At 37.7% G+C, this 255,648-nt stretch overlaps 7 protein-coding genes and 1 long non-coding RNA gene across 23 annotated transcripts in view; 3 read left to right on the forward strand and 5 right to left on the reverse strand.

Annotated features, from left to right (window-relative positions):
• The first annotated feature begins 7,350 nt into the window (after window positions 1-7,350).
• On the forward strand, window positions 7,351-9,267 carry LOC131529123 (uncharacterized). The gene is made up of 3 exons (XR_009268008.1): window positions 7,351-7,985; window positions 8,081-8,195; window positions 8,413-9,267. It is a non-coding gene; the product is annotated as an uncharacterized LOC131529123 (long non-coding RNA).
• Window positions 9,268-10,145: 878 nt separating this feature from the next.
• LOC131528950 (GTPase IMAP family member 6-like) lies at window positions 10,146-25,878 on the reverse strand. Of its 2 annotated transcripts, none has more exons than XM_058758427.1 (3): window positions 25,747-25,878; window positions 15,423-16,082; window positions 10,146-11,153 (listed from the first exon to the last, which is right to left on the reverse strand). In XM_058758427.1, exons 1-3 carry the CDS (start codon window positions 25,805-25,807, stop codon window positions 10,342-10,344), a joined length of 1,533 nt encoding a protein of 510 aa, XP_058614410.1. In that variant the 5' UTR covers window positions 25,808-25,878; the 3' UTR covers window positions 10,146-10,341. The 2 variants fall into 2 exon arrangements, with proteins under 2 accessions (XP_058614410.1, XP_058614411.1); XM_058758428.1 differs by having other exon boundaries at window positions 15,423-16,056; window positions 25,747-25,838.
• An 18,365-nt stretch (window positions 25,879-44,243) lies between these two features.
• Window positions 44,244-56,679, reverse strand: LOC131528951 (GTPase IMAP family member 7-like). Its single transcript, XM_058758429.1, has 3 exons — window positions 56,535-56,679; window positions 48,002-48,094; window positions 44,244-45,843 (listed from the first exon to the last, which is right to left on the reverse strand). Exons 1-3 carry the CDS (start codon window positions 56,593-56,595, stop codon window positions 45,044-45,046), a joined length of 954 nt encoding a protein of 317 aa, XP_058614412.1. The 5' UTR covers window positions 56,596-56,679; the 3' UTR covers window positions 44,244-45,043.
• Window positions 56,680-60,910: 4,231 nt separating this feature from the next.
• rapgef6 (Rap guanine nucleotide exchange factor (GEF) 6) lies at window positions 60,911-162,654 on the reverse strand. Of its 11 annotated transcripts, none has more exons than XM_058757661.1 (32): window positions 162,169-162,640; window positions 148,591-148,661; window positions 147,464-147,520; window positions 145,954-146,037; window positions 141,523-141,592; window positions 132,981-133,088; window positions 107,706-107,834; window positions 105,293-105,470; window positions 103,863-103,999; window positions 102,483-102,641; window positions 100,181-100,333; window positions 96,657-96,821; window positions 96,452-96,559; window positions 95,205-95,408; window positions 95,007-95,115; window positions 88,402-88,645; window positions 85,964-85,975; window positions 82,252-82,409; window positions 80,136-80,150; window positions 79,597-79,837; window positions 77,770-78,156; window positions 76,586-76,797; window positions 75,407-75,530; window positions 74,823-74,846; window positions 73,499-73,716; window positions 71,986-72,165; window positions 70,273-70,407; window positions 68,916-69,026; window positions 66,801-66,975; window positions 65,427-65,869; window positions 64,600-64,911; window positions 60,911-61,968 (listed from the first exon to the last, which is right to left on the reverse strand). In XM_058757661.1, the coding sequence occupies exons 1-32, from the start codon at window positions 162,271-162,273 to the stop codon at window positions 61,946-61,948; spliced, it is 4,851 nt and encodes a 1,616-aa protein (XP_058613644.1). In that variant the 5' UTR covers window positions 162,274-162,640; the 3' UTR covers window positions 60,911-61,945. The 11 variants fall into 11 exon arrangements, with proteins under 11 accessions (XP_058613644.1, XP_058613649.1, XP_058613650.1 ...); XM_058757666.1 differs by having other exon boundaries at window positions 64,669-64,911; window positions 162,169-162,638; XM_058757667.1 differs by lacking the exon at window positions 64,600-64,911 and having other exon boundaries at window positions 162,169-162,642.
• Window positions 162,655-166,326: 3,672 nt separating this feature from the next.
• On the reverse strand, window positions 166,327-205,000 carry fnip1 (folliculin interacting protein 1). Of its 3 annotated transcripts, none has more exons than XM_058758016.1 (18): window positions 204,106-205,000; window positions 192,115-192,244; window positions 189,106-189,237; window positions 186,625-186,728; window positions 186,467-186,541; window positions 185,670-185,761; window positions 183,506-183,589; window positions 183,086-183,157; window positions 179,460-179,595; window positions 178,296-178,497; window positions 178,122-178,207; window positions 175,463-175,609; window positions 175,198-175,367; window positions 172,014-173,307; window positions 170,873-171,038; window positions 169,961-170,155; window positions 169,065-169,180; window positions 166,327-167,856 (listed from the first exon to the last, which is right to left on the reverse strand). In XM_058758016.1, the coding sequence occupies exons 1-18, from the start codon at window positions 204,192-204,194 to the stop codon at window positions 167,778-167,780; spliced, it is 3,369 nt and encodes a 1,122-aa protein (XP_058613999.1). In that variant the 5' UTR covers window positions 204,195-205,000; the 3' UTR covers window positions 166,327-167,777. The 3 variants fall into 3 exon arrangements, with proteins under 3 accessions (XP_058613999.1, XP_058614000.1, XP_058614001.1); XM_058758017.1 differs by lacking the exon at window positions 204,106-205,000 and adding an exon at window positions 196,456-196,725; XM_058758018.1 differs by lacking the exon at window positions 183,506-183,589.
• Window positions 205,001-213,644: 8,644 nt separating this feature from the next.
• Window positions 213,645-227,295, reverse strand: hspa4a (heat shock protein 4a). The gene is made up of 19 exons (XM_058758306.1): window positions 226,958-227,295; window positions 225,248-225,305; window positions 225,020-225,160; window positions 224,772-224,894; window positions 223,889-223,988; window positions 223,445-223,578; window positions 221,873-222,117; window positions 221,637-221,713; window positions 221,392-221,543; window positions 219,036-219,142; window positions 218,821-218,954; window positions 217,718-217,899; window positions 217,318-217,410; window positions 216,575-216,730; window positions 216,059-216,184; window positions 215,862-215,969; window positions 215,648-215,767; window positions 215,393-215,554; window positions 213,645-214,579 (listed from the first exon to the last, which is right to left on the reverse strand). Exons 1-19 carry the CDS (start codon window positions 227,062-227,064, stop codon window positions 214,382-214,384), a joined length of 2,523 nt encoding a protein of 840 aa, XP_058614289.1. The 5' UTR covers window positions 227,065-227,295; the 3' UTR covers window positions 213,645-214,381.
• A 2,645-nt stretch (window positions 227,296-229,940) lies between these two features.
• On the forward strand, window positions 229,941-234,308 carry zcchc10 (zinc finger, CCHC domain containing 10). Its single transcript, XM_058758307.1, has 4 exons — window positions 229,941-230,038; window positions 230,247-230,408; window positions 232,472-232,516; window positions 233,536-234,308. The coding sequence occupies exons 1-4, from the start codon at window positions 229,998-230,000 to the stop codon at window positions 233,774-233,776; spliced, it is 489 nt and encodes a 162-aa protein (XP_058614290.1). The 5' UTR covers window positions 229,941-229,997; the 3' UTR covers window positions 233,777-234,308.
• Window positions 234,309-235,447: 1,139 nt separating this feature from the next.
• Window positions 235,448-255,648, forward strand: part of aff4 (AF4/FMR2 family, member 4) — a 46,651-nt gene continuing 26,450 nt past the window's right edge. The window contains exons 1-3 of one of the 3 annotated variants that reach the window (XM_058757871.1): window positions 235,448-235,780; window positions 247,714-247,837; window positions 251,295-252,008. In XM_058757871.1, the coding sequence (XP_058613854.1) occupies window positions 247,718-247,837; window positions 251,295-252,008 (834 nt within the window). In that variant the 5' untranslated portion in view covers window positions 235,448-235,780; window positions 247,714-247,717. Of the gene's footprint in view, window positions 235,781-243,514; window positions 243,783-247,713; window positions 247,838-251,294; window positions 252,009-255,648 lie in introns of those variants that run through there. The other 2 variants (XM_058757872.1, XM_058757870.1) reach the window with 2 other exon arrangements.

The following is a 255,648-nucleotide window of genomic DNA, read 5'->3' on the forward strand; positions in this document are numbered from 1 at the left end:
TTACATGTCAAAGCTGTAGTTCCCAATTCCCATGTTATGGATCATCTGGGAATCATGTAAACTGGGGATATGTGTGTGTGAACACAGATAACTTCACCTGACTTTGCAGCAGATGTCAGGTGGCGATTTGTCACATATGTAATATTACATGGTTCATAGATATAAAAAGCTGTGCCTTATTTATAAACATTGATGTGAAAATTAGACCGCTTTGTTCATTTGTTTGTTTCTGTGCATTTGACGGAGTTTAATGGAAATTTACCATGCTTTATGCGAAGTTCCACAAACCATGCTCACGTTAACATGTGGGATATTTGTTTCAATGGATGATTAAACTGTCGGCGCAGTGATGTATAATTGTAGTATTTTCTTTGCAGTAATAGTGTCATAGGAAGATACAGTATATGGATGTAGAGCACAGTCATGCATTCTAATCGCTGTGTCCGAAACCGTATACTTCCCTAATATAGTTATAGGCAAAAAGCAGTAGGTGAACGAATAAGTATGTCCAAATCCTTAGTATTCATAAAAGAGTAGGCGAGAATTACCTGGCTGGTGTACTAATTCGGACGTGTGTACACTAAATTGTTTCCATATATGCCTACTTACTATAGTAGGATAAAACAGTACGTGAAAAGAGTAGTATGTCCGAAACCTCATTATACATAAAAGAGAAGGCGAGAAATCCTCGGATGTTCTACTGCTTTTGCCCAGATTCTGAAGTGCTCAATGGATACTTTCTATCCCAGAATGCCACAAATATTAGCACAAATATTTTTTGCGGCACAAATCAGCGCAAAGCAATGGCATAGGTTTGGTGATTATTTCTTTTTATGGGGTTGTCAACACCACGGAGGTTACTAAATGTCTGTTTAACATCTGACAGGAAAATCTTTGCTAAGTATTACATGTGAGCACATCACAACATGAAACAGACATCTGAGTGAGTTATGTATGTGTGCTGTTATACAGGTGCTGGTCATATAATTAGAATATCATCATAAAGTTGATTTATTTCACTAATTCCATTCAAAAAGTGAAACTTGTATATTATATTCATTCATTACACACAGACTGATATATTTCAAATGTTTATTTCTTTTAATTTTGATGATTAGAGCTTACAGCTCATGAAAGTCAAAAATCAGTAACTCAAAATATTAGAATATTTACATTTGAGTTTGAATAAATGACCATCCCTACAGTATAAATTCTGGGTATCTCTTGTTCTTTGAAACCACAATAATGGGGAAGACTGCTGACTTGGCAATGATCCAGAAGACGAACGCTGACGGAAGAGTGGAGAGGCACAGAATCCATGTTGCTTGAAGTCCGGTGTGAAGTTTCCACAGTCAGTGATGATTTTGGCTGCCATGTCATCTGCTGGTGTTGGTCCATTATGTTTTCTGAAGTCCACAGTCAACGCAGCCATCTACCAGGAGATTTTAGAGCACTTCATGCTTCCTTCTGTTGACAAGCTTTATGGAGATGCTGATTTCATTTTCCAGCAGGACTTGGCACCTGCCCACACTGCCAAAGGTACCAAAAGCTGGTTCAATGACCATAGTGTTACTGTGCTTGATTGGCCAGCAAACTCGCCTAACCTTAACCCCATAGAGAATCTATGTGGTATTGTCAAGAGGAAGATGAGAGACACCAGACCCAACAATGCAGATGAGCTGAAGGCCACTATCAGAGCAACCTGGGCTCTCATAACACCTGAGCAGTGCCACAGACTGATCGACTCCATGCCACGCCGCATTGCTGCAGTAATTCAGGCAAAAGGAGCCCCAACTAAGTATTGAGTGCTGTACATGCTCATACTTTTCATGTTCATACTTTTCAGTTGGCCAAGATTTCTAAAAATCCTTTCTTTGTATTGGTCTTAAGTAATATTCTAATATTTTGAGTTACTGATTTTTGACTTTCATGAGCTGTAAGCTCTAATCATCAAAATTAAAAGAAATAAACATTTTAAATATATCAGTCTGTGTGTAATGAATGAATATAATATACAAGTTTCACTTTTTGAATGGAATTAGTGAAATAAATCAACTTTTTGATGATATTCTAATTATATGACCAGCACCTGTATAGTAGAATTAACTTTTGTCAACACTGCTTACATTAGATGAAGGTAAGTGATGTAAATAAACAAATCTACTAGGGGTGACCCTGAGTAGTCAAAGATTTGATGCTTCGATAGGAGGACCCTCTTTGAGGATTAATACACAGGCCTGGTTTCACAGACGGGGCTTAGACCAGGCATCCTCAAATCTGGCCCACTCCTGCAGAGTTTAGCTGTAACCCTAATCAAACACATCTGAGCATGCTAATCAGAGTCTTCAAGATCATTAGAAAATCACAGGTAGGTGAGTTTGATCAGGGTTGGAGCTAAACTCTGCAGCAGATTGGCCCTCCGGGGAAAGATTTGAGGAACCCTGGCTTAGACTATGCCTGGATAAGACCATAGTTCAATTAGGAGATTTAAATCATTTGCAAGTTCAGTGCAAGTTTCTTTCAGTTAAAACAGCTCAGACTTACATTTTAGTCTGGGACTAGGCTTAAGCCTTGTCTGTGAAACCAGGGGACAGTCTATTATACAGCCTATTATGATAATGCTGTAAATAAAAATGTGAAAAGAAAGAAGCTTTTAAGCTTTCCATGATCCATGAGCGACAGAGGAGCATCTTGGCAGCAGGGATTTAAACCTTTAAGCTTTATCTTACTTCTCTTTGTAACAAACACAAATGTCATGATATTCTTTGTAAATCTGAGATTTTAATATTTCTGCTATAAAGCAACTCTAAAAAGAGGACAGTTGTAAAGGTTTTTGTCTGCTTGACAGGACTATACAAATATGTGTATCTTGTTTTAGAGCAGTTAAAATTTGGTGCTTTGAGTACAATTCTCTCATACTGACCACTGGATGTTCAACATGCACCTCATGGCAAAGAACTCTCTGAGGATTTCAGAATCAGAACTGCTGCTCTCCACAAAGATGGCAGAGGCTATAAGAAGTTCGGTAACACCCTGGAACTGACAGTGGCCAGTGGCATACAGAGGTTTTCCAAGACTGGTTCCACTCGGAACAGGCCTCGCAAGGGTCGATCAAAGAAGTTAGGTCCTTGTGCTGTGCCTCAGGTGCAGAAGCTGGCATCAAAAAACAGACACATTAGTGCTGCCAGCAATGCTTTAGAGGTTGCAGAAGTGGAAGGTCAGCTTGTCAGTGTTCAGACCATACGACACACACTGCAATAAGTCAGTTTGCATGGCCGTCATCCCAGAAGGAAGAATCTTCTGAAGCTGGCTCACAAAAAAGCCTGCAAACAGTTTGCTGAAGACAACCTGTCCAAGAGCATTAATTACCGGAACCATGTCCTGTGGTCTGATGAGACTAAGATAAACTTGTTTGGCTCAGATGGTGTCCAGCATGTGTGGTGACGCCCTGGTGAGGAGTACCAAGCAAATTGCCTACAGTCAAGAATGGTGGTGGTAGCTTCATGGTCTGGGGCTGCATGAGTGCTGCTGGTACTGCGAAGCTGAGGTTCATTGAGGGAAACATGGATTCCAACATGTACTGTGACATACTGAAGCAGAACATGAAGCCCTCCCTTCAGAAACGGGGCCGAACAGCAGTTTTCCAACATAATAACGACCCCAAACACACCACCAAGATGACAACTGCCTTGCTGATGAAGCTGAGGGTGAAGGTGATGGAGTGACCAAGTATGTCTCCAGACCTGAACCCTATTGAACACCTGTGGGGCATCCTCAAGCGGAAGGTGGAGAATCACCATGTGTCTAACTTCCAGCAGCTCCGTGATGTTATTATAGAGTGGAAGAGGATCCCAGCAACAACCTGTGCAGCTCTGGTGAACTCCAAGCCCAGGAGGATTAAGGCAGTGCTAGATAACAATGGTGCCCCTACAAAATATTGACACTTGGGACACAGTTTTGACATGTTCACTTAGGGTGTACTTATTTTTATTGCCAGTTATTTGCACAATAATGGCTATATGCTGAGTTATATTTAGAGGACAGTAAATTTGTACTCTATACAAGCTGCACATTGACTACTCTAAAATATATCCAAGTTTCATTTGTGTAGTATTGTCCCTTGAGGAGATATACTAAAATTTTTGCTGAAATGTGAGGGGTGTACTCACTTTTGTGAGATACTGTAGCTTGTCCAGCTAAGCTCTGTTCCATCCAATAGTGTCTGTGCGATCTAGTCCCTAATGTTACCAAATATTAAGTGTCCCCAACTAAGCAAGCCAAGAGGTGACAGTGGCAAAGGTCATTAATACATTTTGTAAAGGAGGTTAGGGTTTAGAAAACGTCTGGGGTGTCTATAAGCCCTTTCACACATACAGACTTTTGCGGAAAATTACCGGTAAATTGCCGTAAAGAGATCATGTGTGAACAGGACCTTTTCAAAAATACCGGTAAATTCGTTCCGGCAATTTACCGGTATGAGAAGTTGTAACATTACCAGTAAATTGCCGGAATTCTGCTGTGTGTGAACGCAGAAGGAAAACTACCGGTATGAGCACGTACGAGTTCAGAACGCGGTGATGTAAGATGTCTACTCCGGGCAAATCCAGAGCCGTTGAAATTCAAAATTAAACAGCTCTGGGCCAATCATAACATTCTGATGCTGATGACGCATTTACTCGGCGCTGTGTTTGAAGTCGTGCGATGTCTCTGGGCCAAAAGAAGCAGCATGAACGTGAACATTTGGCACAAAAATGAAAACATCAACAAAAACATTGATCGCGTTTACCCCTCCATGTTTACAAACACAACACCGTGAGGCGCAGCCGTTTAGAGGTCATTTCCGTTTTATGATTTTACCGGTAATTTAAAACCGATGTGTGAATGGTGCTTTACCGGAAAAAAGACGGAATGCTGTTGCCTGTGTGAACAGCGCAGTTTTGAATTTACCGGTAAAGTCGTTCTGGTAATTTTACGGCAATTTACTGGTATTACTATGTGAAAGAGCTATAAGAGTCCAGTGATACAATTCCATATGACCACTTTATTTATTCATTGAAGCAGGTACAGCAAAGATGAGCAGGAAGTACATAATGTGAATGTACAGTACAGAAATAGAAACAGTTGAATCAAAATAAACCATACTTAAGATGACACAGTCAAAGACACTCTATTTAAGCAAAGAAACAAATTTACATAGCTCATGAATTGCTCATCACGCGCACACCTTACAAATCAGGCAGCTCCAAATTCTCTCAGTCTTTGTGCATCAATGTAGGCATTTGTAAATCATGACCCATTATTATATGGCTGCAGTAATTGGCTAATTAACAGAGGGCATATAAAAGTCTATGAGTAGCGAATTAAGGAGGAACCAGGACTAAGTAAGTGAAGCTGAAGCTTATTAAAAAAAGTAAATAAAAAAGAATTGCAATGACAAATATACTTCAATACAATGATTAATTGCAATTAATCGCATACAAAATAAGTTTTTGTTTGCATGATATATGTGTGTTCTGTGTATATTTATTATGTGTACATAAATACACACATACAGTGTGTATTTTGAAAATATTTACATGTATTTACAGGTCTATATTAATATAATTTATGTTATAAATAAATATATTTAATATATAAACATAACCAAGTTTTCTGAAACATATACATGCATGCTTGTGTATTTATATATATATATATATATTGCTGTACACCCAAAGCACTTTACAATCATGGGGGTCTCTCCTCAACCACCACCATGTATATATACACACAGCACACATACATACATTATGTAAACAAAAACTTTTATTTTGGATGCGATTAATCATTTGACAGCACTAGTAATAATTAAGACATTTAATACAATGCTTGCAAAAGTTTAACAAAAAATTCAGTCCCTCTATTAAATCTGCATGTCCTTGCAAAGAACTGATTAGACATTTAGAAACAGCATATTAATGTTTGACATTTATTTGGACTGGAAAGCATTTGACAGGAAGCGAAGCAGGAGAGAGAAGGACAGAACTGGCAAAGGACTCAAACTCGGGTAGCACAACTGTGCCACGTGGTGTGCTCCCCACGCAGCTATCAGCAGGATATTTATTTTCTTTTTTTGTCATTTAGAGTAACTGTGCGTTACAGTTTCAAGCCTGCTTTTGCTGCTCCTATTACTGCTGCTGCTACTGTTGTTGCTGCTCGCCCTGCTGCTGCTGCTACTGCTCCTGCTCCTCCTACTACTGTTCCTGCTCCTACTACTACTGCTCCCCCTCCTATTACTTCTAGTGCTGTTCTTCCATAACGTTTTGCTCTTTGTTTCTGAGCCTCCCATTCAATTTTTTCCTGAGCTTTTCTATACATCTCGTTAGTGTAGTGCTGTCCTCCATTCTCCTTCACCATCTTCTCAATCTTCTCCAGCAGTTCAGTGACCTGAGAGTGCTTCTTCATGTCTTCATTGAAGCAGGTACAGCAAAGATGAGCAGGAAGTACATAATGTGAATGTACAGTACAGAAATAGAAACAGTTGAATCAAAATAAACCATACTTAAGATGACACAGTCAAAGACACTCTATTTAAGCAAAGAAACAAATTTACATAGCTCATGAATTGCTCATCACGCACACCTTACAAATCAGGCAGCTCCAAATTCTCTCAGTCTTTGTGCATCAATGTAGGCATTTGTAAATCATGACCCATTATTATATGGCTGCAGTAATTGGCTAATTAACAGAGGGCATATAAAAGTCTATGAGTAGCGAATTAAGGAGGAACCAGGACTAAGTACCCACATAGCAAGCACACTCGGGCCGATTCTGGCTGAAATGCGGCACTGTCGGCTCAGTCACGACGTCGGTGAGAAGATAATGGGCCAGAGCGCCGACTCTACAAAACACTTCTGGCTGACAGACGGCTTTTTCTCTCTGGGCCGATCTCGGCTGAAAGCTGTTGTCGTGCGGCAGGTCCACACTGGTGTAGTTGTGTGTATCTACCTTGGCCCGAGCTGGTTTTGTCTCCGGCGGCCGCTGCTGGAATGAAGATAAGCCGCTGAGAGAGAGATTTGGCGGTTAATCCTGAGGAGATTTCGCGGACACAGTTCTCAAGAGGAATACTTAAGCTGCAAAAGGTAAGTTAAGTTATTTAATGATCAATCTAGTGTTGTTTGATATTTAAATGCCACGAAGAGTATAGTTTTTAGATGGTTTCTGTTAGGTTTGCGATGATAATAGCGTCAGAAAAACCGTTCGGTCCTGGATATATTGAGTGTTGATGAGTAACGTTAGGCCTAACTGTCAGGCGCGGTCTCTTTAGGAAAACAATATGCAATTTTTTAATATGAAAACCGATGAGCTGTATCCAGTGCACGATAATGTAAGGTAATTAAGTTTTAATGAGTTAAATTCTATTTTGTTTGCTAGAATTCATTCGATTCGTCTTTTTCAACGAGTGATTGCTATTGAATCATAGGAGTCGAGCTGCGCTGGAGGCGCCATAAACATCATACGAGTGACTCTCTGATTCGATTCACTTAACCATTCAAATGAGTCATTTGTTTGTGAATCAAACTGAGCACGCTGTTGTAGCATTACACCTGCTAAGATAATTCAATATGTGCAATCTGAATTTAATAATAATATTTATTTTGTGGTAACACTGCCGTTTGGGCAGCTCTGACAGAGATAAACACTATAGATACGTAAGAGAAAGCTGTATAATGTAAGTGCATCATCATTTGTTCCTGAATGGAGGCCTAATCTGTCTGCTGCACTTGAGCAGGTTCAGTTTTTAGAGTGAATGAAAACTTTTGAAGCATAGATATGCCATGTAATGTGATTAAAATCATACTTATTTTACTGTGGTGGGGATTATTATGAGCAAACAAATTTAAAAGTTTAATCTGAACACTATATATATGTAATCTGACATTTATTTATTTTATTTTTTTACAGAAATTCTGATCTGCTGCATGAACATTCATCAAACATATAAGGTGTGAATTCTGGCTCTGGTCCTAATGATTGTAAAAAGCTGTAATGCTCAAGATTAAATAATTACCTTACAATATATATTTGTACATATTTCAAGGCTGCAATTTGGAAAAAACCTTCAAGCTAATGCTGCTGAAATGGAGGTCAAGGGGACTATGAAGAGGTGGCTCCAGCTGATCAAAAGGGTGGACTTCAGGAGGCAGACACACTCTGTGAGTTTAAAAGACCATCTCTTTAACCTTCAATACACATGACACACTATCACATTTCTATCATTCAAATCTCTTAAAGGATTTGTATGCTGCACCAATTAGGGTAAGCAGCAACACTTCCTATAATTTCTAATGTACATGTTAATTTTTAAGAAGAATGACATCATTGCTTATATTAGTTGCTTATATACTGTCTCACCCTTATCCTAGGTTACAGTAATCAGCTGATCCAGTCGGTATCCAGACCAGGTGGTGGACCTGCACCCAGGAACAACCACAACACATCCCTGACTGTCAGCGGAGACCATGTCAGCTAGATGACAGATCCCTGTGAAGACCTCATTGATGGCCCCAGCACAGATCCTCAGCAAAGACTACGAGAACCAGACAAGCCCTCTGCGCAGACCCTTTTTACCAGCTTCACCTGCTGACGTGATATTACTTCATGCAGAAGAAGTTGGATGAAATATTCTGAATGATATCAATCCACAATCTGACTTGTGATGCAGCCTGGAATAATCACATCACGTTCATTCGTTTGGCCAGACGAGACTGTTTCTGACTGAGCCGGGTCTTGTTTGGGTTTGGGTTCCTTGTCACTGTTGCATTTTGTCTTGCTTAGATGAAGACACCTAATATTCAGCAATATTATTGACTTGTCTGCACTGACACCATTTGATAAGAACTGAACTGAATTATGACACAAAATGTTTTATATATGAAGAGTTTATTTGCAAAAACGGATATCTCCGTTTTTAAATATTTTTAAAAATCATGTTTTTTGTTGTCATGTTTTTGTTTTATTGTGTTAGTTAGCTAGTATTTATTAGTTATTCTTTACCTAATCAAAACAACCTGAATGCAGTTTGACTGAGATTAATTGGAATGCACAATGAAAAGACATGATTTTTTAAAATAGTTAAAAACGAAGTTATCTGTTTCTGCAAATGAACTCTTCATTTATATATATATATATGCAGTAAATATAATTTACTTGTTACTTTGTGGTTTAAAAAGTGTGAATGTTTATACTGTAGTGCATTTGTTCATATATATTTAAAGCATTTGGTAATTTTATAATTAAAGCCTTTTAATGTTTTTAAATGGTTGTATTTGTGTTTCACTGCTGAATTACATTTAGCAGTTTCTGGGCCACATTCGGCCCGGGGACCAAGCCGAGTCTCAGCCAGATCTGGCTTAAAGTGTCTGGGCCAGACCTGGGCCACATAAAATAATAGAAGTCACTCTACAGGATGTGGGCCACATCTGGGCCGGAGGAAATTGTTTGAGTCTGTTTTCAGTGTGTGTGCCAGTTTTGGGCCGGGGACCCAGCCAGAACTGGGCCAGAAGTGAAGCAAGGTTGTGGCCCAGAGGTGGGCCAGACAAATTTTGCTATCTGGGTAAGTGAAGCTGAAGCTTATTAAAAAAAGTAAATAAAAAAGAATTGCAATGACAAATATACTTCAATACAATGATTAATTGCAATTAATCGCATACAAAATAAGTTTTGTTTGCATGATATATGTGTGTTCTGTGTATATTTATTATGTACATAAATACACACATACAGTGTGTATTTTGAAAATATTTACATGTATTTACAGGTCTATATTAATATAATTTATGTTATAAATAAATATATTTAATATATAAACATAACCAAGTTTTCTGAAACATATACATGCATGCTTGTGTATTTATATATATATATATATTGCTGTACACCCAAAGCACTTTACAATCATGGGGGTCTCTCCTCAACCACCACCATGTATATATACACACAGCACACATACATACATTATGTAAACAAAACTTTTATTTTGGATGCGATTAATCATTTGACAGCACTAGTAATAATTAAGACATTTAATACAATGCTTGCAAAAGTTTAACAAAAATTCAGTCCTCTATTAAATCTGCATGTCCTTGCAAAGAACTGATTAGACATTTAGAAACAGCATATTAATGTTTGACATTTATTTGGACTGGAAAGCATTTGACAGGAAGCGAAGCAGGAGAGAGAAGGACAGAACTGGCAAAGGACTCAAACTCGGGTAGCACAACTGTGCCACGTGGTGTGCTCCCCACGCAGCTATCAGCAGGATATTTATTTTCTTTTTTTGTCATTTAGAGTAACTGTGCGTTACAGTTTCAAGCCTGCTTTTGCTGCTCCTATTACTGCTGCTGCTACTGTTGTTGCTGCTCGCCCTGCTGCTGCTGCTGCTGCTGCTGCTACTGCTCCTGCTCCTCCTACTACTGTTCCTGCTCCTACTACTACTGCTCCCCCTCCTATTACTTCTAGTGCTGTTCTTCCATAACGTTTTGCTCTTTGTTTCTGAGCCTCCCATTCAATTTTTTCCTGAGCTTTTCTATACATCTCGTTAGTGTAGTGCTGTCCTCCATTCTCCTTCACCATCTTCTCAATCTTCTCCAGCAGTTCAGTGACCTGAGAGTGCTTCTTCATGTCTTCATTATTGAATAAATGAGATCTGTCACCACACATATTAACAAGAGCCTTGAGATCATTATTTTCACTGATATAATCATCTAATGTTTTTCCCTTCAGCTGATCTCCTCTAGTGAACAGAATGATTGTGTATCGAGAAGCTTCTTCTCCAAAGTTCTCCTGAATCCATTTCACTGTGTCTTTCTCTTCATTTGTGTATCTCATGTCCAGTCTCATGACCAGCAGAAATACATGAGGACCAGGAGCAGACATGTAGACGCACTTCACTATTTCAGCTTTCAGGTTTTCTTTACTCATGGACGTATCAAACAGTCCTGGAGTGTCGATCACTGAGATGTTTCTACCCTCCACTGTTGTCAGATGTTTTTGACACTGATTAGTAATAGACTTAGATGACATACCAGTCTTAAACACAAAGTTGTCGATGATGGTGTTTCCTGCTGAACTCTTTCCTGTTCCAGTTTTACCCAACAGCACAATCCTGAGATCTGATAAAGAGAGAGGAATTTAAGATGTTATTTACACTTCGAAAAATAATAACTTTGCATTTGCCTTTGCTCACTATGGGGCACACTTTCCGGGGGCCTTAAGATGATTTAAAATGACTAAAACGACAGAACAAAAATATATAAAATAAGTTAATTATTATTGTTTTAAATGAAAATAAGTAACAATATTTTCAACATAATTTACCCCTCAATAAGGTTTTTTTTTTTTCTTTTTCTTTCATGGAAGAACCCCATCGTTTTGAAAAACTTGTATATAGGGTACAACGGGGCTAAAGGTGTCCCGGGGTAAAAGGTGCCTTTGATATTATTTTCATCTAAACCACTAGATGGCACAAAAACACGGTGTAGCACTTTCCAAAACATCCCTTTTCAAGATGCACGTGTATATTTGTCTGATGTTTGACGCGATCGCGCGCAGTAGCGCGAAGTTGATTCTGTGCTTACTTGATCTAATATTTTATGTTTTTTTAAATGTTGTAGATTTAACTAACAAATGAGAATCGCTAAAATTAATGCATATATTTTGAGACAAAGGTCTTCTTTATGATTTTCAGTTTTGTTTAAGATAATTAAAGCAACCCGTGCTGTTGGGGCTAAAGGCGCACAGTAATTAACATGATAATTAATAGATGGCTGACTTTTCCATTTGTTAAGTTGACATGGTTGGATTCAGATGGTAAATATCATATATTATGTTGGGTGTCCAAGGAGGAGATCACCATGTTTAGAATGAAACCATCATATTTAAAAACACGACATTAATCATATCATATAATTTGTTGTTACTACTGTAAATATACACTGCCCGTCCAAAAAAAAAAAACCTTACCACCTGGATTTAACTAAGCAAATAGTAAAGAGCCTCCCATTGGAATATTACTGCATGGATGATTATGTTTCAGCTGGCAACAAGTTATTTAACCCTAACTGATGCAGTGAGTAGCTTCTCATTTCTTAAACAACCATGTTGGAAGACACATCCTGTGGTCGTGGAAAAGATGTTAATCTGTTTCAGAACGGTCAAATTATTGGCATGCATCAAGCAAAGAAAGGATCTAAGGAGATTGCTGAAACTACTAAAAATGGGTTAAGAACTGTCCAACACATTATTAAAAACTGGAAGGATAGTAGGGAACCATCATCTTCGAGGAAGAAATGTGGTCGGAAAAAAATCTTGAATGATCGTGAAATCAAATCGTAAAAAAACAACAGTAGAATTCATGGCTATGTTTAATAGTGAAAGTAAGAGCATTTCCACACGCACAATGCGAAGGGAACTCAAGGGATTGGGACTAAACAGCTGTGTAGCCTTAAGAAAACCACTTAGTGAGGCTATTCGGAAAAAAAAGGCTTCAATTTGCTAGGGAGCATAAAGATTGGACTCTGGAGCAATGGAAAAAGGTCATGTGGTCTGATGAGTCCAGATTTACCCTGTTCCAAAGCGATGCACCCATCATGTCTAGTGCCTACCGTACAAGCCTGTGGGGGCAGTGCTATGATCTGGGGTTGCTGCAATTGGTCAGGTCTAGGTTCATCAACGTTATGTGCCCAATAACATGCCCAGTATGCTTGGGCATATTCCAAGATGACAATGCCAGTATTCATCGGGCTCAAATTGTGAAAGAGTGGTTCAGGGAGCATGAGACATCATTTTCACACATGGATTGGCCACCACAGAGTCCAGACCTTAACCCCATTGAGAATCTTTGGGATGTGCTGAAGAAGACTTTGTGCAGCGGTCCGACTCTCCCATCAATACAAGATCTTGGCGAAAAATTAATACAACTCTGGATGGGAATAAATGTTGTGACATTGCAGAAGCTTATCGAAATGATGCCACGGCGAATGCGTGCCGTAATCAAAGCTAAAGGCGGTCCAAAGAAATATTAGAGTGTGTGACTTTTTTTTTTGGACGGGCAGTGTATATTCAATTATTATTGGATCTCTTTCAATACTTTCAAAATCTTTACTTATTAAAATGATTTTGTTTCTGTATTTTTAAAACATTTTTATATTAACATTTTAATGACAGTATATTTATTGAACAAAAATGTATTATTTTATTTTTCAAAATAAGCAGAAAATAGTACAAACTTTGCTAAAGTGATTGTTTTGAACAAGTATTAACTTAGACAATATTTTAAAAAACATTAGTTTAGCTGAAGTATTTGTATTAATACTGTGTGCCTTTTATCCAGTGTGTGGGGTAAAAGGCCCCTCTTGACACCTCATACATTTATAAGACTTTTAAACAAAATAAACAACTTGAATGATTTGTTTTCACACAAAAACTGTTGCTCCATTAATGTTCAATACATACAACGTATCAGGTGCTGGTCATATAATTAGAATATCATCAAAAAGTTGATTTATTTCACTAATTCCATTCAAAAAGAGAAACTTGTATATTATATTCGTTCATTACGCACAGACTGATATATTTCAAATGTTTATTTCTTTTAATTTTGATGATTATAACTGACAACTAAGGAAAATCCCAAATTCAGTATCTCAGAAAATTAGAATATTACTTAAGACCAATACAAAGAAAGGATTTTTAGAAATCTTGGCCAACTGAAAAGTATGAACATGAAAAGTATGAGCATGTACAGCACTCAATACTTAGTTGGGGCTCCTTTTGCCTGAATTACTGCAGCAATGCGGCGTGGCATGGAGTCGATCAGTCTGTGGCACTGCTCAGGTGTTATGAGAGCCCAGGTTGCTCTGATAGTGGCCTTCAGCTCTTCTGCATTGTTGGGTCTGGCATAAATCGCATCTTCCTCTTCATAATACCCCATAGATTTTCTATGGGGTTAAGGTCAGGCGAGTTTGCTGGCCAATTAAGAACAGGGATACCATGGTCCTTAAACCAGATACTGGTTGCTTTGGCACTGTGTGCAGGTGCCAAGTCCTGTTGGAAAATGAAATCTGCATCTCCATAAAGTTGGTCAGCAGCAGGAAGCATGAAGTGCTCTAAAACTTCCTGGTATACGGCTGTGTTGACCTTGGACCTCAGAAAACACAGTGGACCAACACCAACAGATGACATGGCACCCCAAACCATCACTGACTGTGGAAACTTTACACTGGACCTCAAGCAACGTGGATTGTGATCAAGACTCTGGGACCCTGATTTACAAAAGAATTGCTAAATTTACTCTCATCAGAGAACATAACTTTGGACCACTCAGCAGCAGTCCAGTCCTTTTTGTCTTTATCCCAGGCGAGACGCTTCTGACGCTGTCTGTTGTTCAAGAGTGGCTTGACACAAGGAATGCGACAGCTGAAACCCATGTCTTGCATACGTCTGTGCGTAGTGGTTCTTGAAGCACTGACTCCAGCTGCAGTCCACTCTTTGTGAATCTCCCCCACATTTTTGAATGGGTTTTGTTTCACAATCCTCTCCAGGGTGCAGTTATCCCTATTGCTTGTACACTTTTTTCTACCACATCTTTTCCTTCCCTTCGCCTCTCTATTAATGTGCTTGGACACAGAGCTCTGTGAACAGCCAGCCTCTTTTGCAATGACCTTTTGCGTCTTGCCCTCCTTGTGCAACGTGTCAATGGTCGTCTTTTGGACAACTGTCAAGTCAGCAGTCTTCCCCATGATTGTGTAGCCTACAGAACTAGACTGAGAGACCATTTAAAGGCCTTTGCAGGTGTTTTGAGTTAATTAGCCGATTAGCGTGTGGCACCAGGTGTCTTCAATATTGAACCTTTTCACAATATTCTAGTTTTCTGAGATACTGAATTTGGGATTTTCCTTAGTTGTCAGTTATAATCATCAAAATTAAAAGAAATAAACATTTGAAATATATCAGTCTGTGTGTAATGAATGAATATAATATACAAGTTTTACTTTTTGAATGGAATTAGTGAAATAAATCAACTTTTTGATGATATTCTAATTATATGACCAGCACCTGTATTTTTTCTGAAATTATACATTTTAGGCACAGTGAATAGCACATTTAGCCCTGTTGTACCCTACTGTATGAGGTCACCTAATTTTAAAAGTGTAATATCTACAACTGGAAAAGTCATGGAAATTATATACCATGGTAATGGTACACCAGGATAGTCCATTGCCAGGTGTTGGGTGGTTCTTTGCCTACATAGCGTGTTTATGTTTGCCTCCAATTAATGCACACCAAGTCATAGATTATCACTTACATACATATATCATTTAACTTTTTACTTGAAATCTCTCAGAATTAAACGGAACAAAAAAAAATGGCTTAATATTTACCGGCCTTTGTATGCAAACTTTCTCTAGCAATCTCTTGTATCAGTCTTTCCATCTGTTTCTGGTCTGCAGCCTCCTTCTCATTGCTGTAGTTTTGTCCTCCATTGTTCTTAACCATTTCATCAATACTCTTTAAGAGCATTGTGATCTGGTAGGGATCACATTCATTTTTGCTGTTTATCACATGAAATCTTCTTTCAAAGTAGTTCAGCAGCTCTGCAATATTTTCACTCTCAATGAATTCAACCCATTCTCTTCTGGAGACTTTTTCTCTTCCAATAAACAGCACCGTTGTAAACTTCATGGCTCGTGCTCCAAAGACCTTCTGAATTTGCTCCTTAATGTTCCTCTGCTCCTCTCTGAAGGTCTCCAGGTTGATGACGAGCAGGAACATGTGAGGACCAGGACGAGAGAGATGCAAACTCTTCATCATCTGCTCCTGCAGCTCTTCATCAGTCAGTTGAGTGTTGAAGAATCCTGGCGTGTCGATGATGGAGATGTTTCTGTCTTCTACTCTCCCTCTCTGCATCTCACTCTCTCTGGTTCCGCTCTCTTTAAATGCCTCTCGACCCAGTATTGCATTTGCTGTTGCACTCTTTCCAGCTCCACAGACTCCTAATAACACAATCCTCAGATCCTGTGAATCAGGTGTTTCATCAGACTCTGTGAAAGAGAACATGTCACTTTAATTAGCTATTCTGGTGTCCATACCCTCCTCCTGAGGTGAAATCTAATGTTTTTAAAAGTATAATATAACCCCTTTAAAGTACAAGTGCTTTGTATTCTAAATGATTCTAAGTCTTTCGAAGTTATTAAATATTCCAAAGTCTAGTAAACTATTATTCAGTGAAAATTTCCACATTTCTCCTTTTGTGTTCCACAGAAGAAAGAATATTAACAACATGAGAAAGTCAACAACACCAGGTTGAGTAAATGAACTGTCCTCAGTTGAATTGTTACAGTTTCAAACTGAGTTTTAGAGTTCCCTTATAGTTTAGAAAACGAATCTTATTAAAATAAATTAACAAATAATTCAATAATTGCAGAAACATCTTTATCGGTGGCACCTCATGACATTTAAAAAAAATACAGGATTCTGTAAACATGGTGTTTGCGTTTAAATGCTGGTGACAAAATAGGACAATAAAGTAGTAAAAGACAAACCAAATGTATTTAAAATAATGCAGACTGATGAATTCAGTAAAAACAGCAGAACAGGCTGAACCAATTAGAGAACTGCTTTCTTGTTGTTTTGTATTATTGAGTTCCTTAACAACAGCTGAGCAACAGAAACCTGATCTGTCTCTTCATGCAAATACAAACAGACCAGGTCCATTTGCATAAACACAGGTGATGCTACAGTCATTTTCAAAAGACATTTTTTAATGCATTAGCAGATAATAGCCTCTATTTATATGCTTTTAAAGGAATAAGTTTGTAACCTGACCAACTAGAAATATTACTTTCTATTTAATTATTTAAAATTCAGTAATTTAACAGAAACTAAGAGTACATTTAAGATACTTTACTTTGGACAAAATGAGATCCATTTCTGGCCAGTTGAGGAACATGAGTTTGTAACGCTCTGCCGCAATAAGGCAGGCTACACAAATAAAACTATCCGGCTCTCTCTTTAACTATTGTAGTCAACGGAATGTAGGTAAGATGAGAAAACAAACAAAATAATAAATGCCAACCCGGAGTGTATTTTACAAGAAGATGCAAGACAAAATATATACATATGCAGGGCTGTACTGGTAATCTGGCATTTTCCCGGTGGGCCGACGCACTGAAGGGGCCGACAGAATTTTTTGTTGTTGTTGTTGCCGCCAAGGACCATTACGAGCAGCCAGTGGCCCGTTGGTTTGTCTCCTGTATTGACAGCGTAAGCCACCCAATCACAACGCGCTATAGACGGAGCCATGAAGTGTTTTGCTCCGCCTATATAAAGAACGCTTCACCCCCAACTTCTTCCTCGTCGGCTTTTCCTACATTATCACAGCAGCTTTATCAAGAACAGGCTTGCTCTGCGGTGAGTGATGCGGTTTAAAGAGCCAGTCAGGAGGAGGAGAGGAGTTGAATCGGTAAAGTGCTTGATTCGGATTCGCAACGGAGTCAGGCATCTATCCTGTGTGCGCGCGCCATTAGTGCAGAATACACAAACACTTTTTAATAAAACGTAAATTCGTCCACAAGCGATTTTCTGGCCAAGTCATGTCAAGTGTGTTCATAGAGGTTTCCATGGGCCAATGCGAATAAATCTAGATTTAAATTCGGAAAGACACGATATTGTCAGACCTGACGTTTTTTTATCATCCAAAACAACTGGATGCAATGATACATATCTACACTACCAGTCAAAAGTTATTGAACAGTAAGATTTTGAATGTTTTTTTTAAAGAATTCTCTTCTGCTCACCAAGCCTGCATTCATTTTATCCAAAAATACAGCAAAAGCAGTAATATTGTGAAATAGTTTTACTAATATATTTTAAAACGTAATTTATTTCTGTGATCAAAGCTGAAGTTTCAGCATCATTACTCCAGTCTTCAGTGTCACCTGATCCTTCAGAAATCATTCTAATATGCTGATTTACTGCTCAAGAAATATTTATTATTATTAATGGATTCTTTGATGAACAGAAAGATATAACGATCAGCATTTATCTGAAATAAAGCTTTTGTAAGATTAATACACCTTTGAAAAGATTGGAGTCAGTATAATTTTTGTTTTGTTTTTTGGGAAAGAAATTATGGAAATTAATACTTTTATTTAGCAAGGATGCTTTAAATTGATCAAAAATGACGATAAAGACAAAAGATTTCTATTTCAGATAAATGCTGTTCTTCTGAACTTTCTATTCATCAAAGAAACATTATACTCAGCTGTTTTCAACATAATAATAAATGTATTTTGAGCAGCAAATCAGAATATTAGAATGATTTCTGAAGAATCATGTGACACTGAAGACTGGAGTAATGATGCTGAAAATTCAGCTTTGATCACAGGAATAAATTACATTTTAAAATATATTCAAATAGAAAACAGTTATTTTAAATAGTAAAAATATTTCACAATATTACTGTTTTTGCTGTATTCAGACTTGGTTAGCAGAAGAGACTTCTTTCCAAAAAAAAAAAAAGGAAAATCTTACTGTTCAAAAACTTTTGAATGGTAGTGTATATCATATTACATATATATATATATATATATATATAGTGGTGGGCCACCAGGACCAAAAAATGCCAGGGCCGATTTTTTGTCCCAGTCCAGCCCTGTACATATGTACAAGTATGCATGGGTGTAAATGTCCATAAAAGTCCAATGGAGGTGGGTGGGTGGGTGTGTGTGTGTGTGTGTGTGTGTGTGTGTGTATATGTTTCGGTCTCACCGGTGATACTTTGTTAGTCCGGGAGCACGTTAAGGAACAGCGCTGTTCTGTGACGAAGTCCAAGGCAAAATAATCCCACCGAACTGGTTATTTCCACAAGGTAAAACTCTGTGTCACAGTCCCAAACAGCGGGAAGTTGAATAGGCGATCGATCGCTGTATTTCCAATTGAGCACGAAGAACGTCACTGTCGAACGACCCTCAACCGGCTTCTTTTATCAGAAGTGTGGAATCAGATGATCAGGATGACGTCACGGGATTCCCCTTTCACGTCGCGAGCGAACTCTCGCGAGAAGAAAACAGAGGACACAACACTCGACCGGGCAATACAAACAAAGGGACCACGATAACAGCTGTGATACATCAATAATCAAATTAACATATCGTCAACAGCATTATAAATCTCTCCCTCTTATGTGGCCATGCTACATAGATCCCCCATTGGCTTGGCTCATCCTCATCCTGTGCTTCACCTCATCCGCCATAACGTTCTGTCTCTCCATCAGGGAATACGCAGCCTGATCCGGTGAAGGTGGTCGGTGGATTAGGCGTTCCAGTGGTCCCAGCACTTGCCTACCCAGCATGATCTCTGCAGGTGTCTTCCCTGTGCTTTCCTGCTGGGCGGTGTTAATGGCATATCGGAATTCTGGTAGCCACTGGTCCCAGGTTTGATGTTGTGTTCCCACGTAGGCAGCAATCATTGTTTTTACAGTCCGGTTAACTCTTTCTGTTAAGTTTGCTTGTGGATGGTAGCTTGTGGTAAGTCTCTGCACACAACCCCATGTCTTGCACAGATCGCCCAGAATGCTGGAGGTGAACTGGGGACCCCTGTCGGACACCAGGTACTTAGGGACTCCCCAACGAGTAAAAACCTCCTCCCGGAGAATCTTCACTATTTTCTGGGTCTTAGAATCCCTAAGAGGAAACATCTCCACCCACTTTGTGTAATAATCAACAGTTACCAGTAGGTAAGTGTTCTGTTTCTTACTGGTGGGGAATGGTCCCATTAGATCAATACCCAGTGTGTGTCCAGGCTCAGTGATCTGTGAACTTTGTAAAAGTCCGGATGGTTTTGTATTGCTGGGTTTGTATTTCTGGCATACCTCACAGCTTTTGATGTATTGCCACACATCACTCCTGACCGACGGCCACCATGCCACCTCTAGGATTTTCAGCAGTGTTTTGAGCTGTCCAAGATGGCCTCCTAGGGGATTATCATGGTAATAGTGCATGAAGTCAGTTCTCAGTGTCTGTGGTACCACCAGCTGATATTTTTCTCCTCTATTTTTCAAAGGAACTTTGCGGTACCACACCCCTTGGTGGTCTTCAAAATGATGGGCTGTTCTTTGACAGAACGAGGTTGGATGCCAGACTGCAGGTGAGTGATGGTATTATCCATACCTTGAGCTTTAGCAATTTCTTCCAATGAATAAGGTAAGGTAGACGAGTGATGAGAAGTTACGGAGAGACATGGGACAGCATGACTAGGTGGCTCGCATAGCCTGGACAATGCATCTGGACCCATGTTGAGGCCTGTGATGGACCTGAAAGTTGAATTGTTGTAGTCTGAGAGTCCAGCGGGTGAGGCGTGAGGAGGTTTTGGGGCAGTTGAAGGCCCAAGCGAGTGCAGCATGATCTGTAAAGACATCAAACGGCCTCCCCTCCAGGTAATGCCTCCACTTTTCAACAGCCCAAACCACAGCTAGACATTCTTTTTCCGACGTACTATAATTTCTTTCTGCCCCTGTTAAAGTCCTTGAAGCATACGCCACCACTTTTTCTCCTTCCACAGAATGTTGAGTGAGGATAGCCCCCAGTCCTACATCGCTCGCATCTGTGTGCACTTGGAACGCTTTGTTGAGGTCTGGTTGGATGAGCACAGGTGATTTTTGCAGTGCTTGTTTAAGTGCGTTCATGCTACCTTGACATTCTGGAGTCCACTCCCACTTAACTCCTTTCTTTTTAAGGTGATTCAATGGAGCAGCTAGGTCAGCAAAGTGGGGTATGAATTTATGATATCACCCTGCCAAGCCCAGAAATCTTTGCAGCACTTTAAGGTCTTGCGGTGGGGGGAACTCTGCAACAGCCTTGGTCTTTTCCCTGTCTATCTCCACACCCCTCCCAGATACTATATGGCCGAGGAACTTGAGCTGAGGTTTGAAGTGGCATTTCTTCATATTCAAAGTCAGGTTTGCCTGGGTGAGTTTATGGAAGACAGTGTTGAGATGTTGAATGTGCTGCTCTAATGTCTTTGAATAGATGATGATATCGTCGATGTAGACGAAACAGAACTTCCCCCTCAAATCCGTGCAGTTCCTGTACTGCAGCAGACCGCAAGACCCTACAACGGACAGTGAACACCGCTGCAAGGATCATCGGTGCCCCTCTCCCCTCCATCCTGGATATTTTCCTCACACGATGCTCCAGCAAAGCCAATAGTATCGTGAAGGACTCCACACACCCCTTCCACAGTCTCTTCCAGCTCCTACCATCAGGAAGACGGTACCGGAGCATCAGAGCCCGCTCTGCCAGACTGCTCAACAGCTTTTTCCCCCAGGCTGTGAGAGCCCTGCACTCAAATCACCCCGCCCCTCTCTGAACCCCCATACAAACCCCCTACCTCCTGTAACATGTAACGTGCAATTCGAAGTGTGCTACACACAGGTGAATGGGCCTGTACAAACCACCTGTAGTAGCACACTCTCCTCCTCTATGCGCACTAGTCACTTTTCACACACACTGCTGTGTGTACACAAATCCCACAAAAAGAACTCCGTAATATATGTATGTTTACATGCTCATGCACTACAATTCATCCTGCACTGTTCCCCAGCCAGCTGCTTGAACTCAATGTTTCTCCTTGCACATGTACAGTACTTATCTGAAGCATTCGTATAGTTTGTATAGTTTGTATTTTTTAGTTTGTATAGGTACTTTTTTATAGATAGTATATTTATAGTCAAAATCTATCAGTAGGATAGTTGTGTATAGGTTTATATTGTCTTACTCCATTGTTGTATGCCTGTATTTATGTAGCACCGTGGTCCTGTGAGGCACGACATTTCGTTCCACTGTATGCCCCCGCATGTAGCGGAATGACAATAAAGCTCAACTTGACTTGAAATCCACCAGAACTCTCTCCATCAAACGTTGGAATGTGGCGGCGGAGTTTCTGAGACCATAAGGCATAGACTTGAATTGAAATAGCCCTTTGGTGGTAATAAAAGCGGTTTTCTCTTTACTTGCCTGTTCCATCTCCAACTGCCAATATCCAGACTGCAGATCCAATGCACTGAACCAGGAGGCGCCTTCCAGGGATTCTAGAATGTCATGAATCAGAGGCATTGGGTAAGCGTCAGGAACGGTCTTGCGGTTTAACTTTCTGTAATCCACACAGAACCTGTACGAGCCATCAGTTTTTGGGACCAGGACCACAGGTGAAGACCACGGCGAGAAGGAGGGCTCAATGATGTTGTCTTGCATCATCTGGTCGACTTGTTCCTCGATGATCTGTTTTTTTAGGGGTGAAACTCTGTATGCGCGGGATTTAAAAGGTATGTCATCCGTCAATGTGATCTTGTGTTGTACAACTGATGTCTTACCCAGGATGCTTGAAGTGGTGCGTGGCCAGGTGGAAATCAACCTCAGCAACTCTTCCTGATTGTCAGAGTCCCACTGTGTACTCTCATGGGTGAAGGACACGAGATCGGGAAGTTGGCCAGTTGGTGGTAAGGCGTAGTATAGATTCACCTCCGCAGCTGTCAGTGAAGCTTGCCCCAAGGGTGTAGTCCAACCTGCTGTAACCTGTGAGCGCATGAAAGGGTAATAGGTGTATCCTTTTCCAGATCTTAAGCCATACCTGCCTTGGCCGACTTCCAATACCGCTCCAGTGGCATTCAGAAAGTCCAACCCAGCAATAAGGGGAAAGGCAAGGTGAGAGTTTTTCAGGATATATGTATCCACCGTGCATTTTTGATCATGCCAGTGATACTGTAATTTTCGCAGGTCTCTGGACTGGTGAATTGTTCCATCTGCCATTATGAATCTCTGTGGGGCAGAGTTAATGACTGGTGGATCCCCAGTCTTCAGCTGTTTCCACATACTTTCCTGCATCAAGCTGTAAGAGCTTCCTGTGTCCAACACTGCCTTAATCTCTTGCCCACTCACCTTCACAGGAACTATGAGGAGAGAATTGACTGGATGTGGTTGTGCCAGGGTCATTCCAGCCAGGTTTTTGCTGTAGGTTCGCTCTGCAGGTTTCTTGGTCTTCTCTTTGCTACCTTGAGTACCGACCTTTTGCCAATAGTCCTTCGCTCCCATGCAATCCCTTTCCACCATTGACCCGACCTTCACCAGCTGCTCTACTGTGTTCACTGTTCCGCGTAGACATCCGGCAACCCTAGGGTTGATGTTGTTCAGGATCCGGCTGACCAGCTCTTCCTCAGAGATCTCCGGCTTCCATTTTAGACAGAGAGCCCGGTAATCATAGGCAAAGTCCCTCAGGCGTTGTCGCGGCTGCTGGACCAACGTCCTCAGCTTCTCCTCTACTTCAGAGAGGTAATCGTCTGAAAGAAAAGCCGCCATGAATGCCTTTTTGAAGGACTGCCAATCTGTTACCTTAGCCTTCTCTGCTTTCCACCAGCTCAGAGCGGGTCCCCTCAGGACGGTACTCGGAGTACCGATGAGCTCGACACTGGGGAGAGGCCTGATCTCCAGAAAGTTCTCACACTGCTCAAAAAAAGTTGAGCACTTCTGCAGTCTCGCAGGAGTCACCAAAAGAGGGGAACTCTAGGCGGATGGGAGGACGAGCACAAAATGAGGACGAGCCAGCCACAACTGAGGAGGTAAGCACATTAGGTGGGTGAGTATGCACCGGGGGAGTTATATTATAAGTAATATTTTGAGCTGAGTGAATAGGACCTTTCTGTTTTGCATTGACCGGCCTAGGAGTCTGTGGACAATATACTGGAGAAATGTGGGAGGAAGATGGTGAGTAGGCCTGTAATCTGGAGAGTGTGGGAGTACTGGTAAGTCGTAACTTTTTCATTTGACTTTCCCATTTAGCATCTCTCCTCAAAAAACAATCAGTTACAGCCCCTTCCAATTTTTCCAATGATTTTAGGAAATAATCCTCCAACCCCGCCAAGCTCGTGTCCACAGCCTGCCTGAAACTGGTCTCCCGGTTAACTGTACTGTCTATTGACTGTTTGAAATCATGTTCTATACGCTGTAGTTTTTGATTGAGGGCCAATAAATCCCCCTTAACTTGTGCTATGTCTGCCTGCATTGTTTGTATCACTTCCCCACTAAAACTACTGCTCCCATCATCATCATCATCATCATCATCATCATCATCGGACTGATCAGAGTCAGAAATGTACAATGAGCTTATCATAGATGTTATTTCAGCAGTAGGATTGCGCCGGGTGACAAAGGTACCTGCTGAAAAATCCACATCAGGTTGTTCAACAGTCTCTTGTTCATTTACAGGTGAACTTAAATTTTCTGTGTTTACAGTATTACCATCAGTAACTGCATCATGACTTGGTACATCCATTCTGATTATTACCCATTGTGTGTGTGTGTATGTTTCGGTCTCACCGGTGATACTTTGTTAGTCCGGGAGCACGTTAAGGAACAGCGCTGTTCTGTGACGAAGTCCAAGGCAAAATAATCCCACCGAACCGGTTATTTCCACAAGGTAAAACTCTGTGTCACAGTCCCAAACAGCGGGAAGTTGAATAGGCGATCGATCGCTGTATTTCCAATTGAGCACGAAGAACGTCACTGTCGAACGACCCTCAACCGGCTTCTTTTATCAGAAGTGTGGAATCAGATGATCAGGATGACGTCACGGGATTCCCCTTTCACGTCGCGAGCGAACTCTCGCGAGAAGAAAACAGAGGACACAACACTCGACCGGGCAATACAAACAAAGGGACCACGATAACAGCTGTGATACATCAATAATCAAATTAACATATCGTCAACAGCATTATAAATCGCTCCCTCTTATGTGGCCAAGTTCAGTTATTTCCTTGTTTTTGTTTCTGATCGTTATGCTTAAAATTACTGTGCCTTTCTCAAGAATAAATGAATGAATAAATAAATTAAATAAATAAATAAAACGTGTGTTTATTTAATGTTATTACATCCACATTAGCTACGTAATGCATTTACTATGTATTTTAGTATAGTATAGTAACGTTGTTAGAGCACTTAGTTGGACTGAATGGCACAGCTTAGTCATGATTGTAAATATTTGACACGTATGTTTGTTATACTGTGTATTAAAATGCATATACCCTTATGTTGTTATCATATGGTAATATTACAAATGGCCTACTATTTAATTAATGTACAAGTGAAGCCAAGATGATTCAGGAGTTTATCACTGCTTTCATTAACCCACAGTATAATATAGGTGAATCATTCTAAACAAATTAATTAAAATTAAAATAAAATCCAATTTAAGTTAAATAAATAAATGAATAAACTGGCCTTTACATATTGATGCCATTATTGTTTTAAATATTTCTGTTGTTGTAGTGTGCTGAGATTGTTAACCTTACTGATCTTCCATTACAGCATAACAAAATGAACAACGGAGAAAGAAAGGAGCGCTTCACTCAGAGCTAGTTTTTACTTTTTAAAAACAAGGGGAAAGGGCAGTAGAAAGGAGGGTGGGGTGCAAAATGTCTCGCGTTTTTTAAACGTTTAACTTGTTTTAATTTAGTTGCCGTTCTAAAACTTCTGCGCCGTGTTTCTTTTTTTATTGTGCCTTGAAGGCAATGTTCATCTCTAGAATAACAGAATAACACTGGAAAATCAGCAGCGAACAGAAACTAGTCCAATACGGACATAGGCCTAGTTCTACACACAAAATATCTGCAAAATTTTGCATGTAAGTTTAATGAAATCATATCTTTTAACTGACCTGAATGTTCATTTGCTAATTTTCTATGTATGTCTTCCATACTTTGGCCGCTTCTGTACATTTTCTCTCTCTCTCTCTCTCCTTGTTGTGGCCTTGCAGTGAAATATACAACGTGATAATGTCTACTTTCACTTTGACTTTTAACGGAATGGGTGGAGTGACAAGAAGACACGTCACCAGTGTATGTTGGCTCGTGAGAGGGTTTTATGCTATATAAAATATTCGAAGTCACTTTGTATGTTTTTGTAAGCTATTCTGCCATGTACAGTATGAGAGCCAGGTGTATTTTGAAGGCCCCATGTGACTGCGCTTACTAATAGAGAATACAGCTGATTCAGCAGGCCATGCAATTGCATATGTCATTGACCATACTTTTCACAATTGATTATTAGTGTTCCTAACACTTGTTTTCATTGTAGAAAATCACCTGCTAGTCTGTTTTTCAAAAGATGAATTCTCTAATCTACCACTTTCCAGGTGCCAAAGGTTGCAGAGGCATATACATTTTAGGGTTTAATGAGTTTTACACACATTATCTATTTCCACACTATCTCATCCTGTAGCATCACCCTTCACTGGTACTTTCTTCGTGGTGATCAGAGAAAGGGCTTCGAATCTAGAATTAATGGTAGACTACAAGAATTTCCAGATTTCAAAAGTCACACATGCGTAATTTAAGTTAATAGAGTTAATAGAGGGTTTTTTGCATGAGGTGTGCATTAGAGAGATAGTAGTATGCTTTGTGTCCAAATTTTTGATTTATTGCCCCCTCATAAAGATAAGACCCCCCACCCCTCCCACCCACCCAAACTGGACACCTGTTTGTCCGCCCCCACCCATCTAAATGAGCATCTGTTTTTACTGTCCAGTGATCCTAAGGTATTTATGAATGTTTTGGGAACCGTGTTTTTGTGTGGGCCATTGAAGACTATTATGTGTTTAAACTTTAAATTGTGAAACTGTGTTAAACGGGATAAAGGGAAGTTTTTATTAGAGTTTTTCACGCACACATATCAACAAAAACATCAAACATATACGTAAAATGAGCAACGACTTGCTAGCGTTGTTCTAACGAACTCTAACTAGTTTAAAAACGTTTTAAGTTAAATAAAAAGAAGTGTACGTGTTTGTTTATTTAAAACAAACAAAACACCTTAGTTAAAACAATAGCATAACATTACAAGCTAAATAATGTCGACTCATCTTCTAAAACAAAAAAAGCATACTTTACAACGTTCTATCATTACAGATTAAAAGGTAGCTTTTCTCACAAGTTACAGCAAATAGCTCTGACTTATCTTACCCGTCTTCTAAAACAGAAAAAAGCATCAGACACGTTCGTTATGTAAGCTACTCGTCAAAATCTTGTTACAAGTTAGGAAATAAAAGAAAGAGAAAAAATAACTGCGATGTAAAATAAAGAAAGAAAGAAAAAAAGAAAAAGAGCAGACTCCGTCAGATAACCGCACACTAGCGCGTCAAAACTCAGAATGCGTTTACGCCGGTGAATCCAGACCACGCCTTCCGCCACCCCCTAACAGCGTGAGGAGAGACCGACGCAAAGACTTAAAAGAATTAAAGTAATGTTTTAACATTAGAACGAACGTTATTTTTAATAAATCTTTAGTATTTCTTAATTAATGAAACAATTCGGCACTCATCCTAAAGCTTTTCATTTTAAAATTAGGTTAGTCTAGTTTTGACCTTTTAAACAAACAGTAGGCCTACCTAACCCGCAGGGAAATGGTGCTTATTTTATTTACTTTAGTTTAGTTATTTACTCTTCTATTTTTGTCAAGTTTAAGACTTCTGACGTGTTATATAACCCAGACTTTTTTCACTTTTAAAAATTTGTTTTTTATTTTTTTCTTATAAAAATCGCCTCTAAGCCGCAGGAAAAGGTTGTCTGTCTTGTTTTATTTTATTTTAGTAGTGTAATGCCTTTATTTACTCTTGATTTTTGTCAATCTTTAAACTTTCTAGCCTGCTATAACGGTTCAAACGCATACGCGCATGTGAGCGGAAACCGGAATGAAAGCAAATATTTCGGACGTCTTTGGATTTTTCAGCCATAATTAGACGCCTAAACTTTTTACATTATCGCACGAAATGTAAAGGGACAACGAAATGAGAACTGTGTGTCTGGACGAATGATTAACGACGCGTCCGTATCAGATCGAGAGAGTTGCTGTAAAACATCTAAAGGTGTTTCTGGAGACGCAACTCATTTGCAATCTAACGAGTTTTGGGGATCTGGCATCGTAAACTTTGGTGTAGCTGTTCATTTATCAAAGGATGTGTCCCTTTGAAGTTTTTATATGACACATAGCTGGTTAAGTTAAAAGTTTAGGTATAGTTTAGGAAAAACATACTCAAACATACACAAACAATCCCCTACATTTAAACATGTAAACTTTTATGATGTCTCATACAAACCTTTTAGAAATAAAAACTTTTAGCATCACACAGGGTATCTCTACAAGATGATGAAAAGCAGCATGATTAAACAACAATATAACTATTGTTTTAACAAATAAGTTAAGATTTGTAGTTTTATATCTCTCAAACCTAACATGAACCTCTAAAGCGAGGATTAGAAGCAGTCAAACGATCCTGTGGTGAATACAGAGAATTTCTTCATGAATTAGACTGAAAATTAATTGTCATAGGTTGTTTACAACAAAAGTAATTCCTAAACAAGGTGCTACAAATCCCTCACAGAATCTTTCTTTCTCACTTTAAAATTGTATTATTTACTGTGGTGTTTAAATGCAGCATATTTATTTTCAAAGTATGATGTTTTATTTTTATTAAAATAAAAACGATTGGTCTATATAGGTTTATTTTACTAAGAATTGATCAAATAATTGACAGAAGTAGTAATTCAAATAAACGATAAGTCCAACTTATCAACCCCCGCCTGACCTGTCTGACGGTTTGTGACAAATATCTTACTGATACAGTTGTGTTAAGATATTAAGTATGTGTAAAACGTGCAAAGTTCAATATTACTGTTAAAAATAGTATAATAAAACACAAACACTCGCAAAACAAACACACACACACACACACACACACACACACACACACACACTAAAACAAACCTATACAGTTAAACATTTAGACTTGTATGATGTTTCATACGAGACGTTTACAAATAAAAAACTTCACACTGGGTATCTCTACAAGATGATGAAAAGCAGTATGATTAAACAATGATATATATCTTTTGTTTTAACAAATAAGTTTTAGATCTTTCAAACCTAAATCATGATGAGGATCAGAAGTTGTCAAATTAACTTCTGATGAATGCAAGTCAGCTACAGAGATTTTCTTTATGAATTAGAGCTAAATAGACTAAAATTAGTTGTCATAAGGTAGTTTGCAACAAAAGTAATTCCTAAACAAGGTGGTGCAAATGTCTCACAGAATCTTTTTTCACAGTATAATGTTTTATTTTATTAAAATAAAAACAACTGGTCTATATAGGTTTATTTTACTAAGATGTGATCAAATAATTGACAGAGGAAATAATTCAAATAAACGATAAGTCCAATTTATCAACCCCCGCCTGATGTGTCTGACGGTTTGTGACAAATATCTTACTGATACAATTGTGTTAAGATGTTAAGTATCTGTAAAACATGTACAAAGTTCAATATTACTGCTAAAAATAGTTTAATAAACCACAAACACTCACATGAAAAACACACACACACACACACACACACACACACACACTAAAACAACCCCTGCAGTTAAACATTTCAACTTTCACGATGTCGTATAAATACACTTTTACAAATAAAACTTTTAGCATCACACAGGGTATCTCTACAAGATGATGGAAAACAGTATGATTAAACAATGATGTAACTTTTGTTTTAACAAATAATTTAAGGTTTTGTAGATTTTAGATCTTTTCACACCTAAAACCGTGATGAGGATCCGAAGTTGTCAAATGATCCTCTGATGAATGCAATGCGCTTACAGAGGTTTTTCTTTATAAATTAGATCTAAAATAGACTAAAATTAGCTGTTGTAAGGTTGTTTACAACAAAAGAGTGTCTTAAACAAGGTGCAACAATTGGCTCTTTATAGTTTTATTTCACTAAGATTTGATCAAATAATAGATATAAGCAACAATCAAATATTTGATAACTCCATCTTATCACCAAAACTGATGTGTCTTACGGTTTGTGATGACATCAGAATCAGAATCAGAACGAGCTTTATCGGTCAGGTATGTTTGCACATACGAGGAATTGTTATAGTTACAGAAGCTCCACAGTGCAACAGAAAGACAACAACAGGACAGGACACAGATAATAAAAGAATAATATACAAATAGACAATGTACAAAATAGCAAAAACACAATATATAATATAGACAAATATGTATGTACAGTTATGATATGTGCAAAATTGAAATGAAACAATAAGCGTGTGTTAAGATGCACGTTACGTATGTGTAAAATGTGTCAAGTTCAATATTACTATTAAAAATAGTTTAAAAGGGTCATTTTAGCTTTCATATAGGATTCACAACCACACTCTGTAACAGAGACCGCCCGGGGCAGATGAAAATAGAATGTATGAAAGACTTTTCTTATTATAATAAGATATTATAATGACAGACTAACAACTTTAGATTGATTAAAACAACTGAGGTTACGCATTTCTCTTGAATATGTATACAGTAACCAGTGAGTACATGAAACATTATTGTATAAATACACATCCTTGTAAATTCAGCATGATTCTATCATATTAATCAATAAAAAAGAACAACCGGTTTGTTGGAAATAATAAAAAAATTAAAATAGTGTTGTGTTTCTAAGTTAGAATGTTTATAGTGTGTAGTAAAATCTTAACTTTAAGCTAAAGCATTTTCTTTCAAACTCTCTCACGCAAGCACATGGCTTTCCCACAAACTCCCAACAACATACATAAGTTTTGTTTTATCATCTAGAAACCCTATAATGGAGTTATGTTTTGCATTATTACAACTATAGATGCCGAAAGAGGACATTAACCTGTTTAACCTGTTTAAAATGTGAACAATATCACTTAAGACTAGTTTGACAAACAAGGGTACGATCATAAAACAAGCCTGGATCCAATTTGAAACATTCTAACAACAAGTACAACCATTGCAGCAAATGTATTCAATCAATCAATCAAACTTTATTACAGACTCAAGGTCCAGATTTAAAAAAGACAGTAGACAGCATATACAACCCATAGCATCTATCACAGACATAAAGAGTTACAAAATACAGCAATACCGGTGTCTCCACAACTTTGACTGATACCGTGTAGTACTAACCCCTATATTTGATAAACCCACAATAATCTCATTTTAGAAGCATTAAGCCGACCGATAAAACTATACATAAGATTTCGTAACAGTGTTTTAAAAGTGATTACTCGCACTCACAAACATTTCACTTGCACTATGACATCTAGGCCTCCGTAGTAAGATTCTCCTTGCATCATTATAAGCTACTTGCGGCTTTGTAAACTAGATGGTCTGTAGTTACGCCGCAAATGAGTATAAAGTGTTGTACAGTACGCTTTGAAAAGTGACACCTTTACCTCATCTGAACAGAAACTAAACTTACGTAAAGTATGTTCGCCTGCATATACATCATACCTTTCAATATCCTCAGCATCTGTCACGCGTTCAGTGATAAAATGTCCAAGGTATTTTACTTTCGCACACACAGTGAGACTCTTGTTAGACAACTTAAAAACTGGAAAATTTATATTATAACACCGCAGCAAGATAAAACTCTGGACGAACAACTTATCAGACGTTCTACGTATTATTACAAGTCCCTGCTTACCTAGTTTATGATGAAACTAGAAAATATAGACGTGAGCTAACGGTGTTCAAAATACCGGTCACGTTCAATTAGACGAAGACATGCCGAGGTAGCGAACACAACGAACTCGGGGAGGGTCGCTGAAGCAAACAGTCTAACACAACACACGTTCTCCAGAATGGTGCTGATGATGGGTTCATAATTTCACGATGAAGACCAACGGGGTATTCACCTGCAGCAGGACTGACTGACTTTTTCTTAAGATTTGATTTCAAGAACACACAACCGAATCCTAAAGCTATTTCACGAAATAACACAACAACGGGTGCACCATTTCAACATATACACGCCAAGTCTGTTTTACCATAAGTATATCGTATTCTTTTTATATATATATATTTGTTTAGGCTAAATACGTTTTAACAATTATTTTTGTTTTTACAAAGATGTTAAATTGAACACGTGTAACTAATACCTCATTCAAATGTCACGGTCTTTCAGGCCAACGAACTACAATACCCAGCATACACCTCAGACTACAAACATGGCCGTCGGGGATACATATACCAAAATGGTCATACGACAGATCTCTAAATCGTCGGACTTCTAATTATTCGCACGCTCAGATAACCTATATAAAAAGACACACGTCCACACTTTTTTGTGAAGAATATTAAGTTCTGTGTTGCGATGTTACAAACCCCTTTTTGTGAGCTCTGTTAGTGTCGCGAAGCCGATTCATTTCCGTGAATCGATTCTTTCCCACAGTTCGGTTCAACGAACCGATTCATCGGATCCTTACGCCATCTCGCAGTTATGTCAGTATACACTTCTTTCCTAACAACTCGGGTCGTTTTATATCAGTGAAACATACAAATAAAGTTAACAGCGTGAAGGCGTCTTTTGTTCATTTAATCTGTTTGTGGTCATGATTTCATTCACCGATCCTTCATGTCGGATACGAGTCAGACCGACCAATATTGAGTAGCCTACACGTAAACGCTGATATGTTCTACATGTCTGAAGTATAAGTGTGTAGAAAGAATAAACCGGTCTTATAAACTCATCGATTTGGCTTAACAACTTTAAAACATAATCTGCATGAACGATAAACCATACACTCTTAAAATCGATAGCACACAAAATATGTGTAAAAGGACCGATAACATAATAAAGTAATGTTTTGGTTCGTGTCTTACACAACCGCGCGTTACTTAACGGGTTTATTAAGTTTTAATATAAAAGATAATAGTCTGTTAACAATTTAGATGCTTTTATTATGAAATCGCACAAAGAACCGCTGAAGTACGTACTGTTATGGAATTAACTGAAACAATACTACGTGCTCATTTAACCGCTTATTTACGGTATGCTGAATATAAAACTCTTAAACAGGAACATTAAAACATTTCAAACTTGTTAAACACCCGCTTCAATACATTCAATACATAAAACATTTATCAAATACTACAAAACAATAGTTAGGTAAACGACTTACAGTTGATGTCATTTTAAGCGAAAGGCGGAATGATTCACGCCTTTTTATTCTGTCCACACCAATGCTTTGACACCTGCGTTTTAGAGGTCTGTCTTTTAGGTCTGACCCAGAAAACGGATGTCGTAATATTTTGTTCTTCTTTTTATGAAAACATGCGGCAAGAAGTTTTTTACCTCATCTGCATTATACCGACACATTTTAACATGTCGTAAATTCCAATAGTTAGCAAATGCAACTGTTTATTACCGAGATAAGACACATCAGAGTTGCGTTCTATTTAACATTTTTCATCTACCTACATGTTTATCGGCGCTACTGTTCTAGGCCTCCTCACACCTTTGTGAGATATAAACCGCAAAGTTTTTTCACGGCGTTACGCTTTGAACCCAGAACCGCTTTCCAAGAAGTTTCCATGATTTTGTTCACTCTTTCTGTTTGAATTTGTGTACCGCGGTTTCACCATCCTTATCTTATTTTCCCAACCTAATTGTAATTGTTAGGCCTTACGCTTTGTCTCGTTAGCTCCTCTTTGTTCGCATAAGTCAATATTTCTACGAATTTGGTTGATTTAATAAAATATTGCGTCTTCATTCGAGACATTTACGTTATATTATTATATCATCCCAGTTTATATCAGATATACAAGATCGTTTCTTATTAAATATTATTAAATTGATAACAACAAACAAAAAAGTATCTTAGGCGTGACCGGCGTTTATGGCTTTCCTGATGACAACCCCGCCCCTGTGCACCACGCAAAGTTGAGGGTGGGTCCGAACGCTAAAACCAACGACGACCGACCCCCGATAAACTCAGTTACGGCTTCGCTACCAGGTTTGAAAGTGCAGACAGAGATACTGTAAGATCTTGTCAAACGTTATCTACATGGATCGACAGAATCAGCTTCAAGAAACCAAATCGCCTGAGCCCGACTCGCTCTGCAATTTTTCTACTAATAACGCTTCGGCGGATCTGAACCATGAACCGGAAATTGAAACTGAAAGCGAAATTCCACAGTGCCGTCATGGATTAAAACAGTCAATCAAGATTCTAGGAAACGGCGACAAAGCTCTATATTGGTTAGGGGACAAAATGTATCTCTTGGACAGAATTGAATTCTGAAAAAGTCGGCTGACGCCGTGCAAAAGCTAATGGATCGTGACCGGAGTTCTGGCTATGCTGCGGATGAGCAACTGGACTGCGACTGCGGTACGGGGAAAACGTGTTTAGTAAAAGACGTCGTAGACCCCACGTTTAAACTACATTACAGAGGACAAATGATCGACCTGATGCGTAAGATCATCGTGGCGGAGTGCGATCCAAATCACGATTGTACAGAAGATACCAAACGCCGAAACAACCCTCAAGAACGAAATGAAAATTGTAAGAAGGCTGAAATATCCATGGCCTGATTTGACTAGCATGTTTCTCACCGGCAGGGGCCGGTCTGTCTAATTACCAGAAAAATTTTGGATGTGATGTCTGAATGTGATGATGAGATGGACATTAACAAGGTTCTCTGTCTGTGTACGTCCGTGACAGATCTATGCGTGTTGTTGGCTGTAAAAATTGTGATTCTATGACGCGTAAATTGTTGCATCACTGGTTGATTTTATATTTGAGCAAAACATGTTTGTCTGCAGAGATTTCTTTTCTGGCTAGACCACCGGTTTAATGTCGTTACTACCGCTTGTTTGTAAATTTGATCATTTTCTTCACTCAATGTATGATTGTATACTCGACAGTTATTGTTGAAATAAAAGGTTGACTCAACTAACTCGTTATTCTGTTCTCTGACTTCATAAAAACGTCTTTATTTAAAATTATTTAAATGTAACGATTTACGCGGTACAGATAGCAAGTTTTTTTTGTTTGTTGTTATCAATTTAATAATATTTAATAAGAAACGATCTTGTATATCTGATATAAACTGGGATGATATAATAATATAACGTAAATGTCTCGAATGAAGACGCAATATTTTATTAAATCAACCAAATTGTAGAAATATTGACTTATGCGAACAAAGAGGAGCTAACGAGACAAAGCGTAAGGCCTAACAATTACAATTAGGTTGGGAAAATAAGATAAGGATGGTGAAACCGCGGTACACAAATTCAAACAGAAAGAGTGAACAAAATCATGGAAACTTCTTGGAAACGGTTCTGGGTTCAAAGCGTAACGCCGTGAAAAAACTTTGCGGTTTATATCTCACAAAGGTGTGAGGAGGCCTAGAACAGTAGCGCCGATAAACATGTAGGTAGATGAAAATGTTAAATAGAACGCAACTCTGATGTGTCTTATCTCGGTAATAAACAGTTGCATTTGCTAACTATTGGAATTTACGACATGTTAAAATGTGTCGGTATAATGCAGATGAGGTAAAAACTTCTTGCCGCATGTTTTCATAAAAGAAGAACAAAATATTACGACATCCGCTTTTCTGGGTCAGACCTAAAAGACAGACCTCTAAAACGCAGGTGTCAAAGCATTGGTGTGGACAGAATAAAAAGACGTGAATCATTCCGCCTTTCGCTTAAAATGACATCAACTGTAAGTCGTTTACCTAACTATTGTTTTGTAGTATTTGATAAATGTTTTATGTATTGAATGTATTGAAGCGGGTGTTTAACAAGTTTGAAATGTTTTAATGTTCCTGTTTAAGAGTTTTATATTCAGCATACCGTAAATAAGCGGTTAAATGAGCACGTAGTATTGTTTCAGTTAATTCCATAACAGTACGCATTTCAGCGGTTCTTTGTGCGATTTCATAATAAAAGCATCTAAATTGTTAACAGACTATTATCTTTTATATTAAAACTTAATAAACCCGTTATAACGCGCAGTTGTGTAAGACACGAACCAAAACATTACTTTATTATGTTATCGGTCCTTTTACACATATTTTGTGTGCTATCGATTTTAAGAGTGTATGGTTTATCGTTCATGCAGATTATGTTTTAAAGTTGTTAAGCCAAATCGATGAGTTTATAAGACCGGTTTATTCTTTCTACACACTTATACTTCAGACATGTAGAACATATCAGCGCCACGTAGGCTACTCAATATTGGTCGGTCTGACTCGTATCCGACATGAAGGATCGGTGAATGAAATCATGACCACAAACAGATTAAATGAACAAAAGACGCCTTCACGCTGTTAACTTTATTTGTATGTTTCACTGATATAAAACGACCCGAGTTGTTAGGAAAGAAGTGTATACTGACATAACTGCGAGATGGCGTAAGGATCCGATGAATCGGTTCGTTGAACCGAACTGTGGGAAAGAATCGATTCACGGAAATGAATCGGCTTCGACACTAACAGAGCTCACAAAAGGGGTTTGTAACATCGCAACACAGAACTTAATATTCTTCACAAAAAGTGTGGACGTGTGTCTTTTATATAGGTTATCTGAGCGTGCGAATAATTAGAAGTCCGACGATTTAGAGATCTGTCGCAGATGACCATTTTGGTATATGTATCCCCGACGGCCATGTTTGTAGTCTGAGGTGTATGCTGGGTATTGTAGTTCGTTGGCCTGAAAGACCGCGACATTTGAATGAGGTATTAGTTACACGTGTTCAATTTAACATCTTTGTAAAACAAAAATAATTGTTAAAACGTATTTAGCCTAAACAAATATATATATATAAAAAGAATACGATATACTTATGGTAAAACAGACTTGACGTATATGTTGAAATGGTGCACCCGTTGTTGTGTTATTTCGTGAAATAGCTTTAGGATTCGGTTGTGTGTTCTTGAAATCAAATCTTAAGAAAAAGTCAGTCAGTCCTGCTGCAGGTGAATACCCCGTTGGTCTTCATCGTGAAATTATGAACCCATCATCAGCACCATTCTGGAGAACGTGTGTTGTGTTAGACTGTTTGCTTCGCGACCCTCCCCCGAGTTCGTTGTGTTCGCTACCTCGGCATGTCTTCGTCTAATTGAACGTGACCGGTATTTTGAACACCCGTTAGCTCACGTCTATATTTTCTAGTTTCATCATAAACTAGGTAAGCAGGGACTTGTAATAATACGTAGAACGTCTGATAAGTTGTTCGTCCAGAGTTTTATCTTGCTGCGGTGTTATAATATAAATTTTCCAGTTTTTAAGTTGTCTAACAAGAGTCTCACTGTGTGTGCGAAAGTAAAATACCTTGGACATTTTATCACTGAACGCGTGACAGATGCTGAGGATATTGAAAGGTATGATGTATATGCAGGCGAACATACTTTACGTAAGTTTAGTTTCTGTTCAGATGAGGTAAAGGTGTCACTTTTCAAAGCGTACTGTACAACACTTTATACTCATTTGCGGCGTAACTACAGACCATCTAGTTTACAAAGCCGCAAGTAGCTTATAATGATGCAAGGAGAATCTTACTACGGAGGCCTAGATGTCATAGTGCAAGTGAAATGTTTGTGAGTGCGAGTAATCACTTTTAAAACACTGTTACGAAATCTTATGTATAGTTTTATCGGTCGGCTTAATGCTTCTAAAATGAGATTATTGTGGGTTTATCAAATATAGGGGTTAGTACTACACGGTATCAGTCAAAGTTGTGGAGACACCGGTATTGCTGTATTTTGTAACTCTTTATGTCTGTGATAGATGCTATGGGTTGTATATGCTGTCTACTGTCTTTTTTAAATCTGGACCTTGAGTCTGTAATAAAGTTTGATTGATTGATTGAATACATTTGCTGCAATGGTTGTACTTGTTGTTAGAATGTTTCAAATTGGATCCAGGCTTGTTTTATGATCGTACCCTTGTTTGTCAAACTAGTCTTAAGTGATATTGTTCACATTTTAAACAGGTTAAACAGGTTAATGTCCTCTTCGGCATCTATAGTTGTAATAATGCAAAACATAACTCCATTATAGGGTTTCTAGATGATAAAACAAAACTTATGTATGTTGTTGGGAGTTTGTGGGAAAGCCATGTGCTTGCGTGAGAGAGTTTGAAAGAAAATGCTTTAGCTTAAAGTTAAGATTTTACTACACACTATAAACATTCTAACTTAGAAACACAACACTATTTTAATTTTTTTATTATTTCCAACAAACCGGTTGTTCTTTTTTATTGATTAATATGATAGAATCATGCTGAATTTACAAGGATGTGTATTTATACAATAATGTTTCATGTACTCACTGGTTACTGTATACATATTCAAGAGAAATGCGTAACCTCAGTTGTTTTAATCAATCTAAAGTTGTTAGTCTGTCATTATAATATCTTATTATAATAAGAAAAGTCTTTCATACATTCTATTTTCATCTGCCCCCGGGGGCGGGTCTCTGTTACAGAGTGTGGTTGTGAATCCTATATGAAAGCTAAAAATGACCCTTTTAAACTATTTTTAATAGTAATATTGAACTTGACACATTTTACACATACGTAACGTGCATCTTAACACACGCTTATTGTTTCATTTCAATTTTGCACATATCATAACTGTACATACATATTTGTCTATATTATATATTGTGTTTTTGCTATTTTGTACATTGTCTATTTGTATATTATTCTTTTATTATCTGTGTCCTGTCCTGTTGTTGTCTTTCTGTTGCACTGTGGAGCTTCTGTCACTATAACAATTCCTCGTATGTGCAAACATACCTGACCGATAAAGCTCGTTCTGATTCTGATTCTGATGTCATCACAAACCGTAAGACACATCAGTTTTGGTGATAAGATGGAGTTATCAAATATTTGATTGTTGCTTATATCTATTATTTGATCAAATCTTAGTGAAATAAAACTATAAAGAGCCAATTGTTGCACCTTGTTTAAGACACTCTTTTGTTGTAAACAACCTTACAACAGCTAATTTTAGTCTATTTTAGATCTAATTTATAAAGAAAAAAAACCTCTGTAAGCGCATTGCATTCATCAGAGGATCATTTGACAACTTCGGATCCTCATCGCGGTTTTAGGTGTGAAAGATCTAAATCTACAAAACCTTAAATTATTTGTTAAAACAAAAGTTACATCATTGTTTAATCATACTGTTTTCCATCATCTTGTAGAGATACCCTGTGTGATGCTAAAAGTTTTTATTTGTAAAAGTGTATTTATACGACATCGTGAAAGTTGAAATGTTTAACTGCAGGGGTTGTTTTAGTGTGTGTGTGTGTGTGCGTGTGTGTGTGTGTGCGTTTGTTTTTCATGTGAGTGTTTGTGGTTTATTAAACTATTTTTAGCAGTAATATTGAACTTTGCACATGTTTTACAGATACTTAACATCTTAACACAATTGTATCAGTAAGATATTTGTCACAAACCGTCAGACACATCAGGCGGGGGTTGATAAATTGGACTTATCGTTTATTTGAATTATTTCCTCTGTCAATTATTTGATCACATCTTAGTAAAATAAACCTATATAGACCAGTTGTTTTTATTTTAATAAAATAAAACATTATACTGTGAAAAAAGATTCTGTGAGACATTTGCACCACCTTGTTTAGGAATTACTTTTGTTGCAAACTACCTTATGACAACTAATTTTAGTCTATTTAGCTCTAATTCATAAAGAAAATCTCTGTAGCTGACTTGCATTCATCAGAAGTTAATTTGACAACTTCTGATCCTCATCATGATTTAGGTTTGAAAGATCTAAAACTTATTTGTTAAAACAAAAGATATATATCATTGTTTAATCATACTGCTTTTCATCATCTTGTAGAGATACCCAGTGTGAAGTTTTTTATTTGTAAACGTCTCGTATGAAACATCATACAAGTCTAAATGTTTAACTGTATAGGTTTGTTTTAGTGTGTGTGTGTGTGTGTGTGTGTGTGTGTGTGTGTGTTTGTTTTGCGAGTGTTTGTGTTTTATTATACTATTTTTAACAGTAATATTGAACTTTGCACGTTTTACACATACTTAATATCTTAACACAACTGTATCAGTAAGATATTTGTCACAAACCGTCAGACAGGTCAGGCGGGGGTTGATAAGTTGGACTTATCGTTTATTTGAATTACTACTTCTGTCAATTATTTGATCAATTCTTAGTAAAATAAACCTATATAGACCAATCGTTTTTATTTTAATAAAATAAAACATCATACTTTGAAAATAAATATGCTGCATTTAAACACCACAGTAAATAATACAATTTTAAAGTGAGAAAGAAAGATTCTGTGAGGGATTTGTAGCACCTTGTTTAGGAATTACTTTTGTTGTAAACAACCTATGACAATTAATTTTCAGTCTAATTCATGAAGAAATTCTCTGTATTCACCACAGGATCGTTTGACTGCTTCTAATCCTCGCTTTAGAGGTTCATGTTAGGTTTGAGAGATATAAAAACTACAAATCTTAACTTATTTGTTAAAACAATAGTTATATTGTTGTTTAATCATGCTGCTTTTCATCATCTTGTAGAGATACCCTGTGTGATGCTAAAAGTTTTTATTTCTAAAAGGTTTGTATGAGACATCATAAAAGTTTACATGTTTAAATGTAGGGGATTGTTTGTGTATGTTTGAGTATGTTTTTCCTAAACTATACCTAAACTTTTAACTTAACCAGCTATGTGTCATATAAAAACTTCAAAAGGGGACACATCCTTTGATAAATGAACAGCTACACCAAAGTTTACGATGCCAGATCCCCAAAACTCGTTAGATTGCAAATGAGTTGCGTCTCCAGAAACACCTTTAGATGTTTTACAGCAACTCTCTCGATCTGATACGGACGCGTCGTTAATCATTCGTCCAGACACACAGTTCTCATTTCGTTGTCCCCTTTACATTTCGTGCGATAATGTAAAAAGTTTAGGCGTCTAATTATGGCTGAAAAATCCAAAGACGTCCGAAATATTTGCTTTCATTCCGGTTTCCGCTCACATGCGCGCGTATGCGTTTGAACCGTTATAGCAGGCTAGAAAGTTTAAAGATTGACAAAAATCAAGAGTAAATAAAGGCATTACACTACTAAAATAAATAAAACAAGACAGACAACCTTTTCCTGCGGCTTAGAGGCGATTTTTATAAGAAAAAAATAAAAAACAAATTTTTAAAAGTGAAAAAAGTCTGGGTTATATAACACGTCAGAAGTCTTAAACTTGACAAAAATAGAAGAGTAAATAACTAAACTAAAGTAAATAAAATAAGCACCATTTCCCTGCGGGTTAGGTAGGCCTACTGTTTGTTTAAAAGGTCAAAACTAGACTAACCTAATTTTAAAATGAAAAGCTTTAGGATGAGTGCCGAATTGTTTCATTAATTAAGAAATACTAAAGATTTATTAAAAATAACGTTCGTTCTAATGTTAAAACATTACTTTAATTCTTTTAAGTCTTTGCGTCGGTCTCTCCTCACGCTGTTAGGGGGTGGCGGAAGGCGTGGTCTGGATTCACCGGCGTAAACGCATTCTGAGTTTTGACGCGCTAGTGTGCGGTTATCTGACGGAGTCTGCTCTTTTCTTTTTCTTTCTTTCTTTATTTTACATCGCAGTTATTTTTCTCTTTCTTTTATTTCCTAACTTGTAACAAGATTTTGACGAGTAGCTTACATAACGAACGTGTCTGATGCTTTTTTCTGTTTTAGAAGACGGGTAAGATAAGTCAGAGCTATTTGCTGTAACTTGTGAGAAAAGCTACCTTTTAATCTGTAATGATAGAACGTTGTAAAGTATGCTTTTTTTGTTTTAGAAGATGAGTCGACATTATTTAGCTTGTAATGTTATGCTATTGTTTTAACTAAGGTGTTTTGTTTGTTTTAAATAAACAAACACGTACACTTCTTTTATTTAACTTAAAACGTTTTTAAACTAGTTAGAGTTCGTTAGAACAACGCTAGCAAGTCGTTGCTCATTTTACGTATATGTTTGATGTTTTTGTTGATATGTGTGCGTGAAAACTCTAATAAAAACTTCCCTTTATCCCGTTTAACACAGTTTCACAATTTAAAGTTTAAACACATAATAGTCTTCAATGGCCCACACAAAACACGGTTCCCAAAACATTCATAAATACCTTAGGATCACTGGACAGTAAAAACAGATGCTCATTTAGATGGGTGGGGGCGGACAAACAGGTGTCCAGTTTGGGTGGGTGGGAGGGGTGGGGGGTCTTATCTTTATGAGGGGGCAATAAATCAAAAATTTGGACACAAAGCATACTACTATCTCTCTTGCATTGCTCAAGAGGGTAGTAAAAACCTGTGGATACTGCTTTCAAAGTGGGGGTTCGAAGGGAAAATTGGAGAGCCTCTTTCAGGTGGGTTAGAACATTCCAAGAATTGGATCACCATTTATAAAGTAAAAACATTAAAGTTGTTTGTTTCTCTCGTAAAATAAGAGTGAGCGTATAACGCAATAGTGTCTGTGACAGAGGAAGGAGGGGCTGTCTGTGACAGAGAAAGGAGTGTGTGTGTGTGTGTGTGTGTGAGAGAGAGAGAGAGAGAGAGAGAGAGATAAATTATGAGAGCCTCTTCTCTGCACTGCACTGAATTAATATGGACTTGGAGCGACAGATTTTGCTAGGAGATTTTAATCAGAAATAAAATAAATAAAAGACATTACAAGAGGTCAAAAAAATGGTCAGTCACAATAGTGGCCGTAAAGAAGTTTTTCATTTATAAAGTTCTAAAACCTTACTGAATGGTGTTTTAGTGCATCTCCTGCAAATATGGAAAAAAATAAAGGGTCTCAATTAAATATGTGCAGTTTCACATGATGGTTTGGTTGACCAGAGCAATTTATTTCCTGTTTGCACCTTGAGAAGATGATGACTGCATCAAAGCTCCAAAACGAAAGGCTAGTAAAGTATGTTAACATAAAGATATGATAAAGATTTTTGGTACACATTATCTTAAGGTGTCTAGTATCAATGTATGAATTCACATATATTCGGTTTTGTTGAGTGTGCTCATAGAATGAGTAAACACATTGATGGTCACAATAGTGACCGGTGGGATAACAGTGAACTTAGGTATACAATATAAATCTAATTGCAGTTGTTAGTGAAAATTAGACTAAAATGTTGGGTTTCACTTTATTTTGATGGTCCCATTAACACATTCTATTGACTATAAGTAATGTTGCACCTACATTTCTACTAACTCTCATTAGAGTGTTAGTAGTGTATTAGTTGACTGGTAGGGTTAGGGTTAGATTAAGTTGACACGTTCTTGCAAAGTTACTTATAGTCAGTAGAATATCTGTTGGGAGACCAACACAATAAGGAGTTAGTAGATATGAAGCAGACAGTCTACTAATACTCTTATGAGAGTTTGTTGACATGTAGTTGCAACATTACTTAGTGTCAACAGAATGTTCAAAAGGGACCATCAAAATAAAGTGTTACCAAATGTTGCAATTACAAAATATTGCACTAAATTAAATTAAACTGGCTGTCACCAGTCTGTCTGAAATCCTGTGCTGACCAGCTGGCCCCCATCTTCACACAGATCTTCAACAGATCACTGGAACTGTGCGAAATCCCTTCATGCTTTAAACGCTCCACCATCATCCCCATCCCAAAGAAATCCAAAATTACAGGACTAAATGTCTACAGGCCTGTGGCTCTAACGTCTGAGGTCATGAAGTCTTTTGAAAAACTGGTGCTGGCCCACCTGAAGGACATCACTGGACCCTTACTGGATCCTCTTCAGTTTGTCTACAGAGCAAACAGGTCCGTGGACGATGCAGTCAACATGGGACTGCATTATGTTCTGCAACATCTAGACAGACCAGGGACTTATGTGAGGATCCTGTTTGTGGACTTCAGCTCAGCCTTTAACACTTTCATTCCAAACCTCCTCCTGTCCAAACTAACTCAACTCTCCGTGCCCACCTCCGTCTGTCAGTGGATCAACAGCTTCCTGACAGACAGGCAGCAGCTAGTAAAGCTGGGAAAATACACATTCAGCACCCGTACGATCAGCACTGGTGCCCCTCAGGGCTATGTTCTCTCCCCACCTCTCTAGTGGTTTGTGAGGGAATTGCAGGGGGTTCGTGAATTGGTACATGGTTACATGGATGGGGTGACCACCTGACAATAATTGTGGAACACACACTGCTACAACTAAGCAAGCCAAGACGTGACAGTGGCAAAGGTCATTAATACATTTTGTAAAGGATGTTACAGTTTAGAAAACATCTGGGATGTCTATAAGAACACAGAGTCCTGTGATACAATTCCATATGACCACTTTATTTATTCATTGAAGCAGATAGAGCAAAGATGAGCAGGAAGTACATAATGTGAACATGGGTGTTGGTGTGTGTGTGTGTGTGTGTGTGTGTGTGTGTGTGTGTGTGTGGTTTCTAAACAAGAACAGAAATACAAACAGTCGAATCAAAATAAACCATACTTAAGATGACACAGTCAAAGGCACTCTATTTAAGCAAAGAAACAAATTTACATAGCTCATGAATTTCTCATTACGCACACACACCTTACAAATCAAGCAGCTCTAAGTCTCTCAGTCTTTGTGCATCAATGCAGGCATTTATAAATCAGGACCCATTAGTATATGGCTGCAGTAATTGGCTAATTAACAGAGGGCGTATAAAGGTCAATGAGTCGCTAATTAAGGAGGAACCAGGACTAAGCAAGTAAAGTTGAAGCATATTAGAAAAGTAAACAAAAAGAATTGCAACCACAAATAAACTTCAATACAATGACAAAAAAAGAAACCTTAATACAAATGTAATAATTAAAACATTTACAATGCTTGCAAATGTTTAACAAACAACTCAGTCTCTGTATAAAATCAGCATGTGTTTGCAAAGAACTGATTAGACATTTTGAAACAGCATATTAATATTTGTGACATTTATTTGGACTGGAAAGCATAGAGAATTGACAGGAAGCGAAGCAGGAGAATTGTGAAAAGGACCACAAGCAAGGACTCAAACTCGTGTAGCACAACTGTGCACAACTCCCCACACAGCTATTGGAAGAATATTTATTTTCTTTTTTTGTCATTTAGAGTAACTGTGCGTTACAGTCTCAAGCCTGCTTTTGCTGCTCCTATTACTGCTGCTGCTACTGTTGTTGCTGCTCGTCCTGCTGCTGCTGCTGCTGCTCCTGCTCCTCCTGCCACTGCTACTACTACTCCTACTACTGCTCCCCCTCCTATTACTTCTAGTGCTGTTCTTCCATAACGTTTTGCTCTTTGTTTCTGAGCCTCCCATTTAATTTCATCCTGGGCTTTTCTATACATCTCGTTAGTGTAGTGCTGTCCTCCATTCTCCTTCACCATCTTCTCAATCTTCTCCAGCAGTTCAGTGACCTGAGAGTGCTTCTTCATGTCTTCATTATTGAATAAATGAGATCTGTCACCACACATATTAACAAAAGCCTTGAGATCATTATTTTCACTGATATAATCATCTAATGTTTTTCCCTTCAGCTGATCTCCTCTAGTGAACAGAATGATTGTGTATCGAGAAGCTTCTTCTCCAAAGTTCTCCTGAATCCATTTCACTGTGTCTTTCTCTTCATGTGTGTATCTCGCGTCCAGTCTCATGACCAGCAGAAATACATGAGGACCAGGAGCAGACATGTAGACACACTTCACTATTTCAGCTTTCAGGTTTTCTTTACTCATGGACGTATCAAACAGTCCTGGAGTGTCGATCACTGAGATGTTTCTACCCTCCACTGTTGTCAGATGTTTTTGGCACTGACTAGTAACAGACTTAGATGACATACCAGTCTTAAACACAACGTCACCGATTATGGTGTTTCCTGCTGAACTCTTTCCTGTTCCAGTTTTACCCAACAGCACAATCCTGAGATCTGATAAAGAGAGAGGAGTTTAAGATGTTATTTACACTTCGAAAAATAATAACTTTGCATTTGCCTTTGCTCACTATAGGGCCTCAGCACACTTCCAGGGGCCTCAAGATGATTTAAAATGACTAAAATAAGACAGAACAAAAATATATAAAATAAGTTAATTACCACTGTTTTATATAAAATAAGGTAAGTAACATTGTTTTCATAATTAACAATTTAATTAACATTATTTACCCCCTAAACAACTTTTTTTTTTTCCATTGAAGAACCAGGGTCCCCATTGTTTTTAAAAACTTCTATATACTGTATGAGGTCACCTAATTTTAAAAGTGTAATAACAAAAACTGGAAAAGTCATGGAAATTATATACCATATGGTAATGGTACACCATGATAGTCCATGGCCAGGTGTTGGGTGGTTCTTTGCCTACATAACGTGTTTTTGTTTGCCTCCAATTAATGCACACGAAGGCATAGATTATCACTTATATATACATACATACACACACACACACACACACACACATATATATATATATATATATATATATATATACATAGTCATGGCCGAAAATACCGGCACCCTTGGTAAATATGATCAAAGAAGGCTGTGAAAATTAATCTACATTGTTAATCCTTTTGATCTTTTATTTTAAAAATTCACAAAAATCAAACCTTACATTGGATAATAAGAATTTAAAATGGGGGAAATATCATGTTTTTTCCAAATACACGTTGGACACAATTATTGGCACCCCTAGAAATTCTTATGAGTAAAATATCTCTGAAGTATATTCCCATTCATATTTGCAATTTTGAGCACTCCAGGGTGATTATGAACATGAAATTATCCAGCCATGGCTTCCTGTTTCACAGAAATATAAATAGGAGGGAAAACAAAGCCCAAATAAAACCAAAAAAGAATATATTTCTGATGTGCAGCAAAAGATAATTGAGCTTCACAAATTAGTGAAGTGGCTTTAAGAAAAGAGCTAGAGCAGTGAAAATACCCATTTCCACCATCAGGGCAATAATTAAGGTTCCAATTGAGGTTCCAATCAACTAAAGATGTTAAAAATCTGCCTGGAAGAGGACGTGTGTCTATATCGTCCTAATGCATGGTGAGGAGGAGAGTTTGAGTGGCCAAAGACTCTCCAATGATCACAGCTGAAGAATTGTAGAGATTACTTGAGTCTTGGGGTCAGAAACCTAAAAAAATATATATATATCAAACAGCACATACATCACCACATGTTGTTTGGGAGGGTTTCAAGGAAAATTCTCCTCACTCATCCAAAAACAAACTCCAGAAAATTCACTTATCAGACACAACTGGAACTTCAAATGGCAGTGGCTTCTATGGTCAGATGAAACTGAAAAAAGAGCTTTTTGGTAGCAAACCCACGAGATGAGTTTATCATGGATTCTATCAAATATCAACAGATAAAAAATCAAAACCTGACAAAATAAACACAAACATGGGTCACTGAGCACAAATTTAATCTTTTACCATGGCTGTCCCAGTTCCCTGACCTTAACCCTACAGAAAATGAGTGGTGAATTGAAGAGAAGAACTAACATGGAGCTGTGAATCTGAAGGATCTGGAGAGATTCTGTATGAAGAAAATGGTCTCTGATCTCTTATCAGGTGTTCTCCAAACTCTTCAGGCATTATAGGAGAAAACTCAGAGCTGTTATCTTGGGAAAAGGACATTGCAATAATTGGGTGCCAATAATTGTGGCCGACATGAACTAGAGAAAGCATTTATTTGACAGTGAGATTTTCCCCCCACAAATTGTTTTACTTCAATGATAGGTTGGAATTTTGTGAATTTTTTTAAAGAAAGATAAAAAGGATAAACAATGCAGATTTATTTTCACATCCGCCTTTGCTCATATTTACCAAGGGTGCCAATATTAGTGGAGGGCACTGTATATATACATACACACACACACATATATATATATATATATATATATATATATATATATATATATACATATATATACATATACATATACATATATATATATATATATATATATATATATATATACATATATACATATATATATATATATATATATATATATATATAATTTACCTTTTACCTGAAATCTCTCAGAATTAAAAGGAACAAAAATGGCTTAATATTTACCAACGTTTGAGCACAAACTTTCACTAGCAATCTCTTGTATCAGTCCTTTCATCTCTTCCTGACTTTCCATCTGTTTCCAGAGATGTTCCTGGTCTGAGAAAGAGAACATGTCACTTTAATTAGCTGTGAATGTAAATGCATTACTGCTATAGCTGTACATTTCAGATGTCTATTCTGATGTCAAAATCCATACCCTCCTGTGGTGAAATAAAATGTTTTTAAAAGTAAAATATGACCCCTTTAAAGTGCTTTGTATTCTAAATGATTCTAAGTCTTTTGAAGTCATTAAATATTCGAAAGTCAAGTAAACCATTATTCAGTTAAAATTTTGATGTCCACCATTGTTCTTTGTTTTCCACATTTCTTCTTTTGTGTTCCACAGAAGAAAGAATATTAACAACACGAGAAAGTCAACAACACAAGGGTGAGTAATGATGGACAAATTTTGAGTGAACTGTCCTCAGTTTAACTGTTTCACGTTTTAGAGCTCTCCTATAGTTTAGAAATTTTATTTTATTATTAAAATAAATGAACAAATAATTCAATAATTGCAAAAAACACCTTTATCAGTGGCACCTGATGACAAAATACAGGATTCTGTAAACATGGCGTTTGCATTTAAAATCTGGTGACAAAATAGGAAAATTAAAGACAAACCAAATGTATTTAAAATAATGTGGACTGATGGATTCAGTAAAAACAGCAGAAAAGGTTGAAACATTTAGAGAACTGCTTTCTTATTGTTTTGTATTATTGAGTTCCTTAACAACAGTTGTGATGTTTGTGCTGAGCAAGAGAAACGTCCCAGGTTACCTATGTAACCATGGTTCCCTTTCAGTCGGTCACTCCAAGTCACGTCGGGTGACCGACGAATTGGGATCTCGCTTAGAGAGACCAATCCACTTCGAGTGTAACTAAACGAGCCAATTCACATTGGCATGCGATTATTGAATCCAGCTGCCGCTGATCACAGCGTGAGTATAAGTAGGCAGCAGGTGCAGCGCATATTCAGCTTTTCGCTTCGGAGCCGAGCGGTTATATCGTTCTGCTCCTGACTTCTACTGACGAGTGAATTCAACAAGTTGAGTACGCTCTTTGGAAGACTCTCGTGCTGGCGGTTCGGCACTACAGCGGCGGTGGTTCTTCTCGTGTCGAGTGGATTGCACACATCAGGTTGCACTACCCCCTGTTTGTATTGCAGGCGACCATCTCCCCTGTGTGCTTCAGCACACTAAAAGAGTTTTTTCCCTAAAAGAGCATTCACGGGTGTGTCTTTTTAAAGACGACGTTGCATCTGGCAAACTTGACAGACAACGTGTCACCCGTGCGTTTCTGGATGCGGTCGGCACCGGGTGATGGTCACAATCGCTGCCTCACGTGCCTGGGCAGTAAGCACACTGAGGTGGCGTTCGTGGATGAGTCATCTTCTCATTGGGAAGGTGATCATCTCGGAGTTGCGGGCCAGGCTCCATTACCTCGACAAAGGGGCAGAGCCCTGTTGCCTCTGCCTCGATCTGGTTCTCGTTCAGGCTGCAGACAGGCGAGGACTACTTCAGGCGATGGCACGGGTGGTCTGAGGATTACACAGCTATGCTTTCCCGGGCCACTGAGAGGGTAGGGCTCGAGTGGAGACCTCCACCGTGTCCCGAGCCCTCGAGGTTGGACGACTAGTTCTCGGGGTAGCTTGTGCTGGTTCTCAGCACCCTGCCCCCGTGCCTCTCTTCCCGGAGGTGCATGGGGAGCTTACCAGGTCGTGGATGGCAACTTTTACTGCCAGAAACCGACCTGTTAGATCCTTCTCCCTCACCACCCTCGATGGTGGTGCAGCTAGGGGGTATACGGGGGTCCCCCCGGTGGAGTGGTCGGTTGCGATACAGTTGTGTCCTAATACCGCCTCCACCCAGCAGGGCAAACCGTGCCTCCTCTTCCGGGCCTGTAGGTATTCGTCTGGTCTGTCCGGCGATGCTTATGTGGCTTGTGGAGAAGCTGCCTCCACCTTACGCTACGGCGTTACTGTAGGTTCTTCAGGCTAAAAGCACTGAGGGACATGCACGAGGGTGGTCACGATCCAGAATTTCTGAAAGAGCTTTGTACCGCTACTGACCTCGCGCTACGAGCAATGAAGGTTACTGTGCGGTCTCTGGGTCATGCGATGTCCACATTTGTGGTCCAGGAGCACCACCTCTGGCTGTGTCTGGTTGACAAAGGGACGCCGACAAAGTTCGGGTTCCTCAACGTACCTGTGTCCCAGACTGGCCTCTTCGGAGACGCAGTCGAGAACATGGCCCAGCAGTTCTCGGCTGCACAGGAGCAGACTGAGGCAATCCAACATGTCCTGCCCCGGAGGGGCAGCTGCGGCCTTCACCCGTCCGCCGGCTGCAGCGCCCCAGCCTGCTCGTCGCCGAGGGCGGCCCCCTGCATCAGCCTCCGCTCCCACACCGCATCCGCAGCAGCCTCCAGAAGCGGCGCCGTGGAGCTGGGCATAGGCAGGCCGCCTGGACCCCGTCAAACCTGGCGATGCTCTGAAGAGCAAGAGGCCCGGGACGGGTGACCCAGAGAGAGAGGGAACTGCTTCGGGAGATGGTGGATGCACCTCTCCCTCCCCCGGAGGAGGGCCGGGTGGAGAAATCTTTTGTTTAAAAAAAAAAAAGACAAACCTCGACAAAAGGCGGTTGTCTCTGTCTCTGGGTCCCAAAAGGGCATGGAGAGTTATGGATGGACCAACACCGTACCACACTCATCCCCCTCTCTCACCAGTGAGCAGCTGTGGGCGGTTCGAGAGTGCGACCAATCGTACTACTCACACACCCTTTGCCAGAACGCAGGTTGGTGTTGCGCACACACACTGACCCTGCTTCGGACCGGCAACGAGACACCTGAGCCGGGTCCCTGCGTTCCCTTTCCCTGCCCCCCCGTGGGTATGTCGGTGGCTCCGTCTGTGCCACTTGTGCGGTTTCTGGGAGCCTGGCTAGCGCTTCCTAGTCCGTCTCGTTGGCTCCATCAGACCATCAGACTCGGCTATGCGAATTAGTTCACCCAGCGTCCTCCCAAGTTCAGGGGCATCCACTTCACTTCAGTGAAGACGGCAGATTCTCCTGTCTTGCGTGCAGAGATCACAGTCCTACTGAAGAAGAATGCGATAGAGCCGGCCCCTCCAGCCGATATGAGGACGGGGCTTTACAGCCCTTACCTCATTGTACCCAAGAAAGGCGGTGGGTTGAGACCAATCTTGGATCTGCGCGTCTTGAACAGGGCCCTTCACAAACTTCTGTTGAAGATGCTCACGCAGAAACGCATCTTCGGGTGCATCCGTCCCAAATTGGTTTGCAGCGATCGACCTGAAGGACGCGTACTTCCATGTGTCGATCCTTCTGCGCCACAGGCCATTCCTGCGGTTTGCGTTCAAGGGACAGGCATACCAGTACAAGGTCCTGCCCTTTGGGCTGTCCCTGTCGCCCCGTGTCTTCACGAAAGTTACGGAGGTAGCCCTTCAGACCATCAGACTCGGCTATGCGAATTAGTTCGCCCAGCGTCCTCCCAAGTTCAGGGGAATCCACTTCACTTCAGTGAAGACGGCAGATTCTCCTGTCTTGCGTGCAGAGATCACAGTCCTACTGAAGAAGGATGCGATAGAGCCGGCCCCTCCAGCCGATATGAGGACGGGGCTTTACAGCCCTTACCTCATTGTACCCAAGAAAGGCGGTGGGTTGAGACCAATCTTGGATCTGCACGTCTTGAACAGGGCCCTTCACAAACTTCTGTTGAAGATGCTCACGCAGAAACGCATCTTCGGGTGCATCCGTCCCAAATTGGTTTGCAGCGATCGACCTGAAGGACGCGTACTTCCATGTGTCGATCCTTCTGCGCCACAGGCCATTCCTGCGGTTTGCGTTCAAGGGACAGGCATACCAGTACAAGGTCCTGCCCTTTGGGCTGTCCCTGTCGCCCCGTGTCTTCACGAAAGTTACGGAGGTAGCCCTTGTTCCCCTGAGAGAACAGGGCATTCGCATTCTCAACTATCTCAACGACTGGCTCAGTCTCAGTTGTGCGAACACAGGGACTTGGTGCTCTGGCACCTCAGCCCGTTGGGCCTTCGGGTCAACTAGGAAAAGAGCAAACTCTCCCTGACGCAGAGGATCTCTTTTCTTGGTATGGAGTTGGATTCGGTCGATCAGACAGCAGGCCTCACGCAGGAACATGCTCAGTCGGTGTTGAACTGCTCGAATACGTTCAAAAGCAGGACAGCGATCCCACTGAAACAATTTCAGAGGCTCCTGGGGCATATGAGACCGCTTCAACACTGGCTCCATGGCCGAGTCCCAAGGTGGACGTGGCAATGCGGCACTCACCAGGTCCGAGTCACACCGGCTTGCCGCCAAACCTTCACCCCGTGGTCAGACCTCTCGTTTTTCTGGGCAGGAGTGCCCTGGAACAGGTCTCCAGGCTTGCTGTGGTTTACACGGATGCCTCCACCACCGGCTGGGGGGCCACGTTTGACAGGCTTGCAGTATCGGGGGTTTTGACGGGCCCCCAACTGCACTGGCGCCCGCCACCTTTTCCTCTGGAGTCAGAAGCATCTGAGGTCGCTTCGTGCCATTCACATTCCGGGCTTGCTCAACCGGGCTTGCTCAACCGGGCAGCCGACGAGCTGTCACGAGCTGCGCTCCCCGGAGAGTGGAGACTCCTTCCCCAGATGGTCCAGCTGATTTGGAGATGTTTCGGACTCGCTCAGGTATACCTGTTTGCTTCTCTAGAGACCTCTCATTGCCAGTTGTTTTACTCCCTAAGTGCCAAGTGAGATGGCGACCACTCCACAGACCGCGGGCAGGGTGGCCATCCATGACCACTCCCCAACCGGTGAGGGACGCGTCCGTCACTAGCGTTACATGGCGACAAAGAGCGAATCCCACACCACGCCCAGATAAGTGGTTCTCTGAGCCGGAGAGAGCACACTTTTCTTGGCGTTCAGTCTTAACCCCAGCACTTTCTTGTGGCAAGAATGACATCTTGATGCCGAACCGCTTTCTGCTCTGATTGAGCGAGAATCAACCAATCGTCGATGTAATTGAGTATGCCCTGTAGCCGCAACGGAGCTAACGCAGCATCCACACACTTTGTGAAAGTGCGGGGTGAGAGTGCAAGGCCGAAGGGAAGAATCCAATATTGGTATGTTTCGCCCCCGAAAGCAAACCTCAGGAACTTCCTGTGAGTGGGAAGGATGGAGACATGGAAGTATGGGTCTTTTAGATTGATCGTGACAAACCAGTCCTTGGACCTGATCTGAGACACGACCTGTCTGAGTGTGAGTATCTTGAACTTCAGTCGCATGACTGAGCGGTTCAACTGACGCAGATCTAAAATGGGACGCGACCCTCCATCCTTCTTTGGAACTATGAAGTACCGGCTGTAGAACCCGGACTCCCTTTCATGAGGGGGAACCACCTTGATGGCCTCTTTCCTCAAGAGAGTGTTCACTTCTTGTTTCATGACCAGAGCCTGCTGGGGGCCCACCAGTGTGAGAATCACCCCCTTGAAAGGTGGCGGCGGGCGCTTAACTGAATATGATAGCCTTTCTCTACAGTGCGCAGGACCAATTGAGACACATTTGGCAGTAGTTTCCATGCTGCCAAATAATCCACTAAGGGAACCAGTCTCTTGAGACTGGCTTCTGGTGTACTCAGAGCTGCTCGGTGCCCTGAAGTGGAGAACCGGCAGGGGACGGCTGAACCGGCTGCCTCTCAGCTCCGCTGCGTTTCTGGGCGGAAGTAACTGAGAGAAGTAACCGCTGCACCCTGGAACCCCGGCAGGGTTGGCAGACGTATCTCCTGAGGACACTGAGGAGAGACGGACACCATGTAATGCGGTGTAACCCGCTCTTCCCCAGAGGGGCCTGCCCTCATAAGCCCTGTGCCATGCCCATCAGGGCTTTTTGGTCTAGGACTTCCTAGACTGTAGAAGGGTCCGTAGATCCGACTTAGTCTGAGAAGCCTCCGGCCCAGAGGGTTTGCCACCTCGGGGGAGCGTGAGTGACAACACTCGGTTTCTGAGCCTCTCTATATGAGGAGCTGGTACGCAGCGAGGGCTGCTCCCGCCCAGCAGCCCCCTGAGCTAGCGATTGGCGAGGGAGGAACTGCTGGAACGCCGCCGCTTGTTTACAGGCCTCCTGGTACCTGTCGACGATGGAAATGACGGCATCGCTGAACAGGCCAGAAGGCGCAAGCGGGGCGTCCATGAGGAAGACCCTGTCTTTTCTGTTTCATATCAGACAGGGTCAGCCAGAGATGTCTCTCCGCAGCCACCAGCGCTGCCATAGATCTGCCGATGGCACAGGCGGTCTCTTTGGTAGCGCGGAGAGACAAATCAGCGGTTCGGCAGAGCTCGGTGATGTTATCAGCCCTGAGCTCCCCTCCCTCATCCAGCTCTTTAAGCAGATACGCCTGTAACACCGCCATGGTGTGCAGACAAGCACCAGCCTGTGTACCCCTTGCCCACCAGTGCTGATGTTGTATGCAGCGGCTTGGAGGGCAAGGTCGGAGCCTTCAGAGCCGGCAGGTGAGGAAGAAGATAGGGACTCGCCCGTCTTCATTCCCTCTGCCAGATCTAACTGCGAACCCCATGAGTGCAGCCGCCACTCCGACTTGGCGGCCGCGGAACCAAAACCGTGGGGAACGCTGGTGAAGGCTCCCTCGCAAAAGAGAGCCTTCTGGGAGCGAAGTGCACGCAGCGAAAAACGCTCGCAATGCGGGCAGTCGGCTCCCTTGAGACTCGCTCCCAAGCAGACCACACACAGGCTGTGTGTTCCACTCTGCAAACGTTATATCACTGCTGGGGATACACACAGCCTGTGTGTGGTCTGCTTGGGAGCGAGTCTCGAGGGAGCCTGTAATGTGATCTGCTCTCGCCCAAGTGCTTCAACTTCTTAGCACTCTTTGCCATCATGGAGCTTATAAGTGACAAACAACACTAAATAAGACTCACAACACAGATCAACAGACACACAGACAGAGTAACGATTGCTGAATGACAAAAGCTGACGCCGGTTCCACCGCATGTGCTTTTAAGTTTCCTGGTCTCTGATGTCACCCGCCCGTGACGTCTCACCCTTCCATTGGTCAGATTACACACATGTTCAGAGCGCGGTCACACTGGAGGCGTTCCCAAAGCGTTCTCCAACGCAGCTCGAGTTCCTGAAGGGGAAGCTAATCTACTTTCTTATGCTAATACAGACAAACAGACCGGGCTCTGCATAAACACAGGTGAGCTACAGTCATTTTCAAAAGGCATGTTTTAATTCATGAGCAAATAACAGGCTTTATTTATGCTTTTAAAGGAATAAGTTTGTTTTTGTCTATAATTAAATTTAATCAAATTGACAAAACCTATGTATTCATACTAATGTTATTACTGAGTCAGGCACAATATGCCAAGTGGGAATGGTTTAACTTTGTTTTAACAGGTTGTCACCTGAACAACTAGAAATATTACTTTCTATTTAACCATTTAAAATTCTGTAATTTAACAGAAACTAAGAGTACATTTAAGATACTTTAATTTGGACAAAATGAGATCCATTTCTGGCCAGTTGGGGAACATGAGTTCAATTATTTCCTTGTTCTTGTTTCTGATCATTATGTTTAAAATGACTGTGCCTTTCTCAAGAATAAATAAATATAAAGTGTGCTTATTTAATGTTATTACATCCACAGTAGCTATGTAATGCATTTACTATGTATTTTAGTATAGTATAGTAACGTTGTTAGAGCACTTAGTTGGACTGAATGGCACAGCTTAGTCATGATTGTAAATATTTGACACGTATGTTTGTTATACTGTGTATTAAAATGCATATACCCTTCTTTTATTATCATATGGTAATGTTACAAATAGCCTACTATTTAATAACGTACAAGTGAAGCCAAGATGATTCAGGAGTTTATCACTGCTTTCATTATCCCATAGTAGGCTATAATATAGGTGAATCATTCTAAACCCTAATACAAATTAATTAAAATTAATATAAAATACAATTTAAGTTAAATAAATTAATTAATAAACTGGCCTTTACATATTGATGCCATTATTGTTTTAAATATTTCTGTTGTTGTAATGTGCTGAGATTGTTAACCTTACTGATCTTCCATTACAGCATAACAAAATGAACAACGGAGAAAGAAAGGAGCGCTTCACTCAGAGCTAGTTTTTACTTTTTAAAAACAAGGGGCAGTTAGCAGTAGAAAGGAGGGTGGGGTGCAAAACATTTCACGTTTTTTAAACGTTTAACTTGTTTTAATTTAGTTTGGCGTTCTAAAACTTCTGCGCCGTGTTTCTTTTTTTTTCTTTTTCTTTTATTTTTTTTATTGTGCCTTGAAGGCAATGTTCATCTCTAGAATAACAGAATAACACTGGAAAATCAGCAGCGCACTGGAACTAGTTCTGTGTAACCTGCCAATACGGACATAGGCCTAGTTCTACACACAAAATATCTTTGTTGGTTTTGCATGTAAGTTTAATGAAAGCATATATTTTAACTGACCTGAATGTTCACTTGCAAATTTTCTATGTATGTCTTCCATTCTTTCGCCGCTTCTGTACATTTTCTCTCTGTCCTTGTTGTGGCCGTGCAGCGAAATATATGGCAATGTCTACTTTTAACGGAGTGGGTGGAGTGAAAAGAAGACACGTCAGATTCTGAATCAGAAAGAGCTTTTATTGCCAAGTATGATTGCGCATACAAGGAATTTGTTTTGGTGTCATAAGCTTCCAGTTCACAGAGACAACAACAACACACAGACAATAAAAATAAGATGAGAATAAAAAATGCTCATATGTAAATATAAATAGACAAATTTAAATTTAAAAATAAATAAATTGTGTGTATGTACAGTTGTGCTATAGATGGTAGAATGGAATAGAATAGAATGAGATGCAGGGATGTGCTAGGATGGAGGTGGTAACAAATATAAGGTTATTGCAAGTTTTTATTGCATAATGGGCGGGACGTTTAACTGTTCATAAGGTAGATTGCCTGGGGGAAGAAACCAGGGCTGTCCTGGTATTTGGGGCTCTGACGTTGTGCTGGCCAGATGGCAAAAGTTCAAAAAGGGGATGATTTGGATGTGAGGGATCCCGAGTTGATTTTCCGAGCCCTTTTCCTCACTCTGGGTGTATATAGTTCTTGGAGGGAGGGCAGGGGGGCACCAATAATCCTCTCAGCAGTCCGAACCGTTCTCTGTAGTCTTCTGATGTGTGATTTTGTAGCTGATCCAAACCAGACAGTTATTGATGTGCACAGAACAGACTCAATGACAGCCGAGTAGAACTGTTTCAGCAGCTCCTGTGGCAGGTTAAACTTCCTCAGCTGGCGAAGGAAGTACAACTTTTATTGGGCCTTTTTTTACAATGAGTCGATGTGAGTGTCCCACTTCAGGTCCTGAGAGATGATGGATCCCAGGAACCTGAATGTCTCCACTGCAGCCACAGTGCTGTTCGGTGAGTGGGGGGAGTGCAGGGGGGTTTCTCCTGAAGTCCACGGTCATCTCCAGAGTTTTGAGCATGTTGAGCTCCAGGTTGTTAAGACTGCACCAGACAGCCAGCTCTTTAACCTCCTCTCTGTAAGTAGACTCGTCGCTGTCCTGAATGAGACCAATCAGTGTGGTGTCATCTGCAAACTTCAGGAGCTTGACAGAGGGGTCTTTAGATGTGCAGTTGTCGGTGTAGATGGAGAAGAGCAGTGGGGAGAGAACACGTCCCTGGGGGGCACCAGTGCTGATGATGCGACTGTTTTGACATGAATCGCCCCAGTCTCACTAGCTGTTGCCTATCTGTCAGAAAGCTGGTGATCCGCTGACAGATAGAGCTAGGAACAGAGAGCTGGGTTAGTTTGCTCCAGAGGAGGTGTTGGGATGACCAGTGTATGTTGCTCGTGAGAAGGTTTTTCAGTGAGAGTAAACAATATGGTTTACCGTGCGTGATGAAATATTCTATATCCTATATAAAACATTTGAAGAAGTTACTTTGTATGTTTTTGTAAGCTATTCTGCCATGTACAGTATGAGAGTCAGGTCCATTTTGAAGGCCTCAAGGCCAAATTAACGTCGGTTACTGACTGTGTTGGCCTTCATTTAAAAAAAAAAAAGAAGTACATTTCTTACGGCGCGATGATGTTTTCATGCTCTATATAATATACAAAAATAAAACACTGTAACATGATTAATGCCACGAGTCTAATTATGTTTAGACCTTGTTTATTATTAATAGTCTACTCTGTTCAAAAATAGATTTTACTGTAATAACGTGCTAAACAATAATAGTTTCTCAGATATAAAATGTCCTTTTTTACGATAGTAAAGCATGCGTGAGTCTATGACTACAAAACCTATATATATATATATATATATATATATACAGATGCTACTGATATTAACATGCTCACAATTTATTTATTTTTTTTAGTTAGTTGTTTGTATTTTATTGAATCAGATACCTGCACCACAGATGAATCCTGATGTCTCTTCAAACTGTTATCCTCTGAGAGCGCTGTACCAACATCAGATGTTCAGCTACACTGATATTCTATGGTAAAACAAGCTCCTTGACTACTGATTATGTTTTATTCTTCTTGAATCCATGGAAAGAAGCAGCAAATCTGTAAATATCAGGTATGATTTACTCGTTTCACTTGTTGAACAGACTCTGTTGCAGGAATGATGTTGAAGTCTGTTCACATCTCTGTGGTTAGATCAGTGTGCTAAATAATATGTCTTTGACCTTCATTATGTATGTTTTGATTATACTGTGTTGTAAATAAAATACAAATAATTTAAAAAACAACAACATTTTTTCAATCTCCTCACATTCTCTCTTACCTGCCTCAAAGTCACACTGATGGGCCATTAGGGGGCGGGCCTTTGTCTCTCAGGTGTGAATCGCCATTGTCACTCCCTCGCATAAAGCTTGTCTATCACAAAACCTGTCTTACAAAATTTAAATCAACATATTGTTTTCTGTGAATGAGTAAGCAAGATTATACATACATCATGCATCAATCTTGCTCACATATTATTGTAGCACAGTTTGTGCTGAATAAAAAAAATTAAAAAATATTTTGGCCAATAGTATAAGTAGCTGAAATAAGCCATCTTTTGAAAAACAGACTAGCAGGTGATTTTCTACAATGAAAACAAGTGTTAGGACAACTAATAAACAATTGTGAAAAGTACGGGCAATGACATATGCAAGCAAAAAGGTGACATATTTCTTGCTTTATTTCAAAATCGTTTGCCTGGCCTGCTGAACCAGCCTTTGGGGTTGATCAGAGATAGTGGCCGTAAAGACGTTTTCATTTATAAAGCTCTAAAAACCTTACTGACTGATGTTTTAGTGCATTTCCTGCAAATATGGAAAAAATGAAGGGTCTTAATTAAATATGTGCAGTGTCACATGATTAGTGCAAATTGTCACATGACCAGAGAAGTTTATTTCCTGTTTGCACCTTGAGATGATGATAACTGTCTGCATCAAAGCTCCAAAACAAAAGGCTAGTAAAGTATCTTAACAAAGATATGATAAAGATTTTTGGTACATGTTATCTTTAAGGTATTTAGTATTAATATATGAATTCACATTTATTCAGTTTTGTTGAGTGTGGTCATAGAATGAGTAAACACGTTGATGGTCACAATAGTGACCGGTGGGATAACAGTGAACTTAGGTATACAATATAAATCCAGTTGCAGATGTCAGTGAAAATTACATTAAAATGTTGCAATGACAAAATATTGCACTAAATTAAAAGTTGAAATGTTACAAATTAAGTTACAATATTGATGTTGTAATACTGGCAGCACTAATATAAAAATTTGATGATATGTTACAATAAAGTAACAATTTTGAAATATGTTGATGGTCGTATTTTCTTTATCTCAGTGTTCCTATCAGTGTCGTATAAGAGTTTTTATGCATAATATTAACACTAGAATGTGATCAAACAGTTTAAAATAGCTGAACTAAGATGTATAACAATTTTTATGACTGCAGAAATATATTAATTTAGTACACACATTATCCCACTGGTCACAATTGTGACCCACCATAAAACAATCCCCAAATCAAAAAATAATGATTTATTTCAAAGTGTTAGTAATGACACATTATTTGGATATTTTCATGTCTGGGAAAAATTTGGGGATTAAACGGGTTAATTGCTGCTTGCAACTTTATTTACTGTACAATTATTATTAGTAGTAGTAATATTAGTTTTATTGTTGTTGTTGTTATAGAAACCATAAAAGTAATGAGGAGCATGTTTTTTGTCATGATCTTACTAATACTGCATAATACTACATTTAACTCTGGATCCAAGAATTACAGTAGCTTTTCAACTACAACTACAAAGGAGAATTTAATACTTCTAATAAACATTAATTGAAGTAAAATATTAAGAACCTGCAATATAATGTAATATTAATATTGGTAAATGCATTTGCAGTTTATTCAAAAATATCTATTATTATTTTCTGTCCTTTATTTATTAATAAATTATTTATTCCAATTGAAATGCTCTAACCCCAGCAACACATTAATGTGGGATCTTGATTAGCTCAAGTCCAGCCCTAATGATTCTCCTCTGCAAGGGTCAGAAAGAAGACCCTCTAAGTGAACAACTTACTATACTCAAAAGTTGCTGCTGTGTTGATGTTGGATCATCTTCAATCATGCTGGTTTAGCTCCAGTGCCGCTGAGACACACCAAATACTGACAAAATATGAAATTCTCATGTTTCAGGATATTTATGAACAAAAAGTGCAAAGATGAGGCGGTTTGAAATGATGGTCTGCAGCAATCGATCCAACAACACTGAACCCGTAACAGTCCTAGCAGAGTTTAGAGAAACAAATAACTTCTGCCCGGTAACAGGAGCAGCCACAACCCCAGATTTATTTCAATAAAATAGTGAAAATACAGTTTATATAGTGGACTCTCTTCTCAGCTGTACATGATCGGAAACATTCATTTACAACAAAACATACAGTAAAAAAAAAACCTTTATGCTTATATCATTAATACAATCAACGCTGTTCATAGCAAAACAACACGTCCTAAAAAATAACGAGAAGAAAAGCATCTGGGTCCAGACAGGAAAATGATAAAAATGTAATACTCCAGTTATGTCCCTTAATATAATACATTTATTTGTTTCATTTCAACCCTATACATCTAAGGTTTAGTTCATGTACAAATGTATTTATTTGCTTACAGAGAGAAACGACTATTAAACCATTTGCATTCTATACAAAATATCCCGTCCAAAGAGCATGAGCTAACAAGGAATGAAAATGCACATCTAGCATATAAATATATTTTCCCTTGACAAGCAGAATCGATCTCACTCACTATGTACAACGGCAGGAGTAGCAAATCCAATAGCTGAGACTGTACAAATCAGACGACGCATCCGCACCATCCTTATTGCGTAAAAAACAGGCAGACGCAGCACGATGCGCATTTCAGCGAGAAGAAACACTGTAAACTGAGAGTGTGTGTAAACACGTCAGATGCTGAAATCAAAGCGTCCTGATCTCATAAAGCTTGTTCGACTTCACAAAAGAGTGTGCATCGTTAAAGTACCATAGAGGTGTGTCTCTGAAGCATATTTGATCTGTGTTGGATGCAAGAAGTGCTGCATGCACACGGTGTGATGCTTCTCCGAGAGGAACTGAGCGGATGGTGCGTGACAGAGGGGTGAAAAATAAGAAGCGTTTGGAGAGATGTGGCGGCTTCATTTCTGAGAGATCTTTCTTCAGCGGTCACTGAAAACGTCCGTGATCAAGAACAGGCTTGTTTTGTGGCTGAATGACCTTAAAGATGCTGCAGACCTGAAGAGTACCTTCTCTGGCACGAACCTGGAGTGTAAAGCAGGAGTGTCCGTGAAGCGCCGACGTCCGGTCAAACAGCAGAAACCTGCTCATCTGAAACACACAGGAGGACAAGCACGTGAAGTTGAGTTCAAAGCATCACTGCTGGTCTGCACGGAGCGCTTCATCAACACTGACTGACAGCAACGCTATTCACACCTGATGGCACTAAAACACATCCAGGCCACATTTCACCCCAACATGAATAAAAAAAGGTTGCGTAAAATAAAGCCAATGTTGTACGACAACCGGCTCATTCGCGTGATTAACATGGGGGCCATTCACACAGAACGCATTTTTCCATTGTTTTTCTATTTAAACACGTTAGACGGATGTGTATGACCATTGTGCTTGCGTTTTGCATCTTTTGTAGCGTCTCACACATGAGCGCCGCGTTTTTAAGACAGTTGCTGCGTCCCAATTTGCATACTATCCATCCTAAATAGTATTCAAAATAGAATTAGTATGTCCCAAATCATAGTATGTTGAAACGAGTATGCTAAAGATTCCTGGATGGTCTACTTCTTCCGGTGCAGATCGATGCACACTCTAACGACTAATATTGCCCACAACACATTGCACGTTGGATTCGAGTAGAACTATAAACATGCATAAAAAGTGTTAAAAAACTACAAACATGGCGGATATAGGAACCCTTCAAAATATAGATAGGAATAAAACTATAGTTTGGTGTACATCAGTGCTGCTGAAGTGGAAATTTCTGGCTCAGAAATCTTTTAAAGATATATAACTGAAAACTACAGACGCAAATAGATACATTACACAAATAATTGCTTCAAGCCTTAAAATGGCTTGAAAGTAACACCCTTTCCTCATTTAGTCATGAATATGCAAATTAGCCCCGCCTCCACCCAATCACCTCCACTTTCACTCAGTTAACTGAAGTCGCAAACGCTATACAGTGGCAAAATATGATTAATTCAACCATATACAGTATGTTTGAACCAGAAACTGATTCTGAAGAAGAGGCAGTGAATTATCCTAATTTACAAATCCATGTATCAGAATTGTAATGCATTCCCTATAATATCACACACATAACATAATTGGCTTAATTGCAGCTAATAATGTGTTGCTTCAAACCTTGATTTCCACCAAAGGGCTTTCTGTGTTTTCACTGTTATACGGTAGGGGGCGCTATTACGCATCTTCTGAAAGAGTACTGAATCCCTGGATCAAAACATGGCGAAGAAGCAACAGAAAGCGATTGAATATGTAAAATAACACGATCACCAGGCATTAAACAGCAAATACTGTACGTTAACTATACCAAGTGAAATGTTGACCCAGGAAGTGGTTTAGGATTGTGAAGCTTTGGATCTGCTCCATCTACAGTATGTTTTTATCATCGTTCCCAATCCAATCTGGATGTAGTCTTTGACAAAAATGCAATTTACTCAGCTTTATGTTCAAAATGTTGCTTTTTTTAATGAAACTTAAATGCTGGTGGTGGCTGGCAACTTTTGTTTATAAAACACTGGCAGGGAAAGAGTTTCAAAAGGTTGTTTTCTTTCCATTAGTCTAGGGCTGGACGATATGGCCGAAATTTATATCAAAATATATTTCTTAATTTCGGTCGATACAATATAATTCTGATATCGACATAAACAACATTAAAAAAAGACTGCCAAGAATTCCCACATCGGATGTCTGTACCTACAAACTTCTGAAAAATGAACTTGCCAAGTCTGTGAAACCTCCTCCTATAAATCTATACATTTTAGAAATAAAAACGGTACAAATAAATTAATGCTCACCTTTTATTTATATTTAGCCTTTATATGAAAATGTGAAATCACTGTAAAATAAACAAGACTCTCAGACTCACCCTATTAATATTAATCATTTTTAACTTTAAACTATAACATAGGCTGATCATTCTTATAGATTGAAACAAATGTGCTTTAGCCAGGATAAAGAATTTGAAAGTTGCTGCAGAAAACAGAAAAAAAGAGTGAGCAACAGCAAAAAAACACATGTTGCTGGAGACGGGCTTATTATTGAAAATGCTAATTCATTCTCTGCCAGCAGGAGGTGCTTTTGGAGCGGCAGAAACAGAGGTTTCTTCAGTAACGGCTGTAAGCAAAGCAGCGCCGCGCTCATGAACGCTACTTTACCAGATAACATTAAAACACCATCGAAACTTTTCTGAAGACAGTCGGTTTCCTTCAAAGATACATTCATATAAATCACCCGCGCCGCGTTTTGACCCAGAAATATGCAGTGCTCATGTTTATTCAACAAAGTCAAACTGTGGTAAATTAATGTTTGGGAAACACTGGTAATGTATATTGAATTATCGGAAATGTGTTTAAAAATCGCTATTGAAAAACACTGCATCGCGATATATATTGATTTATTGTCCATCCCTACATTAGTCTGAAACAACACGTTACAAAAAGCCAAAAATCACAAAACTAACCATTGCATGAAAAACAGTGTAGTTTCCTGCCTTAATATCAGCTTCATAACAAATACTAGCGTAATGTAGAAGTAGGGTTGCAAAAAGGTGGAAAGTTTCCAGTAAAGTTTGGAAACATTCCAGAAATTTTGGAAACTTTTCAGGATATTTTTTTAGAAACTTTCTGGAAATTTACCAGAAATCTGCCACCCCTTTGCAACCCTATGTGTAGTCAAAAATCATATTTTCGTAGTGTAAAATACCATTTTGGGATTGAGGGGTGAAATGCGAGCCGGACGTGTTTCTCTGCCCTGCGGGGTTTGACCACATACCCTCCTCACTATCAGCGTGAGAATGGAGAGTAACACTGGGCGGTCTGGACAGGTTCGGCTCGGCCAGGCTGTGTCGCAGCTTGCACCTCTGCAAGGCCACGCTATACTCGGGCGGCTTTACGTGGGTCGGCCGCAAGGCTCCTCCATCCTGCGCGTCGCCCAGCGTCAGGCCCTGGTAGCCCGGCGGAGTCGGGGGCGGCGCTTTGAACCTATCGTCTTTGCAGGGTGACGTTACACAGTACACTGGCAGGAAGCAGGCGGAGAGGTGCAGGAAGTGACGTGATGAGGGGGAAGGGGCACAGAAAGAAACAAAACACACACAGACACACATACACAGACACAAAGCAAACATTAATGAATGAAAAGGGGTACGTAAATCAAAAAGACGTTCACTAAGACACTGACACAGCTGCACCAATCACAACACAAGCAGATTTGCATTAAACCTCAGCCGCTTGGCACAAACAGGGCACAAAACATGGCCTGAGCTCCTCACATTTCTTCTTCTGCAGTAAAATATGTTTCTGATTGAAGAAATTTTTTAAAATTTGCACATTGTGATTTATTTTGCCAGAAATGGTCACATTTCAGTTTGATTAAATGCATCACATGGTTACGTGACACCAGTTTGTGCCCTATTTGTGGGAAGCGCAGGACATCCTGGGTGAATCTATTTACTGATATAAGTGTCCTATAGGCATCAAAACACAAGCGAGCCAGAAAATCTGCTGGTGTCACACTCAGAAGCCGAAGCTCACCTATGAGTCCCTTCTCCGTGCTGGACGTGATCGTCTTGTACGAAGCGTCTGTGCTTTGCTGATCTTGCGTCTTGCGTTTAATGGTGCCGTAGCTGCCCTCGTAGGTGTCCGACAGGGAACTGGAGGAGGTCCAGCTCTGTCTGGACTGACTGAGCTCAGATCCGTCTCTGGAGCAGCTGTCCTCGGGCAAACCCGGGCCGATCTCCACCTCGGCGATCGGGCCGCCCATGGGCGTGTGGCGATGGTTGAGCAGGTCCGGAGCTCGCTGGCCTGGAAGCGTCTGGAGGTTGTCGTGGGAGTTACTAGAGCAGGAGGTCCAGCTCCCGCGGCCGCTGTCGGCCATCTCAGAGATGGAGGTTTGCTCGGGCACCATCAGCTCCTCTGCGCTGCTGGAGCACGTGAAGCCGGACTCCCTCGCGGCGGAGTGTCGAGCCGAAGATGAACTGGGATGAAAGAAAAGCACAGTGACTAAACATACATCACACATGGTGCACGTTTAAAATATTCTGTAGATGTTTTATTCAAAATACGCTGTACACATGAATTCAAATTGGTAAATTGATTGGTTCAAATTGATTTTAAAACCAAGTAAAGAAAATGTAAGAAATCAATCGAATGGAACACAATATGGTCTCTAAATGGCAACGTCTTTTATTAGCAATGCTTCAAAGTTTGGAAATACAGTTTTTAAAAGATCTCCATTACTTTTTTATTTCATTTTACAAAATAAAAAAACTTTGTTCCCGACCACAAGAATATGGAAATAACTTTTACCGTACCTTCTGATCAAAAAAGTGAAAAAAAGTGCTGTTCTTCGTCAGTATTTTTGTCTTGTTTTCAGTGCAAATGTCTAATGCCTTACTTGAGTAGCAAAATAAGAAGTCTTGTTTTATGAAAGTGAACTTCACAAAGTGAAGCTGTGATTTTATGATTAAAACAAGAACAAATATCTGTCTATGGGCTAAGAAAAGTCAACTTAATTCAAAGGGAAAGCATAAACTCACTTGTTCAATTTCTCAGAAAACAAGACTTAATTTCTTCAAATTGCATCTCAAGTAAATGTATCTTGATTTAAGGATGTTAAGACATTTGTATTGGAAAACAAGACAAAAATACTGAGAAAGATATAAATTTTTACAGTGCATGCAACATTTAATGCCATGACTTTCTGCACCAATTTGAGGCCTTAATTTGTGGAAGGGTGGATTAAGACTTTTTAAGACCCTGATATTTCACTTTTTTATGGCCTTAAACGGAATGCAAGCCCCTGTAATGAAACTCATATCACAGCACGGACATCATGAATCCAGCAGAAGCGATTCGGCTCAAGCTGCTTTAGCTGGAGACTCTCTGAGGTGTTGTGGGATACGCTACCTCGTGCCGGGCTGACTGCAGTCGGCTGGAGCGTTTGCGGGCGTCTCTGACGGGATGCTGATGGTGGGCACTGTGGGCACGGAGTCCACGGAGCCGTTACTGACGATGCTGGAGCGGGAGGAGATCTCGCTGGAGTCGGACAGGTCAGACCTGCCGGTGGGCAAGAGAGCGTAACCTATCAGAGAGACAGGAGACAGAAGATCAGCACATCTGCCGTCACTCTCGCAGGAAGGGCTGGGTATCGTTCAAACATTTTTGATATCGATATCGATACCTTGACTTCGATATAGGTTCCTGAACGATACTTTTTTAGATACCAATTTTATGAAATCAAAATTAATAAGATTACATTACTGTATCTCAAAAAACTGTTTTTATTTTTTCAGCTTGTTGACGTTTATATAGACTCAAAGGCTTAAAGGGATAGTTCACCCAAAAATGAAAATTCTGTCATTAATTAAACACCCTCATGTCGTTCCAAACCTGTAAGACCTTCGGTCATCTTCAGAACACAAATTAAGATATTTTGATGAAGTCTGAGATCTCTCTGATCCTCCCATAGACAGCAAGGATCCTAACACGATCAAGGCTCAGAAACATAGCAAGGACATCGTTAAAATAATAACATATATACGTGGATACGCTGTTTACGCTTTGATCTGAAAGTATGGTGTTTACGTATGTGATACTCTCCAAAATGGCGCTATAGGGTGACACAGAGGAGATCAGTTTTTGTTTTCTTTGTGCACAAAAAGTAATCTCGTTGTCATCCTGATGTCACATGGATTATTTTAACGATGTACTTGCTACGTTTCTGAGCCTTGATCGTGTTAGGATCCTTGCTGTCTATGGGAGGATCAGAGAGATCTCAGACTTCATCAAAATATCTTAATTTGTGTTCTGAAGATGAACGAAGGTCTTGCGGGTTTGGAACGACATGAGGGTGAGCCATGAGTCTTTAACTCCTGTGCCACTGCACAAAGGAACAAAATGTAATTAACACAATAAAGTTTACACATCTGTTACACTACACTAGTGTGTGTTTATTTTAAAGCAAATAGCTCAGACATAATCATCCTTTCTATTCATTTTCCACTGATTTACTGATTCCAGCGCTGTCTGTCTGCCTGTGTTCTCTCTTCCACGAGCGCTGTTCTGACTCAAGAGTAAATAACATATTTCAGCAACATTACATGGCCAAAACACACATTAGAGGGCAATCGGAAGTTATTACAAACACTCAATGGTGGTTCAAAGTGAGTTTTGAGTAAAAGCGGAATATAAATCTTATTTATTGTCTTATGTAGCATGATGCTACAGTGTGCATGAATGGTCACGGCTAGGGTCGTGTAGTATAGACGGAGATCTTTTCTGAAATGCAGTGTAAACGCCGGTATGGACGAGGATTGTTTTCATTTTATAACAAAAACGCACAAGTGTAAACGTAGCCTTACATCTAAGGGGGTTGGGAATCAAAAATCAATTCCAATTCCAGAATCGGATACTTAAGGTCAGGACCAACGGCGCAACGCAAACCTCTGCCTTTATTACACAACTGATGGAAAGCTCACAGTCCGATCATTACAGAGAAACAGTGAAGAAGAGTCTCAACTATGACACATGAAAGCATCCGGTCCTGATCCTGTCATATTTCACTCACCTTCTGTGAAACACCGACACTGATGGTTTTGTGCGAAAAATAACTAGAATGAATCACACATTCAACATAATCGGGCGTACAACCTGGCACAACCTTTCTTGACATGCAACTTCAATTATTCAAATGCACAGATGAATCTGAAAGACTGAATGTGAATAAATGACTACAGGGTCTTCATCTCTGGCTGAACTACACTGATGCGGAGGAACATGAACAGCACATAATAACCAGTCACACGGTTTCCCTCCTCTTGTGTCTGTCTGTCTTCAGACTGTCTGCCTGCTGCTCATCCTGTCTCACTGTCCCAGTTCTGTCCCTGGACTTGCTCCTGTCTCTCAAGAGTCTGAAGGGGGACCTGAAGCGCTTGCGTGTCTCTTCCTGTCCCTGTCTGTTCTCTTCCTGTCTGCCGCTCTGACAGGTCATCCTCAGGATCTGTCTCTGAAGGAAAGCCCCACCTATGCCATGCGAGCGTCCGCCTGCCGTCCTGACGCCGACCTCGCTGGCCAGAGACGAGGACGAACCCGACAGGTTCAGCTGACCGCAGTTCTGTCTGGGAGCTCCGCCCACTGTGAGAGAATGATGGGAATATTTCAGAAACACTGAAGTTTGAATATCACGTAAGACATGATTAACACTGTAAAGCCTGACATGTGAAATAATAGTCAGAAAACTGAAACAGTTTTAAAAAAGTATTTTTTGTCTTATCTTTTGTATCATATTTAATACATCAGGCCTTTATGGCTCATATATGACCCTGGACCACAAAACATAAGTCATAAGTCGCTGGAGTAATATTTGTAGCGATAGCCAAAAATACATTGTATGGGTCAAAATGATCCATTTTTCTTTTGTGCCAAAAATCATTAGGATATTAAGTAAAGATCATGTTCCATGAAGATATTTTGTAAATTTCCTTCCGTAAATACATCAAAACTTAATTTTTGATTAGTAATATGCATTGCTAAGAACTTCATTTGGACAACTTTAAAGGTGATTTTCTCAATATTTAGATTTTTTTGCACCCTCAGATTCCAGATTTTCAAATAGTTGCATCTCAGCCAAATATTGTCCGATCCTAACAAACCATTCATAAAATTTCATATGGTCTGATATAGAGAGAATAGGGAGAGGAAAAAACTGCTCAATTTTATTCGACCGAAATTGAGTTTTTGGTGCAGATGCTGATATTTACATGGACAAAAGTGATTAAATTCTGATGCTTGTAAGGTAAACCAATGAGATCTTTATAACATTATAGCAGAAACTTACATAAAATGATATAAAGATCAGTCGCCACTCTATATCTCCAATAACATGTCTTAGTAAGATGAGATTTAAATGCTTAGTTTGATGATCAAAACATATAATGCAATGCAATACAATGATGATTGAGAGATGAATAAATAAATGTTCCTCAAAAGCCTGACGATCAGATTTGAGACTCTTGTCTGAATAATCAAGTAAAGCAAAACTGCTACAGTCCAGTAAGTGTTTATCTTAAAATATTACTTAACAATATACATTTTTTTCTTATGCTTACTTTATAAAAATCTGTAAAGATGTCACAGTGGATGTTAGTACAGTTACTTTTATTATAAACTATCACTTTCATCAAGTTTTAATCCTGTTGATAATTTAAAGTCCTTCGATATCTATGTATCAAATATAGTTATCAACAACTGCTTCCGTTTTGAGTAAATGAACGACAAAAACTTACAGAGCTGAATACAGATCATGAACGTGCAGCCATGTGTTTATTTTAGTTTTCCGGTACCTGATATACAGGTGACTGGAGGTTTGTCGGGGTCGTACCTTTGCGAGGTGATCCCTGTGGGGAGACGGTAGGACTGGAGTGCAGAGACGAGACGGTGGACGTGTCTTCGGGTCTCTTGAGGCTCATGTCATCCGCGCCAGCTGCTTTCTTCAGCGTCTGAGGTGAGTTGGGAGCTGAAGAGCACAGCAGACACTGACACAGTTCAGACAGCAGAGGGAGCCGTACGCTAAACCATCATCACTTCCTGAGCTGCTAGCGACATGAACTCTTCCATAAACATGATGAGGTCCACACTGTGAAATACTGCTGAGGTTATTTGTATCATCACATTCATTTGGTTTGATTTTTGCTACTTTTCTTTTAAGAGAGATAAGTGAAGACTAGTGAAGCGTTCTGAACCAGCGAAGCTTTCAACACAATTGTATCGGAAAAAGGTTCATTACTCGAAGCTTTTCAACTCGGTTTATTCTGTGGCCATAAAAAATGAATAACACCTTTTAAAGTGCTGTGCTCCATTACAGCCGCTGGTTTCACATCTGCATCTGCAAATGATTCTTTGTTTTGTTTTATTTTATATAAATAATGGTCATTGTCAAAGTCATTCATTTGTGTCGATGTACTGCTTTAAAATACTTAAAATACGGTGTACTTTACTTAAAATAAGTAAAATAAATCAAACATAAATTCATAAATTAAATCTGTGATCTGTCTGTTTTAACTTAGACTGTTATTTCAAGGGCAAAGTTCATTTGAGGTTAATATATGAATTACGATTTTTTAAAAGCAATGCTGACGCATTATAATGTAATCAAATGTAAAGGAAATGGCGCTGAGGTTTGAACCAGATACTGAAGCAGTCACATGGTTTTCAGACGAACTAAGCTTCGGACATCATAGATCACGTGCTTTTGGCAAAACAAATCAATCTTGTTTTCAATTACAAATATCTAAACATTCCTAAATCAAGATTCATTAACTTGAGAAGTAAATGTAAGCTTGAAACAAGAAAAAATATCTGTCCATTTCTCTTTAGATTGTTTATTGACAGATTTTCTTGTTTCAAGCATAAACTCACTTAATTTTGATGCAGAAAATAAGACCTAATATCACAGGTAATTTTTCTTATAAGTATAGTATATCCATTTTGAGTTTAGAATTTCAGACATTTGTAATAGAAAATAATAAAAAATACTGAGTAAGAAAATAATTTAATAAAATTATTAAAAGAAATGTAATCAAATTTGATGATCTGGTTGATTTTGAAATTGCACAGATAATGTATGAAGCAAAAAACAGTTTACTTCCCAAATGTATTCAGAGACTGTTTGAAATGAGAGAGTCAGTATAAACTTAAGGGCAAAGAATAGATGAAAATATGTCAAAGGGGTGAAATTATGGAATAACAATGGCAAGGAATTCAGAATGTGTATATCACATGAAAAAAATGTAAAAAAAGAGTTAAAAATAAGGTTATAAACAAATATGTAACTCAAAATGAATAATTTGCATATGAACTACTTTAAACAGTTGTATTAATTTATAAAATGTTCAATTTTTTATAGTATAAAGGTCTTAAGAAATGTAATAAGTTTTTATTTTGTATAATCTAAATTTAGTAGTGGAAGTGATGCTTATGAAAAATGGTAAATAAAATAAGCTTCAGCTTAAGCCTTTTTGGTTACAGTGTGAAATTATTATGGAACTGTATACGAGGACTGAAAAAATCTAGATGATGATGATGAAACACGTACCGAAGGCAGCGGACAGGTCTTTGGCGATGCTCTTCTTGCGCAGAGGGTACAGGCTGACGGGAGGAACCTGCAGCACCTGAGAGACGCGGTTCTGAGGCTTGGCTGAAGACACACCGGAGCGCATGGACACCGGGGACATGTCTGATTTAGTGGACCGCCGCTCGCTCAGGTTCTTAGACACTGCAGGAAAACACACACAACACATGCTGTCAGATGTTTCATTTGGAAAGTGTGTATGTGCATCTTTCTTCAACATCAATGCCATTCAGATATTTATTATCCTTGTTTCATGCCACGATTGGTCGTATTGGTCAAACTGCTTTTCAGTCATTACCTTCAGCAAGTATGACATTTTTTTAGGCAATTTAGAAAGCCCAGCCAGGACGTATGGTCACCCTACATCCAAATATTGGAAATATCACATAAAACATTTGCGAATAAGCACTGTTTCCATCCAACGAGTCAAAGAGAACAAAATCGTTACTTCCTAATAAACTGGCACTATATATCACTAAGAAAAGTAGGAGAAGCCACTGAATTACTTGCGCCTTCGGAGGCGGATGCCTGTTGTTTGGGAATGCAGTCGTGTAAGACAATTATACAGAAATACTTTAATGACAGACTTTGCTCAGGCATTTCAGAATGACCATAACATTTCGGATGCTGTGGAACGAGATCGGTCCGCTGGTTAGTCAGGTTTTGCCGTCCCACAGCACACAGTCACATGACTTTTTTGATGCGCAGGGAGGAATTTATTCAGCAAATGCATTTCCATCTGCCATTATCCGCATTAACCCTTTTTCGCCTAAAGTCAAAAACCACCTCAAGCGAGCGTAAAAACTCTTTTGTGAATTAAGGCAATTTTATTCGAAATTCAGCGTTTCCATCACTCGTTTCTGATGCGGTACTTCAAAATGCGCATAAAAGCAGGGTGATGGAAACATAGCTACAGTTTAGCGTTTTGCTCTAAAGCGGCAGCGCATATACTTACTTGCTGGCAACCCGCCATAATTAAAGTTTGCTAATTTTAAGTAAGGAAATTATTATATCATTTTTATTTTTAAGTTTTATATATATATATATAATATATATATATATATAGTTTTTTTTTAAAGTAAAAAAAGAAAAGAAAATGAAAATTAGCATTGTATTTTTAAGTATAATATAAAATAACTATTTTTATTTAATACTCATTTATTTTAACGTATATTAGTACTATTGCACTTTATTTATTATTTTGTTTATTATTTTATAATAAATAAATAAATACCTACATAAATAAATAAAATGCAATAATACTACTATTGATATTATTAATTCTTTTATTTTTTTTTATAGTTATATTTAATGTGTTATATTATGAGTAGTGTGAGCACCAAATGCATCCCAGGCTATAGTAAAAAAAACAAAAAAAAACACGGTTCACACATTTCTACTCACTCAGCCCAAACCACTTTACTTAACCAGCTCAGTAATTCAACAGACAGCACAGGCTGCTGATCAGAGTACGCACGTGTGCTGTAGGCCGCTTCACACTGCAGCGACATGATCTGGAACTTCTCCTCGTCCGTCTCCACCTCCAGGTGTGCCAGGTACTGCTTCACCTTACGTGCCATCTGGGCGTCCTCGTACAGCTTCTTGGCGTTGAGCAGAGAGCTGCGCCTCACGCGCTTCTTGTGATTGCCCTGAACGTCCAGCAGGTTTGAGTTGGTGCTGCCCTGACTCAGAGACCTGAGGAAACGGATGAGGAATGAGACCAACAACTGACAAACACGCCAGGTGCTTCATTCCCACGGGCTGATGTTCACTAATAAATGGGAGGACAATCACAAACAGAAAAAAGACAGCAATATCCACGAAAGTGGAATGTGTCACGAATAAATGAAACTTGATGATATACATCTTTTTTTCTGGTCTTGCAAAGAAATAAGTGCAAAGTCATTTCTGTGAATCTTGTTTTTCATGTATAGTTTATGAGCTTCTTGCATGTACACTACCAGTCAGTAAAAAAAAATTAAATAAAACATTTATTCAGTAAGGACACATTAAATTGATCAAAAGTCATTTTATATATATATATATATATATATATATATATATATATATAAAAGACATTTATCTTTCAAATAAATGCTGTTCTTTTGAACTTCCTATTCATCTGTGAATCTTGAAAAATCAAATGCATCACGGTTTCCACAAAAATATTGTGCAGCACAACTGTTTTCAACATTGATAATAATCATAAATGTTTCTTGAGCTGCATATTCAGCATATTAGAATGATTTCTGAAGGATCGTGTGACACTGAAGACTGGAGCAATGATGCTGAAAATTCAGCTGCGCATCACAGAAATAAATTACAGTTTAACATATATTCACATAGAAAACAGTTACTTAAAATTGTAATAATATTTCACAACATTACTGCTTTTGCTGTATTTTTTAATCAAATAAATTAGCATAAATAGCCTTGGTGCGCAGAAGAGACTTTTTTCAAAAACATTAAAAATCTTAATTATTACAAACTTCTGACCAGTAGTGTATTTGTAGAACTCTATTTGTCAAAGTCCTTCCATTTATTTGTGAATATGAAACATTAAACCTCATATACTTGCCACTCTAAGCAAACAATGACTACAGCAGCGTAATGCGGCCATGCAACGTGTTCAGTTCCATTAATGCAAAAAATACACAAATAAATCAAAAGCGACAACCACGATCTGTTACGTGAAAATCAATGGTTTAGAGGATGAGAGAGAGGAAGGAAGAGTTGCAGGAGTTGGTGTGTCCAGGTTAATGGTCATGACACATTCAGGACATGCAGGACAGCACACTTACCCTAAACTCTTCCACCTCTTCTTCCTGTAAGCAAAGCCCATGAGAGGCAGAAAACAGGTGAACAGAAGGAGAGAAACACTCAGACAGACAGAAAGCACCACCAACAAAGACTAAACTTGATCCAATCAGAGACAGGGAGAAAACATCTGCTGCATGTGTGCGAGCGACTCAAAGACAATGAATGACTTTGACATCTAAATAAAAACATCAAAAGGTAAAACGGATGTGATTTTATCCGACTGGACTGTGAAAAGTGAGCGGTCTAACTGAACAGCTACTGGACTCACTAACTTTCCCACTCACACACCCATAAGAGTGAGATACCATTAGAAAGAAAACAACAGTGAATATTTCACAATAAGAGCCGGAACAATTTTGATTTAGTTAGTGAATTATTTCCGCCAAAGATCCAGCCCCGTCACTCATAGCCGCTTGCACATGTTTTGCGAATTAGCCGCACACCCCCCAAAATTAAACTGCTTAATCGACCATCGATAGCTTTAATCGATTGCATCTCTTATCGACAATTAATCGATCGTCGATTAATCGTTGACATCCCTAGTGCAAATGTCTGCAGTCTTCACCTCTGTCTGAACATGAGCGCTGGGTCCATGTTGGCTGACGTCATGCGCACCACATTTCGTATCTCCTTGGCGATCATTCGTAACTTTTCGAAATTCACCAGGCCGTCAACACTCGAATCGTTACCTGAGAAAGATAAGAGATGACGGACAGTTTTAAGACCTGACACATGAAAAGTATTTTTAACAATATTTTTAACAATTTCACACATGTGCAGAGCTGGGTAGTAAATGATTACATGTAATCAGGCTCCAAAAAATTAGAGTATATTAAATATTAAAATGCTCATAATCAGATTAGAGATACTTTTTTATAGATTACAAGATTACATATTTTTCACAGAATGGCTGTAAATTATTCATAATTGATTGATCCGCCCTAATATTCACAAATGTCATGTAAATAAATTTACAAACCAGTAATTGAAACAAATAATTATGCTTAATAAACATGAAAACAAGTTTTCCGGGTGTGAAATATTTTTGTCCAGACTTCCAGAATCAACAGTCACTGAAGGTAAAAATAACATGATGGCGTTTTTTTAGTTCTTTTCACAGTCATCAAGAAAAAACAAGACAGACCGCACCAGTGCGAACTTCAACCCCAGAGGGTTAATGTTTGTTTATGTAGTGCAGGGATTCCCAAACGTTTTTGTCAGCCAAACTCCTTAAAATAAAATGTTTACTTAAAATATCCCTGAAGTAGTAAATATTCCAATAATTTAACAATTTGCAAGTTTACAGTTCTCTGATGTCAGTTAATAGTCACTCACATGCAGATGAAACATAAAATACATCTACTTTTAGTGATCAAGTGTTTAAATTATTTTTATTTTACATTTTTATAATTTAATTGTTAGTTCTTACATTAAGCCCAGTTTGGGAAACCGTGGTGTAATGTAACGTTTAATGCATTTTATGATGTTGATATAAAAAAAAACGAATATATTTCTTTCTCATTGCTTTTTTATATCAATGTTACATTTAATGGTAAGTTGAGATAAAAATTAGATAAAAAAGTAATCTAAAACGTTGTCAGAATACATTACTTAAAACAAGTAACCTAGATCACGTTACGAAATACAATTTTCATCATGTAATCTGTAATCAGTTACAAACTACAATTTAAAAGCAATCTGCACTGCACATGTGTATTTAAGAAGGTAAACTTGACCTACTGACCTTCGTGCAGGAAGGTGAGGTCTTTCTTGACCACGGGAAACAGCGGGATGATGGGAGGCTGTACGCTCTGGCTGCTCAGGATGTTGCGGTATTTGGCCATGTTGCGCGATGGATCGAAGATGTCCTGAAGGTCACGGAAGAGTTTCTCATACTTACTGGGTAGTTTCTCCCACGTGCTCCTCAATCGAGCTACTGGAGCCAGATTAAGACCACTGAAGAGCACATAAAAACACAGCATCACGTACAGTTCTGCACTGACGTTCACAAACCCCTTACAGAATCTGACAGATGTTTAACTATTTGCAAAATAAGAGAGATTAAAGCTGCATGTTGATTTCTTGAATACAGTGGCAACCAGAGGTGTTTAAGTTAAGTCGGGCTGACACTACAGGAGTTTTAGCCCGATTTAGTCCTGATTTTTCCCTCCCAAGAATCGGAGGAAAAACCTTGTTGAGAACCTCGATCGGCTTCGATGTTCAGCGCAGATTATCTGGTAATATGAGGCGTTCACAGATCGAATCTTGCACCTCCCGATGTGCTCGCACACAAATCGGAGCCACCCCGATCATATCAATCATGTTCGATATTTAGGATTTAATCGGGATGACGGCTATATGATTACGTCAGTACTTTCACAATAGCCAACGCGCGACCGCAAAACAGCTGCTGCACAGGTCCGTTGGATAGTGGAGATGGAGGAACTGCTTGTGTAAGTTTTGCAATAACACGACTGTCTGAATAATGTGTCGAGAACGTATCACAACCGTAAGGGGAAAGAGAAGCGCTGGGGTGATATTGCCTAGTTTTGAACGTACCGGGTGAGTGAAAGCTGCTAGCAGGCTAGCTAAACATTAGCTGCTAAACCGTCAATCACTTGCGCCGCTTCCTCCAGCATAATAATCTTAATTATATCTTGTAGTGTGTGCATGTTTAAGATTTGAGGGAAATGAAAATCTGCTAAGATTCTCCGTATGTTTATGCTGCAACCAGACTTCATAATCGGTTAGGATTTTAAAACTCCTGTAGTGTGAGCACAGCTTTAAGCAGAATTTTGTTAAGAGCTAAGTTCTGTGCGCTTGTTAATCCTCTCATTTTAACGAACCAAGTGTAGGCACGATGTAAATACGAGATTAATTGTGCAATGTAGAGCATCACTGATTATCACAGAAGTTTGTGAGACTCACCTAATAATGGCAAACATGGAGTTGAAGTTCTTGCACTCGCGGCAGTGCAGGGCGATCTTGATAAAGTGCTTGATGGTCTTCATGCGTTTGAGCGCGTTGGGCTCGCGCAGGATCTCAGTGGCCACCCAGAAGGTCTCCTGGTTGATGACCTCCTCGAACTGCTTCAGGCGGTTGCTGCCTCCACCGCCGGGGTCCAGCTTAAACAGGTCGTCCACATACTCGGTGGACTCGATGTTACGGAACAGGCCAAAGTCTCTCATGGAGAGCTGCGCAGCCACCTCCACAGTGCTGAGCTGCAGGAGACTGATCTGACTCTCCCTCAAGAGCTCCTGAGCGTCTTCGTCAGAGCAAAGCGTCTCTGTCTCCATGTTGTTCTTCAGGTAGTACCTGAGTAAACACATGAATGATGGGATCACTATATAGGGTTGGGTATCATTTGGGTTTTTTACGATACCGGTGCCAAATCGCTACTTTAAACTGTACTGTGCCTGAACTGATGCTTAAATTTATTTATTTATTTTTTATCCAAAATAGGATGGATTGGCCATTAACGTGATAAACACATTTAATTCATCCATACTGGACACCAGAGGGCGCCCTCGCGCAGAAACTCCACATATGCGTCACAGAAGCAACAGAACTAATGACCTTCCAGGAAATCCCTAATATGGACAAAGGCATTGCTATCCTTGTAAACAGAAGATATAAACGTTTTGAATGATAAAACAAAGACAATAATCACTTGACTGCGACAATGTAGTTTATAATATATTATAATGTATATTTATAATCCCCTGCTAATCAAGAGACTTTTTACAGTATAGAACATTTTCTGCCTCATTCTGTGACAAGAAGCCACATCAGATCACAAAAGGAAGCATTTGACTGATTTTGTGGATTAAAAACGTTATAATGTTCTCTTTTGATGGACAACAGGTTTAGAAACGCTTCTCATTGCAAGTCATTACAAGGGAAGTTTAGGCATGTAGGCATTTTAATTTAATTGTGTTTAGCTTAGTGGTAGGCTACCTGCTGCCGTCAGAGCAAGTGTAATTATTGCATTCGCGTGCTCCTCGGTTGCTCTCATTTCCCGAGTTGTGCTTTTAAGTTGGAATGTGAAAGCAACATGGACACTCGCGTTACTACAAAGATTTGTTGGATTTGTATTATTAGAGCTTTCCGACTTGCGCTCACATGCATTTTCTCAGTCGGGAAATTATGCTAGTGATGATGCTTCTTACTTCCGTTTCGGAGAACCAGAGGATAAATAGTCGATCGTTCAGACATTTAAGTAGACCCTGGACCACAAAACCAGTCTTAAGTGTCAATTTTTCGAAACATTTAGAGCTGAATAAATAAGCTTTCCATTGATGTATGGTTTGTTAGGATCGGACAATATTTGGCTGAGATACAACTATTTGAAAATCTGGAATCTGAGGGTGCAAAAAAATTCAAATATTGAGAAAATCATCTTTAAAGTTGTCCAAATGAAGTTCTTAGCAATGCATATTACTAATCAAAAACGACGTTTTGATATATTTACAGTAGTACATTTACAAAATATCTTCATGGAATATGATCTTTACTTAATATACTAATGATATTTAGCATCAAAGAAAAATCTCAAATTTTGACCCATACAATGTATTTTTGGCTATTGCTACAAATATACCCCAGCGACTTAAGACTGGTTTTGTGGTCCAGGGTCACATATAATGTCTTTTTGGTCATCAGCTTTGGTCACGTCCACTAAAGTCTAATCACACAGCGTATATCACATGTCCCTTTTGTGGCCGAGGTGCTGGTTCTGCACTGGTTCCAGCTTACCTGCCGTTGAGCTGGATGCGGTCTGCTAGTTTTGAGAGCTGGTCGGGCAGTCGGCGCTGTTTGATGACTCCTTCAGGACTAACGGAAACCTCACACAGCGAGTAGGTCTCTGCAGCGGCGATGAGGCCGAACTCGCTGACCACATGCGAGACGACATCTTTGGCTGTGGTGTCTTTACTGATGATGATATAGCAGCTCTGCTGGTCAGCCTTGAACACGCGGATCACCTGATCTGGAATGTCTGTTTGTGTCAAGAGGAAAGAGATGGGAGTTAAACACAACACAGGTGAAGATGTACACACATCCATAGCAGGGCCTAAACCTCAGGTGAAATGAAAGAGGAAGTCAATGGCTCAATGACAAGATGTTTGGCTCAGATCTGTTCAAGCCGTGGGCTTCCACACTATTTGAAGTCTTATCGGTTTGGAACACAATCCATCACAATGATGCATTTTCACATGCTTTTGGACATTGAGAGTAAAACATTTCATGCCACAAACCCATGATGACGTGCAAATGAGTTCAAAGGATGTACTTACAATAGAAACCAGCCACTTCAAGGAGCCAAGAAACACACAAAGAGTAAAGACAGAAAGAGAGAGAGATGACACATGACACTCCAGAACACATGATCCACCAGCAGACACATCACAACTAATCTAGAGATGGCCTCCGCGTTATGAATGTCTCTTCTACCGAACATCACGCTGCATATAAAAGGGATAGTTCAACCAAAAGAGAAAATTAAGTCATCATTTACTCACCCTTGTGTTGTTCTAATGCCGTATGCCCTTCTTTGATTTTCGGACCAGAAAAGGAGATTTTTTAAAAATTACAAAAAAATGCACACACACTCGTCCATAGCAATCAGCATCAAGCTTTTTAAAAAAGATGCAAAAGTATCACAGAATGATCTTATATGACACGTGCCGCATATTTCAAGTGTTTGGGGGGTATAGGATAGGGTTTGCTGAAAAACAAACCAAAATTTTATATATTATTTAACAAATATGTTCATGAGACTATTAGCACCGCAGGTCACTCCAGCTTCCCCAGGAAAAGCACACAATTTGTGAAAAAAATCTAAATCAATAAAAATACGACATTAAAAAATGCCTATAAATCTCCAAAAAGTACGACGAGCACAACAGATATATTTACCTGAGAGAAGAAAGCACATGGATTGTATTTCATGTCACATTTTTATTAATCTTGATTTTTCACAGTTGTACACAGAGACCAAAGTCAAGATATTTGTTCAATAATATGTTAAATTTCAGTTTGTTTTTCACCAAACCCTATCGTATAGACCTTTTTCTGAACGCGGAAGTCTCCCCCGATTAGAACGGTGCTTTTCATTTCCGGTTTCTAGTCACATTTACATATTTTCAGAGCCGATAATATAATGTGAAACCGAAAGTCATTTTAAAAAATCATGTGGCGCCATTGCTTCATCACTTTACAGTGTCGCAATGACCGTGTTTTTGCAGTAAAGGACCAGTCATAGTTCAATGAGTGGGAAGATGACATGAAGCGACGCGAGGCTAGCTCCCAATCGGGGTGAAGTTCATGGGATTTTGTACACAGAATGATAAGAGCAAACATTATTTTAACATATATTATTATTTCACACTCAGTATTTTAACTTAAGCGCTGCAAGCCATATATACAGTGCCTGACAAGACAGATTTTCTGATACGCAAAACAAGTACTTTAAAGGAATTCCTTGGCTTACTGCCGTTACTGTGGCAGCCAACAACAGCACAGCAACCCTCCGCACATTTTTATATGTAGTTATATTGAAAGTATTTCAATTCAGTCTATCTTTTTTTTACCCCGTTTTAACGGATTTCTATGGAGAGCACCCAAACGCGCTCATCGGTTATTCAGGAAAAAGGTCTATACCCGCAGAACACCTGGAATATAATACAGCATGTGTCACATGGGACCTTTCTGTGATATTTTTGCATCTTTTTAAAAAAGCTTGATGCTGATCACCGTATACTGCCATTATATAGACAAGCGTGTGCAGGACAATAAAAAACTCCTTTTGTGGTCTGAAAAAGAAAGAAGGGCATACAGCATCAAAACAACACAAGGGTGAGTAAATGTTGAAAATAATGATTTTCATTTTTGGCTGAACTACCCCTTTAACTTCAGCTGGTTTCCACATTCCTGTGCAGAGGATCTGAAACCGGCCGCAAGCTTTCATTTGAACATTTACAGGAATCCTTCCCAGCATCCTCATATATTCTAACTATATCTCTATTTGCATGCATAAGGATTTCAGAGCTTGAAATAAGGAGCAAACAGCATCAGGTGCACTCATCTACAGAAGAAACCCCTCCATTGTGAAAAAACATTTTGGCATGACTAAAATGAGCACTCAATATGGAAATAATATACTTTAAAAGTGCAAACTGAGTGTAATGATTTTGTTCAACTGATTGAATTAAATTAAATGAAAATGTATTACAGTTAAACGTTTTATTAAATGCAATTAGATGAACTTGTTGATCAACTTAAGTAGGACTAAATAGTAGGACAGTCTGTGAATTCTGAGCAAATATTGAAACCAAACTTCAGCACCTGCACCATGTGATGACATATGTCTATGGTCAGTATATCAGCTGTGGGCGGCTGAACTCGTCTTACCTGAAGGGTTGGAAAAGTCCAGAGCGCTGGCGGCAGGCTGAAGCAGGTCAGGACTGCTGGACGACAGGCTGCCCGGGATGGGCATTATGGCCACGCTGTGCCGGCACTGCTTAGTGCCCACAATACTGTCGTCCTGAGACTGAGACATGCCACTGTCACTGCAGACACAGAGAGAGATGGATTACATCCATCACAAACACTAGCACTGCATGTCAATAAACACACACACACATACAGATAGATGGAAGAGATTTTCACCTTAGGGTTTCTGCAGGTTTTACAAAAGGTGGATTTAAGAGCTTTCTAAGACCAAGTAAAGAAATTTCAAGGAATAAAAGAACTGGAATCTCTAAATGTCAATGTCTTTTATTGATAGTTTTCACGTGACGTCACACCTTTACAGGAACGCCGGTCACGTGACTGAAAGCTATGAATTAGCATTGCAAATTCAACTTCCAACAGATCTCCATTACTTTTTAATTCATTGCACTAAAAAAATAAAAAATAAAACATATGGCTTGAATAGCTCTGCTCCAAACCACTAGAATATGGAAAACAACTTTTACTGTACCTTCTGATCACACTGCAAAAAAAGACACTGATGTTCTTCCTCATTATTTTTGTCTGGTTTTCCAGTACAAATATCTGAACATTCCTAAATTAAGATATATTTACTTGGGAAGCAAAATGACATAAGTCTTGCTTATGTGAAACTGACCAAAATGAAATTAGTTTATGATTAAAACAGAAAAATCAACTTAATTCAAAGGGAAAACTTTTCATACCCCAATGACAGGTATTTGTTCTTGTTTTAAGCATAAACTCACTTTGTTGTGTTCAATTTCTTAGAAAACAAGAGTTTTATATGTTCAATTTGCATCTCAAGTAAATGTGTCTTGATTTAAGAAAGTTTAGATATTTGTATTGGAAAATTAGACAAAAAATATACTGAGGAAGATATGCATGTTTTGCAGTGCATAAATTGAAATTGAAATATCATCTTATTAATGAGATAAAAATAAAAATTATGAGATAAAAGTCTGAAGTAGATAAAAAGTCATGAGATAAAAGGGCGAAATTATGATATTGTCGTAATTATGAGATAAAGTAAAAGTTCTGAAATAAAAAGACAAAATTTGACATTTTAAGTCGTTATTATGAGATGAAAGTTCAATTCAACTTTTCATGTCATATGGCTCTATATTAGACGGGCTGCGGCATTAACTTTGTGTGAATAGATTGTATTTGTGTTGTATTTTGTTGTGTTGGCGACTATAAATGTAAGACTTTCTGCTCTAATTTAAGACCTTTTTTAGGCCTTAATTTGTGGAAGGGTGAATTGAGACTTTTTAAGACCTGCAGAAACCCTGGACATTTAGGCCGTTTTCACACTTTATTGACTGAACGGGATGAGCCAGACCGAATGTGGATTAACTTCTGGTTAACATCATCCAGGAACCCTTAAGTGACGTCAAAGGATAAGTAAAGATGCTTTAGAGAAAGTCTTGGGAGTAACATCACAGATTTTTTTTTTTTGCTGTTTACACAAGCATTCATCTGCTGCAGACATATTGCAATGGGTACGAAGAATGCGAGCTGCTCGCCGATGGCCATGAGAAATGCTGCAAAGTCAAAGCAAACGATGCCAGAAGCCTCAGTGTGAAAGCGCTCTAAACAGACACAAACACAGAACGAACACACACACACACACAATCCATAAATGAGACATGAGGCTGAGATGAGCAAACGCAGCAAAAGAAGGGCAAGAACACGTGACGTCTCAGACGAGAGGAAACAGCGCTGTCTCATGAGTAAACTCTGTGCCAATCAGACGCTGACCTTTACACAGACGGGCTAATTAACATGCTGCTGTCTCACTCTCAGAGCAGAGAGAAAAGACAGTCGATCTGCTCTGAGAGGACAACGCTGCCTCTCCATCCATCACTCGACTCCATCACATCATCCTCATCAACACATCTGATACTGCAGGAAACATCAATACAAGTGCACAAAGAACACCAGAAACTGCTGCAGATTCAAAGCACCACGCTCAGACACACATGTACGCAAGCCCATTCCCACCACAAGAAAAAAACATGCTTTAGTAAATCACAATCTTGAGATTAAAAATCATATTTATGAGATAAATTGACATTTTAAGTCAAAATTCTAAGATAAAAAGTCATGAGATAATGAAATACTGTCTTCATTATGAGAAACAAGGTAAAAAATTATGAGATAAGACAAAATATTGACATTTTAAGTCATAATTATAAGTCATGACTTCCCATGTCATAATTGTAAGTTAAAAAGCATGAGATAAACTGACATACTTAGTCAAAATTATGAGATAAAAAGTCACAAGATAAGTCTAAATTGAAATACTGTCTTCATTATGAGATAAAAAGTTAAAATCATGAAACAAGATGAAATTTTGACATTTTAAGTCACAATTATGAGAAACGTCAAGTTATGACATACTATGTCATTATTATAAGTTTAAATGAATAATTATGAGATAAACTGACATACTAAGTCAAAAATTATGAGATAAAAAGTCACAAGTAAAAATCAAGTTATGACAGTCATAATTATGAGATAAAGTCTGAAATAGTTAAAAATGTCAAAATCATGATATTATCTTAATTATAAGATAAAGTAAAAATTCTGAGATAAAAAGACAAAATGATATTTGACATTCTAAGTCATAATTATGAGATATAAAGTCATAATGACACCAGCCAATTGAACTTTTCATGTCACATAGCTCTATATTAGACAGGCTGCAGTGTTCATTTTGTGTGAAAATGTGGTATTTGTGTTTTATTAAACAAAATGAAACACTAATTTCATATATATTGTCTTTCAAAAATTCAAGCACTTTTCAAGCACCTCTTCATGAATATGGCTGTTTCCAAAGGTTTCCCAGGACTTCAATTTCAAAAAGTCAAATTCAAGTACTTTAAGCACCTTGAACAAACCCGGTTTCAATTTTGGGGATTTTTTTTCTTACATGGCAGAAATGGGCTTCCATACACACGGTACACACACACACACACACACACACGGATGGAGATTTATCGGACTCTGAATAGGACCTACAGAAAGTGTGTGTGAGTGTAATCATACATACTACACAGAATAATACCAGAGCATTACGCTAGTATGCACTGCCAAGTCCTGTGACAAACAGCGCTCGTGATTTCACAGAAAAAGGAAGCGAAAAGAATGACTACTACACAGGAACTGTGACATTGCACTGTTCATTTACATAAGGAAAACATGTTGACCAATGACAGACAACACCTAACCAGGCACGACATGATACAAGCGCTCTCCTCCTCATCAATTACAGCTTTACTCAACATGTTGCTCGTTTACAGCATATGATGTCCGTTATGTTGTGCTGCGTGGCTCCGGTCAAAAATCCCCATAACTGTGTGTTAAATGTCACGCTGTGATCGGCTGCTGGAAATGTTGTGCCTGGTTAGGATATGATGCAACTCTTTATGAACACACAGGAAAAGTGTCAGTGAAATGTGTTGTGAACATGCACAATAAGTGTAAGCAAAGTAAGACACTTGGTATGAGGATGAAACAACATGAAACACAATGTTCACGCAAACAATCTCTTCTGGCATCTCTTCTCCCAACATTATGACTTAATGATTTTTTCATAAGAGAGAGAGAGAGTTGAGCAGGTGTTTCTTACCCAAACAGTCCCCTGTGCAGTGAAGCAGCCATAAAAACAGAAGACACGTGATGTCAACTAGTACACGCATCAAGCACTCAGGTGAACCACAAACACAAGCCCGTGAAGTGCTCAGACACACACTCACACACAGCTCACCTTAACCCCACCATCCAAAAATAAAACATATACTGTGCATGAACGACATGAAGCATGTTTTAGGACATTTAGATCATCTGCATTGTGTGATTGCACCATGTTCTAATTAGACACATGCGATAAAAGAAAGCTACTTGGGAACGGTTTCTATTTCTGTGATATTGCGGCTGGAACGAGAGCATAAAAACACACAGGCGTGTCCAGTGACAGCGATGATCTCAGCTACTGATTATGTGCTTTGTGTAATTCTATTCTATTTGTATCTACTTGTTTTCTTTTTATTTATTAAACACAACTTGACCCTCGAACACTTGCACCCTCTATTCTATTTCTATTCAATTTACTTATTTTCTTTTATTTATTAAAAAAAACCTAAACCTAGACAAAAAACCTTGATATCATCTGTTTATTCTCAGCGCATGCTCGTCTACCTCTTTACATTCTCGAGCTCGTGACAGCAGGATTGATTATGATTGGCTGTCAATATTTTTATCATTCATCAAAAATCGTTCTGAAAGTGATTCCAACGATATCGTTTCTCTGTGCCTTTATCTCTATAGTTATGGTGTGGACTCTCTATTCTTTAATATCGAGAACGCTTTTTCAACTACATCTTTATCGTTATCTTTCCTGGTGTGAACGGGCCTTTAGACTAACTGGGACTTTTAAAGCACTTGCATATTATTGCTCTTTTGTTGGTTTGACTGCTTCTATTGTTCTCATTTTTAAGTGGCTTAAATACTTAAATAGGTTTTAGTTATTATTTGCATTATTTTAACAATCATACAGAAATCAACAATGGATATTTTATCTTAGGTCTTGAAAATGAAAGGAAACGTGAACTTTCAAACGGTTTACAAACACGTGGACTTTATGACTAGGATAGTATGTATTTTGAGATGTTAAATGGTTTAATTTGATTATTTTATGACAGTTGAGCACATTTTCTCAACAAAATCATACAAGGGTGTCCAAACCTGAAGAGTCCAGCTCAAACACACCTGCTTGAAATTTTCTGGATTAGGGCTGTCAAAATTTTTGGGAATTTTGAATATTCATCGAATTTAAAATATAAATCCACATTAAAAAAAATGCAAAAACGTCGCATTCGAATTTTAGGTGTGCGTCAAGCAGCCTTATCAGTGGCACACAAGCTGCGATGACGATGTAAGTGTCATTGCATTTCAATGCTTTTTTTTTTAGCCTATCCAGTTGAAGCCACTAGATGTGGCGCTGCTACGTTGTTCATTCAAAATATTGCGGAAAAAGAGAACATCAGTGCAGAGAAGATGTTGTTTACGTCAAAACTGAAACCAAGCCGTTCACACAGAATGCATTTTCTAGAGGGACATCTATCACCGTTGGACTCGCATCTCGCACAAGAGAGCCGCATGTTTAGAAAGCCATGTAAAATTAACGTAAGTTCAACTTATAAAAAACATGTTTCGAGACTTTATGGAGGTTTTCCCCATCTCACTGCATCTCATGTTTTTAAATAGAAAAAGTACTCTTTGTGATTGGTTTTCGGTCCTTTGTATTAAACTATATATACATACATGATGCTGTTTTGTTTCTAATTGTTTAAGCAACTTATATATATTTGGTTTATAAACATTATTTTAAACATTATGCACTTTTTTCAAAGGTAGTCATGTTATTTTATTGCTTTGAATAAACGTGCATTAGTAATATTTTGCTCGATGCGCCCTCTTGTGGCCTCAAGAGAGAAGCCAAAAGCTTTTTTCCCCCTAACTGAAATTATGTCTTTTAAATTCAAATATAATTTGAATATTGATAATATTTAAGTACAAAATTCGAATTTAGTTTTTCAGCCATTTTGACAGCCCTAATCTGGATAGTGAAAAATGTGCTTAACTGTCATGAAAATAATGGCACAACTTTTTAATTCTACTAAAACACTGATTTACTTAATGTAGGATGATTGTGCGATGAAATATGAGTAAAACATGTTTTCATGGTGACCGGTGCATCTGCTTCCTCCATCCTCCGTTCAATCGTGGAGACACCAAACTGATGGATGGATGGAGGTCTGTTTAAACCCTGTGAAGCGTGAAAATGTCATGCAGTGAAACACCTCGAGAGACACTAAGAGCAGTAGCTCACGTTCTCAGTGTGGTGGCCGACAGATGCCAGTCGTGATGCTGATGGAGGAATCGTGTAACTCCATGAACATGTTGCTCAGGACATGAACGAGGTGAAAATCAGCGAATGGAGGCTCATGAGAGGACGTGAACTCAACTAGACTCTCAACCATCATCCACTCAAGAACATGTCTTTACCTGAAGGGTTTTGGAGGCAGGATGCTGAATCTGGTCTTCTCCAACATCTTACGGATCTTGTTGCGTCCTCCAGACACTGTGTTGGCCTTCATCTTCTTGCGGCTCTTGCTGTCCGAGGGAAACTCCAAGTCACCGGGCAGATCCGGGATGGAGAAGCGGTTGCTCTTCCTCTCCTGAATCTTAGGGATGTGAGGACCACCGTTCTTCTTCTCGTTCCTCATGCGGCTCTGAAGCTCTTTGAAAACTGTGACAAAGTCAAAAACTTGGTTACACTTCAGTAACTATTAACTATGACTTTCGCCTCAATAAACTCCTAATTTGCTGTTTATTAATAGTTAGTGCGGTAGTTGTTAAGTTTAGGTATGGGATGGATTAAGGGATTCAAAAATTGCTCATGCAGAATAAAACATTAATGCGCTTTAGAAGTACTAATAAGCCAATATGTTAGTATTATGCATACTTGTTGGCGCTGCCATCTCAGTTAGAGCTAGGTAACCGGTCATACATGACGAAGGATTACAACTCAGACATTATCTGGCGTTTAGCCTGCACTCTCACACAAGAGAGCAGCGGCCATTTTATTAATGATTGCACACCTGTGTATGTAACTCCACCCACATCATAATCACAGTCAATTAGATAACATATACAATTACATAGGTCAACACCCCCACTTGTTCCTACATTGACAGGATATAACAATGCGTCACATACATGCATCTCTGAATTACAATTAATTCACACTCCAAATAAAAAACACATAAATTTATCCATTTTAGCTTTAGACACAGATTTTGTTAAAATGTCTGCCACCATATCAACTGTAGGACAATAATGAAGAATTATTTTGCCGTCATTCAGTACAAATCGAACAAAATGATATCTTATGTCAATATGCTTACACCTTTGTCGACACACCGGATTCTTTGAAAGTGCAATAGCACCCTGATTGTCCTCAAAAATAGTCACTGGTGCATATTCAAGTACATTGTCCATTCTATTGATTAGATTGGTCAGATACAAGCTTTCTTGTGCTGATAAAGCCATATATTCTGCTTCACATGTGGATAAAGCAACAGTTTGTTGTTTCTTAGACTTCCAAGAAACAACAGGCCCATTCTTAGACAAACTGAAACAGTAGCCAGTAATACTATGCCTGTCATTCAAGTCTGCATCGCTATAAGCCACAAGTTTCAGATTTACATCACTTTTCTTACAACATAATTCCAAGTCTGCTGTACCTTTCAAATACCTCAACACATGTTTAGCAGCCACCCAATGTTGTTCTTTTGGTGCCCTTAGATATTGTGACAATTTACTAACAATGAAGCTTAAATCTGGGCGAGTACTTGTCATCATATAGATTAAACTGCCAATCACTTCTCGATACCCTTTTAGGTCAACAGGTTCACCATCGTTGTCAAATTTTACTTTGATTTCACATGGGGTTGATCTTGGTTTGCAGTGAATCATATCAAATCTCTCCAAAATTTTTAGAATGTATCTTTCCTGATTCATTTTTACTTTACCATGTTCTTGCGTAAAGTCAATGCCTAAGAAATGTCGAAGTTTTCCCAGATCCTTAACTTTGAATTTAATTCCCAACATTTCCTTCACATCTCTGAGTATTTGATCATCACTCGCTGCAATAATAAGATCATCAACCCAAATAATCAGTATGATTCTGTCTTCGTCAGTTTGTTTACTGTAAACACAATGATCTGTTGAATTTTGAACAAAATCATTTTCAATTAAGAAATCATTCAACATCTTGTTCCAATTTCGTCCTGATTGTTTCAGACCATACAGTGATTTATTGAGCTTTCATACCAATTCTTCTCCTGTTTTTGACTCAACTTCAAATCCTTCAGGTTGCTTCATATAAATTTCACAATCTATAGGAGCATGCAGATATGCGGTTTTAACATCCATCTGAAGTAACTCTAAATCATATTGTGCTGCAAGCTGCATTAAAGCACGTACTGAAGTCATATCGGCAGTAGGTGAAAAGGTCTCGTTATAATCAATACCAGCCACTTGACTATAACCCTTTGCCACATACCTGGCTTTATATAATCCCCCATCAGGATTTTCCTTTATAGCATAAACCCATCTTCCCCCTACCGCCTGTTTACCTTCTGGTAGTGTTGTTAATGTGAAAGTATTATTCTCTTTTAGAGAGTTCATCTCATCCTCCATAGCTTCAACCCACTGCTCTGATTTGGAAGAGCCTAGGCTTACTTCAGTGTCTGGGGAACATCACATGCAACACGATAGCAATAGTCTATAGTCAATGGCTGATCTGCATCATCTTTAACCTCATAATCATAGTCTGCAAAGTACTGGGGGGGTCTTCTTTCTCTTTTTGGATATCTAGTACCTAGATCATTCTCCTTTTCACCCTTTGTACTAACTTCATCCTCAACTTTCATTTCCTGTGGAATTACTTTAGTCTTATCTAGTTTTGGTACTAGGATTTCAACCTCCACATCCTCCACTGTCTGAGTATCTCTTTCATTTGTACTTTTTGTGACAAACTTCACCAGTCTACTTTTGAGTACCCTTCCTGTGTCTGGATAGAAAACAAGATAAGCAGGACTATTTTTGTCATAACCAACAAATATACCCTTTTCACATCGCGCATCCAACTTTTTCTTATCATACTTGTATGCATAACACTCTAACCCAAACACTCTCATTTTGGATAGGTCAGGCTTTTTCCAGTTATCAGATAGTATGGAGTTTGTCCCAGACGTCTATTATAACATCTGTTTCTAATTATAGCCGCGGTCTGTACCGCATATGTCCACAACTCCTTTGGTAAATTACTCTCAATTAGCATACATCTTGCCATTTCAAACAAAGTCCTCCAAGCTCTTTCAGCTGTCCCATTTTGATGGGGTGAATAAGGAGCTGAGGTTTCATGTCTTATAGCATTTTTGCTGAGCAATGACTGAAATACTGAAGATGTAAACTCTGTACCGTTATCTGATCTTATACATTTAATTTTACCATATGGTGCAACATCAGCAATGAATTTCTCAGTGGCTACGGCAGTGTCACTCTTGCTCTTCAAAAAATAGGTAAACATAGCTCCTGAATAATCATCTGTGAATGCTAAGGCAAATCTGAAACCATCTTTCCCTGCTGGTTCCATAGGACCAGCCAGATCTGCATGAACAAGTGCAAGTACTACATCTGCTTTCTCATCAGGATCTCTATTTCTGTTCTGAGCAAATTTGCCTTTTACACACACTTCACATTTCAAATTGGATCTGTCTATTTTACCTCTAATTTTCATCCCATCTGTAACATTCTCCAACTTTAACACATCATCATAATTACAATGACCCAGTATTTCATGCCATGTCTGAATATCATAGCACGCGTTACACTCATCAATCTCATTAGCTACAGTACTCAAGTAAAACAATCTGTCATACATATGAATATCAAAAGTTGTACCATTTTTGTGAATGAGTCGGTTCTGTCCCTCTTTGAAGATTAATGTCGCTCCGTGTGAAATTGCCGCTTTGACGGAAAAGATGTCTTGAGAAAATGATGGCACATAAAGTGCCTCAGTCAACATCATGTCCACAATGCTGCCATTGTTTATTTCTCAAACGCAATTTTGCGGTAGCTTTCTTCAACGCGATACCACTGGCCCGTTCTCCATCAGCCAGCTCCAGAATGTGACTCTGAGGCTTGAAACTTGAGTCGAAATCCACGAACTTCTCAATGTCCGTAACGATGTGTTTAGTAGCTCCAGAATCCACCATGATACCTTTCATTTCCTCCCCACCAATCTGGACTTTATTCACCTGCTCCACCATAAACGCAAATGTGTGATCCTCCTCTTCATCCATCATTTGCTTCACTTTATCCCGCTTTCTTCGACGACAGTGCACGTCTTTATGTGAGGTGCTTTTACAGAAACTACACCATTGTCTCCGTTCCCCGCGCTCCTCAACAACCACCGTGCACTCCGCGGCTTTGTGACCTTTCCGTCCACAATTGTAACAGGTGAGTCTTACATTCCAATTGTCTCTTCCTTTAATTTTCATTACGCTGTCCTCTCCCGAACCAGCAGTGCCAAACTTCTCTGTGCTTTCATAGCTCCTCAATTTTGCTTTAAAGTCAGCAAATGTTAGTTTTTCATCATTCTGGGTAATGAAAATAGAGAATGGTTTGAAAGTATCGGGTAAACCCTTTAGAATCATGGCAGTCAATAAATCATCGCTCAAAGTCTCTCCCGCATTCCGCAATGCTGTGATTGCGGTTTCCGCACGAATAATATAATCCGTAACGGTTTCATTAACACCTTTCTGAAGAGATGTCAACTCCGTATACAAACTTATCACACGTGGCTTGCCCTTACCAGCGTAGTGATCTCTCAAAATCTGTAACGCCTTCTTGCCATCATCAGCAGCCTCTCTCATCACAAGCGACATACTCTTGTCGTCTAATAATTGGATCAGAACTGCATATACCTCTTCATTTTTACTGTTGTCTTCCACCTCCGCATCCTCATCGTTCACGGCAGAGGCTTCACCCAATATGGTGGATTTCAAACCCAAAAGACGCAAATGTGCCAGGAACTTCGTTTCCCACAGTTCATAATTCTTCTCCTCTCCGTCGAAACATAAACGATTCCATCGGTTCCCAAACTCTTTACTGGGCCCATAACCTGTTGGCGCTGCCATCTCAGTTAGAGCTAGGTAACCGGTCATACATGACGAAGGATTACAACTCAGACATTATCTGGCGTTTAGCCTGCACTCTCACACAAGAGAGCAGCGGCCATTTTATTAATGATTGCACACCTGTGTATGTAACTCCACCCACATCATAATCACAGTCAATTAGATAACATATACAATTACATAGGTCAACAATACCAATAAGCAACTATTTAACAGTGAGCATTGGTCCTTCAAGTAAAGTGTAACCAAATGTATTTGTATACAGCTTTTCACAATACACACGGTTTTGTAGCAGCTTCACAGAAAGTCGTACTGTTATGTCTATAATGCCTTCGTGCTTTTTCAGAGCGAGTTTTAGTGCTAGGTGATATGACGATATTTAACGGTGATACGAGTGATCCGCCGGGTTTATCTAGCTATATTGTATTTATAATGTTGTCTAGCACATAATTAGGACACGTTTAAGCATTCCAAGAAAATTAAGAGATTTAAATGTTGGTGGTTTTGTTCTAATAAAGTGCCCCTTTATACTTTTTTGGATGTTACCTTTCAGATATTTACCATTCTGTCTGTGAATGTAAAAGGTCTGCATAGTTTCAAAGATGAAAGTGCATGATAAAAGGAGTTATTGTCTTCCAAAATAAAGAATCGATACTGAACTGCCTGAAACGAGTCGTCAGTGATTGTGTCATTGTCATGTCTAGAAGACGTTGTTTTCTGTGCTGCGAAAGCAAAACCACTTTGCAGGATGAAGGATGAGGATGTGAAGAGTCAGTGGTTAAATTTATTTTTACATTGATCCTTGAACAGATAGTTTCAGGCACCATGAGAACAGAGGTGATGCTGCAATGCATATTACGAGAAAATAAAGTGTTGTTTAACCTCGGGTGCATGTAAACCTAATGTAGGAGTCCTCTAAAACTAAATTAGGAACCTTTAAGACCATAATAGGGGGACATATTTAAATGTTGGTCGGTTTGTCCAAGCTAGAGTAAGTGATTAATAAAAGTATTAATAAAAATATGATTAAAAAAAAAAAGCAGATGTTACAGTCAGGGGTGTGTGTGCATCTCCATGTGTCTGCATGGTAACAGCTGTTGTTTCCATCTACAGATTTTATTAGAATTTTGATATTTTGTCATAAAATGCTGAATGGAGATACAATTTCTAAAATGTGCATTGGCATGTATGTGCTCGCTTGAAGCAGATAAATGATTTATTTGATAAGCAAACATGGAATTGCACTGAAACTGCAACAGAATCAAATTTACTGAATAAGTTGCAAGATGCATATCAAAGTCATGTGAGTCTGAGAGGGCACCTCAAACGATGCTGTGGAGAAATGTCCGAGCCAAAGCCATTTACATATAAAATGGCTACCAAAATAAATGTTGGTAACTGCAGTTTGACTAAAAGTAATGACTAAAAGTTGACAAGAATGCAATGACTTTTCGTCAACTAAAACTATGAAAGACTCAAATGACTAAAATGTGACTAAGACTATTAAGCATTTTCGTCATTTATTGTGTTTAATACAACAGCACTTTCAACTTTCATTGTCATAAGTGATCATTTTAATCTTTTGCACACATGGGGTGGAAACGTTGCTTTATTCGCCAAATGTTTTTCTGAAATTTTGTAGTGCTTCAGTTTTTTTTTTGCATTGAATTAAATGAGCAGCTCAGATGGAAACAGCTACTTATCTATCAGACTAGATGACGTCAAGGTGCTTCCACAAAATGACTGAAAGAATCCTATCCACGGGCAACTTGTCATTTTCTCGAATTCAAGAAACAAGAAACGCAGATCAGGAAACTACTTCAACACCTAATGACACCTGTCAGCCATTCAGCAAGAAGCAGTACTGTGATATAAGAACGATCTGTATGTTCTGTGACATACCGAAGATGTTGGTCTTCACGGTAAGAGAGAGGTGTGTGTTGTTCTTCAAGATATCCATGGCTTTGGAGTACGAGATGTTCTCAAAGTTCTGCCCATTGATCTCCATGATCTGAGGACAGACGAGGCGCAATGTGTTCATGCTGAAATATTTATATGTTAAGTGTTGTTCAGTGCAGAGCGCGTTCCTGTAATCTGTACCTGATCTCCACGCTTGAGCCCTGCTTCTGCCGCTTTACTGGCCCCCTCCACAGTCTCGACGAAGATGCCGAAGCTCCGCTCGCTGCCGCCCTGAACCGTGAAGAACAGCGGAGACTCTCTGGATGGCTTCTGCAGAGTGATCTGACGACACTTGGCTTTAGCAGCACACGCGATGTTCAGCAGACGCAGATGACCCTTCATTTTCTGAGACACAATTCAATGAAATGCATATTTCAGAAATAAATCCGATAATGTACATATATTCATAATCTGTAAATATTCTGATACTGATATAGCTGCCTGAGAGACGTTTTGAAGATGGCCACTGAGTGAAATATCATGCCTTAAGGGGTTTTAATAATCTTTTGTTGTGCTTTAAAGAAGTACGCTTATTTTGATGTGTTGACTAACATTCTAAAATTATTGTTTTAAATAGTGCTGTCAATTAATGCTGGCATTAATCGCGATTAATCGCATTCAAAATAAAAGTTTCTGTTTACGTAATATATGAGTGTGCACTGTGTATATTTATTATGTATGCACACACATGCATGTACTGTACATATTTAAGAAAAATGTTATGTTTATATTTTAAATATATTTATATATAATATAAATTATATGAATATATACATATAAATACATATAAATATTTTCTAAATATATGCTGTATGTGTGTGTATTTATATATACATAATAAATGTGCATGTATTATGTAAACAAACACTTTTACTTTGGATGTGATTAATCGCGATTAATCGTTTGATAGCGCTAGTTTTAAATGTACTAAATTGCGACTTAATCATTACAAATGCATAATTACAAATATATTTAAATGACATTACAGATTATTTCATAACAGGGGCTAATCATATGTTTGTCAGTACATTCAGCAGTACACTTTAACCATATTTCAAAAACAATAATAGAAATAATTATGAAATTACATATATATAACGAAGATGTACTTAAGTCCTACTTAAATGGGTCAAAAAGTAACTAACTGTATTTAATATAAATGCAGTATATAAACTATAATACATTTTCATTTAACCATTTAACTAAAGTGACATTCATTCTTATATCAGAGTGCTCTTTTTTTTTTAAAGCATGCTACTTCTTTTTCACAAGGATTTCCAGGTCTAGAAATCACTATTTTAGAAATGCCTGATATTTCCATGTTTTTCTCGAACGTAGGAACCCTGTTTTATTGAATCAGTCCGGGTTTGTCTAATGTCAACACTCACCGAAGAGTCCAGTAACTTCTCAAAGTCCTCCAGGAACTGAGTCATGACCGGATCGCCTTCAAAGTCGTTAAAATGATTGTTTACCCACAACAACACGATTCTCGTCACCTGCAAGATCCCAAAATATGTCAAGACATGCAATCCATTATTTACCACAAAAACAACACTGTAAGAAACAGAAAGACTGATGCACACACATACTGACCGTGTCTCTGAGACTGTCCACTTTGAACCATTCCAGAAGTTTCTTGCCCACTTCCATGGGGCTGGACAGGAAGGTGCGGTACGTTAGGAGGAAGTCCTCGATGTAAGTGGGATCCACCACTGATGGCTCCTCCACCAGGTGCATGATCAGTCGCTCAGGAGTGCCCTGATACAAACAACACAAGTGCACATGATAGAGAGCATGCATGCAGATAGGAACCTTCCTATGCAGTTGCTAGGGCATTGCTAGGGTCTGTTACAGTGCTGGGTAGATTACTTACAAATCGTAGTTCGTTACTGATTACAAATTACATGATGAAACTTGTAGTTAGTAACGTAATCTAGGTTACTCATTTTAGGGAATGTATTCTGACTACTTTTTAGATTACTTTTTTATCTAACTTGTTTTAAACTTACTATTAAATGAAACATTGACATAAAAAAGCAAAGCCATTTTTTTATATCAACATCATAAAATGCATTAAGCATTACATTACGCCGGGGGTTTCCCAAACTGGCTTAATGCAAGAACTGCGGTGGGTTTGTGAGTTGATTAAAAACATCATAAAAATGTAAAATAAAAATAATAACACTTCAACACTAATGTTATATGTGACCCTGGACCACAAAACCAGTCATAAGTGTTTTTTTGAGGTTTATACATAAGTTTATACATTATACATAAATAAGCTTTCCATTGATGTATGGTTTGTTAGGATCTGACAATATTTGGCGGAGATACAACTATTTGAAAATCTGGAATCTGAGGGTGCAAAAAAATCAAAATATTGAGAAAATCACCTTTAAAGTTGTCCAAATGAAGTTCTTAGCTATGCATATTACTGATCAAAAATTAAGTTTTGATATAATTACGGTAGGAAATTCACTAAATATCTTCATGGAACATGATCTTTACTTAATATCCTAATGATTTTTGGCATAAAATAAAAATGGATAATTTGACCCGTACAATAGCCGTATTTTTGACTATTGCTAAAAATATACCCCAGCGACTTAAGACTGCTTTTGTGGTCCAGGGTCACATATTTGTTTTCCTGCACGTCAATGTGACCATTAACCGACATCAGAGAACTGTAAACATGCAAATTGTTAAATTATTGGAATATTAACTTCCTCTGAGATATTTCAAGTAAATATTCTATTTTAATGGTTTGGCTGACAAAAACGTTTGGGAATCCCTGCATTACATGAATAAATATTAATAAACATGAAAACAGCAATGACATTACACGCTCAGGTCTGATATATTTTGGTCCAGACTTCCAGAATCAACAGTTACTGAAGGTCACTGGATATGATGATGAGTCATTGATTGTGTTCCACAGCTATACATCACCAGTGTTTTTAACATTTGTGACTATAATTCAAGATAAATGGTATAACACACAGTAGGATTTTTACAAAGGAAAATTTAAGGGAATGTAATCCATAAAAAAATGACTGTAATCTGATTATGAGCATTTTAAAATGCAATATACTCTATTTAAGAGTACTTAATTTTTAAAAATCAGATTACATGTAATGAGCTACAACACAGCACTGCTCGTGACTGATGCAGACATCACAAAGAGCAGCCGTTCTCCAGAGGATCAGAAACCGACAGCAGCCGGCCTGAAACCGAACCTGCCTCCACAGATCTGATGGGTGATGGGAAGCACTGCTTGTCTTCATACGAGACAAATGGGAAATGCTCAGGCTGCAAAGTCCAGGCTAGTTTAACTCGCACAGAAACCCGAGCTACCACAGGTCAACAGGGTAACATTTTAAAACTAACAGACTTCACCATACTTCCCCAGCTGATTAATCACAACATATTAATTTGTATAACAAGTTTTTCGAATTGTCATGTTTAAATATGTAAAGGAGTAAAGCCCAGAATTTATCAATTAATACTAGATTTAAACTGATCCAATATAACTGGGTACTTATGTCACACCTGAAAAATTAAATAAGTTTAACCCAAACATCCCAGATATGTGTTTTAAATGCCAAAAACATAAGGGAACATTCTTTCATCGTATCTGGGAATGTGAGGTGATCAAGTCATTCTGGCAAAAACTGATAACACTAATTTCCTTAATTATTTCAAAACCAATTCCAGTTACCTCTGAAATGTGTGCTTTGGGTTTATGTAAGTTTATCATTACCAGGTTATCACACTAAAATGATAGACATTTGTTTAGTTATTGCAAGACGTCTGATAGCGTTCTACTGGAAGAACATAGAAGGTCCATCCATTGACCATTGGTTGAAAGATTTGGCACATTATATTCTATTGGAAAGAATAACCTACAGTATAAAGGGCAAGCTAAAGGACTACCATAAAATTTGGGATTTGTTTATACAGTTTCTGGAAAATAACCAAATATCGGCACAGGCAACAAATACCTCTCACTCTACTGACTGATGTATGTATATATGCACTTTTGTATGTGAAAATATGTGGATATGTCTATCTTAGCCTTTGTATAAAAACTTCTTTACCTGTATAATTGAATTTTTGGATGCTTTAGGGGTGGGGGTAGGGAGCTAAGATATAAAAATTTATTTTTTTATGAATGTTTTCATGTTATCTTCCATGCCTTTATTACAATAAAATTTAAAAAAATAAATAAATAAATATATATATATATATATATATATATATATATGTGTGTGTGTGTGTGTGTGTGTGTAAAGTTGACTTTATCCAGTTAAATCATGTATGCACTAACTTGCATACATTTCCAGAACAGAAATCTGAATATTGGATAAAAAAACCAGGTTCAAAGTTCTTGCTTGATTTTGTTGACATATGTGACCCGTTCTGGCGAAATGAGTCGGAATGTGCAAATTTTCAAAAATGAGTTCTTTTTATTTTCACATTCTCCATTAAAATACCTTCAAAATGATATATGACTTGTTGGAATCAGATAAAAAAAAATGACTGAGCTACAGCCGTTTGAAGGCAATAGAGGCAGCAGATCTGATTTTGAGAAAAATCGAGTTAAAGATTCCAAAGCAAAATCACCAAGCAACGTTCCTCCAATTCTTTTCTTATTAATAATTACTATATTATTAATCACAATATAGCTGTTTTTATTTTATCTTTGATATTAAAAATAAGAACAAAGATGCAAATAAACAGTAGTTTAATCAAGAGCAGCGAGTGATTTGCAGAGAGGATTTTGGATTAATCTATTTATCACTCCATAAATCAGAAAATACTTTCCATAGAGCGAAAAAAATAAATCCTAATCATGTTTTTAGGAATAACATGTTATATACATCAGATGAAGGATATATGAACAAACCCATCTATTAAAAAACTTCAGAAAAGAGATAGGAATAAAACAAGGCTTTACATTGGGTCAGTGTCTCAATGTGATGCTTCTTTTTCAAATCGGTCATCATTTGTTGTTTTTGCCACATCCTTTTGACCAGCATTAAACTGACTGCTGACAAAATCCTACAACAGCAGCCCAAAGCAATGATTGATTCTAAACTTCAGTGACTCTTCCTCACCTTAATGACGATGTGGCCCTTCCTGGTGCCGCTGCGGTCCAGCTCTCGGTGCTCCTTCACCATGACGATCTCGCCCTCCTCCTCCACCTTGTGTGTGTTCTTCTCCACATGGTTGAGGATGCGGCAGTAGTCCTCTTGTGCGATGCACACAAACTGGTCCACAACAACATGAGGAAGAGCAATGAACTGACAGTAGAGCAGGAGATTAGTCTGCACCACACACGGATACTCATAGCACCAACTCATGAGTGGAGCGCGCTCAGTGCAACGTGTGTAAGAGGATGTGTGTGAGCTCCGGACTCACGGCGTAAGAGGAAGTTGAGGTGGAGACTTTATTTTAGGGAATCAGCAGTGTTGCTATATCAGGAGGCATTTGCATCTGGACCCTGTGTGATATGTCAGTGATAACACTGCTCACTCCCAACTCTGATTGAACCAAATTAAGTGCGAGTACGCAGACATTTAAAGGGACAACCACCCAATAATCAGATGTGGATAAACTGTCCCACAACACTTAATATTCCTATCTCTTGGACTTCATTAGACACTGATCTGTTGGTTGTTAAGTTGAAAACCAGCACTAGTCAATGTCAAAATGTTTGAGATGAGATGTACGTTTCATGACAGTTATATACAGTGATGCAAACAACCTGACTTTGAATTAAAAAATATATCGCTTATTACATGTGTTTCATGTAATGTGGCATGCAATTGAATGCGTCATTAGAAAGAACGTTACGTTTATGCATTTAACAGACACTTTCATGCAAAGCTACTTGCATTGCATTCAAGGTATACGTTTTTATTGGTTCATGCATTCCCTGGGAATTGAACCCATGACCTTGTTTATTATTTGACTCTCAGTCAGTTCCTTACACTAAGCTATTAAGTGATTAAGCGAAGATTTTAGCATGCAGCTTCTTCGAAATGTTTCCAGGGAGAAATCATTCAGGTTAGTACTTCTGCACACCGATTTCAACAAGAAAGGTGCGTCACGAGGCTGTAGAGGGAAACTGCGAGGGTTTGTGAAACTGGCACTCCGTGAGAGAGTTTTAACTTGCGCGTTGTGATGCAGACTAATGAGAAGTTCACACAAGCGGTTTGTGCTGCACATTAAAGGGATAGTTCACCCAAAAATACATTCACCTTCATGTTGTTCCAAATGTCAAAGCTGTTTGGACCCCGATGGCTTTCAAAATATCCTCCCTCCTATTGTATTTTTGTCATAACTTTTTGTCTTAAATTCAATTTTATATTTCATAATTACAACTATATTTTAGTTTCGACTTTGTCATAATTTTGTCTTTTATCCCATAATTGTTACTTTTTTATCTCATAATTATGTTTTCAGCTTTATCTCAATTATGACTTTAAAGGGATAGTTCACCCAAAAATGAAAATTCTGTCATTAATGACTCACCCTCATGTCGTTCCAAACCAGCAAGACTACATTACTACGTTTCTGAGCCTTGATCGTGTTAGGACCCTTGCTGTCTATAGAGGGTCTGAGAGCTCTCGGATTTCATCAAAAATATCTTAATTTGTGTTGCGAAGCTGAACGAAGGTCTTACGGGTTTGAAACGACATGAGGGTGAGCAATTAATGACAGAATTTTTATTTTTGGGTGAACTATCCCTTTAATATGTCATCATTTTGACTTTTTATCTCATAATTAATACATAGTATTTCATCATTTTGAATTTATCTTATAATTATGACATAGTTTGTCATGATTTGGAATTTATCTCATAATATAAGATATAATATAAAATAATTATCTCTTAGTACATTGATATAATTTATCATAATATACATATGTATATATAGTAATATAATTTCATAATTTCTACTTATTTCAGAATTATGAAATAGTATGTTATAATTTCAGCTTTATCTCATAATTACAAATTAATGTCATAGTTTAGATTTTTTTATCTCCTAATTGATACATAGTATCTCATAATTTCAAATTTTAATTTATCTTATAATTAAAAGATAATTATATCTCAAAGTACAATAATATAATTTATTTATAATTTATGTATGTGTATATAACTTAGTACGTCTACATTTTTTGCATTTTTAAATTTCATAATTTCAAATTTTTGTCATACTTTTGTCTTTTTTCTAACGATTTCTAATAATTTATCTTATAATTATGTGACACAGTATATCATAATTTCAAATTTATTTCATAATTCTGACTTGCGTCATAATGACTTTCTTAATTCAATAATTATGATTTACCAAAGCATGATTTTCTTCTTACTTGGCAGAAATGAACTTGCATACATGCTCTCACCTGGCAGTCATCTCCTTTAGTGCACACAACCCCATTCATGAACTGTCTGTCTAGAGACGGTGCGATCCCGAAGCTGTTGCCCATGCACAGGATCTCTGTTCGGCCGTCTCCATAGCTGATCTCCACAGCACCATTCAGGATCACGTACCACAGGTCCAGCTGCAAACACAACAGTGCACTATGATCACACCACAGACGTCAAATGAGTTTTATGCATGTCAGATCTGTTGTTACAGACGCTGGTATTGTGGTGAACAACAGTTGAGATGGCATTCCAGGGATCAACAATAATAACGATGACAAGCTCTAGACATTTTTACTCGATAAGGATTCATCTAACAGCAGAAATAAATGCGATAACAGCAGTCAGTGTGTGTCTGTTTGTAACTTTTACAGTTATACAGTTTTGTTCTGCAGCATTTTATTTGACAAAAAATAAAAATGCAATGTTTGTTGTAAATTCTATTTTCATTACATTTTAAAGATTATATTGTTAAAGTTTTATTAATGCATTTAATTTTGTATTGAATCATCCAGTAAAAAATAGAAGGGAAAACAGAATTTAGGGGAAAATAAAACAGCCCTAAATTAAAAGGAAGCTCTGTGGAGTTTAACTGTGAACAGTTTATTTTAATATCGATATTGTATGATATGGAAATAAATATTGCGATAATATTTTTGGCCATATCGCCCAGACTGAAAAGGTGAAGTGGCTCTGTTCATGTGAAAATGTGTGTGTGTGAATCCGCTGCAATATCTTGACCTTTGCTCCCACTGTTTTTTTTCTGTGTTTCTGTCTCCTTCTCATCCACACAGAAGTGTGTTTGTCTTGTTGACCTTCACAGTAGCCCACACACAAATAACACGGCTAAATGTCTCTGTGCGTTTCCCCTCTCAGCTCTTCTTTAAGCTCATTTATAACGTGCTTCAAAGTGTCTTCATGTGGTCCGACATCTAACATAATTACTCTGTTTCATGACAGACTGCTCAGCCTCAAAAACACACACACACACCATGCTCTTTAGAGGGCTGGATTGTCACCAACAACTCCTTCTACTGTTGTCTTCATGAATCATTTGTGCTTTCTTAAATGATTCTCTTCTTTCTCTTAATCACGAAATGTGCTGTAAAAATAAACCGACCATGTCTAAAACAATAGTCCAGATCTCTGAACAAAGGAACGTCAGATCATCACAGATCCATGTTTTGTCCGTTTTGGGGCTCATGACTGTGTGTGTAAGATCATATAGACGTCAATTTGCTTTTATGCCATACATTTGCATTTAAACAAGGCTTAAATCGAATTCATAAAAGCGTGCGAATGGTAATAGAATCGATTCTTCCAGCCCTACTAGTGATGCTGACACGGCATGTCTCTACCTCCTGTTTGTCCTGAAGAATGATGGTGTTTTCGTGTTCCACCACCTCGAACATCATGACCCGACACAGCTCCCTCCTGACGGACATGGTCATGTTAGCAAAAGCCGGCAGCTGATGCATGAACTCCAGGAGCTGCTCTGTAGAGAGAGATGAGAGAGAGATGTTGATGGGTGTGGTGCTTGCTTTTCATTTGGACTAAAAATAACAAGAAGTGATGTGTATGAAGTAAATGAACTCCGTTAGCATTACACTATTTGGCATTGTAACATTTTTCTTGACAATTATGTGCAACCCTCTTTACCCTGATTTTCAAACACATTTTTGATTCCAGTAAGCAAGAGCACTAAACAGGGTTTCTGCAGGTTTCATGAAAGTAAATGTACAACCTTTTAAAGAGCTTTTTAAGACCAAAATTTGAGGAATCATTTGAAGGTAACACAATTCGTCAATGTTCTCCAAATATAAATGTATAAAGAGTAGGCAATGAGCTGAATTAGTAATACTTCAAAGTTTGAAAACACAACTTCCTACTGATCTCTATTATTTTTTAATTCATTTTTTATTAAAAAATCTTAAAACTTAATAAAAATATATTAATAATAAATTATAATTAATAAATTATTAATAATAGGAGTAAATTATTTTCTAACAATATAAGTCTTAACTTTCACTTTTTATCAATTTAACACATCCTTGCTGTTAATTTATTTCAAAAAAAGAAAGAAAAAAAATTCACTGACCCCCAACTTTTAAACGGTAGTGTATATTGTTACAAAATATTTCTATTTTGAATAAATGCTGTTCTTTTTAACTTTTTATTCATCAAAGAATCCTGAAAAAAGTATCAGTTTCCAAAAATATATATATATATATATTAAGCAGCACAACTGTTTCCAACATTGATAATAAATCAACATATTAGAATGATTTCTGAAGGATTATTTGACACTGAAGACTGAAGTAACGATGCTGATGAAAATTCAGCTTTGCATCACAGAAATAAATTATATTTTAAAGTATATTTAAATAGAAAACTGTTATTTTAAAATGCAATAATATTTCACAATATTACAATATTTTCTGTATTTTTGATCAAATAAATGCAGCCTTGATGAGCAGAAGAGGCTTCTACATTTCTCAAAAAACAAGACTTCATATCATGCATCTCAAGTAAATGCATCTCGATTTAAAGGATGTTTAGATATTAACAATGCAAAAATACTGAAGAAGACATTCATTTAATGGATGTTAATTTTTAGCAATGCATGCAGCATTTATTGCCACGACTTTATCAATCTGAGAATTTGTCCTCTGATTTAAGACCTTTTTAGGCCTTAATTTGTGGAACGGTGAATGTGAACCGAATATCAACTTAAGACCTGCAGAAACCCTGTTGCCTATTCTCTTTCATCAACAACCAAGCGTTTTACCGATGTCGTCATCGGTCCGATCCACCGCATCCTTCTCTAGACACTCTCGCACCAGATCTCTGCCCAGAAGAGCCTCCGAGGAGCGCTCAATATCTTCATCCTCCTCCTCTTCCTCAGAGTCCACAGGAGCTTCGGGGAGGCCGGACAGATCCACGTCACCCATCTCGCTCTCGGTGGCCTGCGCAGGAACAAACAGCATTGATTGCGGCTGCTCAGTTTTAGGAAAGGAAATCACAAGGCTTGTGTCCCACTGGACTCCTGCTTTCACTGCTATTCAGCACTTCCTTTCTCATTAATATCAATGTAATCTCTGCTAAAAAGGGACTTGAGAAACCTGCAAGAGGTTGACTGATTCAAGCTTTGGATGCAAAATCAGGCGCTGCGTTTGCATGCTTTCCTGTCATGAGCCGCATGTGCAGCGCTGCAGATATTAATATCAGTGACATTCAGAGCAAACTGCATCTCATAGCACTGTGTCTGTCGTGTGTTTACTGGCTTGTAGTGCATGTGTGTAATGAAGATGAATTGTGTGTAACACCTGAAGAAGCTGTTCTGGAACTGACATCAACCTTTCATTTATTAAGTTTCATTAAATCTTTTACCTGTGTTCTTTCATCCAAACCTATAAACAGTCAGAAGTGTAAAAATGCAATGTAAATGCACATCATGCATGTGAACAATGCGATATATAACACACAGAGTAGGTTTTTTTTCCCACATCTCTCATTGTTTTGTCTGACCAACAAAACATTTGAACACCAGAGGGAGTCAACACACTCCTAATGCATCTTCCCTTTCAATAATCATCTGATTCATATTTAATCATACAAACCATAAACCTCTTATTCACTGTGAGTATTCAAACAGGTCTTGTTGGTGTTGCCAAATATCTGATTTCACCAGTAATTAAATCATGGCTTGCATTATGCCATTAAAATGCATTTAAAATACATTTGCATATAATCAGTGAATGTGCAAATATGTCTGACATCATTCAGTATTTTCAGACGAGCAGAATTATGAAAATTTCCCTTTTTTTTGTCAGTGGAAATCTAATTCCTCATTGTGTACTTCATTGAAAAATCCAGATTGGTAAGATTTACAAGCATTGGAATGGTTCATTCCATTTGAACACTTTGTTTAGTATCATGATTGTATTGATTTGTGATTTATTCAGCATTGTGCATTAAACCGTACTGATTTGTGAACTGACTATCGTTCATCAAATCAAACACAGTATTGGTTCAGCTGATGAATCAGTCTTGACCATTTCAAGATATCAGCATCAGATGATGATGCTCATGCAGAATCAAAATGTACTGATAGCTTGTCAAAGCATGTTTTCACATTTTTACTGGTTTTTGAATGAACACCATGTCAAACAAATGTCCATTTAAAGTCATCCTTAGAATGTATTTTTTATGACCATCAGAACCCTGCTCATACATCACACATCAGCATTGGCCAAAACACAAACCTTTATATAAGCCATTTATTTATGATTTATAACTGATCAGATCAGTCACTAATCTATGATCATCGGTCAAAAAAAATATGTATGAAAGGAAAGACAGATAGCAGAGCTGCAGTTGAGACAGGAAGGAAAGAAAACGCACATATTACTGAGAAAGTCAGAGAGGAACCAAAACTCAGTAGCGTGTCCCCAGCACCTTCTGTGTGTTTCATATAGAGACTCGAATTGATATGCGATAAACTGTCATTTTAACAGCTTCTTTTCATTTAAACTTTCCCAACAAAAATGCTGATTGAATTAAAACACATATGGCACAATTACCCATTATTTATTTTTATTCAAATGTGTCATTTGTTCTTTGCGTGTTACAGACAACAAATAGTTAATGTTCAGCATTTACTAATGCATTATTGAAATCACAAGTTGTGTTTGTTAGCATTAGTTAATGCACTGTGAACTAACATGTACTATGAACGACTGTATTTTTATGAACTAACATTAACAAAGATTAATAAAGAGTGTAATAAATGTAGTGTTCATTGTTTGTTCATGTTAATTAATACATTAACTAATGTTAACGAATGACAGATTGTAAAGTGTTGCCATATATTTTTTTTAAAATACAAAAAATAGTAAATATTTATATATTGGTACAAAATATGTTCACGTAAATATTTTTTAATTATATTTTAGCAAATATATTTTTGGCCATTTTTGTATATTTTAAATTAGACATTTAAAAAATTTTGCCGTATGGGAAATTCTGTTTCCACAATTTAGATACTTTGAACTGTCAGTTCAAAATACTGATTTAATCATTTGTTTGATCAATCAAAAATGTTCACAGAAAAAGTTTCCCATACTTTCAAACTTTGACTCAGAATCAAGTTTTTGAGCACTGAGCGCTCTTCAGGCGATCAGGAGAAGAAGTGGCCGTACCTGGTAGATGTCTGATAGGCTGCTGCTCCCCGAGTCACTGGCGATGCTGCATCCTGATTGGCTGGGCGGCATGTGCATCTGCTGGTGGGGGTGGTCTGTCAGATGCATCTTGCTGAGGTCACCAGGAAGCTGTGCAGACAAGACAGGAAGTGAGAAATGTTGAATTGAGGACATCGTTTATAATGAAGCTCATGAATGACCTGTCTCTCTGCCTCTGAATGTGAGTGAGGAAAATACGGCAACTTAAAAAAAAAACATAAGACAACTTAAAGACACAGAGAGAAAACAACTCTAAACGACTTCTTTAAAGCTGGGGTATTTAATTTAAGTTTCAAGAGGTCCGGTCTCTATATTTCCAGCAGAGGTATGAACAATACTGTTTAGGAAAAGTTATAAATTTCCATCTGGGCAACAATGCTTTGTAAAATGAAAAATACTAAACATCAAAGATGAGGATATTGGGCCCCAAGAGCCAAAGCAACTGAAGTTTCATCAGTTAAGCCCAATTAGATATGAATATTAAAAGCTAAGATCAGACGTTTAATCAGGATATTATTATTTATATATTTCGATACCCGTGTGACTGAGAAAAGATACTGTATGGAGCTTCAGGGTTTTTTTTCTTGAAATTTGAAGTCGTTTCTATGTTTTGCTTAAAATATAACTAAAAACAAACAATGTACATAATAATCAAAATGCTCTCATCATGAATAGAAAACAAAGTTAACAAGTAATTTCAAAATTTCAGTTGTCTTTCCTTGCCATCTGCAAATAATTCTAAGAATAACATTGTTTACTTTGAAATGCTCTTAACATGCTGATTAATCATGCTATATGTAGATTTAGTCACAAACCAGGTATATTAGAACTGTTATATGTCTGACAGATAAAAATCATTTATGCAAAAGTAATTCGTTTCCTGTCCGTGTTTCACTGTGTTTCTATGCAACTGTTGTTAAAATAACCACCATCATCTGAAGCTGTTTTAGCGCTTTCCATTTATAGCAGGGGAGAGAAGCAACACACAGACCGGAAAGGTTTTGAATAAAATGCGTACCATAAAATAGCCTGAGCACTTGTGGTGTGTACTGCTCTGCCCACAAACCTTAAGATGTGTTACAAATGCAAATATTTATCATCTTTTCTTAGATTTTTCCATGTAAAGTCATCACGTAGTCGAACAAGAGTTAAACAGAGGAGCTGTTGATGAGAGCGCTGGTGCGTCAGGCCTTTCATCCTGTGAATGAGCCGGACAGCTGTGTAAAGGGCATCCGTGATTCGTAACTGTGGCATAAGGGCAAACGAGAGGCACTGCTAATTGCTGCAGTCGTACTGTGCTCGCTCACACGAGGGTCTCTCCCCCGCGCCTCAATTAATGATGCCGGGAGATTAAATATGAATGCACGCTGCCTCCTGCCCCACATCAGCCAGACTCCAGGATTCACAAACCACTGACGCACTGATGCACGCTCACCTGGATGGAAATGCATGGTATTCACATAAACAGTGTGTTTGAGCCTCACTGTAAAACTCAAAGATACACATACTGCGGCTAATTTAGAAGAAAGAGATGTTTTTATGAGGAGGATTTATGGGACATAACTCGGGGGTGCTGAGAGACGTTGTCCTTGTGGGAACTCCACTGAATTATTCATGCGTCCCACCGCACTCACGTCTAGACTAGACAACATTCAGACTGACCATCACTTCAACAGGACGATGTGTGTGCGATGCCCGCTGTGTTTTCTACCATCTTATATGTTTGATGATAGTGATGGTCTAGTATTAGATTTAAAAATGCCCTCATGAAAGGTAAAATGCCAGTGAAAACAATATCCAGGGCATAGAGTGTTTGAAAGCAGAAATGTCAAGCTGCATTACTTATAGTTGCATTAAATAAAGTTCACATGTACAAGTCGGGCAGCCTGTCGGGGTTTCAGAATAAATGAAAAATATTTTTACACTTCTCATAACAACATAATGTCTCTATCATTGTGTTTTGTGATATTGCTTTGAAGAGGCATCTGTCATAAAATCGAATTTGTGATGTGCTTGTTGCGCTTATCAAATGGCAAAAGGCTGCAATGTAATGAAGTATATATAGTGTGTTGCGCTGTGTTTCAGAGTGAAGCGCAGCACTGGTTTCATTCACACACGAGCAGCTCATGTTTTCAGCATCTCTGAACAGCTTGATTCACAGCGAACACAGTGGCATTGTTATTATTAGGGGTTCAAGTGTGTAGCAAAAAGTGTGTCGGATTCAAAAATGGTAGTGGATCCAATTTTGGATTTTTTGAAAAGCCTATTTTTGCGAACTTCCGGGTTTTACACTCAACATCAATGAAAAGAGCAGTACAATTCTCTGGACTGTCTAAGCCAAAAATGATCAAAAATGTTGAACTTTTGCATATGGACAGCTATAACAGGGTCATTTAAAATATGGTCTTTACCTAGTGTACCCAAAAGCCTATGAATTCTAAAAGAAAACTCTTCACAAAATCATGCATCAAGTTAATTCATCATTTGATTCTAAACAAGCATGCAAAATGTTACGGAGATTGGGCAAAAGTTGGCGCTATAACAGCTAAAAAGGCAAAAAATGACTATATTCCTGCAGTACATTCCCTGAAATTACCATTATAACCACTAGATGGCAGAAGAGGGCCACTAATGGGCTCATTCAACTCAATAATAATAGGTTTTGCTGCTGGATTTATATTTAGACATTATAAAATCACTGATTCAACATTTAAAATCATATTTTTTCATAGTTTACCACTTCATTTGCACTGAGGTATCACTGTTGCATATGCCACGCTACAGCAAGTGAAAGTAAGCAGGTTTGAAGATGAAGATGCACTTCATTTGTTCATTTATACAGCAAAGCAAGCGCTCTAAGGTTAAAAAATAGAAAATATTGAGAATAATATATATAATAGATATAACTGAAAAAAAAGCACATTTCAATTTAACAGTAAATTATAAATACTGAATTCATCTATTAGGGCTATCAAGCAATTACAATTTTTCATCTAAATAATTACATTGCAGATTAATTTAATTAAGCATAAATTAATAGCACAACGATTTGGCTGAGAATTTTTATTTTGTAATAGTTGCTTTAAACCAACCAAAGAGCACCTTCTGGGATAACGTCACAGGGCTTCAAGATGTCTCCTACGATCAGTTAATTAATTCACTAATAAAGTTTTAAAATGATGATTCACATTAAGGGGAAAGATGAGGGCTGAGACGATGTTTCTCTAGCAGCTCACACACGCTCTATAGACATGCTCCATTAATACACACATCAACGATTTAATGATGCGACCACAAGCAGATCGCGGATCGGATCATGAAGGAGGACTCAGACACAAACTGTGCCGTTTGCTGTCCTGCAGGCCTGGTGTCCAGCTGCATTAGTGCTGCATGTGAATGGAGGCTGAATCATGTTAGACGCTTCTTCCTGCACTAATTCACCGGGAGCGAGCGCTCTCATAAATGAGCCCTGCAGTGTGCAGCTATGATCAATGCAGCGAATGTTTAATGCTATTACAGCAGAGGAGAGCCCTGCAGCACACGCATTAAACTCTGAGTGAACCAGACCAACACTGACCTCCCCAAACCAATACACGCACCCCTAAGCACAGTATTACACTAGACATGAATCATGTGTGCTGTTGAGGAGAATGTGCTGCTACTTTACTAAGTGATCAGATGCACCAAACAGCTGCTGGTCTCCACTGACTTCCATAGTATGGAAACAAATACCAGAAACTGGTTACCAATATTCTTCAAAATATCTTTTTTAAAGAAACTCATACAGGTTTGGAACAACTTGAGGGAGAGTAAATGATGCCAGAATGTTTACTTTTGGGTGAACCATCCCTTTAAGGGCTCCATGCTTTTTTCGTGCTGGAATTCGCATTCTGCCTCTGTGAACAGTAAACTCCGCCTACTTTGATTGGATTGGCCATTCCAATCATTTTGACATTGACGAGCGCTGTTACACCCAGCACAGTCAGACCAGCCTAAAAATGTAACGTTTAAACCTTTTTGTCATCCTGACAACAAACAATTCACTGCATAATGGAGGGCAGCAGAGCAGTGCAAGATTTTCAGAATTTGGAGGGACGGTTTGGCCATTTCTAATTATTGGGGGAACTATGGTGGTTACAGCCCTGGTTTAATGTTTAAAAATGAGGGAATTAACTATATACTATCAGGGTGTCTACAGATATGAACAAATTAAATTTAAGACTTTTTAATACCACTTTATGTAAAATTTAAGACCAAACCTGTGAAGGAAATACACATTGTATTACATATGTGTTTTTAAATTTAAAAAGAAAACAAAATATCATCGCTGTCAAAAAAGCTATTTATTATTACGATATACAGAGAAATTTTCTGCAGACAATATCCCATACAAAATATCCCCTCAAACGCTCTGCATCAGCAATATTTTTGGTGGTGTAAATGAAGCAATATTTTCATCGGTTTTCTATTCAGCTTTTACATATTTAAATCTGCATGTTTTAATATTTACCCCATGTTGTTATTTACCTCCATAAAGTCCAATATTTTTTAACCTTATTAAATGTATGCGTCATCTTTCATGTCAAATTCTTACAACTGATGAAGAAATTTAATATACACAACAGCTGTTAGCAATCAAATTAAATAATTTGCACTACAAATTTACAACCGCAATAAATAATGTTATGAGATTAATGTTTTAAATAAAAATTTTTTGAATATACAAATAAGAAATTTTGGTGGGAAAATGCATACTTTTAAACTACCTAAACCACCAGTAGGTGGCGGTAAGTCACTTATTCATTCAACCGATTCATTCAAAGCACTGAATCATTCAGTAACAAACATGCGAGTGCTGCTTGGAGAATGTGCAATACTTCGGATCTTCTTTTGGAACTATTTTCGTTCTGTGAGTTTCTTTATGTTTGCCGTTATGCTCATTTGATTTGATTTCTCAATATAAGGCTCTCACAGAGACAGGCAGCATGAGCCTCAACAGCGCAACATTGATACCAGAAATACACTACCCATTATCGATCGCTGTTTACGCCGAATGTAATAAAATGTCACTTAAGTTTTAATCAAGCTATTTGTCCCGTCGGGCAAGTAAAATCCTCAAGCAATTTTTCAGTAAACTTGCATTAACCCATTTAAAGCAGCTACAAGGCTCGTCAGCGAGCTGGTGGTATTCGACCTGCATTCTGCTACCGCGGCTCTCTCTGATGACGCAGTAACTACAGCGCGGGGAATCTTCCGTCTGTCCAATGATTGTAAACAGTCACTGGGTCTGTCAGACAGGTGAAACTTTTGCGGCGAGATCAAAGATATTTAAGACCCACTGAATCTGAATTTAATACATTTTAAGACTTTTTAAGGACCCGCGGCCACCCTGACAGTCAAGTATTACAATAGTAATATTTCTTATTTTGAAAAAATATTTTATTTACCAAAAATAATAATAATAACTATCCCTACAAACGAGCATAGCAAGCCTGAAACATTTTTAATCAAACTGCATTTTAAATTGCCATTTTTATTGGAAAAAACAACTACATTTTACAGTAAAAACAGCTTAAACATCTAAGCAACTGCATAGCAATACCCGGGATCCACCTACAACTCATCCTGCCAGAACGTTTTGCATGGGCACAACAGACACACAGACAGACAGATGGTATGTTTGTATTTAAGGCAGTGCTATCCAGGGGCAAACAAGGTGCCAACTTACACCACGTGAGCACTGTGAACAGAGCAGCCATATGGCACCCTGCCCTGTCCGTATGCTCCACAAGCAATGCCCAAGATTTTCCTTACAAAGAGACACTCGATGTCAGACCTTCAACCTGAACCCACAATCAACTGCATGACGTCACACACTCATGGCATGATTAAGGCTGATCTGATCCCATCTGCCTTCACACAACAAGTATAGGAAGATCAAAAGCTAATGATTCAGGATGGGAATCACAGATGCGCACCCAACCCACCAGCATGTGTCTGCTGCGGAGGCTTTATAAAGGGAACACTGTCCTTCTATGGATGAGCGAAAACCAAAGCGTTTATAGTTGGAAACAGATTACTATAATGGGCACTGAAGGACTGAAGGCCAATGTTTAACTTACATACGGCCCGAGAAAACCATGTTCTTGATGCAATTGGTTTTACAGTTTGCCTTGTTGCTGTTGTGAACTAAAAGCACAACTATATAGTCAGATGAATGCCAACCTAACCTTTCTCTTACCATCTGAATATTATCCAAACAGATGCTGAGAGCTTTTAGCTGCTCTATCCTGGGAGGTTTAGGGTGTCATGTGGACAGGAAGGTTAGGCGATCAGGATCAATACACTCAGCATTAGCCTCGACACGTTCCGTTCCATCGTTAAATTATGAGTCAAGGAAAATGCTGCACTTTAAGAGAGCAGCTTACCTCCACTTTCTGTTACACACCAGATCTGCTGACTGAAAGAAAATCTATGAGTGAAAGCGTGACCATCGGCAAAACACAACAAAAACAAAGGTCAGAGCCTCCATTTTTACCATCGGGTTTGGTAAATGTTAAGAAACGGTGCACGTACAGAAGTATAATGATGGATTCACATATCACGACTGACTCGGAGGCTAAACTAACGTGTGAAGTACAAAGAGGATGGTATTTCTGTTAAGTCATGTATCAGATGTCCATCTTCACTTGTATATTTACGCTGCAGTCGCTTAGTACTGGCAATATTTATTATTATAGATAAATAAAACTAAAACTATGAAAAACATTTAAAGTAAATTAAACCTATAATCTATTAAAAGAAAAAAAAAATTTTTTTTTATCAACTATTTTTATTTTTTTTCTAGGGGTGTCAACGTTAATGCGTTAATGCATGCGATTAATCAAAAAAATGTAACGCGTTAATATTTTTTTCACGCGAATTAATCGTTTGATAAGGTTTGACCCCAACTTCTTCCCGTCATCGCAGCGCGGAAGGTTATCTATCATTGTGTGATGAGGGTACAGCACAGTGTTGCCAGGGTAACGGCACAAGTGGGCTATTTTGAAAATACAGTCGTGGGAAAAATGAGAGCGGCTTGCGGTTTTTTGGGCTACTTTTATAATGTACCACGGCCGCCCAAAGTGTATATAGACAAATAAAAATTAAAATAGATCCTTTTACTAATGTGTATTACACTTGGAATGTATCCATGGCAACTTAAGAACGGAGAGGCGGTTGTAACATCACGAACAACGTGAGTTTCAGCAGAGCACATGTTAAGGCTTTTACACAGCAGAAATAAACATGACAACAGCCACTATAGATTATATAAGATAATAAACACATGATTACGATAGGATATGGTTTGTATGTGATTTTCTTGAGATAATGTGTACATCTGAAATGCTAATTTGTGCAGCGATAATAAAGGGCTATAAATAGCATATTTTAACAACAGTAAACGACCAAATTCCACGTGATCGTAAAAGGAAGTTATTACAAACACTCGATGGTGGTTTGAAGTGAGTTCTGAGTAAAAGTGTACTATTAATCTCATAAATTGTCTTATGAAGCATGATGCTAATATTAGCTCTAATGCAGCTGCAGAACAGGACCAATTCTTCTTCATAATGCATTTTGTCATAATACTTCACGTACGGTTGCAAGAAATGTTTTGTTGTATTTATTTAGAAATACTTTTGATAATAGTTGGGTAAATGTATACTGGGATTGAAGTGATGTGGCTTGGTAAACGTTTTATTGCCAGTTTAAAGGCTGATAATGGCTGAATAAAAACAAAAGAATAATGATAAATGAATAATAAGGATTATGAATGAATGAATGAATGAGGCATTTATATAGCGCTTTATTGTGTATTGCAATACACCCAAAGCGCTTTACAATCATGTGGGGGGGTCTCTCCTCAACCACCACCAGTGTGCAGCATCCACTTGGATGATGCGACGGCAGCCACAGGACAACGGCGCCAGTGCGCTCACCACACACCAGCTACAGGTGGAGAGAAGAGAGAGTCATAGAGCCAATCAAGTGGATGGGGATTATTGGGAAGCCATGATTGACAAGGGCCAGTGGAGGGAATTTGGCCAGGACACCAGGGTTACACCCCAACTCTTTACGATGAGTGTCATGGGATTTTTAATGACCACAGAGAGTCAGGACCTCGGTTTAACGTCTCATCCGAAAGACGTCTCATACCTGGCGGAAGTGTGAAAGATTTTGTTTCCTTAAACTAGTTTGTCAAACATTTCTTTTTCAGCACATTTACAGGTAAATCCTAGTATTTTAAATTTGCGATTAATCATGATTAACGCGATTGACAGCACAAATTTTGGTGGGAAAATGCAAAGTTAGTTTAGCTTGATGTACTAAAAGAAATCAATGTGCAATAAAAAATATATATATATATATATATATATATATATATATATAAATACTACATAGAAATCAAACAGAAAGAATAAAAATGGCAAAAACACATAACTAAATTATGAAAACTTTAACTAAAACGATTTCAAAATAGAACTAATCAAATGTATACCTTGAACGCAATGCAAGTCGCTCTGGAGAAAAGCATCTGCTAAATGCATACATGTAAATGTATATAGTAACTTTGTGTGAGAAACACACTAAACTGTAAATATTAATAAAAACTATAATAGCATCTAAATAATACTAAAATAACATTGATTTGCATGGTATCACATGCATTCTTATCAAAACGTCCTCGCATGAAGTGGCGTTTTAGATCTGGCGCCGTAACACAGGATACATTTTTTTATACCTAGAACTGTTTTTATCTTGACAGTGTCTTGAAAATGCAAAGCTCTTGGCGCAAGACTCCTAAAAAACAAGGAGACGTGACACGCAATGCACATGTGTACTTCTGAAATCAGCGGTGGAAGTGTTGGTATTCAACACTTTTACAAGCCTCTTTCAATCAGACAAAAATGTTACTCTGAGCAACTTAACTAGATCATTTTGTCTGGATGTAACCCACAACAAAGAGCTAGTGAGCCTTTTTGCTCATAGAATTAAAACTGCAGGATTTAAAGTCAGTCTGCACATGATATCTGCATGGAAAACAGCCCGGTCCTGTCCAGTGTCCCTCTACACTCTTAAAAATAAAGGTTCTTTAAGGGGCTTTAAAGAACAGCCATGCGCTTAAAGAACCTTTAGTGCAATGGAAAGATTGCATGGATGTTAAAGGGTTTCATGGAACCATGGACACCAAGAACCTTTATTTTAAAGAGTGGACTGTCAGTGTAGGCTGTTATTAGTCTTCTTGAGAAGGAAGCGTCCAACAGGACATGAGAGCACCTGACATTCGAGAACTAAAACACTGACACACGTCCATGGACAGTATAGAGGGGAAAATAGCTTTCAGAAGGCCTTTAATAACACTGCCAGGCGTTTGGCTGCCAAGTTCAAAGATGGCCAGACCCTGGGACACTAATGGAGCCGGAGAGTGCAGCCGAGACACAAAGCTGAAGGCCAATTATCGGCTCCTGAATTATGAATGATGGAGATCTTCCAGCTCGGACATATCACAGCAGGCCACGAGCGGAGCTCGAATCACCGGAAGGTTATGAGCCTGCTGAACATCAACTGTAAATCACGAATGGAGAGGAAAAGAAATGTATGTTTGAAGACAGCATTCAAAAACTCTTAAGGAATCGAGACATGTATTGTATCGTGAGCCCTAGAAAAAAATGTGACCTCTGAACTACTTACATTAAACAGATTACAGTTTACCCAAGCCTTGTGTTATTCAAACCTGTAAATCTGCGTAATAGATGTTAATCAGATTGACAATGTAAGTCTTCAGAGATTTTCACTATATTACAGTCCCTCCAGGATTTCACCTTTTTTTCTTTTTTGATTTTGTGGCAGAATTTTATGAAAATTTTGGGTCTAGGGACCAATTCTCACCATGAACTAGTTGCTTATTAGCATGCATATTACTAACATATTGGCTGTTCATTAGTACTTATAAAGCACATATTGTCTTATTCTGCATGGCCATATTGTAGATCCCTCAATTCGATCCCATAGCTAAACTAACAACTACCTCACTATTAATAAGCAGCAAATTGGGGGTTTATTGAGTAAAAGTCATAGTTAGTTAGTTAGTTAAAAGTGAGAATTGGTCCCCAAACTAAAGTGCGGCCACATTTTTTTTTTATAATTAGGATACCAATGAAAAACCGTGCTCTTTGTGAATGGCCCCTAATGTGTCAATAAGTTGTTCTGCATTTTTCCGTGATTATTTTAATATCTAATTATGTAGGATTGCAACAAAAATACATGATTTTCTTGATATTGTGTTGCGTTCCACAACGGCGGAATGAAAGTGAATTATGATTCGTTGATATTCTGATAAACTCCATCTGTGCATCACAGAAGAAAGCAGGTCAATCGGGTCTGACAACACAAGGGCAAGTGAATTATGAGTGAGTTTTCTTTTTAGACCTAGTCTACCAAATGCATAAAACACATGCAATAGTCTCAGTGTTTACAGTATTAGTGAATGAGTAACAGCAGAGTGACGTGTGAATGTGCTCAGACGCCTGCAAGCTTCATAATGAAGACAAACGCCAGGCAGACACACCTGTCACACTTCATTCACGCCCAGGACAATGTCTTGAGCTGTACTGTAGCAGTATCAGGACTAGAGCGGCTTACTGTCATGAATCATCACTGAAGAGACTGCTTGTGTCCAGAGACCGCAGATCAGACACGTGTTGGTAAAGTCTGGATTTGACTGCATGTTGAAACAGAGTTTCGTGAAGAGGGGAAACCCACAGCTACTGCTGCTATTTATTCTCTCTCCGGCTCAGAGGTGGGAGCGTTCCTCTATAAATCCATCAGAGCACAAACGCATCTGACGTCGCATGTTATTCTTCATAATCATTCATAATCAACGTAATAACTCAGACTCCCGACTACTGTGACACACCCACTTTTCACCATCCAATCAAAACCAGTGTTTCTCTCATTGAATGTGTGTTTTGCTTGACGTTCGGATAGTTCAAAGTTCTAGTCTTTGGCAGCTTGACTTCCTGATGAATGAAATGCTGCGACTTTGCGATGCTTTCATTATATTGTTCTGTTTATTTGAGCAGCCCAATCACACGAGTTTGGGGCGGGACTATCGGTTTGACTGAACAATGGCAGATGGGGAGTGCTTGGGAAACACTCAGAAATGACACACTTACAGACACAAAGGTTCATGTACAGTAATAACACCTTACTGATGGTCAGAATTGGTGAAAGTGTGTCATCTGACTTCTGATATTCACTGCATGCAGGATATTCCGTTAAATGGGATGCATTCAAGCCTTCATCGATTCATGAGAATCAGAAAATATCTTTAAGATGTTTTTCATTGTCTCTGGCAGCAGATGCACGAAGAAAGAAAAGAAAACCGCATGCATATCCACAGCAAAGCACAAACACACACGCAGTCAACACACACCAAAATAATGACATCACTTACTTTGGAGGACCACGGCTGCAAGCAGTTGGCATAGCAACGGACGAGGAAAGCCATTTCCCAAATAAGAGAGGGAAACTTTCCAGCTAACGAGAAAAGCAAGAGCGAGTTCCTCTGAAAATCCAAACGAATAAACACTCGACCTGGCCGTGATATCAAAGAACGAGTGAATCACGCAGTATCCGTGTCATCAGGGATCACCAGAAACGAGCCTTGCGGGATCAATTCTGTGCACACTTATGTTACAGAACCCCGTCCTGACCCATCAGTACTCCACAAACTTCCTCTTCACACGAGCACAACTCCAGGAGTCCAGAAAACTCTACACGTCTGCACCCTTCTGGTCCCGCGCTGCACTGGAGACCGAGCCCAATGCAGACGTTATCTGGGGAGAACGTCAGAATCCGGCTCTGGGGCTCGTCCCGCTGCTTCATCCAGCCTCCGAGCGCGCATCCCTGGCTGGAGACTCTCCCTCGAGACACGTCCATCGATTGGACACTCTGCCACTGAAGACGGAGCGTCTAGAAGTGAGAGGCACGGAGAGAAGCCCGGCAGAAAAGCATGACATCACCTGTGCTGGGAGGGGAGGGGTGGGGTGGGATGGGGGACTGCATTAGAGCGATTGGCTGAGCGGAGGAGAAGAGAGGAGAGGAAACGCGAGCGTCTTTATTGATCAGACAACAGCCAGCGTCTTCTGCAAACTCCACTGTGCACAAACACAGTTCATAAATGACAATGACGGGGAGCATAAATCACTGCTGGAGGAGACGGATGGCGAAATCCGCTCCTTATGCAAATATATTCCTTCTGCACGCGCACCGTGATCTGTTGCGCTCTTTTGTGAGCGTGACAAAGGTGCACTTCTGCAGCGGCATGAGGAAAAGAGAGCTTATAATCAGCTCAGGCTGGGAACACAATGCAAAGCACTGCATTAAATACGCTGCATGTCATTTTTGCTGCAGCTGCGTGAACACACTGAAGCTCTCGCTTCTTCTCTGAAGATGTAATGGGAAGTGCGTCTGAATCCCATGCCTGCTCGCCTCAGAAGCTCAAGCATGACATCATCTCTTTCAGAGGCAGCCAATGGGAGCGCAGCACATGGAGCTTCCCGAGGACTGAGCGAGGCGCTGCCTCTGAGCGGCTTCTCATCCCTCAGTTTGGTTCGCTTCAGGCACAGATCAGAATCAGAGATGCAGCACACACGGGAAAGACTTGAGAGCGGAATCCTAAGACGGCTTTTCTGCAGGTTTCCATCACTGTATCCTGTCACATTTATTTGACATGAACACTTAACATGTACCTGTATTTAAATGGGAACAGTAAGTGTACACGGAGATGGCATGCAATGCAGTGTTGGTGCAGTTCACTTTAAATCTGTTTGCATCAACAAACAGCATCAACGCAACAGTTTTCTTCCACATCTATGTAATAGTATTTTTTTGTAATAGTATACTTCCCCAGATTAGGCATGAAGAGCGTATTTATTATATTAATTGAATTTAATTTTTTTATTTAAAAAAATAAAAAAATAAATAAAATAAATAAAATCACTACTACATTATAATACATGTACTAATATAATATTCAGGTGGTTTAAAGGTTCCCCAAAACAGCATGTATGTGAAAACAGTGATGTTTGTTTTTAGTCTCCACTTAATGCAGTCAACTATTAGTGAGTCATTCATGTGGTTTGATTCTAAAAAAATACAATGTAAAATATGTGTGTCTTGAAAACACAGAAAATATTAGACAGGTCAACTTGGTAGAGCTTTAAAACTAAATGTTGTATTGTAGAGATTTTTATGTAATGTGTAGTAAAATTTGTGTGATTAACTTCCACAATAAGAAATTAAATTAAAAAGAAATCAAAACACCTCAACCAGCCCAACACAGTAATACTGACTCGACCAATGAGGTGGGCTTGAGGCGGGACTATCTGTTTGTCTGACCAATGGCAGCGAGGGGAGTGTTCAGGGAAAAAAAACACACACTGCACCTTTAAAAAAAGACAACAACAATATTTAAAATATTAACATGTCATTCTACTCTCTGCAATACGTGTTTATGAAGCCTTAATAAAGCCCCAAATGACTATTATGTATATATAAATACACACACATGCATGTATTTATGTATATATATATTTTAAATATATTTATATATAATATAAATTATATTAATATATATATATATATATATATACACATACACACACACACACACACGTAAATATTTTTAATTATATACTGTATGTGTGTGTATTTATATATACACGATAAATGTACACAGTACACACACATATATTATGTAAACAAAAACTTTTATTTTGGATGTGATTAATTGCGATAAATCGTTTGACAGCAATCAATTATTTATATGACCATTAATCAGTCAAAAGTAATAACTGTGACAAGCTTAAAAGGATAGCTCACCCAAAAATTTAAATTCTATCATCATTTCCTCACCCTCAAGTTTTTCCAAACCTGTATGAGTTTCTTTCTTCTGTTGAACTCAAAAGAAGATATTTTGAAGAATGTTGACAACCAGACAGTTGACGATATATTTTTTCGCATACATTCTTCAAAATATCTTCTTTTGTGCAAAACAGATGAAAGATGCTCATACAGCTTTGGAACAACTTGAAGGTGAGTAAATGAACTATCCCCCTGCAAACCTGCTTTAGCCATGTTTACTGAGCAGATGAACAGACCTGCGGTGAGCGTAAACAGAAGACTGACAGGATGTGCTTCCTGTCTGACAAAGTGTGTAAGAGTTGAATGTCATGGTTGCTGGTTCAGAAGCCACGACTCACGTGCGCAGAGCATTAAGACACACAGCGCATCAGTGCCGGAGGACAGCGGCGTCTCGCAGCTGATTAATGCGTCTGTGCTGTAACTAATGAGAGCACACTGAGGGAAGGGGCGTCTGTATGCCCACGGCTCTCGCTGTCTCTGCGGCTTTCAGAAGAGTGACAGTGACAAGCCGGTGGGACTCAGACCACCCGGACAATACCTCTCACGCAGGTTTCTTCATGCTAAGCTCACTAGAAAAGACTATCAAATAAGGTTAGCTAATCAAAATGTTTTTACAATTCATTAAAAGCTTCTGCTGTCTGTAAAATTACTGGAGCTTATTCATTTTTAAGCACTGGAGAACCAAAATGTGTGCATATGAATTTGTTCTTAACCTCATTCTAATGTTACAAATTCTGAAGTTAAATTCATGAAATGAACTTAGAATATTGTAAATGAGTGATCTAGGTTAGTCAAAACAAGCCCACACCATTACCATATAAGGGCTTTCCGCAAAACCTTTACAGTCTTTCATCACTCTCAGCAAACACAGAAAACTCTCTAGAGCCGGGGTACTCAGCAGGCGGCTGTATTTTTATTATACTGTAATTTGCACTCAAAAGAAGCACAAATATTAGACAGTGTGATTTTAATTAAATATACACATGCACAGTAGTAAATGCTGCTTGATCTCTGCAAGTGCTGCGAGTTTGAGTCGCTTATAATGTGCATTTGAAAAAGCCACACGCCTCAAACAACTTAGAGAAGCATTTATAAACCTGTTGTCCAACAAAAGAGAACATTCAATAACATGATTTTACTCCTCAACATCAGTCAAGTGTTTGAAATAACTTCACTTTGTGATTTGATGTGGCTTCTTATCACAGAATGAGGCGGAAAATATATACTACTGTAATAAAGGCTATGTCGATTAGCTTTGGATTAAAAAAATACTTTATTGTCATCATTTCTATTACTTCTGTGATGCATATGTGGAGTTTCTGCGCGAGGGCGCCCTCTGGCGTCCAGTATGACTGAAACAGACTCTAAAAATAATACTTCTCTCTAAAGAAATTTGTTGAAATGGTTGAACATTCTGAGTTTGTTTGATACTCTGTTTGAGTATGAATGCATTTTTTGCAATAACAGCCTATAGCAAAACAAACTTTTAATCCACTTTTTTGTTCCAGATTTTTTTTTTTCATGTTCAGTATTATTTTAAATAGGGCAAGGACAAGCAAGCCTTAGATAAGTAATAAACTGCATTTCTAAATAAGGCAAATATAGCCTTAAAAAAGTCTTATGCAAATTGTAACTTGTGGGGCTACGCATTTCATGTAGTTTAAATGTGGCCCCCTTGGCCTCTGAACTTGAGTACCCCTGCTCTACAGTGCTGCAGCAAGACCAGTTTAAACACAGACCCCGATTACAGAGCTATCACTAGCCAGCTGTACAGCTTTCGCTGTATGTGATAAAAGATATTTAGGATGAAAAATCTTTCAATAAAATTTAATCTTAAGAAAATTATAAGGCCACCCAGAGTGTGATTTTTGCATGCGTGTGCACTGTTCCTTCATTTTTTACTAATTGAGAATGAATCATGATTTGTTATCAATTAATAATAAAAAAATTAATATTATTATTAATAATAATGTTATTTTTGATGATAATAATAATAATAATGTTTTTAATTGTTTATTATTATTATTATTATTATTATTATAACAACATAGTGCGTCCAAAGAGAATGAGCTACTGGTTAGATTGAATTTTTACATTTGATTTTTATTATTTATTTATTTTTACATCCTTGGTATTCATGAGAGTTCATGAGAGTATTCCAACTTATCAACTTGTTTTGTGAACCAGATCAAAATATTTTTTAAACTGACATACACACATAGATAAATAAATACATACATACATAAAATAATAAATACATAAATAAATAAAACAAAAATAAAATAAGTAATAAAAGAATTTACTTGTTCTAGAATTGGACACTGCTACTTAAAATTCCTTGTTTTCCTCACATAAAAAGACTGGGAAGACAGCACACGAACCGTATTGACTACTGATATGATGATTTTGTGTGAACACGTCAGACTCCATTCACTGTAACAAGTTTCTCCTTTTGTGTTCCAGGGAAAATTACTATTTTTGCACGATCTACTTAGTGTCTAGTACTAGGGAGTTACCGTCTGCAGGCTTCACACTTCACTTCCTGCTATTCTTCCAGCTCTTCACACACACACACACACTTCCTGTAGAGTGAGTGGATCTGAAGCACACACGGCATAGTGAAAACCATCCATCATGAGAGATCTCCTATGCTGTAAGTGGATGAAAATATGAAGCGGCCCACGAGGCCGAGCTGGATGATGTCATCCTCTAAATTTAGACCTCCAGCACAAACAGCAGCTGCAGAGATGCTCCCTCACACGCGTCCATGTGAAGCTTCCAGCCGCTCTCCTGCAGCACACTCGATCGTTGGGCAAAACAAGTGCATTTTTCCAAACTACAAAACTGATTCTCAGCCACAGGAAACAAGACGTGCTCTGCTTGACAGTTTAAGGTCGCTCTGACTTCATCACACTGAAGGAAAGCCCCGGGCCGCCTCTGATACAAGGATATTAAAACACGCTTGTTCTGTTTCCACTGGCAGATCGGAGCATTTGTGGAATCTAATCTGCACAGAGTCACATGAACATGAAGAGCGCTCCTGCACTGCAGCTGAAAATACCGACTGATGCATCGACAAGCGTTTTATAATTGCATTGAGATTCCATAAACTGGAGCGCTAAAATATTTTAGTGGAAAATGCCATTATGCCTTCTAGTTGTGAGCAGAAACTGGTTCAAAGTGCTCCCTTGGTTATTAGCATATTGATAAAGTATTTCATGTGCATGCGCTGTGAGAAGCTCGTCACAATTAATGTTTTTTAAAGTCTCTTATGTTCATCAAGGCGGCATTTACATTATTAAAAATACAGAAAAAATGTGAAATATTATAGCAATTTAAAATAACGGTTTTATATTTTAATATACTTTATAATATAGTTTATTCTTGTCATGCAAAGCTGAATTTTCAGCATCATTTTGCTCCAGTCTTCAGTGTCACATGATCCTTCAGATATCACTCTAATATGCTGATTTATTATCAGTGTTGGAAACAGTTGTGCTGCTTAATATTTTTTTGGAACCTACTTTTTTCAAGTTAAAAAGAACAACATTTATTCAAAACAGAAATCTTTCTAACAATATAAGTCTTTACTATATTTTCATTCATTTAACATATCCTTGCTGAATAAAAGTAATAATTTCTTTCAAAAAAAAAAAAAAAAGGACTCCAAATTTTTGAAGGTTAGTGTAGATTTCTATTTTAAATCAGTGCTGTTTTTATACTTTTTATTCATCAAAGAACCCTGAAACAGGGTTCCAAAAAAGGTTAAAAAAATAATAAAATCCTAAGCAGCACAACTATTTCCAACATTGATAATAAATTAACAATGATTTCTGAAGTAACATGTGACACTAAAGACTGGAGTATTGATTCTGAAAATTCAGCTTTGCATGACAGGAATAAATTACAATACAAATATATTTAAATAGAAAACCGTTTTTTTAAATTGCAATAATATTTCACAATATTACTGTTTGTTCTGTATTTTTAATCAAATAAATCCAGCCTTAATGAGCAGAAGAAATGTCTTTAAAAAACATTAAAAATCTTGATCCAAAACATTTGAACAGCAGTGTAAGTAATTTCATAATGCTCTTTAAAATTTTGGTTTGATATGGATAATGTTATGAAAACACACGTACAATAGCGAGTGGGCGTTGATATAGTCTCTGATGCAGTGACGTTATCATAACAGTGCCAGTTTACTGACAGGCTTTTGTTTACAGTAGCAAGTTGGTATGGCTACTGATTAATTTTTACAGCAACATGGCAGTCGAGGCACTCATAGTGGCTGAGTCTGGATACCCTGAATTATATAACATTTCTACATATTTAAAAATAGTTGCTATCTATTCTGCTGTTTGGCTATTTTCTGTTATTACATCTTGTTTCAAAAGCATTGCAAAGATGCGTTCTGTGTGAACAGCTCCTTAGAGACGCAGTAAAGTCATGATGACAGACACCTTAACGCTGGTGGTCAAGGACGTTGGACAGAAGGTCACAGTGGAACAGAGTTACAGCGGCCCTCGGGTAGCAAAACAATGACCTGTACAAGAGGCCCCAGAATCCCAAGCGACGATGAGCACAAGCATTAGTCATATAGGAATGATTCAGCCATGACACACTGCACTATCACCGCAACAGCTCAACACCCGCTGCTGTCAGTGTAAAGCTCAAGTCATTTCAACACCAAACACAACATCACAAACACACAAACTCACTTCTGACACAGTTTGGATATTATTGCACACGTGTGAACTCAAAAGATACAATTCTGAACCACTTCCAAATGTGGTTTAACATCAGATACGTATCTGATATCTGGATCTCTGTCCAACATCTAAACACGTACACTGCCAGTCAAAAGTCTGGGATCAGTAAGATTTTGAATGTTTTTTAAAGAAGTCTCTAATGCTCATTAAGGCTGCATTTATTTGATTAAAAATGCAGAAAAAAAACTGCAATATTGTGAAATATTATTGCAATGTCAAATACTGGTTTTCTATTTTAATATACTATAAAATGTAATTTATTCCTGTGACACAAAGCTGAATTTTCACTACTCCAGTCTTCAGTGTCACATGATCCTTCAGAAATCATTCTGATATGTTGATTTATTATCAATGTTGGAAACAGTTGTGCTGAGCATAAGAAACTAACAATTAAAAATAAAAATCTTACGGTTTCCAAACTTTTGAACAGCAGGTATCCGATTCCCCTTTCCATTCAGGAGCACAGAAACTTGTGTTCAGCTCCTGGCCCGTGAATTTTATAAATAACATGGCTTAAATACAGGAAAGCTACTTTATATTTCTAAGCAGTGTGGTGATAATGTCACTGTTTTTGAAATAATTACATTCAAAGCTTCATTATACAGAGATGCTGCAAAGACCCATTGAATCATTGAATTAATTCAAATGAATTCATGCAAACATATTCACACAGAATGCAATTTAGGAACCTAACATTGCCGGGATCAGTCCCAGAAGGAGCGCTGTGTGAACAAAAGCCAGGACGTGCATTACACGTCACATCCAAATGTCACGTCTTTATGGGATTTGTGTGAATGCATGCACAGATTGCAGAAAATCACTGGCAATGTGAATGAACCAAAATCACGGGACACATTTTCTGTGTATTTAGGGGCTTTACTCTACTACTTACAAGAATTCTAGATCTTTTGAGCCGTAGATAAAACACTTAATGAAATCAGTTAATTAATATGTGCTTTGTAAGCACAAATAAACAGCCAATATACTAGTAATATGCAAGCTAATAAGCAGCTGTTGATAGTGAGAATTGGTCCTTAAAATAAAGTGTTACCAGTGAAAACAATCAGCAACAGAGTCATTCTGATTAATGTTAAAGCACATATCAGTTATGAGTCTTAAATGAACAGACAGGACAAAATAAAAATACAGTCCTATACGGTCAAAAGATCAGACCTGTGTATTAAGCCTTCCAATGCAACTGCACTGTAATGAACAGGTTTCCCAGCATGCAACTGCTGTTTACACTTTTCAGGAAGTCTTACAGTTGTCTGCAGACTTTTGATCTTGTAACTTCAGGAAACACCTTGAGCTCTTCATGAGACATGGAGTAAGAGATGCTGCAGAAACACAGCATGAACCTCTGATTGCAGAAGTCTGGTGAATCATCGAGGCTTGACTGTCAATCGATGGCCCAGACGTCTTGCAGACTGACAGGAAACACAACACCACAAACCTGCATTTTGCTCTTGTTTTCGTTCCCATATTTCCTTCTCACTGCTGATCACTTTACATAACAACTGAGCATTTGATAACCCACACAACCATGCCCTATCTGTTCACTTACTCAATAATACATTAAAAACATGCAGCTTGATGAATGTGACTCTTCTGTGATGAATAATGTTAATGTTGTCATAGAGGGGACATCAGCAGACTCTCATGAACGTGTGTTGAGGTCAGCAAGTCATCTGGTGCAACTCTCCAAAAACTAAACTTTTTTTTAATCGATTTATAGCCCTATGCGCAAAAAGTTTGCATATGTGTTTTGATGAGAATATATTTGATCCATCAGGCTTTCATGGCTCATATAGTATGATATAGAGAGAATATGGAGGAAGAAGCACCTACATTTTTATTTAGAGGCCCAAACTGAGCAAACATGCGATTTGGTGCAGATGTTGATATAAATCAATGAGATCTTTATGTTCACATAAAGTGATATATCTCCAATAATGTCTTAGTAAGATGATTTTTAAATGCTTAGTTTGATGATCAAAACATATCATGCAATGCAATACAATAATGATTGAGAGACGAACAAACAAGCGTTCCAGAAAAGCCTGATGATCATATTTGAGAGTCGCTGATTTTTCTAAAAAAAAATGATGTCTGGATAATCAAGTAAAGCGAAGCTGCTTCAGTCCAGTAAGTGTTCATCTTAAAATATTACTAACAATATCAAAGTTATTTTTATGTTTACTTTATATAAATCATTAAAAGCACGAGCTGAAGTTTGTACAGTTATAATAAAAGGCCTTCAACTCTCAAATAGACAGAAGGCATGTAGTAGACTGTGAGGTTTAACAGCAATCATTGATCGTGCTCATGATTTAGAGGCCTTAGAAATGTGCATTTCAAATATAACACAGTCGCTTTACAGGGTTAATATACTTCTCAGGATGTTCAATAAAAAATTTGTTTGTGAGAGTGGCATGCTGTCTATCGCTCCTTACTACATCTTATATTTGGCTGGTTTTATGTGCACTCATACGCTTTAACTATGCTGAGTCTTTCGTTTACGATCGTCAGACACTCCTGGACATTCGCAGTTGCTGCGTGGATTTCTTTGACGCAAAATTGGGAAATTTCGCGGACAACACATACAGGAGCACATTAAGAGATCGGATTCTTCTTTTAGGTTATTTTAATGTCCATGTATGCTGTCCTTCGAAACTACTAGCGTCAAGAGTTTTTGAATGTCATTGATCTGCATTTAATCTGCTGCAATGGGTTAAATAAAACCTACACATACTCAAGGTCACACTTTGGACTTAATATTGTCTTTTGGTTTGTCTATAATTGATACTGAAGTGATCGAATCTCTTGTTTCTGATCATTTTCCTATCATGTTCAAAATGTCTCTCCCTGCAATCCCTCATAAAACCGCCTCGGATATAAGACAAGCCCGAGTTTATTCACCACGATTCTGCGAGGCCTTTACTGAACGCTACAATGAAATCAGTTCTTCTGTATCCCTTGAGTCTTTAGTATCTGATCTAGATGTCGAACAACATTTTGAATCTTTAAACACTGTATGGTTCGAGATATTAAATGCTATTGCACCTTATAGATTTTTAAAGCCAAAGCGTAAATCAGAGCCTTGGATAGATCAAGATATTCATTCCCTGAGACAATCATGGATGCTTCAATTTTAGCAAATTTTCGGCCTGTATCTGTTCTACCTTTCATCTCTAAGGTGATGAAAAAAATTGTGTCTTTACAACTCCAGTCGTTTTTAACTAATAATCACATCTATGAGACACTTCAATCGGGCTTTAAATCACTGCATAGTACTGAAACTGCCCTTGTAAGAGTTCTTAATGATATTCTAATGGCTACTGATTCTGGTGATTCTGTCATTTTAGTTATGCTGGACCTGTCTTCGGCCTTCAACACTGTTGATCATGAAATTCTCATCTCTCGCTTGGAGTCTTATGTGAGTCTGGGGAGGCGGTTTTAAATTGGTTCAAATCTTTCCTAACAAACAGAACTTTCTCAGTTAAAATAGGAAATTTCACTTCCTCTTTACGCAAGCTATCCTGTGGTGTACCTCAGGGGTCTGTTCTTGCACCTACTCTCTTTTCGCTCTTTACTTCCCTTGGGGTCCATCTTTAGGAAACACTGCATTTTTTTCCATTGTTACGCTGATGATATGCAAATCTATCTGCCTGTGACCACGGAAAAAAAACATGTTCTTAATAGTTTATCAGCGTGTCTGGATGACGTCAAATCCTGGCTCTCAAAAAATGTCCTTTTCCTAAATTCAGATAAATCTGAAGTTATCGTCTTTGGCCCTTCTGAAACTAGAATACAAAACATACTTAATCTTGAGTTCTTCAATTTTGCTATTTCATCCCAAATGTGAAATCTGGGTGTGGAAATCAACAACGGCTTGAAATTTGACAAACAGATCAGCTCTGTAGTGGGCTCTAGTTTTTTTTATCTTCGCTCTCTCTCTCAAATTAAAACCTTTCTTTCTAACGCCTCTTTAGAGGTTGCTATCCACGCCTTTATTACATCTCGGCTGGATTATTACAACTCTCTATATTATGGTGTTTCGAAGACTCAAATTTCCCGTTTACAAGTCGTTCAAAATGCAGCAGCTAGATTCCTGAAGGGATGTAAAACATTTGATCATGCTACACCCCTTCCGAGATCTCTACATTGGCTGCCTGTTCAGTATAGAATTGAATATAAAATCTTTTTACTTGTCTATAAATCTTTAAATAATCTATCACCATTTTATCTGACGGACTTAGGGTGAATCCCATTTCTCTGTCTTACCCCTTCCCCTTACCCCTTCCCCTTAGTTTTGCACGTTCACGTGAGAGTAAGGGCTATCCCAATTCTCGTTTTGATCGAGGGGTAGGGCTAAGGGGAAGGGGTAGATACCCCTTAAAACCAAGCATTTTCGCGAGCTTACTTGAAACCGAGGGGTACCCAGAACACACTGCGCAACCGGCAACAATCAAGTGTTTTCGGCTTAAATAATTTATTAAAAAATTACGACAGTCTTGTTTTGTGCTCTAGACAGTCCTGTACATATATATTTGCAACCATGTTCTTAATTGAAACGTTTTAAAAAAATCGCTAGTTTGTGACGCTAACGTTACATTGCTGATTTGCACAACAGTCCCGCAGACTAGCCTTGAATGAACTCCATGCATGTCTACAGTTTTAACAAGTTTGTAAAACGATCCAAAGTTCGTGATCGACACTTGTCGGCTCTGGTGACGTAGCAGCCAGCTAGCGACGGTGTATGATGATGTAACCATAACCAAGTGGTGTCTCATTTCATAGGGGTATGTTTTCACGCCTAGCACTTACCACTCGGTTTCGAGGGACAAGGGCTAGGGGTAAGACGTAGGGGAAGGGGTAAGACAGAGAAATGGGATTCACCCTTACTCCACCCTTACACTCCTAAGTGAGGACTTAGATCGGGAAACAAACTCCTCCTTCAGATTCCCAGAACCCGCTTGAAAACAAGGGGCAATAGAGCCTATGAAGTGACTGGCCCCACTATGTGGAATAATCTCCCGACCCAAATTAAAATGTCTTCCACTTTATTTGAGTTTAAATCTGTTCTCAAAACTCATTTGTTTGTCTCGGCTTTTAACATGTAATTTTATCCTGTTTTTATTGTCCCTAAGTGATTATTGATTTTGACTCTTTCTTGTGTATCTATATTGTAATTATTGTACAGGACTTTAGTCGGCCGGCAGCCGTTAGTAAATGTGCTTTAGAAATAAACGGAACTTGAACTTGAACTTAAATGTGTGCTTATGTGCACCAGCATATGACACTGACCGGCTGAGAGAGCAGCATGAAGTACATCCACAGAAGGAACAGTTGCTGCGTCCCAATTCGCATACTATCCTAAATAGCATTCGAAAATAGAATTAGTATGTCCCAAATCATAGTATGTAGAAAAGTATATGCCAAAGATTCCCGGATGGTCTAATACTTGAGATTAAAATTCGAAGTGCAGATCAATGCGCGCTCTAACGGCTAATATTACCCACAATACATTGCACGGTGGACGAGGATTCGATCAGAACTACAAATAAAAGTGTTTAAATACTACAAACATGGCGGCTATGCAAGACCGACGGACAGGCAGGGAAAGGGGTTTGAGTGATAAATAATCAATGTCTAACCTGATTTAAAAAATATTTATTTAATGTTATGTGCGTTATATTTCATCTGCAGCAACATTGTGAAGTTTTATAATGATACGTTTAGTCATTAACTTTTAAATGCATCATTATGCAAACATATGAAGAGAGTTCTCGGCATAATAGACCTGCAACTGGCAGATCAACGTGCCTCGTCATTTCTCTCAATACAGTAGGAAATTAAATTAAACGAAATATGACTTTTGTTAACTGTGATAAGATGATTGACAGGGCAGTTTAAACGGTGACAGAATGCATGTAACTAAGCAACAGAGCGTCCCTTAAAGACGCAGTTATGACAAAGTAGTATGTCCCAAAGCTTGCCTACTATTCTGCTACATACTCAAAAGTATCTACTTTTTCTTCACAAAAAGAGTACATACTTTTAGGGAATAGTATAAGTTGGCGAATTGGGACGCAGCAAGAGTCTGAGTGCTTACCTGCTACAGGACACATGACATCAGTACAGAGAGAAGAACAACACATTCAAGATGACGGTCTCTCACTGTCTGCACAGGAAACTACACAGCCTCTGCTAACAAACTACCAGCAGCAGATATCGGCGAAAGCCTCATGTCCCAGCACTGAGGAGTGTGTCCAACAGATTACCGAGAAGTCTAACTGACAGCTACTGATGCTATCAGGAGAAGAAACTCCCCTCTTGACGGATGAACACCAGAAACTTCACAAAAGTTTCTCAGAAGTACTGAGGATGCCGTTTAAAATCATAATATTTCCTGTGCCAATGGTTGTTGAGCTATTCTAACACTAGATATCAATCCCATGTCTGAATGAAGTTAAAGATCGTGGCGTCTTACCGTGGCGTCTACGATCAGCTGCCGCTCTCCTCCGGCGTTCACCTTATGGAAGCGGCGGCGCGAGTTTCCCTGTAGAGCTGCGTCGTCGCTCTCGCTGGCGTTCTCCACCTGTAAGGAACCAGATTCAGAGATGTCAGCATCCTGGTTGAACATCCAGTTCTTCCAGATCACTGAGAGCCTGTGGAGGCGCAGGAGACTCATGTGGACTGCGTTCACATGCTACACGGGACGAACGAAAGCGGGTCTGTTGTGTTGGAGAGACGGAGTCGGCTAGCGTCGCGCAGCAGAGCAGCAGTCAGGCCACAGCTTCCTGTAGGAAGCCGTAAATACACAAATATCCTCTGTGAGCAGAAACAACACGTCTCTAGCGAGCCCTTTGTATAGCGTGCTGTGTTTGAAACTGTAAATATTGTATATCCAGTGTTCAACTTCACATACTAGTGGTGTGTCTGAAGAACATGTTTCCAGTGAATCTGTATGAAGTCTGCGCAGCAGCTGAGGATGCTGGGAGTCACACTTGCATATCACAATATAGGCTGCTTGTTGTTTTAAGGTTTTGTAGGGTTTCTGCAGGTTTTTTGAAGGTAAATGTATTATTTTTAAGACCTTCTCAAGATCAAGTAAAGCGAATTTAAGGAATAAATTGATGGGGACGCAATAGGTCAATATGGTTTTAAAAATTTTACCTTTTGGGGTACAACAGCTTGTCCCTGGAGCAGTAGCCTTAAAAGGACATATTTGTACCTTTTTTTTTTTTTTTACCCCTAAAAGGTACATATTAGCACCTTAGAGTAGTAATATGTACCCTTAAAGGTAGTAATATGTACCTATTAGGGGTAAAAAAGGTACAAAAATGTCCTTTTAAGGGTGCTGCTCCAGGAAAAGCTATTGTACCCCAAAAGGTACAATTCTGGCTCCTTATTTTTCTGTGTATATGTAAATGTCTAGGGAGCAATGCATTGTATTAGCAACACTTCAAAGTTTGAAAATGCAACTTCCTTCAGATTAAGATTTTCACTATATTTTGACAAAAATATATAACTACCGTATTGACCCCGAATATAAGACAATGTTTTTTTTCTTGGAAAAACATCTGAAAAAACGCAGTCGTCTTATATTCGGGGTCTAGACTTTGACATAATACACCCACAACAATAGGTGGTGCCAAAAATGCTTACAACGAGTGTGCTATGAAATATGTAATGTGTGTTGTAATGATCGCGAGTGAAAACAAAAGAAAAAGAAAAGCTTACAGCAGCATGAGTCGTGACTGTCAAGTTAGCCTGATGATTAAACTTCCTCTGTAAGTGACTTTAAAACATAACAGTACCCAGATTTGAAGACTACAATAAGATTTCACTTCTACTGATAATAAAATTTATATAAATGTTATATAATTCAGATGGGCTACCTGTAATTTCAATGGTATATCAAAAAGTGTATATTTTTCAGTGTCATTGTTGGTACATTTTACCAGTATTTACCATACTTTCAAAACAAAAGTTAAAATAGGAAAAATATGCAATTTGAAAATAATTTAAGAAAAAATGTGTTTTACAGAGAGAGAGAAAAAAAAAACAAGATTTGGTTTTCAAAAAGCCTTTTTCCAAAAGGTACATCTGGAAAAAGGGGGGTCGTCTTATAATCAGGGCCGTCTTATATTCGGGACAATATGGTAATATGGAAATAACTGTATCTTCTGATACAGTAAATACAAAAGGTGATGTCCTCAGTAACTTTGTCTTTTCTATTGCAAATCTTTAAAGACTTTTAAATCAACATACAATTACTTAAGAAGCAAAAGGACAGATGAAGTCTTGTTTTCTGAGAAACTGATTGAAATGAAATGAGTTTATGATTAAAACAAGAACAAATATCTGCCAATGGGCTAAGAAAAATCAACTTAATTCAAAGGAAAAACAAGCTTTCATTCCCCATTGAAAGATATCAGTTCTCGTTTTAAGTATAAACTCACTTTATTTTGTTCAATTTCTCATATGTGACCCAGGACCACAAAACCAGTCTTAAGTGTCTTTTTCAAAATTGAGATTTCTACATCATCTGAAAGCTGAATAAATAAGCTTTCCATTGATGTATGGTTTGTTAGGATCGAACAATATTTGTCTGAGATACAACTATTTGAAAATCTGGAATCTGAGGGAGCAAAAAAATCTAAATATTGAGAAAATCACCTTTAAAGTTGTCCAAATGAATTCTTAGCAATGCATATTACTAATCAAAAATGACGTTTTGATATATTTACAGTAGGAAATTTACAAAATATCTTCATGGAACATGATCTTTACTTAATATCCTAATGATTTTTGGCATAAAAGAAAAATCAATAATATTGACCCATACAGTGTATTTTTGGCTATTGCTACAAATATACCCCAGCGACTTAAGACTGGTTTTGTGGTCCAGTAAATGTATCTTGATTTAAGGATGTTTACATATTTGTTTTGGAAAACACAGCAAAATCCAGAGGAAGATGTTATTATTATAATTTTTTTTTATCATTTTAAAACTTTTTGCTCTGATTTAAGACCTTTTTAAGGCCTGTAATAAAAAAGACTATAAAAAATGCTATGGTAAAAAAAAAAAATCTGTTAAAACCTGTTTTTCATTTCAATAACTTTGTTGTTTTGATTAGTTTTTTTGTTTTTTTTCTTATCAGTTCTCAGCAGTACATCTTAAGTCATTAAACTAATGTTTATTGCATTATCGAGTGTTGTTTGCTACCGTGATGGTGTTTTGCATTTGTGCGATTATGGTACTTGTCAATATATTATAAAGGTAAAAAAAAAAAAACAGATCTTTACCACATTATAGTTAATGAAATATTTTTTTTGTTTTTTCCATTAAACTTAAAATGTTGCTACTGTATTTTTTACAGTAAAATTCTGGTGTGGTTGCAGTTGCAACATTTTAAGTTTTATGGAGAAAAAAAAGCATCTGCCATTGATTTTATCCCAAAATTGCACTATATTCACTCAACCGTGCATGTGACGTAACAACAGACAGCAAAACGAAACAAAGCTTCTTCATCTGGTGAATTGGTGTAATTAAAGTGTGTGTCATCTTTGTTCAAACTCTAGTGTACCTAGACAGCACTTCGAGGCCTCATGGGTGCGTGACGTGAAGAGGTCGGCAGAAACGTTAAGCTGTCTCCACACATAACTCATTTAAGCCACACTCTACACCATCACATGCATGCTTTGTGGAGAAATCCAGTCGCGCTGTTCCTCATTTGTAAGTCACTTGGGATAAAAGCATCTTTTAAATTAATAAATGGAAAATGCAATCCCAGAATGCATCGCGAGAAAATCCATGCTAGATGGTGGATGAGTCGAAAGAATGCTGATGTTTCTACTGAAATGTATTAATAAAAATGGACAAATCCAGTCAATACGTATGCGCTGAGAGCGTTTATACGTGTTAAATTATTGTGCCATTAGTCTTGTGCGCTTCATGTGAGGAGTGTAATCTGTCAGATCAGTCACTTATGAGTGCGAATGCTCCCTTAAACAGATGCTGCCTATGAAGGAGGCAGACATGGAGGTGCATGGAGTGAAAAGACAGAGACAGGTTGTCATGTCGGAGCAGAACGGTCATCCATCACGCCATTAATGCGACACACAGCTTTAAGCATGACAGAAAAGACGCATCTCAGTGTTCGGCTCTGTACGAGTGTGTGTGAGAGAAAGACGGGTAAACGGGCCATATAAAAAAATATATGACAATATTCTCAAGATGTAAAAGCAGGAGCGGACACAGACAGACAGTGAAACGCTACAGTGCTGTTACATAAAACACATCGTGCAATCAAATGAGTCGCCTAAAACAAATAGGGGTGTAATGTTAGACATATTCTTATAGAAAATGTTCGGTATAGGTAATTCGGTCCAGCACGTACATGTACTGAACGAATGCAGGGTTTTTTTAAGCAATGCATGTGCAGTGTACAAATTCAGAGCTTCTCGGATGGCACAATACCAGTATATCCATATATCTGATGTTACAATAACAGCATACAAAATTGAGCTACTGCAGGAAAAGTGCACAATCGAAGTTGTCCTAAATATGAGACATGCATTCAGGGTCAGAAATGAACTTTTCCATTAAGGAGCAATATTTGCACCCTGGAATTGATTTCCAGGGGCATCTTTTACATTTGTAGAGACAATTTGCATAATTACCTTTCTAAATGTATCTTTGTTGTTTTTATGTCAAATACTTACTTCAATTACAATACTATAGACTGTTACCAATCATTACACTGCAAAGGTGGAATCTGTTTAACGCTGCTCAAGTTCGTGTGTAAACAGCCTATAAATTAAGAAAACAGGAAATCATGAGAATATGAAGCTGAAATATCATGACAAAATCATTATTGTTGATTATTGCTCTGGAAATTGTAATAATGATTATTAATGATCATTAATAGCTTTTTTTGTGGGGAAAAAGCAGGTCATATTCTGGCTAAAGAAATTGCTGAGAATGTGTTTATTGCTTTTTACAGATTAGGAAAACTTCACATTGGTTATTTCAGTAGCATGAACTGGTCAACTGGTGTTGTTTTAAATGTGCTATATAAATAAATGTTGATTGATTGATTGATTGATTGATTGATTGATTGATTGATTGATTGATTGATTGATTGATTGGTTGATTGGTTGATTGATTGATTGATGGATTTCAGTAGCATGAAAACAAAGCGGTTATTCAAACTGGGAATAAATTATCTAAAGAAAGTGAGTAAAGAAACAGTGAAGCACTGCATGACTTCAGTCTAATGTGAGTCATGTAATATAACTCCCATTATAATCACTGAAGCTATGAAATCAATCTCTTACTTACATCATTTCTGCACTTTGTTGCTTATGATGATGAGAGAATTGGTGAATGTTCACCGCGGTGACGAATCAAAACGCCTCTGATTGGACATTGTGTTCATAAGCTCAACACTCAATGCTGCAAACCAATGCAATGCTGCATGCTTTATATCAAGTACTTTCAAACTTTGTTCAGTTGTATTGTTTGTGCTATTGCTAATTAGTTTATTTGCTCTCATTTTATTACTGACTGATTACTTGTCTTTAATAATGTTGGCAATCTATATTAGTTAGTCTAGTTTTTTTTCCGCTGTGGTACTTTTGTTAAAACCATGAGCAAAAAGTACTCGTGTAAGTATTCTTTAGGCTGATGATTTTCTTCATGGTATTCAGCTGCAACAGATTGTTTCCAAAAAGACACCAAATAAAATGTTTGACTTCATGTTTTTATACCTTATTGGAACCATTAAGAATGTTCGAAAAACAAAAAAGAGCATTTATTGTGAGCCTTTAGTGTGTCCCACATATTTTGCTATTCTAACTCTAGCTTATTTCTGTCATTCCTACCAGAAGCAGAGGGTGGTGATTGACGAGAAATGTACACTTTTATACCATTACACTGATAACATTTAATCACCTCACAAAAACGTCCTCTTTTTCACTCTCAATGTGAAAAATCTGAAAATATCTGAGTTTTTTTTTTTAAGCAAGTAATGCAAGTTACTTTGTTTTTCCATTTATTCACTGACGCCTCTCCTGTCCCCATGTTGAGAGAACTTGTGAGTGAGGTGCAGAGGCACTTCCTTCAACCTGACTGTGCGTTCACACCAGACGCGACTTGCGCGAATAAATCGCTCTATTCGCACGTAGTTGGACGCTTGAACATTTTGAGTTTACTCGCTTCATTCGCGCGTGAAATTCACTTCACAACAGACGCGCGAATTCGCGTCAAGGAGGGGCTTCTGCCAGGCGGCTCCAGTCTCATTACACTACAAATAACTATTTTTTACTATTCTATTGTGAGTGCATTTGCAATAGGATATAATTAGAATGAATGTACAAATGTTTGCCGTAAGTAGCCTATTCTAGTCTTAACATAGAAATAATATTTTTATGTAACAAATAGGCTATAAATTATGATTTACTATGTTGTGCACAAAGTAACACACCAAGCAAACCAGCTCCGGATATCCACATACAGAGACGATGATTTTGTCCTCCATTGTTGTTTCGGATTTCTGCCTCCCTCGCTACGTCGTAATCACGTCACTACTAGAGCAAGCTCCTGATTGGTTAACGCGGCGCGAATTTTCGCCAAAGTTCAGATTTTTAAACTCGTCAAATGGCCAAAACTCTCAATTAGCGCGAATCGCGCCACAGAATGTCTATTCGCATCTTTACATTGACTTAACATGTAAATCACTCGCGCTTAACGCTTCATTCACGTCTGGTGTGAACGCACCATGAGGCTTATTAATTTCACGTTTCGTGTGAAAGGCCCTTTACAGTTGCCAAAAACATAACTTTTGGGCTTTTTGTTATTAAAAATAAATAAGCAAGCCCAGTCCAGGTGATAAAAAGTAATCACGTAACATAAATGCATTACTTTCCATAAAAAGTAACTAAGTAATGCAATATTTTTTTAAAGTAACTTTCCCCAACACTGATCAGCTGATGAGTTTCAACAGGTTCAGCGCAGAAGAATGCACCACTGCGGAGAGTCACGTCACATACAAAAAGACCACACGTGTCTTATCAGGTCTTGTGGGATGTACACTGATCTCGGATAAACATGTACCTTCATCTACATTCTGAGGAGAGTCAACAGATGCTTCACTTCAGGACAGCCAATGAGAGAGAAGATGAACCCTGAGCTTTCATTTTCAGAGTTCATGACCATCAGCTCATGTAAGATAAAGCTCATATAATGGCTCATTTCCTGCACGCTGGAGAACGACAGATAAGAGGCGATATTATTACCCAAACAAACTCTCTTCCCTGTGACTGATTTTGTCACCTTATATCATATAGCTTATACTGATTTTGTCAAACTGCTTCTGGAAGCCTTTGTGAAAAAGCTGCACACTTCAGATAGGGCTGGGTGATTTTTCCAATTTTATAAATTAATTCGAGTTTTCGAATGTTATGCCACAATTTTATTTTTTAGAAATCGAGGAATCACAATTTTGAATAGAAATATTTCCAAATGTTAGAATTAGACACGTCCACAATATGGCAGTGATAACAGTAAAGAGAAAATAATGATCCAACCGCATGTCGGCGTACGTGATTAAACGCTCACACAGAATGCACTTTTGTGTTGACAAAGATGTGACGTGGGCAGAGGAACAGGAAAAAATGCAAGAAGATGGGAGTTAACTTTTAGAATGCCCTTTCATGCATGAGATGCTGCAAGAAACGCGAGTGCAACAGTCAAATGCGTCCATGTTTACATTGAAAAACAATGGAAAAGCAGCGCAGTCGAATGAAAAACCTGCAAAGAACTACTAGTGTATGTCTGATATTTCATGTTTGCATCATGGTGACAGGCTGAAAGCTGAACATTTATTGTTAATAGTAGTCTACTGGTGTTATACGTTCAGTCATTTTGAATTTTAATTACCTTGACTTTTGAGAATTTTTTTAAAGAATTTTCAAACATGTAGGCCCGGTTTCACAGACAGGGCTTAGACTAAACCAGGATTAGGCCATTGTTCAATTAGGAAATTTAAGTAATTTTTATTAACATGCTTAGAAAAAAACATTACTGGTGTGCATCTTGAGACAAAATAAAGGCACTGATATATTTTAAGATCAGTCAGTGCAAGTTTCTTTCAGTTAAAACAGCTCAGACTTACACTTTAGTCTGGGACTAGGCTTAAGCCTTGTCTGCGAAACCGGGGGGACATATGTATAAGACAAGTTTGTACAAGATGTATTTGTAGCTCATGCATCTTTTCTGCAAAGAGATTTGTTTAACATTTATATCATGTTGACAACTTTGTGTGGTACGCTTGGAATAGAATTAAAAAACTATAGAGGCTTAAAAAAGAAAAAGTTACTTGAATCAAGTTAGTTGTAGTAGTTACATTTTCAAGTTGACCAGTTAAAAGTCGTAAAAAACGAGAATCGGTCAAACGTTCTGAAAAAAATTAGATTTTATTTGTTTGCCATATCGCCCAGCCCTAACTTCAGCATACCTTTTAAAAGCACTTGTTACAGAAATTATATTTACATTTAGTCATTTAGCAGTAAATCGTAAAGGTTTGATAGAACTGTCTGGAAGACCTGCCGAGAGAACATTGCAATAGTCAAGTCTGGACAGAACAAGAGCTTGTACAAGTTGTGAAGCATGTTCTGAAAGAAAGGGCCTGATCTTCTTGATGTTGAATAAAGCAAATCTGCAGGACCGGGCAGTTTTAGCAATGTGCGATGTCTGAGAAAGTCAGCTGATCATCAATCATAACTCCAAGGTTTTTTATTTTATAAGAATATACTCATACTGAATGTAATGTTTTCAGACACTGAACTGCATGTTATTTACAATTAAACAAAGACTTTAGAGGAAGTTGTCACGTGTGCTGACGAAGCGCCAGATCAGGCATGTGTATTAGGAAAGCATGTTGTGATTGGACGTCTGCTCTGGTCAGTCTGAGGCTGGAGCAGACGGCTGGTACAGGAGGAGATGCATGTAACGTGCCACTCACCACAATCATCTCAGACGGCTCTAAAGTGAGGCATTCACAGCCTCGTCTTCCTCCACGCTGCGTCCCGAAACTGCAGTGACACAGAGAAACAGAGAGTGGAATCAGAGCGTGAACCTCTCTGGATGAATCACACAAACTGACATGTTAAACACATTCATTCACTCCAGAGAGAAACACATGGTTGTCAGTATAACAGTTGACTTTAGACTATAAGCACTGCAGCTCATTCTGACCAAGAACCATCCGCTTAGACTGGAAAAGACCAACTGTACCATAGCAAAAATAATTTTTTCTGGCCAAAATATATTTTAAATATATGCTAAATATATGTTCAGGGCCTGAATTTCGTTTTGGAAAATGGGGGGGTTTCCCCTTTAGGTGATTACTCATATGGGGGGTATTTTTTAATTTTGAGGGGGGAGTTGGGGTATTTTTTAGACATATTTTTAAACTGCAATCATCTCATCTAAAAATGTTTCGTCATGCAGTGTATTTGTGTTTTACAATTTATAATGTTGTTGATTCATTTTTATATTATGAGGAAGATATTTAAAAAGCTAGAAGATATTTTAAACTTTGATTTTAAACTCTGAATTTATTTTAACTACAAAAGACAAGTAAACAGTAATAAAATAAGCACAAATAAATGACAAGCAATGGCACAAATACATACAGTAACAAGATATAACTGAAATTAACTGTGCTTTATGTTTTTCTGGTAGGTATAATAGTAATTCAGATACAAAAACTGAATAATCTATTCAACTTTAAAATAACACTGGTTAGTCTTCAATGTATAAATAAACATTAATAGCAGACAGCAGGTTTATTTAGGTTGCTGTCTCTTTAAGACCTAATGCATGGATCTAATGTGCTGTTACACATAAGTTTTGTTTCTCAACTGTTTACTTTCACTTAATAGCCTATATACTGACCATGTTTAGTATAAATCGACTGTGTTTACGTGAATACTCATCATTTTGACAATTTTGTATGTATTTGGCCATTTATGCGCAATAAGGCTCAACATAACTTAATACTGTAGTCGCACGTGGTTTCAGGTGCGGCTCTGTGAGTGCACACTTTGGGTGTGAGCTCACAGTAAGGAGTCTCCCTGAGAGCGCGTGAGTACTGAATTGAGTTCTCTGGCGTCATCTTGCACAGACAAAAGCATCATCTGTCTTTCATGATGAAATCTATGGGAATTTCCCACGTTACAAGCACAGAAACTGCGGAAATGAGCAGAATTATGTGCAATACCCAAAATCCCGCACCGAAATTGAAACCCTGATGTTGTAAGCAGTGAAGCTCATTTTAAACTGAAAATGTGTTGTGGCAAGAATGGACTCTCAGTTTGTGCTCTCAGATCACGGTGCAGAAGCGTCATTACTGTGTGAGTGGAGCCAGAGGGGGTCAGAGGTCAGGTCTGCTTTGACATCCCTTCACACTCCAGTGAGACTGAACCCTGCTGTCAGACGAAGGAAGGGAAGAGCTGTCAGGAGCGTCCCGACTCTCACTGAGAGATCATTCGCTCCCCTCTGTGGACGAGCACAAGTACTGCAGCTTCAGTGCCAGCGTCGTCTCATGCAAACTCTCCTGAACCTCCATGTCCTGCATTACCGCTGTTTACTAGCTCAGCCTTCACTAGTGTTGGTGTTCACTGTGTGTGCGTTTGAGCTCCAGACATGAATGATTCCTCAGGTCATGTGTGTTGTTGAGGAGGGTGTGCTGCTACTTTACTAGGGCCCTATGAAATCAGTCACACTTTATTTTAAGGTCATGTTCTCACTATTAACTAAGACATATGCCTCAATAAACTCCTAGCTTGCTGCTTATTAATTGTGAGTAAGGTAGTTGTTGTTTAGGTATGGGGTGGTTTAAGGGATCTAAATATGCTCATGCAGAATAAGACATTAACATGTGCTTTATTAGTATTAATAAACAGCCAATATGCTAGTAATATGCATGCTGCTAATAAACAACTAGTTAATGTGAGAATTTGTCCTTAAACTAAAAGTGCTACCAATTGAATTTTAGGAATCAAAAAGCTAATTAATTGAAAACATGAATTTTAACAACAGATTATTAAAGGTTAAAAAAAATATTACATATTAGGTCCCTATGAATTGTGTTCTGTTTTTCCCCCGATTTCATATATAAAATAAGACATGAACACATCAACACGAGTGGCATAAAGATGTCCGAGAGCTGCAACATCAGCAGAATTGAGAGTCTGAGCTGAACTTTCTCTTCCTGACACTGATGATGTTAAAACATGACAAAGCCGTGTGTCCATGACAACGCAGAGCTCTGACACTGAACCCACAAACCACCGACAGTTAAAGCTACGCGACACGTGAGCACGGCCTCATTACACAACACACACACAGACTTGAGCTCAGAAGTCACAGAAAAACCACCAGCACTCACAGTGAGACGAGACAACGACATGCTGACACAGACTGTGAGACGAACAGCTCACTCACACCTCCACCGGTCCTTTAAGAATGAATCAGGTGCTGCTACAGGAGCCCAGCGTCCTCAGATGACAGACGCTTATCCATGACGAGAGGACGCTTCAACCAGAGAGCGAAAGTAATGCAGTCAAACCGGTTCAAAGCATCCGAAACATTCCCACTCAAGATTCTTCTGTCCGGCAGAACAACTTCTTATTTCTGAGAAATCCTGATTTTCATGCTGTGAAACTTAAGAAGCTTGAATTCTGAAATCCTGAAGGGAAACGGCTCATCAATGAGCAAACTTGCTGGTTCTGTGCTGTGGTCTCCATGTGCGAGTGTGTGTGTGTGTGTGTGTACGGGGTCTGGTCACAGAAGTGAGGGGTGAGGGCCGCTTCCTGTCTGGATGCATTCATGACACACACAGCTGGAAAACTCTAGCGACATGAGTTCCGCATTCCTCATTGCCCCTGACCCCTGCAGAGGTCAGCAAACACAAAGCACACACACACACTTCCCTTAATGTTTCAGGACAAAACACACCCACAATGAACACAAACACTCCAGCCATGAGGCTTCATTGTATGTGAAAAACAAATCAAACCAACACAAATCCCTTCTCACAATTTAACTAGTCTACTTGTGGAAGCATAGATTTTGATACGCACTAATATTTAAAACTGTTTCAATACACTGATTCCAGCTGTACTTTCTCACTCTCTCTTCTCTCAGACAACAGATAGTGAATACAGCCTGTGTTCACTGCATGTGAAGTGAGTTTAATGTGCATTTGAGAACGCAGCTTGAGCCAGTTATACTTTTTCATATTCATATAATTTCTAATATTTTTGTGGACAGATGATTACAGCATTTTATGCTTTCATGCATTTTACACAGATTTGTAATGAGAAGCATTTATAAACCTATTGAAGGTCTTCCTGCAGCTGCCTGCTAAAATAAAAGCTTGAGGGTTAAACTCTCTCAAGTGAAGAAATTAAGACATAAATATGGGACCAATTCTCACTATTAACTAGATGCTTATTAGCATGCAAATTACTAGCATATTGGCTGTTTATTAGTACTTATAAAGCACATATTCTGCATGACCATATGTGACCCTGGACCACAAAACCAGTCTTAAGTAGCATGAGTATATTTGTAGCAATAGCCAAAAACACACTGTATGGGTCAAAATTATTGATTTTTCTTTTATGCCAAAAATCATTAGGATATTAAGTAAAGATTATGTTCCATGAAGATGTTTTGTAAATTTCCTCCTGTAAATATATCAAAACTTCATTTTTGATCAGTAATATGCATTGCTAAGAACTTCATTTGGACAACTTTAAAGGCGATTTTCTCAATATTTAGATTTTTTTGCACCCTCAGATTCCAGATTTTCAAATAGTTGTATCTCAGCTAAATATTGTGCTAACAAACCATACATCAATGCAAAGCTTATTTATTCAGCTTTCAGATAATGTATAAATAGCGAAAAATTGACCCTTATGACTGGTTTTTCGGTCCAATGTCACATATTCTACATCGCTAATCCTACCTCATACCTAAACTTAACAACTACCTTACTAACTATTAATAAACAGCAAATAAGGAGTTTACTGAAGCAAAAGTCGTAGTTAATGGTTTGTTAATAACAATTGGACCTTAAAATAAAGTGTGACCAAAAACACACACAAAAAACAACAACATTATTTTCTACTTGAAATATAAAAACATGAAATATAAATGGTGTCTGAAATAAAACCTTGTTTTATTAAGCACTAGTTAACATGAGTTTCTAAACCCTCGGGAAGTCTCGTGCTGGAATGAGTAAAGAGAAACGAAAGGCATGTCGAGGAAGTGAAACTCCTGCTGTTTGAGCCTCATCATTGGCTGACACATAACACCTATGACTTCATGACTTCACCATGCAGTCAGCTCACACACGTGTGGAAGAGTGAAGTGAGGTACATACCAGCATCGCGCCAGATACATGTGCTCCTTGACCAGCACTGAGCCCGAGAGCAGGACGTACCAGCACGTGGAGATGCTGTCAGCGCTGGAACACAAACACAGGTCACATGAGCCCAGTCACACATCAGGACGTCTGCTGCCGTGTATGTTAGTATCACAGACTACATTTACATGTGCACGAATAATGCGATTATTTCCAATAATCAGAGCATTATGATGTTTACATGTCAAGAGCAAAGCTCTTCACTCCCATTTACATGCAATTTCCATTATTATGGTTATTGTTTTACTGCCGTTATTCACACATCCCACTGCACAGCACAAATGATGGACTCAGAAAGAGCAGATGTGTTACTGGCTGCTGTTTTAATTTATTTACGTCTAATGCAAAACACTTTTGTATGGTTGTATTCCATGCATTTGGCGCCATAGAAATACGATGCTTTCTTCCCCGCCATCGTTTCTAATCTGTGTATTACTGCACGTCATTCATTGTCGGCCGAACACATGCACACTTTGGTCAGAGCAGCTATAATGCGATTAAGGTGTTTACATGCCTGTATATTTAGATTAAAATCAGCGTACGCCACCTATGTTAATACGATTATGCTTGCTGCGATTATGAGCTTCATCGCATTGAAGTATTGTGTTTACATGAGGTAAAGTTCAATCGCAATATTGCCAGAATCACATTATAATCGCATTAAGAGGGCGCATGTAAACGCACTGACTGATACACCATTAAGGCTACGACACACCAAGCCGACGGTGTTTGCTGGCTGCGTCTGGACCAAAAAGCTGCACTTGAACACACCGCACAGACTACAGCGACTGCAAACTGTGTGAGAGGAGTTAACAGTCTATATCAGCAGCAATCAATAGTCTATATTCGTCATTTAAAAGGAGAAACCGAAAAAAAAAGGATATATACGTGATATACGCAGGTAAACGAAACATAAACAAAGCAGCGCTTGCTTACCATTTTGAATTTCAGTTATGTTGAGAGCTTTCAAAATTAACATTAGAACAGCCTTCAGTCTGATTTCTGTCGGTGCTGTCTTGATTTACTTGCTCTCTGTCATCACTTCCGCTTTAATTCTCCCGCACTGACTAATTCACTAAACTGAGCATTCAATCTCACCGATGGCCCCAATGCCAGTTCAGGGTAAACTGCTGTCATTGTGATTTTTTTTTCTTTCTGTTTTCGCTTTAATTTTAGTTAATTTTAGTTTTATATATATATATATATTTTTTTTTTTTTTTTTTATATGTCTACTTTTTTAAAGTTTGCATTTACTTAGTTGGAGTTATTTTAGTACTTCAAAACAAACTAAATGTTGCCTTGACGACTAGTTGATTTTTTTAAATTTTATTTCAGTTCATGTTTTTATTTTAAAGCAATGAAAACAGTTTTAATGGTTTCAGTTTTAGGTAAAGGTGATAAACCTGGATTCAACTGCTATCTATCAGTATGTGCTATCAACACTACTAACATGCAGAGATGTACTTACTAGAAGAGAACGTTGTTAGCCTCATAGCGCTCGTACCTGGCCGTCATGCACATGGACCTGTAACACAGAGAGAGGTTTGAGAGGAGGACTAAAGCTGTGATGATGATGATGTCTGGGAGTGTTTGATCTGCTCTACACGGGCTCCCATCCAGAACAACTGAACTGACGTCCCGCTGTGAATAAACCTGTGATCGGTTCAAAGTGAATGTACACTACAGAAATTAATACTTTTGTCAAGGATGCATTACAATCATCAAGGATGCATTAAAATGGTCAAAAGTTTTACAATGTTTTGAAAGATTTCTAGTTAAAATAAATGCTGTTCATTTGAACTTTCTATTTATCAAATAATCATGAAAAATAAAATGCATCAAGATTTCCACAATAATATTCAGCAGCACGACTGTTTTCAGCATTAATAATGTCAGAAATGTTTCTTGAGCAGCGAATCAGCATATTAGAATGATTTCTGAAGGATCATGTGACACTGAAGACTGGAGTAATGATGCTGAAAATTCAGCTTTGATCACAGAAATAAATTACATTTGATCATATTTTCACACAGAAAACAGTTATTGGAAATTGTAATAATATTTCACAAAAAATTTGCTGGTGTTAAACACCCCCTTATAAAAACTGCTTTTGGTCTGTCCACAACATTCATTTTAAATGTCAAGCATGCAGGATTTTATCTAAATTTAAAGTGAAACTAGCAGCCTGTGAGAAATGTGCTAGATTATGTGCCTCATTCTGCACCAATTTTTGGCAAGTACCAAAAAAAAAGTAGCGGTATCGGCCTCGTTCTGGAAAAAGTGGTATCGGTGCATCCCTATTTATAAAGCACATATTAATATCTTATTCTGTATGATTATATTTTAGATCTCTTAACTAACAACTACCTTACTAACTATTAATAAACAGCAAATTAGGAGTTTATTGAAGTAAAAGTTATTGTTAATAGTTAGGTAATAGTGGGAATTAGTCCCCAAACTAAAGAAAGTGTGATCATATCGGCCTAATATTTTGATGTCCTAAGGTTGACAGATAATCACTTTCTGAAGGTTAAGCACCATTTGATGCATCTGTTTCTGATCAGATGAAGGCTGTGATGTTGAGGTGGGTCTCACCTGAGCTGATGTTCTCTGAGGTGACACAGCACATCCATGTGGAACAGATGAGTGTAGATGGTGTTCAGGTCCTAAACGAGACAAACACACATTAGTGAGCCACACCGGATGCTCTCTTAGCTCAGATCAGCATCAGGACCATTTGTTCACGCTGTGATTGGCTGATCAGATTGCCATTATTTATTTTTAAAGTGCCTCTAACCCAAGTAACATGCTGAAGCAAAATGATGGTGCATTTTACATTGCAAAATTGCAGTGTGCAATACTAACATTCAACTCAAAACAGTTATGAATAATTACGATGAACATTAAAGATAACTGTAACCAGTAAGCAGCATGAGATCATACACAGCATTGATACACTGAATAAGAGAAATACAGTATATCTATTACAAGCTCCAAAGACAAATCATTAGTATCGATGATTAGCCACCGATTATTATTGAGCAACAGCATGAATATATGGCACCGTTATTAAATGTCAGAATGTTATTGGTGTATATAAACAAACAGTGTTGTGCATTAGCCACAGATACTCATCTTTTCAAAAACAAACTAATGTTGAAATACAACTAAATAAATCATATCAGGTTCAGTGTTGGGGAAAGTTACTTTTTAAAGTAATGCATTACAATATTGTGTTACTCCCTTAAAAGGTAACTAATTACATTACTTTGTTACTTTTTATGGAACGTAATGCAACATGTTACGTTTGTGTTTTTTTTCTCATCTGGGCTGGGCTTGCTTGTTTATTTTTACTTTAAAAAATTATATTTTTGGCAAATGTAAAAGCCCTTTCACACCAAAAATGAAATGAAAACACGTCAGGCTGAAGAAAATATTAATTCACATTTGTACAGTAGAGGGCGCAGCTCAAACAAACCTTTATGTGCTGCCATGCTTAATTGCATGTTGAAAAGTTAAATACTCTTCAGCAATAAAAAAGTGAAACAAATGTTATGTTTATCTAAAGTCATTTTTGCTAAGGTTGAATTGCACCACTGAAGGTCAGAACTCAGCAGCAAAGATATTGGTTGATAAAATGTAATTTAAATACATAAAGCATATTTGTGTTATTTATCATTTAGTTATTGCCAGGTTTGCGTCATTTTGAGTTTGCATCTCACTGTTTTTATGCATCTCATGGAATGCATATTCATATTTAGTCTGGAACAACAGTAACATCATGTTCACACAGCGCACACAGCTCCTCTGCACTTATTCACGATTTCTCTCGACATGAGGACAGGAGAGCTGTCAGTCAATACATGGGGGAAAAAAGTAACTGGCATTACTTAGTTACTCAGATATTTTCTTGTAAATTAAAAAGTAATATCTTACTTTACTGGTTACTTGGGAAAAGTAATCTGATTACATAACTCATGTTACTTGTAACACTGAGCAGGTTGTATTTGATTTATAAGTCTGCTTTTAATATTCTTATCAATACTCGGGTTTCATCTCTGGATTCTAGTCAAATCTTTGAAAGGCTTATCTGCCACCTGTGATTCACACAGCGCTGGAAATACTGACAAAGACCAAATAAAACAGATCATACAACACAGACAATAAGAGAAACAGACGATGCTGCTTCCACCACCGCACCACACTTCAACTCATGACTGGACAGAGCAGCCATTGTGCACTTCACTACAAAACATCCATTCAGAGACATGGATGGGTAAACCAACATCTGAACTGAAAACACCATCTACTCATGACTCCTAGTGTTTGAAACGCAACCTTGAAACATGATCATTGCTTCAGATTAGAAGTGGAACGATGCACCATTTTTTCGGCCGTGCGGAAAATGCTGATAGTTTGTGATTTTCTTTTTAATTCCTCCATGGTCTCCAACAGTATAACAGCTCACTCTAGAGGTGAAATGACTTTGGATGGAGCTTGTTGTGACACAGGACTGTAAGGGCAGGTTTGGTCCAATTAAATTAAACTCTGGTGCGACCGGCACGCACCAAACAAGCAGACTGCTACCCAGAGTCACATACAATGTACATACATTACAAGTGTCTGAAGCATCTACATCATTTCTTTTATTGTATATCTTTATATTGTTGTGTATATTGAGTATTAACATCCTCGTGCCCTTATTGTCTTCTTGCACGGTTTTCCATGAATGTTTTTTTTCGACTGTCTGAGAACTGTAGTATTACATGCCGTCAGAACGAGAGTCCGAACAGCTGATAAAAACATCCTCAACCACTCCAGTCCACCAGTTAACATCTTCTAAAATAAAAAAAGCTGTGTCATTGCAATAAACAAAGCAAGGGATGTAATGCTAAATTTCTCCAAATCCGTTCCAATGATGAAACAAATCCATTTACATCTTGGATGGCCTGAGGCTGAGCACATGTTCAGCACAATTTCATATTTGAGTGAACTATTCCTTTAAATGCTTGTATAATCAAATGACGTTTGGTTTGATTACTTCTTTTATATTTGCTTTTATATATATCTGGTCCTGTGAGGTGTCTGTGTAATAGCAGAATGATAGTAAAGCTCAAGCTGCACTTGAACTTGACTCGAAACATGTAGAAACATGTATAAATATTGATCGCCACTGAATGAACTGATTAAAGGAATGTACTAAATTAAAAGAAGATCATACAGTTGTGTGTTGGTGATTAAACCAAATGTTGTAATAACCTGTTAATAAACCTGTTTTTGTATACATGGCTAGAAAGAAAATATGTGCAACTGTAATGAAAGCACGAGACCAGGTTTTAAAAGTATGACTGGCATTTCAAGTGTGATCATTCAGGAGTTTTCAAAACGTACCACTTAATTGTGAAAAGAATGCCAACACAAATTAAAAAAGCTGCAGTTTTGCTCCAGTTTTGCCTGCTGGACAATAAAATACGTCAAAAAACCCACATATGCACACTGAAAGCAGAAGTTGGGCCAGTAAGAAAGCACCCAGAACGCCCTGTGACGGCACATTCTGCAGCATGAACGTAGCTGGTCATGTATCCTGGGGCCTGTCAAGTGTTTTCATCAAGACTGTCTTCTGCTAAACTAATCACATTCACAGTGAGGAGCGTGAGCACTGATCTTCATCAGAAGAATAATGAGTGAAATAGGCGACGACAGCGCAGTGGGAAGGAAAGTGCCATGTGGCATGGAAAGTCAAGAGGGCAGGAGCCGTGCCACGCTAAACCATACGGGAAACACAAACCTTCCCGCTGCCATGGAGAAGATGGAAAGTTACGCAATCACTGTTCATCTGCAGACGTAACGGTGAAAACAATGACTCGCGATACAAACACATTATTCATCTGTTTCAGTCACACTCATGCATCATATTTATGACCATCAGTATGGCAATATCTATAAGCATTTATGTGACTGGTCTCGATCGCATGACCAGCGCTGTGAGATCCAGCGTGAAGCGCTTGAATTCAGCAAAGAACACACATCTCAAGAACACTGATGAAAGTTCTTTTCAGACCCTGCTATATGTGACCCTGGACCACAAAACCAGTCTTAAGTCGCTGGGGTGTATTTGTAGCAATAGCCAAAAATACATTGTATGGGTCAAAATTATAGATTTTTCTTTTATGCCAAAAATCATTAGGATATTAAGTAAAGATCATGTTCCATGAAGATATTTAGTAAATTTCCTTCCGTAAATATATCAAAACTTACATTTTTGATCAGTAATATGCATTGCTAAGAACTTCATTTGGACAACTTTAAACGCGATTTTCTTTTTGCTCCCTCAGATTCCAGATTTTCAAATAGCTGTATCTCGGCTAAATATTGTCCGATCCTAACAAACCATACATCAATGGAAAGATGATTTATTCAGCATTCAGGTGTATAAATATCAATTTCATAAAAAATTCATAAAAATGACTGGTTTTGTGGTCCAGGGTCACATATACTTATTTTATTTAAATACTCAGACTGTGAGAAGAGAGAGCGAGAAAGAGCTGCTGCACAAAATGAGTACTGAAACAGTTTCAGTATTACTGAAATATTTCAGTATCAATATGCATCAAAAAAATCTATATTTTTGACAACACTATGATGCAGATGCTGGGCCACAGGAACAGCTCTAGTGTGCTGAATGACATGAGAAACAGAACATGCAAAGCACACACTCCTTACATGCTCTGACTTGTCGTAGTACGCTCCCACAATACACTGCAGTACTAAACCATCAGTTTTCTGTCTGTCACTTTCTAAACATTAGAAACTGATATGTTATGTTATGTCATAATTGAACTGATTTGTTATATGTATATTTCTATGCCGTTTAAAATTATATTTCATTATTTCATATTTCATCGGAATATAAGTCACAGTACATTTCAGATGATAAACAAAACTTGATTTTTATTATGGAAAAAATGGAACATATTTTCGAGTTTACGGGAACTTCTGACTCTGAGCCACCAATACTGAGTCACAAATACAAACGCGTAAGCTGTAGTTGTAGATGTGTATGTGTATGTGACCGTTGCAAATCATTTGAACTTTGTGTAGACACAGTGGGAGCCACGCAGATGCATGTGAACACTGAATTCTGTTCACTTCTGTGTCTATTTGTGCCTGAAATGTGCCTGAATTTGTGCAAAATTATGTCAAAATTCATGTATCCTTGTAAACACGGTTGCTTATGGCTTAGGTGAAGGTAAACAATTGAGAAAGAAAATGGACATGTAACAGTATATTGGTTCACAGCAGTTTAATGTTCCTATGGTTCAGTTGGAAGATGTCGCCAGTGCTGCCTTGAGCGAGATCTGACTCGGCACAGCGTCGCGTCTCTGCGTCTGTTCTGTGCAGCGAGCGGCAGAGAAGCACCGCATTCATTTGGCCGTCGCGACTGTTTGGAATTATAAATATGAGCATAGTTCGTCTGTTAATATTATGCACTTTTTTGTTTTAGTTTACTCAGACGCAGGCAGTGCGCTGCATGAGACAAAAAAGTAATATAGCCAAAACCACCGCATAGCCGCTCTTTAGTATAACGTTAGATGCATGTTTATTTTATCAGACGATGTCGCGATTATAAATGAGAATGACTCCTGGTTAACATGTATTAATGGGTCGTGTTTAGTCACTATTTAGTGTGGAATTTTTCTACAATATTCGTAAAACGATCGTCATATCACTTACATAGGCTATACAGAAACTTAAGAGGTCCTCATGGCAACCCGTCAAAATAAAAGTTCGGTTTATCTACTACTGTATGTTTTAATTTTAATGGTAAACCCATTTGTTTGCCAAAAAAATGAGTTTAACTCTCATTTGATTAAAAGATAACTGAAATTAATGTTTTATGGCTTCATTTGCACTGCACTGTAAATTAAAACTAATCGAAATTACTGTCACATAGGCCAAGATTAAGATACTGTCACACAGGCCAAGATTAGGGCGACATTTCATTAGGCTATTGAACCAAGTGTGCCTATAACAGGCTTATAGTTATAGTGTTATAGTTTAATTAAAATAGTTGCAGTCTTCTTCACAACTTCTACAATGGATCTATGAAGACAATTAAATTACTTACACTTATTATATTATAATTATGAGAGGTTATGCTATTACACATACATTTCTAACATGTAAATTATTTAAGCTAAATAATTACATTATCCCAAGCTGTTTATCTGTAGTACTGTATTCATAGGCTTAATCATGAAGCATGCAGTGGCCCCACTTTTAACTCTCTCTTTATATTACCCTTATTGTAGATGGATGCATGGAGGATGACAAGAGTAAGAAGTGCAATCAACACCAGGGAAGGCAGTTTTTGTCAGAGCCCTTGTTATTCTTAATTTTGACATTAATTTTCATTTTTACATCAGACATAATATATCGGTAAAAAATATCGGTTATCGGTCCACTTGGTCTGTAATAATCGGTATCGGCCCTGAAAAACACATATCGGTCGACCCCTAGTTATTTTACATTTGATTATTAAATTTTTCTACCTGTTAGACTTACCTGAAAAATATAAAGCACTGTTTCATTTGTATCTTTGTTCTATTATATTTATCTATGCTTGTAATTTGTTTATTTCCTATGCTGATTTACTCACCTACAAAATGACCCCAATCACTGATTTTGAAAAAAAAAATTCCCCATATAGAGCTATTCAAGTCATCTGGTAATTTTTTTTTTTTTTTCATATCGCAATATATATCGCAGAAAAACAAAATATCGCAATGTGAGTTTTTTCCAATATCATGCAGCCCTAACGATTACTATATCATGCTAATTCAACACTAAAACAGCCATGCTCTGACGTGTAAACTAGGGATGTAACGATTAAACGTGAGCCGGTTGAAAATCGATTCAAATATGTGACGATTCAAATCGGTTGAGATGCGAAACAAATCGCGATTCAATTAGGGTAGTTTATATGAATGCATGTCTGAGGGGAACTTACTGTCTTTAGAAAAGTTTAGATGGTATTTTTCTTCGCATCTTGCCTCTGTATAATGCATATTAAAGTTCATAAGTGCAGCGCTGCTTTGTTTACAGCGGAAACCAAGGAAACGCTTAAAGCGCCACCTGCTGGCAGAGAGTGAATCTGCGTCTCATTCAGCTCGTCCGCTGTTTCTATGTATAATTTCACAAAACTGAAGTCATACCATTCTGTTTTTGCTTCAAATTTCGAAATTATACGGTCTAATTTAGGTTAAAAACTGCTCCTGCTGCATGTATGCAGCATCTTTGTTTGGATCATGATTAAAATGCAGTGGTTGCCTCTAATTTTAAATGGAAAGAGCACAGACAAAGCCTTATTTAGTTTTTATGAAGAGATTTCTTTTATTTATGTTACTTATTTATTTGATTTGGGGGTTGTTTTAAAATTTCAGTTTAGTTGTTATTTACATTTACATTATATTTACATTTTGTTATTTAGCAGACGCTTTTATCTAAAGTGACTTACAAATGAGGACAATAGAAGCAATCAAAACCAACAAAAGAGCAATAATATGCAAGTGCTATATTAGTATATTATTATAGTGTTATATTTCAATTTCACAAAGAAACGTGCAGCATTTTGTCCAAGCAATAATAAAAGAACATATTTAATTTATAATTTGTCTTAAATCTCATTTTCTTAAAAAAAATCATGAATCGTGAATCGAATCGTGAAATCAAAATCGCAAATCGAATCGAATCGTGAGTTGAGTGAATCGTTACATCCCTAGTGTAAATGATGCAGTCCTCTGCCATTGCTCATTGTTAACTTCTCTATGAATGATGGTGATATTTCAGTTAAAGCCTAAATGACAGACACACAGCGGGTCACTCATCTTCATGCTGCAGCATCACAGATGTATTTACACAAGAGTTACAGTGTTTAATGCACCTCCGATTTCATTGACACAGAATCTGCAGCACAACAGTTGGCTTAGTACTGATTAGAGAGTCAGTGAATCTGTTTTAATCTCTCACTCATCACATCGCACTAAGAAATGCCGTTTCTCAAAATAAGTCTTCGCATATTGAGACGACCTGATGCTTCTTTACTGATCTGCAGAACATCATCTGAATATTCACCATTCAAAAGTTTTTGAAAGAAGTCTCTTCTGCTCACTAAGGCTGCATTTATTTGATCAAAAATACAGTAAAAACTGTAAAATATTATTAGAATTTAAATTAACGCTTTTCTGTGTAAATATATTGTAAAAAGTAATTTATTTCTGTGATTGAAACTGAATTTTCAGTATCATTACTCCAGTCTTCAGTGTCACATGATCCTTCAGAAATCATTCTGATATGTTGATTTGCTGCTCAAGCAACATCTCCGAGTATTATCAAAGCTGAAAACAGTTGTGCTGTTTTTGTTGTTTTTGTGGAAAACACTTTATTTTTCATGATTTTTGATGAACAAAGTTCAAAAGAACAGCATTTATCTGAAATGGGGATCTTTTGTAACATTGTCTTTACAGTATTTGCCGAAATAAAAGTATTTATGTATATTATAAAGTACGTATTTAGTTTATTCTGTGCAAAGCCAAACTATAACTTTAATGTAATAACATTTTGGGGGGGTTTTTGGAGTTTGATTATTCTAGGTAGTTTCTATGAGGTAGTTAATGGGAAACTGGTGAACGGTTCATAAGGTCTCCATGATGTATCAAAAAGTTCTGTAAAAAGAGCGGCTCACATTCCCAGCATGCCTCGAGATCAAAACAATGCAAAACTAACATTTCAGGTTTGACCTCATTCTCTGTCCTCTTATGTTGGTTTTGTCTTTTATCAGCACAGCTTATGGACATACATGACCTACTGGCATTGTAGTTCAACATGGAGTCAGTTTACAGCCTCAGTCTGACATATGACACAGCTTTTGCCATTTCATAATCACACTAAGCTGTATCGTGATTTTGGTTTTATTTTGATTATTCATCCGGCCCTATTGTACACTCCGTTTGGACATCAGGAAAAACTGTGCTTTTAAACACATTGTGCAAACATAAATTTACATCTGCATCCTAACTCAAGCTACTACTACTATCAACTTAAGCTACGGTCAAATGTGCATTTCTAAGAGACAAAAAAAAAATTAATATTATTAATATTGCAGACTGCACTGCAAACTGTGCTGAAGATATGAGTCGTCAAAGTCAAGCAACACATACCTGTTTCATGATTTGTTGAGAAGAAATTAATTTCTCTATTAAAGATATTCATTTTGTTAAGATATTTATTTGGTTTTCTAGTTGCTTGTGCTCTCTTAAGCCTAATGGACAAACCAGTAATTTTCAAACCAGTGAAAATTCTGTCATTAATTACTCAACCTCATGTCGTTTCAAACCTGTAAGACCTTTGTTCATCTTCAGAACACAAATTAAGATATTTTTGATGAAGTTTGAGAGCTCTCTGATCCTCCCATAGACAGAAAAGATCCTAACACAATCAAGGCTCAGAAACGTAGCAAGGAGATCATTAAAATAATCCATGTGACTGTAAATTTACAAAGCTACGAGATTACTTTTTGTGCGCAAAGAAAACAAAACTAACGACTTTATTCAACAATTAGTCTCCTCCACGTCACTCTATAGCGCCATTTTGGAGAGTATAACATACGTAAACAACATATGCAACGTATGTATGCGGATGCATTGTTTACGTTCAGATCAAAGCGTAAACAGCGTATCCACGTACGGTGCTGCTGACACAGAACAGCATACATTGTTTACATATGTGACGCTCTCCAAAATGGCACTATAGGGTGACGTGGAGGAGACGAATAGCTCTCAAAATGCATCAAAAATATCTTAAAATATCTTTGGAATGACATGAGGGTGAGTAATTAATGACAGAATTTTCATTTTTGGATGAACTATCCCTTTAAGTAAAAAATTCTAATTTAGTTTTAGCCTTCTGACAGCTCTTGAGCTTCAAACATGCTCAATATGAGAAATCTCTATTAGCCCACAGAGTCACATGACAAGCAGCTGAATGAGTTTGACTCATGGCTCTTCAGTCACGTCAGTAAGTGATTCAGTGTTTTCTTATGCTAAAAGGCCCGAAATACACACACACACTGTGTGGATCAACAACAGCCTAGCTAGCACACAACAACCTGCTTGCTTATGATATAACGGACAAATTAATGGCTAAAATGGTAATAAAAATTTGCACTCAATTCACAGGTGCATTTATTGAATATTTGTTAGTTACTCTATTAAAAGGCTGGAGAAAGTGTCAGTATAAGAAACGTCACATTCGGTGTCAATGTACAACAGTCCTGAAATTCAGCACTGGATAATGGACATTAATCACTTCGTTTAATGGATGGGTGACAATTAGTAAATTAATAAATCAAATCGTTATCTTTCCGTCATACTGCATGGCTCACCAGCTGAACGGTGAATTATTTTATTTCCAACATGTTTGTAAATTCAAATAATTTGTTTCTTTTACAAAAAACTGAAAATGATCTATATTGCAACTACATAAATTTGATAAAAAATATCCTTAATGGTGTTTTCAAGGCCATCACTAGTCATTTTTGTAATTTCAACCGAACCTCATCTGTGTTAACCAGCTACATATCATGCTCTTGGTGACATATCAGCAGGATTTGCAACGACAGAATACGACAGAAAACCAAAGGCTTGCATTTGCAATGCACTAAAAGAGGTTTTTAGTGGGAAAAAAAAGGGCATCTGGCCCAAAACTGTGCCACCCTTGTTGTCGAGTTTGATAAAGCAGGTCACTTCCGTGCCATTTTTGGGAAGCGAGTTTAAGAAACCGAGAGAAGCTGGTTTAGGGCTGGTCATCTGTGCTTCATTGAGAGCTTTATGCTGCACTCAAGTCTTTCTCCAGAACAGCGAGTGTGTGTTTACAGGTAGTGAGCAGCGCTGTGGATGTGTGCGCTTTATTTCCGATTGTCTGAGTGCAGTGAAAGCTGCTGATCAGACTCACAAACTCAAACTGCACCAGCTCTCATTGCTCTGAAACTAAGTTTCCAGATGGGTGTGTCGAGTATTACGTAAGAGCAAAACAAATATTCCTTGTCTCAATTTCCATAGCATTACGCGCCCGCCTCGTCCCTCAGGCTGCTTTGCCTGATGGGAGTTTGATGGTGTGCTCAGATGTGCTAAAGACTCAAAACGCACGTTGTGGCACAAATAAAATTCTCAAAATCCAGCAGCCTATTGCACAAAACCCTTTACGGTCAGGAAATCCTTAGCGATAATTTACTCATAAGTGCTGTCTTAGCTTAAGGGTTTTTGTGCAGATATTTAGACTCAACAGAGGACCTGTAAAGTTATTGTGAGTGTGCATTTGAACTGATTTTTGCTTGTGAAATTTTATTAGCGTGGATGGTTCACATGGAGTCGCTCCATTCAGTTTAAAGCACGTTTGTGTTTACGTTTAGCAGGCTCTTGTGTTTGTCCACATGTGCTGGACAGCATTTCTCAATAACACTTTTACACGTGTAAAATGTTTTTTAATTCATATATACAGTATATAAAAAAAATTAAAATTACTGAGTGCACCTTTAACTGCCACAAAATAGTTCATAACTTTGTATTACAACATTTTGTCTTGTTTCTTTTGACTTGTGAGACTGAGGTATGTTCATAATTATAACGGTGATAAAGTATACAATTGTACTCTTAGATGCCATTTAATTAATTGGTCTGGTTGACACTTTTTTCCATTAAAATTTTTCCGTACTCTGTTTTTAAATAGTATTAATTAAAAAGCATGTCTAATTAAATAAAATCATAACACTTAACACAATTTAGCAATTTATTAAAAAGTTTAACAAAAATAATTTTCTTACTTTTTTTAACGAAATGAGATTTAAAACAAATCATAAATGAAAAAGTGTTAAAAAAAAAACTTTTATTATTTCTCAGACAAAATGCTGCAAATTTCTTTGTGGAATTGAAATATCTTTTATGTCAAATAATAAAAAAAAAAACAACAGTGAAATTTTAAAACAAATCCCAAATCAATTAAATAAATTAATTAATTAATAATACAAACAAAAGGCAGAAAGGGCATTTGAAGCAAAAACAAAATAGTCTGACTTTAGTGTTGTGAAACTATACTACATAAAACTTCTGAACGAAACAAAACAAGCAGATGGACTGAATGAGACGCAAACTCACTCTCTGACAGCAGGTGGCGCTTACGAAACAGCAGAAATACAGCATTTCCTTGGTTATCGCTGTAAACAAAGCAGGGCTGCGCTTATAAACGCTAATTTCATATGTATTATACAGCGGTAAAACGAAATTATCATTATGCATCATTACATTACTATTACTTATTTATTTTTGCTCAGATTCTGTTTTATTGTTCTCAAAGCCCAAACTGAGACTCCGCGGTATACAGTAAATTCCAGTTTTATGACTGGATTCCGTCCGCATTTTTCACGTTATCATGCGATCAAAGGGCCTTAAAATGATTTCTTAGCCTGCTTTGAGAGACTGAACACTGTCAGTTTGTCCTCTGGCGCTCGGCGGGACGCACAGAAACCCCTTCAGCACATTATTCATTCTGTTTGAGCGGCCCACACCCGCGGAGCTCCTGACCTCACCAAACCGGCACATGCTTTATTTTTAATTGCAGCGGTGCAGAACATCACCCAATCGATCTGATCTTCTGTGTTCATAGCTGCAGATCCTGCTGAAGGCTTATCAGACACTTCTGCTTTACTAGGTCAGCCTTCGGGGGTCTTAACCAGTTCTGCATCCAAGTGTCGATTCACAAAAATGTTGGAACATTTTATGAAAGTAAATTTAAGGCTTTTTAAACACCTTTTAAGACCAAGACATTTAACTGAAGTGAACACGATACGTCAATAGTCTCTAAATGGACATGTCTAGAGAGTACACGATGAGTGGCAACACTTCGAAGTTTGAAAATACAACTTCCAACAGATCTCATTACTTTTTAATACGCTTTAGGCTTGAATATCTCTGATCCCAACAACTAGAATATGGAAATAACTTTTGCTCTGCAAAAATGTGCTGTTTTTCATCAGCATTTGTGTCTTGTTTTCAATGCAAATGTCTAAAGAAGTCAGAAGTCGTCTTGGAGGATATTAATTTGTTGCAGTGCATGCAACATTTAATGCCATGACTTAATGAATTGCTCTGATTGAAGACCTTTTAAGGCCTGGATTTGTGGAAGGGCAAAATTAAGACTTTTTTTAGGACCCACAGAAACCCTGTCTTCATTTTGGCACGGCAAGTCAACATCTCAATTATTAGCTGGTTGAAAATAAATCTTATTGTTGCGCTCTGTGATAAAACAAACCTTTGCACTTTGAACTGATATTTGAGCTGTCTTAAGCCAAACTTACAACATGCTTTTAATACCATGACCCTGATTTACTCTGTAAATCAAAAACTGCTATTGTTGTCTTCTTAAAAGCCACCAAAGTCTAAACTAGTCTGTGTAGTGTTGCTCAGCTGTTTTCTTCAGCTTTGATCCAGATGTGTGAATCACCTCACAGTGTACACACTACAAAGAGGTCATGGCAGCACTGTCATTCAGTCTGGCCCGCCAATTCCAGCATATAAGACTATCTGAGTAGGTTTGTTTAGACCGTGAGGCCCAGAAATGCTAGTCGATATCAAGTCAGTCAGCTCGCTAGGATTTGAGACACAGCCCGCGGCTGCACCGCTGGAATGCAGTAAAGTTTCATTGATTTCTGTCATTAATAAATGACTTGAGACATGAAACACGAAGCTTCTTTCAAATGTTCACACTTTGAGCTAATGTTTACTGATCAATAACTGCAGTTGTACTTTACTTCACTGAGAGTCAAGTCTGTGGACAGCTGAACATCTGTCATTGTACTAACGTTACATAAATAACCTCATAAAGAATAAAAAACATCACTTAGAGACCCCAAACAAATCAATATAACAGCTAACATACAGTCCAATATATAAGTTCAAACACCGAGCACGAGCGGTTCATTAATCTTTTTGAATGAGTCCTGAATCGAAACTAATACGCTTCATTGTGCTGATATTTCAGTTTAGCTCGAGTTATTTACATTCTAAAGTTGTTCTTTTAGTCATATCTGTAGTGATAAAGTATTTGTGTGGGTGTTTTTACCTCAGCAGTTCGTCGCGTCGGATGAGTTTTCAGCGCTTTCTTCAGCGATAAATCCACTGAGGAATTCATATTAAACTCTCTGATTCCCGGATATAAAAACTTCATATATTCACGTGTGTCGATACAATAAAGTTAAATATAAAAGTTAAATGAAATAAAATTAACAATGTCATCTTGAAGAGTCCGGGAAATCTGGCATTGATTTGAGTTAGCTTCGGTTAGCATGTGGAGTGGAGTGAAGTCCCTGGTGAAAGTGCTGTTGAAGGGAAGCGCGAATCAGAACCAGAGAAAGTTGACCAAAAATAATCCTTCATTCCTGGGATACTTCTCCATTCGTGACTGTAAAACATTATAAATAATCGGAGGTTCATAAGATCCTCCGAGCAGAAGCGTACACCGGCAACAGCCCATGACTGCAGTTCAGCCCCGAGCCGCCTCAACAACATTCACATGACGAGCTGCTGCTGCTGCTACTGGAGACCAGTGCGTGCTAAACTACACTGATACTAAACTACACTGATACTAAACTACACTGATCAGACAGATGTGAGACCAGTGCGTACTAAACTACACTGATACTAAACTACACTGATACTAAACTACACTGATCAGACAGATGTGAGACCAGTGCGTACTAAACTACACTGATACTAAACTACACTGATACTAAACTACACTGATCAGACAGATGTGAGACCAGTGCGTACTAAACTACACTGATACTAAACTACACTGATACTAAACTACACTGATCAGACAGATGTGAGACCAGTGCGTGCTAAACTACACTGATACTAAACTACACTGATACTAAACTACACTGATCAGACAGATGTGAGACCAGTGCGTACTAAACTACACTGATACTAAACTACACTGATCAGACAGATGTGAGACCAGTGCGCTAAACTACACTGATACTAAACTACACTGATACTAAACTACACTGATCAGACAGATGTGAGACCAGTGCGCTAAACTACACTGATACTAAACTACACTGATCAGACAGATGTGAGACCAGTGCGTGCTAAACTACACTGATATTAAACTACACTGATCAGACAGATGTGAGACCAGTGCGTAAACTACACTGATACTAAACTACACTGATCAGACAGATGTGAGACCAGTGCGTGCTAAACTACACTGATACTAAACTACACTGATACTAAACTACACTGATCAGACAGATGTGAGACCAGTGCGTACTAAACTACACTGATACTAAACTACACTGATCAGACAGATGTGAGACCAGTGCGTGCTAAACTACACTGATACTAAACTACACTGATCAGACAGATGTTAGACCAGTGCGTACTAAACTACACTGATACTAAACTACACTGATCAGACAGATGTGAGACCAGTGCGTACTAAACTACACTGATACTAAACTACACTGATCAGACAGATGTGAGACCAGTGCGTACTAAACTACACTGATACTAAACTACACTGATCAGACAGATGTTAGACCAGTGCGTACTAAACTACACTGATACTAAACTACACTGATCAGACAGATGTGAGACCAGTGCGTGCTAAACTACACTGATACTAAACTACACAGATCAGACAGATGTGAGACCAGTGCGTACTAAACTACACTGATATTAAACTACACTGATCAGACAGATGTGAGACCAGTGCGTACTAAACTACACTGATACTAAACTACACTGATCAGACAGATGTGAGACCAGTGCGTGCTAAACTACACTGATACTAAACTACACTGATACTAAACTACACTGATCAGACAGATGTGAGACCAGTGCGTACTAAACTACACTGATACTAAACTACACTGATCAGACAGATGTGAGACCAGTGCGTACTAAACTACACTGATTACTGAGGGACTTGAGACCAGTGCGTACTAAACTACACTGATTACTGAGGGACTTGAGACCAGTGCGTACTAAACTACACTGATTACTGAGGGACGTGAGACCAGTGCGTACGAAACTACACTGATCAGTGAGGGACTTGAGACCAGTGCGTACTAAACTACACTGATCAGACAGATGTGAGACCAGTGCGTACTAAACTACACTGATACTAAACTACACTGATCAGACAGATGTGAGACCAGTGCGTACTAAACTACACTGATACTAAACTACACTGATCAGACAGATGTGAGACCAGTGCGTACTAAACTACACTGATCAGACAGATGTTAGACCAGTGCGTACTAAACTACACTGATTACCGAGGGACTTGAGACCAGTGCGTACTAAACTACACTGATCAGACAGATGTTAGACCAGTGCGTACTAAACTACACTGATCATTGAGGGAAGTGAGACCAGTGCTTACTAAACTACACTGATCAGTGAGGGACGTGAGACCAGTGCGTACTAAACTACACTGATTACTGAGGGACGTGAGACCAGTGCGTACTAAACTACACTGATCAGTGAGGGACGTGAGACCAGTGCGTACTAAACTACACTGATCAGTGAGGGACGTGAGACCAGTGCGTGCTAAACTACACTGATCAGACAGATGTGAGACCAATGCGTACAGATGTGAGACCAGTGCGTGCTAAACTACACTGATTAATGAGGGACGTGAGACCAATAATTACTATACTGATCAGATGGACACAAAACCAGTGCATACTAAACTATCCTGATCACTAAAGGATGAGAGACAAGTGCATTCTAAACTACACTGATTACTGAGGGACGTGAGACCAGTGCGTACTAAACTATGCTGATCACTGAAGGACGCAAGACCAGTGCGTACTACACTATGCTAATCTTTAAAGGACATGAGATCAGTGTGCACTAAACTACAATGATCACTTAGAAATCAGTGCATACTAAACTACACTGATCACTGAGCGATGTGAAACCGGGAGGTATTTCAGAAGGCATGTTTTAGCAACTTACTCTGTAAGTTCACGTATAAGAAAACCTCAACTTTCAGTTCCAAAAACTGAGCTTATGTTCAGGTTATGTACAGTACTTAGCCATTTCAACTTACACTCTGAACGTAACGTGCACATTTCATCATTTATCATTTTAAAGCTTCTATAACAATGTCTATTTCACTTTAACCACTTAACCACAAAAAGAAGTGTGGAAGAATGTTGTACACTTCATGCACTCAACAGTCACAGCTTTCTTTACAGATTTTTGCAGCTTTTGTAAAGACCACAAATGAACATGATGAAATTCGTGCACAGTGTGCAGTGCATCATTGACATGAGTTAACTGTGGGTTAGCAGTAGGAGGTTGTTTGAACTCGAGGTGTTGTGGAATCAGTACAGCCCGAGTAAGCAAGGGTTAATCAACAGATTCATGGTTTACACTGTCGTTCAAAAGTTTGGGATCAGTAAGGTTTTTAAATGTTTTTTAAAAGAAGTTTCTTACACACATCAAGGCTGCATTTACTTGATCAAAAATACAGAAAAAAAAAACTAATATTTTGAAATATTACTACAACTTAAAATAATGGTTTTCTATTTTAATATAAAATATAATTCATTCCTGTGACGCGAAGCTGAATTTTCTGCATCACTACATTACTCCAGTCTTCAATGTCACACGATCCTTCAGAAATCATTCTAATATGCTGATTTATATTTTATATTAATATTGTTTATAACAATTTATATTTTTATAACCCCTTTTTTCAGGATTATTTGATGAATAAAACATCAAAAAGAACAGCATTTATTTCAAATAGAAATCTTTTTAAAATAGAAAATTCAGCTTTGCATTACAGCATAAATTATATTTTGATGTTTAAATAGAAAAATGTTATTTTAAATTCTAATAATATTTCGCAATATTACTATTTTTCTGTATTTTTTTGGTCAAATAAATGCAGTCTTGGTGAGCAGAAGAGATTTCTTTAAAAAAATGTTAAAAATCTTTCTGATCCCAAACTTTTGAGCGGCAGTGCATGTGATGGTAAAATCACCTTGATTTCAGAAATCATGATGATTAGAAGTTGAGAAAGAAAACGAAATCTGACCTTTAAAGAGAGTTCACATGCTCAATGTCCCCAATTTAACGTAATCTAGATCGTGTTTTTCCATTTTACACCACACTTTCAGACCCCACTATAGATGAACACGCACTAACAGACAGAGAGATTATGATAGCTGCTGTACAAAGTGACAATCAACAACATATATAATTGTAATGGCATATTTATTGCACAATATTCCCATAAAAACTGGGAAACAAAGATAAGGTCAAAAAGAGAGGCTTTATGTACAAATACATCAAGAAAATCAAATGCAGTATATACAGCTAACATTTACCAATGCATGCCAAGTAAATAAATTAAATGCTTTTCTGTATAAAGAAATAATTAGATATAAATACACATTCTGGAGAAGACAAATGGATATAGATTTTTTTTTTTTTTTTTAAATACAAAATGTTTCCCACCGAAGCAACTCCTACATGTTTTAACCGGCTACAATAACCTGAAACACCTTGCAAAGCCTGTGTTTTTTTTTTTTTCTTTTCTTTTTTTGTCGATTAAGACTTAGATGTATGGTTTGACCCAAAGACAAAGTAAGCCAACCATTCATAAACATCTTGGTAAGTCATTAACTTGAATTGAATCATTGCATGTTCATTTTTCATCCATTTCTCTGTTATTCCATCAGTAAACAATCTGTATGCAAGCTAAGACGACACATAAAAAAATTTCAGCATTTCAATCCTGAATATACAAGATGATTGTTGAATGTCCCTGGATCAGTGTTAAAAAAAGGGTCCAGCACAAATCCCAACGTAGTGATTGGTGACCATCGTGTTTCTCTTGACCAAAATGTTGTGTCTAAATGACTCTTCAAATAAAAATACATCTCTTAATCATTTCCACAGGACAGGTAAACACTTCTGTTACAGCTAAAGTGATGCTGCCCAAAAAAAAAAAGATAAAAACTGAATCCTCAGAGCTCATTCATGGGAAATCGTGCCACGGTTTCATCTTTATTGGATGATTGAAAACCAAAAATGAAAACTTTACCTCAAATGTTTAATTTAGCATGTTAGATGTGTGTGTGTGATACTGAAGGTTTGAGGTAGAGCTCATTTCAACTGGACACGACAGGGTAAGCTCGCTTGTAAACACAAAGAAAGGAATATTACATGATCGCTCACTGCCACAATCGATTGAGAACAGTCCATGATATATTCATTTAAAATCATAAAACTGATTTTATAACCAAGTCTGTGCTTCCTACGTTGATTTGAAGAAGGTGCCATGAACAGCTTGATGTACGCAAGGGCTGCTTGGATTTCTTCTTTGGCTTTTACATTCTTACGTTGTGTAAAGGAACAAGAAATAAAACAAAATGCGGTTTATGGAATTAAAAAATGCACTCCGTGTGTCCTCTGTTGAAAAGTGATATTCCCAGGTCACTTTCAGGGAACCTCAGGGTTTCGACCGTCATCTAATGGCAGAGCGTCTGTCCTGCAGTCTGCTCACCCTGAGACCGTTCCCAACCAACGCCAACTCAAGGGCCTCCCTGCTCCAGGAGTCTCAGGGGGCTTCGAGGGGCCCCGAACCCGGAGGACCCGACCCGTCTGCCGGCGGGGGAATGGAGTCTCTCTCGCTCTCCATGTGGCCTACAGGAGAATCTGGGCCACGTACGGCGAGTGTGTGCTCGCTATAGCCGCTAGCAGGGGCAGATCGTTAGACTCGATCCTGTGGGGATGAACCAGATCAGATTGTTAAAAAAAAAAAAAACACAGACATGCATCACGACTAGTGGTCGACCTATACGGCAGTGGCGTTTCGTCCATATAAGCTGCAAATGCTCCGTATACGCAGGCCATTTGAGAGAATAAGTTCACGTGGTTATTAATATAAACATGATTATGAGTTGATCCCTTGTCATTTAAAATGTAACTTGTCGCTTAAAGAGCTAGGAATAAGTACGTAATCAGATTTATTTTCTGTGAATCTATGTCAGTTACTGGCGAGTGGGTTCTCCGCAGCTTTCTCGTCTCTGTGACTCGTCAGGATTGTAGCGGGTTCTCATTGGTTTACTGGTCTGTGGCTGATTTAATGCACGAGGTAAGCTGTCCGCGAAGCGTTCACCCAAGCGGAATAATGCACTGTTGCTGTCAGATCTCGATTGCTGAAAATCACATTGTGTTTGATGCAAAACCAACTCGACTAAATCATATGAAAAAAAAAAAACGTCGTAACTGTATATTTTTATGTTTTCTCAAGCAAAGCAAATTTTAAGTCCACTGAAAACATATCTTCTTACATTTTTGGTCATAGACAATGTATGTTGAAGATACGTTATTGTCAACATGGTAAATTAAAAAAAAAAAAAAAAAAAAGTTTATAAAAACGTGGGCTATAATTAAAGCTGAAATTAAATGTATTTTTACATAATATTTACTAAAACATACAATTTAAAAATGAGTGACAGTTGAACTCTCCTGCCTGTGTTTAGTTCTCACAGATCGACCGTTAAACACAAAGTTCAGTCCTTTTTATTCACACTTCAGATGATCTCACAGCTGAAGTTTGCAAGATTGGTGAAATGAAACATTTATTAGATTTATTAGATGTGTATTTGCTGAAAGACAGATGAGAAAGTATTGTAATAGAAAGCAAACTCTATACACTTTTTCATATACCACTAACTTGGTGTAAAGTTCTGTGTAATAATTCATTAGTCTGTTAAACAGGGACAGTAAAATAATGGGAGCTTCGTGCACTCTGGCCCTAGTGTTCTCATTAGTGCGCTGTCATAATAAGAGTCCAACATCATGGACAAAGAGAAAAAACTTCTTGGCCAATGCCAAGAATTAATTTTTTTTTAAAAAAGCCAAATATCGGCCTATATATCGGTCGGCCACTAATTACAACTAGTAGACAGACGGATGAATTCTTACCCTAGAACCATGCCCAACTCCTTCACATGCACCCTGGTCTGTCCTTTCAAGTATTCGGCCAGCATTTTGCTCTTGAAGTAGAGTTCCTGCAGCCGGTCCTCCAGATGCATTATACACTGAAAACAAGAACGAGAGAACAGCTTGTGTCACACTCCATACAACCTTCATGCCAACATACAGCACTGACTCCAATCCTGCTCCTGCAGAGTTTAGCGTCAACCTGCTCATCTCACAATAAAGGTCCAAAGCCCGGTTTTGAGTTTGCATGTTTTGATGCCCATGTGTTTGAAATTAGTTGCTGTAGCATGTGAATCAAAAATGCATGAATGAAGCTATGGGCCGTTCACAAAGAACACGTTTTTTCCATTCCAGTGCGCTACTTTTCCATTGTTTTTCTATGTAGACATGCTACACAAACACGTATGACCGTTGCACATCGCAGAATCTTGCATGAGCACCACATTAATAAGATGTCGTGTCAAGTTAAAAGAATTTCAACTTTCACACGCAGCGCTGCTCATCAAATCCCGTTCCAAAACAGTGGACCAATCAGAAGAGCCCAGAGGCAGGGCAAGCGTTGCAAGCTTTTGTTTACAGTAGCAAGTTGGCAAAGCAACTGTTTTATTTGACGGCAACAAGCATTCTGTGCTGCACTTTTTTTTTTAAACCATTTGTGAGCGCCGTCTCTCGTGTTTTTAGATGCAAAGATGCATTCTGTTTTGGTTTACTCTCCTGTTGATCCAATTATCGTTCAAAAATAATATCTGATTACTTGATTAATTGTTAAAATAATCGATTACTTACAAAAATAATCAACAGTGAGAGCTCTGAAATGTGTTCATGTTTCCTTACAGATGTGCTGATGATTGAGCAAATAAAGCAGAAGTTGCACTCACGAAGTTTGGCGACAGGTTGAGTCGGTAGAGCTGGTAGGTGGACTGGAGCAGGTTGGACACGAGGTTGGACACGAGCACCTCTTTGCCCAGCTTGTCGGAGGGTCGTCTCTGGCTGCTGGCCACCTGCACGCTCCACTTATCGGTGTCTGCGATAATGCAGACGGCCTCCGCGATGGGCTCATCCAGCACAGGATGCTGCACAACAATTCAGCTCGTATCAATTTACACTTCACACAATATCTTAACATTTTTGTTCATTTAGGACTCTCAGTGACACTCAAGTGCTGTAGGTGGAGAGAGAGAGTCCCATGGTAAAAGTAATTTGTGATGATGAATGATTAACAGCAGTGTCTGGGGATCGTATGTAAGGCTGAAACTAACAATTATGTTAATCTATTGATTATTTATTAAACTTGGCAAAATCAGGTTAAAATATAAACAATACATTGTGAACCGCAAACCAACTGATTGCTTACCATTTATAAAAGTTAAATTAAAACAAATTTGAAAGTACAAGTTAAATTAAAACGAAATAAAATGAAAAACCTCTATATAATTCTTTTTTTTTTAATTTTAGTTATTTAGTACATCCAGTTAAACTAAATAAAAATGAGAAAATGCCTTGGCAACTAGCCGAAATAAAACATTTTTTTATATTTTGTTTTATTTCAAGTAAATTTTTTTTTTCATGGTTTTCATTTTAGTTTTTGTAAACTAAAATAACCCTGGCACAGATGGGATTAGTTGATAATCAAATTTGTTGCCAATAATTGTCATTATAGATGATTATCAATTTTATCGATTAGTTATTGCAGCCCTAATCTTATATAACCATAACTATCAGCAACAGTAATTTGACCCTTAAAGTGTTAGGCAGGTGCTGCTTGGTGACCTGTTGGAGGTGGTGTTTACCTGCACAGCATGGGCCAGATCCGACACGAGGTTCTGCCTCAGTTTCTCATCATTGGGGGCTCCGTGCAGAACAAAGTCTGGGACGTACGTAGGACAGTATCCTCCGAAGAGCGACCTCCCAAAGTTGGCAATGCTTGGTTTAGAGAAGTTCTCCACCAACTTTGCTCTAGAAAACACATAACCTTGTTCATTAGCAACATTTATAATGTACAGATTAGGGCTGGGTGATGTGGTCAAAAAATCGTTGTATTTTTTGGCTGAATTGCGATATATGGTATATATCTCTGTATTTTCTTTGCTGCATTTAAAAAATTATAATAATAACAATATATATATATATATATATATATATATATATATATATATATATATATATATATATATATATATATATATATATATATATATATATATATTTTTTTTTTTTTTTACATCCAGCCCAATGTTGTCCAATGAAACTATGTTTATATTATGAAAACAATAAAAACAAAGTGAATGTAGCCATGTAGGCAATGCTATATATTATGTGCAAAAAGGGTTAAAATCACATTACATACTAACATTGTAACATTATAATCTAAAAACAAAAATAATGCTTTTTAAAGAAGTTAAATTCACTAAAATAAAAATGAAAATAAATAAATAAACAAATGCATTACATTTTGACTACTCCATTACTGAGTCCTCAGCCATCTTCAAGAATCGGCTAAAAACACATCTCTTCCATCTTTATTTGACCCTCTAACTCTAGCACTCTCTATTCTAATTCTATTCTTAAAAATAGACTTGCACTCTATTTATTTACTAACTGCTTGTTTTCTTAAAAAAAAAAAAAAAAAAAGGCCTCTAATACTAGCTTGCTTATCTATTATCTTTTTATTTATTATATAATTTTTTTTTTTTAAACCTTGCTACGTGTACTGCGTTAAGCTAACTGAGACTTGCTTATTTCTCTTTTGTTGATTTTGATTGCTTCCATAGTTATCATTTGTAAGTCCCTTTGGATAAAAGCGTCTGCTAAATGACTAAATGTATATAAACGGTATTGTCTCATTCCATATTGTTTATAAAAATATATTGATATATATACAGCCCAAATGCCAAAAAAACAGATGGTTCTGATAACCGTCTCCGCTCTTACCCGGGTAAAGGCACCTCGAGCTCATCCTGCCAGTCGGCCTGCTCGTCAGCGTAGAACGGCCCGTCGGGCTCCTGCCTCGGCAGCTCCTGTCCGGCGTCCTCGCTCTCGCTGTCCCCCAGCGCGCTGTCCGAGCTCTCGTTGCGTGGGATCTCCCAGTCGTTCAGCGGGACTGCTTTCTTTTTCTCCCCAGCGGTGCCTTGTGAAGGAACACTCAACGACATCTCGATGCCCTTGTCTTGCTCGGCAGAACAGCAGGTTTTACAGCAGCCCGCGCTGACGTCTCCTGAGTCGCACTCACACCTGACTTTGTCCAACCGTGGGGCATCGTTTCCTGCGCTTTTCATCGCTGTTTGGAAGACATCATCTATAGTCCTCGTCTCCACGGGATTGTCATCGCTGAAATACTCGTCAAACATGTCCAAGCAGTCGCCTTGCGCTCTCGGACACCACTGAGACGTCTTTCTAGTTCTAGTCTTGCTATCGTTGGTCTTGATTTGGTCCACTTGGAGTTTAACCTCGCTGTTACACTGCTTCTGCTGGTTGTCTTTGAGAAGCTTCTTGTGTTTCTTGATCTCCTCCTCCAGCTTTTGTTGTCGACTCTCCATGTCAGATTCAGGAGACATTGAATCTCCGATGAGGAATGTGACTTTAGCGGAGGGCTCGTTCCCGGCGTTATCAAAGCTCTTGTCAGGGGGCTTCTTTTCTAGCAGGATATCTGATGAATGGAAGATCCTGATGGGCACGGCACCAGACTCCACCTCGGGCCGCACATCCCCTTGAATTTCGAGCGAGGGTATTCTCTCACACGGCGAGTTGGAGCCGACTTTTACCACGGTTTCCAGTCGAGTCTCAAGCCGTGGGCTCTCTGCTTCTCTGCAGACAGGCGCGTCACTGATACAGTCCTCCTCCGGTACGGCGGGATGCGGAAGCTTGTGCTCGTCTGGGGCTTCTGTGTCCATGTATGTGCTGCTCTGTAAGCTGTTGTCATCAGACGGGTAGCCGTCCTCTCCCTCGGCACCCTGGGACAGGTAGTCTTGGCTCGGCTTGTGCACGGTGACCAACACGTAGTCGGACTCCTCCACCTCTCCGCGGCGCAGCGACGTGGTGATGAGCGAGCCGGGCATCACGATGGCCACGTCCTCTGCGCTCTCCAGCAGGTGTGTTTCCAGTAACTCCGAGCAGCGGATGAAGTAGGTCAGCACATAGAGAAGACGCTGCACCAGCTCCTGTCGTCGGCCAACCACCACCGTACGGGACAGACGCACAGGTGAGCCGATTGCCCCATACAGGTCACCTGCAGGAATAACAACATTATTAACCAAAACTATTGCCAAGAAACAAATAAGCAGTGCTGGGTAGTAATGGATTACATGTAATCTGGATTATGTAATCAGATTATAAAAAAAACTGAATACACGTAACTAGATTATATTACATTTTAAAATGCTCATAATCAGATTACAGTTACTTAATTTGCATATTATTCATAAAATGGCAGTAAAATATTCAGAATTTACTGATTCCCTTTTTTTTCCCTCTTATAAGGGGCTTTCGCACCACATAGTTCTAGGAACTTCGTTCTAGGAACCAACAGCAAGGTCTTTATGCACGGCATTTACATACGTCAACAAACATGATCAGAGATGTTTTTGTTGTGTGTTTTGGGATTCGTGATAACGGAGATGGAATGTAAATCCACAATTTACACGACTGAAAGAGCAAAAAGTTGGGCTAAGAGACTAAATCTCCTATGACAACTTGCAGTGTTACATATCGAGGCTGAGAAAAGAACACAACACTGCAGACAACAAGTAAATGCTGTTATCGCCGTTTTCCACTTTTGAGTATTTTTACATGGCTTTTTAAAAATGCCAGGTAGCTGGAGTTTTGTACGAGTTTGACCACAGCGTACACTTACGTCACCAGTAGTTCCTATAAAACTGTTTTAGACCCTACTCTGAAGTAGGAGCTAATTTAGTTCCTCCAAACAGAGTTCCTAGAACTAAAACTGTTCCTAGTTCCTGCAGTGCAAACATGCCAAAAAGCGGGTACTTCCGCCAATAGTTCTAGGAACTATGAAAAGGTTCCTCCGGTGCGAAAGCCCCTATAGAGTTTGAACTGCAGTTCTTACATTAACTCCAGTTTGGGGAAACCGCGGTGTACTGCAATGCTTAATGCACTTCATGTTGTTAATAATCAAATAATAATCTCTCTTTGCTTTTTTATATCAGTATGGTACATTTACTGGTAAGTTTAAAATAAATTATGTAAAAAGTAATCTAAAAAGTAGTCAGAATACATGACCTAAAATGAGTAACCTAGATTACGTTACCAACTTCAAATTTCATCATGTAATCTGTAAACCATCCGTAACAGACTACAATTTGTAAGTAATCTACCCAGCACTGGAAATAAGAGCGTGTCATTTGTGTGCTGTATGTCTGATATAATGGCATGATTAGTCCCCTTCAGAGATTCATTCATACTTTAATTCATATTACTTCCCTCTGTAAATCAATTCACTGTCTTCCGCCGTAGTTTCACACAAAACCTAGGCTGTATTTATCATGTAAATACGTTTCTATTTGTAACCCTCAAACTGGAAAGAGCTTGGCGACCCCAAATCTTTAGTGACCCCTAGAGGAGGTCACGACCCCCAGGTTGGGAACCACTGCTTTAAAGGTTCTTCGTGGAACCACATAGATGCCAATAAAAACTTGTGTAAAGTGTTGTGAGCGTCGATTCTCCCTGTTTCTTGTGGGATTTTCAGGGAGTGGACGTTCCAGGGATTTTGCGATTAAGACTGTGCCCTGACTACTAAACTGTCCTGCAAAGTTTGTTTCCAATCTCCTTAAACACAGCTGCCTGTGATTTTCAAGCAGTCATGAGGACCTTGATTAGCTGGTTCAGGTGTGTTTGTTTCAGATTAAAGCTGCAGGGCAGCAGGACTGAAGATTCCTGTTCAAATGCAATGTTTCCCAAACCTGTTCCTAGAGGCACCCCAACATGTTCAAAGTCTTCCTAAGCAAACACACCTGCTTATCAGCTCATTAGTAGATGTGTATTGTTGTGGTGCCTCCAGAAAGAAACATGCTCTAAAGCTCACTGTGGCAAGTCATTTCCATCAACACTCCACTAGGTGGCGAAATGCACACATTTTTGCACTCTTGCATGAGTCATTTACCAAGCTGTGCCCAAAGTGGGTTGTAGGGATGTGTTTTCGCCAGCATGTCCACGCTCTGTGAGGAGTGCTTCTCCAGGAAGATCTTTAAGGGTGGTTGACCGTTGGGCATGACCGTGGGAACCCAGGCGAGATGGTTAGTGAGAACTGCAGTGAGAAGCGCCGGGAGGAATCTAAAGGCAAGAGACAAAGCAAGCAAGAACATGGTTACACTCACACTTATCATGGGCGTTCAATGGCTTGAGGAGTATGTGTGGCATTACTCAACTGGTTCTTGGAGGCTTGCTCCATGAGCAAGGCCAGCTCCCTCATGAACTGACCACAAAGCTGGTTCTTTTCAGGTGGACCCGACATCATGGTGAGCCAGACGGGCTCAGGCACACGTGGCATGGTGTACAGGTTGCAGATGGTCGTCCTACAGGGTGTCCGCGCACAAAGACAGAAGAGCTTTTGTCAACAGCTGAAACAAAGAGCGCTTCAGTTGCACAGGGCTGCCCCAGCTGGGAAAGACCTTTGCAGCATATTTAACTTCTGCAAATGTCACGTAGCCCGGGAGCATTGGCCGCGGTCCAGAGCTTAACACCCAGATGCTACTCGAAATGGTAGGAGTTCAGGAAAGACTGCAGAGTCACGAGTAGGACTGCTTCTGCAAAACTAGCGTGCTTTCTCCATTTAATTACACACAAAGCAAATCTCTGGATGCAGCTTTAACACTAATCTGAAACGGAGCAACGCTGTTTACCATTACAAGCAATACTCGTGCTGATTAGGCACTGGGAAAGATGCAGATGTTTGCACAAACTCCCGAGTGTGTTGCCAACAACCTGACACTTGTGATAAAAAACGACAATGTACTCCCTTCCCAAGCCGTACTATACTTCCCAGTACTGAAGTTAATGTGTAGTGACCTATAAAAAGCCTCATGCAACAGTAGCTAACAGACAGACAGAACCGTTTTAGCACTGGATTAGGTAAGAGGTATGAAGCTCCGAGGTCTACTTTCACCAACCTAGACCCTGAAATGAGGACTGACAGAACACGACATGCTAAACGTTCATAACTTAAAATCAAGCCTGGGCGATTATTTAAGCAATATTAGAGGAATTCACAATATAACACCTTCAAGTGTTATAAAGCCTTACTACATATTACAAATATTAAAATGTTGATAAATGTCATTGGTACACTAGATAGAAGATTTAACAGAACTAAACAAGCAAAAAAAAAGTCCAATGAATTAGTTAAGGATCCGTTTGTGTCACTACTCGAAAAGTTTTTTATTGTTATACTGCTGCATCTACATTAAATGAATGTAAAAGAGCACTATATTAAATTTAGATTAAGTAAAGTCTATTCTTACTGTATTTTACACCTAGATTAAATTTGATCCCTTTGTCTTAACTAAAATGTGAATAGCTGATTGTTGACCAACTGATTTTCACAATTAAATCATCACACACTGATGTAAAGCTTCTTCATTTCAGATCTCTGGCTTCACAACCCCCGAGGATGAACGCCAAGGTGTATACTTATCCGGCTGGAGGTGGGAAATCGGAAATATTTGTTTGTCTGTTCGCTTGCACATTATTGACTATTCTGGTCCGCCCTGACAGTGTGTGAGGGAGGTAAAGTTTCTGTGGCACTGGGGTCAGGTTGCTCTGGCCACGGACCAACAAGCATATGACTTGGAAGTATGAGTGGGCGCATAGTGCATCACCTCTGAAGCACTGACACGGACCGAGCTTATTTTACACAGACCAGGACTGAAGCACAAGCTCACACGGCCTTCTGCTCAGTTCCTTCGCAAGATGTTATATGTTCCTTTCAATACTATTAATAATTCTGCTCCTATTTATAAGCATTATTATTTAACACCAATAAATTAATGGTCAGTTCAAAGCTTATACTAAACTAATTTTAAATGTTGATAAAACAAGATGTGCACATGTTATTTCCATTTCTATTTATTTATTAGCTGAGGCTTCTATCCAAAGCAAATGAGAGACTCCTCACGGTTAATCAATTAACTGATTGTTACAACAAAAGTGTCTAATTTCTGTAGTTTTTGAACAGGTCTGTCAAACTAACAGATCGATGTTCTGATGGCGCCGCAGGGATACAGTGTTTGTCTTTAAGGAGACTCAACCTACAAATATAGTTGAAGTCAATATAGTCTTGTTCAGACTAAGTCCAGATCCGATTTGTGTGCATATCCGATCATATTTAACCAGTGTGAAAGGCAAAAAATAAATAAATGCATCACATAAAATCAGATTTTTACAAATTTGTTTTAACGAGGTCTGAAATCCTATTCAAATCACATTCCTGGAAATCCTTTTCAGTCTGACCGCTCAGATTGGATTCAGTACAACAAAAGAGCGTCACGGGTCACACAAATCGGATCTGAACAGTTCCGATACACAGTGTGGACAGTAACTCATTTAGACCGGATTTCAATAGGATTTACACAAAGTCAGATTTGGACGGACAGTCTGAACAAGGCTTATTACTCTGAGATCAAAGGAAGCATGAAAACAATGCCTTTTTATAATGACAATTGACAGAATTTAAAAAATTTGACACCTCTAGTATGATTGACAGGTTGAATTTTGTTTTTATTTCTTTGAATGCATTACGCTTCTCGCTGCCCTGAACATGATACGGGAGTTATCGTGTGAATCGTGTCAAAGGTCATTGTGCTCAGTGCAGCAGCATGAAACTTTCAGCAACGCCTCCAGAGGCGTTCATTAAGATTGGACACAAAGTCATCGCATGTGAAAGCGCTCTCAGATCAGTGTCGTGTGTCTCATGTCACATGAGCGGATTAGTGGATTAAGTGTCCAGTAAACCTTGGCTGGACGTTTAGTGGATGCAAATAACAAAACACCTGGTGAGCAGCGTCCACAGACATGTCACCACAAACTCACCTAAACTCATTGAGGCCATCCACCATGCGACTGTAAGCCAAAGCTCTCTGGCTGGCATCAGCTGACCTGCGGCTCAGTATCATAGCCTTCAAACAAACAGAGCCACAAACACACACCGTAAGAGACTTGGCGCAGGGAGACGGCAAACCACAAAACACACAAATCATGTCTAACCTGCTCAATGGCACTTTTGAGTTTGTTCATGTGACTCTCAAAGAGAGGAAAGTGAGAGAAGAAAAAGTCCTGGAACTTGGCATTTTCTTCCTCGTTGGGCGAGAGCAGGAAGATGACACCAATAGCGATCTTCTTCTTCCTGGCAACACCCAAACTCGGCCCGCTGTTCTCGTCAGACATGTTGAAGCTCTCCTCCACAGACCTGGAACACAAACACACCACTGGATTAGACAGGGAAATGTGAGCGGGTGAAAAGAGACGTTTAAACGGACTAATGAGTCCTCACTACTGTTCGTCATTTCTGATTTTCTCTCTCAAGTTTGCATGTGTTAAGTGAAGGTCCTGATGAAAGAAAAGTCTGCTGTAATTAGAAGCAGGTGATGTACTAATAGAAACCGTAAACCGGTAGAAATTTGTCATGAAATTCTCATCTCGGTCTAAGCTACACTCAACGATGCAATGTTGCACAATCATACAATTGTTGCACAGTTTACATTTGCATGCATTTTTTAGCCTAACCAGTGATTTCAAACTATTCAAACGCAACAAGATGTGAAAGAGAGCTACTCTGTACTCATGCTCTGTCTGAGAGCGCCCATAAAGCAGCCGCTCACACAGCATCCGAGTAATGAAATCTTTTTCACTGCTGATCACACTCAAAAATGCACAAAAATGTCAAATTGATCATCAGTCAGTTATGTCTGTTAAATTAATGTAAACAGTTGGGAGACAATCGAACAATCAAATTATGCATCAGCTTGTGTCATTAATGTTCATCAAACATTGAAAGACAGAGAAAATGACTCGCTGTTTTTGACTGAATCTCTTGTAAAAATGAATATTTCATTTATGCAGTGAGAACTATGCAGTGTTTTATTTTGACATTTTTTATTCAGTTTCTGTAGTAGTTCTTATTTCTGATGGATTAAACCATTTGTATCATTGTTCTATTGTATTTGTTTAGCTGTGATATCAAAATTGGTGCAAAAGTACAATTGTATTTAATATTTTGCTATTGTAACAACCTTACCTCGGGCAAATATAACTACTGTGACATATTATTAAGGTGAAGTAAAATTTCTCATATAGCGTTATTTAAACTTTTGGTCCTATTGCCCAATGCTAGCTGTAGACAGTGTGTGCATGAGTGTGTTGCAATCGCACCATCGAGGGAAGACGCCGTTCTCCAGGCTGGTGGTTTGGCTGCGTAACCAGCGTCGCTGGTAGCTACTAGCACAGCTGCTGGTAAGAGAGGAGCCCGGCGATGGAAACGGGGTGATCAACAGGCTGCTTAAAGATGCTGTGGAGAGAAGAGAGGATCAGCGAGTCAGTGTGATCGCATGCCCATCAACAGGAGCAAACACTCACACATGGCAAAAATAAGGTTCTCTTGCAATGACGTGCAAACGGAAGGATATTCTCCGTGCATCATTTCTGAGCATTTGTTTATTTATGTATTTTGCTACTGCAGCTTTAAAAGGAATAGTTCAAAAACACGAGTCCATAATAACGATTCTGCCAATAAAAAAAGTTGTCTCGTCTGAATCAGGAGAGAAATATGTACAAATCAAACACGGTTTACAATCCCAACAGTTCTATATAAATAAGTAGGTTGATTTTGACTTTTTTTTACTTTTTCACTGGAGGAAGCGTTATTATGGACTCATATTTTCACAGGAGGCAACAGTCTGAAGACTTCTTAATGATAAATTGGTTTATGACAAACACAACTTTTGGCTTCACAAGATGTTAACTAGTGGACTGGAGTGCTGTGAATGACTTGTGGATTATTGTGATGTTTTTATCAGCTGTTTGGACTCTCATTCTGACTAGGGATGTCAATTTTCAATTATTTCCATTACCGATCGTTGTTTAAATTAACCATCAATTAATCAATGCATCTATTGCAGTGGCATATAGTCACTGGCATGACAAGATGTGCAAATGCCACTCAAAACGCCAGCTTCCTCACCCAAATTAACGGAGGTTTTACTCTAAATAAAAGACTAGTAGCAGGATTCTAAAATGAATAGATGCGATTATGATCATTTGATAAAATTAAGAGAGCCACCGTAGTTACGTTTAATAAATTATTAAACGTATAATATTAATGAAGTTATGAATTATGTTAAAGGGAACATTCACAGAATGTGTCAAATGAAATTGGTGTGATCTCATTAAATTAGCATGAATTTTACTCATCAGTACAATTAAATTAAATTAAGTGCAAATAAATCAACTGTGTGGTTGTCATAATTTTATTAAGTTAGACCAACAAGCTATTTTTCTGAGTGCACAAAGCTTTGTTTATAAGAGAAATAGGCCTAATAAAATAGGAATGAAAGATTTCGTGGCCATGAATTAAGAATTCATTCTTATGACTTAATTTGTTCCCTCATTTTAGTTAAATCATGGGTTTTCTAGGGAACAAATTAATCCATATATATAATTAATTCCTACAAATTGTTAATTCTTTCCTACGACTTATTAATTTGTGGCCACTGTCCATGTTTCATGAGCCGCACGCAGCCCAAAATTAAACTGCTTAATCGACCATCCATAGCTTTAATCAATTGCATCTCTTTATCGACAAATAAACAATCGTCGCATAATCGTTGCCATCCCTAAATCTGACGGCACCCATTCACTGCTTATAGGATCCACTGGTGAGCAAGTGATGGAATGTTACATTTCTCCAAATCTGATGAAGAATCAAACTCATCTACATCTTGAATGGCCAGAGGGTGAGCATATTTTCATTTTTGGGTGAACTATTGCTTTAAGAAACACCCCATGCAGTGATAGCATTTAGGTTTTCAGGGTCACCGGAGAGGCCGCGAGAGAGTGATGCTCAGAACGGGGTGACACGCTCAAAGAGCTCAATGGAGATGAGACACGCGTGTCGACCCAGGCCTGAATTAGCCACCTCATTTACTAGTGCAGGCAGGCAGTTTTGGGAACCGCTAAATATAAACGTCTGTGCATGTGATGCTGCATTAGCCAGAACGAGAGATCCCAGCTATGCCGCCCAGATCATCAGGCACTTTCCATTGCACAAGCTTTTCCAGGTCTGCTGCATGTTCAGAAAGCTGCACATCTTAATGGCACAGGGCAGATATTCCTGTGCTGCGAGCTTCACGATGTCCTGATTGTAGTATAATTTATATTTAGGACACAACAGAAAAAATGACAGCTACATATGAAGGTTTTTTGTAATCAGAGTAATTTAAAGAGATTTCTGGGGAGGATTTTTTAAGTCTGATTTTTTTTTAAGTTTTCCATATAGAAAAACTCTTCACACTTGGGATTGTGTAGGGCCTTATGATTTCTATGACGTGGAAAAAGCAGATGGATTTATAGAATCCAGTAATAAAAATTAAATCAGCTGTATAATGTGGAATGTCACAGAATTTGGAAAATTTTGGATGAATAAATTCAAAGTAGGGTAACGCACTTAATCAAATGGTGAAATGGGCTCGTGTCTGTGAATATTAAAGGAACAGTTCAACCAAAAATGAATATTTTGTCATTTTGAAACAACTTGAGGGCGAGTAAATTCATTTTTGGATGAAAGCACAGAGGGACTGCAAATGTAAATGTGAAGTCTGCAAGTTGTCAGAAACACACTAAAACTCAACCTACCAAAATAAAGGTTCTGTTTAACTTTAAGAAATTATGACACCGATATATTACTGTCGTACAGTAGAATATACTTCTCAAAGTAAAACATTAAAACACTATTTAAGGAATATCACACATTTCTTTGTGCGTTTTAATTTAAACCGTAAACCTCTGTTGTGCAGCACTTTGTTTGCCAAAAAAAAAAAAAACAATTGTTAAGTTTACATTTGATTGCACTTAAAAGATTAATTAAATCGTTCAAGTTTTATGCATTAATATAATTAGCACCGTTTTCGATAAAACTGTATTTTTGAAAAGATAAAACATTTCATAGGGCAATATTATTGTTAAAATTCTAATACATTGCTAAAGTTTTATGAATTCCATGATTAGACATTATTATTAAAATGTAATTAAACTATTAAAATTAAATGCAAAAAAATGAAAATGGAAAACATATACAACAGGGCCCGTATTCACAAAACATCTTAATTTACCAGCTGGGCAAGAAGTAGCAGCCGTTCTTGCCTCCAGTTTGGTTTTCTTTTACATTTGCATGCCTTACTATACAGTAATTGTTTTGTTACTTACTAATAATCATTAGCAATGATTATTCTACTCTGTTAATTAAAAGGCTGTTTATATGCATATTCCCTAATTATAATAAGCATGCACGTAAGAGGCTGACAATTAGCTGAACATATACTTGACTAATTAGTGACACTTAGCCTGTATTTTAAAATCTTTATTTGAATATGGCAACATAATATTGCGCTCTATTTTCTAATATTTCTATGAATAAATCTCTGACAGAGACCCCTCCCGTCCCCTATCAGCCAATCATTGTGTGCATCTAGTTAGTAAACATGCTGACATCATCCATAGCAACGAGGTAAACCCCGCCCACTTACTCTTAACGTAAGACTTCTCTCTATTCCTTAGTAAAATGTTGTCTCAGCAGCTTTGTGAATAGGTTTTAAGAGAAAACTCTTAGCTGAAAACTTTTACTGTTATTTAGGAGAACTCTTAGTGGTAAGATAAAATGTTTTGTGAATACAGGCCCAGATGTCATGGAGCCCTAAATATAACATTTTCTTACTTGTAGCCTAGAAATAAATCACGTGCAGTAAATGTGTTTGAAAATAAATGTGTCCCATATGACATCTCACCGGAGCGGGCGATGCCGCTGTCTCTCTCATCGTACAGTCCTCGGCCCGGCATGTCCATGGGGTTACTGTGTCCTGAGAGGAAGCAGAGAAAGTCATGCAGGGATGATTTTAAAGAGGTTGCTTATCCCTACCCACCACCCGTCCAGCCATCTTATCACCATTGTGATCTACCTACACATCAGCACAGAAACATGCACACGCAGCAGGCAGGAGAGGGTAAACCGGTGCATTATGGGGGATGGGGTAGAAAGAAACCCTGGACTTGTCAAAGCTAGAGAGATCACACCAGAATAGATCTACCAGTTACACGTCTTAAATGTTGTCACAAAGCACTAGCAAACACCTTAGATGCACATGCATAAAACACTAGTGCCACATGCACACTCTCGTGCACACACACACACACACACACACGCCAACCTGAAAAGAAAGAGGCGCTCTTGATGAGACGGAGAGGGCCTTGCTCTGAGAGCGCCCGGCGCGGGCTGCAGAGCTGAGAGAAACCTGTACGGTACAGCGATCAGGAGCGCAGGGCGACAAATGAAGAGAAAGACACACATCCAATTGTTAGTTAAGTACAGGAAGAGGCACAGTGATGCTCAAAAGTCTGGAATCATTTATATTTTTTTGAAAAGTCTCTTCTGTTCACCAAGGCTGCATTTATTTTTTCAAAAATACAGTAAAATAGTAATGTATATATATTTTTAGCATCATTGCTCCAGTCTTCAGCGTCTCACGATCCTTCAGAAATCATTCTAGTACGCCGATTTGCTGCTCGAGAAACATTTCTGATTACTATCAATGTCAAAAGCAGTTAGGCTGCTTCATATTTTAGAAGTCTATGATAATAAGTAATATAATTTATTTTTTTAAAAAGATGCATTAAATTGATGAAAAGTGACAAAGGCGTTTCTAATGTTACAAAAGATTTCTATTCCAAATAAATGGTGTTCTTTTGAACTTTATATTCATCAAAGAATCCTAAAAAATAAAATGCACCACAGTTTCAACAAAAATATGAAGCAGCACAACTGCAAGCATGATATTTTTTTCAATATGATAATAATCAGAAATGTTGTAATGCGAATCAGCATATCAGAATGATTTCTGAAGGATCATGTGACACTGAAGACTGGAGTAATGATGCTTTGATCTCAGGAATGATTTACATTTTACAATATATAGAAACAGCTACTTAAGAGTAATAATATTTCACAATATTACTGTTTTACAATATTTTTGGATCAAATGAATGCAGTCCTGCTGAGCAAAGAGATTTTTTAAAGCATTTATAAATGGTAATAACTCCACACTTTTGACCAGTAGTGTATCTTAAGCTGTCAGGATGACACAGACGGACAGATGAATGGCAACACCACACAGAACAACTCAATCTATGAAAAATTAATATTCAGGCTCAATTCAATAATCTGTGCAGTCAATTCTGAGGGTGTTGCGCACAAATAATTCTGAAAACTGGACTCAATAAACATGATAGTTAGGTAAAGCTCTAAAAACATGTGCGGGTCATAGTTCAGCCTAAAACCAAAAATTACATTCTGCGTAAAAAGAAATCAAGCCTATATTTAGGACCATTAGGATCTGTCCCTTTAATGCATGATATTACACTGGAATGCGCAGTTCTTTCAAAGTTTGATTTTTTTTTTTCAACATTTCAAATTGCGAGGTTACATCCTCACCCATAATTGTATATCACTGTCCTGTTTTGCTGCATTTATTTATGACAACATAAAATCAAAATGACAGATGAAAGTGGTGAGGCATCAAGTAGCACTGAAATATTTACTACTATTTTCTATTGCATTAGCTCTCAAGCGACATCATTTTGGTGTAATATAAGACAAAACAGCTTAATTTCATATTTAAAGAAATAAATACTCTATGTATTATATTATAATGTAATTAAGCTATTTTCGTATAACATCAAAAAAAAAACTTGATTTTGGGAAGAGAAAACATTTATATTTTATTTATATGCTAAGTTATAGTTTTTAATAATACAACTTATTTATTAAAAATAAATCTAAATTATATATATAAAATTTTATCTGCGGTTTTGTTTTTAAATCCGGGAAGTAAAAGGAAAGGAAAAATTAGTTTAATGTTAAAAAAAAAAAAAAAAGGCTGAACTTTATATATATAAAAAATTAATAAATAAATAATTTGATAAAAATGCTTTGCAATGTCTCAATTCATTCCTAGAGGATGTGACAATCCTAAATCCTGAAATAAAAATACATCCGAGTTAAACAGTTTCTTTATGCAAAGTAAAATGCCAAAATGTAAAGGAAGAACTATGACCTGGACATGTTCTCAATGAGTCCTCAAAACAAACACATAATTACAATGTTTAAAACAGTGATGATGTGACGATTTCACAGAACACTTGCGCACAATGGAGAAGGACAGACACAGAAGAAAACATGGGAAAGCACTGAGATAAAACAGTGTAACAAATGTTTTTGACAGCTGAAACAGCAAATGTCATCAAAGGAATGATGTGGCGATTGAAACTGTGTATGTGGAGTAAGTTCAGGCTGAGGCACGGAGGATCTTGCGTTACCTATGCTGCCCAGGAAGCCGTTGGCGGTGGTGTTCTGCTCGGGCCGCAGCGCGCCGGAGTCCTGATTGATGAACTCTAAACTGTCCTGCAGTCTGTCAAGTAATCAAGAAGAACAATGAGGCAACAGACCACATCGAATGTACTGCTGAACGTGTGTGTGTAGGGTTGGGAATCGAAAATCAATTCCAATTCCAGAATCAGACACTTAAGGTCAGGAATCGGATACTTGTTGTAAAATTCGAATTTTAATTCCACCTATCAATTCCTGTGTGGCCATCTTTTATTTTTAAGTGGCGATAAGTGGCTGTTAAAAATGTATTTGTCTTTGAATCATTCATTCAAAAGATTCATTCAAAAACAAGTAAATCTTGAGTGAGTCATTGAATTATTCCATTCATAAATTCCATGAGATTTTGTTTAGTTGTCTAATATTTTTTCTTCAGAATTGTGAGAGAACTACAAGCTCCATTAAAAAAAAAAAAAAAGTCAAAATTTATCCAGAATCATGCAGCTCTATTTTGCACACAAACAGCTCTTAATCGAGTCCAGTTTTTATGTAGCCGGCTGATTTTTATTCATGGTATTCAGCAGCAACTAAATGTTTTGCAAAAAGAGACAAAATAAATATGTTTGATATTTATAAATGTTTGACTTTTTTTTTTTTAAACCACACTGGAATCGAAAACGGGAATCGATAAGAATCGGAAACAGAATTGGAATATATCAAATTCAAACGATACCCAACCCTGTGTGTGTGTGTGTGTGTGTGTGTGTGTGTGTGTGTGTGTGTGTCTTACGTGTTCAGGCTGCCATAGACGCTTCCGCCCGTTCTCGCTGTAAACACTTTACTGAGCATCAGCTGTGGAGGAGATCTGGGAACAAACACACACACCTGATCAGCACAGACTGCTCATCACACACGCACACCATCAACTTGACTTCCGTACGCTCGCACCTTATCTGGTGGATCTTCAGCGTTGAGCCTTTGTAGCTCATGGCCACCGAGCCGAACATCATTTCTCCGAGCATGTTAGCGTCTGATGAGCACCGTGAGGAGCCCTGATACAAGCAAAGAAAGAGCAAAGCACACAGGTTTGAATCTGCAGGAGCAGCACGCAGGGGTGTGTGATATGCATCTTGTCCAATTATACAGTAATTGTTGTTTTAACGATGTGAGAGCTGACTTTGAGCGTCACCGAGTTTGCACAAAACAAACAAAAGCACGTCTTGAGAGCATGCTTTCACTGAATGATCCGAAATTCAAGATATGAGGGCAAAAAATACTCTGTAGGAGTTATTATTTTATATTTCTATATGATATAGTTTAGCAATATCACGCGAACAGGAGTTATGTTTTTTTATATATTATCACCATCACAAATGGTATTGATTTTATGCAGCAGTTCAATAAACATCAATGTAATATTAAGTGATTTATATTTTATACACACTATTGTCAATCTGTTTTTGATTAATAAAAAAAAAAAAAAAAAGTTTAAATTGTAAAATTTTCTTTATTAACCATCTAATTAAAGAAAGTTCCATTCCAAGTGCAGCACACATGAAGTTGTTAACATGGTGTAAATGTAAAATAAATCACTTGATAAATGTATTTTCAGAAAAGGCATTAAATATGAAGGCACATATTGTACAAACTTGTCTTAAACATATTATATGTCCAAAAATAAGAAAAATGCTTTTAAAAAGACAAGGAAATTCAATTTCAAAATGGCTAAAAGTATAACACTAGTAGACTATTATTAAATGCTTTGTATAAACAAATTAACAAATATATATAATATTAACATATTAAACATTTTAACATTCAAAATGTTATTTTTAAAACATTAATCTCAAAGCATTTTTGTTTATCACCATGCAGCATCTGTAGTGCAAACATGGATTTTGTTGATACGGACTCATTTCATTGGTAACAGTCTTTAGCATCTCATTACTCAAATTTAATTTATTTGTTAAAATATAAGAATCTGGGCCCGTATTCATGAAAAATCTTAGCGTTAAGAGTTGCTCATAGTAACACAATTCTAAGAAAATTCTTAGAAATGTGGGTGTTTCCACTTAAAATTAAAGAAAAGATCCTAGTAAAGAAAAAAGTAATTCAGAAAGCATCTTAACCCTTAAAAGAGGTCTTAAGGTCCAAAATTGTTAGGAGTACAGACGAGGACTTTTAAGAGGCTTAAGAGTTTCTTTAGCAGCGGAGAAAATGGATGAAACATGAAGAGGGAGAAGAAATGTGTTGCATACAATGCATGACAGTGAGTTAATAAAACGCTACACATTAGATCGTGCAGGGATCATGTTTGTGACCGATCTTATTAGAGACACGCCAACATCTCCGACACCGCACAGAAATGCCACAGCGCCAGAAATGGACGTAATCACTACATTGACATATTTAGCAACTAGAAAAATGCAACTATGCAGCAGTGATGATCTGGGTCTGTCACAACCTTCTATAAGCAAAGTGATCACACAAACAATTACAGCACTTTCAGAATCTTATTGTGTCGCTGTTCATTTCCTATAAAATATGTTAAGTATGTCAGCATGGTGAATAAAAAATAAGAATATATATATATACACGTATATAATGTGTGTGTGTGTGTGTGTTTGCGCATTTTTGTGAAAAGTCAGGACATAGATTTGTATAATGACAAAGGTATGACAGGTATTACAAGGTGAAGGTGACTTTTCAGGACATTGACCCATGTCCCCACTTTTCAAAACGCTTATAAATCACACAGAATGAGGTTTTTTGGGGAAAGTTGACATGCACAGTCTCCTGTAAGGGGTAGGTTTAGGTGTAGGAGTGGTGTAGGGCAATAGCACATACAGTAAGTACACTATAAAAACCATTACGCTTATGGGATGTCCCCACTTTTCACAAAAAAACAAACGTGTGTGTGTGTGTGTGTGTGAGAGAGAGAGAGAGAGAGAGAGAGAGACTGAGAGAGTGAGTATGGTAAAACAAGAAAAAATACGCCTGTAATTTCAAAGTGAAGGCTTTTAGTAGACCCTACTCTTAAAAGCGCTCTTTTATTTCCTTCTTGGACAACCAACCAATCACAGTCTTCAAAAGACTGTGTCATAGCTAGCAACAGGGTCAGCCCCGCCTCCTCACTGAGATAAAAGTTTTTGTCTTTTCCTTGCTCAGAGTTGCTCTCAGGTTGGTCCTGAATCACTTTTAAGCTAAGACTCCTAGTTAGACATTTTTAAGCTAAATTAGAAGCTCTCTGAGAGGATTCTTAGAATCTTTAAGAATACGGGCCCTGGTATACAAGATGATGCATACATCTAATAATGTTAGGGGAAAAAAAAATGCATTCAATTTTAGGTGGCAAATGTCAGCCCTTAATAATTGCAAAAAATATGAAGAACGTGAAGAGAGAGAGCGAAGGCTTGTGACGGGACTCACCTGGAAGCGGTTTTGTTCTTTGGGCTCGGAGGCGCAGGACGAGCTGCTGTCCAGAGAACTGGTGCTGCCGCCCGTAGGCCTCAGCTGACAACACTTCCCAAACATCTTCGCCTGTGCCTCTCCACACACCCTCTGCAAACAACACACGGACAAACTCAACAACCCAGCGAGACACTCTAAACCTGAGAAACACATCGCTACGTCAAGACCCACATTCTCCAAAAAAGACATTTAAGGTGTATGATTATCTGGAGTGTGGATGCTGTTTTAAACGGGTAATGCTGAATCAATTGTGACGGATCATAATTTAAAGGTGTGAGGGGGAGAGTCTGAATTGAATGATGAGACATGACCGCAAAGCAAACAAACACGCAAAAAGAAACAGCAAGACCAGTTTAATACGATTCACAATCAGATGACTCTTGTGTATGAGTCGTTCTTTAAATGAATCATTAAAAAAGACTCTCGAACGCAGATAAGTCAGTCTGATGACTCATTCATTAATCTGTCGCACCTTCACGTCAATCTAAACACATTCATTTCATCTTTAAATTAATATATATATATATTAATATATGTGTGTGTGTGTGTATGTATATATATTTATATTTGCGTGTATGTATATATATTTATATTTGCGTATATGTATATATGTATATATATTTATATTTGCGTGTATGTATATGTATATGTATAAAGAGACATGATTTTTTTTTAAACTTTTTTTTAGTTTAGTGAATTTAATATTTGCTTTAACAACATTATTTATGTTTTTAGATTGTAATGTTACAATGTTAAAATGTAAAAAAGTGATTTTACCCCTTTTTTGCACATAATATATATAGCTTAGCCTACATGGTTACATTCGCTATATTTGTTTTCATAGCCTTTAATATGAATGAACATTGTTTAATTGGACAACATTGGGCAGGATGTGATTTCCCCCTCCTCCTCACATAAATATTTTTTTTTCAATCCAAACAGAATAAGTTAAATATAGAGAATATATACTGTATATCGCAATTCAGCCCCCCAAAAAGATATGTATTCTTATTTGGCAATACTGCCCAGCCCTAGTCTTTGAACATTTTGAAGTTTTAGTTTTGTTTGCATGGACTTAACTGAGAGACATGAATCTTTAAACAGCCAAGTGTGCACATAAACACTTTTTTTTTTGCATGCCATTTAACTTCAACCCTTGTTTTGAATCAATAAAGAGCGGATCCCTTCATATCTCTGTGAGGTGTTGCATGAAAGGTCCAGCACTCGTCCAGATGAGGGAAAGGCCTGAGTTAATGAGTGTTTTGGCTGTGCGTGCCAGGCTCAGTGTCTCTAATGGCTCGTGCTGAGTCTCGTCCTGCTCTGTGAAGAGCACAAAGGAACTCGAGCATGTGAGACTGTCATATGACTTCCTTAACAACTCGTGAGCAGGGCCGTTTGCTTACTCGCTCTCTTCTGCTCTCAGTCAATGACTCTCTGTCTCTCTCTCTCTCTGGTGAAACAATATCCTCTGCCAAAAGCGTCATGTGATTGCAGCCGCAGTTCGGCTCCATATCAGCACTCTCCAGAGCCTCACCCGAACACACTAGACAGGCTGTTTATTATTCATCTGGCTGCACTGCGCACCAACAGCAGCTTGAACCTGCAGCAGATTTTAAAGAGCATGCTTTACGTTTAGGAGGGTTTTTAAATCATCACCCAACCATATCAATATTTTACACACATGCTGTGTGTTTTTATTCAGCAGGTTTCAGGTCAAAGCCATACTGAACTGACTGATAAATATCAAATGTTAAGCCACTGAATGAATGATCCAGGGCTTATTTATAATTTTGTACCATTTGGAACAATCAGTAATGACTGACTTAAATTTCATGATGCTTTAGTCAGGGATTCTACAGGTTTTATGAAGGTAAATTTAAGACTTAAAAGACAAAATGCATGGAATAAATTGAACAGAACACAATAAATCATTGTTTTCTTAATGAGTTATATTAGCAACACTTCAGAGTTTAAACAAAATTTACAACTGATTTCCATATCTTTTTAATTAATTAAAATAAATAAATAAAAATTAAAGTACTAGAATCTCACAAACACTATGTGGAAATAACTTTTAATGAACCTTCTGATCACACTGTAAAGTGCTGTTCTTCCTCAGAATTTTTGTCTTGCTTTCCAGAGCAAATGTCTAAAGACTCTTAAATTAATATATATTTACTTGGGAAGCAAAATGACTTAAAATAAGAAATCTTGTTTTATGAGGAACTGCTCAAATTAAGTGGGCAGGAGCAAATACCTGCCAATGGGCTCAGAAAATTCAACTTAATTCAAAGGGAAAACAAGGTTTTATTCCCCACTGAGAGATATTTGTTCTTCTTGTTAAGCATGGACTCCATTTTGTTCAATTTCTCAGAAAACAAGACTTCATGTTTGATTTGCATCTTAAGTAAATTTATCTTGATTTAAAGATGTTTAGATATTTGTAGATATTGAAAAACAAGGCAAGAGAAAGATATATTGAAAAAGAGAAATTTTTACATTTAATGCCAAAACTATGAATTTAAGACTTTCTGCTCTGATTTAAGACCTTTTAAGGTCTTAATTTGTGGAAGACTAAATTAAGATAAGCAGAAATCCTGTTTGGTGCACAAAACAGTTTGGAACGGTCATCAATTTTGCAACATCAACACTCTTCAGGAGCTGAATTACTTTGAGGTTCATGTTTTCTCATCACACTCAGTCCAGACTGATTGGGGAACCACAGATCAGAATTCCCTTCACATCGCAGTCAGATGACAAGAGCAGGTGTGGAAAATGTTTTTTTTGGAGAACCGGCTTTTGCACTGCACCCATAGTCTCATGACAGCTAATGACAAACAACCGGCAGACGTGACAGAGAGCTCGACACGCCTTCAGTCATGTGAATGTGAAAGAATGCTTACACATTCAGTGTCAGCTGATGCTATTATTACTGGAGATAAGGCCTCTAGTTCTCACAGCACTCACCGTGACCGGGGCATCTTCCGTGCTTCTCTTTCTGGCGTCCGAGTCGAAGAGGACGTTCCTGCCGCGCCGCTCACAGTCCTGGTAGACAATGAGACGGATCTGGCTGGGCTCCAGCTCTGGTGACGACCAGCTGTGGGACAGAGACACGAACATGAGCATCGCAAACACACTGAAGTAGAGATGCATCGAACCCGATATCCAGTATCGGTATCGGCTCCGATACTAGCATTTTCTGCAGATCGGGTATCGGTCAGACGAGACCAAATCCGATATTGCGTGTATACTATTCTGTGTTATTTTTAAGCCCCACGAAAGCACAAAAACATTATAAAGCACCATAAAGGCAAAGTCCAAGTGTTCTGAAGACGTTCCATAGTTTAATGTGAATATTTAAGTCGTTAAACTCAGGTTCACATAAACTCTTCTCTCCGCTGTGTCTGTCTGTCATCCTCCGTTCAGCGTTCAAACTGTGTCACGTTCGGTGATTTAAAACTGTTAAAAGAAAAGGCTCAATAAACTAATTTAATAATTTTGATTTAATAAACTACGCATCAATATCTCTTTCCTTTGTGCTTTGAACTTCTCTATCCGGAGCTGCGCGCTGTGACTGCTTCAAGCGCATCATTCTGCACACGGGAAGTGCATAGGAGCTTTGTACCGCTCTCTCTATTGGAGCTTTTCGTATTATAATGCTTTTGCGCAATGAAAGATTATTTATAGCGTTTCTTGTTCTGTCCTATCAAGGCTATTAATAAATCTAAAGTGTAGCACAGTAATAGGACTCCTCTATCATATGTTGCTGCCTTCATTACTGTAAAAAAACATTTCTTTTAAATGTATAGCAATTTTGTTGTTTATATTTATAAATGAATACATTTACTTGTTTTTATTAATGTATTTTACAACAATACAAAGAGCAATGTGTATCATTTTACCAGATTTAGTCCTTCACACATTAACTTTTATTTGTTATTTCACTAAATGTTTAGATTTTATAAAATTTTGCACTCGTGATTTTTCTAGAATAACTTTTGGTGCTAAATTATCCACTAACCTACTTTATAATAGTATTTTTGTCATAGATTATGAATGGGTCTGTTTACACCTGGTCATTTCAGGCGCGTTTTCGCTGATCGGATATCAATCTGATTTGTTAAAACGTTTCCATTTACACTTGGCCACATAGTCGCAAAACAGATACAAATCCGGTCTTCAATTCCTGCGCTATATTTAAATTTAACGAAGTTCACGTCAACGAAATCAAAAGATAAGCGCTGCATTTTATTAATTATCAGACCGCGATAGGAGAGCGCGCGGCATCAGCACTGGAAAGATAAGTTTGTCTTACTACTTTTAATGTGTTGAGCGTCTGTGTCTTACTTTCAGTTTCATTCGCGGCAGTTTGCGCGTCTGCTTGTTGAAGAGATGCTCAGCTACTCGTCCGCAGCGATACGTGATGCATTAGCGCAGTCATATCTGACTATAATGTCATATAGCCTATAACACGCTCTCACACATTTTTTAAAATTTACATGTGGTTTCAACAACCAGATGCATTTACACATGTCCAGTTTCGTCTGGAATGCGGCCCAGACCACCTCCTGAAGTGTTTTGAGCGATCGGATTTATATTACAAAACGCATGACCAAACGTTTTACACAGCCCCTATATATTTTTTCATGTTATTTTTTCATTAAAATTAAGTTGTCTAATAGACTGTGTTTAACACACAAAGGAGTGACACAGAAGTATAGAAATTCTACGTTGATGTAAAAAAAATGTAAAAAAAAAACTGCGCTGGTATCGGATCGGATCGGAATTGGCCGATACTCAGAATTTTCTGGATCGGATCGGAAAAAATGGTATTGCTGCATCCCTACACTGAAGCTCAAAGGGATAGTTTACCCAAAAATGAAAATTCTCCCTGCTGAAAAAAAACAATAGAACCCTGCCCAAAACACAATAGTAATGTAATGGTTTTAATGGTTATACTGGGAATTGTATTGGTTTTAATGGAAACTATAATGGTGTCTACTGGTATGTGATGGATTCTATTGGTGGGATGTTAAATCCTATTGGAAAATTCGTCTCCTCCACGTCACCCTATAGCGCCATTTTGGAGAGTATTACATATGTAAATAACATATGCTGTTGTGTCAGCAGCACTGTAAGCAGATACGCTGTTTACGCTTTGATCTGAACGTAATCAATGTATCCGCGTACATACGTATGTGATACTCTCCAAAATGGCGCTATAGGGTGACGCGAAGGAGACGAATTGTTGAATAAAGTCATTATGTTTGTTTTCTTTGCGCACAAAAATTATCTTGTAGCTTTGTAAAATAACTGTTGAACCACTGATGTCACATGGATTATTTTAACGATATCCTTGCTACATTTCTGAGCTTTGATCGTGTTAGGATCCTTGCTGTCTATGGGAGGATCAGAGAGCTCTCAGACTTCAGCAAAAATATCTTAATTTGTGTTCTGAAAATGAGCGAAGGTCTTACGGGTTTGGAACGACATGAGGGTGTTTAATTAATGACAGGATTTTCATTTTTGGGTGAACTATCCCTTTAACTAACAAGCTTCCTTCAGCCATCAGAGGCGATGGTTTGGGCCGCTGCCACTCATCTAACCAGGAGCTGTGAGGGATTTTGAGCGGGATGAAGCAGCAAGGGCAGGAATGGCATGGGCACAAGTTATTTCTGTGCTCTGCGTCAAGGCAGGTGAAGAAAGGCCCAGAGCGCGCGGCTGTTTACTCGTCACATTCCTGACGACTGGACTCATTCGCCATCTAGACACGGAGCACATCATCCGCTTTATCAGGAATCGAGACAAACAAGCTGTGCACAAAGACAACATGACGCACAACCATCCCCTTCAAAAAATGAAAACTCAATCACAACCATAAACTACGATAAAACAAGCCAATGATGAGTCAATGCCGATGGCAAATATCACACATGTAAATAATACACCCACAGCATTGTTGCAATAAACCTTTTTATTTTACATTACTAAAATAATTGGAGATTTTGAAAAATAAATCAATTTGAACTTGATAAACCTGTTAAAATCAGATTGAAACTTTAGACAGAGGCCTCATAATATTGTTCTGTAATTCTCAAATAAATAAAATAATGTGAATAAAGTTAAAACTGTAACAGACCCTGTGTCAGTTATTTAAATACCAGTTATACATTTTCTCAGACTAGTTAGCTTGCGCTAATTATATACACAGTACACTGTGAATACAATATAACACCATGCTTTCCATGCTTAGTTAATTTGCACAGTTTGTGAAATGTATGAAATTGTATTTTTTTCTCATACTGTATTATATTGTATAGCTACTGGATGTTTAAATTTCCCTCTGGGATCAATAAAGTATTCATCATCATACCGGAGTAGGATTTACCGCAAAACACTTCGTGTGACGGTAGAAAAGTTCTGATGCACACAAAAACCGTCATTCAACACTGATTAGTGGTAAATTAATGGTTGATTAGCAGCTAATGTTTAGCATTTTATCGGTCGATAAGTGTTGGAACTTTTATTTTGTCCAGATGAACAGGGGTATTCTCTGTCTTTATTCGTTCATGGTCTTTGTTGAACATTTCATCAGTCAATAAGTTTTTCTGTTTGGCGATTAAATTTTGGAGGCGGGGCTTTTATTTTATCAAGATGAACAGAATTATTCTGTGTTTACTCATTTATGGTCTTTGTTTCACATTTCTGTCTAAAATTATTAGAAATGTTAAACAAAGTAAATGATATGACAGGTATTAGCAATAGAGTTTGCCTTTCTACTAATAGGAAAGCATGCGCGATAATACTTTCTCATATACTGTCGACGTTATGCAAAGACATTTATATCATCTGAATACGTCTTTAAATATGCAATAATTATTTACAGAAAATCGCAAACATTTTGGTAATTTTGGTAAAAAAAAAAATGCAAAAAGGATGCAAACAGGAGAATTTAATTTCTACTGCACATGCATGAATGACATATATTATGTGTGCGCGTGTGTGTGTGTGTGTGTGTGTGTATGCCATCAGCGACCCTTTCTCTCTATCAGCATCAGGCATTATCTTCATGGTGATCTTATATGCACTGCTCCAGAATGAAAACGAGTCCTTAAGCTGCTGACCGTAATCTGCAGGACATTGCATAAGACCAGATCATCATTACAGCTCACAGCGAGGAGGATGAATACCTACAGCAAAACCTCTCACTCACAAGGCAACACAAACGCCGTCACGCTGTTTCTACAGCAGCCACACGCAACGACTGCAAAGCCACAGACAAGCAGAAAGCAAGCAGTCGTCAGGTACCTGGGCATCAGAGCGTTTGTACCCGTGCGCTTTCCCATCCTCCCCAGCCCGCGGCTCGCTCGTCCTCAGCACAGAGCGCTGCTAAGAATAGCAATGAACTAAATTCACAAAACAACATGAGACTGTCAGGTGACCTCCAGGCCGAGCTGGACAGCGCCGGACAAAGACATGCGGACGCGCCGCTGGAAACTGAAGACAGTGTGATGTGGGCATAGAGAGGCTAGCGCGTCCCCTCCGGACTCCTGCGAGCGGAGGTCAGTGTCTGATCATGATGGGAGCGAGCGGCCGTTACATAAAGAAAGCATCCAGACCGTGACGCACTTCCTGTCCGCTAGCTGGGGTCATTTTTGAATGCATGTGGTGGGAATGTTTCCAGGCTGCATTCCTGTCAGCTCGCTCAAGCAGAGCCTATGAGAGTCCAGCGAGAACAATAATAGCTCAGGCTCAGTATCTGGTCTGTGAAGGAGTGCAGCTGCTGGTCTACGGCACATCAACTCACAGCATCCGTCACTAAAGCACTAAACGACTCACGCTTCATTTTCTGCTGTGATGGAATCCATCGAAAGATTAGTCAAGTGTAAAATTAAGACTGACACCAATTTTAGCTCATAAGTGTAAGGATTCACTCGACACATGATGCAATATGATTCACAATACTATTTCATGATACGATTTTCTCACGACTTTTAACAAAATGAGATTTAAGACAAAATATAAATCAAAAAAGTGTCCTTTTATTATTTCTCAGACAAAATGATTTCTTTGTGAAATTGAAATGTCAAATAACAAAACTAGTTTGAAATTGCAAAACATCACAAATCAAATAAATAAATAACAGAAATGAAATCTCTTCTTATGAACAAACTAAGGCTTTGTCTGTGCTCTTACCATTTAAAATTAAAGGCAAACCCTGTATTTTACTCACGATTCCAAACAAAGATGCTGCATACATTCTGCATTAGCAGTTTCTGATTTAAATTTGATTGTATAATTTATAAGTCTAACCTAAGGTCTGACCTTAGCTTTGTGAAATTATACTACAGAAAACATCTGAATGAAACAAAACAGCAGACAGACTGAATGAAAATGCAAATTTACTCTCTGACAGCAGGTGGCGCTTATGGTACAGCAGCGATTTCTTCGTTACCGCTGTAAACATATAGCTATAAACTAGGGGTGTCAACATTCATTTTAAAGCGTTAATATTTTTTTAACGCAAATTAATCTTTTGATAAGGTTTGACCCCAACTTCTTCCCGTCATCGCGGAAGGTTATCTATCATTGTGTGATGAGGGTACAGCACAGTGTTGCCAGGGTAACGGCACAAGTGGGCTATTTTGAAAATACAATCGCGGGAAAAGTTACAGAGCCGTGGGTTGCGGTTTTTAGGGCTACTTTTATAATGTACCACGGCCGCCCAAAGTGTATATAGACAAATAAAAATTAAAATAGATCCTTTTACTAATGTGTATTACACTTGGAATGTATCCATGGCAACTTAAGAACGGAGAGGCGGTTGTAACATCAAACAATGTGAGTTTCAGCAGAGCATACAGGCTTTTACACAGCAGATATAAACATGACAACAGCCACTATAGATTATATAAGATAATAAACACACGATTACGATAGGATATTTGTGTGTGATTTTTTTTAGGTGAATGTGTACATCTGAAATGCTAATTTGTGCAGCAATATAAAAAGCTATAAATAGCATATTTTAACAACAGTAAACGACCAAATTCCACATGTGATCGTAAAAGGAAGTTATTACAAACACTCGATGGTGGTTTGAAGTGAGTTCTGAGTAAAAGTGTACTATTAATCTCATAAATTGTCTTATGAAGCATGATGCTAATATTAGCTCTAATGCAGCTGCAGAACAGGTCCAATTCTTCTTCATAATGCATTTTGTCATAATACTTCACGTAAGGTCACAAGAAAACGTTTTGTTGTATTTATTTAGAAATACTTTTGATAATAGTTGGGTAAATGTATACTGGGATTGAAGCGATGTGGCTTGGTAAACGTTTTATTGCCAGTATAAAGGCTGATAATGGCTGAATAAAAACAAAAGAATAATGAATTAAAGAAATTTGCGATTAATCACAGTCCATTACTGTGATTAGCGCGATAAAAATTTTAATCGATTGACAGCACTACTATAAACACTACTTTAATATGTATTATACATAGACAAGATGAAAAGAAAATGCCATCTAAACTTTTCTGAAGACAGTCAGTTCCTCTCAGATAAATCCCCACACCCAGTTGGATCACAATTCGTTTTAACATCTCAACCGACTTCAATCGTCACATATTTCTAACGATTTTCAACTGGCTGGTGGTCAGTGCATCCCTTCTCACAAGATGCAACTAGGGCTGAAACGATTGGTCAACATTAAAATTGTCGACAAAAAAAATTGTCTACAAATATTTTTGTTGTTGAATAATCATTTGATCTACTTTGACCTAATTTAAAGGCCTGCAATTACACAGTTTGGCCAGTGTGGCGCTGTAGCAGAAGACTGTAATTCAGCACTCCTGGATGCAATTCAAGAGAAGACGACACACACAGCGCTTATGAGAGTCAGAATATAAACCCAACTGTGTATATGCTGCGTGCTTTCAGCGGTAACGACAGCGGTAAGAAAACAGCAGTTAAGAAAGCATCTGATCATAGTGATGTGGATTTATTTGCATGAGCTCTGCAAATCAGCACTCCAGCCGCGTCACGTTTATTTATGTAGTACTTCATACAAGAGATTGATTTAAAGCAAGTGTCTATATAGTATTAAATATGAAAAAACAGTGTCAGTGACGCTTTCAGTTAGAATTACAACTTGATTTTCTGTTATAAATCAGCTATCCATTGTGGAGCAAACTAATGATAAAATCTTTTTATAAGTGGACGCAAAAATAATTAAACAAACAAACATTACATTAAAGTGAGATTAAAGCTTAATCTAGCTCAGGACAGTTTTCATTATTATAACACTAAAAGGCGTTTTAAGAGAGCTATTGTTTTGAACAAAATAATTTATCCAAAAATAAAACGTCTTATTTACTATTATTTTGTTCCATATCCATATGACTTAAAAGGAGATGTTAGGCAGAATGATGAGTTGCTTTTTCAGGCAGTTAATTAAATGGTGAACGAGAATGTCTCTGTCTGTCATTTTGTGTGCCAAATATATAGGCTTATTCATCTGTATTGTTAAAAAAAAATTAAAAATGTGGATAACAATTGTAATTGTAGCAATATAATTATTTTAAATTTTCAAAAGCTCAAGTGCTTACCTTGTTTTATTTATTAGTTAGAATATGTCTAACTCAATATTTTCACTAATTGTAAAAGCTGAGTAATAGAACAAATCCTACTGATTAGCCTAATCTGATAAATAATCAACGATTAGTCAGTTAATTGCGGTAATAATCGTTAGATTAATCGATTATCAAAATAATCGTTTGTTGCAGCCCTAGTAGGGCTGGGCGATATATCTCATGCGATATGCATGCGCATCTCGTCAGTAAAGCCGGTTCCTTGATTAGCGCTAAATCTCCATCACCTGTTTTCAAATAGAGCGCCATTTAATACACAGAGCCGTAGTTCACTGACAAGCTACGCAATATCGCGTTCATTATCGCAGATGAATCGCCTTCGATAATGAACGCGATATTGCGTAGCTTGTTATATCGTGTTCAATATATCGCCCAGCCCTAAGCCCTAGATGCAACTAACGATCATTTTTCACTAAAATATACTTTCAGCCACAGGATGATTTCGCAGATGAATTCATCTGTTCATCAGTCTGCACTAAACCACAACAGACCAAAAAAAAAAAAAGATGTTCAAGACAAAATACTTTGGAGTGAGAGCAATGAGATTTCACTGGGAACACGGTCACTCTAACACAGCATGACTTTACAGCTCAAGCGACCATGTGTGTAATTTTGAAATGGCCCTCATGTAGACCATCTCCACCTTGAAAACTAATCTGACTGTGCAAGAACCAGCTCTAGTCCTGAACTCTCGCTGTCCAACGAGTCAACGGCACAACATACAACACCACAGTCACATGACATACAGTAAAAGAATGACATCAATGAAGCACATCATCATGAATCACTCACCGAGTTATCGTCTCATCTCAAACTCTCTCTACCTGTCATGAGCACACAGAATCAGACGCTTGATGACAGCAGCAATCCCTGAGTCACAAGAGGCTGAGTGCACATCAAATACACAAACCTAGAGCCTTATGATTTCAGCGATGCAGAAAACTCAGACGGAAATTTGGGTGAATGAATCATAAGTAGGGCTGTTCACAATATGGTCTATTGTCTGTGAATACTGAAGCACAGAAAGACTGCTGTAAATGTGAAGTCTGTATGTTGTGCGTGTCTCGGTTTGCTCTACTACACATCCTTAAGCTTGTGTGATGCTTGTCTGGATCACAAAATTTCTGCAATGCAGTCTCACTAAATGAGGACAAATACATGAGCAACATCTCCAGAACTGCTCTGAGAGACACTTCAAGACCATCTGACTGTTTCATTTGAAAAAAGCTACATACACACACACACACAAACAAAACTCTCATGGCAACTCGTCAAAATAAAAGTTAGGTTCAACTTGAAACTGTGCCAGAATATTACTACTACTTCTGCTAATAAAATTATAATTAAAACTTTATTTTTAAGGAATAGTCACACCAATTTTCTTCCATGTTTTAATTGTAAACCTCTGTTTAGAAAAATTAAAGTTTGTTTAATATTCATTTGATTTAAAACATTAAATTGTTTTAGGCAATCATTTGATCACCAGAAAAATTAAAGTGCATTACACTTGAAAAAATAAATAATAGGTTTTGATCAAATGGAATCCAGAAAAAATTCAAATTGAAAACACAGAACTTGGTTAAAATTAAATTAAACAGAATTTGACAAAAATAAAACGTATTTCATAGGGCCCTAAAAAATGCATTACTATTGAACTTTTATAATACAATTTATTAAAAATTGTTTTTTTTTTTATGCATCAAAATTTTTTCCATGTTTTAATTTTAACATTAGATAAACCGTAATCAATTAACTAATTAAAAAAAATAATAATTTGCTGATTAATTGCTGCAGTTGTTACAGTTGCATGAAACATTGGGCCTATATTTATTTCCAAAAGCGTGTCTGACGTGTGTAGAAATGACATGAGGTCTCCGGGTCTGGCTGAAGGTAATCACTGACAGAGCCCACAAAAGCTTTCGGACTCAATCAAGAACAATCTGTCCTGCCAAAGAACCAGAAATGTGAGCAGCCCTCTGGTTTTTCTGAGCAGGGTCACCCATGTAGCTGCCCTCTCTGCTATCTTAGGTACTATGGGCTCTTTACGCACGACGGTCCACTGTTGTTGTGTGTCCAGCTCTTCACAACAACATTTAAAGAAACAGGCCAACAAGACCACAGAGAACATCACTTCACCAAGTTTAATTTCACATATTAACTGAAAGAATAGCTCATATTCATCTGGAAGCTTTCTTGGGAAGATTCTCTCTGTAGCAACCTCAAATGAAAACGGGAAACAAACATAAACATGTGAGGAGAGAGTGGTGTGGAGAAGACATAAAACAGAATGAAAGGTCATAAGGTCATGACATGCTCAAATACTACGGTACATTCAGCATTTAATCACTTGTCGTGAGATAACATCAACATGTTCAACACCAGTGAATCATAAAACGACACTCAACTTACACCATACAGCAGTGTTCATATTTTGAAAGGTTGGTCATATTTTGGGCTTTTTAACAGCCTATGCTGATATCAATATACTTCAAGATTTGTGGCTGATTGCCAATTGATTGACAGCACATGAGATATACACTCTCTAAATATTTGACAACATAACACTTTCATTATCAAGTTAACTGATATATATTAGAGACAATGGTGAGGATTGAACGTGCCTGCCAGCCCAACAATGTCTATTATACCCTCCTTTACCTTGTTTCTTCATGATTTTGTACTTAAAGTAGAAAGAATGAAAACTTGTGCTCCTCTTTGTCAAAGTAGTCACCATTTAACGCCATCCTGATTTACAATAGTGTTCATCAGTTCTTCCATTTTAAATTGTTCTCTTATTTCCACGTTGGTAAGTGTGTCTATTAACGATGTTTATATGTTCCCTGTCTCGCAATATAAAAAATGTCTACCACTGCGGTTCTCAAACAGGGGTCCGGGACCTGCTAGGGGCCAAAAGATGGCTTAAAATGATTGAAAATAAGACAAAACAAGGTTTCAAATAAGCTAAGACTAAAAATCAAGATGTAAGCTGAAATCGTATTTCTCATTTTAATTCAATCCCTTATCAACTAGCATTATTATTTAATTCATTTACTGGATTTAATCCATTTAAATTGAATTCATTTTAATTCTTGGACATCCTGGACACACTGTATGTGGGAATTTTAAGTGTGATTTCTAGATGGAGAAAGGTCATGGAAATTGGACAAATAGTTATTTAATTTTTTTTTTTTAAATAAATATCATATCCTATATTTTATCAAGTACAAATGGCTATTTGTGAGTAAAATAATTTAAAAAAATACAAACTGAATATCATATTCTATAATATTTTAAATCATGTATATTCATTGGTAATTAAAGTCTAAAAACCACACAGAACATTCAGTTATTGTAATGATGGGATTTAATAATTTCACCGAATAGTTGCCATTTCTAATTTCCACAAAAAGTCTGAAAATAAGCATTGATTATATTTTGTTTTTATAAGCAGAAGTATCAGAAATAGCCAGCAGCCTTGTAGTCAAAAGCCTTGCCAATCCCCTATTACTTCAGGATCCTTTAAATCCCAACCTTATTTCCAAATGCTTAAAATCTAACACTCCAAATAATGAATAATCACTCCAAAGATGAACGATCCACAAAAATGATAATATCAGTATGCAACAGAAATGAATCCAACGCCAAATGCAAAAGTCAGTGCTTTACTCTGATTCCTGCAACAGTCTGATGGGAAGAAGACTGTTGTCATCTGCATGCATGCACTGCATTGGCACAGATCCGCGTCCCTGCGTGACCTGCACATTTCAAGCAAATCATCTGAATGCACTGACAGCACGAGGTCACGTGCCAGTCTCGCGGCTTATCACGCAAACACTTGCTGCTTTTATCATCACCAACATTAAATTACGAGTACGTTTAGAGAAAAGACCGCCAACACTGCAGCGGACTATGGACTCGGTGAGGTTACACAGCATCGCTAGTTCTGCATTTAATGATATCTCGGAGGACTGACAGGAAATAAAATAAGTGTAACGTTACTGAAAGGCTGTGAGGAATAAATCATAAGATTAGAGAAAGGCTCGTCAGATCCGGTGATATAAACCAACAAAGGGTCGCCAGACAGTGCCAACTAGCATGAAGCTAAACATTCAGGCAATAGATGGAGATAGCCTTACCACGTAACCATAAACAAACACGGCTCTAGGCTGAATATATTATATATACACACACATACACATCCACAGAACTTCACCAAAATTGATTCAAGTGAATCTGTTATATTAACGTTACTGCTCTCCGGAAGCTGGAGATGAAAAGCTCGTACGTTAACAGTTAACGTTAACTTACCTGAACACCATGTCCTCCTTGCTGCATTTCGCGGGCGGTGAAAACGCGCTTCTTTTGTTGAAAAGTTTATTAAATAACGTGGGCGCCATAATGGACCCACAGTTTAGAAGGAAAAAATCCTTTTTTGTGTTTAATTCTTGAGCCACATTCGACTCCAGCAGACGGACTCCATTTGTGGGCCAGTCATATGACTGCCATTAGTCACACGAGCTGCTTGGCAACGCCACTGCTCTCTGATTGGTCGATTATTCGCTGCGCTCCCGTCCGCTTTCCTGATTGGCTGATATTTTGGTTCATAGACCACGTGGTCAGAACGGCTGTGTTGATGTTTTGGGGTTACATTTAAAACCAATGCATTTAATCTGTATTTCACGGGCATTTTGTTCTTTTTATGCTCGGTGATGCACAGAGACATTAAAAAAAGAGCAATTGCACAATAAGAATGTTCTGTATGTGTCTTTTTAATATTTATTTTTTTATCCAAACATAATATAATTTCATTTGTATGGTTTTCTTTTCATTTAAAGCGTGTTAAAATCTATTCCACGAGCACCGCAAGGCATTGTTGCTTTCTCATTTCGATGACTCTGCATTAAAATCATCCACTAAATACATATTACATAACTTGATCAGTTTTAACTTCATTTTACACTCCAGGAGTTGTATATTATTCAGCTCTTGTGTTTGTTTAAGAAGTCTCACCCCAGTGCGCACGCATTCATCCATCTTAAGGTCTTAAAAACACTGCATGGCCATTAAGTTACATTCAAATATTTGTAGAAATGTAAACCAAGCACGCAGTAGAAGAAGTGTTGACTGCCCTCTGCTGGTCAGATATGATCCAGTAATCTGAAAAAGGATAATGATCAACTTGTTTCGACTGAAGTCCTCTCAGATTGAGATCATCTATAAAGAAGAGAAATGCACACAAAAGGAACACGAATTTCATTTAGAGTTCAAAAATGGAATGAGAAAAGAAAATTACCGGTTTGGCAGGAAACTTAAACAAGCGTGTTGGTTTGAGTCTCTGGAAAAAGGCTTCCCTCTCATGCTCATTTGCAAAGTCAAAAAACTTCACAGGCACGCTTCTGCTTGCTTTAACCAGCTTCACTCCAGAGTCCTGCTCATCTTTCTTACCACGTTTATGGCTTGATACGTTTCGAATGCTCACAATATCGCTGAACGTCACTTTTCTGCATTTTATTGGTGGTTCCTTTTCTGCAAAACACTAAAAAGGGAAGTTTTTCGTCATTATCCTATTGATGTTATCTATACATAGTGACCAGCCAGACTCTGTTCACCCTGTGATATCATCAGTAGCATTACTCATTTCTAGTAGAATGCAAGGAGGAAGCAATTAGTCATACAGACATGAATGTGACCATACATAGGCATAATATGAAAGATGTAATACAGTATTAAGTCACCTTTTTCACAACAGGGGAAAGAACTACAACCCTAGTATTCACAGGCGTTCTCTCATTCGCTGATTTTAACACACATCCTGCAAACAGCAGAAACAGAGCTTTATTTAAAGCAAGAAAGAAAGAAAAAGTAATGCCATCTACTTTATTTATAACTTGCATGGAGTGAAACTCAAGTACCTGATGCAATATCTGATGCCAAGGTTTCAGAGGGCACACGTAAAGGAGAGAGGCTGGGAAATATATAATTTTAGTAAAATTTTTGTGATGACTGAGAAGCATATCAGCACATATTATATATATGCATGTATACAGTGCTTGTCAAACATTATGATTTTTATGTTTTTACAAGGCTGCGCATTTATGTGCTCAAAAAAAACACTAATATAAAAAAATAAAAACAGTATTAAACTTGTTTTACAAAAAACAGCTTTCTATTGTAATGTATTTTAAAAATGTAATTTATTCCTGTGATGCAAAGATGAATTTTCAGCATCATTACTCCAGTCTTCAGTGTCACATGATCCTGTGTGTTTGTCTTTAATAGAAATTAATTACTTTATACATTTATGTTACAAAAGATCCCATTTCAAATACATGCAGTTTTTAACTTACATTTATCAAATAATCCTGAAAAAAGGTTTCCACAAAATATTAAGCCACGAACATATTGATGAAAATAAAAAACATTATTAATAACTGAGCACCAATAATAATTGAGCAGCAAATCAGCATATTAGAATGATTTCTGAAGGATCATGTGACACTAAATACTGGAGTAATGATGCTGAAAACTCAAAGGAATAAGTTACATTTGACAATATTTTCCAAATAGAAAATAGTCATTTCAAATATTAATAATATTTCATAATATTATGGTTTTTACTGTATTTTGATCAAATAAATGCAGCCTTGATGAGCATAAGAGACTTCATTAAAACATTTAAAAATCATATTTCCAAACTTTTGTTTAGTACTATATATACAGTATGCATACAATTTGAATTATCATCTAGTCTTTTTTTTCCAGATGTTTCAAACCCTTCTGTGTATACAGTGGGGCAAAAAAGTATTTTGTCAGCCACCAATTGTGCAAGTTCTCCCACTTAAAAAGATGAGAGCGGCCTGTAATTTTCATCATAGGTATACCTCAACTATGCGAGACAAAATGAGAAAAAAAAAAAATCCAGAAAATCACATTGTAGGATTTTTAAAGAATTTATTTGCAAATTATGGTGGAAAATAAGTATTTGGTCAATAACAAAATTTAATCTCAATACTTTGTTATATACCCTTTGTTGGCAATGACAGAGGTCAAACGTTTTCTGTAAGTCTTCACAAGGTTTTCACACACTGTTGCTGGTATTTTGGCCCATTCCTCCATGCAGATCTCCTCTAGAGCAGCAATGTTTTGGGGCTGTCGCTGGGCAACACGGACTTTCAACTCCCTCCAAAGATTTTCGATGGGGTTGAGATCTGGAGACTGGCTAGGCCACTCCAGGACCTTGAAATGCTTCTTACGAAGCCACTCCGTTGCCAGGCGGTGTGTTTGGGATCATTGTCATGCTGAAAGACCCAGCCACGTTTCATCTTCAATGCCCTTGCTGATGGAAGGAGGTTTTCACTCAAAATCTCACGATACATGGCCCCATTCATTCTTTCGTTTACGGATCAGTCGTCCTGGTCCCTTTGCAGAAAAACAGCCCCAAAGCATGATGTTTCCACCCCATGCTTCACAGTAGGTATGGTGTTCTTTGGATGCAACTCAGCATTCTTTCTCCTCCAAACACGACAAGTTGAGTTTTTACCAAAAGTTCTATTTTGGTTTCATCTGACCATATGATCATCCAAATGCTCTCTAGCAAACTTCAGACGGGCGGACATGTACTGGCTTAAGCAGAGGGACACGTCTGGCACTGCAGGATTTGAGTCCCTGGCGGCGCAGTGTGTTACTGATGGTAGCCTTTGTTACTTTGGTCCCAGCTCTCTGCAGGTCATTCACTAGGTCCCCGTGTGGTTCTGGGATTTTTGCTCACAGTTCTTGTGATCATTTTGACCCCACGGGTGAGATCTTCGTGGAGCCCCAGATCGAGGAGATTATCAGTGGTCTTGTATGTCTTCCATTTTCTAATAATTGCTCCCACAGTTGATTTCTTCACAACAAGCTGCTTACCTATTGCAGATTCAGTCTTCCCAGCCTGGTGCAGGTCTACAATTGTGTTTCTGGTGTCCTTTGACAGCTCTTTGGTCTTGGCCATGGTGGAGTTTGGAGTTGGACTGTTTGAGGTTGTGGACAGGTGTCTTTTATACTGATAACGAGTTCAAACAGATGCCATTAATACAGGTAACGAGTGGAGGACAGAGGAGCCTCTTAAAGAAGAAGTTACAGGTCTGTGAGAGTCAAAAATCTTGCTTGTTTGTAGGTGACCAAATACTTATTTTACCGAGGAATTTACCAATTAATTCTTTAAAAATCCTACAATGTGATTTTCTGGATTTTTTTCTGCATTTTGTGTCTCATAGTTGAGGTATACCTATGATGAAAATTACAGGCCTCTCTCATCTTTTTAAGTGGGAGAACTTGCACAATTGATGGCTGACTAAATACTTTTTTGCCCCACTGTATGTATGTATAAAGGCCTTACCAAATGGGTGACAAAGAAAACGATTTCTCTTCAGCAGGGTTTATTGATAGCTCTGCATAAAATAAAAGCATAACAGCCTTTCATATTGACAACACAGAGCTAAAACATTTATGTGAAATGCATCAGCCCTCACTGCATTAATAGCAGTTATGAATGATAAACAGCCATGACTTACCAAGAATGGAGGAGAGGTTTGGAGGCTGCTGCAGTGCTAGATCCTGCGCATGGCTGTGATCTAGAAGAGTTGAGTTTTTCACAGTGTTCATCATCCCATCTTCACCAAGTAATGCGGTCCCCTCGTCTGAGAGGTCATGAGAGGCACAAAAAAAAAATTGGATTGTCAAATACTGCATTTGTACTGAGATACTGAAGCACTGACATTTGGTTTGAATTAGAAGGAATAAGTTACTCATTCACTCGTCCTCATGTCATTAAAAAGCTGTTTTTTTGAGGGGCGGGTTTTAGGCTTTCTGACCCCAAGACTCAACTAATCTCTGCAATTCTCCAGCTGTGTTCCTTGGAGAGTGTTTGGACACTCAATTTTGAGGGAATTTCTAGGGGTGCCAATAATTGTGGTCAACATGCATTGGAGAAAAACATTTATTTCATCAGGAGATTTTCTCCCCACTTTCAATTGTTTTACTTCAATGAAAGGTTAGAATTTTGTTAATTTTTTTAATGAAAGATCAAAAGGATAAACAAAGCAGATTTATTTTCACAGCCGCCTTTGCTTATATTTACCAAGGGTGCCAATATTAGTGGAGGGCACTGTATATACACATTACATACATTATTATATACTCAATATTCAGGAAGAATATCTATGAAGCTCTTTTCTGTTCAATGACAGTTTACAGGGTCACATCTGTCAAGTGTTCCGTGTAAGAAATTACAGCATGTGGGTTTGATACAACACAAATAAATGGCAACAAATTATACCATAATTGTCAGCTCTGCGAAACTCCTCGATGGATGAAAGTGTCGTATCCGTGCTTGAAGCTGGAGAATCAACATCCAAACAATCCAACAAGAAGCTGGAGACACCAGAGGGCATCGTTATACCTGGTCAATAACAGAGAACAGGTCTGCATAGGTCTGCGAGGAAATACAACCACTCAAAGCACTGAAAAGGGAGCATCAACCCACTTGTGGAGTCCTGGCTGAAGTCTTTGGAGGCACTAGCAGTCGACATGCCCTGCTGAGAGCAGAGGAGAGTCATTACGCTCTTACACATCGTATGGCTGTCTGCAGACCCAGTTTGACTCGTAAAGCTTGCAGATTTTAGCACACACAAAATCCTTGTTAGAGATCAGCAGTGATATCAGAGCGCTCGTACCTCAGCATGACCTCTCCTGCATCCAGAAATCAACGACTGGCCATTCAGACATCTTCCACCGGCCTTTGTAACTCTGAAACTTAAATTTGCAGAATATGGCTTCTGAAGTAGGCATGTGATGGACACTTTACTATCCCATGAGGCCACAGGAGAGGATTTGTGAATGGCAGTGAAGCTATATGCAACTGACGCTGGTAGGTCACATATAATGATAACATGATGACTGTACTACATCCAGATTACATTCATAGCACACATATATACACTATATAAAACATACTTTTTTAGCTACTTATTCAAAATACATACTTAAGGGAGTATGTGATTTTGGACACGGCATAAGTGTTTCAAAGCGTAGTATGTCGAGTATGCCAAAAATTCCAAGATGTCATATTTCCAGTAGAGATATTCACTGGGCCTGTCCAAATACCCACACTTGTGGTCTTGGCCACTTGAGAGGGCATGCACGGATTCGGTTCAGAACCATAAACACTAATAAAAACAACCAGTGTTGGGAAAGTTACTGTTAAATGTATTGCATTACAATATTGCAGTACGGCATAAAAACTGCATTACTTTTTATGGAAAGTTTAATGCATTACATTACTTTTGTGTTACTTTTTTCTCATTTGGGCTGGGCTTACTTGTTTGTTTTTAATATAAAAAGTTATATTTCTGGCAAATGTAAAAGCGCTTTCACACCAAAAGTGAAATGTATAAACGTCAGGCTGAAGGAAATGTAAATTCAAGATGTATAGTAGAGAACGCAAACAAACAAACCTTTCAGCTGCTGCTGTTCTGGATTACATGAAGAATATAGCAAGAGAAGAAAGTTCAATACTCTTCAACAATAAAGAAAGAAAGAAAGAAATGAGAAAATAAAGTAACTGCCGTTACTTATTTGAAAAAAAGTAACTTTTTTTTTTTTTTTTGTAAATTAAAAAGTAATGTCACTTTACTAGTTACTATATTTATTTATTTATTTTTTTAAGTAATCTGATTACTTAACTCGCGTTACTTGTAACACTGAAAACGACTACGAACATGGTGGACGTGCGCGTGACCGACGATCTGTCCCAAAGCTCATCTACTTTTTTTGCTGCAAACTCAAAAGCATCTATGTTTTCTTTAAACAACAACATACTTTTAGGGCGTAGTATAAATATTCAAATTGGGACGCAACAGTCCTACAGCAAACAGCGCTGAAGGAACGTCACATCTCTCATTAATATTCATGATTTGGTTCACTGGCAGCAGGTGTAACTTGCATTTAGCAGACATCTTTCCAAAAATAATCCCACCTGTCTTTGTTGCATCCATTAGCTTTTAACTTCGAAAGCTGGCGAGCACTTCGACTGCGTTTAGCCCCGTGCCTTTGAAAATCTAGGAGTTAAAAAAAAGACAATTAAGGAGTCGATAATTAACGCAGAATTAACGTTAGATCTAAAACGCTTCGTACTGTAGGACGGGGCAGCTCTCATTGGCGTCACGTTGCGCCCGGGGTTTTTTCCACTTAACGCTTTCCTAACAGTCATACTTCAGAAACCGAATCAATGCCCTACAATCGCACAAATACAATCATTGTTGATACTTTATGTGTTGCCGTCGTTAAAGTGGGCGTGGTCCACAAATTACTACGTAACCAGGCAACGTGAGTACAAGCAGGCCTAACGTTACATATTAAACCGGAAGGTAACAAAAGCGTTTAGCTATCTTAAATTAAATCTTCTTGATTAAACTTGCTGTTATTAAATTACAGGAATAACAATTTTTATTTCTTTATTTTTTAAATTAAATGTGCTTCTTTTGATAGAGGATTTTTATTATGCTCCTATTATTATTATTATTATTATTCTGCCTGATATTAACTGATCTTTCAAACTGTAGGCCCAGTATGGAGTCACTTTTGTGCCTTTTGTATTTAATAATCACACATACCGAGCTTGAGAGCAAAACAAATTATATTGTAATTAAAAAAAATAAAAATAAAATTGCAAATAAAAAAAGTTGTCTTGTTAAGACAATAATAATTGATGACAAAAAAATCTTTGAATTTGAATCGTAAGCAAACAGACCTGCAAAAAGTGACAGCAGAACAGACTTACTTTTTATTTTTTTTAATTACATTAAAATGAGTTTTGGTCTCATTGCCCTTCAAATTATAATAAAGGTGGTGATTAATAATGTTGAGAGAGCCTGTGTTAGCCTGAACTGATTTGACTGTATTATTACTGATTTACTCTCAATCATGGTGAGCACTTCTTTCCACTGAAAAAGCTCAGAGTTAATAGTTGTCTGTATTGAATATGTCTGATACAGTAATTGATTAGATTACATGTAATCTGGATTACATAATCAGATTCCAAAAATTAAGTACTCGTAATTAAAAATACTCATAATCAGATTACAGTTACTTGTATTATTTAATAGCAGTAAATTATTATAATTTATTAATTCTTCTTTTTCTCTTTGAAATTTTCTTTTCTAAAAATCCTACTGTGTCTTACCATTAAGCTTGAACTATATTCACAAATGTCATGTAAATAAGTTTTCTAACCAATAACTGATACAAATAATTATGCTTAAGTTACTAAACACTGGTGATGTGAAACAATGTCGTCATTATATCCAGGGACCTTCAGGAACTGTTGATTCTGGAAGTCTGGACAAAACATTTCACACCTGGAAGACTTTGGGCTTGTAATGTCATTGCTGTTTCCATGTTTATTAATGTTTATTCATATAATGCAGGGATTCCCAAACGTTTTTGTCAGCCGAACTCATTAAATCATTTACTTGAAATATCTCAGAGGAAGTTAATATTCCAATAATTCAACAATTTGCATGTTTACAGTTCTCTGATGTCGGTTAATGGTCACATTAACATGCAGGTAAACAATCAAATATTTTTTTAAGTGTTTAAATTGTATATATTTTTTAATTAATTGTTAATTCTTACATTAAGCCCAGTTTGGGAAACCGCAGTGTAATGTGAAGTTTAATGCATTTTATGATGTTGATTCCCAAAAAACAGAATATATTTTCTCTTTGCTTTTTTATATCAATGTTATGTTTAATGGGGAGTTTAAAACAAGTTAGATAAAAGAGTAATCAGAATACATGACCTAAAATGAGTAACTTATTACGTTACTAACTACAATTTTCATCATGTAATCTGTAATCAATAACATTTTGTGTAATATTTGTAAGTAATCTACCCAGCACTCATCTTAGTTGCAGATCCAGCATTACTCACGTTTCCTTCAAAAACACAAGCATTTTCTTTAATTCTAAGTATTTTTTCAAGTATTTCAGTTAGCTTTATCAAGCAATATGGAAGCCCGTTTCCGCCACTGAAGGTAATTGCAAATTTTTCATCTGACTTTTTTCCTCATAATTGCATAATATAAACTCGCAATTCATAACATATCAGTCCCCCCCCAAGCTTTCAGAATATGGGATCGGCACCACTATTTTTTGAAATCCCTTCTTTAGGACAGTAATTATCTGACTGTAAAAAGTATTAAAATGCCACATTTTACAAGCTTTAGAAGTGCTTTGGAGTGTATTCAACTTATTACACAGACAAACTAATAAACTAATTAATTTCTGAAAAAATTAAAAAATAAATAAAAATGTAGGGCGGGGTCTCGGTTCCATCCATCAGTTGTTGATTGGATGTAGAGATGTGGGCGTGGCGCTCAAAAATGAATGCAGCCCTTGCAGAAGGATGTACGTCAGATATTGTATTGGCCACCGGTCACCTTTCTATCGGCTCTAGATACTGGCACTGGTCACTGAAACACGATTTCATATTGCAGAAGACCTTTTACTGTCAAACTTCTGAAAATTTCATAAAGTTCACACAGTCATTGACAGTATATATAGGACTGCTTATGATGCACTTTTGCACGGGGTAGTAAGCTGATCTCAATGTTATAATTTCTATACCTGTTGACATTTCATGCATTTAATCGTATCGTATTTTGGTGACACATCAAGGTTTTTTTTCCAGATGCGTTGTTCAAAATACCTGATGATTTTATTTCACCCCACTAAACTGACACTGTAATTACACTAAAAGTAAACCGGTATGTACAGTACATCCAATAAATACATTCCAATACATTCCAATAAGTTCTTTTGACTGTATACCAAAATGAATGGTTTATTCTCATAATTTGTGACTGGAATGGACACCAAATTAGTCTCCACCATTCACACAGGCTGCAGAGTAGAAAAGGAAAACATACAAACAGGGCTAAACCCAAAAGCGACCACACGCAGGCCGTCGACACAGAATGACGCACCTTTCACAACGAAATACTGCATAACAGTAACTCAACTCTACTTGGACATACAGTGCATCTCATGCCTCTGCCTCGAGAAAATGTTCAGCAGTTTCAGTGCTTTTTCACCAAGATCTGGTAGTTAGAAACTTCACTTGTGAAGTTAGTCTGTGCAACAAATCTTCAACGCTAATAAACTGTGTTATCTGTTAAACAGCACTAAACCAGTCCGTCCCACTTGATAATCTTGTCCGCCTTCTTTTCGGGGAAACTGGAACTGTGGATATATATATATAAAAAATTAAAATAAAATTAAAAAAGCGACAGAGACCAGGTTCCCGTCCTATATCTATAACATGTTTTTCCTGTCTGAAGAAAAAAAAAAAAAAAAGGGAGACTGGATCTCTATGTATCCTGTTTTTAAACCGAAAAAGACAGAAACACGCCACCGACAGCAAGAGAACTGAACTGGGCAGCCTGCTTCACCAAAATCAAATGTTTTTTTTGTTTTTTTTTCTGAATCCAAACTCAGAGGCATATAAGAGAGAGGCTGGTGCGGACACAGAAGAGGCCCGAGCCAACTCAGTCGATGTCCATTTCGGGAAGCTTGGCCTCTGTTTTTTCCGGGGCAGCTTGGCCCTTCTCTGGGTTGCCCGTTTGGGCCTCTGAACCCTCCTGTCCGTTCACAGGGCCATTCTGTTCGGCCGGCGTCTCCTCCTTTGGAGGCTCCACTTTGGGCTTGGGTTTGGTGACGATATGATTGCAAGCAGAATACAGCTCCTGTATAATGATGAAGTCACAGTTAGAAGACTCAGTTCTCAAGAGGACATACAGGTAGTAATGAAACAACAGTGATTTACAGCAGGATCTGCATTTTCATGGGTTTAAATCAAATATTTTTGTTACAAGAGACGATAAAAACAACTTTTTCGAAGTGCTCATTTCCTGGTAAACTTAAATTTACAAAAGTTAACAAGTTTGCGACATCGTTCAGTAACATTTTTGAAAAGCCAAACATACCAGTCTCTTAAATTGTGACACGCAATGAAATTAATTAACTTCATTCTGTAAAGTGTAATCAACTACACAAAAAAGCATTTCGAACATCTCCAGCGTGTTTTATAACACCCCAAAATCAAACATATTCTTTACAGAAAATTTTAAGTTTCTACATTATATATAGGAGTAGGTTATTAGTGGCAGAAATGTACAGTAAAAATCATGCAGTTAGTTACAAATTATACAAACAGACGGTGAACACTGTTAACTGCAATGATTATATGTTGCGATTAAGCAAAATTTGGTAGCATAATACACAACGATTTACATGTAGAGTTTTTTATACACAAACTACAATCATTTTCTGTTCATCTTCTTTCATAATTTTGGCAATAGATGAATTATTAAATGAATGATCTTGAGAGGACTCCCTGCAGTCTTATGCGGTGATTTTTATAAAATGTAGTTTGATCAGTATCTCCTCACTATCTTCAAAGTTTGATCAAATTATTTAATTTGACAAAAACAATTTACAACTACCCCTTAGCAGCTTTTGAGCCATAAGGATAATCAAAATACTGGTGAAGTTTGTACCTTTGTTTTGGCCTGAATCTCGTGGGCTTTAACCACAGGGTCCTGACTGAGACTCTGTTTGCTCTGCAGGTTCATTGTGTTGTTCATCCAGGTCATGGTTTCATTCACCTGCTTTTCCACCTTCATCATCTCCAGCTCTTCCAAATGATCATACAGCTCATCCTAAGTTAAGAGATGACAGAAATGTGATTCATCCATTCTCTAATGTATAAAAGGCTATATAAATAAATGTGCCTTGACTTAATGAGCGACTACCTTGGCCTTATAAGCCTCGACGACCTTCATGTACTGCTGGATTTGCCTTCCGAGCTCATCCAGTGCTTTTGGCCGCTCCTCTGCCTCCATGTATCGGTTTTGAATCGGCTCTCCCAGTTTCTAGGACCAAACGATTTTGGTTGTTCATTTTTTCATTCTTTTTAAATGGGCAACAGTTTCAAATTTCAACAAATCAGTAACACATCTCATCTACCTTCAACTCGGCCAGTTTATCGATGTACACCTGCTTCTGCTGGTCCTCTCCGTCTTCATACAACCAGTTTTCAGTGTCCTCCAGTTTCAAGGAGAAAGCATCTCGATCCTGCATTGAAAGACGTTGCTTAATAAAAACCATCACTTGGAAGCATAGCTATCTTTATGAATGAAAGCAAATACACGTTAGACACTCACAGCCTCGCTGACAAAGTTCTCCAGCAATCCGTGCAGTTTGTCTCTCATTTCATAAACATATTCCTCAACATAGTTCTTGGCATCGTTTCTTTCTTTCTCCAGCTTATCCTGCATAATCATCTTCCCCTACAGGCAAGAAAACACAACGTCAGAAATATATTCTAAATGACAATTCGTCTGTGTCTGTTAAAGCTTTGACAAAGCCCTGCCGGATCATGCAAATCAGCGTTTCAAATATAGTCATCACATTTTGAAATATGTTCAAAAGGCTGATTCATCCAGTAATGAAACAAGTGAAGTATTTGAGTGTATTACTCATTCAAACCAATTTTTTCTTAAATATTTAATTCAAAATTTTTAAATAGACTGCAGCCATTAATAAGTAAATTACACATTATTTTGTTGATCTCTGTTTGAAACCAGAAAATTGTGCAGCTCTAGCTTCTCCTGCAGAACACGAATCAGAGAAAGTGATCGCTGTGGTGTAGTTGAAGTGCTTTGCACACTGTGATGTACCTCATTCTCCATGAACAGATTGAGCGTTTCACCGGCCAGCTGCCAGAGCAGGCTGTTCTCGATGGGAAGATCCACCATCTTTGTCTTCACTTTGGCTTTCTTGGCTTGAGGAGGTTCATTCTTCTTCTCCTCCTGTTTGTTGTCTTCTGCTGAAGTCTAAAAGTCATTATAGTCACAGTGAATTTCCCATTTTCCATTGCAAACATTAGGTGTTGTAGAGTAGTGGTGGGTTATGGGTTTCAAGGGGAAAAAATGCTCCCATATCTTTGTTATTGATGTCAAATTGTGTTTTACCATTAAACAGGTGAAGTGATGCAGTAATCTAATGCATTATGTGTCTGTTTAATCAATCGCATGACTCTTATTATACTGTATATTTTGGACCCATGCAGTTCACTTTTGGTCCCGTGTTGGGTTGCCAATGCAAAATTCAGGTTTGCTCTAACATAAGCATGGTATAATATTCACGTGAGGGCACATAAAATCAAAAATGCAATTTTTAAAAAGCATTGTACAGCTTATATGTCCTTTTTTTCTCTCTCTATTTCTTTTGCATTAGTTTTATATTTCATATCAATAAAATAAAAATAATAAAAGCATGCAGTCTGTCAACAGGAATGAACCTTGGCTATTTTTAGATGTACCACAAGCAGGCTGCAATTGGAAATGCATGCTTTTCAATCCATTTGTATTTTGTTGAAATGTTGTATATCTGGTGTTGGTGTGCCAGTGTATTCACACACCTCCATGTCTTCAGTGTCTGATTTCTTGTCTGCGTGTTCTTTCTGATCATCACCTTGAGCCTTCTGTACGTCTTGATCCACTTGCATCTTGTTCTTTAAGGAGCAAATATAATGAATGTTCACAGAGTCTCATAAATGACTTTGGTCACAAACACACTCCAAACTTCTCGTTGAACATGTGTATGGAACAAAGAGGAGCTCCTACTAACCCAAACTCACAATCATTTTGAATGATCTTATAAACTTTTGTTTTTGCATCTCACAAGTGTAAATGTATGGAAGCTTATTTCCACCACAGAATATAAAGTAAATAAAAACAGTAATTGCGACTTTTTAGGCTCTGTGCCCAGTGGATGCCCTGATGTCATGGGATAGACAAAACCATTAGGGATGACTTTACCTCTTCGTCTTTGGCTGGAGTGTCCATTTCCATGGGTTCCTCTCCCTCCGCAGATTTCACAACCTCCACCAGGGAGGCGCTGGACACACTGAAGACCCCGTGCACATTCACACGCACCTTCACCTTCAACTTGGAGCTCTCGCCGGACGGCTGAGGCACCACCTTCTGGATCTTAAACTGGCCTGTGGACAGGCAAAAATGAATCAATTAATCATAATCATGATTTCTGCTTTTCTCGATTAAGCATAATTGCCTGTGAAACTGGCTCGCTGGTTTAATTTTCATTTGACACTTCCATTATCTTGCATTGGTATTGAGCCTCTGGTACTGAGGTCGCCAGATGTCAAAAGATCAAACCCTCAAAAATGTATCCAGTCTCTTAGATGGATACTTTTTCTGCCCAGTGTTTTACTTAATCTTCCAAACCTGGCAACCATGCTGAAAATAGTGACAAACAAGTATGTTATGGAGGAAATAAATATATGGAGTTTAGTGATCTCTACTGTGATTCGTTCACAGGGTGCTGTTTGCGGAGACTAAATCTGTGAGCAGACCTTCTTAGTGATAAACAAATATAAATAAATAAAAATATATACACATATATATATATACACAGGTGCATCTCAAAAAATTAACTGGAAGGGAGAAATTGGGTAGGAAAAGATTGGGTTAAGAATACACAAATTAATACATTTTGATTGAAGAAAAGAAAAGAAAAGAAAAGAAAAGAAAAGAAGTCAAGTGAATAATGTGCTCTAAATGCCCAAAGTAAGATCAGGAGCTTGAGAAAAAAAAAGTATTGAATGTTAAAAAAAATAAATAAATCTGATTTCATGTCACCTTTGATTTATAAGAGCAGAGCTGTCATGTGAATGAATTTCAGTGTAACTTTAAGGCAGACCACAATAAAATGCACATCTATTCCACAGTCCTGTTACACATGTACAAGTGCACATGCTGTGAAATAAAATGCAACCCATTTGTTTGTTTTCACACTTTATTAGAGTAAAACATTTAAACTCTGAATATTATTTGTTTGTTTGCGGACATGTGTAGACTAGTACTTAGTGCTAAGCAAAAGCAAAGAGGCATTCCCAACATACCTATGGTAGGATCAGTATACGGCAGCTCTTTGGGATTGTTGTAGTAGGCCTCCAAAGAGAAAGGCTCCCTCCGGTAGAAAGTCAACACTTTAGAGAAGGGTGCAGCATGGTTCTTCGGGAAAACTTCACAATCACTGCAGAGCAAGACATAATGTGACTATTAAAAGAGTGAACCAAGAGAGTTAATCATGACACACAAAGAACCAAGAACGCACCTGACGCCTTCGTCAGCCGCTGAGGTCCACTTCAGAGAGATGGGGTAGGGAACCACGTCTGTGATGGAGAACTCACGCACTTTGAAGGCGGGCGACAGGATTGCGCACTGAGGAACAATAAAGATTTGTTTGCAACACATTATGAGTTACAAGTTATTATGAGAAGCAGCAGAAAAATGAGCTCTGTATGCAAAGCAATATTAAAGAACTGGTGGAACAAATGATCACAGAAGTCATTATCATCACAATTCTGTGGATAAAGAATCACACCTATGAAATCCATTTTATTTTTTAACAAAATTCATTTTTCTGGATTCTATTTTAATGGTTAAATAAAAATTTTATTATTTAAAAAGCACATCATTTAAGTTTAACCTTTCCTGTTCTTTTGTCTCACATAATTAACAGCGAAAATATGTTTCCATTAAAATAAAGTTACTTTATCATGAAATAACATAATACATATTTTTATAAAAAAAAACATTCATAAACTCTATTTGGAATTAATAAGGAGCAATAAATAAATACCAAAAAAAAAAAAAAAAATAAAGAAATTATATTTATTTATTATGATTGACTTTATTTGGCAAGAACTCAAATGATATAATATAGTAAATATTATGTAAAAAATATTAATTAAATTACTTCAATTGCTATACATTATGATTGCTACCTTTAATATCACATTCATATGGTCATATGACATTGCTACATTATTTTGTGTATTTGTTGTAATGCAATGTGTTTACATGGTTTAAGGTCCAATAAACATTATTTTCCACATACCATCCTCTCTGCTAGTGTTGTCAAAAGACCCGGTACTTCGGTACCAAGTCGGTACTAAAAAAGTGAAAACGTCACGGTACCAGGTTTTTTTAAGTACCGGTGGTACCGAGTACCCGGTCAACCCGGTTCTTGACGCGTACTGCCCTATGATTTCTGCGATGCAGAAAACGCGGACGGAATCTCGGAATCCAGTTATAAAAACGGAATTTACAGTTTAGCACGGAATGCCACGGAATTTGTCAAAGTTTGGATGAATTAATCAAAAGTAGGTAATTGCACTTAAATCAAATCGCGACGTGGACTAGTATCTGTAAATATTAAGCTGCAAAAGTCGATTCAAATATGAATCCCGCATGTTCTGCGAGTCTCTGTGTGAGTGAGTGAATGAATGGCAGAGACGCGCGGTTTTTTCTTTTTTTTACTACATACACTGAAGCGCGCCTGACGCTTGCGGTGATTCATCATCTGCCGTCTCAATGAGGACATAAATACATAAACAACATCTACAGAACTGCTCTGAGAGTCCCCTTGCGAGCATTTTACTGTTTCATTGAGTAAAACCAGCGTCATATCATATAGCTACACAGAAATGTAAAGGTATTCACGGCAACCCGTCAAAATAAAAGTTCATCTTAAAGACATTGTGCCAGAAATATAATTTTATATATATATTATTTTTATTTAATTTTTTTTTTTAAGTTGTCACACAATATTTCTTCCATATTTTAATTTTAATAGTAAATCCCCTTTATTTACCAAAACAATACAATGTGTTTAAATTTAATTAATTAAAAGACAAATTAAATTTGGGTGAAACTTGTTTACTGTTTTTCATACTTTTGTTATTTGCAGAAAAACTTGAAACACAATTTAAATAAAGTATAAAGAATGGGATTGATTTTTTTACATTTTTATTTTTGTTTGACTTTATTAAAAATAGTATGTTTTTTTTCAATTAGCATGTGGTACCGAAATTGGTACCGAGAACCGTGGATTTTGACTGGTATCGGTACCGAATACTGAAATTTTGGTACCGTGACAACACTACTCTCTGCCCCACTTTTCTGAATCGTGTCGATTTTTACAAAGAACAGCGAGATGTGCTCTGATTGGCCAGCTATCCAGTGTGTTGTGATTGGCTGAATACCTCAAGCGTGTGATGGAAATGTTACGCCATTCACCATATTTAGAAACACACAGCGTTTCCATGACATGGTGGCGGCGGCAGCAATACTACAGCGAGAATAAAAGCTATGTATACATTTGGGCGGTGTTTTGCAAATCTTCCCACACGGTGACGTAGATTTGTGGGGAGTGATTAAATGAGGCATTTTAGTAAGGCGTGGACAAGTCTTAACTTTTAAAAAGAATCTCTCTTTGGGTTTGAGACTTTAATCTTTGCGACTTTATGGATCTCATCTACGTAACACTCCAAAGGAAAACATGAAATCGCATCATATGACCCCTTTAATTAGTGTGATATATATCCACTTCATATCAGCCATGGGCCACCCTGCTCTCTAAGATGTTGGCATCGGCCATTAAATGAAGTTCATGTCCAAGAACTAACCTGCAGTGCACATCCTCTGGCCACAGCCTCGTCCGCGTTCAACGTCGTGCTCAACTCCTTCCCGAAAAATTTGCTGATTCTCTCTTTGATGGCTGGAATCCTGGAGGCGCCGCCTATGATCTCCACTGCATAGATGTCGTCTTTCTTCATTCCTGGTTATAGGAGGGAAAAAACACCACTGCTGTTGCATCGCTGCTTGATGGGAAAGGCACGCAGCTAAAAGCAAAAGCGCTTGTTGTACTCACTGGTCTGTTCCATGATGCTGCGCAGCGGAGCCTCCACCTTGGCCAGCAGCTCTGCACAGAACTCCTCAAACTTGGCTCTGGAACAAGAGAGTCATCAAGATATTATTAGACGTGGCATTTTAACCAATTAACCCGCTGACATCATAATGCACAAACATTTCCCCGTCACAGCTCAGTGCTTAATTTACGCCGCTGACATCGAGCGCCCAGTTTAGCTGTGGCATGCGGTTACTGACCTGTTGAGCTTGCCGGAGACGTCGATGTCATTCATAAAGCATTCGATGTTGAGCGGCAAGTCTGAGGAGTTGGCACTCATGAGTTTCTTCAGTTTCTCGCACTCCTGGTAGAGCCGCACCAGAGCGCGGGGCTTCGATCGCACGTCCAGCTTGTACTTCTGCGCAAATTCCTCACAGAAGTACTTGACCAGCACCTCATCGAAGTCTTTACCACCCAGCTCCGGGTCAAACGCAGAACCCAGAACCTACGTTAATCAGTCGACCAAAAAATTAAAAAAGCAGCATTTGTCTACATAAAAATATAAACATTAGAAAAATTAATGGTGTTTAGAAAGTCATACATAATACAGTCGAGATGCCTGTGTAGTCCAATATTTAAACACACACACTGTGTAACACACAAAATTATGTGTGTGTGACATGTATTAACAGAATCATGTTTCAGTGAATAGGTTATGTGTTGGTTCACACAGCACATTAAGATTACACAAAATCAGTTTTTACTGCGATAAAAGTCCAAATCTGTGAACATTCGCAGGACCGAAGGTGCCAGAATAAACATGAAGCGCATGTCAAAAGCTGTCAACCGTGTCGTCATCAGAGCTCGTGCAGCCTGCTGAGCCAGCTCTCAAATCATTTTTATAGTAATTACACCTCAAAGCTATTCTCTGAAATCTCTTTTTTCCTCTAAATTTATAAAAGCATATAGAAAATGAAACTATAGTTGATCTCACTAATCAACTTGTCAAGTCGCTGGGGTATATTTGTAGCAATAGCCAAAAATACATTGTATGGATCAAAATGATAGATTTTTCTTTTATGCCAAAAATCATTAGGATATTAAGTAAAGATCATGTTCCATGAAGATATTTTATACATTTCTTACTGTAAATATCAAAAATGAAGTTTTGATATTAGTAATATGCATTGCTAAGAACTTCATTTGAACAACTTTAAAGGTGATTTTCTCAATATTTAGATTTTTTTTTTTGCACCCTCAGATTCCAGATTTTCAAATAGTTGTATCTCAGCCAAATATTGTCCGATCCTAACAAACCATACATCAATGGAAAGCTTTCAGATAATGTATAAATCTCAATTTCGAAAAACTGACACTTAAGACTGGTTTTGTGGTCCAGGGTCACATATATACATCATTATAGTTTGTTAATGTTTTAAAGTTTTATTTTTATACTTTTTATTTTTTTATTTTAATGTTAGTACATTGTTTTTGTAATTTTGTTATGTGCTTTTAATTTATTTTAGTTTTAGTTTCTGTTTAGCTTTAGGGTTTTTTTTCTTCCCCCAGTTAGTTATTTTAGTGCTTCAACTTAAAATAAATGAATAAATAAATAAATAAATAAAATCGGTTTAGGCAACTAACTGAAATACGTTTTTCCATCTAATATTTTTTACTTTATTGTAGGTTTATTTCAATTAACAAACATGTTGTAATAGTTAAAAATTTAGTTAACAGTAATAACCTAACCCTGCCCTGAATATTAATGTTTTGACAATTAAGAAATGGCACCATAATGTGCATAATAAAGTATGTGGAGAGAAAAGCCTCACCTTCAGCTTCCCCTTGTTAAAGGCACACACAGAGACCTGGTAAGCAGCATGGCCAATATCCACAAACACCACAATCCTGGGCTTCTCCTCAGGAGCAGGCAGGTCCTGTTTGTAGATCCCATACGCCAGTGCAACTACAATTACAGTTCACACGTGAACACATTAATCTCTTAAAACTAAACGTGGAGTTAGAGTCATATGGAAACACTTATTTGCTTGTATTTTTAATGTTTTGGGAGCCCAAAGCTGTACAATCCATATCCGTTTTGTTGGAAAAGGAAAAGCTCAAATATTCAGCATATCTTTTTCTTTGTGTTCCACAGAATTAATAGAGGTCTGGCATGACATGAAAGTGAGAATATGACATGATACATCTGGCATAAACAATGACAGAAGTTACATTTTTGGGTGAACTAAATCCTGTAAGTATTGTAAGTATTTCACCTGCTGTGGTGTCATTCATGAGTCGGAGGCAGTTAAGGCCTGCGATCTGTGCAGCATCCATGACTGATCTTCTCTCGGTATCAGTAAAGAAGCTGGGAACCTATGCAAGAGCGTGAGAACACAAAAACAATAACTACTCACATTCATTACACAGTAACTACAACAGCTAAACACTCAAGACTTGAATAATAATGCGATATTCTGAAAATAACGCTGATGTGAGGTGAAGGTAGTGACATTTGTCATAAATTAAGTCAAATGTATTCAAAGCACCTTTACATATAATCAATATTATTATATATAATATCTTAATATCTTCACACCTTATGGTTGCATTTAGCAGATTTAGATTTGCTAGTATATATCATCTTACGTGAGTATACTTTGTATATGTACATATTCATATATCCTATTTTAAATTACATTTGAGACTACATATACACACACAAACATATATATATATATATATATATATACACATACATACATTTGTGTGTGTGTGTGTGTATAATAAAAATATATAAATATATGTACACACGCATTGCTTTACAAAAGTGTAATGCATGCACACAGTACGATAGTATTATGTACTATATCTCTTACTTTTAATATATGGACAATAATAGAGTTTAGATTTCTGGCAATAAAACAATCAAGAATTTTAAAAATCTACCAATAGTCCTGGAGTTTCAGTAAACCCTGTTTACACCATACCATTACTTTTGGTATTCTGAAATATTTGGTATATCTGCCATGCAATCGTGCATATACTGTATATGACGACATTATTGAAGGCCTCATTTATCACAGCTCTTTGCATTTTACAGATGCATTATGCAGTTGTAGTGAATATTTCAAGTATACTTAGAGAGAACAGGCGTACAGAGATGACGCAGTCCGCCACAGGTTTTTTGAGGGCAGCTTCAGCGGTCTCCTTCAGTTTGGTCAGCAGCATGGCAGTGACCTGCTCAATGCTGAACACCTTCTCCTCCTCCATATACATGACCTGTGTGGACGGACGGCATAAAGCACTGTGAAATAGCCACATCTGAATCACACAACTGAACACAGCAGCTGTTAAAACATGCACGTGTCTATTCGACCCGATCACTGCTGCTTAATTAGTCTTACCTTAATACCAGTGGTTCCAGTCGGCATCTGAGCGAGATCAAAGACCAGGCCGGACTTTGTCGCCTGAATATACGGGTCGCTGAACGCCCTGCCATGGAATCGCTTAAAACCCTGCACAGTGTTCTTGCAGTTTGTGACCACCTTGTTGTGAGAACAGAAAGTACCATTACAACTTCTCTCCATACATGCAACGCATTTCTCACTTATTTCAAATAAATAAACATTTACCTGGGTTTTGGCGGCTGCCCCTATCGATCGATTACGAGGACCGAATGACACGAATGAACTGAAAAGGACACATCATCATTACACATCAATTTAAAATGATCTTAATAAATCATTATTCTAGAAACTTTAACTTCATGCTCCTTAAAAGAATGGCTCACCACAAAGTTTACACACTCTCAGACCATCCAAGATGTAGATGAGTTTGTTTCTTCATCAGATTTTAGAGAAACGTAGCATTGGATGCTCTGCAGTGAATGGGTGCCGTCAGAATGAAAGTCCTCTAAACAGCTGATAAAATAATCCACACCACTCCAGTCCATCAGTTAATGTCTTGTGTAGTAAAAAATGGCATGTTTGTAAGAAACAAATCCATCATTTAGGCATTTTAACTTCAAACCGTTGCACCAAAAGTCAATTTTATGGATTATGGACTTGTATGTTGAAGTTAAACATATCTTAATGATTAATTTGTTTATTACAAACATGCAGATTTTCACTTCTGAAGACATTAACTGATGGACTGAAGTCGTGTGGATTATTGTGATGTTTTTATCAGACTCCTATTCTGACGGCACCCATTCACTGCAGAGCATCCATTGGTGAGCAAGTGACGCAATGCTACATTTCTCCAAACCTGATGAAGAAACAAACTCATCTACATCTTGGACGGCCTGAGGGTGGGGACATATTCACAATATTTTTAGTCTTTGAGTGAACTATCCCTTTAACTAGTACTAGCCTAGGGCTTCTACCTATCCCTTTTCGAACGGTTGAGTATGATGTCAAAATAATTTTCTCATTGATTTTGTATCACTTTTTTGCATTAATTTTATTTTGTGTTTTTTTTTTTTTACTGTTTGAAATAAAATTTTATTCATTCATACTCTTTCATTAGACTGGCATATCATCATTTTAAAGTAAACACATTTTTTAAAGCATTTTAATAAAGTAATAACACGAAGCATTCTCTAATATACAACATCACTATTATTAAAATTCCCAAAAACCATTTTATAACTATTAAAATCAAGTTAACGAAATGCCTGAGATCTGTGTTTTTGAGATTCATAACCTTTTGAGGTTCTGCTCAGTGGATTATTTACAGCAGGAAAGCATCTACGACAATGTAGTAATCCAACGTAAATTACACTGATTTACCTCAGATTCGCAAGACATTTCCTGGGTGCACCAGAAAGAAACTATCATTTAACATCAGTTAATATTTTAAACAACACGTCATGTATATGCTTAAGTGATATACTTGAATAACAATAAGTAGAAATGTGTAATAAACGGCTATGTTTGTCGGGTTTCCGAGCGGCCTTATTATAATGTGCTAGAATGTTCCTGCGGCCGCCGGCGTGACGTCACAGCAGCGCGAGCCACGCTGTAGCATGCAGCTAACCGCTCTCCCTAATCACTACTCTCTCATCACAATGAAAAACCGCTGCCAAATACACCCTACAGAAATATCCATCATCCTAATCGAAGCTGCAAGGCAGAGCATCATAATCACAGGCAATTGTAATCTGATGCTACAGCAAGGGGAGCATGTCTTCACTAGTTCTACATGATTTAGATCAAATTCACGTTCCGCGCTTCTTAGTTTTGATGTCAGCGCGTGAACGGATTGTGACAGGTCCATTTTACGATACATGCGGTCTCTGAAAAAAGATCAAGAGTAAAGCAGAACGAAAGTATTTGACTTACGGTGTACATCGGTCGCTGTATTCGTTCGCTACGGTCTCTATCCCACCGGCCCTGGCCACAGCAACATAACAGCTCTGGAAGCCCACATCAAATCCCACCACTGACATCTTCACAATTACAGTCCGGCTAAAATACTGAATACTAGCAAGAAGTGTCTTTTTAAAAAATATATATAACGGTCACGGAGAAGCGCGGTTGAGGTTGGTATTCCTAAAAGTCGTGTTTAACGCGATTTCATAGTTGTCGATTGTCCATTGACTAAGTTGATGCAGACCGGCTGACTGCTACGAGCAACGGGTAAAAGCTGGACGAGTTCACGCCGGAGTCAACGGTTTTATCGCGAGAGTTCGAGAGTTCTAGATGACTCTGGCGCTTTCCGTGAGTGACGGCGCCATGACGACAAATCCAGCCAATCGAAAGCGATAGACGCGTTACATTTTTGTGTAATCCAAACTCAATCTGGAATTTTAGGTGGTCTTCCTTTCCTATTGATCTGTAATTATAATATTGCTTTTAGAAATTAAATTTCATTACTTGCATGGTCATTCATCTTTGAGCACAATTTCTCATACTCATTCATTTCAAGGCCTATATAAGAGAAAATCTTTGTTTTTCAGTAATTGGTTTGAGAAACATATTTTGATAGTTTCCCAGTTATTTAACTCAGAAGGTCTTATTTTAAGTTACGAAGCCTAAATTCGATTTTGCTTTTAAGGGACTCTGTTAGATCACCCAGCACTTTACCTACGTCTTTAGACCCTTTTGAAACACTGGGAAAATGATGCTTTTTGTCAAATCCTTCATCACGTAACGCTTTTTCAAAAGGAGCTTGTAACAACTGTTGTTGATCATATTGATTGGAAAAAAGAATGCACTCTGTTTTCGAAATACATAATAACTAACAAGGTTAGAGACATCTCATTCAAATTACTACACAGATTTTAAAGTGTTTTTGAAAAGGTTCAAATCAGATATAGATACAAGCTGTTCTTTTTGTGGTGACCCTAATGAAGCTGACACGCAGATATTTTGGATTGAATTCTCTAATGTTATCAATCGCAATGTGTTCAGGGATGTACTGTTTGGCTTCTTTAACATACAAAAAGATCAAATTAATGAATATTTTATTATTAACATATTATTACATATTCACCGCAGTAAATTCACTCATCTAAATCCTTTATTTATTGTTTTTAAAATAGAGGTACAACAGTGTATCCAAATATTTCATCTTCCAAGAATCTTAAAAACAGTTCATTTATTTCATCTTTTTAACTTATTTTGTTAAAGCTTTGTATTGGATTATTTACTTATTGTTACATACATCTAGAAACGGTGCTTTGCATGTAATGTCACCTCTTTGTACGTAATGTTGATATTTTCTGTACTTTTATCTTTGGTACCTTGGCATTAATAATAAAAAGAAATTAAAAAAGATGCATTTACATCAGTGCAAGTTTTTTTTAATTTTTTAAAATTCTGATAAAGAGTTTTATCTTATAAATCTACTAAGTTACTTCTCCTAGCCAAATATGTGGCCCTGCACCACAAAACCAGTCATAAGGGAATGAATAAATAAGCTTTCCATTGATGTATGGTTTGTTAGGATCGGACAATATTTGGCTGAGATACAACTATTTGAAAATATGGAATCTGAGGGTGCAAAAAAATCAAAATATTGAGAAAATCACCTTTAAAGTTGTCCAAATGAAGTTCTTAGCAATGCATATTACTAATCAAAAATAAATTTTAATATATTTATGATAGGAAATGTACAAAATATCTTCATGGAACATGATCTTTACTTAATATCCTAATGATTTTTGGCATAAAGGAAAAATTGATAATTTTGACCCATACAATGTATTGTTGGCTATTGCTACAAATATACCCCAGCGACTTAAGACTGGTTTTGTGGTCCAGGGTCACATATCATATCCAAAAGTAAATTCACTAATAATAAGCTGCATTTTAAGGTGTTTTTAGAGAGTTGCAACAATAAATGTTCTGTATGTCAGAAAATACTAAGGCGAGGAAAACACTTGTTGTGCCTTTTTCAGGATTTCCCTTTAAAATTATTACTTTGGATTTATTTATTAATTTGCTTACTTGATTTTCTAAATCTGTTTTATTATTATTATTATATGTGTTTGTTCTCCCATCTTAATTATTTATTATCCTTTTATGTATCGCTTTATTTAGGTTATAATTGAGTTTTCTTTCTCCTGCTGTTATCTTTGTTCTTTGTTATATTTCTTGATGTTCTGTTATAATGTATTTATATTTGTTATTTCATTGGTTAATTAATGAAAAAAAGAAAAAGAAAAAAGGATGAGTTTACATCAGGGTTATCTTCAACTAAAATCCAAACCAAACGTGTGTATTACTTGAAATAAAATAGACATTAGCTAAAATAAAATAACAATATAAAAATGTGTTTTATTTCAGCTAGTATTTCTCATTTTCTGAAAATAGTTTAAAATATTTTAACATTTAAAATAACTAAAGCTAAATAAAGTAAAAACTATGACATGACAAAACACAATAAAAATACTAAAACTTTAACTAAAATTATAAATATCTATTTTAAAATATAAACAAAAATTATAGTAGTATCTCAATGGCTTCTCAATTTAAAATTTGCAGATGATAATGACATTGTACGACTATAATTACGAAATAATAACACAATAATAAGCCTATAACACACGACACAATATAATCGGAAACCATTTGTTCTGACTTTCTGAATTTTTAATGTAAAAAAAAAGTATTTTCTCAGAGGTTGTTTAGTTTTTGAAGTCGATTTCTGTGTATGAAAATCACAACTATAGTGAAAAGGAAGCGTTTGTGTAACACCACAGATGCCGAGGTTTACCACGTGTAATACATGTTAATAGACCAAATAGATTGTGTTGGCAGATAGACTAATTAAATTAAAAATAGACAGATGAAGACTCTCCGAAGCTTTAGATGGCACGCTTTATGTTTCCAGGCTCGACCTTAAACCGGAAGTCAGATTCGCACGAGCGCATTCAAAATGGCGACTCCCATGCATAGATTGATCGCTCGAAGACAAGCGTGAGTTATTTTACACAATATACGAGTTTTTACATGTATTCATTGTGTTAATTATCCCTGTAGTCGTCTATTTGAGTTTGTGTTGTTTTAATATGAAGTTTCATGTCGTTTAGTTCGAGGCTTTACCAGCAAAACTCGCAAACGCTATCTGTTGTGTTTATCTTCTTGAACTAATGGATTACTATGTGGCTTCTCATTATTCCTGCAGGGAGGCAAACAAACAACATGTTCGCTGTCAGAAATGCCTGGAATATGGACACTGGTCCTATGAGTGCTCTGGGAAAAGAAAGTATCTTTATAGACCTTCCAGGACAGCTGAGTTGAAAAAGAGACTAAAAGACAAGGAGAACAATCCTTCAGATGATTTGGGGTAAGAAACGCAACAAAACACAACACACGAGTAGCAATATTGAATGTACGAGTCGCTAATTTATAAATCAAGACCCTTCGATGATAATAACTCGCTTATGTATTACCAATATTTCAAGTTAAGTAATGTCTAATAGTGTCGTTTTTGTTGCGTTTTAATTACGGTCTTTATGCGGACAGCGACATCTAAAGGGGGGGATTTTATTGTATATGGTATTATACCGATGTTTTTGTTAATATAAATTGTTTTGGTAGTCTCCTGCCCAGGGACAGCAGATGAAATCTAGCTCTGTAGCTAATTCTGGGGCAGTTTTTGACTGTCTGTCAAATAACAAATCAAATAAATAAAGGCGAAAGCGCTGAATGCAGAACTGTACACTGCATGTAATGCTTGAAACCACCTTTTTCCTGCGCAAATTATGTGAGTAACTTCCGTCTACACTGTAAACAATCAGCAAAAGGTTTGCTCTATGACTGCAATAATAAGCATTTTCAAAAACTGGGTACAATGAGGTGACGTTATTATACTCGCCCTTCAGCCATTGATCATTAAAAGGAAATCTAAAAGTGTAAAAGCATTAATAAATTACTTTCAAGATACCAGCAATAATACGGAACATCATTATAGTACTGTATGTCTATAGTTCGTAGCAATTAGATTTTACAGCATCCGTGTGAAAACAAACCTGGAAAGAGACGTGAGGATTTGGGGAGAAAAATGAAAGATTCTTAGTGCATTCCAGGGAATTGTTCATGGTTTATATCGTTAATCAAATCAAGAGAGCTGACCACAAATGCACAGTGTAATATACCATTACTATACTATACATATGTTGTCTATTCTTCATTTACTTACAGCGGAATACAAAGGAACCATGAAAATAATCAGGAGGAAAATAATGCAGCGGGCTGAAAAGAGCTGTTCTATAGATATCGTTGTTATATCACGTCACATTAATATACCAACGTAACGTAATTCTCCTGACTACTGAAAATAGTCAGAATGATGGATAAGGATTATTTTCAATCTTATGATCCCAAACCGGAAGTGCCTCCCATAATTTAAAACGCAGTAGCCTCGTTAGGAAAAAGGTGGATAGAACGGACAACCACAATCAATATAGACAAGTTTATTAGTTCTAGTTGTTTTTGAATAATTCCTACACAGCCCTGAATTTTACATTTCTTTCATGCTGATTTGCAAAAAAGGCCTAATATTACCTAATTTGACAATGCTGAGCTCTAATATATTAATAAATGCTTTCCATCACAAAATAAGAATCATTCCTATATATAGAAATCTTATCAAAATAACAAAAAAAGTCAATTTGTCATTAATAAATATATATATATATATATATATATATATGCTCCAATTAATGAACTTTATAAATACTTAATTTTATACATTTAACAAAGCTTTTTCCCATAAAATCTGTGGCTGTCTGAATATAGCAGAAAACATCTGGCTTGTGTGTTTGCATTATCGTCTGTCACTGGCTGTGATTCTGGCCATGAAATCAGGATTAGTCATAAAGTAATGATTCAGATGTGTGAAGATGGGCTGAGAATTAAACCTATAGGCCCAGATTCAGACAGGAATCATGTCTTTGTGGTGTTTTTCTGCTGATTAGAGCAGTGGTTTTCAAACCTGTCCTGGAGGCACCCCTGCCCTGCACATTTTGTATGTCGCCCTTATCAGACACACCTGATTCAACTCATCAGCTCATTAGTAGAGACTGCAAGACCTGAACTGGGTGTGTCTGTTAAGGGAGACGTACAAAATGTGCAGGGCAGGGGTGCCTCCAGGACAGGTTTGAAAACCACTGGATTAAAGGACAGTACAAGACAATACAAAAATGCTACAAAATGCATCATAGCTTATGAGAAAGTGTGACAAGAGGAAAACATGCACTATTTTTGGAATCAGCACCCTGAATTAGTAGGAAACTAGTATCGGATTTGATTCAGCGAATATATGATGCAGGGCGTTGTGTTATTAGTCATGTTAAACACCTGAAAGCCTCAGTCACATTTCAACTGTACTTTCTTGACACTTTTTAGTGCTGGAGTAATACCACGCAGTGAGAAAAAAGCAAAGAAAAAAAGGTGAGTCACTGTCTTTTTGGGAACGCCAGTGTTCTCTGTATAAACATGTTATGATTAATGCATGATTGATGCATAGTATGCACTTAGAAATGTTATATTACTTTGAGGGAACCAATAAAGTAATGTTTTTGTTGCATGCTAGGTCTGGTATGAACTTCATTTCATTGCTCTTGTAGGGTTTTACAAGTGTTTTGAACGACTATAAAATTTATAGTATATTTTTGCCCAAAACAATGAGTCAGATTCTTTGATCATACTCCTCTTTATATCATTCATCTTTATATTTATTATGATGATTTTTTTTTTTTATGATTTCGAAATGATTTCAAAGTTTGAGCCCTTTGATTCAGATGTATAATTACAAAAGTGGCACATTTGAATTAAAGAAATGTTTAACAGTGTAATAATTTGAACTAATGTTATAGTTGGGTTCATTTCTGATTGTTTTTTTTTATTATCAGTTGTTATAATTGATTACTTATACCATAATAATGACAGATTATTCAAACAATGTTTATTAACAATTAGTGCTGTCAAACGATTAATCGCATCCAAAATAAAAGTTTTTGTTTACGTAATGTGTGTACTATGTATATTTATTGTGTATATATAAATACACACACATGCATGTAAATATTTAAGAAAAATGTTTATATTTTAAATATATTTATATATAATTAAATTATATGAATATAAATATAGACATATTTTATATCATATTTTATATTAAATATTTTCAAAATATACTGGGTATTTATATATATATACATAATAATTGTACACAGTACATACACACACACACACACACACACACACACACACACACATATATATATATATATATATATATATATATATATATATATATATATATATATATATATATATATATATATATATATATATATATATATATATATATATATATATATATATATATATATATATATAAAAATAACTAACAGATTTGGGCGCTGTGGTGTAAAGTAGCACTTATAGCACATGCTGTTTCCTTTTAGGTCCTCCTCCAGTTCCAGCAGCAGCAGTAGTGATTCGTCCAGCTCTTCCAATGACTCTTCCTCGGACAGCAGCGATTCCTCGGGCTCCTCATCCTCGTCTGAAGACAGTAGCAGTGACAGCGATGACAGTTCCAGCCCTTCTTCCTCCTCCTCCTCGTCTTCCTCCAGTTCTGACTCTGATTCTGGTTCCTCAAGCAGTTCTGATCAAGGCCCTCCAAAGAAGAGAAAAAAGAAGAAATGAGGGTCCAATTAATCTGAGTCAAATACAGAACTCGTGTCATATACATCATTGACAGTACTGAGAACACACTGCTATTGAATATGTGAGAGTAGGGTGGGAAGTCATGTATGTAAAGAAATTGAGAGATATGTATGTATATTGTCATCATTTTTTGCAGAATGTGAAAATCAAACACATCCACTCTTGCATTTGCTTATTTACAACTTTGTTTTCTCTCCTTGAGAGTGTAGAGGTGTCTCAAGCGTTTAAAATACTGCAATGATTTATTCATTCAGTTGGTTTCTTTTGCATCGTTTTGACCTTAAATGCATTGTTTTTAAAGAATGACCATTAAGTAGGAATTGTGGCAGACGTAGAGGAGTATTAACATGGTCTTCATTTTAATGTGGTCTTATGAAATAAACTGATTTCTTACAGAAAGAAATGTACCTTTTATGGGATATGATGTAAATGTGAAATGAGCGATATTAAATAATCTCTTGAAAATGCAACACGTCTCATTAAAAAATATCACAAAATGTTTAATTTGCAGCCATATTTTTACACACTCCTTAATAAAAAACAATGGATGATCAGAATACTTTGAACTCACAGCACTGCAGATAATAATTAATAGTTAAACACAGCTTGATAAAAATGCATTTACAAATATATAGTATGCTGCACAAATATGTGACCCTGGACCACAAAACCAGTCTTAAGTCGCTGGGGTGTATTTGTAGCGATAGCCAAAAATACATAGTATGGGTCAAAATTATCAATTTTTCTTTTATGCCAAAAATCATTAGGATATTAAGTAAAGATCATGTTCCATGAAGATATTTAGTAAATTTCTTACCGTAAATATATCAAAACGTCATTTTTGATTAGTAATATGCATTGCTAAGAGCTTCATTTGGACAACTTTAAAGGCGATTTTCTCAATATTTAGATTTTTTTGCACCCTCAGATTCCAGATTTTCAAATAGTTGTATCTCAGCCAAATATCGTCCGATCCTAACAAACCATACATCAATTTCGAAAAATTGACACTTAAGACTGGTTTTGTGCTCCAGGGTCACATATAATGGCAAAGTAATTATTTCTATTAAATTTAGGGCTGTCAAATCCAAAATAAGTTTTTATTTACATGATATATGTGTGTGTACTGTGTATATTTATATGTGTATAAATACACACATACATGTATATATTTAAGTAATGGACATAATATAAATCATACACAGTATATATGCCTACATACACAAATGTAAATATATTTTTTAAATACATGTATGTGTGTGTATTTATATATACATATAAATATACACAGACAGTACACACACACATATATAATGTAAACAAAAACTTATTTTGGATGTGATTAATCGCGATTTATCGATTTGACAGCCCTAAAAAAATTAATAAAAAAAACAGAATTTACATCATGTTTATACCGTAGTCCAACGATTTAGTAATTAGATTATTACCTGAATAAATAAAAAAAATCTGATTTATTAAATTATATAAAATCGTTCACTTTTGCGTAGCAATGAGCAACAATTAAAAGCAAACGCCTTTTGATAGGTATTTAATGCTTTTTAGACACATAGTAGAAACTGAAATCGTAAATAATAATAATAATAGTAATAATCTGAGGCGTCGCTGAACAAATGCTGTCTAGGTAGTCTGCACTCTGGATTTGAGACGCAGCCCTCTCTGAGAGGACGCGCTCGTCACGTGACCAGGTTAGTTTACGAAGCCGAAATCAGCCAGATACGCGATGATCTCCCGAAAATGATCGTGATCTGCTGGAAAAATCTGTCCGACACAACCATGACGAGCAGACGACCCTCAGCGGTATGGCTCACTTAAACGAGCTGTGTCTTTTAGAGCATTTTCGTGTTTCTTGTTGGTGGGTGACACATTTATTGGGACGCGACAGCAGATCAGTGTGGAAGCGGACAGAGACAAAGGGAAAGGCTTTCATAGCTAGAATGCTTCGGGCCTAAAAGAAGCCAAGAGGTAAGTGGGCCATAAATCGGGCGATTACATAATTGAAAAGACCCACGCTTACGCGCACACAGTAACATTTGATCCTTTATTCAGGAGATCAATTGTTACAAGTTGTTAACGAAGCAGAGCTAGCGTTGTTCCTCTTTCTACGTGTGTGTGTGTTAAAGTGTTTAGCTAACATGCGAGCTGTCCAATCCTGAACACATCGACTAGACAAAGCATTCCTAGAAACATCCTTTTATTTATTTACTATAAATTTTCGATCAGAATTATCGAGGCCAGTCCGTGATTGCAAACGTATCATCATTACACGTTTCCTCATATCTAGCGCCCTCAGATGTAGCGATGCCATTTTTGGCACGTTTAGTACTAGAAATTAGCTTTTACGTAATTTCAACGTATTTAAACTTGGTTTAAATTAAATTCGCGGAGTTTTGCCACCATCTACACTTCGTTAATTGCTAATGGGAGAGTGAAGTAAACACACCTCGTTGACCGGTTCAGTAGCTCTACTGTTTTTTGTTTGTTTTATTTAAATGTATATATTACCGTTATATTCGTTGAACTTTTGACTCCAGACTTAAATTTTTTGACTCTGACGTTAGTGCTTTAAACGACGGACGTCACGACGTAACAATGTTTCACGTTCCGCTGAAGTAGCTTTGGCGTCACCAACTTGACAAAATGTAAACACTAGTAACTTGTCGAATAGATTTTAAAAAGATCACCTCAATTCGGTTCAGACTTGGTACTGTTGTGAATACTTGGCACGTTTGGTTGTAGTTAGTCATTTTATTTGGCATTAACCTTTTAAAATAAAATGATTGTTTAGGTGTGATATGTTTGAGAGTAATTCTTGCCTGTTGTCAGTGTTCTTATGTATTCTTTGCATGTGTTTTCTGATGTACCATCTTTAGTGCGTACTCCATGTACTTTTAAGGGCAAATCTATTGCATTATCCTTGTTTGGAGGCCATTTTAAAGTCAGTAGCTAGAGCAGAAACAAGGCTGCGTTTGGAGCTGCGTACTACTGCTTACTGTGGTATAAAGTAGACATGCTCTGTGTAGTATGCAAATTATCTTTATGCACTGAATACTCTGGTAACCTTCTGCATTTGTGGTGTGTTCCAGTTTCCTCTGCCCTGCAAAGTGGACTTCATAGGGTGTTTGTTTAGTGATTAGGAGTGTGTATTCTCAGTCCTAAGGGCAATGCGAGAGTGCATCAGCATCTTGCTTTTCTGGACGTAGAGAAGAGCACCACTTCAGTGCTACGTGGAAAAATTGGGTGCAAATAAATGTTCATGTTGATAGTGGCTGTTGTATGCGAGTATAAAATGCACAAGGTAGCTATGTGAGTTATAACAGTAAAGAAGACCTATTGTTTTTCAGTAAAGTAAAGTGAACAGAATGCACTGTGCTGGCTACTGTATCCCACAATGCAATGGTTCAACCCCAGCTTCCATACAGTCCAACAGTCAGGTTCCAGAAGTGAAAATCTGTTTATTTTTTCCGTAGGGGAATTGGTTTTTAACATTAACTTAAAAAGCTTTAAAGACAGACCTACTGTGAGCTATGAAGTTGTTAATCAATAGTATATGCTATTTGTCTGCATAATTTCAAAAATCATGTTTATCAGTGGAATTCATGGTGGAAAACTACATTACCCATGATTCTGTTTCAGTGTTGGAAACAGTGTTGTGCTGCTTAATATTTTTTTTTTTTGGGAAACCGTGTTTCTTTTTTCGGATTCTTTGATTGAATAAAAAATGTAAAGTTAAAAAGAACAGCATTTATTCGAAATATAAATCTTTTCTAACAATACGAGTCTTTGCTATCACTTTTTATCAGTTTAACACATCTTTGCTGAATAAAAATAATAATTTCTTTCAAAAAAAAGGAAAGAGAAAATTTACTGAAACCAAACTTTTGTAGTGTAGATTGTAACAAAATATATATATTTTTTAATATTTTAAAGAATCCTGACAAAATAAATAAATAAATTACAGGTTCCAAAGATATATTAAGCAGCACAATTGTTTCCAACATTGATAATAAATCAGCATATTACAATGATTTCTGAAGGATCATGTGACACTGAAGACTGGAGTAATGATGCTGAGAATATTCGATGGAAGGCGTTATTTTAAATAAAGCCTTGATGAGCAGAAGACACTTATTAAAAACTATATATATATATATATATATATATATATATATATATATATATATATATGCATTTTTTTTTTTTTTTATAATGCATTTTGCCAAAAAAATTACAATTAAAAATTTGCTTCTATAGACATATAATAGACAAAAAAAAGTCGCTTTACGTTGTATTAAAATCCTCCATGGCTTTTAGCATCTTTTTCTCGATTCGTTGTTTGACCAAACTATCAAACGCTAGCACATTTTTACACAAACCGTGATTAAAAATGAGAAATATCCGCTGGATTCCACCTTCAGAAGTAATAGAGTTTTACGCAATCTTGTGCACTAAAATGCTGTGCAAACATTATCTGGCGTGTTGCTTAAATTCGCTGCATAATTTCCCAGCTAACTCATGCAGACCTGCAGGCTCCTGGCACAGATGCAAATCATGAGCTGGGACAGACCTTGTGCTGCTTATGTAACCAAACTAAACACACACACACACACACTCCTGCTCGTACACCGTCATCAGAAGACGTGCACACAGAAGAGTCCATCGTGTTCATTGATAAGCCAGTGACAAAAGGTGTATTGTTGAGCTCAGCGCAACCCGTGTATAAATACCGTTATGGCTCTTGACTCTCTGCAGGGCTTCCTGTTTCAGTTGTGCTGCGTGGCTTGACCATTTCCTCCGTCTGTGTTTATGACTAGAAAGAATGTGGCTTACACTTTGCAAAGTTTTGTCTCTGTTAGTTTATAAAGCTTCTGCAGCGTGCAGGGATCCAGCAGGCCGTGCTACAAGTTCTGTTATTTCTTTTGAGAGCAACCTTTGCTTGTGGTTTGCAGCTTGAGTGGGCCTGGATGAGGTCAGAAGAGCTGGATCATTCATTTACTGCAGTCTGTAAAAGGAGTAAAAGCCTGTTTTTCAACATACAATTGGCCATTCTTGTTGCTCGGCCCGAGGCCTGCAAGTTTCCTGTGCATATAATACGGAAAGTTTTACGGATTATAGAGAGTTACAGTTATAGATGTCAAGCATTGAGAAATCAAAATTGTTTGATCTTTTAACACGAGGTCATTCTACTTGAAAACATGCTGTATAAACTCATAGCAAAGTTCTTTACATGAGTAAAAGAAACTATGAAGAAACGTCTTGATTCTGTTAACTTAACGGCTGATGACGATAATTAAAAAAAAAAAAAAAAAAATGCCAAAAATCATCATGGACCAATTGTACAGTTGCATTTTAGTTTGCATTTTACCTGCCCTCAGTCTTGACATCATTTAGTGAATAGACCGCAGTCCAAAAAATGTTATTGAAGTCGACAAATTATGCAACCGTGTCAGGAGTGCAAATGAAAACATGCATTCAAACAGAATTTCGTACCTTTTAATATGTAATGGCAATCACAAGATGAATCCTATGCATCACACTTCGCTAAACTGTTTATGAAAAGCCAGTGAAAAACATTCAGAAGCACTTTTTTGGTTCTCGAATGTGTTAAACCGCTTCTGAGAAATATTGATATGGTCTTCATTATTTACATCGGAGTTTGTCCTGAAAGATTTTTACCCTGCGTTGCTTTCCAAGAAATTATGCAATCAGAACATTTAACCAAAAGTGATCTTACTTTAGTCAAATGAACCACCTCCAAAGTTGCTGTTGTTGTTTTACAGGGTGGTTTTACTTGTAATATCCTAGAGATGCTGTATACTGCCAGGCATTGGCTTTTTCAAAGAAAATTTGAATGTACGGAACATATGGTAATGAGTTGTTTATTTTCCAATGATGTTAATTTTCTGCATGTTTTCCCTCCCATTCTGCAAGAAAAAGAGTTTGGCAGGAACAGCATTTTTATTTTTTTTGTTATAGCTTCGTCAATTTTGAAACATCGTGAAATTAAGAAAGTTTTATGTACGCAAAAATTGGCTCGGGTAGATTCAGTGAACTTATTCAGTGAAGGATTCGTCAAGCTGATTCAAACCATTAGTGTAAATGAATCATCGCTCTTGAAATCGACTAAACTGGTGTTGTGTTGGTTCTTGCGTGTGGCGCGTGAGGACAAAACAACACTACTGAAGGATGTCTGCAGTTTTTGTTTTATCTTCATCAAATTCAGACTGGAAAATTACATTTGTATCGAGCAAAATGCATTATTTTGTCGTGGCAAACGTTGTCAGTTTATCATTTTAATCAACATATTTCCCAGATTACTTTCATTTTATAAGGTTTACTAACAAAATTAGATAAAATTTTCCAGAGAAACTCAGTCGTTTAGTAGGTTTTCCCCCTTTTTCCCATCCACAAAGTACCTCGGAAACACAGACTGTGAAACGAGCAGCACATGCACCGGGCTCTGGGTTGGTTGCTTGTGTGCGTGACTCTGGCACACGCCCTGAGCACACAATCCTGAGAGATATCGTCACATAGAAAGTCAAGAAATCCTGTGCCGTCTGTTCACTTAACACCAATTCACAAATACGGTGTAGAATGGAATAAATATGGAAGGGCCGGTACTTTCTGAAAAATGGTGTTAATTTTTTACAGTTGAGTGCAAAGGACTTCTTTAAAGAAGTTAATATTGCACAGATGCAAGCGTGTGTGTGTGTGCGGTTTACTGTCAGGTTATTGCAATGCAAATAGTATCGTCTTAAAGTCAGCCTTAAAAATGTTTTGTTGTCCATAGTAGTACATTAGTGTCCAATCTGACCTAAGTGCTATATTGTCTTTCTGTGCTTTGAACTTATAAATTGAGACAAGCTCTTCTTTCAGGCATGATAAAAGTTTGCTTAAAATTGAGGCAGAATCTTTCCCAGTGCTAAGGGAATACTGCTTTACAACAACTAAAGTGTTCTCTCAACTACTTGGATATATTTGCATTTTAACAAGGGAAATGAAAAAACATACAATTTGGTTATACCCATAACTTTATTTGCATGTTACATAACCATGCATGTCCTAGTTTAAAAGCTTAAGAGGCAAGCTCCTCACTGGAGATGTTGGAAGTCTGAAGCGTTTTGAATTCCCTTATTAAAGTAATTATGGATCTTGTACATTGCTCAGATTGACAAACAAAAATGGTCCGTTTACCTCTTTAAGTATTGTAGCAATGCGTGAAGTTTCTTTCCAACCTGGCAGCGTTCAATTGGTCAGCGTGGATTAGTAATAATGAGCAGTTCACCAATAACACGGGGAAATCTTTCACCCTCACGTGAAATTACAGATCACATGGATTCCTTTTGAAATGACTGGATTCTGTCTGTGGAAATTTACAGAACAACCTTAAATGTGACTGTACTTTTAGCTGTATGATTAATAGGATATAATAAAAAATATATTTTTTTCACAATGGTGCTGCTAGCAGTATAAAATTAAGAAATCACATGAATATAACCATTTGAAATAATTGTAATGCCGTTAAGACGTCAGACTAGTGTCAACTTGACATGTAAAAAGTTCAGTGTTGATAAGCTTAGTTCATTAAATCGATTCAAATTGTGATTTAAAGGATTGTAGTTTGCGATTCACATGTCACTGTGTCCCTTTTAATGTTTTAGTTAAAAAAAAACTTTTTGTCTGAACACAATGACATAAAAAGGACAATCATATAAAACTGGATGATATAGGGGATAAATATTAAAACTAATATGTGTATTTAAGGGGCTGTTTTTTAATTCCTATGCGCTATTTTTCCATTGATTTCTATGTAAACGCGCTGGACGGCTGTAGCACTCTTGATTAGTCTTCTGATTGGTCCGATGTCAGTTTATTTGACAGCAACATGGGGAAGGAGACATTCTGCGCTGTGCTTTTTTAAAAACCATTTGCGTTTTTAGACGCATTCTGTGTGAACAACCCCTAAAATGTTTTATTTGATGTTTCATTGCACTGAATTGAAAACGGGGTGAAGAATTAAAGTGATAGTTCACCCAAAAATGAATATTCTGTCATTAATTACTCACCCTCATGCCGTTCCAAACCCATATCACTGTGTCCTAACTACATGCGATGCCACGACACACAATAAAAGGTATATTTTCCACGTTAATCTGAGTTTTTCTCCTAGCTAGCCGCAACACGCAAAACTTTTCAGAAACGGTTTCTGTTTCCGCGACGTCGCAGCTGGAACAACAACATCATACAAACTAATGACAGTGATCTCAGGTACAGATTATGTGCTTTATTCAAAGTTAAATGTGAGTTTTAATGTCATATTGCATGGCATTTATAGCCATACTGAAAAAAAAACAACAGATGGTTCACCTCAGCTCTTGAAAATAAATAAAAGCAAAGATAAACGTTAAAACTGTGACTCACTGCGAACCAACAAGCGTATTCCATAACAAAGATGGTATCAGTCACTCAGTATGTACATTTAATGATGTTAAAAAGGTTTAGTATTTATGAATTGGATTATAAACTTATCCATTTAGTTGCGAGTGCAGGGCGCTTCCAGGAGATCCCGCCCACGCACACTTCTGATTGGCTGTGATATTTGATTGATTCTGTCGCATCGCTGTGTCGCGTCTAGTGTGGACACCCAAATTGCTTGTGGCTGGAATCTTATCGCGTGTTGTTTGGACACGGTGTTCTCGCCTGCCTATTTTAAGATACATATTTACAGGCTAATTACCATCGACCCACCTGGTCTAATGTAATGTGTCTTTTTTGTTCACATACTATATATATATATATATTTTTTTTTCTAGAATTATACCAAGTCACAATGTAAAATGAAACTGTTTCATTTGCAAACATTTGTTCCTATCATTTGAGTGTGTGATGACCTGATATCAGTGCAATTTTTAAAATAAAAAGTTTGGGGTCACACAACTTTTGCCTCAATCTCCTACTTTGCTGCTTATTAATAGTTAATAAGGTAGCTGTTAAGTTTAGGTATTAGTGTTGGGCAATATGCTTAATTTTCATACGTGGGCCAGTTGCATAAACTGCTTACACTGAAAAGTTAGTCTGGTAATTCTAGTGTAATTAAGTGCAAAGTAAGACTGATTAAGACTTGGCTAGCTGCTAGTTGGTCAAACTAAAGACACCGTTTTAACAGAGTGGCTGTGTTTATGCAGCTGGACCCAGAATAGTTAGTCAGAATTGTTTTTTGGTGATTGCATCTAATTGCCTCATCACCACCAGGGGTTTACTGACGATGTTTTTGAGGTGCTTTCCCTCTGGACTCTGTGAAAAACTGCATCTGGCCCTTTAAGGAAACCAGTGTTGATGGTGTTGGCTCAGGCCCAAGTGGGGGAGGGCATGTGTTTACTGAGAGACAGCAGCTGATTGGCTGCTGCGATTCTTAACATCACAGAGGGGAGTGGCTGACTGGCATAAAATAACATGTCCTTATAAGGGCGTTGGTGGACTGCACCATTCTCCACAGCACACAGAGGGGTGTTTGCTCTCAGCAAAAGAACTTGTGTAGGTAACATCATGTGGATGTAATATTGATCAAATGTAGAAGGATGATTAGTGTTATTAGTGCATTTTGTTTGTTTTTTGTTTTTTTCACTTGATGGTCAAATGGTTACTAGGAGTTGTAGATTTGGCACAGATCCTGATGCTCCAGTCCTCACCTGTGTGCTGTAGCGGTGTCTCCTGTTTTCAGCGCAGTGGTTTGTTCCTCAGACTGACTGTAACCTCCCCTCCCTGAGTCAGATTTATCTCAACTCCCAGGAAATACAGCAGCGACGATTGAAGTGTGAAAGCTGCCGATCAAGAAGCTGTGCCTCAAAGTGGACGCTACTAAACGACAGGGAGCCGTAGCTGGGAAGAACCATCGAGTTGTCTGGAATTTTCTCTCTCAATCCTCTTCCAATGGTTCACTGGTTGAGGCCATGGCCTCTCAGTCAGGGTAAGCACTAGCACCAGCCATGTTCTCAGTGAGTAACTCCTGTAGTAGTCACGGCAAAGTTTTAGGCCTTCTCGCAGCAATTTGCATACTGTTGTTCTTTTATGTCTTTTGATTAGTTTTATCTCACAGACTTTAATGCCAAACTGAATCTAGTCTTTGCACTGTAGCAGCTTTGCCAAAGAATTAGAATATTCTAGACAAGCCGGACAGATCATATAATCTGGATTATATTACAGTCTGAAGCACCTTTTGAATATAGAGTTATCAAAATGTTTTAGACGAACATGCAAAAAAATGCTTTTCGGGATGTGTAGAAATCAGTGGAACTCGTGTAAAAATGTAAGATGTCAGTACCTACTCACGGGTTTCATGCTCTGACTAGATCAAAACACAAGTAATTCTTGCCCACTCTCTAGAAACTGAATCATTCCAGTCAAAAGAGATATAAACTTCCCAGCAACACACTTTGACTGTTGTATGATCACCAGCCTACTGGAATAAACACCCTGGCCTCAGTTTTACATTTGCATTATCGAATATAAAGGAGAGCCTTGCCAACAGTATCTTACACACTCAAGTGTTGATTTAACTAGCTTTTGCCATTTCTTACAAGGTTAGGCCACCCACAAAATGTAAGTTCAATTACTTTCTTCCGGGGAACACAAAAGGTGATGTTTTGAATAAATTTCATGCTGTTCCTTCATCACAGGTGTATGTTTTCTATATATATATATATTTCTGCTCATCAAGGCTACATTTAATCGAAAATACAGAAAAAGTCTTATTGTGAATTAAATAATGCAATTTAAAACAGTTTTCTATTTTAATATACTTTAAAATATAATTCATTTTTGTGAGTCAAAGCTGTAATTTCAGCATCATTACTCCGTTCTCCAGAGTCGCATGATCCTTCAGAAATCTTCCTAATATGCTGATTTATTATCAATGTTGCTGCTTAATATTTTTTTGGAACCTGTGATACTTTTTTCAGGATACTTTGATGAATAAAAATTTAAAAAGAACAGTATTTATTTAAAATAGAATATTTTTTGTAACGACATACACTACCGTTCAGAAGTTTGGCGTTAGTAAATTATTTTTCTTTTTTTTTTTTGGAAGAAATGAATACTTTCATGATAAAAGGTGATGGCAAAGGCTTGGATTGTTAGAAAAGATTTCCATTTTGAATAAATGCTGTTCTTTTTAACTTTTTAGTTTTGCTGGTCATTCTGTGTTTTAGTAAAATAAACTAACAATAATATGGATAAGTTAATACTACTGCTAGTTCTACTACTAACGACGTGAAACACGCTAAGCTCTAATGAGCTGCTGGGTTATTGAATATTAATCACGTTGTCTGCATTCGCCCAAACTGATTTGCTGAAATCTGAACGTGGTTGATTAATAGGTGAGCCAATGAGATTGTAGTTTTGTGCATTAGTTCCGCCCACTACTGAAGGACCCCTCTTCTGCTGTGAAATCTAGCACTGTATTAGCCAGTGGCTAATGATAGACATTATTTAGTCGCATTTTGTGGAAATTTAGTTGCATATGTGAGTGATTTTACTCGTGTTGTAGATGTCGTGTTTGGAGTCGGCGTTGCGGAGCGTAGTTTCTTGTTGTTTGAGAAATTGTGATATGGAAAGTTCATATTTGGGAAAACTATGAACGTCAAGCCCAAAGTATACTTCTCTTGTGTGCATGCTACTATGTGACAGTTTTCATCATCAGCACAGTCCACTCATGTGAGCATACACACCCTGATTATTTTATTTTTTAATATTTATTTTACAACTGCATATATTCAAGTAGCTTAATGCTCAAATAAAAGCAACATGCATATGTTAAATCTGTCCATCCACACTCATAGTGGATCATCGTTCAGTCATTATTTAGTAGTCGTCATTTACTCGCCCTCTTGTTTGTCCAAACCTGTATGACTGACTTCCTTCTGTGGAACATGGCAACTGAACAGTTGCTGGAAGCCATTAAATTCCATAGTATTTTTCCGTACCGTGGGAGTCAATGGCTACCATCAGCGTTCTTCAAAAATTATTTTGTGCTCAACAGAAGGAAGAAAAACACAAGGGTGAGTAAATCATGACAGAATGTTCATTTTGGGTGAACTCTTCATTTAAATTGTGCAAATTCCATGATTTCAATTCATTAGGCATGTCTTTTTGTATTTAATTGACCATTAAAATAGAACCCAGAACGTTTAAACCGAGACCATATGGAATTTGGCTAAAAATAAAGCTGAATTTGGCAAGAAAGTGCTCTATTTTCACTTTGAAAGCCTTGCACTCTAACAGTTTAGGTCTCTATGAAATCAGTGGTGTTTTTTTCCAAATTCAGTTTTATTTTTTACTCAAATTCCGTATCTTCTGTTTTCATTTTTCTGAATTCCATTTTAAGGATAAAAAAAAAAAATGCATGACTGATTGAAATCCTGAAGCTTACTAACACAACAGAGGTAAAGCTAGACAGCCATATAGATCAAAACCGTAAGAAGATGAGTACATTATGACAGAGTGAGGTCCTTTAGTTTTCACTCAGCTGCTGGCACTGTCAGGTTTAGGTGTACACACAGACAATCAGCAAACTTCATTAATGCTTGTCCAGAGATGGTTTGACTAATTGGATTTTGTTGCAGTGTCTGTGTCAAATCGGTCATTTGAGTGGTTTTGTCGTGCAAACGCTCTCCCATTAGCACGTTCATTGAGCTTTCTCGACACGGCTATCAACTTAACAAAATAAACCTTGACGGGATCTAATGCATCAAAAGTGACTCCCCTTAAGAACCACCCTCGACGTGACGCTGCGCATCTCCAAACCTCAGCGTTGGTGATCTAATCAGTGACGCTTTCCTTGTCAAAGAGAACAGAGAGAGAGATTTAATTAATTGCCCGGTAATAACATGTTTTTTTAGCTCTTACACAGTTTAATTAGCGATTTGTTTACGGATAATGCTTTAATGCAGTTTGATTAAAGTGTCCGTTAATTTACCTTTCCTTCCTCTCTTTCTTTCTTTCTTTCTTTCTCTTTTGCTTACCTTGTTTTTTTTCTCTCTTTGATTTTGTAGTGAAACCGTAGGTAAAATAAATCTGTAGTTATGGCTTCGGCCACTATAATTACTCCTTTATTGCCAGCTTTCTATACCTTTACCTAAGAAATGAGCGGGAAACCTGCATATCTATCGACGTAGTTCATTAATAAGCATCTGTGCAGCATTTGCATATGTTTCAACAAGAGTTGTTTTCAACCTGTTGTGGTGTTGAATGACATTTTAGAAAATTATCTGAATTGCTAATTTTTTTTTGTCTTAATATTTTAACGTAAAATCTGCCCTTTTCAATGACGTGGGCATGGTCTTTGCTAATTACTAAACTACAGACCAAGTTTTTTGGGAAGTTTCTCGATTACTCAACCCTCATTTAACCAAAGGCACGTCCCTTGTGAATCTTAAACTTTTGAAATCACCTTTTTTTTTTTTAAAGGTTTCTGTTTGCTATAGTTTCATCAGAACTTCCATTCTGCTAAATATGGGCCGAATGTTGTCACTACTCTAGTGAGTCCTCTCATTATTAATGACGTACAGGGAGATAATGATGGTGTAAATGTAATATAACGTTGGGTTAGCCGAAGCACGCAGCGTACAACAAAGATGGACAGAATTAAAGTCAGTATTACCATCAACTTTGTCTTATTGAATTCTACATGACTGTTGTCTGTTATTCTGTAAGATAGTCCAGGCTTGTTTTCTGAAGGGAAAGCACATCTGATTGTCTCCAGTAATCCTGTCTATTTGTTTCCATTTGTTGTTCAAATGTGTAACTTTATCTTGGTAGATCCAGGTGTAGATCAAGGTGTCAGGAAGCTATTTTTCTCTGCTTCTTCACTGCTTAGTGACTCTTAGTGTCTCTGTTGTTAGCAACATGAACCGTGAAGACCGGAATATGCTCCGTATGAAAGAAAGGGAAAGGAGAAATCAAGAAATCCAGCAGGGAGGAGAGGCCTTTCCAGCTAACTCTCCCCTCTTTCCTGAACCTTATAAAGTAAGTTCATTTTGTTTCTTCTTTTTTTTCCTCCCCATTTGATCATCAGTTACTTATTTATTATTTTGCCCTCTAGGCCTCATTTAATCTTGGGTTGTTCCTTTTTGGCTTCTATTCTCAATTAATCTTGCTCTTTAGCAGAAAAACCCTTACAGATAAAAGCAATGTGGTGATGCAGCAATTTTGGTCATTAAGTAATTATTGGAAAAATATGCGTCATGCTAACTTGACAGATGGTTGCATTGTCAAAAAAAATTTTTTTTTATTTATTTTACATGCAAAAACTGTATCATTTACTGCAGTATTTAGCTGCAAAATTACAGGAAATTTCCCATTGGATCTCTTGACATTTTTCAACATGTGGAGGAAAGCCAATAGGTAAAATGATCATTATTTACAGTGTAATAAGAGATCACTGTTATATAAAATGCAAATACTAAGATTCTTCAAAGTAAATTGTTAAATGTAAAAGTTATCTAGTGACAGCTATCTGTTTATTGGCCAATTAGAAACAGTTTCCAATCAGTGATGAAGATTTACTATATAATATGTATCTATCGCTTTGTGCTTCAAACAATTCCATGGCACGTGTCCCAAAAGCCATGCGTTTTTTTTATTGGTGACAGGTTTCATTTGCTATTTCAATCCTAACGGTTATTACAGGGCATTTTATGGGTAAGTACTTGCATTGTTGCAAGCATCAACTTGACATTTTCGTTAATAGTATGGCTGCTTATAAATATGTTTGGCTGATTATAAAATATCTGCTGGTTAAATCTTCTGTCGCACACTTGCTAGTTCTGCAGGAATACGCATTGTGTGGTTAAGTTTGCAGCTGTGAGGAAGGAAAGAACATTTGACTTATTTTTCAGTACCGTGGTCGAAGGAATTGCGTCATTTTACATCAGATGATCTCAAGTGATGAAAGCGTTAATATCAAGACGGTACATTTATTTTGTTGTCCTTGTTGGTTGCAACATGAACTCCGAACTTTGAGGATGCTTTGTTAATGGAATAATTTTCGACTTTAATTGAAGTTAAGTTTTTGAGTTTGTTGAATTTTTTTTTTTTTTTTTTGTTGTTGTTGTTGAAAAGTTGACATTTTCGCTAATTTTGTTTTGCATAAATTTACTTAAGCTCATGAAATTGCCTCACAAGCACAGTGTCTTTGCTGTGTCGACACATTTCCTTTTTAAACAGGAAGTCTGGTACATAAGGACTTTTATCACTCTGTTTGTTTTTTGTAACCGTGTTTTACTGCTTAGTCAGCTTATTGAGTGGAAATGTGTCATTAATATTTTAACTCTATTTTTAGCCATCAGATGCTACAAGAACCCATTTAATTTCATTGCATTCCTTCTGACCAATTTTTATTTTTTTTTAGATGGCATTTCAGGATGTGAAATACTATCAATGGACTAAAACTCTACATTCACGGGGGTTTTCATTCTAATTGGGCTGATATAAAGCTGCAGTGGGTGGAAAAAGGAAACGTATGTAATAGCCACATAGGTTTCGCTAAAGAAGATTACAGTCTAATCTTTGCTGCTAACCAGCTTTACACAGCAGTAAGTGCTTTACTTTTGTGGTGAACCTGTCATAGGATGCAAGAAATGCAACCTGACGGGTAGAGAATACAGACAGCTGCAGTCCCGTTATTACCTTCATATTCCCTTTGGGGTGAGATGAAGTGGTGTGTGCTATCGGTGGAAAACCCCTGCTTTGACGTGTCCACCGGTTGGGCTGGGACGCACTGTATTACTCCTTTATTCTGGATGAACTCATTGGGGGTAGTAGTGTAAAAAAATACTTTACATAACAATCTGCTCCTGCATGCTTGATTCGAACATTCTGGACAGATCAAGTTATAAAACAGGACAGGGAATATTGAATCATAGTGCCTTAATGGTCATGTGATTCAACATTATCTCTAAATCATGTTTAATTGTTGCAGGGATCAGACAACACAGTGGCCATGTTCTTTCTGTGACATTTCTAGATGTATGCAGTGTAATGCGCAGATGAAATTACGGCATTTGATGAGTTGTTTACAGTTACCTTTTTGCCTTACTTTCTATTCAAGTTTTAAATCATATGTGTTCTTATTAAATATCCACTAGAAAAGGACTGTTTTACACAGAAGAAATTAATTGTAGCTAGAGACAGGCTTTAAAGCCTTTTGATTCTACACATTTGCCATTGTAATTTATATAGTTTCCATAATTTTAACAACGGTATTTTTAATAAGAACATGGTAAGCACAGACTAAACCATGTATGATTCTTCACTACCATGGTTAGATGTAACTATCCATGAGTTTTATAGTAAAAAACAGTAGCCTGAAACTTTAAATACAAAATAGAATATTCAGAAACTGCAATAGTTGTAACTATATTTCCTCAATCCCTTTAGTATGTTTAATTATAGTGATGCACTGAAATTTCGGCGGCTGAAAAAGAGCAGTTTCTGGTTTCAGGCGAACTAGTTTTGGAAATCGTTGACTGAAACAATGACATTTAATTGGCACATTTTGACCGTTTCTGTGGGAGTTTCATGCACACACACCGTGGATAAACTGCAACAGGTAAACATTTCAGCTGTGTGACACTAGTGCAATTTAGATGTAATCGACACTACTATGTCTAAAAGATCAGTCTTTTCATTTATGCTGTTTTCTGTTGATGCATGAACTTTGCTAAAGATTATTGGTAGCTTTTGAAATGTGCTGTCTCATCAGTTTTTCAACTGCAGAAAGACTTTGTGAAAACCACTTGTAAACAATGTTATGTAACGTCACATTTAATGTCCAAAAACTCAGTCAGCTAGAAAAAAATCAATCTATAAAGGAGCATTTTGCTAAATATATGCATATTCATATAAGCATACTCAACCTGTTATTTTCACTATTTAATGTACGTTTGAATGAATCTGTCATGAAAAAGTTATTGTTTGCATGTTTATTTTTCAACAAATTTTAGAAACATAATTGTTATTAGCAAACTGTCTTGTGCAATTTAAACGTTTATGCAAGTCAGCTTTTATTTGAGTGTTGATGATTAAATAAATTTGATAAATTACTTGATTATTAAATAACGTTTTTCCATTTTTGATTTTTGACCAAGTGCATCCTGAATTTTCGAGTTCGACCCAGAATTTTCATTTACGGTGCGTCACTTAAATAACTATATGATGATATATGAATATGCAATGTTTTGACTTAAATGCCAAGGTTAATGGAGTTAGTTACTACAGTAAATCAAAGAGGGCTGGCGAACCTTCTAGTGGCTTCAGGTTGACTTAAACGGCAACAAAGGTTGTAAAATGTGACCATTTAGTCAGCTCAAATAGACACATTTTGAAGTTTGTGAAATTGCACACACAGACTTGAATCCATATTTTTATATGGCACTAGTTGGTGTCTGAGTCGCACTCATCTCAAGTTCTTTTCTCCCAACAGTCCTGCAAGGAAGATAAACTCTCAAGTCGCATCCAGAGCATGCTGGGAAATTACGACGAGATGAAGGAAACCATCGGTGAACCCCCAATGTCCAAACTCATTCCCAAAGCCTCCAGCTCCTCCTCGGACGATAAATCCGGCCAGTACGCTGACCAGCGCGGCGGCACCCAGAGTCAGAACAGTAAATGGACTCCAGTCGGCGGCATCTCTTCCGCTCCCAGCTCGTCGTCCTCAACTTCCTCCTCCTCGCAGAAGCGCTCATCCGTGCAGGGCAGCCACGGCAGCAGTCAGCGCAGCGGCGGTCAGCGGCACGAGCGAGACTACAGCAGCAGCAAGAAGTCCAGCAAGCACGGCTCCGAGCACAAATCCCACTCCAGCCCGGCTAAGGGCTCCATAAGCACCGGCGGACACTCGCGCGTCCGCACCAAGTCGCCCAGGGACAGGGACGCCAACTGGGACTCGCCCTCAAGAGTTCATTCCTTCTCCAGCGGACAGCATCCCAGCCAGAGCTTCCCGCCCTCGCTCATCAAACCCAGCTCCATGCTCCAAAAACCCACTGCCTATGTGCGGCCCATGGACGACCGGGAAACGGCCGAACCCAAGACCTCCTCGGAGTCGTACGGCGGTCAATCGCACGGCAGCGCCGTGGGAGAAATGAAGCCCAATGCCAAGGCTTCCCTCACCAAGCTCAAGATCCCGACGCAGCCTGTCGATGTAAGTCGTGCATGCTTGCTTGCTTCCCCGAATATTGAAACGGAGCTTAAAGACAAACTATAGCGGATTTCTTTTTTCGTTTTTCAAAAGTATGTACCTGTGAATTTGCAGTTTTGGGTGTTGAATTTAATTCCTTTTCCCTTGAAAAAGTAAAGGAAGGGATTGCTCTTATTTCTTTCTGTAATTTAATTAGTTACTATACACAATACAATAATGAATTTAACATCAAAATTTAAAGTGTAACCTTAAAATGCATGCTTTTTATGTACCCGTCTCACTTTGAATATTTTGGTGAGTTAATAAGAATATTGATAACACTTAGGTGTCCAATTCTCACTATTAGCTTCTTGGTTATTAGCATGAATATTACTGGGATATTGGCTGTTTATTATTACTTAAAAAGCACATATGTGTCCCTGGACCACAAAACCAGTCTTGAGTCGCTGTGGTATATTTGTAGCAATAGCCAAAAATACATTATATGGGTCAATTTTTTCAAAAGAGTTTTCTTTTATGCCAAAAATCATTAGGACATTAAAGATTATGTTCGATGAAGATATTTCATAAATTTCCTCTGTAAATGTCAAATTTTTTATTAGTAATATGCATTGCTAAGAACTTCATTTGGACGACTTTAAAGGCGATTTTCTCAATATTTAGATTTTTTGCACCCTCAGATTCCAGATTTTCAAATAGTTGTATATCGGCCTAATATTGTACTGTCATAACAAACCATACATCAATGCAAAGCTTATTTAATCAGCTTTCAGATGGATGATGTTTAAATCTCAATTTTGAAAAATTTACCCTTATGACTGATTTTGTGGTCCAGGGTCACATATTAATGTCTTATTCTGCAAGACCTTATTCTAAATCCTTAATCCTACCCAATTCTTAAACTTAACAACTACTTTACTGAGCATTAATAAGCAGTAATTAGGAGAATATTGAGGCAAAAGTTAATAGTGAGAATTGGACCCTAATCTAAAGTGTAATAATTTATGTAGTTACTTGAAAGAATTAAAAGAACTGTTTCATGTATATCCTTGTATCATTAACTTGTCGAGGTTGATATAGGATTTAGAAAGTAATTAGTAATTAAATACTTTTTGGAGAGAGTAATTTGTACAGTAATCTAATTACACTGTTGAAGATGTAATTGGTAACTAGTAATTAATTACTTTTTTTTTTTTTTTAGAGTAACTTGCCTAACACTGCGAATTTGTTGCATAATTTGCCATTCTGACATTGAAATAGGCTATTCACGCAGATCCAAAGAGTTTTAATATATATATATTTCAAAGAAACTGACTGTCTTCAGAAATGTTTTTAGTCACGCTTTAGTTTGGGGACAAATTCTCACTGTTTACTAACTATTAACTATAACTTTTCCTCAATAAACTACTACCTTACTATTAATAAGCAGCAAATTAGGAGTTTAAGTTTTAGCATTAAGGGATCTTAAATATGCTTATGCAGAATAAGACATTAATATGTGCTATAAGTAGGGTTGCAAAATTCCGGGAATTTTCGAGACTGGAAACTTTCCATGGGAATTAACGGGAATATATGGGAATTAATGGAAATAAACTGGAAATTTGTTAAATTGCAGGAACTGGGAACTTAAATGTAGTTGAGAACAAAAACTTGCAGCATAATCTTGGTTAAAACAACCAGATTTAATGCAAATTCAGTTTAATTTCTACTCTACACATTGCTCAATCGCACACTGCTTACTGCGGGGCTATCGAGGCCACGCCCCCTACATGCACTGTGCTTATCTACCATTACATGCACAGATCATTTCTTAAATCCTGCACACAAAATATCAAAATGTCCATCTTGGCAAGTATTCATATAAATTATATGAATATTACAAAAAATGTTTAAAACTTCCTTGTGCTGTGTGTAATATACTGTGCAACTAAATTAGGCTATACCATAGTAAAAACAAATACACTGACTGAACAAACATTTAGGTGAGAGAATAATAAAACAAAAGTCTAAAAATGACCCTCCCCCCACACACAATCCTCTCTAGTCACCTAAGAGGTGGATTCCCCTCCTTTTTCTCTGAAGCCGCACTTTCTGCATTTGAGCCCTAAGACTACATCTGAGTTTTGATACTCTAAATATATTTGATCTATGGGATTCACGTTTAACTAGTGAATACCAAAAAGTGTTTATACAGTAGCTAGACAGTTTATGAGGTAGGCTATGTGCTATATAGCTCAAGCTGTGATGCTCCTTCTGCTAGCAAGATTTCTGTTATCATACAGAAGTGCAGTACTGGTCAAAAGTTTGGACACATTACTATTTTTAATGTTTTTAAACATTGCATATCTTTTGCTCATCAAGCCTTCATTTATTTGATCAAAAATACAGAAAAAAAAACAGTGATAATGTGCAGTATTGCCGGTGTTCCAATTTAAAATAATGGTTTTCTGTTGTAATATACTTTAAAATATAATGTATTTCTGTGATGCAAAGCTACAGTCTTCAGTGTCACATGATTCTTCAGACATCATTCTAATATGTTGATTTATTATCAATTTTGGAAACAGTTGTGCTGCTTAATATTTTATTATTATTATTATTACCTGTGATTCTTTTTTTCAGGATTCTTTGAATAAATAAAAAAAAAACATTTATTTAAAATAGAAATCCTTTTTTAGCAACACACTACCGTTCAAAAGTTTTGCTAACACTACCGTTCAAAAACCCTAACTATAAGTACTAATAAACAGCTAGTATGCTAATAATATGCATGCAAATAAACAACTAGTTAACAGTGAGAATTGGTCCCTAAATTAAAGTGTTTTTGGTAGCGCTTGCTTTACTTAAAGCCTTTATGCATAATGCATTATAAAGGTCTATGTAATGTATGTCGTAATGCATTTTATCTTTTCGTAAGTACTTGTAACCAAAGGTAAAAAACGAACGTTTTTTGCGCGGATTTGCGCAGCTTGTTAGTGAACAAAGGCTCTGTGTGATAAATGCAGCTCCATCTGAAATCACGCACGTGATTGAAATTACCGCTGATTACAGAACCGGCTTTATTGACAAGATGCGCATTAAATATTGCATGCGATATATCGTGCAGCCCTAATTATAACGTTTGTTTTTTTTAAAATGCATTATACTTTCAAAAGGTGTAGAAATTAATAGAAGTAATTAACTAATTAAGAAAATTAGTATAATGTATTATAACTGTGGTTGTAAATATTCAGCATACAGTGCATTATAAGTTGCATTACAAGGCATAATTAATGCATTAAAACTACTTTGATAATGCATTGCATATAAAGGCTTAAAGTGCAGTTACCTCCATATGATGCCGAATAAAGAAGTGTTTATAAGTGCAGAGTTGTGTACCAGGGTGACCACTATATTTCTGCTTTAACATAAGCGCCACCTACTGTCAGAGACTTGCATTTTCAGTCAGTCACTGCATGTCTAGAGGATTTTTGAACAAATTAATAGATCTGGAAAAAAGACATATCATTGCAGTCTTGCACAGTCTTGTGTGTGATGACAGTACGCAGAAGTTGCACAAGTGCATGTTTTTATGACATTAATATTTTTTTTTTTTTTTAGTTTTTATTTGTGTACATGCTAGGTGTCACAATGAGGCTGTCGT

The sequence above is a fragment of the Onychostoma macrolepis genome, chromosome 21 (assembly GCF_012432095.1).
Source record: "Onychostoma macrolepis isolate SWU-2019 chromosome 21, ASM1243209v1, whole genome shotgun sequence".
NCBI classification, from domain to species: domain Eukaryota; kingdom Metazoa; phylum Chordata; class Actinopteri; order Cypriniformes; family Cyprinidae; genus Onychostoma; species Onychostoma macrolepis.

Excerpts from the sequence above, each read along its gene's own strand:
- zcchc10 (XM_058758307.1), top strand. The coding sequence starts at position 229,998 with ATGGCGACTCCCATGCATAGATTGATCGCTCGAAGACAAGC. Across the intron at positions 230,039-230,246 it reads TTGATCGCTCGAAGACAAGC|GGAGGCAAACAAACAACATG; the intron begins GTGAGTTATTTT and ends TTATTCCTGCAG. Across the intron at positions 230,409-232,471 it reads AATCCTTCAGATGATTTGGG|TGCTGGAGTAATACCACGCA; the intron begins GTAAGAAACGCA and ends GACACTTTTTAG.
- LOC131528951 (XM_058758429.1), bottom strand. The coding sequence starts at position 56,595 with ATGTACAGAAGCGGCGAAAGAATGGAAGACATACATAGAAAATTTGCA. Across the intron at positions 48,095-56,534 it reads ATTTGCAAGTGAACATTCAG|ACCAGGAACATCTCTGGAAA; the intron begins GTCAGTTAAAAT and ends TCTCTTTCTCAG. Across the intron at positions 45,844-48,001 it reads AAGTTTGTGCTCAAACGTTG|ATCTCAGGATTGTGCTGTTG; the intron begins GTAAATATTAAG and ends TCTCTTTATCAG.
- rapgef6 (XM_058757661.1), bottom strand. The coding sequence starts at position 162,273 with ATGAAGTTTTTATATCCGGGAATCAGAGAGTTTAATATGAATTCCTCA. Across the intron at positions 102,642-103,862 it reads TTCTTCAGGACAAACAGGAG|CTGGACCTGTGGTACGTGAT; the intron begins GTAGAGACATGC and ends TTGTGTTTGCAG. Across the intron at positions 70,408-71,985 it reads AGACCTGTCCGCTGCCTTCG|CTCCCAACTCACCTCAGACG; the intron begins GTACGTGTTTCA and ends TGTGCTCTTCAG.
- hspa4a (XM_058758306.1), bottom strand. The coding sequence starts at position 227,064 with ATGTCAGTGGTGGGATTTGATGTGGGCTTCCAGAGCTGTTATGTTGCT. Across the intron at positions 223,989-224,771 it reads TGGCGGACTGCGTCATCTCT|GTTCCCAGCTTCTTTACTGA; the intron begins GTACGCCTGTTC and ends GCTCTTGCATAG. Across the intron at positions 217,900-218,820 it reads GTATACTGATCCTACCATAG|GCCAGTTTAAGATCCAGAAG; the intron begins GTATGTTGGGAA and ends GCCTGTCCACAG.
- fnip1 (XM_058758016.1), bottom strand. The coding sequence starts at position 204,194 with ATGGCGCCCACGTTATTTAATAAACTTTTCAACAAAAGAAGCGCGTTT. Across the intron at positions 186,542-186,624 it reads CTGAAGATCCACCAGATAAG|ATCTCCTCCACAGCTGATGC; the intron begins GTGCGAGCGTAC and ends GTTTGTTCCCAG. Across the intron at positions 170,156-170,872 it reads ATCTGGCCCATGCTGTGCAG|CATCCTGTGCTGGATGAGCC; the intron begins GTAAACACCACC and ends ATTGTTGTGCAG.
- LOC131528950 (XM_058758427.1), bottom strand. The coding sequence starts at position 25,807 with ATGTACAGAAGCGGCCAAAGTATGGAAGACATACATAGAAAATTAGCA. Across the intron at positions 16,083-25,746 it reads ATTAGCAAATGAACATTCAG|AGTCTGATGAAACACCTGAT; the intron begins GTCAGTTAAAAG and ends TCTCTTTCACAG. Across the intron at positions 11,154-15,422 it reads AAGTTTGCATACAAAGGCCG|ATCTCAGGATTGTGCTGTTG; the intron begins GTAAATATTAAG and ends TCTCTTTATCAG.